The sequence below is a fragment of the Rhinoderma darwinii genome, chromosome 2 (assembly GCF_050947455.1).
Source record: "Rhinoderma darwinii isolate aRhiDar2 chromosome 2, aRhiDar2.hap1, whole genome shotgun sequence".
NCBI lineage: Eukaryota > Metazoa > Chordata > Amphibia > Anura > Rhinodermatidae > Rhinoderma > Rhinoderma darwinii.
The window spans coordinates 405079751-405368108 of NC_134688.1; the positions used below are offsets into that span (position 1 = coordinate 405079751).

Here is a 288358-nt window from a genome sequence, read left to right on the forward strand (position 1 = left end):
CTCTGCATACGTCCGACTGATCTATTTCTTCCATGTGCTGAACTCTTCATACATCTGACCAAGGCCGATCCCTCTCTCTATTGTACTCCTTCACCTGCAGCCCTGTATTAAATTGGGAACTATCCTGAGGACCATGACCTGGAAATCCCACTGCACCAAAGTCCACACCACTGGGATTTAGGATGAAGGTCAGGGAAATACTTAGACTTTGCACCACAGGTTAGCCTGCGCCAACCCAATTACGGCTTTTCCTTATTCCAGCTTGCTGTAGTACAACTCCTTGATCTTTTTTGAAGTGAAGCTCCTTGAAGTGCAACTCTTAGAAATGCTACAATCTCTGCTTTGCTACTGACTATTATTTTGAACAGTGTTGTTGATTCTAGACCCTAAGAACCGGAATCATTACAGATACCCTATTAAAGGTTGTAAATGGGGTTTAATAGGCTTCCTATAGGAAAGCAGGTTTCAAGACAGAGTATTTAAAAGGTTGCCATAAAGGTGGCATAGCTGACTGACCCCGGGTCTGTAATCTCTTCAACTGGCTCCGAACCCGAATTTCTCGGCCTGACGAAGACGCATGTCCTGCGTTGAAATGCGTTGCCCATCCTGTGTTGCTCAAATAAATCAGCCTACCAGCACTTATCTGCCTTTTCTTCTCACTGAGGAGCGCTCTCCAAAAAATATACAGTTTTTAAAAATATATATATATTTTTTAGAAATATATAATCCCGAACCCGAATTGACACAGATAAAGATCTCAGTGGCATCTGGCCCTGGAGACTACAATCTTTATTCATCTCAACACACCTTAATGAAGGTTACGATGGAGCCATACAGTTTGCAATTAAACATAAAATATTGTATACCTGTTCTACATGTTCACGTTTTGGAAACCAGAGTTGTAGCTAAATTTTAACCTGGTCCAAAAATTCAGTTTACTGCGCTTGTCCTAAATTCAAATACTCATGGCCATGGCAGAGTGGCTCATTGGCACCTTCTTGCACCCAGCATCTGGGACAAATGTCCCGCCATCTCCCCCTAATTTAGGAAACGGTTTCTTTTGGAAATAGTCTTAATTCAACTTTGCTTAAGAAATTCATTAATTTAAACAAGAAAGACATTTGAAAATGAAATCCCTCATATTCTGAAATCAAACCCCAAAAAATGTAACAAGATTTTTTTTTTATTATTTGTGCTTTTTTATTATTTATTATTTTATACATTTGTTATATGACTTCCCTAAGGCTGTTGATCGAGAAGAAGGCAAAAACCCTTGACATTTTTGGCCAATTTGTGTCAAAGGGGAAAAATTCCGTCTTAACACCAGAAAAATGTGATCAGTTAAAAACCCTGGATCAAAGTCACTGCCACTTTCAATAAGTTATGCTCCTTGTGTGCATCTAGGCTAGTGGTCCCAACCAGTGGGTCGGGAGCCACATGTGGCTCGTGACCTCCAGTTGTGTGGCTCGCGATAGGATCCCTGAGTTATGACCATAACCATTGGCTACAATAAGGCTGGATTCACACGAGCATGTTCGGTCCGTAAAGGCGGAACGTATTTCGGCCGCAAGTCCCGGACCGAACACACTGCAGGGAGCCGGGCTCCTAGCATCATAGTTATGTACGACACTAGGAGTCCCTGCCTCGCTGCGGGACAACTGTCCCGTACTGTAATCATGTTTTCAGTACGGGACAGTACTTCCACGGAGAGGCAGGGACTCCTAGCGTCATACATAACTATGATGCTAAGAGCCCGGCTTCCTGCAGTGTGTTTGGGCCGGGACTTGCGGACGAAATACGTTCCGTCCTTTATGGATCGAACATGCTCGTGTGAATCCAGCCTAAGTTTTCCAAATTGACTATATTGAAGACATATTCTAACCTTAACCTATGAACTGTGCCAATTTGAATGGTATAATACATATTTTCTTCTGTATGTACTGTTTAAAACATGCAATACCACTTGCACCACTTGCACCACTTCCGCTACATGTTCCTTCATATTTGGAATGTGGCTCGTGACCATCACTCCTTTTAACGTGGCGCACAAGATCCAAAAGGTTGGTGACTTCTGATGTAGGGAATGTGTACAGTGTGAGTTTCTATGGGATGTGTGAATTGTGTGTGTTCAGGGTTCTTGCCTTGTCCGTTTAGTTTAGCTTCGCAATGTATGAAACATGGTTATAGATTCAAGTTTTGCCCGCTATTTGGTGAATGTGTCCATCTTGTCTGTGGACATACAATGTACGCCTATTGTTCTGGGCATCCAAAAGTCACGAGGAGGGGAATTATCTGATAATGATCCCTCCCTACCATGCTGCTTCTGATGGTGGGCACACCCATAAGCTTGCCCTACAGTGGAGGTGTTCTTAGCCACATGGATTCCAGCCACATAATCCCACAGGACCAAAAGGGGGTGGCAGCGGGAAAAAATAGCATATTTTGATAATCCTTTTACATTTCAAAAAATGCTTTTCTTTATAATCCAAATGTCTCCTGAAAGTGGAGGTGTATTTCAGACTACTTATGTGCCATGTAGATGTGCTTTAACTATCTCAAGTATAGCAAAGCTCAATGTATGTCCAGCCGGGGTGGCTGTAGGATGTAAAAATACTCAGCACATTTGTGGGTATGTTGGTTACCTTTGTGCTGTTTTTTAGTTAGCTGTGTGGTTTGTGCAGGATGCGTTGTGTTTGTGGGGCAGCTGTGTGTTAGTTATGTGTGTACCAGGCAGCTGTCCACTGTGTGCTCCCAGGTAGCTTATTCGCTGAGTGTTTGCTGGGCAACTGTGTGTGGCATATAGCTAGGTGGCTGTCACAATCTAGGGGTATGTGGATCCACTAGATCGCTCCGGAGTAGAGGAGAGGTAGCTAGCCAAGTCACAGTCTATGCAAAAGTCTGTACAAGTTCATAGCATAAGGGTACCTGAAATAGTCCAGATCGTGGCAGGAGCTCTGGCACGGATGGTAGTAGGTGCAGCAGGTTGTGCCAGATGTGGCGGATGACAGCAGGTGCAGTAGGTTGCGTCAAACATGGTGGATGACAGCAGGTTGCGTCAAATGTTGCGGATGACAACGCGTGCAGTAGGTTGCGCCAGACGTGGCGGATGACAACGTGTGCAGCAGGACACGAATAGCAGGACACGACTTTAATCACTAAACTGGCTCAGGAACAATAACACAGCACAGGATACAGGATACAGGTAGAAGGGCACGGGAATACTGGGAACAGGACAACACTAAGGAACCATTTGCAAGACTAACATGGGAATTACAAACAACGCTCAGGCAAGGATCAAAAGGGGAGGGCCCTTTTTATAGTTCAAGGTGATCTGAGCATAATTAATTAATTAATTACATATGCGCGTGCTGTCTCTTTAAGGCCGCGAATCAGCGCGCACCCTCTAGTGAACACTACGGGACAGAGTGGACGCGGCCATAACAGTGGAGAGTATTTAGGGTAGCTCTGTGATGAGTGGTTGCTTGGTGGCTGTGCGCTAAGTTGGTCCTAGGTGACTGTGTACTATGTGAGTAATGGGCAGCTATGCGCTTTGTGAATGCTAGGTAGCTATGCACTGTATGTTTGCTGGGTGACTATACTCTTGGCAAAGGCTGGGTGACTGTGTGCTGAGTTTTTACCTGGTAGGTTTGCACATTTGCTCTGGTAGCTGAATAAGCATTAAAGGCTAAGTATACCGCTCCAATTGTGGCATGAATATAATGCGAAATGTAAAACCCAAGTGTTGAAAGTAGTTGACAATATTATGATTGGATTAATTGGTAAGACTGATCGTACTTCAGGTCTAATCTCTCTTATTTACAAAAGTCTCCTGGTTTCTGTACAAATTTCCTTCTACATTGCGAAGTAGATGGGAAGAAGATTTAGGACCTATCGAAGAAAACCATTGGAATAACATCTTATTGAGGGTACCTAAACTTTCCATGAATGAAGCCCACCGCATGTCTCACATTTATTTATTGCATGGGGTATACAGGACTCCAGTGTTTCTACATGACATTCAATTTTCGAGATTCCCCTAAGTGTCCTAGATATAGGATCAGGCACATTTTTACACATGATGTGGCAATGTCCGAAACTATAGGGATTCTGGAAGACAGTGTTGGATTTTATGTGGCTAGGAAACTCATAGCAGTACTGGTTTTTTTTTTAAAACTCGTTTTATTAAGAATTGTTGCAGTAACAAGTATAAAATCAGTCACATATCTCTGATTGTAAAATACATCACATTGGATCAAGCAAATTTACATACAGCAAGTCAAGTAATGAGAACATACAGAACATTCCAGGAATATAATATGCCATAAACAATGGCACTTAGACTGGTTTACTTTGACGTATTATATAAAAGGACAAAAAACAAGAACAGAAATAAATATTAAAAAAAACAGCCTAGGACCTGTGTCACCCATGAGCATCTAATAAATCAGGCACAGCAAGTTCAAGGAGATACATAATAAAAATACGGGTCACTTATGTTACTATCTCACAGTATCTGGTGAAACAGCAGAGGGGTTGACTGTCAAAGGGGAGTTGTTCCAAATATTCCAAACTTTAGAAAACTTAGTACTACAACCACGATTCAGAAATACAACCTTCTCGAAAGGTATTACAGAATTTACCAATCCCTTCCAATGACCAATGGATGGAAGTCAATCATTCATCCAATGCTGTGCTATAGTTTTTCGTGCTAGAAACAGAGTTTCTCTCAAAAAAATTCTAGTATGGTGATTCCATGTCTCCCCACCATCGAGTATACCAAACAAACATACCTTAGGACATAAAGGGATGCCTACATGTAATAAGGACGATAGCAGGGATAGTATGTCATTCCAAAAGTCCCTAATGATGGTGCATGACCACATCATGTGCCAAAAATCTGCCTCCGGGACATGGCATCTCAGACAGTCTGAAGAAGGCAATAGTCCCATTTTGAATATCCTAACCGAGGTCAAATATGCCTGGTGTTTTATACATAACTGGATCATTTTATTATTTGCGGATGGGGAAACATCAAGATGGGACTCCAAAATATCATTCCAATCATCTGTCTGAATTGTAGGAATCCACCATTTCCATCAACTTTCTATAGCAAGTGGTATGGAATTCACAGTGATGGATAACAAATGGGTATAGAGAGCAGATATCAGGCCTCGTGGACACTGGGAGTTAAGAACCCCTATCAGTGGGAAGGAAGAGATTGTTAAGTTATTTCTCAAGTGATGGAATTGGGTTTGTAAAATATCACGAATCTGCAGATACCTGCAGATATGAAGCATTGTTCCATAAAGGCATCTCAGACACAATATCATTGTAACCCAGCTGCTTTTTCGCTTGTCTCCAAACGACACGAGCCAGCTTGTGTAAGGGCTGTGTCCCTACATACTGACAGTAAATCCTCCTGACAAGGGGAATTGTCTATCAGTACTGGACTGCAGAAAGACCTTTTGTGAAATACAAGGATTTTCTATAATAAACGTGTCAGGAGAGGTGACAGATTCTCTATAAATCTAGTGACTCACATGTGACGACGTCTCAGATTCTAGTAGTTTTTTTCCTCTTTTCTTCTCCATCCGGTCCAGAGCACATGACGACTTTTCCCAGCCATGACTGATTTCTGCAGAATTTGCCACTCAGATGTCTTCGACTCCTCACTTTTCCAACATTTTCCAAACCTGTAAATTAAAATAAAGTTATCATGGTGCCACATACTGTACCCCTAAATATAATAGCACCAAACACTGCGCGCCTGAATATAATAATACCACACACTGTAAAACACCACATACACACAGCCCCCTATACATAGTGCCACACACAGCCCCCTGTACATAGTGCCCCACACAGCCCCCTGTACATAGTGCCACATACAGCCCCTGTAGATATTACACACCCCCCATAGATAGCACCACACACAGCCCCCTGTACATAGTGCCACACACAGCCTCCTGTACATAGTGCCACACACAGCCCCTGTGGATATTACACCCCCCCATACATAGCACCACATACAGCCCCCTGTAGATATCACACATCCCCCCCCCCCCCCGTAGTGAGCGTTACACACAGCCCCCTATAGATACAAATGAATATCCCCCCAAACGGTAATCTTTAGCAAAGTTACCATCACCATTGAGATCAATGGTGATGCAAACAGAAGCTAAGGTTTCCATTTGCCTTTCCGTTGAGGGGTTAACCAGACGGAACCCATTAACAGAAGGGCAGCAGTGATGTGAACAGGGCCTTAGATACAGGGCCCTAGATACAGGGCCCATGTGCATGTGTGATACTGTTTGTTGGACCCTGTATCTAAGCCTAATGTAGGCTTAGATACAGGGTCCAGCAGACAGTATTCTTATGCAGTATAAGCTGGGGCCCTGTATCCAAGCCTAACACATGGTAGGCTTTAAAGGTTGTCCAGTTCCTAAACATTGATGGCCTATCTTCAGTAAAGGCCATCAATAGCTGATGGGTTGGGGTCAGACACCCGGGACCCCCGCCAATCAGCTGTTTTGAAGGGGTTGCAGCCGCTCGTACGAGTGCTGCTTCCCCTTCATTTCCCTCACTTGCTCACACTGTGAATCGCTGACACGTCTGTGTCGGCGATTCAGTATGAGAAAGTGACGGGAATGAAGGGAAAGTAGCGCTCGTATGAGCGGCTGCAACCCCTTCAAAACAGCTGATTAGCAGGGGTCCCGGGTGTCTGACCCCAACCCATCAGCAAGACAATAAAATTAAACTTACCTCCTCTTCGGCCGCTGGTCCTCACTCCATCAACTGTAGGGACGCTGTGCGCGGCGCATAGCATCGTGACGTTATGCGCTGCTCACAGCGCTGTGACGTCAGAACCTCCGATGCGCTCCAGGAAGAGGAGGGTAAGTACTGTCAGTTACTATAGTAACAGGGGCCCGTGTAGTTTATTACATAGGCCCCAGTTACTATAGTAACTTTTCATTGATGTGTGAATGTGGCTGCTGCTAGCACCGGGGCCCCCTCCGGTGCTAGCGACGCCACACAGGGCATGAGGGGGGCTGTGCGATCATGTGTGGTTCGGTCGGCCATGTGCCCCCCGGGAGCCTTGGGCCCCGGGCGGCTGCCCGAACCGCCTTAATGATAATCCGCCACTGCTCCCTCTGCTCCTCCCCTCTGAGCTCATTCTGAAGCAGGGAGCTGATGGTTCCCTGCTTGAGAATTGAGCTCAACTGTATGAGTTGACAGCGGGACATACCCCGCTCAGAACAGCGGGACGCATCCGGATGGTTCGGAGGTATGTGTGGCCTATGGCAGAGCAGCGAGATACCTCCCTGCTCTGTTATAGCCTTCAATAGTACCTGCGTCCGAAGGTGGCGTCGCTACAGCTATGGAGGAGTACATTCAGTGGTGGACTCTATACTTTTCCCCTTTGGTTTGGTACTGCTGCACTTCTTCTGTAAAAAGTTAATACAATTTTCATTTATTTACACTTTATTAATTAGTCTTATACAAATACACATGTTCAGCAGAAACAAAAATCTAATGATCCAAGGTCTGGAGTTACTTGTATCCTGCTTTCCTTGTTCTAATTTTCTGATCTGATCCGTGATTCCATATTACCCCAAAATATACAGGACATCATATAATTAGACACAAGTAGAAGTATTGTGATGTCACCCAATGATGTCACAGTGTAGAACACCATTCTGCTAACAACTCACTACACTACATGACTTAGTACATTATCTATCTATCTATCTATCTATCTATCTATCTATCTATCTAGTAGTTGTCCAAGAATAGGCAGCACTCCAAGTCAGGCTGGGTTCACACACCCTATTTACGGACGTAATTCGTGCGTTTTAACTTCGAATTACGTCCGAAAATACGGCTCCAATGCGCCGGCAAACATCTGCCCATTCATTTGAATGGGCTTTACAATGTTCTGTGCCGACGGTCATATTTTTTACATGCCGCTGTCAAAAAACGGCGCGTAAAAAAGACGCCCACGTCAAAGAAGTGCCTGTCACTTCTTGGGACGTAATTGGAGCCGTTTTCCATTGACTCCGTAGAAAAACAGCTCCAATTACGTCCGTAATGGACGCTGCAAAAAACGCCTGCAACATGCCATTACGTCTGAAATTCAGGAGTGGTTTTCTCCTGAAAACAGCTCCGTAATTTCAGCCGTAATTGACGCTGCCGTGTGAACATACCCTTACAATGAAAAAAATGGCTTTTTATTAGCCCTTGTGCACACAGGAGACTTGGAGCTGTGATCGAGCTCCCAGGGCGCACACCCACCCATATTCTTGACTGGTGCACTGACTATCTATCTATCTATCTATCTATCTATCTATCTATCTATCTATCACTACGCACTACAATATATGACTAAATATATATTTCTATATTATCTATCTTTACATTGTTTTTCCAAATATACAGTAGTTCTTAATGTATTGGGGTTCCTATACCTCCCAACTTTACATATGATTTTAAAGCGATGCATGGTTTATTTTCAGGGAAATTTAGCATTTCCCTTTTAGAATAATGTCTAAATACAGCAGTAAATATTCTGAAGCAATGTGGTAAATTTATTAAAGGGTTGGTCCAGGAATAGAAAAAGGGTCTGTTTTTTTTCCCCCAGAAACACTCTTGTCCGTGGGCTATATATGGGATTCATAAAGAATCAATCTGAGCTGTAATACCAGATACAACTCGTGGCTTCTATATATAAAAAAACAAAGCACCCAGCAGCCAAGGTATTTCAGGAAAATGTTAGTAACCTGACCATAGAGCTTTATTTTAAGCACATTACAAGATTAACTAAGCATATTTAACTTCCATCTTAAAGTCACAATTACAGAACTGAAGTTAATGAACACAGTTTTATATATTTTTTCCATATTTCAAGTATGAAGCATTTAATATTGTTACACTTTTTGCTGCCATATTCTTTCATATTTTAAACTCGTGGCCAGTGTTATTCAATGATATAATGATAATAATAAATTCTATTGCTATCTAATCTTTCATCCTGTAGATCTTGTCTTATATGATGGAGTTACCTGTATTCTGCCCTCTGTTCTTTTCTTCATCTCCTGATCTGTGAGCATTCGGCTTACACATGGCAGCATTTCTATGATAGAATCTTGTGATGTCACAATGTGCACTCAGCTACAGGCCACCACAGGAGGACACAGAATTATAATGATGTCATCTTATGATGTCACAATGTGTACTCAGCTACAGACCACCATCTTGTTAGCAGGTTCCAATAATTTCTACAATAACAAGACTCAAGGCTTTGGTGTTAATGATTGAGGGAGGACACATTTTTTCTAATGGTTTATTGTATGGTTTACAAAACAACTGTTAAAATAATGAATTTGTAAGTATTTTTAATTATTAATTCATTGATTCAATGTATCTAAACTGACAAATTAAGCAACTTTGTAAATAGTCTTATTTAAAAGTCTCCTAGCGTTTTGTGTCTACAGTTCATATGCAGACCCATGTATCTTCATGGTAACAGAATAAAACAAAAACAAACCCTGTGTAGCCTGGTCCTGAAATTAAATCTATCCATCTGATCCCTATTTCTTGCTTACCTACCAAATGTATATTAGTGAAAAATAGGAAATGGAAAGGTGTATGGATAGGGGTATGACTGCAGGACCAGACTACATCAGGTTTCTGTAACATCTGTGTGTTTTCATAGAGACAAATAGGCCTGCAGAGAACTTATAGACACACAGTGATTGGATAATTTTAATTAGGACTAGTTGCTTAATTTTTTATTTTTAATGCATTGGATCAATGAAAAATTATTTCTTAGGTGGACATTCCCTTTAAGGAAAATGAATTACATTAATTACTGTATTTTTCAGACTATAAGACACTTAATAAATCTTGCTAAAAAGTCCCTGCGTCTTATAATCGGCAGTCAATGGACCCGGCAGCGCCGGGCCCCCTTGACCGCTTCTTACTTAACCCCTTCCCGACCCGTGATGCACCGGCACATCACGGAGCGGGGAGGAGATGTTTGGAGTGGAGCGGGCTCACGCACTGAGCCCGCTCCATGCACTGCAGATGTCAACTGTGTTTTACAGCTGACACGCTGCTCTAACGGCCAGGAACAGCGATGTCGCTGTTCCTGGCCGTTTAACTAGTTAAATGCCACGGTCAATAGCGACTGTGGCATTTATAGGGGTCTTCCCATGAAGGACATTTATGACATATCCACAGGATATGTCATAAATGTCAGATAGATGGGGTCCCACCTCTGGGACCCGCACCTATCTCTAGAATGGGGCCCCCTAAACGCCGTTCTATCCTAAAGGTATGCATTCAGATCATATTACTCTCCTTTATTTCATTGGGCTTCAGACAAAGTATGACAGCTTTTTTCAAATGGCCACCAAATGTAACCAGCACAGCACAAGAAGGAGATTGATGGATATAATAGGGATTTCAGGGGAGCCGGCCATTTGCCTGTATGGGGCCCAGATATTTCTGTTAGAGACATTTATTAATAAGTAATAAAATATACCTTTACTATGTGCAGCGGAAACAACTAGGCCGGCCTTCACATACAACAGGGGTTTCATTTTCTTCTACCATTCTATGCCAAGATGCAATAGTCTCTTGAGATTTGAAAACAGGCGGCTAAAATTATAATGGTGAATGTTAGAAGGCATGCTTATAACCCTACTACTGAAGTATATACATATTTATGAGTAAATGTCAATGGCAATCTATATTGTAACAAGGACGTGTTCCTCCTTGGCAACCTTGAAAATGAGCTACGCCAGAGACTCTTCAGATCAGGACACAGTTATATTAAATATACAGTATATCTATCTATCTATCTATCTATCTATCTATCTATATCAAAATTGAATTTCATAAAGAGAAGTGGCTAAATAAGAAGATTAGGCTGCAGTAAAGGCAACATAGAGAAATAGAGAGGCAGTTTATTGCAGCCTCTATTTAGTGATGGAACCACTAACATACGCTGCTACAATGAGTCGTTGGACTTGTGGTATCACTTCTATTCTGAGAATACAGGCTGCCTTAAATTATACCTTTATTCTGCTGACCATTTTTACAGGGAAACTGGTGTTTTTACTGCAGGTGGAGTGATCTAAATCGTGTTGTGAATTTCTCTTTTAATTTAAGAATGATTTCAAAGTAGTTTTAAAAATGAGACAAACTCTCTGTACATCATCCAGGGAGTTAGCCTACCCCTTCAGAATTATTACCGGCTTTTCCTATGTGTTGCATGGCTTACATATCAAGAAGGTGTTACTTATTGATAGACCAGGTGTTGTGTGGTTGGGACAACCTGTGTTATCTACATTCTTACCTTATCTCTCCAGCTTATATCTCACAGGACACTTGTTCCCGATCATTGCCCTGTGTAAACAGGGCAACGATCAGCCGATAAACGAGCAAACGCTTGTTTCTGCAGCCTAACATATTATCGTTATTGGCAGCACATCTCCCTGTGCCTACATGATAGAAATGTATGGGGACTAGTGATCGTAGTAACGAGCGCTCGTCCTCATACATAGCTCCTTGTGAAAGGAGCAACCGAGTTCCGATCAACGAGCTGTCTCGTTGATCAGCGCTCGTTTACACGGCCCACGTCGGGCCGTGTAATAGGACCCTAAATCTGTAGCTTCCAAAAAGAGTTACATGGAAAAAAGGCAGACCTATAACTTTAGTGTTGGATGCTATTGCATTGTATCAATGGGATGGTCATTAACCATTGTATTACTAGGGATTTAAACAGACTACTAGCTCATGGGGCACATACACTATACTGAAAACGAAAGAAATGGTTCACAAGGGACGTGGTACTTAATTGTTCAAGCATACAAAATTGTCCTATGTTCCCTTTTACTAACTTTTTCTTTTTGCACCAAATATACCAGAAGGACTATTCTCTTCTAGTAAGAAAGTTAGGCTATCTGGGAAATTTGAAGAACATTATAATATTATGGGCTAGAATATTGTTAGGATTTTATTTCTGCTGGAGCTTCTCTTTAAGTTCTTGTTCCCGTGCTAATAGCACGACTGCGACTGCGCTATTGATTCCGTCAAAACAACGGAACCTGTCACAATGGTGTCAAACGGAAACCATTAGCTAGGTTTCCGTCACTATTGAGTTCAATGGTGAGGGGAACGGAAGCTAAGGCTTTGTTTGCCTTTCCGTTGAGGGGTTAACCCGACGGAAACCTCCGACGGAACCCCTCAGCGGAAAGGAACGGTGATGTGAACACAGCCTTCGCTCCCAAAATGCAGTGGGAGAGTTAAGGTCCTTTTACACTGGCCAATTATCGGGCAAACGAGAGTTCCCTATAATTGTCCTGTGTAAAAAGGGCAGCGATTAGCAGATGAATGAAAAAACGCTCGTTCATCTGCTGATCGTATCGTTTTAAATGACCAAAATATTATCATTGTCGGCAGCACATCTCCCCGTGTAAACAGGAAGACGTGCTGCTGACATGAGACATGACAAAAATGTATGGGGACGAGCGATCATAAATTCTGCAGTGTATTATTTACCTGCAGATAAATACATACGTCCCTACCTGCACTAATTATATTACAATTATCCATTATAGACATTTATGTGCACCTTCTGCATCACAGGTATGCTCAGTCTATTAGAGCGTTCACTCAGAGAAAGGGGAGTGTTGGGAATGTTTCCCACTTTTTTTCTACAAGAACCACGCACAGTTAATAAAATCGGTACCAGAACTATGCTGAATTCCTAAATACGTTACCAGAAACAAGCTCAATTCATAAAAATGGTAGCAAAACTAAGCACAGTATATAAATACGGTACTAGAACCAAGCTCAGTATATAAATACTGTATCAGAACTAAGCTAAATTCTTAAATATTGCACCAGAATTCAGTAAATAAATTCAGTACCAGAACTTAGCTTAGTACAAAAATACTGTATCAGATCCAACCAGAGTAAATACATATGGCACCAGAACTAAGCTCAGTAAATTAATATGGCACCAGAACTAAGCTCAGTAAATTCATATGGTACTAGGACTTACTAGGCCAAAGGCCACGTTAGGCTTGCAGCCTATAAGGCGCTGGGACAGGATTCCTGCGCAGGCCGGCGCTATGAATGCGCTAAGTGAATGGATCGCGCAGGCCTACACAAGGGTTCCATCTTGGCATCTCATAGGCTGCAGGACTGAGGAGGCTGTGAGACTCTGCAGCTCCATTTGTCGTGGGAACGTGGCTATGTGAGTGTACGTTTTTGTTATTTATTTGAGGGGCACTATCTTCAAGGTGGGCTTTGTGGCACTATCTACAAGGGGTGGGGCACTATCTACAAGGAGGTGTGTGGCACTTTCTACAAGGTTGGGGTGTGGCAGTATCTACATTGGGTTTGTGTGGTACTATCTACAAGGGAGGTGTCATTATATATAAGGAGGGTGTTGCACTATCTACAGGGGGCTGTGTGGCACTATCTACAGGGGGGGTGGCATTATCTGCAAGGAGGTGTGTGGCACTTTCTACAAGCTGGGGGTGTGGCAGTATCTATATGGGTCTGTGTGGTACTATCTACAAGGGAGGGTGTCACTATATATATAAGGAGGGTGTGGCATTATCTACAGGGGGCTGTGTGGCACTATCTACAAGGAGGTATGTGCCACTATTTACAAGGGGGAATGGCACTATCTACAAGGGAGGATGAGGCACTATCTACAAGAGGGGGTGGGTGTGGCACTATCTACAAGGGGTGTGTGGCACTATTTACAGGGGGCTGTGTAGAACTATCTACAAGGTGGTGTGTGTCACTATTTACAAGGGGTTGTGGCACCATCTACAAGGTTTATGTGGCACTATCTACAAGGGGAGGTGGCACTATCTACAAGGGGAGGTGGCATTATCTACAAGGAGGGATGTGGCACTATATGCAGGGTGGTTTTGGCACTATCTACAAGGTGTGTGTGGCGCTATCTACAGGAGGTATGTGGCACTATCTACAAGCAGTGGTGTGTGGCATTATCTACAATCGGGCGGGGGGTGGCAAAATGCACAAGTGGGGTGTGTGGCACTATCTACAAATGGGGGTGTGTGGCACTATCTACAAACAGGAGTGTGTGGCACTATCTACAGGGCTCAGTGTGGCACTATCTACAGGAGGCTGCGTGTGGCACTGTCTACAGGTGGCTATGTGTGGCACTAGCTAGGGGGTCTGTGTGTGGTATTATTTAGAGGGGGACTATGTGTGGCACTATTTACAGGGGGACTGTGGCACTATTTACAAGGGCACAGTGTGTGGCTCTATCTGCTCGGGGACTGTGTGTGGCACCATACATGGGGTGTGACACTATATACTGTGTGGGACATTCTCTACAGTTGTCTCTGATTAGAGCCCCCAGAAATACCAAATTTGCCCCTGAGGGAAAGTACAAGGATACTTACTGCTGTGACCCTGTAACTAAGCCTATCATGTGCGAAACTGCCTGCTGGGGCCATGTATCTAAACCTATCATGTGTGATACTGTCTGCTGGGGCTCTGAATCTAAGCCGATCATGTGTGATGCGAACTGTTGGGGCCTCGTATCTAAGCCTATCATGTGTGATACTGTCTGCTGAGCCGATGTGTCTAAGACTATCATGTGTGATACCGTCTACTGAGTCGCTGTATCTAATCCTAACATGTCTGATACTGTCTGCTAATACAATGTATCCAATTCCATCCAGTGGTGTAGCTATAGGGGCCTGGTCTTATAGATATGCTGTCTCTGATATAGATATATATGTGTGATTTTTTAAGTCCCTAGCAATGCCCCTGGTTTGTATTATAGGAAAATACAGCTCACAATATGGCCTGAACAATAGTAATGCTGGGAGTTGTTTCATAAAAAACAATGATATCACCTGTCACCTCGCTGTAGACCTTACAGTGAATCCAGTACTGATCAGACGCAGTCAGAGGCAGAAAAAAATATTTATATTAAGTGACTCACAGGTAATTTCTCCTTTTAAAGTTGTTTTCTTTTTTTCTCCATGTGGCTCAGACTGCCATGACAAGGGGCATAACTAGAGTCCTATTGGCTCCAGGACAAATTTTGCACCTGGGTTCCATCACCTCCTAAGTAACCTGAGTAATACCACCATACTGTTACTAAATAATACAGCCACACTGTCACGTTCTATGGGTATGTGGACCCACTGGGCCATACCGCTGCAGCGGGATAGCAGCTGGCCAATAGGAAACCAAGTCAATATCTATAGTTTGAATAAGGGTACCTGTGGTAATTCAGACAGTAGCGATGGTATAATCGGATGGGACCTTGGCAGCAAACAGACACCAGGCGCGGTGTAACACAGAAGGCGTAGTATACAGCACAACATGACTCCAACTCTCTATGTCACAGGAACAAGGTAGCACGAGATACAGGATATAGGTAGCAGGTACGGGAACACTGGGAACTGGAAAACACTAAGGGACGATTTGCAAAGACTAAAACGGGTAAACACAGCAATGCTCAGGCCATGAAGGAAGGGGCAGGGCCCTTCTTATAGTCCAGGGTGATCATGGGCTAATTTTACATACTATTCAGGTGTGCGTGCTGGCCCTTTAAGGGCGGGCACGAGCGTGCGCGCGCACCCTACGGGACACAGCAGAGGGAAGTGGAAGTGAGCTCTGGAGTCTCCTGAGGAGGAGATGTGGGCCAGCGCTCACAGATCCATGGCTGTGGCCGTCGGGGGGTGAGTAATCCCGACGGCCCGTGGCCATGGGTGTTACAAACACCATGATCACATATTACCACCACATAACCACATATTGACTCAATAATATTACCGTACAATTACTGAATAATACCGTTACATCACGTCTACATCTTACCACCACATAGTGACTTAAAAACACCACCGCACTGTTTCTAAATAATACCTCCATACCATGACCACATATTACCACCACATAGTGACTGAATAATATCACCATACTGTTACTGAATAAAATACCTCCACACCTTGACTGCATATTACCACCACATAGTGACTGAATAATATCACCATACAGATACTGAATAAAATACCTTCACACCATGACCGCATATTACCACGACATAGTGACTGAATAATTCCACCATTTTGTTACTGAATACAACCACTATATTAGGACCGATATTACCACCATGCAGTGACCATATAGTGGTAGATACCAGTCCTACACAGGCGCTCTGTAGACCATATAAATGAATACCATACAGTCAATACAGTGACTCACAGGTGACATCTTCTCTGGTTGTATACCTCTAAACGGGGAGTGAAAAGACTCTTAGCCACTGCGTAGTAAACACCCTAACGATTATACTCTTTCAATAATATTCTACATCTACTTACCTCAACAGTATTTTAGCCTTTGTGATAATCATCTAGACGTTTTCTGAGCTTTTGCTATTCATTAACTCAGCTGCCTTCTTACATTATATCTCACTTGGTGTCCATTTATCTGTGGGATCACTGGGTACCATTTTTTTTTTGCTTCCCCATTGATTTTGCTGTTCACGGTAGAATTGCATAATGGCTACAGAAAGATCTTTTTTCTTGTCAAAGAACTGAGATGAATAGATTCATTCTTACTGGACTGTTATATTAGTTCCATGCAGGAAAGGTTGGTCTTCTCAGGGGGCGATCTTTGCTTTCAAGAAGGATGGAAACCTGTATTTCAAAGCAGTCTGAAGAAAGGTTAAATAGTAAAAATGACATAAATGGAAAGTACATATAGAGAGTAAAGTAAAGTGCAATAAACCATGTGTGGGCTCAAAATAAGTCTACCCCAAAAATATTCCCTTGCTTGTGGGGAAATGATCATGTATGTTCAAAAACACACTCTAAGGCTGCATTCACACGTTGTATAATTTGATGTGCGGTTTTTACTTTTTTATACAGAAATAAGTGCAGTATTTATGCTGTCGATTTTTGTGCATGATAAATTGACATGATGCGGATTTAAAAATACGCAACACAGGTCAATTCAGGTGTGGATACATTCTGCAAGGTGTAGATGAGAATACTTGAAATCTAATTTTCTTTGCTGGTGCTGTATTATGCTGCGGATTTCGCGATGCAAATCAGTGCGTAACTCGCATCGTGTGCATGTGGCCTTAAAGTTTGGAAAAGTACAGGATGTGCTCAAAGCTTGCAATATATTTTCTGTAGCAATTCAGTCGGTTAGAGTATATTGATATGTTTGTTTGCATCTAGTGTATCCAAGATGAGGAATGCATAAAAAGAGTTCTATGCATACATACCTCATCTGGATATCTAAGGGTGGTCTATAAGATGTGCTGCTATGGGCAGAATGCCTGGAGAAGCTACAAATCTCAATCTCTCACAGCCTATGCTCATTTCCCAGAAAATCGACACTTTAATAAGCTAACAAAACCTTTCCTTCTATGCACATTACCACCTTTTATTTTCTACTTATCTGTATTCCAACCCCTTGCTAAAGGACGTGTACTTCAAACTTGGCCAAGGACTGGCCAAGCATTTTCCTTCACTGCTTCTGGCTTCATGGATGGGATTCCCTGCCCTATTCTCTTCCAGACCCCTATTTAAATTATTCCCTGTGCTCATGACAGCCGAGGCTCTGTGGTCACTGAGACAGGAAGTGATGTTGTTTGATTGTAAGATGCTAACAGGATGACATCATTTGGAGCAGACGGTGACATCACACAGAAAAATTACTGCAACCATGTTACACGGTATGGTGTATCTGTTATATAATCCGCATTTAGTTTAATCACTATTTTTAAAAAGACTTGGAGGCCCCTTACGATGACCCCTGAACTTCATGTATTGTCATTTACAAAAAGTACCAAATGTTGGAGAGCCTATAAGCAAAAATGTTCTGAACAGAGAGGAGGTAAGCCAACGTTCACCTCTCACATCAATAGTATGTGGTGCTCCGCAGTTTCCACATCGGTTATTCCCAATGGTGCCATTTGTCCACTCACGATACACTTTCACCACAGCAGCACGCGAGGAGTCCACAGCGCTGTTCTAGAAATACTGCCACCCTTGGCCTGAAAGCCAACAATCATACCTTTTTGCAATTCTGATAAATCGCCCCTTTTACCCATGGAAACAACAAGTGATATGTGTTCAGACAGCCTATCGCACACCTTATATACCCACCAAGCCAGCCCACGACACATCACTTCCTTCATGGATTACGTGCTGCCGACGTCGAAAGTAGGAGGAGGTCATAATAATGTGACTCCACAGTGTATAATGTAGTTCCCTAATATATTGTGTATAGGTTTGCTACCAGGCTGGTGAACCCCCAGCCCAACCAGTACTTACACTGGGATGCCGGTGCAAGTAAAATAATTTTACCGGCAATAGCAAGTGCCGGTATTTTTGTCTAATAAGACAGTGCATGTGCAGTAGAAATCCTTCCTAATTGAAATGGATAATTCTTTGCCAGGCCGCCCAGCAACATCCATCTCACATGCAACATGCGCTCACTAACAAGAACAGAGGTCGGAAGATGAGGATACTGACTGAGTTACACTAACTCATTGTTTGAGTTTAAGTGGCATATCACATAATTTTGGGTGGAAAAACCATGGACCTCATGCATAAAATCTAATTGAAAAAAGTGTCAGTATTGTCCATAGCAACCAAACAGATTATTTCTTTCATTTTTAAATGTGGACTGGGCAGATGAAAGCTGGAATCTAATTCGTAGCTATGGGCAACACTGGCACGACTTCACATGCCTTTAGCCCATTGTAATATGCAATAGTTGTATGACTAACCACTAGTACAATATTTTATCCTTTTCTATGAACAAAGGAAAAAAACTTAAAAAACAAGATTAAAAAAGAGACAATGGCACAATCAAATGACTCATGCTTAAACTGCTTCTACTATAAATTCTCCTGCCACAAAAGACTTTACATGTTCTCTTCTCTGTAAAGCGATTGCTACCCTTATGTTGAAATTAACAGCGTGAACTGAGACTCTTCTCCAACTAATCCGTATTCCTTCTCATTGTGTACGTACATGATTGGCGGGCACAAAGATAATGATTGAAATTTTTTAACCGATTACGTTTCAAGGATTTTGGTTATCTCCAAGTGATTGCTATAACCAATGGAAATGTGAAGTCAAAGATGTTTTTCTATTTAACTCTCTTATGATTTGTTCATTCTGGCATAATGGCTTTCTGTCATGGCAAGAATACCAATGCAGATGTGAACAGTCTTATGCAGAAACTGATGACATCCAAATGAAATAAATATTGGATTCACTATTTCCTATATCATGCCGGTTGGCATCACTTTCTAAAAAATGTGGGACAGGGGGACGCGGGACATTGATGATGCATCGACAAAAGATGCTATGAGGATTTCAGTAAGATGGAAAGAAGCCAGGCTGGTCTCCCCATGCATATGAAGAGGAACATCTCCTCTAAAAGGGAATTCTACCCTCTAGAAAGTAATTGATGACTAAAATCTTCTTTAGCTATTTGAATTTTTACTTTTTATATCTGTAGTACTTTTGAGCACTCCTTTGAGACTACAGACCTATGTATATAAATAGAGGTTTAAATATATGTCCCTCATATGCCCAAAGTATCCTGGCAGCCTTTTTTCTTAGCAAGTTTTCGAAACATGTATATTTAAATCAGAGATGCAAAAAGTAACCATGAGGCCTTAATGTAAAAACCTGGAATGCCCCCCCCCCCCCCCCCCCCTGTATTAGGTCATAAAAATAAAAGGCATATGACTATTTTGGTCTACACTCTTTGTCTTTGTCTGTCTTTTTGTCCTTTTGTTTGCCTCCCAGCGATCTGCATTCATGTCCACACACCAACAAACACAATATAAAAATAAAACAATGGACCAAGTCAAAGAAACCAGTGCAAAGGCTTAGGGCTAGTTCACACGGCGGATCTTGCGTGGCGGGGCCCGACGCAAATTCCACTGCGGAACTATTTCTCCCTTCCTATTGACATCAATGGGAGGTTCTAGCGGAATCTGCCCGAATATCGAGCAGGATGCTTCTTTTTCCCGCCAGCTGAAATAATCAGCTAACGGGAAAAAGAACCGCCCGAGTCCCATTGAAATGAATAGGATGCAGAATTTTGCTGTAGAATCCACGGCTGATTCCGCCTGCAAGATTCCTCCGTGTGAACATACACTTAGACGGAATTACCACTACACCACACACAGTACTAAAGAAAGGTAGAATTTCCTTTACCTTGCCATTGGGGAATATATATATATATAATTTTTTTATAAATGTATACTACATATAATGATGGCTGAAAGACAACTAAAACATTCACACAAATCATTTAAAAGTACATTTACCCAGCTATTACCAAAAAGAAGAACAGAACAATGCAAAGCTTAACTTTCACTTGAGAAAATCTTTAAAGTTATAATACTTTATATCAATATAAAACCAGCAACATAGTATTGAAGAACAACATAAAACCCAGTGCTTCCTTCCATAAATTGAAAACTGATCCTTGGATTGTCTTGTTATTCTTCTTTGTTCATGTGTTCAGCTGTTATATATCCATCTGTATACAGAGCTGGTTAACCTATATGTACAAACAGCTATACATGTTATTCCAACAGATTACACGGACTACATTTCCACAAAAGAACAGATCATAAAATATTCACTGGCTAAATCGCGTGGAACATTGCAACTAATAATGTCCATCACTGAAGTGTAAAAATGAGTAAGAGTGACACCAGGACGACAAAACATTTACAATAGATCTTTGTGACTTTGTATCTGTAAAAAGTATTCATCTACTAACAACATTGAATTACAATAAATAAGCTATTTTTGAAACTGTGGTCTTGCATGCCCTATAGCAATGTGCCAGCATGCCGCAGTGCCCCATAATGGTACTAATCAACCACGGCACCCCAAACATTTTTTTATAACAGTGCCAGCAAGCAACATTGTCCCCTAAAAGTGCTAGCCAGCCAGAGTGCCCACATAACAGGGCCAGCTAGCCAAAGTGCCCACATAACAGGGCCAGCTAGCCAAAGTGCCCACATAACAGGGCCAGCTAGCCAAAGTGCCCACATAACAGGGCCAGCTAGCCAAAGTGCCCACATAACAGGGCCAGCTAGCCAAAGTGCCCACATAACAGGGCCAGCTAGCCAAAGTGCCCACATAACAGGGCCAGCTAGCCAAAGTGCCCACATAACAGGGCCAGCTAGCCAAAGTGCCCACATAACAGTGCCAGCTAGCCAAAGTGCCCACATAACAGGGCCAGCTAGCCAAAGTGCCCACATAACAGGGCCAGCTAGCCAAAGTACCCACATAACAGGGCCAGCTAGCCAAAGTGCCCACATAACAGGGCCAGCTAGCCAAAGTGCCCACATAACAGGGCCTGCCAGCCAAATTGCCCACATAACAGGGCCAGCTAGCCAAAGTGCCCACATAACAGGGAGAGCTAGCCAAAGTGCCCACATAACAGGGCCAGCCGGTCCCAGTGTCTACACCACATTTAAATATTTACCTTTCTATCCTGTATTTAGGTGCTGAGTTTGATGTTAGTCACTTTCCACTGCTACATTGCCATTGATCCAGTATTCTTAGTAAAACTATAGGCTATATGCTCATGTGCAGAAAATATACATCCTGTCTATGCCATGTATTCTGCAAAGGTTTTCAAAGGGCTAAACTACCTTATGCCAGTGATTTTTCACTTTACATACACAGAAGGCCATTGCACAAAATTTAGTTGAATCCAGTTTACAAGTGGGCAGAAAAGATTATTTTGTACAAGTAACTGGTGTTTTCAAAGGGTTAGAGGACCCTGAGATACTGAATGTACATAGGTAGGATGACCATGCAAAACATTTATCTGACTGTAGGATGGCACACAGTGGTTCAGCATGTTAACAATGGCATCAAAGTGAGATCGAAAATATTTTTAGCTATGTTAAAAGTAACTGGTGTTTTCAAAGGGTTAAATGACCTCTGGATTCTCAAACTACATATGCATACATAGACAGGAATAGGAATATTTCATATCCAGCCTGACCCAATGTTCCCACTAAGTTTTGTCGCTAGGGAGTCGGCCACAGGGGCATAACTTAATACTCCTGGGGCCCATAGCAAAACCAATTACAGTGCCCCTATCAACTATGTGCTATTTATAATACTGGTATCTTCTTATGTGCCGTTGAGCACCCCTCAAGCAACAGGGCTGGGGGTCAACTGCTACCTCGTTACCCCCTATTGCTTTGCCCCTGGCCACCGAGATAGAGACCTGGCCACTGTTTCCTCTAATATGGGTTCTGCAAAACAGATAAGCCATACCGCAGCTAGATACACAGTGCCACATAGCATCCAGGTAAATTGTTTTATAGTGTTTTGCATCTAGACACTATATAACACTAGGTATTACAGTGTGTACAGTACACAGCGCCTAAATAAATCAGCCCATAGTATTTATGAGCCCCCTGACAAAGCATAATGTTGCCTACCTGGTGGTCTATTGAGGTTAATTGTACCAACCCTGGTGGTCTTGGGTAGCTAAGGTGTTAATATTAGCATATCTAGTGGTCAAGGTCAGAGAAGGGGTTGATACCAGGTTCCCTGATAGACTAAAGTAGTGGAGGGTTTAGTGAGCGTTCCTGGTGGTCTAGGGTAGTGAAGGGGTTAATAGTAATTTATTCAAATGGCTATAAATAGCTTCTCTTTCCACTGTGACGACAGTTATAACGTCCGGAATCATTTCGGACCAGTCTGGCCTCAAGCTACATGGGGTCCTGCTATCTGTTGATGTACTGTGAGAAATCAGTGGACCCTGGTCATTTAACGCTTCGAGAACCCCAAGTCATTTGGTTAAATTGGCGTCTCTGTCCCTTCTATAATCAATGATCCAAGGTTGTTTAACCCTTTTTAAAACATGAGTTATTTATTCAAACAACTAGAAAAATATTTGATGCACGTTTTAATGCCCAAAATCCCTTTGGACCAATCTGGATTCAACTGAATTCTATAAAAGCTTCTCTCATTGTGAGTATTTAGTAGGTTGAAATCAGTGGCAGGCGTCATTTAACCCTTTGTAAACACCATTTACATATTCATCTCTTTACCCTTTTTGTTGCCAGTTTCAAACCAAGAACCACTTTAGACCAATTTCAATAACTGAATTATAGGCAGGTCCTTTTTTTTTTTTGGGCAGCACAAAGGTAATTTAAAGAAGTAAAAGCCATTGAAAGTGTTGCTATTTCAGTTTTATGCACTAGGTTGTTTTTTAACTTTTGTATTATATCCCAGGCATTACAACCTATTGCCTGTGTGAATGAGAAACTTCAGCATCCTGAGTGTGAACATGTGAATGATGATGGATACAAGTTTGACAGCTGATGGCATAGACAACATCTCAGTTATGTGTATGAAGAGGGTGATGGGGGTATTCTCCCAGGAAGAATAGCTCTGTATATAGTGCACTTTTTATGCTCTTTGCTAATCCTTGTCAGCCATGCATTGATGTGGTTGTTCTTGTTCAGCACCCCGGCCAGCTCCCATCCCCGACCACTTGTGACGTCACCGATTAATCGCACACGATGAACAGGTATCACTTATTAGAAACACTGTTGCACACACACAGCAGAAGCCCCGCCTCTACCCACAATCCTCTGACAGAGAGGAAGATAGGGGAGGATGTGATCGCAGGAGACAACTGTGCTCAGCAGACGGGATGTGATTGCTGCAAGGAGTCGGCTTTGTGCTACAGAGAGCAGCGATCGTGAATCGATGGCCAGCATGTATATTAACCATCTATAGCAATCTACTCTAATAGAGAGGGAGAACAGATCTAGCGTTAGAATGTATAGGCAGACTGTCTAAGCACATCAGATCGCTCATAAAGCTACCATAAGAGAGTATATAGTGGTAGCGGAGTCCGTAGAGGTTGACCTATATTTATCTATAGGATGCACATACAGTGTGACCGATAGACATTGAGAATCCTAGTGAAAGGTTGAGCAGACATCTGTCACTCTTTGTCTCCGGAAGACCAGTGGCCCTTTGAGGGGTGAGGATGAAGGATCGTACCCGGGAGCTGCGTGCTGTGAGTACCTCTGATGCTTGTTATGTACTTGTTGCATATGAGAGGCGCCCAGACATGTTGTTGGCATGGGTGAATGCCCGGAGAACCTTGTATAATCTCTAGACTACAAGTTGTTTTTGTATTTTTTTTATGGCTGATGATAAATATTTGATTTGACTGTCTTATGTACATGCCAGAGTCCGGCTGCTCATGCCCACTAGATGATATAGCCATGAAAAGGGACAGTTCAGCTGGAAATTTTGGACAAATGACCTTCCATAATTGTGGCAGCAATCAGGATAAGATGGACATGTTGGTTATTTTTGCATGGGCGTGTTGGCATAGTGGCAAATGACCAGTCATCAAACTGAGCATGCACAAAATTGGTGAAGAACCTCACCTGTAAGTATTCACATACACCCATGTATCCATAGACCGTGCAATCTAATATATAACAACCAGTAATCCAATAGCTGCTACTTTCCAAGACTTTAATGTGCCCTTCTAACTTAAGATCTTTGCTTTGTATCTTTATTCTGCCATCTATAAATAGCATTACATATCCAGTTAGATTTGGTCCCATCTGATGCAGTTGCAGTGCTGGGGGGCACATGGCTATGAAATGGTTAAACAGCACACATCACACGCTGCTGGCTCATTAACAGAATGTATTCCAGATCATCAGCTTCACCTGAAGTATCACCTTTAAATCTACATTCTAAATTCAGCTCTGGCTGCCTGATGTGAAGAGGTAGAGCTCTGATATATTGTGTACATTGCTGTCAGTGCAGTTGCCTCCCTTTTCAGATTCACTGCTGCTTGCAGCAAAGCATAACATATAATTACAGTGTAACAGATGCCTGTTGCTTAAAACTAGCTTTCAATTAGTGTTTTGAAGTCTCGCATCGGTTTTATGAGGTTACATATTAGTTAGTTGCCACATACCTTTTAAAGCAGTGTTCCTCCAACCTGTGGCCAGCTGTTTCAAAGTCAGGACATGCTGGGAGTTGTAGTCTTGCAAAATACACAGGATGAAGCACACTACTTTAAAATCTAATGAACAGGAGGAGGTCATCAGAATATTAGACTACATTGCCCTTGACATTAACCCATAGACACAAGTGTGCACAGATAGATACCTTTGTGTAAGATGCTACATTCCCCACCCATCTCTAGCTGTGCATGTCTTCTTCATTCATCATTCAGCAATAGCCTCCAAGTAATGGCTGGAAATATCCAACATGTCATATCTATTTTTAATCCGTCTTCAGGCAGCCACCTTAAACAATCTTTCGTGTCCAAAATTGGACCATTTTAGTCTGAAACATCTTTTTCTCCGAATATCATCAAATAAATAAATATATATATATATATATATATATATATATATTTGTATTTATTGTTCTTTTAGCCTTCTCAGCAATTCTACTATACAAGTAATAGAGCATTTTAAATACACTGCCCAGCTGATCTATCGAACACTAGAAGCGGTTTACTCCCCACTGAACTGTTTATATGGGATTTTCATCATAGCTGGTGCTGATTAAAAAAAAATAGGATCCGAAAGTGCAACTGAATGCCAAATACACTGGTAATTCTTTAATGCAGCCTTCTGTACACATCACTTCTATAGATTTGAAATCCCCCAGCAATACCATCTGCGCTCTACATAGACATCCCCTCCCTGTGAAATGACAGCAGTGTTTGCATGCATGTATCAGTGCTTACACAGCAGAGACTGTTACATTCAATACTGTGCTGCATACATTGCCTGCTGTTTAGCCTGTGCATTTGGTTTTATGCACACAAGTTATATCACAGACATCAAACTTTTGCTCTGGATTAATTCCTAAATAACAAGAATTTAATTCTACATTTGGTCCAGACTGGACCTAAGTCAGAACTATGTCATATGGGCGTTTGACATTCTATACAGTGAAGGGACCTGGCTCTTTCATGCCAGTCACGCCAGTGTACTGCAGACATTGTAAATGCTGGATTCCTGTCACATTAGAGCAGATCTGCTCTGTGAGCAGTGCATACATTGTTCCCTAAGCTTATCCATTTCTATGTCAGAGGAGTTTTGCATTTACATTGCTCGTGAACGCTTACCCAGCACATTTCTGTAGAGTCTTTGCATCACGGCTTTAAACGCCTTTGCGACTTAGAACTTGCTGCTTAAAATATAAAAGAAGCTGTTGCGCTTGGTCTTCTTTACTTGACTGAGCCCATTTTTCTAAATCAGTATGTGTTTGTTCCATACAAATGTAGCAGAGCTGAATTTGTTAACTCTTTGGGGGCTCCATCATTTGTGCGCTCTGATAACTGTCTTGAATTATGATAATGTGCTCATTTCAGTTGTCTACGGACATAAGATATTCCTAATACCTTTAAATAGACAATCTGTGGGAGCTGCCAGACCCCCCCCCCCCCCCCCTTCTCTATGGTGGTTCATTGTATGTGGGACAATATAGATTTGGACAGGTTGGATTTCTTGCATTGTGTAGTCCTACATACAATTGCAAACATAGTGATAGGTTATGACACATAACAACTCTACACTAATACATCTGACAAACTCAGGTTTGCTATAACTGTATAATGTGCTCCATGAGTATATTATAGCTATAAACCGGTATACATTCCTCAACATCTGCCTAATAAGACAATATCCGGCAAAAGTTAATAACCACAATCCCACTCTCTGTACACCAATTAAAACAGGAATATTTGCATGCCTGGCATATTCCTATAAGAGATATAATATAGCTGACTCTATTTAAGTGACTGTACTGAGATTTAGCAGACAAAAAATGGCGACAGCACCCTGCGAACACTAATGCCACCTAAACCACTAAATATAAATAAATATGCACTAAAGCTAAATCTACTTACAAATAGGGAGGTTCTTAGTGCACATTTTGATCAAAAAGTGTTAGCCCACCTGCCACGACAAGGCGACCTCTGTAAGGTGGGAACCTACGCTGCACATACACCCAGAACTGGGACTAAGCCTACATATATACCTGGGGATGGTAGGATCCAGCATTGAACTGATTAAAATCACCCAGGGCAGAATGGGAGGAGTGCAAGAACAACAAGTGGAGGCAGTCACTAACCCCACATATATGGAACACATAAACACAACAAAAAGTTGAACAGCACATTCCAACTAAATGATACAAAATGTATGCAGGTGCAAGAACACCTGTGACTGCAGAAATACAGCAGACAAAAAATGGCGACAGCACCCTGCGAACACTAATGCCACCTAAACCACTAAATATAAATAAATATGCACTAAAGCTAAATCTACTTACAAATAGGGAGGTTCTTAGTGCACATTTTGATCAAAAAGTGTTAGCCCACCTGCCACGACAAGGCGACCTCTGTAAGGTGGGAACCTACGCTGCACATACACCCAGAACTGGGACTAAGCCTACATATATACCTGGGGATGGTAGGATCCAGCATTGAACTGATTAAAATCACCCAGGGCAGAATGGGAGGAGTGCAAGAACAACAAGTGGAGGCAGTCACTAACCCCACATATATGGAACACATAAACACAACAAAAAGTTGAACAGCACATTCCAACTAAATGATACAAAATGTATGCAGGTGCAAGAACACCTGTGACTGCAGAAATACAGCAGACAAAAAATGGCGACAGCACCCTGCGAACACTAATGCCACCTAAACCACTAAATATAAATAAATATGCACTAAAGCTAAATCTACTTACAAATAGGGAGGTTCTTAGTGCACATTTTGATCAAAAAGTGTTAGCCCACCTGCCACGACAAGGCGACCTCTGTAAGGTGGGAACCTACGCTGCACATACACCCAGAACTGGGACTAAGCCTACATATATACCTGGGGATGGTAGGATCCAGCATTGAACTGATTAAAATCACCCAGGGCAGAATGGGAGGAGTGCAAGAACAACAAGTGGAGGCAGTCACTAACCCCACATATATGGAACACATAAACACAACAAAAAGTTGAACAGCACATTCCAACTAAATGATACAAAATGTATGCAGGTGCAAGAACACCTGTGACTGCAGAAATACAGCAGACAAAAAATGGCGACAGCACCCTGCGAACACTAATGCCACCTAAACCACTAAATATAAATAAATATGCACTAAAGCTAAATCTACTTACAAATAGGGAGGTTCTTAGTGCACATTTTGATCAAAAAGTGTTAGCCCACCTGCCACGACAAGGCGACCTCTGTAAGGTGGGAACCTACGCTGCACATACACCCAGAACTGGGACTAAGCCTACATATATACCTGGGGATGGTAGGATCCAGCATTGAACTGATTAAAATCACCCAGGGCAGAATGGGAGGAGTGCAAGAACAACAAGTGGAGGCAGTCACTAACCCCACATATATGGAACACATAAACACAACAAAAAGTTGAACAGCACATTCCAACTAAATGATACAAAATGTATGCAGGTGCAAGAACACCTGTGACTGCAGAAATACAGCAGACAAAAAATGGCGACAGCACCCTGCGAACACTAATGCCACCTAAACCACTAAATATAAATAAATATGCACTAAAGCTAAATCTACTTACAAATAGGGAGGTTCTTAGTGCACATTTTGATCAAAAAGTGTTAGCCCACCTGCCACGACAAGGCGACCTCTGTAAGGTGGGAACCTACGCTGCACATACACCCAGAACTGGGACTAAGCCTACATATATACCTGGGGATGGTAGGATCCAGCATTGAACTGATTAAAATCACCCAGGGCAGAATGGGAGGAGTGCAAGAACAACAAGTGGAGGCAGTCACTAACCCCACATATATGGAACACATAAACACAACAAAAAGTTGAACAGCACATTCCAACTAAATGATACAAAATGTATGCAGGTGCAAGAACACCTGTGACTGCAGAAATACAGCAGACAAAAAATGGCGACAGCACCCTGCGAACACTAATGCCACCTAAACCACTAAATATAAATAAATATGCACTAAAGCTAAATCTACTTACAAATAGGGAGGTTCTTAGTGCACATTTTGATCAAAAAGTGTTAGCCCACCTGCCACGACAAGGCGACCTCTGTAAGGTGGGAACCTACGCTGCACATACACCCAGAACTGGGACTAAGCCTACATATATACCTGGGGATGGTAGGATCCAGCATTGAACTGATTAAAATCACCCAGGGCAGAATGGGAGGAGTGCAAGAACAACAAGTGGAGGCAGTCACTAACCCCACATATATGGAACACATAAACACAACAAAAAGTTGAACAGCACATTCCAACTAAATGATACAAAATGTATGCAGGTGCAAGAACACCTGTGACTGCAGAAATACAGCAGACAAAAAATGGCGACAGCACCCTGCGAACACTAATGCCACCTAAACCACTAAATATAAATAAATATGCACTAAAGCTAAATCTACTTACAAATAGGGAGGTTCTTAGTGCACATTTTGATCAAAAAGTGTTAGCCCACCTGCCACGACAAGGCGACCTCTGTAAGGTGGGAACCTACGCTGCACATACACCCAGAACTGGGACTAAGCCTACATATATACCTGGGGATGGTAGGATCCAGCATTGAACTGATTAAAATCACCCAGGGCAGAATGGGAGGAGTGCAAGAACAACAAGTGGAGGCAGTCACTAACCCCACATATATGGAACACATAAACACAACAAAAAGTTGAACAGCACATTCCAACTAAATGATACAAAATGTATGCAGGTGCAAGAACACCTGTGACTGCAGAAATACAGCAGACAAAAAATGGCGACAGCACCCTGCGAACACTAATGCCACCTAAACCACTAAATATAAATAAATATGCACTAAAGCTAAATCTACTTACAAATAGGGAGGTTCTTAGTGCACATTTTGATCAAAAAGTGTTAGCCCACCTGCCACGACAAGGCGACCTCTGTAAGGTGGGAACCTACGCTGCACATACACCCAGAACTGGGACTAAGCCTACATATATACCTGGGGATGGTAGGATCCAGCATTGAACTGATTAAAATCACCCAGGGCAGAATGGGAGGAGTGCAAGAACAACAAGTGGAGGCAGTCACTAACCCCACATATATGGAACACATAAACACAACAAAAAGTTGAACAGCACATTCCAACTAAATGATACAAAATGTATGCAGGTGCAAGAACACCTGTGACTGCAGAAATACAGCAGACAAAAAATGGCGACAGCACCCTGCGAACACTAATGCCACCTAAACCACTAAATATAAATAAATATGCACTAAAGCTAAATCTACTTACAAATAGGGAGGTTCTTAGTGCACATTTTGATCAAAAAGTGTTAGCCCACCTGCCACGACAAGGCGACCTCTGTAAGGTGGGAACCTACGCTGCACATACACCCAGAACTGGGACTAAGCCTACATATATACCTGGGGATGGTAGGATCCAGCATTGAACTGATTAAAATCACCCAGGGCAGAATGGGAGGAGTGCAAGAACAACAAGTGGAGGCAGTCACTAACCCCACATATATGGAACACATAAACACAACAAAAAGTTGAACAGCACATTCCAACTAAATGATACAAAATGTATGCAGGTGCAAGAACACCTGTGACTGCAGAAATACAGCAGACAAAAAATGGCGACAGCACCCTGCGAACACTAATGCCACCTAAACCACTAAATATAAATAAATATGCACTAAAGCTAAATCTACTTACAAATAGGGAGGTTCTTAGTGCACATTTTGATCAAAAAGTGTTAGCCCACCTGCCACGACAAGGCGACCTCTGTAAGGTGGGAACCTACGCTGCACATACACCCAGAACTGGGACTAAGCCTACATATATACCTGGGGATGGTAGGATCCAGCATTGAACTGATTAAAATCACCCAGGGCAGAATGGGAGGAGTGCAAGAACAACAAGTGGAGGCAGTCACTAACCCCACATATATGGAACACATAAACACAACAAAAAGTTGAACAGCACATTCCAACTAAATGATACAAAATGTATGCAGGTGCAAGAACACCTGTGACTGCAGAAATACAGCAGACAAAAAATGGCGACAGCACCCTGCGAACACTAATGCCACCTAAACCACTAAATATAAATAAATATGCACTAAAGCTAAATCTACTTACAAATAGGGAGGTTCTTAGTGCACATTTTGATCAAAAAGTGTTAGCCCACCTGCCACGACAAGGCGACCTCTGTAAGGTGGGAACCTACGCTGCACATACACCCAGAACTGGGACTAAGCCTACATATATACCTGGGGATGGTAGGATCCAGCATTGAACTGATTAAAATCACCCAGGGCAGAATGGGAGGAGTGCAAGAACAACAAGTGGAGGCAGTCACTAACCCCACATATATGGAACACATAAACACAACAAAAAGTTGAACAGCACATTCCAACTAAATGATACAAAATGTATGCAGGTGCAAGAACACCTGTGACTGCAGAAATACAGCAGACAAAAAATGGCGACAGCACCCTGCGAACACTAATGCCACCTAAACCACTAAATATAAATAAATATGCACTAAAGCTAAATCTACTTACAAATAGGGAGGTTCTTAGTGCACATTTTGATCAAAAAGTGTTAGCCCACCTGCCACGACAAGGCGACCTCTGTAAGGTGGGAACCTACGCTGCACATACACCCAGAACTGGGACTAAGCCTACATATATACCTGGGGATGGTAGGATCCAGCATTGAACTGATTAAAATCACCCAGGGCAGAATGGGAGGAGTGCAAGAACAACAAGTGGAGGCAGTCACTAACCCCACATATATGGAACACATAAACACAACAAAAAGTTGAACAGCACATTCCAACTAAATGATACAAAATGTATGCAGGTGCAAGAACACCTGTGACTGCAGAAATACAGCAGACAAAAAATGGCGACAGCACCCTGCGAACACTAATGCCACCTAAACCACTAAATATAAATAAATATGCACTAAAGCTAAATCTACTTACAAATAGGGAGGTTCTTAGTGCACATTTTGATCAAAAAGTGTTAGCCCACCTGCCACGACAAGGCGACCTCTGTAAGGTGGGAACCTACGCTGCACATACACCCAGAACTGGGACTAAGCCTACATATATACCTGGGGATGGTAGGATCCAGCATTGAACTGATTAAAATCACCCAGGGCAGAATGGGAGGAGTGCAAGAACAACAAGTGGAGGCAGTCACTAACCCCACATATATGGAACACATAAACACAACAAAAAGTTGAACAGCACATTCCAACTAAATGATACAAAATGTATGCAGGTGCAAGAACACCTGTGACTGCAGAAATACAGCAGACAAAAAATGGCGACAGCACCCTGCGAACACTATCTTTCGTGTCCAAAATTGGACCATTTTAGTCTGAAACATCTTTTTCTCCGAATATCATCAAATAAATAAATATATATATATATATATATATATTTGTATTTATTGTTCTTTTAGCCTTCTCAGCAATTCTACTATACAAGTTGGCTGGCCCTTCTACAGAAATGAGTGGTGGTGGCTGGGACTTATTGGCGTTGCTGCAGTGGGGTGAGGTAAGTTCTTAAGTGGCCTTTTGGTAAATCGTATCTGAAACTATCCTATTGGCCATCAAATTTTGCCTTCTACAGTATTTCGCTCTCATCTATGGGATAAATGTCTACTATAGATAGCTTGTTCCAACAGATGCTTTATTGGATTGAGTCTTGGCAGCTGGGGAGGCCATTGCACTAAGCTGAATGCACTGTCATATTTTTGGAACCATTCCAAGACTTTTCTAGCTTTGTGCCATGGAGTATTATCTTGCTGAAAAAGGACATTCACAGAAAGGGTTTACCCTTACCATAGGAGACCCGATTTGTCCCTTAGAAATACATCTTTCATTATTGCACTCCTATCACCAGGCTGTACCGTTGACAATAAACAGGATGGCTTTATGGACTCTTGCTGTTTTCACCATATGCTGGTCCTCCTATCCTCATAAAAGACTGACATCCAGGCCTAGAGGCAATAAATAATTTTCTGACCGGGGTTTTGATAAAGCTGGCATATGTATATTTTTACTCTAACATAATCCGTTGTATAAACAAGTACAGATAAGCCAGACCCATTTACATATTTTTTTTGTCTATTCAACTCCAATGGTAGGGTTTTACACTGGACGATTATCGGGCAGACGAGCGTTCATAAAACGCTCATTGACTATATTTGCCCTGTGTAAACAGGGCAGTGATCAGCAAATGAACGAGCAAACGCTCGTTCTTTTGCTGGTCGTATCGTTTTAAAAAAAGTAAAATATTATCGTTGTCGGCAGCACATCTCCCTGTAAACCGGGAGAAGCGCTGCCGACATGACAATAACGTATGGGGACGAGCGATCGGAGTAATGACCGCTCGTCCCTATACATAGCTCCGTGTGACAGGAGCAAACGAGTGCAGATCAACAATGTCTCGTCGATCGGCGCTCACTACAGGTGTAATAGGGCCTTTAGATGCTGTCTGATACAATACTACTGAAATTCCCAATGTTCCGGCATAGATGTACAATTATCCAGAGGTTGCCTCTGTGTTGGCCTGGTATTCTCACTCAGAATAAGACTTGCGCCCTTTACACATGTGACCACTTAGTAGGACTGGACTACACGCTCCATTGCTACTTGCTGTGTAGCGTGCACTCTTAATGCGACCATTCATAATGATTGACAGACTGGGAGCATAGCAATATACAGCATATAAAATGCAGCAGAGACTGGTGTATAAGAGTTCTACTAAGCTTTCTGAGTAGAAGTGAATAGGACAGCTCGCAGCTAAAGGGTATGCCTGAATCTATCCTATTCACTTCTATGATAGTGAAGTGATCTACAAGAACTCCGCCATTAAAAACGCAGTGTTGGACAGACAGCATTTCGGCATGTGTGTTTTACCAAAATAGGCCACATATAATGGCCGTTTCCAATGGTAGCAAAAATAACAAGAAGGACACAGGGACTTCGATATACAAACATCAGGAGAAAGAGGATATCTTCCCCCCCCCCCCCCCCCCAAATATCGAATCAGTGAGGGTCAAATAAAATAGACTTAATCTTTTCGATGGGACTATCCCTTTAACTCTGAATCACCCGAAAGGTCTAGCATTTTTACAGATTTTATTCAAGAACAGGGTACATAATCTTTATAAACCATCAAGTTGTGAATTGTTTTTCTCCAGATTGTCTTGTCTTCTGTTTGGATCTTTGGACTTCTCAGTGGTGTTTAGGGTTTTTGAGATCGTGTCCATCATGTTGCTGGTCATCATTTTTCATCTTTTCCCTTGAATACTTATAAACACTCATCTTTTAATAAATGGGGTCTTCTATTAATATGTCGATCATAAAATAGGATTAGTTTGGTCTGGGTATTTCATTCTTTCAGGTGGAATAATAGGCTTAATTTGGTCTAGAACAACCTTGAGATTCACTGACTGCATCACTGTTGTGGATTGGTAAGAAATATATTATATTTTAAGCTATCAGATTATCATTTAATATTATAATACACCATATTATTGTAAGGGGCAGTAACATTAAATTTTTTCCATAAGTGCAAATACATCAGATATATGAAAAAGTTGTATATTCCAAAGTTAAAGGAGTTTTCTGAATTATTAAAAAAATTGGCCTATGTAGGATGGATAAAAAAAACAAAACAGCCATTACCTACCTCACAGATCTTCGAGGTTTCAGCGCCCGCTGCTGTGTATTTACATAGCTACAGCAATGACATGCCTGTATACCCACGCGATCGCTGTATCCAAGCACTGGCCTCAGCGATCCAGTGCTGTGTACCCACTGAGACCAGTGATTGGCTGTAGCGATCCTGTGGGTATACCAGCACATCATCGCTGCAGCTATGTCCGTACACAGCGGCGGGGAGGAACGGAAGCGGTGGCGCTGGAACGACAGGTATCCATGAGTTGAGTAATGTGTTTTTTTTGGGTTTTTTTTTTTGTATCCCTCCTACCTTGGCCATTTTTTTTTAAATAACTCGGAAAACCCCTTTAAGTGCTTACATACATGCAGATATAAGGGGAAAACTCCAGAAAATTTACAGGAAAACATTTACATATTCTTAAAAGACATTAGTGGTAATGGATGAATATATTTTTCTCATGATCCATGAATTACAAGGCTGGAGTTTAATACAGATATTTAGGCATCATTGACACGACAGAACAATCGGTACAGAACCTGTTTGGGGACACATAGAGTCCCTACGGTTTCATATTATGGAGCCGTAGGGACCCTATGTGCTGTCATATGGTGCCGTATTATGGCGGTATTATCCTCTAGAAATAATGCTTCTAGTGGATAATACCTCCGTAATACAACATGCAATAGAGCATGCCAGCTCTATGGTACTCCATATGAAATTGGAGTCATACAAAGGTACAGTACAGGCTCATAGATTTCTTTGGGTGCGTTATTATGACTCCATACATCTTGGTGCTTGAATGGAGCCGTAATACGGCCACGTGCATGACGCCTCATTTTTCCTTTTTTGTTTCAATACAGAAATAATCACCTGAAAGTCTTCTGATTTTCAAGTGATCCTTCTATTCTATTAAATTCTATGGAGAAAAGTAAACCCACTTCAAGCAGCAATTAAAAAAAGGGAAATCCTACCGAGTTTCTTCATTATAGCGGATTTTAATGTATTCCTAAAGACATATATTTATAGTCTTAGGCCCCATGGACACGAACGTGCTTTTGCGGCCGCAATTCCCCCGAAAATCCACGGGAGATTTGCAGTCCCATTCATTTCTATGGGCCCATGCACACGACTGTGGTTTCCACGGACCGTGCATGGCCCAGGAGCCTGGACCGCAGAAAGAATGGACATGTCTTATTACGGCCGTGTTCTGCGGTCCAGGCTCATAGGAAATAATGGATGCAGCCATGTGCACGGCCCACGATTTGCGGCCTTATTCTTTCTGACTGACAAACTATGAAACCTAAATTCTTTCATGTCAATGGGTTCATAATAGTATCTAAAGGAGAAAAAAGAGGGACATAGGGCGCCACATCGTGTAATAATAAATCAAACCGGTTTATGCATGAGCGTTTAAGGATCATAAACGCTCACCTTGTCTGGTTGTACATGTTAGGTACAACCCTAGTGTGTGCGTTCAGACAGCAAGTTGTCACCTGCTGCTATGCCCTGACCGGTGGGTGATGGATTAACTCCACTTAATATAAAGAATGCACTCCAACAAATGGGGATTTCCAGAAAAGCGCTACTGATATCCAGAGGGTTTAAGATCAAAGTTATTTATTATTAATTGAATAGATCAAATCCATAAATTATGTGGCTACGCGTTTCAACACCGGTCTGGTGTCTTCGTCAGGCTTTCTTAATGGGTTCATAATGACTTCTGTGACCATTCACCATATCATTATTCTATAAAGCTATATGTTGTGCAAGCAGCACAATGAAAGAACCATCTTTACCTGTTGATTAAGATCCAGAGAATATGTTCACAGGAAGAACACTTCATTGGATAATGCCTGGAGAGCTTTCTCTCTGACGTCAGCTGCAGCCTCTATACGGTGGCCATGGCAGAGTGATATGGTAATGGTCTCTGTTATAATCTCACATAGTTTCCTGTGTTTTCCATTATGTCAATAAAGCCAAGGCATACTTTTTAAACCATTAATGCTTTTTGCTTCGTAAGAGGTCTAATAACTAGAGGGAAACATAGATAGTTTATTCTTTCAGGTAACAAGGAAGTGAAGGTGCAAAATATCATTATAGTTTATCCAAAAATATATATTTGCATGTTCTAGGGAATAATACAGAACCTGACGTGTTGAATATGCTGTCTGAACTGTGAGCGGCATGTTGTAGAGCTGAGTAGATCATTTGTAGTCCTGTAGTAAAATATTAAGTATAACTTGTATTTTATTGATTTAAAGGGGTTTTCCCATGAGGGATATTTATGATATATCCACAGGATATGTCATAAATGTCAGATAGATGCAGGTCCTACCTGTGGGATTTGCACCTATCTTCAGAACAGGGCCCCCTAAACCCCGTTCTATTGCTCCGCGTTGCAGCTGAAGCATGTGATTTCCGACCATGAAGAAGAAAACAGCGTAGCTTGCATGCTACGCGTTTTCTGTAATTACCATTCAGTTCTATGGGACTTACGGAAACAGCGTAGCTCAGAGCGCTACGCTGTTTGTTTTTTTTCATGGTCGGGAATCCCATGAGTCAACCTGAGCACAGAGAGGTAGAAAGGAGTTCAGGGGGCCCGTTCTAGAGATAGGTGCAGGTCCAAGAGGTGGGACTCGCATCTACCTGACATTTATGGCATATCCTGTGGCTATGCCATAAATATCTCTGATGGGAAAACCCTTTTAAATCCCTGTTAAAGTGTAGCTAAACGTTTGACAAACTTTTGACATGTCATAGTGACATGTCAGAAGTTTGGAATGGTGGGGGTCCGAGCACTGAGACCCCCACCAATCACTAGAATGAAGCACTCGTGTGAGCGCTCAGCTGCTTCGTGTCTGTTCGGCTTTTTCCAGAAATGTATCGGACACGAAGCGGCTGAGCGCTCACACGAGCGCTTCAGCTGCATCGTTTTAGCGATTGGTGGGGGTCTCGGACCCCCACCAATCCAAACTTCTGACATCTCGCTATGACATGTCAAACGTTTAGCTACACTTTAAGTCCAGTGGGTGGTCCTATTCAGTGATTGACCGTCTTCCCTGAGGGGCGGCTTTCAATTACAGTAGGACCGCCCACTGGAGGGATTAAAATGAATAAATTACAATATACTGAATATTTTCCCACAAAACTATATTTAATCTCATTCGCTCTATAACATGCTGTAGACCAGACATCATGTTCTACCTGACCGTTTCCCTAATATTAGCATACCCTGAATTGCTTTCAGTCCTGCCTTACTACATAGGCTCATTGAAATTTGTTCCCTATCTAAAGTCTAGGTATCAGCGGAGCATATTTTTGGTTTTTTTGTTGAATGCATTTACATATTGCAAAGAAATAGAAGAACAAAGCATTGTCTGTGATCATTCTACCTTCCTTTGAAGAAACTTCACAGGGGGCCTCACCATAATAAAGGGTTGAATTACAAGCCTATATTTACTGTTATGTTTATGAATAGATCTCTTATGTATGAAATGTCTTTTTTTTTATTTTATTAATCGAACTATCAATTTTGCCATATACCACTAAATATAATATGATAACCTGCGGCTCTCCCACTGTTGCGAAACTACAACTGCCAGGATGATCTGAGAGCATGTGGCTGTCAGGGCATACTGGGAGCTGTAGTTGCACAACAGCTAGGGGACCATAGGTTGGGGACCACAGGTGTACAGTGTGGCTCTATATACAAAAAGTGTAAATAGTAAGATAGGCCTACTGTAATTACATAATTGTGCAATTATTAATGAATATTTATAGTATTCTAGTTCTTTTATGTAGTAAAGAGCCCTGTGCGTTCCCAGGCCTCTGCATTCCCAATGGATATGCCTCTGATACCTGCCATTCCCAGTTTCTTCTTATTTTCTAAATTGCTCGGTAGATGAGTGGTTATTGAAAAGGATTTCACCTTATAAGAGTAGAAGAATGTTTAGCATGAGTATTAGTGCTTCCTAAAGATATGGGACTTTTACATTGGTTGATTATTTACTGCCAGTGCAGTACATACATATAGTAGTTTATAATCGCTTATACTTTATAATATCGCTAAATGTTCAAAGGGAACCTCACGTCAAATATGTCTGATTTCCAGGCGGCATGTTATAGAACAGGAGGAGCGGAGTAGATTGATCTATTGTAGTGTGCAAACAGATACAGGATAACCGATCATTTATTGATTTAAAGGGAACCTGTCGGGTCAAACATGCAGTCGGATCAGTGGGCAGCATGTTATAGAGCAGGAGGGGCTGAGTACATTGTTATATAGTTGTGTGAGAAAAGGTTCAGGATAACCTATAATTTATTAATTTAAAGAAACACTCTGGCAAATTTTTGTTTCCACCTTCCCTCTCCGTTTGAAAATGTGATGAAGTAAAATGTAGTGAGGTGTATTGGCTTACCGGGTGTTTTATTTTACGGGTAGCTGCTCCATTCTGGTCTGCCATTAGGTTATGTGATCTTTATTCTACACCACCCAAATCGTACAGCGTGTGATGTAGGCACCAGATGTCAATCTCTATACAAGTATTTGAGACACATCGAGGCTCTGATCAGCTTGCATAGAGAGACCCGACTTCCGGACCCAGAAGTGGACTGTAGGATACAGAGTCAAAATGGAGATCCCGGGGGGCGTGTCCGGATGCCGAGGAGAGCAGTCACATAAGTCTGAGCTCCTCTCCTAGCCTCAGATAAAGCGGCTCATAACCACCCTTAAAGGTCGGATACCGACACAAAAATATACCTGGAGACTCCTGAAGTAGCCACAAAGCAGCAGGGATGGTGAGAGGAAGATCTAAACCGGCTGCCCCGGTTAAACTCACGTCCTTCTATCCCCCGGCGGGAAACTCACAAAATGGCGCCGGCCACACTCTGCAGGAAAACGCTCCGGTCCTAGGAGCTCCTATCCTCTCCCAGGCAGCACATTGCACAGCAGGCAGTCCAAGTGTGGAAGGAACTTCAAGCACACCAGACAAGCTGTATGCACTGGATTTCAGGTCAGTCTCTCTCCCTCCTAGTCTGCCCAATCTGGGGAAATCTAGGGAAAGCAGCCCGTCTGAGGAATCAGCCATCACCTTATCTAATATGAGGAGTCTATTGTCAGAATTAAGGACATCCATGCAAAACGATTTCCAAACTGCCTTTACCACACTGTCTAAGGACATTAGAGATATTGGTGATCGCACAGCTCATCTTGAAACAAAAATGGATGAATTTTCCTCTGCTTTTAATACTTTAGTGGACGCTCAAAATGAGACAGATGAAGACATGCTAGCAGTAAAATTAAAATTGGCTGACTTGGAAGACCGCTCCAGAAGGAACAACATTCGTTTCCGCGGTATACCGGAATCCATCATGCCAGCGCAGCTCAGAGAGTTCCTGATTGATTATTTTTCTGCTTTAATCCCAGAGGCGGATCAAAGAGATTTGATGATTGATAGAGTACACAGATTGCCAAAACCCAAACATCTACCGCAAACAACGCCGAGAGATGTTCTGGCAAGAATCCATTTCTATCAAACAAAAGAGGCCATCTTGAAGTCGGCGTTTAAAAATAACGACATCCCTGAGCGGTTTGTGGGCATCTCGTTGTACGCAGATTTATCACCAACCACGATGAATCGCAGAAGAGAATTTGCGCCTTTCACAAAGCATCTACGTGACCAAGAAATTCCCTATAAATGGGGTTACCCGGTCAAGCTCCTCATCACGAAAAATGGAGCCACCCATGTCCTTCACACACCCAAAGAAGCAGCGTCTCTTCTAGCAAAATGGTTTCCCGACTTTCAGCCTCGAGATCATCAAATGATGGCGAAAAAGAAACCACCGGTATTATCCCAGGAATGGACACAGGTTGGATCTCCTAAGAATCCCTGAATTCAATCTGATTGAATATAGAGGAGAATGACCCAGCAAGAATTTTGGACTCCCTGTTGAATCCAGAATAAGGAACTCACGGTGTTGTCTGATATCCTTTTTTTTTCTTTTTGATAATCTTATTGCTGCAGGTTGTACTGTGCCTTTAAATAACCATGTGGGCTAGGAAGGCACTTATGTTACACGTGTTGTGTCTCTTCCCCCCCCCATGAGGCCAACTTCCTTTACAAGGAGTTGGCTAGATATATTTGAACATATTTTCATATGTGTTCTCAGGTTTTTATGTTACAAGGTATCACTACTGATTGATAAGAAAAATGCGTTATGTACATATAGTCTTTCTTGTTGGGGAATAACGGAGATGAGTGGTCCTCACTCACATAATATTACTCACGTAGGGGAGATATTTAGAGATCAGGTATGCTACAAGAGTACACAGTATCGATCTTTCTTAGGGTATAATGGTCTTTAAAATATCATCTTTGAATGTGAAGGGCCTTAATAGTCCATTCAAACGCTCTCTCATGTGGAAAGAGTGTAAAATGCTGAAATGTGATGTGTTATGTGCACAAGAGACACACCTCTTGGAGAAAGACATCCACAGGCTTAAAAATGCACAGTTCCCCCATATTTTTTGTACCCCAAACTCAGGCAAGAAAAAGGGGACGTTGATTGCTATCAAAAATTCTGTGGCCTTTCAACTTATACAAGTAACTTATGATAACTGTGATAGGTTTGTAATCATACAGTGCCTCATTAACAATGAGAAATACACCTTGGTCTCACTATACGCTCCTAATAAGCATCAAGGCAGATTTCTCAAACGTCTACTTAAACGAATTGAGAATAATAAATTTGGTTCCCTAATACTATGTGGGGACTTCAATAAAGTACTGATTCCTCAATTAGACAAGAGTAGGAGCAAACCAAAAGAAAAAAACACAGATATCTATAACATTTTATTCAGGGGAAATCTCTATGACACGTGGAGAACTTGTAATGCCTCAGAAAGAGATTATACTTTTTTCTCTCACCCCCACAAATGCTATTCTAGAATTGACTTTATTATTGCTGACCAATGGTTACTCCAGCGTGTGATCAACCCTAGCATCGGGACAATCACTTGGTCGGACCACGCCCCAGTCTCTATCTCTATTAATGAGCAATATAATCGAGTTCCCACCTCCCCCTGGCGCATAAACAACTCCTTACTAAACAAAGAGGAATACAATGCACAGATAAACAAAGCGTTGACTGACTTTTTCGAAACTAATAAACCGGATGACACGTCCACCTTTAACAACTGGTGTGCACACAAAGCAGTAATCAGAGGTCACCTTATCAAAATTGCGGCAACAGCAAAGAAAATAAGATTAGCTAAAACAGAAGAATTGTTGCTTAAAATTAAGAAATTAGAAGATCTTAATAAAAAGAGAACCACGAGAGGTCTAACAATCGAATTAAAACAATTAAGAACACAACTTCACCAATTGTTATACCACAAGTGTGAATACGCCCTGAGAAGGAGCAGAATGATCTATTACTGGCAGGGTAATAAGGCTGGGAAGATGTTAGCTAACAAATTTAAAAACAAAACATTGAAGGCTAAAATACCCTATATTTTTAAACCATCTGGGGATAAAATCTTAAACCCACAGGGGATAGCTGAAGCCTTTGCTGAATATTATGGTCATTTATACAATTTAAACAAAGATCCTCTCACCAAACAACCTACGCAGCAACTTATAGATGGCTTTCTAGATTCGGTCAATTTACCGTCGATCCCGAGTGATCAAATGACACTCCTTAATGCACAATTCACAGTATCAGAGGTACAAAATGTCATTAAACAACTCAAGATTAATAAATCTCCCGGACCAGACGGTCTAACAAACGAATATTATAAACAGTTCTCTCAGATTATAGCCCCTCACCTAGTATCAATGTTCAATCAGGCCACTATTTCAGGTCGTTTTCCTAAAGAAATGCTACAAGCACTAATAATTACCCTCCCGAAACCAGGTAAATCTCCTGACAGACCCGAAAATTTTAGACCAATTTCTTTGCTAAATTGCGATTTGAAAATATATTCAAAAGTGTTGGCCAACAGGCTGGTTGATATCCTTCCTTCTCTAATCAATATTGATCAAGTAGGATTTATTAAAAATAGACAAACGGTAGATGGAACTAGAAGACTAATCAACATCCTTCACTATGCAGAAACGCATAACACCCCTTCTCTGCTCCTATCATTAGATGCAGAGAAGGCCTTTGATAGGATCCATTGGGGTTATCTAGAGTCGGTTCTGGATAAAATAGGAATAGTGGGCCCGTTTGGGAAAGCCATTTTAGCTCTATACTCCGGTCCTTCCGCCTCCGTATACTCAGCCGGATTTTTATCCTCACGCTTTGACATTACAAATGGAACTAGACAGGGATGTCCCATGTCCCCTTTAATTTTTGCGCTTTTAATGGAACCTCTGGCTGAGAAAATAAGGTCTTCTAGTTCAATTTCCGGAATCACAATAGGGAAAAAGGAACACCGTATAGGTCTGTTCGCGGATGATGTAATAATAATATGCTCTTCCCCAACCACGTCCCTTCCAGAAATAAGTAAAGTTTTATCAGAATTTAGTAATGCGTCTTACTACAAAATAAACACTTCTAAGTCACAAATTCTGAATATGGGGCTTTCCCAGAAAATGGTAGCACAACTTAAAGCATCATTCCCCTTCAAATGGGTGGAAGACGCCCTGCCTTATCTAGGGGTTAATCTAACATTTCCAGTCTCAAAATTGTTTGACCAAAATTATATTCCTCTCCACAAGAAAATCATTGAGGACCTACATAACTATAAACACCACGGTGTTTCTTGGTTAGGTAGAATAGCTGCCATCAAAATGTTAACTCTTCCTAAGATTCTATACACTTTTAGGAATGTTCCCATATTTGTGACAAACGCTTTCATAAATAAACTGCAATCCATCTTAATGAGATTCGTATGGGGGAAAACCAAATCAAGAGTTAAAGCAGATATTCTTTACAGACCCATGCGTGAGGGGGGATTGGGATGCCCCACTTTATTACAATACTATAGAGCCGCTATATTCGACCAATTAAAATCGTTATGGTCACAGGATGCTTCTAAACACTGGGTTTCCATTGAATCATCTGTATTGGGAAGGCACTCATTAGCAATATCCCTATCTGCTTCCTCTTTATTTGGGAACCATATGAGGTCCACACATCCTACAATAAGGGCAATCACGGAGTTATGGCACCACCTAGTTATTAAACATAGCCTGTATTCTACGGATTATGAGAAATCTAGTATTGCTCTACTGATGGCTCTCATTCCAGATCTTGACATCTCTACTTGGATGGCTAATGGATTACTCCACATGTCCGATTTATGGGAAAATGACATCCTGATACCCTTCCAAACTCTGGCCCAAATGTACAATATTCAGAAACATGACTTTTATAAATATCTACAAATTAGGCATGCACTGACATCCATACCCAAACCTCTCCCAACATCAGAATCCAAATTAAGCAAATGGTTAGCAAATAACTCATCCTCCAGAGGTAATATCTCCCAATGTTATAAATTTTTACTAAACTCCTTCCCAAATGACTTGCATATATACAAACAAAAGTGGGAACATGATCTTGAGGTCACTATATCTGAAGATCAATGGAACTCGGCCTTCTATGCTGTCTCATCGATCTCCAGATGTACTAATATTGAAACAGCCAGAAAACTCTTGTATAGATGGTACCTCACCCCGGAGAAACTTCATAAATTTTACGAAGAATCAAAAGAGTGTTGGAGATGTAGTAATACAGGCACTATGTTGCACATCTGGTGGAAGTGTCCACATATCCTGGAAGTGTGGAGAAAAATGGGTCGTTTTCTGTCAAATATATGTGGATACCCAATTATCCTAGATGCCCCATTATGCTTGTTGGCAATTGGTGCCGACAAGTATGATCGCACTCACAGAGCAGTTATCCTACACACTATTATAGTGACTAGATTCAAAATAGCAAAATACTGGAAAACCAATAAAATACCATCCTTGTCAGAAATTATTCAGGGAATAAACAACAACTGCTGGTTTGAATCTATGATCGCCTCTTCCTTAAATAAAAAAAGCTCATTTGACAACATGTGGGATGTTTGGACCTCCAGCCAGTATTGTAATGCGATACACTAGATTTATGGATATTCACACATACAAACCATATATTATTGTGCAAAAATACCATTGAGACTCCCTGATGTATTCCCTTACATATTGTTTTATTGTTCATAATGATTTATTGTACACAAAGCTATGATATTGTACTGATACCTTTGTTATGTTAAGTTATGTAAATTTATTTCTATTTTTACTATGTTAAGTTTTGTAAGTAAGCTTAGTTCCTGCTTACTTGTATGTTCGATTTGAAAAACTCAATAAAAACAAATGTGATAAAAAAAAAAAAAAATGGAGATCCCATAACGCAATCGTGACCCGGTATGGAGCGGCTACCCATAAAATAAAGCACCCCGTAAGCCAATACACCTCCCTACAATTAACTTTAAAACATTTTCAAATGGGAAGAGGACAAACTAATTCACCGAAGTGCTTTTCTATGTCCCTCTAACTCTGGCCTTAAATGGGTTATCCAAGATTAGAAAAGCATGTCTGCTTTCTTCCAAAAACACCGCCACTTCTGTCCACAGGTTGTGTGTCGCATTGCAGTTCAGATCCATTTAGCGACTTTTTAAGAGTACAGAGGGCAGTCTTACTCAGGGATTGACATCTATTTTTTTTATTCATACTTATACTGGGACGGCAATCAATCAATCAATCAATCAATGAGGTCGCCCACTGGACTCTTTCGCCCACAGAGATTTAAATGAATAAATTACAGGTTATCCTGAATCTCTTTGCTCAAAACTATATATCAATCTACTCCGCTCTTCCTGCTCTATAACATAAGGCCTGCAGATGGGACAGCATGTTCAATGTGACAGGTTCCCTTTAACTATTCTTCTGCAATCTAAATTGTGTTTTAAAGTGAATCTCAATACCTTAATATTCTGTTTTCAAACTGAGGGAGCCAGTCTCCCATCCCATAAAATGTCTTTCCTAAAGCCTGGTAATGCTGAGATCTTTAGGTTTCACTCTGCCTGCTTTGGGGACGCCATCAGCCCTGTCCAAGTTCAGAGTTGTATCAAGAACGATAAGTGTGTAAGATCAGGCAATTTATGAGACACTGAGGCTGTCCAAAATGATCAAAAGCAGGCAGGGGGAAGCCTGCTGATCGCTGTATGGCAGGATTCTAGGTGCATTATATTGTGGAGCATTGGATATTGAGTTGCATTATTTTATTTTTTTTCTCAATCTCCGTATTCTGTGAATATACTCCCCTGACGTGACATCAATATAAACCTGTACAAACCTCATGATATCACATTTGCTGCTGCGATCGTTGATTGTCAGTGAGCGCCTTCGCTTCCTGTTTCGTTATAAAGTTATCATGTTGAAACGTGACAAAATCATCTGTACAGTGATTCATAATGTTCAGATATATATGTTCAACTTTCTTGGCATTTTGCTTACTGTACTAAAACTTTGTAATTGTTAACAAATGATGGTTCCATTTTGGAAACCGCCTCAGGTTGATAGATAAAGCTTTTACATACTTAATGGGAATGTAGAGCTGATTGATGGATGGATGGATAGATAGATATGAGATAGATATGAGATAGATATGAGAGATAGATAGATATGAGAGATAGAGAGATAGATAGATACCCCTGTAACTTACTTTTTACCCAGAACAGCTAAGGTACTACACTGATACAGGAGAATTATAAGCAGCCATCACAACACACCTGTACTGATTATCTGGTTACTCCATGATCCATCTGTTCATGGACTCCATATCTTTCACTAATTCGGACTAATGTCAGGGATCATGACCCGGCAAAACCCCCACTAATAAGGGGGGCATGGCAGGAATCACACCCGACACGCTGCAGTGTTCCATCTTCCTGGAGGGGCATTAGTCGGCTCTTCTGACCCCTGCTGCGATGAATCCGAACTTGGATGAGCCATTGCTATGGCAACGACACCGCTCCCTACCCTGCACTCTGCATATGAGCCGCAGGATTGAAGCCCGGTCGTAGGAGATGTCACAGACTAGAAACCTTTTAAAGGGGAACTGTTCCTGAAATTCTTTTCTTGTTTCTTAACCCTGGTGGTAAGTTTCCTAGTGGTTTTCCTGTTTTTCGCTGTGATTTTTCTGATTTTGGCTTGTCTTGACTTTGCTCGATCTGATAATTTGTTTGCCGAAGTCTGGCCTGACCCTGAGCTTGCCTCCTGATACCGTACTCTTGACATGGCAATGCCCGCCTGTTACTGACCCTGACCCCTTTTGACCACGATATTTGTTATTGTTTGCAACACCGACCATCTATTGGGGACTATCCTAGGGACCGCGAGCAGAGAATCCTTCAAGCAAATACCATACCTCCTTGCAGGTTGTAATGGTAAAGAATGGAGGACTCCATAGACTCCGCACCACAGGTTAGCTTGTGCCAACTCCATAATGGTTCTTGTCATTTATCTTCTCTGCCGACTGCTCAACTTCTCCTGCGCTACAGTCAACTCCACTTTCAACAAGTTCATATAGTGCCACTGAAGTCTATTCCTGCTCCGTTGTGCTTCTTTGCATCGCCACTCCTGAGCCATCACCCAAATTGTCAGTATGGAGCATTACAGCTAATAAGCCTGGAACTTTAGTATGTTCATGGCATGACTTTGCCCTCTATCCTAAACGAGCATTAAACTCCTTGTTGTTGGGATTGCGCTGCTTTACCACCCATTTTTTTAAATAGAATTAGTTTTTCTAACCTGAAATGCAAAAATTAAAATCACTTGTGTTCCATGGATCAGCTGATCCCACAATTCCTTGTGGGGCAATTGTGAGAGCTCCTCTCCGGTTTAGTTAGGTTTTGTATGGGTTGCCAAAGCCATATCCCAAAGATAATGTATGGTTCCAGTAGAAATTTTCATGGTAGCACTAAACTTTTCGTCTGTTCTCCAAGAGTCTAGAACTACCATACAAACCTGGCTATACAGGGGACAATGTATTTTTCCAATCAATGACATTTTACCAGAAAATGTGCAATAATTGTGGTAATTATGTGTAGGAAACACATTGAAATAGTTTACCAGATGTCTGATTTTTATTTCATCAGTGCAAACATTGGAAAACAGCAATTTGTTTCATCGGGTCAATTTATAGTGTTGAATCACTATCACGTATGGCCGGCTTAACTCTTATGCTTCCAATTTCACTCTTCACAGGGATTTGTTTGTTAATGCAGTAGCACAATGAGAAGGTGATAGTAATTGTAAACCTGAGCGCCTCTTACCATAAAAAATTAATGATGAGTGTTGAGACTAAGCACAACTATTTAGACATGAAGCAGTTAGATATGTCTCTATTAGTTTGGTCCAGAAATCTAATTGTCACCATTTTCAGTGTCTGGATTGTGCCCCGTGTACATAGGGTTTATAAGTTATCTATGGGGCTGATATTGTGGGCAATTTTTGAAATTGTTTGTTTTCCCTGATGGCAAACATTGCAGGGCACCCAATAGATAACTTTAAGTTTCAAGTGATCCCATCAGTGCCAATAGCCATTCTAGATGCTACTTTTGGCTTTTTCGTCATGTTCTAAAGGGGCATTTGGAAATGGGTTCTAAACAAGTCCAACACTTTTTTAAAGTCCCTTGTTAGTTTACAACTTCTTAAATTCTGTTCAATATATATCTGGACTACTGCCAGGCTATGTCATATATTTAATCCAGCTCGTATAAGGGCAGGTTTTTCACTTTGACATTGGGAATGCTGTAACGTGTTCAACATCAATGTATTTATCATTAAATAGGTTTTAGGACTTCGCAAATTAGTCAGCCAACTGGTTAGAATATGTGTGGCGCTCACAATAACAAATTGGTATATTCGGTTCCTCTATGGGGCCATTATCCTCCAATCTCTAGCCCATATGTTGGCTGGCAAATATTTGTTAATATAAAAGAATAAAAGCAATGCAGGTTACTTTATCGTAATATTACATTATATAAGACATAAATAGCCGTAGTGTGTAAATAGACATTATTTTCCAATATTCACAGCACATATGCCTAATAATGCATGGCAGTGGTACTGTGAAATAGGATATTAGCATATATCTTATAAAATTGTCATGAAGCTGAAAACGTTATTGAAAAATATTCACATATGAAATTCAGTGATAAGTTAATATTAGAATAAACCTCGAGATAGGCAACCATAGACTCGGTAATAATCTGCCTGACCAATAATAATGACATTGATAATCAGTACGTTTATGACGACGAGCAATGGAAATCTGTCCCATTGGTCAAATAAGATATTGGCTCTGTTTATACTGGTGACTAGTTGCTATTTCGGGCAACTGGCCACAAGCAGAAGCCCTACCCAATTGTTTCTGCAATAGGTGACCCCGCAACACTGAGCCCTGCCCCGTTGGTATTGAAAAATGAATGCCCTCTGCTTCCTGTTTCCGTAGAATGCAGAAAATCCTGCAGACTCTAGACAGTAAGGGAGAGTTTTTCTATTTAATGTGTTGCTCCTATTGTAGGTTTAGTGTTCCTTTAACTACTTGGCAGAAAATGTTGTAAATGTACGGCGTTCGCGCACAGCGCCGTAAATAGTGCAGGAACGAGCTGTGTCCACGCCGTCTTTAGCAGATGTCAGCTGTGTATTACAGCTGATACCCTGTTAGGGTATGTTCATACACACACACTAATTACGGACGTAATTCTGGCGTTTTTGCCCCGAATTACGTCTGAAAAATGCGGCTTGAAAGCTTTGACAAACATCTGCCCATTGAAAGCAATGGGCTGACGTTTGTCTGTTCACACGAGGCGTATATTTACGCGCCGCTGTCAAATGACGGCGCGTAAATAGACGCCCGCATCAAAGAAGTGACCTGTCACTTCTTGGGGCGTAATTGGAGCCGTTATTCATTGACTCCAATGAAAAGCAGCGCCAATTACATCCGTAATGGACGCAGCGTTCAAGCACCTGCACATGCCGTTACAGCTGAAATTACGGGGATTTTTCTCCTGAAAACATCCCCATAATTTCAGCCGTTACGGATGCTGCCGTGTGAACATACTCTTAGGGTATGTGCACATGTAGTGACCAAAAACGTCTGAAAATACGGAGCTGTTTTCAAGGGAAAACAGCCCCTGATTTTCAGACGGTTTTTTGAGCAACTCGCGTTTTTCGCGGCGTTTTTTACGTCCGTTTTTGGAGCTGTTTTCATTGGAGTCTATGAGAAAACGGCTCCAAAAACGTCCAAAGAAGTGTCCTGCACTTCTTTGACGAGGCAGTCATTTTACGCGTCGTCGTTTGACAGCTGTCAAACGATGATGCATAAATTACAGGTTGTCGGCACAGTACGTCGGCAAACCCATTCAAATGACTAGGCAGATGTTTGCCAACGTATCGTAGCCTTATTTTCAGGCGTAAATCGAGGCATAATACGCCTCGTTTACGCCTGAAAATAGGTCGTGTGAACCCAGCCTTACAATTGCCAGGATCAGAGAACTCCAATCCCAGGTGTTTAGCTTCTCAGATGTGGTGGGGTTAAAGACAATCACTGTCAGTGGGGAAAGATCACTTAATAATTATACATGCCCTGATGTGTTTTGTTCGCTTGTGCCACAGGCAAAGCCCAAAGTCTAGATATTCAGATATCCAAATGACTTACCCCTTTAACGTGCCTGCACAATGGCCTGGTCACAAGTGCAGATAACTACATGACAAATTTCTTACAACCTCTCAGTCATTTGTATGCCTACAAACAAAAGATCTGAAAGTCTAAAGAGGGTTTTACACTGGGCAGTTATCGGGCAAACGATCTTTCATAGAACGCTTGTTCCCGATAATTGCCCTGTGTAAACAGGGCAGCGATCAGCAGATGAATGAGCAAACGATTGTTCATCTGCTGATTTGTATCGTTTTACAAAAGTTAAATATTATATGTGTAAACAGGGAGATGCGCTGCCGACATGATGTATGGGGACGAGCGATGGGAGTAATGACCGTTCGTCCCTATCCATAGCTCCTTGTGACCGGAGCAAACGAGCGCCGATCAACGAGGTGTCTCGTTGATCGGCGCTCGCTGCATCGGCCAAATTCGGCCAGTGTAATAGGGCCTTAAACCAGCGTTCATATGAACACTCATTCCCGATCATTGCCCTGTGCAATCAGGGCAATGATCAGCCGATGAGTGATCATCTGCTGATTGTGTCATTTATGCAGTAAGAAATATTATAGTTGTCGGCAGCACATCTCACTATGTAAACCGGAAGATATGCTGCTGACATGCTCATCCCGATACATTACTGATCATTGCTCCTTATGAAAGGACCAAATGAGTGCCGGTCAATGATCGGCCCATATCGGGCTGTGTAAGGGCTCATTCACAAGAACGTGAATCTCGTCTGTGTGCTGTGTGGTGAAACAACGCACAGCACACGGCCCAATTGATTTCAATGGGGCTATTCACACATGCGTGAGTTTTCACGCAGCGTGTGTCCGTTGCTTGAAACTCACTGCATGTCCTTTACTGGTGCGTTTTCACCCACCTAGCCGCCCAAGTCAATGGGTGCGTGAAAACCGTGGACAGCACAGGGATGCACATCCGTGTTTTACACATCAATTACATCATATAAAAAAAAAAAGTGCTTGCGAGTGCGTGAAAAACACATGTCACTCGCAAAGCACAATGATGCATAACGCAACTCACACGGACAGATTTACGTGCCTTTTTTTTACGTGCGTAATATGTCACGCTCGTGTGAATGTAGCCTAAGAGGACCTTAGATCTCTGGACTTTACCCACCTCCAGTAACAGATTATTCATAATAACAGCGGTCTATGACAACCTTTTGTGGTGGATTATTCTTATTTCTCAGGCCTGAGGAACTCTGTGCTTCTCTGTAACTTATATAAAGTGCATTTCTCTAATAATGTCATACTCCGTTTCCAATAGCGATTAAAATAAAACATCCCACTTAATGGTCAATCTATCGTTATTATAGCAAATTTAACAAATAATCCGTTAAAGCCACAATAATTTTCTCATCTAGTTAAGTGGTTCAGTTATATTTTCACAACAAAAGAAGCTGTTTTACCACCTCCTTATCTTATCTCAGTTGGAATCTCTTAGTATAATAAACCTATATAATAACAAAATTATGTCATGGCAGAGCTGGATGAAGTGTAGGGTGTAGACACAGTGTAGTTGTTGGTCACTGGTGTTTAATTTCTTCCACACTATAGGCATGGATTGCATCAATTTCACAGTCATTACATGAAATCACACTGGCAGCCAAAGATTAAAATCCATTTTTAAAGTAAGATTGTTTGGTGTAGATCTGGTCCTGGAATAACATGTGCAGTAGAAGATGAGAACAGGCGAAACTCACACAGTACCCACACAGCACATGCCAGGGCGGAGTGTCTGTTACCTGTTACACCACCAGAAGTGTGGTGTTACTCACCTCCACACGGTCCAGTGACCATTTCCCATTTGCAGCCAAGCTTCTCTGCCTCCAGCCACCAACCATGTTGGGTTGCCCTTGCAACCATACTCACCTTTCCTCGACCCACCAATAATCTCCTTCTTGTGTGTTGGCAGCTTCTCTGCTTCCTGTCGCCAACTGCAGCAGGTTGCCGTAGCAACTGGCCCACTCTGACCTGGTCGGTGCTGGCAGACTTTGGCCTAACACCAATGCCTGTGGATTAAGGTACATTAAGCTAGTTGTCGTGTTTTATCCTGACATTGATGCTGACCATGACCTTAGCTTTGCCCTGGGTTTTGCCTTTGTCTTGTTCACTCGGATTGGTCTCCTGGTACTTCTAGTCCGACCTACTGGATTTGATACCTGGCTCATCTTCTGTTTACATCTTCATCTCATCCTCTAGTTTTTTTTCATCCTTACCACGCTTCTCTTTTGGGGGTCCTTGTTCCCTTTCCATGAATTTGGCTCTGCTTTTTCTCAAGACGTTGGAAGCAGTATATCCGATGCCAACTGGTGACTACTCTGGGAACTGTGACTTGGGAATTCAACCAGTAAAAGTCCATACCTCCTTCAGGGGGTTAAGTGTGAAGAACCAAAATATTCCTTCGACTCACCTCAGTTTAGTCAGCGTCAAAACTACTGGAACTCCATGATCCACTTCGGTGACCATTGAACCTTACCGTACTGAATTTGTCCTAACAGTGCTGCACAACACTATGCCACATCAACCAATACTAGCCTAGAGGTCTCTCCAAGTACCTCGTTGAGCTTGGAGGCTCGGAAAATACTTGATTTGCCAGACCAGGTATTCTGGCTAATCATGTTTAGCTACGTACATGTCTGGATACCTCCTGAATGCGTGAAACAACTTTTGCCAATCAGTTGTCCCTGGAACCCTTGAGTCCTCAGAGCCTGGTCAGTAGAGATGGCAGACTTATTTCAACTTGCTCAAATATGGCAAAACAGTCAACACATCTCCGCCAGAAAATAGCGCTAGCCCAAACTATAGGATGCTCTACCTGTCCCAACACCAAGCTTCTTTGAGGTAGGAATGGGTGGGGGGGGGTCTCATAAGAGAGCAGTGTTTACCTTGTGGTACAAAAAAATTGTGAATCACAGGCCTAGAGCAAACCTCTCACTACAAAACTGAAAAAGATGGAGGGGCTTAGTAATTAATTTGTTCTACACTACAATATGTTGAATGGACTTTCCTTTCTTGGCATTCCCTGGCATTTAGATTGTAAAATAAGCTGTAAGGAATTGCAAAAATTGTATAACCAATGGATTATACTGTCTCAAAATTTTCTTTTAATTGTTTTAAATCAATTATTTTTCTACCCTAACTGGAGAAGATTTTATTGCCCATAACCACTGTTTAATGTAATTCCCACATGGAATATAAAAAAAATCTAATTTAATTATGTGTTTATGAGCGATAGCAGTGATATTTAACCCAAAACTGACCTGCGCACATGGGTGAACACCCAAGAGTAAGAATACGTGATTACACTTGTGGAAGACCAATTCCCATATATCATCTCCCTAGTTTGCCGGCCATATAAAATGTTCTTATTTAATGGATCAGAAAGTAGGCTAAGCAGCTCATCTCTTATGCACCTTCCTAACATGTCTGCTTTCTCTCCCCTGGGAGTTGGCCCAAGCATTCATTATAAAGATCTGATGATAAAATAGCTTTTGGAAATTAGGCTGCAGAGCCCTGAAGTTTTCTCTGCCTTCTTGTGGAACGTGTACTAACTAGTCTTTTGATTTAAAAACTAGGATCTGATAAAAACGGATTTTGGCCTGTCAGAGGAGCAAGTGTCATGGAAGGAGGCAGAGGAGCAAGTCTCAAGGAACACCCTGGAACCCAGATGGAGAATTGGGGTGCAGTCACATGTGGCCAATTTTGTTGCAGTAATTTCTACTATGGAATATCCGTACCGTTTATCTAAATCAGGAGTCTCAAACTCGGCCGGGTAAATGGGCCGCGCGTAGAAAAAAAATGTGAAGTTGACGGGCCGCATTACTTTAAAATTTTATACAATACAAAATTGGCTAGCAACTATGTCCACATTTGATCATAGAATCAGTGCATTGTCTACACAGACCTCTGGAATGCCAGAAGGTCTAATCTATTAACTCTGTGAGCCCCTGATGAATTACTGCAGAGTTACTTATGAGTAAGGAAACGCGTAGGGCTAGATAACTACAGATAGGCAGGATTAGTGTTTTGCTAAACACGAGATCCTCACAGTGGAATCCACAGCAGCAGCAGCTAAAGCTGTATCAGCTACTGGCACACACTGGGCTTGATAAAGCAGCTGATCTGCTAATAAGAGAGCTGCACAGAGATCTCTATAGCAGCAGTAGCTGAAATACAAGAGATTCATATAGAGGGACTCCTAGAGCAGCTGCTCATGTTGCATCAGTTCCTGGCACACACCTTGTGACAAGGAGGGTACCGGTCCCAACTTGGAACTAAAATATTTAAACATAATATTTTTTGAAAAAATATAAAAATAAATAAAAACCAGGAAAATTCTAAAATAAATTATAAATACTAGAGTGTGATGGTATTAACCATTTAAATCTCATCCTTGTCCTATCTGAACTTATTACATATGTCAATGTAAAGTGCGCAAGCGCTAGTGAACGATCTTTATGGATACAATTGTATCACTATCTTAAATTGCTAAAAAGAGAAATAAATCTCACATTAAAGGTTAGGCTCTAACCAAAAAAATTCCCATTGGTATTCATCCAGTGAAATACAAAATGTATTGTTAATCCATTAGTTATTTGAACTACTATAACAATACTACATTGCTATAATACTACATTACTATAATACCACATTACTATAACAATACCGCATTACTATAATACCATATTACTATAATACCACATTACTATAACAATACTACATTACTATAGTACTATTACAGTACTATAACACTACTACATAGCTATAACAATACTACATTGCTATAATAATACTTCTAGGTTTAAACTTACCAAAAATGTGCGCGTTTACTCCATGTGCTTATTTTAACAATCCAGTTTTCCAGTTTAAGTGTCGCTAAATGCAGTCTGGCTGCTCAGTTGGCAGCGTTTGGCACACACAATAATGTCAAGATTGGGCAGCCCCTTTTTTCAGATAGTGCCCCCTGTGGATATTGCCACATGTAGATATGCTCCACACACACCCCTATAGATAGTGCCACTGTGGCTCCCTCAAAGAGTGGAGTCCCCTGCCAGAGCATTGCCGGCGTTCAGGCTGGGGATTCCTCTGCTGGAGAAGCCCCTAAGGTCACTGTCTGCGGCTCGAGCGTCTGCAACACTCTGGCTGGGGATTCCACTCCTAGAGGGAGCACCAATGGAGCTAACAGTGAGGGGTGGTGTAGTGCTGTCAACAGGGTGGGGTGTGTGGGGTGCTATTTACAGGTGGGGGTTGTACTATCTACAGGGGGCTGTGTGGCCATTGCTCACCTACCACCAATGATCTAGCAGCATGGGAAAGGGAATGCGCTCCATCATGAGGTCCTGAAGGAGCGCCAGTGCGCTCCGCCTTTGGCCTGCTCTCTCCTCTCGGTGCCCACGGGCCGCAGATGACCGCTTCAGGGGCCACATGCGGCCCGCGGGCTGCTTGTTTGAGACCCCAGACCTAAATGGAAATTGCAGAAATTTCTGCACCTCCTGCAGTATCAACCCCATCAGATAAATGGAACTGGCTTTCAGTCGCAGAAATTTCTGCAACAACATCTGCCGTATCTTTGTCCACCCTTACAGAAATATCCAGTCCGAAAATTGAGCTGCAGCCCTCTGGTATTGATGCAGTTTTTGGTGACGGTTTGGCTCCGTTTTGTTTTTTTTAAGAAAAGCCAGAAGTGGATTTTTAAGCGGGTTTTTCCAGAATCCTAAATTATCACCTATCCACAGAATAGGTGATAATTTTCTGATCGCTGGTGGCCCCACCGCTGGAACCCCCACCAAGCATGAGAATGGGAGTTCCGAACCCCCAGATCCTCGTCACTGCACCCTCCACAGATTCGGTCATTCTATAGACTTTGAATGGAGCGGTAGAGCGCATGCTCAACCACCTTTCTATCCAATATCCTCCTCAATACAGTCGGTGCAATGAGGAGAAATGGGGGGGTTTGGGCCCCCTGTTCTCACGATCGGTGGGGGTCCCAGCGGTGAAGCCCCCAGCAATCAAAAAAATTATGATTCTGCGAAAACACCTTTAACCCCTTCACACACCAAGACAAGCTATTACATCCGGGTGCGGGGGGCACTCCATATGCTGCGGGTGTCTGCTGTATTTTACAGCAGACACCCGGGAGTAACAGCCAGGAGCAGCAATCGCGCCATTCCTGGCTGGTTAACCCCTAAAATGCTTTGGTCAATCGCAACCGCAGCATCTGAGGCATTGAAAAGAGGAGGGTGGCTCCCTCCAACAGCTCATGGGCCCCCCCCCCCGCCGCAGTGAGATGGGGGGGGGGGAGACGACGGTTGTTATGGCAGCCCAGGGGCCTAATGAAGGCCCCTAGGGCTGCCTTCACTCTGCCTCTGTTAAGCCCTGTGGCAGGGCTTAACAGAAGCCTGTAAAAATGTCGACATACTGCAATACGTTCACTGGTTAAGTCCCCTAGGGGGGCTAATAAAGTGTGTGCAAAAAAAATTATAGTAGTGAAATTTTTTTTATTTAAAGTAAAAAAAAAACAACTCTCTTCCCATTTTCCCCTAAAGTAATGTAAAAAAAAAGTTAACAAAATTGGTATCGCTGCGTCCGTAAAAGTCTGAACGATTACAAAATAGCGTTATTTAATATGAACGGTGAACGCCGTAAAAAATAAAGATGTAAACCGCCAAAATCCGTTTTTTTGGTCAACTGAGCTCTAAAAAAAATTTAATAAAAAGTTCTACGTACCGAAAATTGGTACCAATAAAAACTTCAGCTTGTCCCGCAAAAAATAAGCCCTCACAATCGGTGAAAAAATAAAAAAGTTATGGCTCTCAGAATGTGGCGACACAAAACCATTTTTTATTATTTTTTTTATCAATAAAAGTAGTAAAATATAAAAAAAACTAATATAAATTTGGTATTCTCGTAATCGTATTGAGCCACAGAATAAAGATAAGTTATTGTTTTTACCACGCGGGGAAAGCCGTAAAAACGAAACCCAAAACACAATTGAGGAATCGTTTTTTTTGCAACTTCAGCCTACAAAGAATTTATTTTCAGTTTCCCAGTACGTCTACTCTATAGACATAAAAAAGTTATGGCTCTTGGAATGCGGAGAGTGTAAATCGAAAATGAAAAATCCAAAAACTGCTTCGTCCCGAAGGGGTTAAGAAAAGAAAGGAATAAGGAGAAGACTGTCTGTTCTTTTGTGTCCACTCCTGTATTTTGGCTAAAAAAAAAACTGATACAAAAACTGAATCAAAACTGTGTGTGGCCTAAGGCCTACATTACATATTCATACCTTTTTGGAATCCCACTAGTACGTTAGAACCACTTCATAAGTCATTTACTCATTGATCTGCTGCAGATTTCTTCAGTTAGCACCATCTAACCGCATGCTCTCTCCCACCTGAGGCTGACTGACCAAGGCATAAAGACGACACGTATTCAGTCCACAATTTATTCTGGGATTCCTAGTCCTCAGAACCCGGCTATTGAGTTTTTCAGATTCAGGCATTCCCCCAATTTTCCCAAGTTTTTGGACAAGAATTCATACGTTCATAAAGTGTTTGAGTATTTTCACCCAAAGAGTAGATATTCCTTAAGATTGTATATCAGATGTTGGCTGTTACTTTTGAATTCGCTTCTTAGGGACTGACTATCCTTTTTTATTTTGTCAGCATAAGTAACCATGACCATTCACCATCAGTTGCCGAGAAGCTAATTTAAAAAGTGACGACGGAATGGGCAAATGGCAATATCTCTGTAAATAAAAAACATAATTTCTAAACTTTTGGTTATTCCTCTAACTTCTATTATATGACAATTTTTGCAATTTAAGTAGAAATCTCTACTTCTTCCTAGATTAATAAGATTGGCTTTTGGCAAAACAAAAACAAAAAAAATAATTGATTCTCCCAATGTACTCTACAGACCAGCAAATCAACAAAATGGCAAAACGAGAATTGATTTGCTCACCCCTAATCCTGTCCAGATCTGAGCACAAGGCTCCACTTTACTGTTCAGATGCTGTATGGAATCAGCTCCTCCCCCGCACAGTTGAAATCTTCCAAAGAGAATTCTACGAGATTTGGTACGGACTCTGCTGAAATGAAAGTAATAAGTGTGTCCTGTAATACTGAGGGAAATCCGCTGTTCTGCTAATGATATGTATTTGAGAAAAGTCTTCTAATTTCTTCTACTTTTGCATTTTTGTGTTTTTCTCAGGACTGAGAGGTCTTCATTTAAGCGGGAATTACACATGTAGATTTTGTAGTGGAATTTGATGCAGTTTTTGGAGTCAAACATAGTTTTGGATACGAAAGAGAGGAGACCTATCAGTCTCTTCTTTATACGTTTACTTCTTTTTTTAGTCCACTCCTGTGTTAGGCTCAAAAAACGGCCACAGAAACGGCACAAAAATGGCATGTGTGTTCCATCCCCTACCAGGTGGCATGCAAAAGGTCCCTGACTCTCCACCCAAGTGTCTGAACCCCAGTGAATATGAAGTATCTGCACCTCCCTGGTGGCATCTCAACAAAGTAAGCAAGTGATCTGTACAGCAAGGAAAGATTAGTAGAATGACTACTGGGCCTAATAGTCTACAAAAATGACCTGTATGTCCAACCACTCAATTTGAAGAGCATTTACAAGGCACACATAGTCTCCCGCAAATGAGACTAGTCTTAAGACCATTTTACACAGGCCAATTATCGGGCAAACAATCGTTAATAAATCGCTCGTTGCTGATATTTGCCCTGTGTAAACAGGGTAGTGATCGGCAGATGAACGAGCAAATGCTTGTTCGTCTGCTGATCGTATCGTTTTCAAAATGTAATATATTATCGTTGTCGGCAGCACATCTCCCTGTGTAAACAGGTCGACGTGCTGCCGACATGATGATGATCTATGGGGACAAGCGCTCGGAGTAACGAGCGCTCGTCCCCATACTAGCTCCTTGTGAAAGGAGCAAACGAGCACCGATCAATGAGCTGTCTCGTTGATCGGCACTTGTTTACACGGCCCATGATGGGCAGTGTAAGAGGACCTTGACTCCAGTGAGGATGGAGTGTTTTGAGGAGACTCCGCTTTAATAACAGCCAAAAGGTATCTGGCACTAGATTTGTACCATTTTCAGTTATTCCAACTAGTGGATGATTCAAGGAATTAATTATATTTAATTAAAGTCTGACGATGCAGAAATGGCCAGCTTTTAATCCATCGACTGCTCTTCTTTGGGGCAAGAAGAGCCTATATAAGGAGGACTTTCCATTTTCTTTGCTCACCGCATTGCACGGTAAGATCAACTCCTATTACCATACTGCTTTACCAATCTGGCTGGACTCTGTTGGCGACACAGAAGTCTGGCTTTGGTGATTATGCAATCCCTCTTTTAAAGGTGTGTGTGTGTGTGTGTGTGTGTGTGTGTGTGTGTGTGTGTGTGTGTGTGTGTGTGTGTGTGTGTGTGTGTGTGTGTGTGTGTGTGTAATAAAAATATATATATATATATATAAATCCTATATACAGGGCATACATGCTGCATCATCTGGCACAAATTATGTATATCATCCCTTATAACTTACGACTGTACTCCCAAAATATATTGCACCAAAAAGAAGAACCAAGGAGTCTCTAAGTCAAAAATTACATAATCTTTTTATTTGACAATATTACACTGTTTACAAAAAACAAGTTTCTAAAAATGAATCACAAATAAAAGCATGGCCGCCACATGGGTCAATATACATCAAATATGGTCATATATGTAAAGACACATTACAGTATACCTCAAAGACAACAATGTAGGTAGTGTGATGTAAATAGGATGAGGTATACAGGCTACAGGTAACATGTTAAACTGCTTCAGGAAAACGGTAAGAGGGATGAGACTCCCATGTATGGAAAATGTAAAGGAGAACAGGACTGAGAAACAACGTGTTATAATGTCCAAAAAGAAAAGCTCAGATATGTGTAAATATCGGGGAGTTGTTCATGCATATATAAGAGAGCCCAAATACCATGAACCAGCAAACACTGAACCAAGGAGCACTATCAAAGTACTAACCCATGTAGCTGAGACTCCAAGAATGGCGGCCGGCCCCAACGCGTTTCGGCTTCCGCCTTCGTCTGGGGGTGACATCTACAAATATGTCCCTCCTATTTATCTAGCCTAAGGACCAATCAAAAAATGATTGGCCAGGTGAAAGCATTGTATAATACACATACCTCAATCAGCTGTGGCGTCATGTCCGCGTTTGTCAGTAGACAAACATCACATGGTGTGGGCATCATGTGATACGCGATGAGTGCGCCGCGTGATGATGTCACAGCGGCGCCCTTCATCCCGCGCACATCAAGATGCCGACTCCTAGTGAGTTGCCAAGGACGCCAGCGCATGCGCACTAGATTGAGGCATGTTGATAATAAATCCACCAAGTGTGATATGTACGTATAGAGAAAGATTACGCATCGTGCAGTGAGAATTAGATGTTCAATGTTCATAAATGTTTATAATTGTACAAACATAGTAATCTATGAATATATATGGTTTTTAACCCAAAGGAAATACCCATGTGATATATCGCACAAAATCTTCAAGAAAATGCATAATAGATTTATATTAAAATACATGATTTTATATTAAGACATAAAGAAATTAAACGTGAATTAAACCATTGTGTCACAAAATATACTGTGTTGAACAGTGCAAATTAGTGTATGTACATATATCTTTTATAGTGAAAAAAGAAAATAAAATAAATAAATGAGTAAGTGTTATATATAACAGACAAAAAATTACTATATACACATACATACACATACATCCAAGTATATATCTCAAACGCATAACACCATACCATATAAAGTAAATATAGGGATAAATATATATGCGTTTATTGTCATGCTCATGTATCTGTATGTACATAGATCATATGCACATGTAGTTAGGTGAAAAGATATATATATATGTATATATGTATAGAAATCTTCTGTATGTAAAAGTGCTAACATAATAAGTACTTAAGAGTATAGAAATATATATTTCAATACTAAAGTGCAGTAGTGCAAAAATTCATAAAATCTACAAAATTGTTTAAAAATTATACATTTCATTATTTTATTATTATTCTACGCTGCCATATATAGATTCCTATAGAAGTAAAACAACATCTGAAGAACAAATTGTTCTATATATATCAATCACTGTAACACAACGCTTCAGCATACATTGTTGTCTTTCACTGTATAGATAATGCATATCGATGGTATTTCATACACATCTACATCTGGTAGACTAGGGAAGAGAAACTAGGAGAGAGAAAAAGGAACATATGTTAAAATCACACAAAATAATACATCACGAGATTAGTTAAAAAATGATGCCACACAAACACATACACAGTGATCAGAGAAACGCGGCATACCCATGCGATTCGTTTAAGCCTCTCGGCTGCATGGTCTTCAAAGTCCAAATCCATTTACTTTCCAATCGCAATAATTTCTTCATCAAGTCTCCACCTCTTATATTTAATTCCACATGGTCTATTCCTCGTACCTTTAGTAGTCTAGAATTACAATTGTGATACTGTTTAAAATGGCGTGGAATCGTTTTCAATTTCTCTATTTTATCAGTATCATGGACCTCCTTTGCAGATTCAATATCCCGCACATGTTCACGTACTCTGATTCGAAACTCGCGTGTGGTCAGTCCTATGTATATTTTATTGCATGGACACACTGCATAATATACCACCCCGCGTGTAGCACATGTAATGTGCCACACGATTTTGAATATTTTACTTTTCTCAGAATCAGTAAACTCTTCTGCACGTTCAATATTGGGACATGAAATGCATCCTCCACAAGGGGAACACCCCCATTTTGGGCCTTTGGTCCCAAAGAATCTAATTCCCTGTGCAACTGGGGTATAAAAACTTCGGACCAAATGGTCTTTCAAGTTTTTGGCACGACGATAGGTTACAGATGGCTGTCTAGGCAATATTTTATTGAGTATCGGATCAGCTTTCAAGATCGGCCAATATCTCTTTAAATAATCTTTCATCTCTTCCCACCGGGAATGGTATGGCGTGATAAATCTCACCTCGTTAATTTTATTTTCTCGAACCGCTGGTTGTAAAAGTTTGTTTCTCTCCGTTTCCTGAGCTCTTTTTTTCGCTTTCCTGATGCACCGATTGCTGTAGCCCCGATCCATAAACCTATATTCTAAATCCTTAGCCTGTTTTCTAAAATCTTCCTCTCTGGAACACGTACGCTTTAGTCTAAGAAATTGACCTGTGGGAATAGCAGCAATAGTTTGTTTAGGATGTGCAGAGGTAGCGTGTAAAAGAGAATTCACAGATGTCTCTTTCCTGAAAAGATCAGTTTGGACATCACCATTTACATCACATTGGATTTTAATGTCCAAAAAATCTACTTGTTTTTTGTCACATTTGTATGTGAGTTTGATATTCTGATCATTCAGATTTAGTTCTGCCATAAATTGCTGTAATTGTTCAAGAGTCCCCTGCCAGATCAAGAAGATATCGTCAATGAAGCGGGCCCAAAAAATGACCCGGTTCATTGACGTACCGTGATCTGACAGGAACAAATTTCTCTCCCACAGCCCCAGGAACAAGTTGGCATATGAGGGGGCACAAGATGCCCCCATTGCCGTTCCCTGGAGCTGTAGGTAGAATGACTCATTGAACGTGAACACATTGTGTGTCAAGGCAAAATCTAATAGTACACCAAGCAGTTTAATAAGCCCTTCCTCCAAATTGCTCGTACTCAAGAAAAAATTAGTAGCTTTTATCCCATCGTGGTGTCTAATGCTGGTATAAAGCGATTCAACGTCGCAGGTGACTAACCACATGTCGACATCTAGATGGGTGCATTCTAATTTCTGTAAAAGATCTGAGGAGTCCCTGATATAGGAGGGTAAGCATTCCACTAATGGCTTAAGATAATAATCTATAAATTTACAGATGTTCTCTGTAAAGTTACCTTGGCCAGAGATAATCGGTCTTCCTGGTGGAGTCTTTATATTTTTATGGACTTTTGGCAAAAGGTACAATGTCGCTACTACAGGTATTGGAACAAGGAGTGCATCATATAAATCCTTAGTCACAACTCCATCATCCATCGCTTGTTTTAGAATTTTGGCCAGTTGTTCACTATAAGAAGAGATAGGGTTGAATGTTAATTTTTTGTAGCATTTTTTGTCTCTTAACTGACGATTCGCTTCGTTCACGTACATCGTCCTCGGCCACACAACAATGTTTCCCCCTTTATCGGCGGGTTTGTAAATGACGTCTCTAAGATTTTTTAACTTATAGAGACTTTCTCTTTCATTTTTAGATAAATTGTCATTAACCAAAGTTGTTGGTATTCTATCAAATTCTTTGGAAACAGTGTCCAAAGAATTTGATAGAATACCAACAACTTTGGTTAATGACAATTTATCTAAAAATGAAAGAGAAAGTCTCTATAAGTTAAAAAATCTTAGAGACGTCATTTACAAACCCGCCGATAAAGGGGGAAACATTGTTGTGTGGCCGAGGACGATGTACGTGAACGAAGCGAATCGTCAGTTAAGAGACAAAAAATGCTACAAAAAATTAACATTCAACCCTATCTCTTCTTATAGTGAACAACTGGCCAAAATTCTAAAACAAGCGATGGATGATGGAGTTGTGACTAAGGATTTATATGATGCACTCCTTGTTCCAATACCTGTAGTAGCGACATTGTACCTTTTGCCAAAAGTCCATAAAAATATAAAGACTCCACCAGGAAGACCGATTATCTCTGGCCAAGGTAACTTTACAGAGAACATCTGTAAATTTATAGATTATTATCTTAAGCCATTAGTGGAATGCTTACCCTCCTATATCAGGGACTCCTCAGATCTTTTACAGAAATTAGAATGCACCCATCTAGATGTCGACATGTGGTTAGTCACCTGCGACGTTGAATCGCTTTATACCAGCATTAGACACCACGATGGGATAAAAGCTACTAATTTTTTCTTGAGTACGAGCAATTTGGAGGAAGGGCTTATTAAACTGCTTGGTGTACTATTAGATTTTGCCTTGACACACAATGTGTTCACGTTCAATGAGTCATTCTACCTACAGCTCCAGGGAACGGCAATGGGGGCATCTTGTGCCCCCTCATATGCCAACTTGTTCCTGGGGCTGTGGGAGAGAAATTTGTTCCTGTCAGATCACGGTACGTCAATGAACCGGGTCATTTTTTGGGCCCGCTTCATTGACGATATCTTCTTGATCTGGCAGGGGACTCTTGAACAATTACAGCAATTTATGGCAGAACTAAATCTGAATGATCAGAATATCAAACTCACATACAAATGTGACAAAAAACAAGTAGATTTTTTGGACATTAAAATCCAATGTGATGTAAATGGTGATGTCCAAACTGATCTTTTCAGGAAAGAGACATCTGTGAATTCTCTTTTACACGCTACCTCTGCACATCCTAAACAAACTATTGCTGCTATTCCCACAGGTCAATTTCTTAGACTAAAGCGTACGTGTTCCAGAGAGGAAGATTTTAGAAAACAGGCTAAGGATTTAGAATATAGGTTTATGGATCGGGGCTACAGCAATCGGTGCATCAGGAAAGCGAAAAAAAGAGCTCAGGAAACGGAGAGAAACAAACTTTTACAACCAGCGGTTCGAGAAAATAAAATTAACGAGGTGAGATTTATCACGCCATACCATTCCCGGTGGGAAGAGATGAAAGATTATTTAAAGAGATATTGGCCGATCTTGAAAGCTGATCCGATACTCAATAAAATATTGCCTAGACAGCCATCTGTAACCTATCGTCGTGCCAAAAACTTGAAAGACCATTTGGTCCGAAGTTTTTATACCCCAGTTGCACAGGGAATTAGATTCTTTGGGACCAAAGGCCCAAAATGGGGGTGTTCCCCTTGTGGAGGATGCATTTCATGTCCCAATATTGAACGTGCAGAAGAGTTTACTGATTCTGAGAAAAGTAAAATATTCAAAATCGTGTGGCACATTACATGTGCTACACGCGGGGTGGTATATTATGCAGTGTGTCCATGCAATAAAATATACATAGGACTGACCACACGCGAGTTTCGAATCAGAGTACGTGAACATGTGCGGGATATTGAATCTGCAAAGGAGGTCCATGATACTGATAAAATAGAGAAATTGAAAACGATTCCACGCCATTTTAAACAGTATCACAATTGTAATTCTAGACTACTAAAGGTACGAGGAATAGACCATGTGGAATTAAATATAAGAGGTGGAGACTTGATGAAGAAATTATTGCGATTGGAAAGTAAATGGATTTGGACTTTGAAGACCATGCAGCCGAGAGGCTTAAACGAATCGCATGGGTATGCCGCGTTTCTCTGATCACTGTGTATGTGTTTGTGTGGCATCATTTTTTAACTAATCTCGTGATGTATTATTTTGTGTGATTTTAACATATGTTCCTTTTTCTCTCTCCTAGTTTCTCTTCCCTAGTCTACCAGATGTAGATGTGTATGAAATACCATCGATATGCATTATCTATACAGTGAAAGACAACAATGTATGCTGAAGCGTTGTGTTACAGTGATTGATATATATAGAACAATTTGTTCTTCAGATGTTGTTTTACTTCTATAGGAATCTATATATGGCAGCGTAGAATAATAATAAAATAATGAAATGTATAATTTTTAAACAATTTTGTAGATTTTATGAATTTTTGCACTACTGCACTTTAGTATTGAAATATATATTTCTATACTCTTAAGTACTTATTATGTTAGCACTTTTACATACAGAAGATTTCTATACATATATACATATATATATATCTTTTCACCTAACTACATGTGCATATGATCTATGTACATACAGATACATGAGCATGACAATAAACGCATATATATTTATCCCTATATTTACTTTATATGGTATGGTGTTATGCGTTTGAGATATATACTTGGATGTATGTGTATGTATGTGTATATAGTAATTTTTTGTCTGTTATATATAACACTTACTCATTTATTTATTTTATTTTCTTTTTTCACTATAAAAGATATATGTACATACACTAATTTGCACTGTTCAACACAGTATATTTTGTGACACAATGGTTTAATTCACGTTTAATTTCTTTATGTCTTAATATAAAATCATGTATTTTAATATAAATCTATTATGCATTTTCTTGAAGATTTTGTGCGATATATCACATGGGTATTTCCTTTGGGTTAAAAACCATATATATTCATAGATTACTATGTTTGTACAATTATAAACATTTATGAACATTGAACATCTAATTCTCACTGCACGATGTGTAATCTTTCTCTATACGTACATATCACACTTGGTGGATTTATTATCAACATGCCTCAATCTAGTGCGCATGCGCTGGCGTCCTTGGCAACTCACTAGGAGTCGGCATCTTGATGTGCGCGGGATGAAGGGCGCCGCTGTGACATCATCACGCGGCGCACTCATCGCGTATCACATGATGCCCACACCATGTGATGTTTGTCTACTGACAAACGCGGACATGACGCCACAGCTGATTGAGGTATGTGTATTATACAATGCTTTCACCTGGCCAATCATTTTTTGATTGGTCCTTAGGCTAGATAAATAGGAGGGACATATTTGTAGATGTCACCCCCAGACGAAGGCGGAAGCCGAAACGCGTTGGGGCCGGCCGCCATTCTTGGAGTCTCAGCTACATGGGTTAGTACTTTGATAGTGCTCCTTGGTTCAGTGTTTGCTGGTTCATGGTATTTGGGCTCTCTTATATATGCATGAACAACTCCCCGATATTTACACATATCTGAGCTTTTCTTTTTGGACATTATAACACGTTGTTTCTCAGTCCTGTTCTCCTTTACATTTTCCATACATGGGAGTCTCATCCCTCTTACCGTTTTCCTGAAGCAGTTTAACATGTTACCTGTAGCCTGTATACCTCATCCTATTTACATCACACTACCTACATTGTTGTCTTTGAGGTATACTGTAATGTGTCTTTACATATATGACCATATTTGATGTATATTGACCCATGTGGCGGCCATGCTTTTATTTGTGATTCATTTTTAGAAACTTGTTTTTTGTAAACAGTGTAATATTGTCAAATAAAAAGATTATGTAATTTTTGACTTAGAGACTCCTTGGTTCTTCTTTTTGGTGCAATATATATATATATATATACTGTGTGTGTGTGTATATATATATATATATATATATATATATATACTGCTCGTCCCCATCCATAGCTCCGTTTTGACAGGAGCAAACGAGCGCCGATCAACGCTTATCGGCCGGTGTAAAAGGGCAAGTGTAGCTCGCAAATAAAGAGTCGTCCATAAAGAATATGCATAGCCTCCATTCCAAACACTTGTTAGTGATGTGAAGACGCGGAGGGCACTTTCCTGTTGTCAGCTGGGTTACGGGTCTTACTGTGCCTCTAGATGCAACTCTTTTCCTCCTCCGTTACAGCTTAATCTCTATGCGAGAATACAATAAATCTCTTCGACACTTGGTAATGGCGGTGTATGCTTGCATCCTTCTATTATGGAAACCGCAAGACCCTTTTTATTTTTCCTAATGGTTTCCAAAAGTCAATGATGTTCTGCTCATAAAGGATCTGCTGTCTTCTGTTAGGAAAACTACTATCTTATTTTACACCAACTGGGACCATTGGACAGCTGTCCATGCAAAATACAGAGGCGTCCCGTTGGGGATCCTCTCTTCATAAAGAGTGGTTCTTTAGTCTCTCATGAGTCAATACCACCTGCTGTTTTTCCGTGGAACACTCCCTTTCCTCCCTTGTTGTTCTCTTTTATCTCGCTAATATACCTCTCACTTTACTGTGATTTAGTACCTCTGTTACTCTGACCCCAGTATCTTGTATGGGATCTGCTTTTGATACACCCCCATCTGAACCCTTCACAATCCAAATACACAATGGCAAAAAAATATTTTTGAGACTGCTCATTATTGAAAATATATTCTAATGACCGTTGTATATGTTCTATATGGCTCGCCCGCCCTGCATACGTATATGTATTGTGCTATTTTTCAATAAAGATGGTTTGGAACTAAATTGGTTTGTCAGCTAGAATAAAAATAATCTATTTTGGGTTTAATTTTCCTTTTGGCCACATTAGCAGTTTAATTTTATAGTTTTGTCAATTATAAGGGCATATCAGTCACTTGTCCATCACAAAGTCTTTTCAGAAGACATCAGACCACACATATTAACTGATAAGTATGGGGGCGATTTCACAAAGCAACGCAATGGCTAGTTCTTAAAATTACTGTCAAATGTATTTGTTCAGTCAGTGTCAGGCCCTGCAGACTTCACAAGGATTTTGTTTCACTGTTGATGCTAATTACAACTGAATTGTCTGCCTGAAAAATCTCCGATCAGGCATCTTTTCAACTCCGAAAATATCCGGCCTCTTTTGACATTTTATAGACTTATACTTGACCGGGATTTGCTGGAGATAAATTTAGCAAATAATCAACAGCTTGAAAAGTATGGTTTCATTGAGGTCATTGGATCACTTAACACAAACAAAAAGTGGCATAGTAGGTCAAAGCAACCAATCGGATTGCAGTTCTCGTTTTCCAGTCCCCTAAATCTAAGGATACAACGATATTTTCTTTGATCTGGTGGAGCAGTTCCTCAATTCCATTCTGGAAAGTCAGTGGTCTCATTTTTAGCGACCAGGGATGCCTTTGCTGGGAGTGGATGACACCCCAATAATTCTGCGGCTGCACATAATAAAATAAAACTCCCTCTGCAGGCTTGAAGATTCAACATTCTGTGCTGATTAATTTCATATTTCTTTATAGTGGTAGGAGTAGTACAGAGCTCCAAATCCCCTGTATAGTCAATGGGGTTAATTTATTAACCTTTCTACGTCCGTTTCCTGGCATAGATAAGTCGGAAAAGGGCCCAAACGTCGCCATTTGCAGTGCAAATGGTAAATGGGCGTGGCTTTGTGGGAAAGGGAGTGGCCACCAAGGCCCAACAAATTTTATTATAATTACGCCAGAAAATTATAGTGGAAATCTACGCTAGCTCCCAGCTGGTATTGATTTTTACTCTATGGGGCATAGCAAGGTAGAGGCCGTACTGGGCCCCTACTTTAACCCCCCCCCCCCAACACCCTCATTGTACAGTTTTTTTAAAATTGTAAAAAAATTTAATATATAAAAAAATTCTACTTACCTCTCCGCTCCTCTTTTTCCCCTCTGGCTCCCTCATCACTCCAGCGAGGTTCATAGAATGTAATAATGCCGGGCAGTGTCAGGATGTTGTATGCGATGCAGCACGTTGAAGTGCTCGTCACATATAAGCCTCAGGCATACTGGCGTCAGGACCTTGTATGGTCGCTGGAGTGATGAGGGAGCCAGAGGGCAGAAAAGAAGCGCTGAGGTGAGTATGTAGGGTTTTTTTTTTTTTGTTCGATAGAGCGGAATGGATGGCTCATGTCTACAATCGTTGCCCAGGCGCATGACCTGGCCAACACATGTGACACCTTTTTATTAAGAGGCTTTCGCTTCTTAAATGTGTCACCGTTTAATCTAACTTTTCTTGCTATTAAGACTGCCGTATGAAACGCCAGTCTTAATAAATTGCCCCCCAGTAACTTAAAGGATAAAATTCTGGCTACCTGTAGCTGCCACTAGGGGAGCTTGATAGATTACTGCATAATGTTTATGCATTGAACTCAATCCTAGAACAGTATGCAGCAAGCTCCTAAACGCCATCTAGTGGTGGCTGCAAACAACAAGAATTTAAATTTTTAACTTTTCTATGCAAGGGATTTGGGGCTCTTTTTTATAACAAAAACAAAGCTCCAACCACTATGAAGATATATTAAGAAATTAACCAGCAAACCATGTTAGACCTACAAACTATAAGGTGTTAAAAATTGGATATGCTCAGTCTCCCTTAAAGTCTATGAAAGATATGAAAACCGGCAAAAGAGTATATGTAGAATTTTTGCCACTGATGGTTAGACCACACATTGCATCATTTTCATTTTACCATTTTAGTTTCTCTACGGGCCAGAGTTTACCGGGAACATAAACTGTAGAGAATAGTGATTCCCATACAAAGGGCACATTTCCTACTTTGGTAAAGTGGGACATGGAGATAAGAGCCACAGGCTGCTGCTATGGGGGACCCATACTATAACCACAAATACAGGGAGCGCAGATCTTTTTTTTTTCATGTGCAGCTACACATACAAACAATATTTTCCTCTTTCGCTGTAACTTTTCTATAAGTCGTCTCTGCATCTCAGAATATGAAAATATATCCTCCACTAAATATTACTCCTCCGGAGAGATAAGTGGCCGCCAGACATCTCCAACACCCCTTATCTCAGGGAAAAGTAATCAGTTTGGAGTTTTCATACATACAGCCTTTATACAATGAGTGTACTACTAATAATTAGTGAAAAATATTATGCATGTCGTCTTAAGGGTTTATCAGAACATACAGTGTGTCAGATGATGGTTTAATAATCCAGGAGATGAGTGCGTTGTGTGGGAGGTAGTGACATGTCTGCTCTTGTGATTAGGTTACTGACGACAAACCGCTCCAGGTGGTAGGGGCATATTCATGATCGGGGGGGATAAGAGAATCTGAACTGAGATGTTGCTACAGAAGAGTAGCTGTGCGAGTCTTGTGTTTTGCTTAAGTGATGCTATTTTTTGAAGGTATGCCCCCGAGATGCATACATTGTGTTTAATGAAGTGATGACTCAGTGTCTAATATTACAGACTGCAGAGGCGTGACAAAGGAGAATAACCGTGACCTTTCAGGAACATTGAACTGTACATTTAGGTGTTCGATGAATAAATGCATGTGAATGCCGGTAATGGACTGTGTTTCGTATGTAAAATAGTTTCTGGTTGTGGATTTGGACGACTGACTTGCCCCATTTTATTCTAGGAAGATTTTCAAAATTCTGCATGTAGGTAGTAGATCAAATGGGACGACTGAACATTTTTTTTTATTTTTTTTAGCAACTTCATAACGGGGGCATATTTTATTTTTTTGTTTTTTCTCTCCGCTTAACTTTCCATCTCTTTCAAAACTTTGGTTCACGGTACGCAGAGTTTAGTATACCCCATGGTTTTGCTTTGGATCACGGCATGCTTGACGATATATATTACTGCACATCTGTCATCCATGTTGGAAAATTTCATATCACAGTTGTCTAACTTTCGATTGAGTTCTTCTTCTTAATAAAGACTTGACAGATGCTGGGGGATTGTAACAAGCAATGGCAGCCAATACAGTACAGTTAGGGGTTATTACCTAGATTTAGGCTGTGTTCACATCACCGACGCTTTCCCCTGAAGTGTTCCGTCTGGGGTTTCCGTCAGGTTAACCCCTCAGCGGAAAGGCAAACTGAAACCTCAGCTTCCGTTTCCCTCACCATTGAACTCAACGGAAACCTAGCTAATGGTTTACATCTGTCACCGTTGTGACCGGGTTCCATCGTTTCAGACGACTGCGCTATTCATTCCGTCAAAACGTCTGAACCCTTTGACAACCGTGACAAATGAAAACCATTTGCACTGGATTCGTCACCGTTGAAATCAATGGTGATGCAAACGGAAACCTATGGTTTCCGTTTGGATTCCGTTCATGGGTTCCCCTGACGGAAAGCTCCGACAGAACCCATGAATGGAGTCCCAACGCAGATGTGAACGAAGCCTCTCATGTAGGTCTTATTTATTGTATGCATCGGGTTAACCATAATATCGCCATATAGAATTTTAACCTTTAACATGATGCTGAAGAGAGACTATCCTGTGAACATAATACATTGTAAAATAATTGATCATTTTCCTATTACAATGACCACTACTACTACCATAGTCAGATTAAGACTACTCAGCACTGACAGGGTTACACAGTGTTTCAGAATTCTTTCCTTTTTATTGTGTGATTTTATTATTTTACTAAAATTTGAAGGGCGTTCTGTGTAGAGGTTTCAAATTGGAAGCCAGGATGTTGGATGCTGCCAGATAAGATGGCTCATCGTCATCTCACACTAAGAGCCTTTCTTTATCTTAACAGCAGCAGATGAAGACACTTATCCAAGCATGGGTTAACCCTTTCTTTCCCATGTCTGATCACCAACTTGTTATGGTGCTTACATGGACATACATCAATAAATGTGATATGAATTTCATTATTCATTATGTAACTTACGTCAAGATTGGTAATAACTCCTAGGGAAATTATGTTAGTTAATAAAGGTTGTCTCTGGTTGGTGGGACATCCGATGTCCGATCATCCTGTGCTCTCATGTTTAGTTACAAAAAGATTTTCCAACATGTCATCAGAGGTGCTCAATAGCTTTTGATGTTCCAATTCTCTGCCTGATAATGACCTTGGCATGACATTCAAAATACTGAAAAAAATCACTGCATCTGCCAAAGAGTGAATTATATCATGGCACAAAATGTGTGATAATAGGTTTATCAGGCTTAACAGATTACCAGTGATCAGAGCAAGCAATTTTCTTACAGAAAAAACAAAGTAGATGACAACAAATCAGTGCTTGGATGTGTCTCTACAATTGTTGTGCATTTACCTCTTTTCTCCATGCGTGCTGCAACTTAAATATGGTGCATTTCTGGGTGTAATGTAAGGTCAGATATTTAATGCAATACATTTTTAGGTATTTAAATTAAAGACTGTTTAGCTATTTCCTAGACTGTCAGCTTTATTGATTTCTATTGAAACCCAAAGAGAGTTAGGCTACGTTCACATCTGCGTTAGGGCTCCGTTCTGGCGTTCCATCTGAGCTTTCCGTCAGAACGGAACCCTGACTGAAACAAGCGGAAACTATAGGTTTCCGTTTGCATCACCATTGATTTCAATGGTGACGGATCCGGTGCAAATGGTTTTCGTTTATCTCAGTTGTGCAAGGGTTCCGTCGTTTTGACGGAATGAATACCGTAGGTATCCGTTTGTTTCAGTCAGGATTCCGTTCTGACGGAAAGCACCGACAGAACGCCAAGAATGGAACCCTGACGCAGATGTGAACGAAGCCTTGTCTAGTTACTTCCTCCCTCACTATATTACGGTTGAATTACAGTTACCAGCATTTGCTTTTTTCAACAACTAAAAACTTTTAGGATTAACTCTTTTTAATCTGTGTGACACATCACATATAGGCAAATAAACACTTGGTCACTGAGACCAGAACTTTTTTTTGCACACTACAAGCATAGATTTAATGTATCACACTTTTGAACATTGAGGGGTATGGATGGGGGTTTATCTTACCATATGTGACTGCCAGAAAGGCTTAAAGGATTTAGGAGGCTCCCTTTGGGACGAATATGGCTGACGATGGACAATGGCAAGACTGCTAGTTAATATGCAGGAAATTAAGATGGGAGAACTAGAGGCGAGCATACAGTAATAGGATTAGGGCTCCACTGTAACATTTGGTCACCTTTTAATTGCAGTGAAATCCCATCATTACCACGACTCGTATGTAACTTCAATGTTTGCCTGCAAGGGAAAAAATTGTAGGCAACTTGTGAGAATCGCATAAGATAACATTGGGGTTGGTCATGAGTGACATTAATGCCTCGGTTTTAAGGTTTTGACAAACTGGTGTCCAAATGTTACCATGGAGCTCTAGCCGTGTAGTTAATGGTTATGCACATAAAAATCAGAGTATAACTACCATCCTTTTTTCTTAACTTATTTAACCCCTTATTGATTGCCCAACAACTATTGGCATCAGACAGTCAGGGTCCTTATTGTCGAGCAGCACTGACCTGTTTTTCCTCAGATTTCACACGAAGGTTTTTAACCACTTCTGGGTTTTTTAATACCTACTGTATATACACCGTGTTCAAAGATCAAAATGTATATAATATATAGTGAAATATCTGGTCAAGCTGACACGGATTGGCTGCTATGGGCAATAAGACCACCTTTTCTCTGAAACATTATTACTATATGAGGCTCTAGATATCTACATTTTTCTACCTTGCGCTGACACTATACAGACCACACCTGTATATCTGTTCTTGGACTTCCGCTAAATAGAAACTGTATGATATAATGCTGCTAACTGGTCCGCGAAGACATTTGCCCATTTTGTCCTATATCAACCATTAAGTATAAAATAAGTTAAAAGATAAGAAACCATAGAAAGGGAGGGATCTTTAGATGTGTGAATTGACCAGAAAAAAACTAATATTATAGCAACTCTATGCATTTGGGTGATAACCAATTCTCTATACTACAGTGATAAATAAATGGTTAAAATAATGTGCATTTGTGAAACCAACCAGCTAATTGTAACATTAAGTTTAGTGGGGGTCAGGGAGAAGAGAGCCAGGGTCTGAAGAGGCTCAGCTGCTGCAAACTATGGAGATACCCAAGTCGGATGGCAAAGAAAGCTGAAGAGTAGTCATTTGGCAGAATTATTCCAGACGTTTACTGGGTACTATGTCCCCTTCATTAAAGACATCAGTTGGGAGCCTCTGGACCCTCACCAATGTCATTTTCCTACATGTCCGACAATAATAAGAATGGAAACTTATTCGCTTCTTGTGTTGCCTCCATAGATTTGTCCAAGGTGCTGAAACTGTAGTCCTGCATTTGACCTGGATTACAGCCACTTTGCGACAATGGATATTTCTCCAAAGACTCGTGCTCATTTAGTGCATTGCTTTGTATTCTTCTACTCCCATTTTCTCCTGATAAATCAGACCTTGGTCTGTTCCCCCCAGCACATGACACATGGCACGTTCGCATGGGGCTGCCGTCTGTAAAGCTCGTAGCAGATCATCTGGGGAAGGTACATGCACAATCCCTATCTAATCACTCACCTTACAAGGGGTTTTCACTTAAAGCCTGCATTTCTTTACGGTTCATCTCCTGCCTGTAAATGGAGCACAAATAACCTGGCATTTTAATCAATATATTTATAGCTTGGCCTATTTTCCCAGCCTTCATGTTCCAGCTGGATGTCGTAAGTATACAAGAGTTAGGAATAATCCAACCTGGATATTCTCTGGGTCTGAAACTAGCAGTAGACACAAACATGAATTATATAGGACAGATTAATAATATGTACATGTATATGTGAGTAGTTTTGTGTTTTTATATATATATATATATATCTATCACACATACACACATCCATCTCTGACAATGTCTTCATCATTCACAGTGCATTGTTGGTATTCATGCCCAGATTTAACTCATTCTTCTCCTTGGAGAGACTCTATTTGTCCCAGGCTCCTTATTCTAGTATTTTGGACATAATCCCTAGTAAATCGCCTGCCTTTTGCTAGAACGGTACTATATGCATCTTCCTTGAGTAAATACAAGAGTACAGTCTGTGAAGCAGATACACCTTCAGGGAAGACGGCATAATAAAATGGAGCAGTGTTTCTGAACCAAGGTTTCGTGGAGTCCTGATGTTTTATACAGCAATAGCAAGGATTGTCTTTTTTGGATAGATAGAAAACTGATCTCAGCCTCTTCAAAGACATCCAACATGGAGTCAAGTCAACAAATCTTGGACAGAACAAGGCACCAACCAAAAGTTATGAAATCCTTTACTGGTTTTAGGTTCCCAGAAATAACAAAAGAATAATTACTCTTCAGTGTTTCCAAATAGTAAAAAGATAGTCACTTACAATAGGGAATCAGACATTGCAAAAAAACTTCATTTTTCAGCAAATTTACCACACTGTGGTTTGGTAGCTAGTGCAACCACTGTGGATACCGGCCATGGTCTGGGGTTTCAGACCTCCTGACCTTTTTTCCCACTTTAAATTCCATTAATTGACACCTTGAAAGACCTATGTAAAATGTCTGACATATATGGAGAGGTATAGCTAATTCATATATACTAATATATGTCTTCCACTATCTTTGAGGTAAATTTAGAGTTCCTGTAGGTTTACATACAAAATATGCATAAAAATTAATATTGGTCTTCGGGGTTGTATGGGCCCCTCCCACACAACCCCGTCCGCTTCTTTGAAAGTGGCGGAGGTGGTTTAAAAATTAAAAAATACAACATTTTTGCACAAAAAAATATAATCTATTTCAGAACACATCTGTCATATCCGTTGTGACATCTGGTTTTGTTGGTGTTGGTAGACTTTGAAAATACCTGGGGCATCATGGGGCACTGGTGGAGGAGGAGGACGCAGATGCAATTGAATGTGATGATCGCTGTTGGTTGGAGATCCTGGGCACTTGGCAAAAACAAATAATATTGCACCTTCAAACCATTGCAAAATGCAACTTTTTTCTTATAGGAGACATTAAATTCACGGCACCAGTTAGGGCAGTTTTACAGCAGTCAGATGTCTCCGTAGCCTTATGGCAAGCTTCAGAACATACTGGGATCCTGTTTCTTTTACATTTTTATCCCACAACAAAAAGTTATATAAATTTGATTTACAGATTACAGCCAATTATCTATAGCAATCAGTGATGCTACTGGTTATCTGGTTTTCCTGCCATAGTAAAAATGAGAGCTGCAATCTCATAGGTTGATGTGGACAAGACCTTTTTGCCCCTTTAGAATTTATAATTCTCCCATTCTGTTACTTATACCAGATCCTACCATCATATATTAATCTATATGCATAAAGAAGCATTTGTGCAAACCATGAAATTATTCATGTGTGGAAATTGATCTGCAGACCTTAAAATAAGTACCAAGATAAAAAGGGAAATTACTATGGATTTTTATGGTCATTTACTTGTTAACTATTGAAATCCTGAACCCTTTATTTGATAATCTGTTATTATGGCGTTCAGACTTCTCTCAGTTCCTGTACCTGTACTAATTTGGACATATAGGGGCCGATTTTTGTAATGTAAACCATGTAATTCTGCAAACCCGGCATAACTTGGAGCACAGTTGGAGAAGCCGTGCTCCACAGTGTACAACTGGTCAGAGCTGTTTTGACTTCTTAGACCATGTTCTATAAAAAAAAATAATGTCGGTTTCCTGTACGTGGCACAATTTAAAAGGGTTTATCCTCTTTTACAATTCCTTTTTAGCTCAGCTGTATTCTGTGGGCAAACCTGACCTCAAGTAGCCAATCTTCAGTTCCGCTTATTGGTAGAGGTCCTGAACAACGGACCTCCTCTATTCACTCCGATGGGCCTAATACTCCAAATAAGTATTTGGATAGGAGTTTTCCAAACCAGGCAATGCGTAGTTTCCTATACCCACACTTCAGAACCAAAAAGTGTTACATACGCAGATTTTATTAATGATCTAAATACATTACAAATAAGTTATAATAGCATGTGCCATCTTCTTGGGCACACTAATGCCAAGAAACCGTTTGAGCCTACTTTTCTAAATAGGCCCCATAATATGCAGATTTCTTTTTCAGTAACTGGTATAACCTGCAAAAGAAAAATCGTAATACTTCCAAATTAGATCTCTGACTTGCCGCCCTGACCAATGTCAAAAACTGGTGTTTGCATAAAAGGAGGCAAATGTCCATACTGAGAGAAGCCAGGCTGTCGTGGTAAATGATGTACAACAATTCTCATTCTCCTATATGAAAATATTTGTGGAGGTTATTTCTCGTGTCATGTTCATGTCACCGCTGTCTTACCAATGTATATATTGATTGAATCTAGGTAGTGAATATATTGCCTTTTATGTGCTCTGCGCACATTGCCGTCTTCCATATACACACACTAATGGAGCTGATTCCATAGAAAGATCCTGTGATGCTGGATTTCAGCTACACTGTATTCCAGAAGTAGGTCACAGACTGCTTTCTTTCTGAAAGCCAAGAGAGGCCTGGTTGGTTAGCGCAGATCCCGCAGGCTTGCACACAGGATGCCGACAATCCCATTGCACTCTGGGGGAGGCACCATCAAGGCCAGAATCCGAGAACAGATGGACTTACACCAAGAGCAATAATAAAGGCACCATCACAGTTCAGAACGGAAGGAAGTGTACAAGTGACAACTCTTTAGTGGTACACAAGGGATAACAAAAGGAATTTGTGAAATATACACCCCCTCCGCTTATCTCATATTAACTCCCCTGTTACCTTTCACACAGTCCTTCTGTGACTACCAGATTGCTGGCTACGGCCAGTTCCCCTACTAACATGCAAATTCAGCTCATACAAACTTACATGCTTATTCTATGTGGCCGATTGGAGATGAATGACTGCCAGACACCTCTGATATCTCCTATCTGAAGGTAAACCATATAATCGGACATAAAAATATATTTTTTCCTATTGGGAGTCAACAAAAAATAGGGTGAGGCTCGTGTGGTAGTTCTGCATCAGAAAAACGCAACAGTAAGCGGTTCTACTATGAATCATAAAAACCACATGACCGAAAAAGCGGATTGAAAAACCGTGCTGGTTGTGGTTATGGATTCCGCCTCACCCTTAGAGAAACTTGATTGAAAAACATTTTGGTGATTATTTTTTGGGTGATTATCTACAATAGAGCAATAAAATAATTGCGTGCACTGGTAACATCTGGCAGAAACTGCCATTCATAAAGTATTATGACTGCTATTAATATTGGCTGAATATAGGTGTACTTCATTCACAAAATAGTTAAATGATCAGGAAACTATTCCGCTAATATTACGGTAGCCATAGACCAGATTTTCTGCCGCAATTCGACAAGCATTTTCCAGTATTCTGATACTGCAGGAAAAACTTTTTCCATGGAAACATTGTACATTTGCGAGGGAGCACATTTAAATTCTCAATTGACCATAGTAATGTCAAAGTCGAGTATCCAAGAAAGAAATGTAAGCTTATTCAATAAATGGTCTAACTATTAGAACAGATTTCTATTGGGCTAAACTGTTCATATTAGTATTATAGACAAAACAATGTAAAAATCATGAACAATAGTCATTTATATCTTTTGCCAGCTTTACTCTACTTTACCAAGAATGATTTAAAATCGGCCACACACGTTAAAAGGCGCGGGCTGCATACAGTATATAACCGAATAGAAAAAGCCAATATTCACCTTCTAATTCCCTTCTGCTCCGGTGCGGTCTGTCCAGTGGTCCCCCGCTCGTCTGTTTAGCTTGCTGAAGTGTTGAGCTGCCTTTTTTAAAGCCTGGAAAACTATTTTAACAATATGAAGGCATTCTATACTCTGCTGTCCTATTACCACATCACGTGATGACATCATCTAGTAATTCTATTACTGTAAACGTACAGCACTAGGGTCATTACACACATGGTAGTGACGTCAGTATGGCCAACATTTTACTATAGGTCCAGGGCACCGTTTTTAGTGCAACTAAATTAGATGGTTGCTTTTTGTTAAACATTTTACAAAAACAGGACAGAAAGCAAAAAAGCGAAACAAAACTTGGTGGGAAAGGTGCAAAGAGATCACGGCTAAAAAAAAAAAACATGCTATAAGTGGTAAGAACGTGGAGGTAAAACCCTACACCTAGGTAGGTATAAATATCTAAAGCAGACCGGAACTCAAATAAAAGATACACCGTCACCTATGGAGAATGAGATACAGGGCGTAGTCTATTTATCACTATAGTCTATACATTAGATCCCCGTTATCCCTTGTATAACCATCTATATATACTTTGTAATGAGCCCTGTAATTTATTATATTGCTCCAATGTTTGTCATTTTCTCATTAATCTTCATGCATGTTAACTCTTGTCTTTACATTGGGAATACCTGACATATAGTATGTTAATGATGCGCGGTGGGTTTAATTAGCAGAAAAACACATTCTGTTCTTTGTGACCCAGTTCGGTGAATCTGTCTGCTCATATGAAATCTATATTAAATTCTTTTTATAGGATTTATTATAAATGGTCAGCAGCATATTGTAGCTTTCCACTACTTAGAGGAGTCTATTGTTGCCTGTCTGCATATACCTCATTTTCTTAATTGCATTAATTACTCAAGGCTCCGTAAGCTTCTTTATTCACTAATCGCATGGTAAGATTCTTATCCCATTACTCTCTTATAAGACTGTGCCGTCATTGTTGTAAGGTCAGAATATAGTGGACATGTGCAATAGGTTTATTTTGTAATGTTCTTGGTGATCTATTGAAATAGATCTAGGTAACCGTATTCCTATAATGGGCCGATTTTGCTGGGAATCTGAATCCTAGAATCTTATGGTGATCTAAGTCTGGTTCCCTAAAACCGTGGGAAGTCCTAGCATTGCAGCCATTATATGAATACTAACATGCTCCCTTATTATGGCTCTGAAATCGGCCTTACATCTTAAAGAGTACCTCCAATTATACTGAAATTATATAGAAAAACGACTATCGTACAGGCTGCTCATAACTCTGGATTAGGAGAGAGAGCGTCATGCTGTCTCCATGGCTCCTGGGTCCAGAACGGCCACCAGAGCTGTAGAATGTCATGTGATCCTACAGCGCTGGCGGCCGTTCTGGATACGGGAGCAATGGCAATCGGGAAGGAAACTCTCTCTCCTAATGCAGAATAATGAGCCGCCGGCTGCACAAACTATAGACCGACCGTGCTGTAGTTAGAAGCCGAAACAGTAATAAAAGTAATTTAGAAAAGCAATTATTTTGCACACACCTGCACTATAATCGTTTTTTCTATATAATTTCATCACAACCGGAGGTACTCTTTTTAATAATTACCGGTATCTTACAGGTTGGATTTTTCCTTTCCAATACTTTTATCTTTACCAAGATAAGTGGTACCATATATGTCTGACATCCACTTCTCTCACGTGGTGACCACTAAACAGCAATTCTGATTTTTTTAAAAATTTTTATGGTTTTTCCTATTCCACCTTAGTACATTTGGTATAATAAATGCTGCTATTAACCACAATAACTAATCCTGCAAAAAACAAGCCCTCATACGACTAGATCGGTGGAAAAATAAAAAAGTTATTTATTTTGAAAGATGGGGGGAAAAAACAAATATTAACCAAAAAATGGCTGCGGCTGCAAAGGGTTAATGGTTTGTTTTTCCCTCAATGCCAAAGCTGCTCGATTGGAGCCAAGTTCTCGCCATCCTTGAGCGCTATATATGTAACATAGTGGGAGGAAAAATTTCTATATACTATATCCAATTCCTTTGTGTGTCACATGCTCTGATATGAAAGACTGGAAACGAGACACAAAGACAATAATAAATCTCCCCCATTGTGTATTTGACAGGGAGTTATGGGGTTAAGTATTTCCTCCAGATTCATGTGATCCCTTCAGCTGATTTAAATGCGAAGTGTAGTATGGGAACTTTAGCTATGAACAAGAACATCCTTTTCGTAACCGTTCCTAGGAACGTTTTACTTTGGGGTTTTTTTTAAGATGAAATAAAGGATTTTGTTTTTACCTACCTTGGGATAATATCACCCTTTTTCTTCTATGGTTGTCTGTGGACAGGACCGAACAGGTCCTACAGAGGGAAAGATGGTCTTAGGTCTTCTTCATCATCTTCTTCCTTCTCCTCCACCCTATCCGTGCTCCACTGTGGCCAAGTGATGAGAATCCTGAACAGAAGACCCCCGTCTATTAACTCAAAATTCACTAATCGGGTATATGAAAATGCTTTACGTATTCCTGTGCTCATGCCAAAAGAGATATTGGAATGTAAAGCGCATATTGCTAGCTATATCTGCATTCCATTTTTTTTAAAAAACAACATTGTCTTCCGCAAAAATCCATTTTTAGGGCTTGTCCACACGTTACAGAATTGCTGCAGAAAATGTCTGTAGCGATTCCGCAAAAACGAACAAATTCTACTGCGTAAAAACCGCACCATTTCCTGCATTTTTTACTGTAGAAAATGGTGCGGATTTTTCTGCGTTTTTCACAATGCTGGGGAATGGTGACATCTCTGAAAAACGCAGCAATTCAGTTCACTTTCCGCAGCAGGAATTGATTTGACATGTTGCGGTATGAATAATACGCACCGCAGGTGAATTTCTGTTGAAATTTTACGCAGCGTGTGGATGAGATTTGTTAAATCTCACCCACTTTGCTGCTACTGTATTCTGGTGAGTATTTTCCATCTGCAATTCCGGATAGAAAATACGCAGCAATTCCGCTACGTGTGGACAAGCCCTTAAAGAGATTGCAGCTACAGTTGAATAATTTTACCTCACACAATACCATGCACCGCAGCAGAATGTCAAACCCCTGTTTATGTAGGAAATATAATGCTGTTAATGTTCCCGTTTTAATAGTAGAAGGCCAGAATACAGAGTACACAGCAGTCACAATGGGAGTAAATTAACCCTTGGTCGGCTGTGGCTATCACACAGTGGAGCGGCGCTGACGGAGAGTCTGCTTGTACATTGAAAACAGCTGGTGTTCAGTGCACATGTTCATCCTCAGCCAAAAGGACTATTGAAGGACATATCCCTGAGAAACCAGTTAGAAACAAACTCCTATCATGAGGAATTTTGGGTGTCAAAGCTGGAGCAGCGTTCATTTACAAGTACTTGTATTTGACAACCTTTTTTATTTTAGCAGGGGGGACAATGATCCATGATTGGAATTGTGTTAATACCCCATTAAATGATCGTAAATCTGGGTTTGATGATAAATGTCTCATAAAGAAAGTGCTAGCTGAGGACATTGGCCGCGCTATCTAAGCCACAGGCCAGTGGTAGGACCGCTGGACGACTATAGCAGGTTACACCGGTAGTAGTTGTTACATGTTGTGTCAATGTAGCACAGATTGTGTATTCCTACGAGTGCGACTTTAACAAGACATGATCTACCCCAGGGCTAAAAATGAAAGGTTAGATACTCCACTTGTTACACATTATTGCTCAGTTAATATTATTTTTACGTTTCCCACAGTGGAGCAAAAGAAAAAGAAAAATACACAACCAGGACTGACTTTTTTCTTTCAGCTGTGTTGATATAGATTATGTGTAAAAAATGGCAGCACAGGACAATATTCATCTTTGTGGCAGTTTGCCTGCTCTGTGAGTGGCATTATGGCATCGCATGGCCTCGCCCACAGTTTACTTGGAAGATAGGCGAGCTCTTTTGTTCTTCTCGGTTACCTGGGTGTCATTAGTGTCTGGAAGGACTGGTATCTCTGAGAGCACCTGCCGCAGGAGTCCAGTGACGTGAGGGGGGGGGGGGGGGAGCCGCACCAGATGTTCCTGGGACAGATGGTGTTTCATTTTGCCGGCTGCCTTAACCACACTATTCATTATTAACATTATTAACTCCTTCACTACCACCTTTTTCTTTTTTTTGTTGTCACTGCTTGTATGTGCAACAAAGAACTCTAAATTATAAACTGCAATGCTACTTTTCATGTTCCATTTGGATGCAATGGCAGCTAATACATTAATAGCTGCCAGGAGTATTATGCCCATCTCTATAACCTATTGACTTTCACATTGAATCTGCTTCTCACGTTAAAGAAAAACGTCAGTTTGGAGACCAGTCGATTTGGTCTAACTACCTCTCCTCCCTTCAAATCCCAAATAAATTAATATTTACTAAGACCTCTTCCCCCTAGCATTAGGATTGCATTGCCCTCTATTAGCTCCCACTCTGAAGGACAACTGAAATTCACGAATTATACGCATGCCCGTTGATTCAAAGTGTAAAATGCATTGAATAGCAAAGGGAGGAAACCTCCAGCTCACCGGCTTGTTGCGTCTCCTGACTTGCTGCTCGGATCCCCGCTACGGCTGGCGGTATGCAATAGAAGAAACAGTGGAAATGATCCAGCGCTGAGTCCAATGGTAATTAAAAAGGAATCGAGGTTCCCATCTTTATTGGAGTAGTATGAATAAAATAGAAGGGAGACGCAGTCCCAAGAGAAAAAATACGAGCGGGCAACTGTGTGCTAGCCACAGTTGCCCGCTCGTATTTTTTCTCTTGGGACTGCGTCTCCCTTCTATTTTATTCATACTACTCCAATAAAGATGGGAACCTCGATTCCTTTTTAATTACCATTGGACTCAGCGCTGGATCATTTCCACTGTTTCTTGTAAAATGCATTGTAGAGGAAATAATTTGATGCCTTGCAGCTCTTCCGGCAATAACAGCTGATCGCAGTCCCTAGGGTCCTCCATAATCCGGTAGTCACAGTGGTAGGAGGTTGTTCAAAGTGGACAACCCCTTAAATATGATACTACTATATAATAAAATAATCAGGACGTGCTATTTGAATCATAGGTATCAAGATGTTTTTAAACTTCTCACTTAAAGTTAATAAATATGAAAAAAATAGTGGTAGTCCCTGGCTGCTAAGAAAAGAGGCGCCAGCTCTTGTTGGCACCACCCTCCGTTCCCTACAAGAGAAGACCCACATGACCGAAGGGTCCCAGCTTATTTTTCTTTTTAGCTGGCATGGTTAGTAGGAGGGTATTGTTACTGGGATAAACGCGTGGTGTGGTCCCATTTTGATTTTTATTATGGGGCGTTACATCTCTATAAGCTTTATTGTAGTAATCAAGAGCATTTAACATGCAGTTTTTCAAATAGGTCTAAAGATCATGTAAAATAAAATGATAAAACATCTGATGTCCCCGGCAATACTTTTCCGCACTGGAAAAATTTGGCAGACCATTCCAGGGTAGCCGTGCTTGGCGGTGGGTCTAGTGAGTGTGCCCTCTGTTTTATTGTTTTTCAGCATGTCTTATGCTGTGTATTGCTGGCTTGCCCTGGCATGCCATCCTCTTGTTCAGCATCCGCAGTAATACATAAGTGGGAGGAAAGATTCATGTGCAGTTCAGCTCTTGTAGAGAGGATGATATATGACAGTGTCAGCTCTGCTCTCTCACGGCCAGTAATTCTCTTGTTGAATTGTGAGGGAGGTGGGAGCGACACTGCCTTCCCACATAACATCAAGTACCCAGTGACAGCTCCTCTCTGGTAATCCACCAAGAGCTTCACTGTAGTTCTTCACAGGGAATACTGCAATGTATGTCTGTTCTAAAGAGCCCACATCTATAGCTGTTTCTGATTCATTCACCCTTGGAAGTGGGTCACGGAGCCCCCATAGTCCGTGATTGATTAAGGGATAATTATTCCCCAGGGAATCCATCGCAATTGTTCATGGATCAGACAAGTAAAACGTTTTTTTTATATTTGAAATTATTTTTATCCTATATAATTAATGCTAATTCCAAAAAAGTATATACCACTGGTTATGCTTTTATATACTGCAGTGATGACACTAGTCAGGTAGCAATCTTATTAATTTTAGTGACACGGGCCATCCGTTAGCTTGTTCTATGACGAAGGGTTTATTCACCCCTCCAAATTATGGATCCATGTTGTACAGATCTATAGTACGGCGCCCATTGACTGCTATGGGCCTATATTATGCTTTAGGCTACATTTACACGAACGTAGCCCACCTCAGACGTGAAAAACTGCAGTTTTCCATGTCCGAGGTGGACCTGTGCGGGACGCGTTGTCACGGATCCCCCATAGACTATAGTCTGGAGGGATGCGTGACACGCAGTAAAATAGGACATGTCCTATTTTTCAACGGGCCGTTCACACGCTCTGTTGAAACAACGGCTTGTGAACGGCCCCATTGAAATACTTGGGTCCGTGTGACGGCTGTTATTTTAATGGCCGTCACACGGACGAGACTCCCGTTCATGTGAATGAGCCCTTAGTGTTTTTCTGATTTCATAAGGAGGTACACAGTATGAATCCATGAGGGAAAAATAATCATGCCATGCTCTAAAGCATGCCATATTAATGCTTCTAGGGGAGAATATAGTACCTCATGGAGGCAACATATGGTAGCACTTGGAATGCTGATGGGTCAATGAGGACCTTAAGGCTGGGCTTTTAATGACCTCCCTGTGGCAGTTATGGGGCTCTTTAGAAATGTGGCATACAGTTTAGGTTGCTTCCATCCAGCTTGAACTTGTAAAGGGTATCACTTTCCTAAATATTGCAACATAAGCAAAGAAGAAAGTGGGAAATAGGTCCAAGGATCACACCATCTTCCTGCAAGAATGGGAAGGGGAGAGGACAAACATAATCCAAGTTCTCCTGCCTTGAAGGCGGCCAATTTCTGATTTTGCTAAGAGGCTCCCTGTCAGTTGTGTACTTCTCCGTCTAGCCTGCCGCAATAATGCACACCGTGTTGCATTCTTTAGATTTGAGCTCTTATGGTCAGATGGTTATGCTATTATATGTTTGATTGTATGTTTGTTTGTCTGTAATTGTTTTATCCTTTGTTTCAACATCTGTATTTGTTTTTGTTATAATTTATCTAAATGAAATAATTACTAGTTTTCATGTCTTTGACAACTTATTGGCTTCCACGTGACTGTATGCATATGAATTACTTAAAACCACAGGTAGTCTAGCTAAAATAAAGTAACCCTTTAATAATTAAACACCGACACATGACTTCTAAGAAAGTGGGGTTGACTCGGGGGTCGGCCACAGCTTTATTAATTTGAATAATTATTTAAATAACCTGTTATTAACTTTTATCAAAAATACCAACTCTAAATGACCTTAAGGATCTGTCCACACGGCCTATTTTCTTCCGTTTTTCGGGCCGTAAACGGCCAAAAATTCGGGACCCGAGCGCCTCCAAACATCTGACCATTGATTTCAATGGGAAAAATGGCGTTCTGTTACTACGGGACGTTTTGGTTTTTTTTACGTGGGAGTTTTGAAAAACGGACGTGAAAAAGAAGTGCAGGCCACTTCTTGGGACCTTTTTGGAGCTGTTTTTCATTGACTCTATTGAAAAAAAGCTCCAAAAACGTCCATAAACGCAGCGAAAATCGCGAGTGGCTTAAAATACGTCTGAAAATACGGAGCTGTTTTCAAGGGAAAACAGCTCCTGATTTTCAGGCGTTTTTGACTGTGTGTGTGAACATACCCTAACAGAGGTCAGTGAAAATCCGTATGCCTGCCTATCCCAAGTACATGTAGGTAAATACCCCTTAAAATACCGCCAGCTGTGACCAAACAAATCATACAACAAAATAAAACCCCAACAACCAGAATGGCAGAAAGAAACAAACTATCAGTACATGGAAATATAAACATCAGTCAAATACAACCAAATTATGATTCAGTGAATAATCCTTTTTTTTTTTTTTTTTTAATAATATAAATGTAATGTGTTTTTTTATATATATATATATATATATATACGGAGCAGAAGCAAGTAAACACAGCACTCCACAGATCCAAGAAATCAGGCCATGTGCTCGTCACCAGGGGATGAATCAATTCCCCTTCTTTTTAGATAGAAAACAGCATAGGACGTAGTAACGGCACCAGGACTCTAAGATAGATGAAAAACAGGGTGGATTTATTCACCTCAAAGCACAGCAACGTTTCGGTTCAACATAGCTTGAGAAAGGTTCTTGTTGAACCGAAACGTTGCTGTGCTTTGAGGTGAATACATCCACCCTTTTTGTCATCTATCTTGGAGTCCTGGTGCCATTACTACGTCCTATGCTGTTTTATTTATATATATATATATATATATATATATATATATACCGCGTTCCAAATTATTATGCAAATGTTATTTTTCGCTGATTTTCCTAAATAGTCGATGCAAATGACAGTCAGTATAATCTTCAAGCCATCAACCGTTGGAGTATAATGCAAATTTTATTGAACAAATCTAATAACAGATTTTTTTTTTTTTAGAAGTAAAAAACCCAAAATGCATGGTTTCAAATTATTATGCACAACAGAGATCAAAACATTTTAAAGGTTGTAAAGAGAACTAAAATGGTAATTTGTTGAATTTGCAGCATCAGGAGGTCATATTTACAGAAATCAAAAGCTCTTTCAATCAAAAAAAAAAACTGAACAGGCCAAGTTACATGTTAACATAGGACCCCTTCTTTGATATCACCTTCACAATTCTTGCATCCATTGAATCTGTGAGTATTTGGACAGTTTCTGCTTGAATATCTTTGCAGGATGTCAGAATAGCCTCCTAGAGCTTCTGTTTTGATGTGAACTGCCTCCCACCCTCATAGGTATTTTGCTTGAGGATGCTCCAAAGGTTCTCAATAGGGTTGAGGTCAGGGGAACATGGGGGCCACACCATGAGTTTCTCTCCTTTTTTATGCCCATAGCAGCCAATGACACAGAGGTATTCTTTGCAGCATGAGATGGTGCATTGTCATGCATGAAGATAATTTTGCTACGGAAGGCACGGTTCTTCTTTTTGTACCACGGAAGAAAGTGGTCAGTCATAAACTCTATGTACTTTGCAGAGGTCATTGTCACACCGTCAGGGACCCTAAAGGGGCCTACCAGCTCTCTCCCCATGATTCCAGCCTAAAACATGACTCCGCCACCTCCTTGCTGACGTCGCAGCCTTGTTGGGACATGGTGGCCATTCACCAACCATCCACTACTCCATCCATCTGGACCATGCAGGGTTGCACGGCACTCATCAATAAACAACACGGTTTGAAAATTAGTCTTCATGTATTTCTAAGCCCACTACAACCGTTTCTGCTTGTCAGCATTGTTTAGGGGTGGCCGAATAATCGCTTTATGCACACTTGCAAACCTCTTGAGGATCCTACAGCTTGAGGTTCGCGGGACTCCAGAGGCACCAGCGGCTTCAAATACCTGTTTGCTGCTTTGCAATGGCATTTTAGCAGCTGCTCTCCTAATCCTATTAATTTGTCTGGCAGAAACCTTCCTCATTATGCCTTTATCTGAACGAACCTGTCTTTGCTCTGAATCGGCCACAAATCTTTTCACAGTACGATGATCACGCCTACGTTTTCTTTTTCTTTCCCATATTGCTTGAAACCTGTGGCCTGCTTAATAATGTGGAACGTCCTTATTAAGTAGTTTTCCTTTGATTGGGCACACCTGGCAAACTAATGGTAACAGGTGTCTGAGATTGATTACAATGATCCAAAGAGCCCTAAGACACAATACCATCCATGAGTTTAATTGAAAAACAAATAATTAAATGTTTGACACTTAAATCCAGTATGCATAATAATTTGGAACACTGTGTGTGTGTGTGTGTGTGTGTGTGTGTATAAATATATTTATTTTTTATTATTTATTTTTTTTTGTTTGTTTAAAAGCAAGAACAGCAAAATAAACAAATCACAAATAAAATGCAAAAACTATAGAACAAAACCGCACCGCACCAACAACAGGGAGGGAGGGCGGGAAAATTTCAGCCAAACAGGCAAGTGAGGTGGGGAAGGGAACCAATATACCTTCTTGAGTTAACCTAAAACACCCCCGCCCCCTTTCCCAACCCTCCGCCCACCTCAAAATAGCTGACACCCTGCACAAAAAAGGCACGAAAAAGGAGGGAGGGACGGAGGGACCCCCCCCTCTAAACTATCTAACTTTTTACCTTAACCCTTTTAGACCAGCAACAGTCCCAGTCTCAGCGGAAAATACGCCTGTGAGCCTTCAGGAACCCACTCAACAGCGTATGTTGTCCTAGGAAACTAGCATGTATCCTCGTAAAGGGCACTAACTTATTCAATCATATGATTGGGGAGGAGTAACCGGACATGTAGGATGATGCAGACTGGTAGATTGGTGGATAGTAGAAGGAGCTGAGAAATAAACAGGGCAGTGTGTCAAAGACTTAGGGTATGTGCACACACACTAATTACGTCCGTAATTAACGGACGTATTTCGGCCGCAAGTACCGGACCGAACACAGTGCAGGGAGCCGGGCTCCTAGCATCATAGTTATGTACGACGCTAGGAGTCCCTGTCTCTCCGTGGAACTGCTGTCCCGTACTGAAAACATGATTACAGTACGGGACAGTTGTCCTGCAGAGAGGCAGGGACTCCGAGCATCGTATATAAGTATGATGCTAGGAGCCCGGCTCCCTGCACTGTGTTCGGTCCGGTACTTGCGGCCGAAATACGTCCGTCAATTACGGACGTAATTAGTGTGTGTGCACATACCCTTAGGGGCGACTGCCTGTTCTCTTCCCAGCTGTTTCAGCTTTCTTGAGTAGGTTCTTCCGATCGAGGGCTTATATATTCTATCAGGGACAGTTATTGATCTGTCTTGACAAGACTTGCATCCCTACTATAAGCTGCACTTCTTTGTTAATAGCCCGTTACCCCATGATAAATATTGCTTTATTTTGGATGACCTCGTTAGAAGCTGCGTACATCCTTTTAAGGCCTTATTTACACGAGCGTAGTTCACGTCCGTGATACGTCGCACGGACCTATGTAACTTAATGGGGACGTTCAGACAGTCCGTGATTTTCTGCGTAAAACTCACGACATGTCCTATACTGAAGCGGTTTTCACGCATCACGCACCCATTGAAGTCAATGGGTGCGTGAAAATAACGCGCGGCACACGGACGCACTTCCGTGTGCTGCGCGGGATTCGCAGAACATTTCAAGACATGAAGGCAAAAAATAATGCACCTCCTTCATTTCTGTTTCTAAACATAAAAACAGAGTGTCATAACAATGCCATATGCGCCAAAATCACGCAGCCACGCGCAAAACACTTATGATACACGGAACTGCAACGCGGAAGAAACGCTGCGTTTTTTGCACGTTCAAAAGGTACACGTTCGTGTGAATTTCGCCTAAGTGTGACAGCCAAGCCAAAAATTGAGGTGCCTCAATGTCCATGCCAATTTGATTTCGGCACCTCCCAGGCACTATTGATCCCCCTATGAAGTCATAAGTGTGTAGATATCTTAACGTTAAAAATGTGTGGGATCGATTAGAATTTAATCAGGCTTGAAGTGGCATCTTGTAAGGTAGCACTTCTTCCATGTTGACAAATACACTACTTATTTGCAAAGTATGACAGATGGAGACTTGTTGGTACATGAAACTGCTGAACACATACAAGGTCTAGGTGATCTGTTACCTGGAATACTTGAGATTTAAAAAGGTTGTCTTATGGAACTAAAGTTCAGTCACTATATAACATAACTTTCTAACGCCTCATTCACACGACAGGGTCCAAGTGACGGCCGATAAAATCGGCAGTTTTCCCCAGCCGTTTTGCATCCGTTCCGATTCCGTTCCGGGCCGTGTTGCCGTTATTAACGGCCGATTTTGACCCGTTTTGCATCCGTTTTTTTTCCCTGTCCGTTTTAAAATCGGATGAATTTCATTTAAATTTGTTGCCACACACAGCCCCCTGCAGGTAATGCCACCCAGCCCCCTGCAGGTAATGCCACCCAGCCCCCTGCAGGTAATGCCACCCAGCCCCCTGCAGGTAATGCCACCCAGCCCCCTGCAGGTAATGCCACCCAGCCCCCTGCAGGTAATGCCACCCAGCCCCCTGCAGGTAATGCCACCCTGCCCCCTGCAGGTAATGCCACCCTGCCCCCTGCAGGTAATGCCACCCTGCCCCCTGTAGGTAATGCCACCCTGCCCCCTGTAGGTAATGCCACCCAGCCCCCTGTTGGCAATGCCACACAGCCCCCTGTTGGCAATGCCACACAGCCCCCTGTTGGCAATGCCACCCTGCCCCCTGTTGGTAATGCCACCCTGCCCCCTGTAGGTAATGCCATACAGCCCCCTGTAGGTAATGCCACCCTGCCCCCTGTAGGTAGTCACCCAGTCCCCTGTTGGTAATGCCACACAGCCCCCTGTTGGTAATGCCACCCAGCCCCCGTTGGCTGCACCCATCCCCCCCCCCTTCCAGGAGAAGTCACTGACTTCAATGTCCATATATGGACAGTTTACTCACTGACTTCTCCTGGAAAGGAATTCCCAGCCACAGGGTCGGGGATTCCGCTTCTGAAGTTAGTGACGTCACTGTGTCCATATATGGCCTGTGTAGTCACTCACTTCTCCTGTAGCGGAATCCCCGGCCACGGGGTTGGGGATTTCGCTTCAGAAGTGAGTTTGAACAAGCAATGATCAGATCTTCAAAAGTAGTGAAGTTGCATAACTTTTCATTATACAGTAATGATTTTTTATTTACATTAGACTGGACAATCCATTTAGGGTTTACGTGTAAGCTACAATATTGCAATTGATATTGGGCATTAGACTAATGATGAAAACTGGTCATCAGTATGATGCGAAGGTGAAAATGGAAAAGGGTCATCTTTATCCTGTGTCCACTTTATCCTTGAATGACTTGGATAGTTTATATGGGACCGGTTCTACTATTTTTGTGATATTCCGGAGCTAGATGTCTCATGCCAAAGATAACTTACATTGAGAAATCAGCCGTATATGACCCTATATTGCCTATAACACTATCCTTTTTCTTAAACTGACTTTCCACGTTGGATTAATGTCAACTGAACCTGCCAGTTTTGGCTTTCTGGACGGTGCTTGTTTTTTGAGTCAGGAGTGATAGCTGTCGGCCAACAGCTATGTAATGTGTATGGTCGGCTTAGAGATTTACACTTTACATAGACTGATGGTTAATCTAATAGCCATGGTCATTCATTCTAACTCCATAGGGATCAGATGCTTGGCCAAATTTAAAGAGCATTATAATGGATTGATCAGCTGTATTCTTTTCGAACCAAAAGACCTTTTGACTGGCAATTATCCTATTTGCCTGGAAAGCTTCAATAGTAGAGTAGTATTCGTATCAGTCATGTTGGAATGTCCTCATGTATGTCAATGTCACTTGTGAACTTCTGTTTTTAATCAGATTTTTTTAAGCTGTCCACATAAAACCTTTTTTTATGAGATCTTATACCTTTATAATTAAGATGTTTCTTAGATTCTTTGAACTATTTTCTACTGATAGAAAATGTACAATCCTAGTGGTTTACAGATCTTAAATTACATGTGAATTACATAGACAAATAGAAAATCACATGACTAGAATGTAAATATGAGTAAAACTGTTCTTCGCTACCTCAGAGGGGGGGCCTAGGTAGAAGGAAATGTAAACAGAAATTCAGAGCTCCCGATTTGAATAGAGACCTGGTACATACAGTTATGAAACATCAGTTTTGTGGCATCATATTGTGAATCTGCGGATTTTATTTGTTCAGCTCCCTTGACACCGGTTTAGCGCCCTTGATACTGGGGAGGTCTTGTTCTCTACTGGGAAATCAAAATGGCTGGAATTGTAAGATACTAATCATCTATCGTATGTCAATAAGGAGCAGTGACTTCATTTCTAGTAGCTTCCTATTGGCAGTCTGGTATGTTGGGAATTGTCAGTTCCCATGGGACAATAAATAATGCAGCTCTTATTGTGAGAGATCTCTGATGTAAACCCATAAATACATTATGTAGTATCTTAGGTAATGTATCTACGTACATTGCAATTTTTCTCACTACGGTTTTGACCTTTTGGGGATTACAGAGAATTTCCCATTCGCAGAGTCTCAGACAATTATAAATAATTGTGTGTGTGTGTATGAAAATATAAATATATATATATATATATATATATCAGTCCTCCATTAATTAGAATATCATCAAAAAGTTAATTTATTTCAGTAATTCAATTCAAAAAGTGTAACTCCTATACTATATAGATTTATTACACACAGAGTGATCCATTTCCAGCATTTTTTTCTTTTAATGTTGACGATTATGGCAAACAGTTAATGAAAACCCAAAATTTAGTGTCTCAGAAAATTAGAATATTATATAAGCCCAATTTAAAAAAAATAATTCATACCGAAATGTTAGCCTACTAAAAAGTATATACAGTATATGCACTCAATACTTGGTCGGGGCTCCTTTTGCATGAGTTACTGCATCAATGTGGCGTGGCATGGAGGCGATCAGCCTGTGGCACTGCTGAGGTGTTATGGAAGCCCAGGTTGCTTTGATAGTGGCCTTCATCTGGTCTGCATTGTTGGGTCTCGTGTCTCATCTTCCTCTTGACAATACCCTATAGATTCTCTATGGGTTTTAGGTCAGGCGAGTTTGCTGGCCAATCAAGCACAGTGATACTGTGGTTATTAAACCAGGTATTGGTGCTTTTGGCAGTGCGGGCAGGTGCCAAGTCCTGCTGGAAAATGAAATCAGCATCTCCATAAAGCTTGTCAGCAGAGGGAAGCATGAAGTGCTCTAAAAGTTCCTGGTAGACGGCTGCGCTGACTCTGGACTTGATATAACACAGTGGACAGATAACGCAGATGACCTGGCTCCCCAAACCATCACGGACTGTGGAAACTTCACACTGGACCGCAAGCAACTTGGATTGATGCCTCTCCACTCTTCCTCCAGACTCTGGGTCCTTGATTTCCAAATGAAATGCAAAATTTACTTCCATCTGAAAACAGGACTTTAGACCACTGAGCAACAGACTAGTCCTTTTTTAAAGGCTTAGGAAACCTTTGCAGGTGTTTTGTGGTGATCGGCTGATTAGAGTGTGACACCATGAGTCTACAATCTTCAACTTTTACCCAATATTCAAATTTTTGGAGAGACTAAATTTAGGATTTTTATTAACTATTAAAACATAATCTTCAACATTAACCCCTTCGGGACGAAGCCATTTTTTGATTTTTCATTTTAGTTTTTCACTCCCCGCTATCCAAGAGCCATAACTTTTTTTATTTTTACTTTAATAGAGTAGTGAGGGCTTATTTTTTGCGGGAGGAGTTGTTTCTTTTAGTACCATTTTAAAGTACCGTATAATGTAATGGGAAACTGAAAATAAATTCTTTTGTGGGCTGAAGTTGGAAAAAACTGTGATTCCTTAATTGTTTTTTGGATTTCGTTTTTACGGCTTTCACCGTGCGGTAAAAACAACAACTTATCTTTATTCTGTGGCTCAATACGATTACGGTAATACCAAATATATAGTTTTTTTTTATATTTGACCATTTTAGCCTCCCTAGGGGACTAGAATACTATTGCAGTATTTCGTCATTCTCACAGGCACCTGTTACGCCCTGCCGCAGGCAGGGCTTAACAGAGGCAGAGTGAAGGCAGCCCTGGGGGCCTTCATTAGGCCCCTGGTTTGACATAACAACCCCCGTCACCCCCGATGAGCTGTCGGAGCGGGCCGCCCCCTCTTTTCACCGCCTCAGATACTGCGGTCACGATTGACCGCAGAATTTGAGGGGTTAAACAGCCAGGAACAGCGCGATCGCTGCTCCCGGCTCTTAGTCCCGGGTGTCCTCTGTAAAATAGAGCGGACACCCGCAGCATATGGAGCGCGCTTCAAACATAACCCCCCGCACCCGGACATAATGGCACATCTGGGTACGCGAATGGGTTAAATTAAAAAAATGCTGGAAATGGATCACTCTGTGTGTAATGAATCTATATAATATGAGTTTCACCTTTGAATTGAATTACTGAAATTAATTAAACTTTCTGATGATATTCTAATTCATTGAGAAGGGTGTGTGTGTGTGTGTGTGTGTGTGTGTGTGTGTGTGTATATATATATATATATATATATATATTATAGTGTGTGTACTTTGCCTGATTTATAAAGACTATCTCGAACTCATTAAAGGCCATTAAAGTCTAAAATAAAACTATCTCCTTTAGTTCATAGTCTTGCCCCTTTTAGGACCACATTATTAGTTAAAAATAAAAAAATATATAGCAATTTATTTATACTATATAAATGTATATATTTATAAATATACAGTCCCTTGCAAAAGTATTCAATCCCCTCAGTGTTTTTCCTGTTTTTGTTATGTTACAATTTGGAATTAAAATGGATTTTAAATTTGATTTTATGTAATGGACCTGGCAAATTATCAAGCAGGCCGGATTCTATTCCACCTGTAATGCAAAGAAAATTCAAAGACTACATATATTTCTGAAATAGAAGGGGGTGGGGGGCCCCACCCCCTTCTATTTCAGAAATATATGTAGTCTTTGAATTTTCTTTGCATAACCTTGACAAAGCTAGTAAATAGCAGTCTGGCTGAACACCCAGACGTAAAGTTATCACACTTGCAACTATTTCTCTCTATCCTTATATTCTCATATGTATGTGAATATAGGTCCCCCATCTTAGAAGAACAAACTATTGTATTCCATTTAGAGGCCACATAAACCAGCTGAAAAACCGATGTAAGCATATAATAAAGAATTATAGTATTACATTTAAAATGTATTGTATGTCTGTGATTGGCTCAATATAAAATATTCTCATTGTATGTGATTGGCTGAATCCGAGTTATTATCATATTATTGGTTAACCTCAAGCCTACACACCTTTTGAATGATATTATTGTAATTGATTTTGGCAATAAACCTCAGGAGTATATTTGAACATACAAGCAATGTATGTGTGTCTACTTCTCTCTGATATACACTACCGTTCAAAAGTTTAGGGTCACTTAGAAATCTCCTTATTTTTGCAAGAAAAGCACAGTTTTTTTCAATGAAGATAACATTAAATTAATCAGAAATACTCTATACATTGTTAATGTGCTAAATGACTATTCTAGCTGCAAACATCTGGTTTTTAATGCAATATCTACATAGGTGTAAAGAGGCCCATTTCCAGCAACCATCACTCCAGTGTTCTAATGGTACATTGTGTTTGCTAACTGTGTTAGAAGGCTAATGGATGATTAGAAAACACTTGAAAACCCTTGTGCAATTATGTTAGCACCGCTGTAAACAGTTTTGAGGAGCTATAAAACTGACCTTCCTTTGAGCTAGTTGAGAATCTGGAGCATTACATTTGTGGGTTCGATTAAACTCTCAAAATGGCTAGAAAAAGAGAGCTTTCATGTGAAACTCGACAGTCTATTCTTGTTCTTAGAAATTAAGGCTATTCCATGCGAGAAATTGCCAAGAAACTGAAGATTTCCTACAACGGTGTGTACTACTCCCTTCAGAGGACAACACCAACAGGCTCTAACCAGAGAAGAAAGAGAAGTGGGAGGCCCCGCTGCACAACTGAGCAACAAGACAAGTACTTTAGAGTCTCTAGTTTGAGAAATAGACGCCTCACAGGTCTTCAACTGGCAGCTTCATTAAATAGTACCCGCAAAACGCCAGTGTCAACGTCTACAGTGAAGAGGCGACTCCGGGATGCTGGCTTTCAGGGCAGAGTGGCAAAGGAAAAGCCATATCTGAGACTGGCTAATAAAAGGAAAAGATATTAATATGGGCAAAAGCACACAGACATTGGACAGAGGAAGATTGGAAAAATTTTTTATGGACAGACGAATCGAAGTTTGAGGTGTTTGGATCACACAGAAGAACATTTGTGAGACGCAAAACAACTGAAAAGATGCTGGAAGAGTGCCTGACGCCATCTGTCTAGCATGGTGGAGGTAATGTGATGGTCTGGGGTTGCTTTGGTGCTGGTAAAGTGGGAGATTTGTACAAGGTAAAAGGGATTTTGAATAAGGAAGGCTATCACTCCATTTTGCAACGCCATGCCATACCCTGTGGACAGTGCTTGAATGGAGCCAATTTCATCCTACAACAGGACAATGACCCAAAGCACACCTCCAAATTATGCAAGAACTAGGAGTGGCCAGCGCAGTCACCAGATCTCAACCCCATAGAGCTGTTGTGGGAGCAGCTTGACCGTATGGTACGCAAGAAGTGCCCATCAAGCCAATCCAACTTGTGGGAGGGGCTTCTGGAAGCATGGGGTGAAATTTCTCCCGACTACCTCAGCAAATTAACAGCTAGAATGCCAAAGGTCTACAATGCTGTAATTGCTTTCGTCAAAGAATGCTCCATTTGCAGCAAAGTTTGAAGGAAAAAATTATTATTTGAAATAAAAATCATCATTGTTAACCTTGTCAATGTCCTGACTATATTTTCTAGTCATTTTTCAACTCATTTGATAAATAGAAGTGTGAGTTTTCATGGAAAACACAAAATTGTCTGGGTGACCCCAAACTTTTGAACGGTAGTGTATATCGATATAAAATCTCCAGATTAGGATCTGGATAAATTTCCTGGCGTGAGTGTCTGTTGGAACACTCGTTCAAAATATATTAGACTGAAATTTAGACAATGGACTTCTGCAACGCACTGAATTGTTGTGAGTGCATATGTATTCACCCGCTTTGCTATGTAACCCCTGGTGAAACCAATTAACTTCAGAAGTCACATAATTAGTTGAATAAGATCGACCTGTGTACATACAATAAGTGTCACATGATCTGTCCGTATAAATATACCTGTTCTGAAAGGCCACTGATTCTACAACACCACTAAGCAATCAATATAAAGATCAAGGAGCTCTCCAAACAGGTCAGATACAAAGTTGTGGGGGAAGTATAAATCCGGGTTAGATTGTAAAAAATAAAACAAATATCCCAAACTTTGAACAACCCACGGAGTATCATTAAATACATTATAAGAAAATAGAAAGAAGATGGCACAACTAAACCAGACCAGAGAAGGCCGCCCACTAAAACTCACAGACCAGGCTAGAAGGGCATTAATCAGAGATTCAACAAATGATACCACTGAAGGAGCTCCAAAGATTCATAGCGCAGATGGAAGTATCTGTCCGTAGGACCACTATAAGCCGTACGCTCCACAGAGTAGAGCCTTATGGAAGAGAGGCCAGAGAAAAGTCATAGTTTAAAGAAAAATATAAAAAAAAGCACATTTTGAGTTTGCCAAGCAAAATCTGGCAGAATCGCAAAACACATGGAAGAAGGTTCTCTGGTAAGATGGGACTAAAATTTATACAGGGGGTGCATAAGTAGATAGACAGGGGGAGATTTTTCAAACAATCTAATTACAAATTTGTGAGGCAATTTTGAATGATGTTTACAGAACCAAAAAAATATAGCAGCTTTAGCAGGCCAAAAGTATAGTCCGTGATTATGTAGTCAAAAAAGAAATCACAGAAATCAGCTGATCCAAAAAATGACATAGTAAAACGTAACTTTTAATAAATAATTGTTTTTCTTGTTCTCTCAACTCAATGAACAAAAGAAAAAAACACTCTCCCCTCACCCTTATTATTTTTTGCATCATTATTTGGAGGGATAATAATTTTCCCTTTTTTTTTATTTTCCATTTTTTTTTTTTTTTTTTTGATCAGCTGATTTTCTGTGTAATCTTGAATGAAGAAACACAAGGAGATGGCATTATTAGAAAAATAACTTGGTCCGATGAAGCCAACTTCAAACTTTCAGATGTTATTAGGCACAACTGAAAACCCCCTTTCAACAATTAAAGAACAGTTTAATTAACCTGGGGTTACAGTTTGGGCAGTACTTTCATGTAAAGGAGTAATTGGACCCATCTTCTACAATACAACGGAAAATTAAGACCTCTATTTCCAGCAAGATTGAGCCCTCCTCACTGTGCTTTAGCAATGTGTAATTTTCTTGACAAAAAATTATCCAATAGGTGGATAAGTAGACTAGGTCCGGTTGAACGATCACCATGATAACCTGCCTTTACCCCGAATTACTTTTTCTTTTGGGTAGTTATCAAAGATAAGTGTATTCAAGAAAACCACGCACGGTTCATAACGTGATTCAGTTCATAAAAGAAGCATGCCAAGAAAGTACTTTGTGCCAAAGTGTGCTTGAGTGTAAAAACTAGAATATAGCAATATGTAAATAGAGAGGGTTGCCAATTTCCAGATGAAAGAGATTGTACTTATTCTATAAAATACTATATAAACTGTATACCTACTTATGCACCCCGTGTATGTGTGTAGATAGATAGATAGCTAGAGCACATGCATCAACACACAAGTATCTTCATCGGAATGTGGGTGACGCATCCAGATCTCCACATGGGCGAGAACATATTTGGCCCACTGATTATAGAGTCTCTAGGTCTCCTAATGAATAAATAAATACAAAGAAAAGTTTATGATGTTCTAAATAATTCCAGTTTTCGAATGTCCATTTTAAATAAGATTGCTAAGTAAAGTATAGACTTCCTGCCAAAGTAATATCACTGTACTGCTTGTCACTATGAGTACTGGTCAGTATAAAGATATATATGATCGTGACAAACTCCTGTGAGTAAAGGCCTTTTTACACGGGCCAATTATTGGGCAGAACGCTTGTTTCCGATCATTGACCAATCAGCCGATGAACGAGCAAACACTGTATCGTTTTAGCTGCCTAAAATATTATCATTGTCTGCAGCACATCTCCCTATGTAAACAGGGAGACGTGCTGCCGACATGATAGAAATATATGGCGACGAGCGATCGTAGTAACGATCAATGAGCTGTCTTGTTGATGGGCGCTCGTTTACATGGCCTACGTAGGGCCGTGTATGGGGACCTTAACACAGATCTCATAGTTTTAAACTACCTATATACATGAGTCTGTTGAAATGGCCTATGTTGACCATTTCGGACAGTCATTGTTTGAACACTTTAGGCAAACAATTCTTCACAATGGCCAATGACCAAACGTTGTCTGCCAAAAATGTCATTAGTCAAAGTTCCGGCCAGTCGTCTGAATGCTGGGCCAATTATTTGCCCCCCCCCCCCCTTCTTTTTTTTTTTTTTTCTTTTTTTTTTTAAACTGCAAATTTTTTTCAACCTTGACCCTGATCTCCCAGGTCAGTCTGTTGATGGTCAGATCGTTCGTATGACTAATCAGCAATATGGTGCCAGGACTTAATCTAATGTGCATGGCCAGCTTTAGAGCATATAATCAGTAGTCTCTGAAACAGGAAATCTCCTCTTTGACAGGTAACATCTATATTAGGGAGAGTTTATCAACACATTGTTCATAAAAGTCAATCACCATGTTTTGTAGCTTGTGCTCTACTGTTGTATCTACCTATTATGGAATTCTGTGTTAATAGAGAGGTCCCATATTCAGGATCTTCATCTCTTGGCCAGAATAGAGAGCAATTACAAAGAGTCTCTCTCTCTCTCTGTGTCTCTCTCTCTCTCTGTGTCTCTCTCTCTCTCTGTCTCTCTCTTCTGTCTCTCTCTCTCTGTCTCTCTCTCTGTGTGTCTCTCTCTCTCTCTGTCTCTCTCTCTGTGTGTGTCTCTCTCTCTGTGTGTGTCTCTCTCTCTGTGTGTGTGTCTCTCTCTCTCTCTCTCTCTCTCTCTCTCTCTCTCTCTCTCTCTCTCTCTCTCTCTCTCTCTCTCGTTCTGTTCTGTTCTGTTCTGTTCTGTTCTGTTCTGTTCTGTCCTGTATTACACAGACAACTCTTTGATTTAAATGTGTACTATGTAATGCTTAATTTCCCCTGTGGTGGCACTGCAGGGAAATTAAGCACTTTTTGCCTGGAATTTTTACAGATTACAGCTGATCGCTGGGGTTCCCTCCATGGGGACAATTTGTGATCTGCTTATTGTCAATGGACCTCTCGAACATGGAGGTATTGTACAAAGTGGACAACCCCTTTAACTTCTTGGCTGTCTGTTGAGCTACAATGTTTTCAGAATCTTTTCCAGAACCGTTCTAAAACATTTTCTAATAAAGTGAAATAATTGACAAGGGTCTCAGAAATGAGTGGCTGAGTGGCTTGGGGCCCACTGGAGCATTCTCTTTTTTTAATTTGATGGCCAAGCCTCAAGCTTTACTTTAAGCCGATGAACCCTCGAACATGGTTTATTAGCAAAAAACCGAAATTGCTGGAAATGTCTGTACTGTAAGTTAATTCAATGTCAAGGTCACCATAATAGGCATACGCAAGTCATATAATATTAAAATTCTCATCACACAGATTTTAATCGTTCTTTTCTTGTGTCAGGGATTGAAAAAAGATAAAAATTTCAATTAAATGTGTATTTTGTTAACATATTTCAGGTATTTTAACTGCATTTTTTTTTTAAGAGGATAAAAACATTTTAAAGGCTTCTTTGATAGTTTTTCTTGTCGTTTTTCTTAAGATGTACAGTATCTGTCGCCTACACACATCACAGGAAGTCGTTTAGTCTGCTGAAAGAATAATCAGCCCATTAGTTACATTTTAAAGAACTTAAAGAGGCTCTGTCACCAGATTTTGCAACCCCTATCTGCTATTGCAGCAGATAGGCGCTGCAATGTAGATTACAGTAACGTTTTTATTTTTAAAAAACGAGCATTTTTGGCCAAGTTATGGCCATTTTTGTATTTATGCAAATGAGGCTTGCAAAAGTACAACTGGGCGTGTTGAAAAGTAAAAGTACAACTGGGCGTGTATTATGTGCGTACATCGGGGCGTGTTTACTACTTTTACTAGCTGGGCGTTCTGATGAGAAGTATCATCCACTTCTCTTCAGAACGCCCAGCTTCTGGCAGTGCAGATCTGTGACATCACTCACAGGTCCTGCATCGTGTCGGACACATCGACACCAGAGGCTACAGTTGATTCTGCAGCAGCATCAGCGTTTGCAGGTAAGTAGCTACATCGATTTACCTGCAAACGCCGATGCTGCTGCAGAATCATCTGTAGCCTCTGGTGCCGATGTGTCCTCGCTCGTCTGACACGATGCACGACCTGTGAGTGACGTCACAGCGTGATCTCTCGAGAACACAGCTGCGTCTGCACTGCCAGAAGCTGGGCGTTCTGAAGAGAAGTGGATGATACTTCTCGTCAGAAAGCCCAGCTAGTAAAAGTAGTAAAAACGCCCCGATGTACGCACATAATACACGCCCAGTTGGACTTTTACTGTAAACACGCCCAGTTGTACTTTTACAAGCCTCATTTGCATAAATACAAAAATGGTCATAACTTGGCCAAAAATGCTTGTTTTTTAAAAATAAAAACGTTACTGTAATCTACATTGCAGCGCCTATCTGCTGCAATAGCAGATAGGCGTTGCAAAATCTGGTGACAGAGCCTCTTTAAGTTGAACTTCATAGTCCTGGAGTTGAACTTGATTGACCTCAGGTTCATTGACCATCAGATGAACTTGATGGACCTTGACAGTCACCTTAGGGTGAATGTAACAAACCTCAAGTTGAACTTGATAGACCTTAAGTTGAACTTCATTGACCACCGGATGAACTTAAATGGACCTTGATGCGTGAATTTCATTGCCTTCCTAGCTTTAGTACCATAGTCTTGCATGTTATTGCTACCTATTTACTATTCTTATTCCATGGATTTTGGGCAAAATAACTGGCTATTGACTTTAATTATGGTTTTACAAGACATGCAGCCTTATTTTAATGTAGTAGGTTATGCAGGAATAAACAGAAACTTCTTGTCTTCCAGGCTAAAGACAGTGATGAAGATGATGAAGTGGCCGTCAGCTTGGATCGAGACCGCTTTATGGATGAATTCTTTGAACAGGTATGATGTTGTATGTGCATCCAATCTGCCTGTCAGAAAAGCATGATCTTTAATGTGATATGGGTTTAATAACCACATAGTGGAGACATAGTTATTGAGCTATTTACAGAAGAAAGTTTCCCAGGAATAAATAATTCAATTTCAAGAATTGCTTCTCTTCATTTCTGAGTACTTAAACATTAATTTATTGGGGGAAAAAGTCTCTATTACACATTCCACTTGGTATTATGGCTGTAAGCCGAAGCTTAACCTTTCCAATCCCATAATTTCTTCATTTACATTGCCGCTAGTATTAAGTATTTTAAGAGGATAAACCAATTGTAAATTTTCAGGTGGAAGAGATCAGAGGTTTCATTGACAAGATATACGAGAATGTGGAAGAAGTAAAAAGGAAGCACAGTGCTATCCTTGCTTCCCCCAACCCAGATGAGAGTAAGTATTATTATTATTATTATTATTATATTTTAATGTATTTATAGGATGCCTATTTACAATTCAGTTATTGCAAACTCCAGCCTTCACATTCATAAGTCAGGTCCTTCAGTAGGAAAATCTTGAGCTCCTGTTGGACGGCGTTCTCCTGAGGATAACCACCAGATATTCTAGTCAAGATACTACTTCTTCTAAGTGTCATGCTCCTAGGCGAAGCAGGTCAGATGAGCCTCAAAGATCTCATTTTGAGACCCTTGGTTAGAAAGGTTGATGAAGTTTAACTTCAAACCACGTCGGAACTTCGAAATGTTTCAACATCTGTGCTGCCCCCTGTGTGTGCTATTAGATTTTTCTTTAAGGTCCTTGCAGTTGAAGTATTTAATTTTTATTAAATTAATAACTATTAGAATTAAATGCAAAGTCAAAGACTAGTTGCCAGAAATGATGGAGTCCTTGGATATTGCGGTACCTTTAACTATGGTACAATAGCACACCGTTTCTCCAGCTCGGTTCCATGTAGTGTTCATTGTGACTTCTTTTCACTTGATACTTTGCTGTAATATCTTCTACATAAATGATTCACTGAAAATTGATGATAAATGTCGTTCCAATATTGTTAAGTATAGTTCACCGCCTGAAAGAACGATTAAAAAGTATAGTTTATTAATTGTATTTATAAAATTGTGGCTCAACCAGCCACTGATACCAGACCAGGCATAAGCAAGCGATTTGCGACAGGAGAAAATGGTTCAGAGTGAATGATGTCTCACACCTAAATACCAACTCTCCTGCTTATAGTATAAATTCCGCTATATCCTTGCCATAAATCACTACCTATATAGATCCTACGCGTTTCCTCATCACACTTAAGGTGATGTTTCCTCAGGGATTCATAGATATAAATTGTTTATTTGTAGTTAAATTCTAAAGTATTTCAATAGTTGCAATGTTACAGCCCTGGATAGCACTGTTCGTGTGCTGATTATTAGCCTCCAGACGCATGCACGGCTCTGATACACTGGCCGTACACGCGCCGAAGAGACCCATGGTTTAAAAGGCTGAGAGCCTGCCCTCAAAAGGTCGTCCCCGGGGCAAACCACCAATCCGCGTCATGCACGACAACCTGTGACGTGCCGGAGGCGGTGCCCCGCGGACCTAGCAACCAGTGAGGGTTCCTGAACGACGAACGCGTCCATAGTAACTAGGGGACGCTAAACGCGGCTCCTGAACTGTCAGTCGACAGCAATACACATATGGATATAGTTAATGTAGCACACGGCAGTGTAAAAGAACAAGGCCGTGTAGGTACATGGGGAGAAGTAAGTCATCATGAGAGCCGTCTCGGTCAGAGACTACACTCCCGGACGTGACACAGTTAGTGTCCTTTTATCCCAAACGTCAGCCAGGGATCACAGATACAAACAGACAGCGTCCATAGCATCGCCGAAAAAGTATGTTAGATAAAAGGTATGGGGGATGCGATCCACAATATTAATCATGCCGTCCCAGTTTTCCCTTCAGAAGGTCGCACGCACAGGCACATCTCGCGCCCACTGACCGGTGATCCACAGAAAACAGCAACTGGTGATCTACTTGAGGGGATATCAATACCAGATGTAGGAGTATACACGGTCAGAGAAGGTACAACAAAAACCGGGAGAATTAGAACGCGGAAAAACGCGGTAAAAAAACGCATGGTGTGCATGGAGGACAAGGGCCGATTAATCAACAATACCCAAGAGTGGCATATATTCGCATGGTATATATGGAAGACTCCCTAAATGTCACAGCAAGCCAAAGGGTCACATTATGTGACTAAAGGAAAGAAGAATAAGAGATTTGTTCGTTAATGCCATGAGGGTTAATTGTCTGCATTCTAAATATCCATTCTGCCTCTTTTTGTAGTATTTTCTTATCCAGGTCCCCACCTCTTAGGAGGAGTCTCACATGTTCTATTCCCTGGAAGACAAGAGCAGTAGCATCCCCATCATGGCAGGACCACACGTGTCTTGATACCGGGGTGTCCACTTTCCTTCTGACATCCCCAATGTGGTCACGAATCCTTCTCCTAAATTCCCTTTTGGTCTTACCCACATATTGTAGGCCACACTTACAGGTAATCAGGTAAACAATGCCCTTCGTTTTGCAGTTTATGAATGACCTGTTGTTAAAGGTTTTACCCGTTTGGGTGCTCGTAAAGTTCTTGCTACATAATATGGACACACATGCTTTGCATGTTCCACATCTGTATGTCCCTTTGGTACTGTTAACCAGCCAGGTACTACACGGTGTCACCGGTTGTAAATGGCTATGGACCAGTCGGTCCCTGAGATTACGTCCCCTTCTATAGGTAATGAGCGGGGCGTCCCCAACCAGGGCCCCCACATTAGGATCTGCCTTAAGAATGCCCCAAAAGCGTTTGAGCACTTCCCTGACCTCTCTGTTGGCCGAGTCAAAAGTACCAATGACCCTAATTTGTTCTTCATTCGTTTCCTTCGGTTTGGGGTTAAGCAGGTCATCTCTATTGCACCCGAGTGCATTCTGATATGCCCCTCTCAACACATCCCTGGGGTATCCCCTATGTCTAAATCTGTTCTCAAGGTCACGTGCGGATACCCTAAAATCCGTAATGGTAGAGCAATTCCTCCGTGCCCTGAGATATTGGCCCTTCGGTATCCCTCTCTTCAGGTTAAATGGGTGCCAGCTTTCCCACCGTAGTAGGCTATTGGTCGCCGTCTCCTTGCGATACATATTGGTCTCCAAAATCCCCGTGTCCGTCTTAGAGATCGTAATGTCCAGGAAGGTGATCCTAGTGTCTTGAATTTCAGATGTAAAAAAGAGACCTAATTCATTGGCATTCAAGATCTCCACAAATTCCTTAAATTCCTCCCTGGTCCCTGTCCACAGGATCAGGACATCATCTATGAATCTCAGCCAGAGCAAGATAGATGATGACCATTTGTCCATCAAATCACTGAACACAACCTCTTTTTCCCACCAACCCAGATATAGGTTGGCAAAGGTGGGCGCACATGGGCTACCCATGGCCACTCCTCTGAGTTGATGGTAGATCTTCTGATCAAATAAAAAGAAGTTGTGTTCCAGGACAAACCTTAGTAGTTCAATCACAAATTTATTGTGGGCCTGGTATTGTATCCCTTTATCCATCAGGAAGTGTTCAATAGCTCTACACCCCTGACTATGTGGAATGGAGCTATATAGGGACTCAACGTCTAAAGATGCCAATAGAGTCTCACCATCGCAGCGTATACCCTCAAGTCTTCTCAGCACATCCATTGTGTCCCTCACATAGGATGGCAGGGACACAACGAACGGCCTAAGAACCTGATCAAGGTACAGGCTAGCATTTTGTGTGAGGCTGTCAATCCCAGATACAATGGGGCGACCCTTCAACGGGTTCACCCCCTTGTGCACCTTAGGTAAGCTATAAAACGTTGCCGTTTGCGGGTACTCCTTTAAAATGAAGTTCATTTCCCTATCATTTATAAGGTTATCCGATTTTAGCAGGACCAAGGATGTTCTTTAGTTTCTCTTTGAAGGTGGTCATCGGGTTACTGGTAAGGACCCCATAGCAGTTACGATCATCCAGAATGTCGTGACACATCCTGCTGTATTGTGATCGATTCATCACCACTATATTCCCCCCTTTATCAGAGGGTTTTATAATGATATTGTCATCCCTCTCTAGAGATAACAGAGCTGCCATCTCTCTAGTGGAAAAGTTAGAACCATGCTCCTTTTGATTGATCAATTTAAAGAGGCTCTGTCACCAGATTTTGCAGCCCCTATCTGCTATTGCAGCAGATAGGCGCTGCAATGTAGATTACAGTAACGTTTTTATTTTTAAAAAACGAGCATTTTTGGCCAAGTTATGACCATTTTTGTAGTTATGCAAATGAGGCTTGCAAAAGTCCAAGTGGGTGTGTTTAAAAGTAAAAGTCCAAGTGGGCGTGTATTATGTGCGTACATCGGGGCGTTTTTAATACTTTTACTAGCTGGGCGCTCTGATGAGAAGTATCATCCACTTCTCTTCAGAACACCCAGCTTCTGGCAGTGCAGACACAGCCGTGTTCTCGAGAGATCACGCTGTGACGTCACTCACAGGTCCTGCATCGTGTCAGACGAGCGAGGACACCGGCACCAGAGGCTTCAGTTGATTCTGCAGCAGCATCGGCGTTTGAAGGTAAGTCGATGTAGCTACTTACCTGCAAACGCTGATGCTGCTGCAGAATCAACTGTAGCCTCTGGTGCCGGTGTCCTCGCTCGTCTGACACGATGCAGGACCTGTGAGTGACGTCACAGCGTGATCTCTCGAGAACACGGCTGTGTCTGCACTGCCAAAAGCTGGGCGTTCTGAAGAGAAGTGGATGATACTTCTCATCAGAGCGCCCAGCTAGTAAAAGTATTAAAAACGCCCGATGTACGCACATAATACACGCCCACTTGGACTTTTACTTTTAAACACACCCACTTGGACTTTTGCAAGCCTCATTTGCATAACTACAAAAATGGTCATAACTTGGCCAAAAATGCTCGTTTTTTTCAAATAAAAACGTTACTGTAATCTACATTGCAGCGCCTATCTGCTGCAATAGCAGATAGGGGTTGCAAAATCTGGTGACAGAGCCTCTTTAAGTTGGTCTTCCACTACCTTAAAGAGGCTCTGTCACCAGATTTTGCAGCCCCTATCTGCTATTGCAGCAGATAGGCGCTGCAATGTAGATTACAGTAACGTTTTTATTTTTAAAAAACGAGCATTTTTGGCCAAGTTATGACCATTTTCGTATTTATGCAAATGAGGCTTGCAAAAGTACAACTGGGCGTGTTGAAAAGTAAAAGTACAACTGGGCGTGTATTATGTGCGTACATCGGGGCGTGTTTACTACTTTTACTAGCTGGGCGTTGTGTATAGAAGTGTCATCCACTTCTCTTCACAACGCCCAGCTTCTGGCAGTGCAGCACTGTGACGTCACTCACAGGTCCTGCATCGTGTCGGCACCAGAGGCTACAGATGATTCTGCAGCAGCATCGGCGTTTGCAGATAAGTCGATGTAGCTACTTACCTGCAAATGCTGATGCTGCTGCAGAATCAAGTGTAGCCTCTGGTGCCGACACGATGCAGGACCTGTGAGTGACGTCACAGTGCTGCACTGCCAGAAGCTGGGCGTTGTGAAGAGAAGTGGATGATACTTCTCATCAGAACGCTCAGCTAGTAAAAGTAGTAAACACGCCCCGATGTACGCACATAATACACGCCCAGTTGTACTTTTACTTTTCAACACGCCCAGTTGTACTTTTGCAAGCCTCATTTGCATAAATACGAAAATGGTCATAACTTGGCCAAAAATGCTCGTTTTTTAAAAATAAAAACGTTACTGTAATCTACATTGCAGCGCCGATCTGCTGCAATAGCAGATAGGGGCTGCAAAATCTGGTGACAGAGCCTCTTTAACAAAAACATCAATGGGGGTGTTGTCACTAAGGGGTGCATATTTGGTTGACGGGACCCTTAGCTCCGTAAATGGGCCCTTGCCCTCCTCCCTGTGACCCTCCTCCCATAGATCCTCCAGCAGTCTGAAATGTGGGAGATCTTCTTCCATGATTCCCAATTCAAGGCATTGCCGTTTGTTATGCATCTTGAAAAACTTTTTCCACTTAAGTTTTCTGGCAAAGAGATTGAGATCCTTAACCCACGTGAAAAGATTAAATTTATTGGTCGGGACAAATGAGAGACCCTTACTAAGCACCTCCACCTCCTCTCCTGTGAGATTACGTGTGGAGAGGTTAACTATCTGGAGTCTATCACTGTTCCCTAATGAAGTGCCTATAACTCCCTTCTGTCTCGCAAAAGGTAGTCTGAGATCGGGTGGCTCTTGGCTAAAAAACCACCACGACGCTGACTCTTTCCTCTACCTCTGCCTCTAAAGTTTTGACGAGTCTGGGATCTACCAGTTTCGTTCCCTCCCTGACCTCTTCTGGGTGGATTTCTACCAAACTCTGAGTCCGATTGTTCCTGCTCTGATGAGGAAGGATCGGTATCAGGCTCTGTTTGTATCTGTGATCCCTGGCTGACGTTTGGGATAAAAGGACACTAACTGTGTCACGTCCGGGAGAGTAGTCTCTGACCGAGACGGCTCTCATGATGACTTACTTCTCCCCATGTACCTACACGGCCTTGTTCTTTTACACTGCCGTGTGCTACATTAACTATATCCATATGTGTATTGCTGTCGACTGACAGTTCAGGAGCCTCGTTTAGCGTCCCCTAGTTACTATGGACGCGTTCGTCGTTCAGGAACCCTCACTGGTTGCTAGGTCCGCGGGGCGCCGCCTCCGGCACGTCACAGGTTGTCGTGCATGACGCGGATTGGTGGTTTGCCCCGGGGACGACCTTTTGAGGGCGGGCTCTCAGCCTTTTAAACCATGGGTCTCTTCGGCGCGTGTACGGCCAGTGTATCAGAGCCGTGCATGCGTCTGGAGGCTAATAATCAGCACACGAACAGTGCTATCCAGGGCTGTAACATTGCAACTATTGAAATACTTTAGAATTTAACTACAAATAAACAATTTATATCTATGAATCCCTGAGGAAACATCACCTTAAGTGTGATGAGGAAACGCGTAGGATCTATATAGGTAGTGATTTATGGCAAGGATATAGCGGAATTTATACTATAAGCAGGAGAGTTGGTATTTAGGTGTGAGAGACATCATTCACTCTGAACCATTTTCTCCTGTCGCAAATCGCTTGCTTATGCCTGGTCTGGTATCAGTGGCTGGTTGAGCCACAATCTTCAATATTAACTTTTAGTATGGACCTATCTGATCCACTTAAGGCTATGTTCACACGGGGTCTTTTGCCGAGTTTTTTGACGCGGAAACCGCGTCGCAAAACTCGGCATAAACGGCCCGAGAACGCCTCCCATTGATTTCAATGGGAGGCGTCGGCGTCTTTTTCCCGCGAGCAGTAAAACTGCCTCGCGGGGAAAAGAAGCGACATGCCCTATCTTCGGGCGCTTCCGCCTCCGACCTCCCATTGACTTCAATGGGAGGCAGGAGAAAGCGTGTTTTCTGCCCGCGGCACTCAATGGCCGCGGGCGAAAAACGGCGCGATCATTGCTATTCACACGGAGTATTTTGGGGGAGGAATATCTGCCTCAAAATTCCGTTTGGAGCTTTGAGGCAGATATTCCTCCCCCAAAATACTCCGTGTGAACATAGCCTTATAATCACATAGGTAAATAGCTTCTGTGCTGAGTCTATTATGCGCAGCTCTGTCAATTTTTACTCATCAGAATAAAGAAAAATAGCCCTGGGGACCATCAATGAGGGTTTATCACATTCCCTTTATTTATTCAGATGTCTCTATACATAAAATATACTGCAAATGTAGATTAAATTGCCAGATCTCATTTAATTAAACAAAATAGGAAATATATATCTTCCGCATTTAACTATGTTAACAGCAACAGAGATTTGGCAAATACGGATTTCTTTTTTTTTTTTTTGCGGCGTTTCTATACAGGCCCCATTGACAGAGTGGATTTCAGGAGGGTAGAGCCATTGAACATTACATTAAAGGCTACGTTCACCTTTTGAACTACATTTCTTTTAAAAAATAAAGCCATGTTTGAGGTGGTTTTAAGCAACTTTGAAATTATTTTTTATTAAAAAAAAAGATGCAGCTTCTATGTATCCTGTATACATAAAAGCTGTATCTCGCAGTCTAATTCCGTCAGGTCGGCTAGACTGACGACTCGGCTAAAAGCTGGTTTTGCGTGTCAGAGACACATGAACTTAGATGTGATTATTATTATTAGCTGGATCCTGCGTATCAAAGACACGCAGAACCAGCTTTCAGCCGAGCCGTCAGTTCAGCTGACTTGACCGAATTGGCTTTGATGACAATATACAGTTTTGTTTTGTATACAGGATACATAGAAGCTGCAACTCAAAAAAGTAATACATTTTTTTAATAAAAAATACATATAATTGTTGCTTAAAATAAACAGTGTTTTATTAAAAAAAAATATTTTAGTTCAAAAGTGTACATGCGACCCCTGAGTCGGTCATCTGCAGCACCAAAGCTCTGTCGGAAGAGGAGAGAGCAGGCCGAAGGGGGAATGAGCCGGCGAATGACGAAGGCCCTGACGTCACTGTCCATATATGGACAGTGATATCAGGGGCTTCCCCAGAGCCGGTGTCCCAGAGCAGAGCTTTTACTAGCACTCTGCTCTGGGACTCCTGTTCTGGGGAAGCCCCTGACATCACTGTCCATATATGGACAGTGATGATAGGAGCAGAGCTGGAGTCCTAGGCAATGCACTACTAGTGCTCTGCCTGGGACTCAGGTTCTGGGGTTGCCCCCGACATCACTGTCCATATATGGACAGTAATGTCAGGGGCTTCCCAAGAGATCCAGAGCAGAGCCCATGCTAGTGCTCTGCTCTGGGACTCCAGCTCTGGGGTTGCCTCTGACATCACATTCCGTTCCAGGAGGATCCCCTGATGTCACGGTCTATGGACAGTGGTGTCAGGGACTCCTCCAGCAGAGGAATCCCCAGCCTAAGCGTTGGCAACGCTGTGGCTGGGGATTCCACCCCTAGAGGGAGCCCCAATGGAGCGATCTACAGGGGTGTATGTATGTGGCATTATTTACAGAGGGCACTTATGTGGCATTATCTAGTGGGGTGTGTGGCGGTATCTACAGAGGGCACTGTGGCATTATCTAGTGGGGTATATGGCGGTATCTACAGAGGGCACTGTGGCGTTATCTAAAAAGAGGTTGCCCAATCTTCATATTCTGGTTTCTGCCAAACGCTGCCAACTGAGCAGCCAGACTGCATTTAGTGATACTTAAACTGGAAAACTGGATTGTTAAGATAAGCTTGTGGAGTAAACTTTCAAATTTCCGTTTAGTTTGAACCTAGCGCTAATATTATAGTAATGTATTATCATAGAAATGTAGAATTGTTATAGTAATGTAGTATTATTATAGTGATGTATTATTATTATTACAGTAATGTAGTATTATAGTAATGTAGTATAATTACAGTAACATAGTATAATTACAGTAACGTAGTATCGTTATAGTAATGTAGTATTATTATAGTAATGTAGTATTATAGTAATGAGTATAATTACAGTAACGTAGTATAATTACAGTAATGTAGTATCGTTATAGTAATGTAGTATTATTATAATGTAGTATTATAGTAATGTACTATTATAGTAATGTAGTAGTATAGTATTGTTATAGTAATGTAGTATTGTTATAGTAATGTAGTATTATTATAGTAATGTAGTATTATAGTAATGTACTATTATAGTAATGTAGTAGTATAGTATTGTTATTGTAATGTAGTATTTTATTAGCGTAATGTAGTATTATCGTAATGTAGTATTGTTATAGTAATGTTGTAGTATTGTTATAGTACTGTAATAGTACTATAGTAATGTAGTATTGTTATAGTAATGTGGTATTATATTATTGTAATGTAGTATTTTATTCGCATAATGTAGTAGTTAGTTATAGTAATGTAGTATTGTTATAGTAATGTAGTATTGTTTTAGTTGTTCAAATAACTAATTGATTACCAATAATTTTGTATTGTATCAAATTTGAATGTAATGCTGCCCGTCAACTTCACTTTTTTTTTTCTATGTTGAGGCCCATTTACCCGGCCAAGTTTGAGACCCCTGCTTTAAGCTATAGGTTACTCCAACTATTTAGAGGTCAATGTGGTCCACACAAGTAGTGTAAAATACAACAATTGCCCATTTCTGAGCAATTGACAAGAAAATAACTTACCATTTAAGTATCAAGAACTTTGTAAATCTTTTGTTTAGTTAAGTAACCCATTTAAGTGCCAGTGGAAAGTATTTAAGCAAGATTTGCGAGCTGACATTTTCTGTGTGGGCCTCCGTGTATAATTTGTTTGTCTCACAAGAGCACAAAAGGAGCAGGTTTGCTAGTTTGATTGCTTTTCTTGCACAGCAAAATTCCTATTTGAGGAATAAAGTAGTGTTTTCCTACCACTGTTGATCAACTAAAAAGGTATACACTTACACCCGTCTATTAACAGTGTGCGGGATTTGTTTTACATTGCAACAGACTAATGATGCCTATCAAGTCACTGCCTTCAAAAAGTGTTTGCCTAGCTGGCACATTGGTAAAGACTCATGACCGTTCTTGTTAGTGGTAGCTTGCATTAGTGACAGGTTTTTAGACCAATCTTCTAAACCGCAGCGTCCATCATGCGTATGAAGGCTTCAGAAAGGTGAGACACTATAATCAAAGTGGTCAATGGCTAAAAGTATGATTTGATAGAAAAGAAAGCTTCTGAGTAAGATGTGTGATTGTTTTTTGTTTTTTTTTGTTAAAAGTTCTTTTATATAAATCTAGGTGAAATTGTGATAATTTGAAAAAGGATCAAGATGTAATTTTGTAATCCTCTTGCTTGTGTCCTAATCACAATTGTTCAGCTTCCTCTACATGCTCCCATCTAACCAGCCTGTTAAAATCGCCTACTATTTCCCGCTGAAAACCAGTGAAGGTGATTGACCTACTAGGCTATGTAAACCTTTTGAATGGCATTTTTTTTAAAATAAAACGGTCAGTCGGTGTGATTGGTGCAACTTTATAAATAGTTTTTTTTAATTAAAAATTATTTTTACTTTTTGAGATACAGCTGCTTTTGTATTCTGTATACAGAGCAGCTGTAGTGTTTGCTAAATCCTGTTCCTGGTTCAGTGACAGTGGGTCCTGCGTGTCTGATACGCAGGATCCACCTGTAATCTAAGTTCATAACTTAGATGTGATAGACTACAGGTAGATCCTGAGTGTCAGACACCCAGGACCCGCTGATACTAAACCCGTCAGATCTGCGCGGGACTGACAGATTCAGTACTTAGTGAAAAATACAGCTGCTCTGTATACAGAATACAAGGCAGCTGTATCTCAAAAAGTAAAAATAATTTTTAATCACACTGTCTGACCTTTTTATTAATAAAAATAAATACCATTCAAAGGTTTACATAGCCTTAAGTAATCTTTTCTGACTTCCCTTTTAACATGAGTGGGTATATTATTTCTGTTGAGGAATGGAAATAAGTTACTACCAGTCACCTAATGCTTACAGTATCTCTAGGAAAATAAAGAATTTCTTGTCAGTGGAAAAAGGGTTCGGAAGGTTAGATTATTACCTGCTGTCAGTGTCTACATGGACATTAGATAATCCGCAGATTCCAGCAGAATTGTCAGGATATTCTGACAAAAATCTAATGTCTATGGACCGCTATAAACTTGTTCATAGATAATCCTTCTTAAAAAGTGTCTCTATGAAAATATGTCCTCAATCGTATCTCAATAGGATGAGGTGTAATTTAATTTAGGTAATCCCAATGGAATATATGACCATATGATATGGATTCCAGCGCATAAAATGGTGGCCAATGTCCTCTTTAACTAAAGATAAGGATATGGAGGTCACTTATAATGGTAAACTAGACAGAAATATTACCTTCCATAATAACATCGTATGGCTAAAATGTCCATCAAGTAAAGTCCCCATATCCTCATAGGTAGATATTAAGAGGAATTATTCCTCTTTCAATAAAATTGGGTCTACAGCAGGATTAAATATACGATCTGATGTTTATATGCAAAAAGAAAAAATGTGGCATTTTCAGCATGAATAGTAGTAACTGCTATAACTACTTGGTTCCGACAAGTAATGGAAATTTTGATAGATGACAAATACAAATACAATACACAATAACTATTAATAGAATGATATCGGCCTGTGCAGATATACAGTGATTTCACAATAAAAATGGCCAAGTAGTGGGATAATTTTAGCCGAGGTGACGAAATCTCCTTGTTGATCCATGCCATTGTATTCTTACTGACGGGAAAGCTTCAGGAACATAGATAATGGCAAAGAGCTGACAGTTCAACTCGCATAAGAAGTTGGTGAAGCATTCAGTGCTGCATTTGAGCGTGGCTGTTTAGCACAATAGTGTTTATTCATTTATTCCCTGGCATGAGCATGTTTATCCTTTCGTCACACTTGCCTGTGTCTCTTCGTTCTCGACTCTCGTCATAAAAAGACCTTTAATGAAGGATCGGATGTTTTTTGGGCCTGTGTCAGTGGTTGTCACTATTACCAATTAAATCGGGATACTCTGAGCACCATTTTCTATATGTGGAGGGCGGGGATGAAGAAGACTTGTTCCTACTGCTCTGTTTGAAAGGTATAATTGGATTTTGAGTCTCTTCTAGTATGTTCCCCAGTGAGATGCGGTCGTCTTTCCTTAGGCCCTGATGTGTGCTACCATTTTACACATACACCCTTGTCGTATTTAGTAGGAAATATGTCAGGTATTCAGATATCATTTACATCTGCGTCTTTGAGCTGCTTTGGAAAAGAACATTCTATAGAAATATTTGGTACTTTTACATTCAAGAAAATGAGAGGAAATGTGAAAAGATTTCCCGAATGTGATCAGTATAGTTAGCGTCTGCCGCAAAGGATAAAATGTCCAGACATTTTTATATTTTTTATTTTATTTTTTTTAAATCTGGCATTAACAAATTTATATATTTTTTCTTTCCATAGTCTGTCGTTTTTTTTGCTCTCATTCGTGCTCATGCAATGATTTTCTTCTTGAATTATTTAAAATCCATTTCACTTGGGTACCATCTGCAGACTGGATGCCATGGGAGCCATTCCACTGTTTTTGCATATTCATATCTTGGTTTCTAGGATGTGCCTTTTCAAGCTTTGAAGGGGTAAAAGCTCTTATGGGGAAATAATATTTATGTTGTATGAAAAGCAGTTTGAGTTCCAAGTATATATTTTTTTTTTATTCTCGAATATTCTATAGTGCTAAAAATGTAACAAGGGCTTTAAAAAGAAAAAAAGAAACTATACAAAGTTGTGACAATGCTACAACCATTTGTGACTTCAAATCTGACCCAAGAAGAAAATTAGACACAGAACACTAAAAATAAAATAAACTCTAACCCTAATAATAATAATCACAAATTCATGAACCTAATCTAAAATGTTAACTAATACAGATTTTTTTTTTTTTCTGGAGAATTAGTTGGAAACAATCATATATTTATTTTGCATAAAATTGAGCAAATATTTTTTATAAGTATAAAAAAAGCGCTAATGTTCCTAACATCACTGTACAGCAGAGAGCTTGAAGGCTATGTAAACCTTTCAGCACATTTTTTTTCTTAATAAAAAGCGTATTAGAGGACTTTAGACAACTTTTTAAATGTTCTTTATTAAAAAAAATGTGGATCCTGCGTGTATCTGTTCCCTGAAGCCGATAGTCCCTCTGACCTGACGGATTCAGGTTTAAATGCAAGATACCGTTTCTATGTATCCATGATGTGCTCAAAGGTTTACATAGCCTTTAAGGTACTTATATGGTTAGCCTCCCATACTCTTAACACTGAGCCATTAAACCAATAAGAACACCGGAAACTCTAACAGATCCTCCCATTGACTTTAATGGGACCCGTAAGCTCTATCCTGCTTGTCAGAAACATCAGAAACCGGATGGAATGGAATCTAACTGAAGCCAACTGATGGCATTTACCAACAAAAAAATCTCATTGGAATCAACTTCAGCACTTCCGTATCCAAGGTCGTATCTGATACGACCTTGCTACAGGTAGCTCTCAAATCCGCTGACCGCTTATTTTTTGATACCCGTTACATTCTACAGCCATAGTAGGAACGATGATCACTAGAGGAGAATGTCTGATATATTTCTGTCTGTCACAAATTACATTTTCACATGCTGCCCATGACCATAATTATACATTTTTGTGGACAAATAAACCAAAAATCCCGGAGGGCCACAAATTTTATTTATACAATAACCAGCACCAGCAGAACAAAAAAATTAAAGGTTAAAGGCTATGTACACCTTTTGAAGAAATGTGTTTTTTTTTAATAGATCAATGTTTTGTGCAATTTTAAACCACTTTTTAATAGACTTTTGTTTTTGTTTTTTTTTACTTTTTAAAATTCAGCTTCTATGTATCCTGTATATATGTATTGTTCTGTCAGAGCCGATTCCGTCAGTTCAGCTGAATTGATGGCTCGGGTGTAAGCTGGTCTCTGACATATAGGATTCATCTAATAACGATCACATCTAAGCAATGGACTTAGATGTGATATTTATTAGCTGAATCCTGTGTCAGAGACATGCAGGACCACCTTTCAACTGAGCCATCAGTTCAGCTAAACTTGACAGACCAATACAGCTTCTATGTATTCAAGATAAAAAATTTTAATAAAGTAAATTTAAAAGTTGTTTAACGTCAGATAAAACATTGATTTATTTAAAAAAAAATTATCTTCAAAGGTGTACATAGCCTTCAAAGGGATTTTCCCATGAAGGACATTTATGACATCCATAGGATATGTCATAAATGTCAGATAGATGCGGGTCCCACCTATCTCCACAACGGGGCCCCCTAAACCCTGTTCAGCCGCTCTGTTGCGGCTGAATTAGGTGAATTCCGACCCTAAAAAAGGTTATGGTCGTGAGTTACGAAAACAGCGTAATTCGCTGAGTTACGCTGTTTCCGTAACTCCCATAGTAGTGAATTGCAGTTATGGAGGCAGCGCAGCATGAGAGCTACGCAGTGTCCGTAACTACCATTCAGTTCTGTGGAGCTTACGGTGAAAACCTTGGGTGAAGAACCTTCTCAAATCACTGATAGTAAAGTGCAAAAATAAGTTTGCGGGACATCATTCCTGCATGTGCCTATTCCATGCAGATATGACACTAGAAAACCTCACTAGAGTATTTTATAGTGGACCGACACAGAGGGAAATGGTGGCTGTCAGTTGCACATGGCCTGAATTCACAGAACAGCCGTAGACCTCTGCGTACCCGGCAGAGATTACTTGTCCTGGCTTTGCACACCGCTCTACACCACTCCGGCCTGGTCCAACTTGACTTTTCTCTCCCACAGTCGTCCTGTGACCCTCAGTACCCCTTTGCGTCACCCAATGAAGAGGCCATTAAGGAGCCGATCTTTATGAATACCAGTGGACAACTTCCATACTAACAGGCGCATAGGTCAGGGCCCCGGGAAAAGGAAGTGATTGCATTGACTGCTGATTGCAAACACCTGCGTTTTGCAGACTGTCCGTAAATTTACAGATGGTTGGCAACCCTGAGCACCTTCCCTCTCCCAAGAGATCTTTCTTGGTCAATGACCAGCAATGAGAAGATTATGTGATACACCCTGTGACACCAATGAAACTTTCTGCTACTTTAAAGCCATAGTCTATATCGCACAAACCCTTTTGAAGCTGCTCACTGGCTAAGAGTGATCACTGTTGGAAGGGAAGCCACTGCATATACTCATTGGCAGTGGTGCCCAAATAGTAGATCACAATGTTCAGGTATGCCTCAGATCAGGGACAAGTAGATCTGCACACGACCGTTGTGCCACTTGGGCCGTTTTTGACGGCATAAGAGTGGCACCCGATGAAAAAATGACCGGAGTCTCCGATCCGAGGAAAGATAGGACATGTTCTATCTTTCCTCGGATCACTAACGGGACTTGGCCGGCGCACACGATCGTGTGCATGAGGCGTTCATGCTAGGTCACCACACTGTTTTGGGTCTCACACACTCACTGACAGCTAAGAAACAGAAGCAGCAGTGCCCTCCTCGACATACATTTGCCTGCCTCTTGTGCCCTCTTAGATTAACCTAGATTAATTTAGATTTGGCTTCCAGTACCATCTCTACGCTGATGACACCCAATTATGCCTCTTCCCGTGACATCACCCCGGCTCTAATACAAAACACCAGTGATTGTCTTTCCGCTGTCTCTAACATCATGTCCTCTCTCTATCTGAAACGGAATCTTTCTAAAACTGAGCTCCTTGTGTTCCCACCATCTACTAACCTTCCTAAACCTGATGTCTCCATCTCTGTGTGTGGCACTATCATAACTCCTAAGCAACACGCCCACTGTCTCGGGGTTATTTTTGACTCCGATATTTCCTTTACTCCTCACATTCAATCACTTTCACGCTCCTGTCATTTTCACCTCAAAAACATCTCCAGAATCCGCTCTTTTCTTTTCTTACGGAGGAAACCGCCAAAACTCTCATTGTTGCTCTGATTCACTCTCGTCTTGACTACTGTAACTCATTACTAGTCTGTCTTCACCTCACCAAACTCTCCCCTCTCCAATCTATCCTCAATGCAGCAGCCAGGCTCATCTTTATGACCAACCGCTACACCAACGCCTCTAATCTGTGCCAGTCACTGCACTGGTTGCCCATCCCCTTCAGAATAAAATTCAAACTTATTACTCTTACCCACAAAGCTCTCCACAGCGCTGCACCTCCTTACATCTCCTCCCTCATCTCTGTCTACCACCCTACTCGGGCTCTACGTTCTGCCAATGACCTTAGATTAAAATCCTCCATAATCCGAACCTCCCACTCCCGTATCCAAGATTTTTCTTGTGCTGCACCCGTCCTCTGGAATGCGCTACCCCAGACAATCGGATTAATTCCTAATATCCACAGTGCCTTGAAAACACATCTATTTAGACAGGCCTATAACATTCCCTAATCTGACTCCTTTCCATGGCACTCCTTTTAGATTAGTCATCAGAATTAGATTCCCTCACACTCTTTCTCTTCATGTCCGTCATACACGGAGACTGGCTGGTGACCGGCTCATGCAGCTTTATGTTACCAGCCCATGTGTATAAAAATGGCTGGACCATTGTACAGAACAAACACTGTTACACTTTGTGTCTCCCTTATTTCCTCATAGATTGTAAGCTCTTGCGAGCAGGGTCCTCACTCACCAAGTTTGAATTGTAAATTAACTTTGTCACTATGTAATGTCTGATATTGTTTGTTTCATTTTCCTCTAAATTGTAAAATGCTGCGTAATATGTTGGCGCTATATAAATAAAGATTATTATTATTATAACCTAATTCAAAGTGAAATCCCATACTTAAGATGTTCGATCACTTCTGATCATAAGTATTTAGGACACACTTATTTTTTTCTTGACAATTATATGAGACCATTTAGTAGTATATCTACATTCGCTATAACGATGTTTTATACAAATGCTCTAATTTAAAAAAAGGTTTGTCATAGTGACAGATTCGTGGTGGACTTTTGATTCTCGACTTATTTGTCCCAAACGCTTCTGTTGTTCCTACCACCTGCTCAGGTGTGAAATGGAAATCAACAATACATGGTGACAATATGAGCTGAGTCACACACACACTGAAATTATGATCCTAGACGTAGCAATGGTTTTATGCAGGTCTTTAGATATTGCGGCCTATGCAGCACACAACCTCCTTGCACTCATGTCTTATTCCAGAACCACCACATTTGTTGACCTCTATAATTATGAAAAGTGTTGAGTGATAGAGGTTTGGCATAGAGAAGTAATAGAAAGATGTGGGCCTTTTCTGATGCCCAATTATTGGTGGTAATATGCAATCCAGCCAGAAAGAGATGTTGGCTTAACGTGCTATTTTGATAAATTTGGTGCAATTTGCCCAATTTTCCTGACTCCTAAATTCACGCATCTTATGACATGATTGATAGTTCCCTTCCCGTATGTATCTGCCTCTGCGTGACAATAAATCACAAATTGCTGTCTCCCTTAATCTTCACTTGCTTCAGTATTATCTCTGATAGAACAGTTGCTGTTTATTTCTCTTATGAGACATAAAAACATATTTTAATTTTATCCTAAATGCAAGCAAGGAAATGCCAGAAGAAGATTCCACAATCCAGGCAAAGAGTTTGTGCAGTGTCAATGCTGGGGGTGGGTGTTCCCTATGCTAGTTGGTGGCGAGGGCTTTGTGTGTGTCTGTGAATCATAACTTTGTACAGGTGGCAGCTGCTGAGCATGTCACGGGGAGGTTGTGACTCACTGCGGGAGGCCCGACATTACTGAATAGGCACCCAGCTGCTACAATACTACCCACGCACTGCCGCTAGGCCACGCAGCGTCATTTCTCTGAGGTATGATCTGCAGGTCTTGAAATGTTGCTGAGCCGAGACATGTCTGGCTGACTAAAGAAGGTGACAAGAACAAGTTTTTCCGCTTTTCCTTCTTAAAGGACTGCAGTTTATGAAAATCATCACTCATACATATGAAAATGTTTCAGACCTTCTATCACATTGAAAAATGAAATGTTTGTCTCTGTGCACACGACCGTATTTTCATCTATCCTGAAATACTGTACATAAATACAGGTCCGTAGGCATCCGTACTTCATCCGTATATATGGAAGGGTGTCCTACGGTCCATATTCCATCCGTATTTACGGATTTGTAAAAAAAGAGGGAGGTGGCAAATGTCATCAGCATGTTGCATAGCAACGCTTCCATAAATGCGGACAATCTACGGATGCACATCAGTAGCCGTCCGTATTTACGGAAGCTCCCATAAGCTTTTATGGGAGAGTCCTTGCCGTAATTACTGACCAGAATAGGTCAGGTTCTATAATTTTTTCAGCACGGACACCCATCAGTAATATTACCGATAAAATATTGTGTGCATGGGGCCTTAGATTATATATACAACATGACATAGACTTTGCTCAAAGGGATTGTCCAATGTTCTACAAATAAAGTTATACTACTAGTTTTTCCGTGCTTTAAAATCTCTGCTTGCTTTCCTTAGAGTCAAACATAGTTCCAAATTGAACAGACTAGTAAAAAAAAATAATATATACTTACCATAAAAATCCTACACCAAGGCTCATCCATGGTCCTTGTCGGGCTTGCATATGTATTTCGCCTCAGTGACATTGCGACAATGGTGACATAACCTCACGTGGTCTCAATGACCTCTGGTTGCAAACCTCTATGATGTCTCGTAATGTCCCTTGGCAGCATGTGATGTTACATCACTTTAAATGCAACATCACGAAGGCCAAGTGAATATACATAAGTCCAACAAAGAACAGAAGCAAATGACCGCACAGGAGCTAAGGAGGTCACATTTGATGGTAAATATGTCACATTTTTTTTTACTGGCCTATTTGGGAGCTTGTTATAATCTCCAACAACCCTTTTAATGTTATGATATCCCTGGTGCCATTTGTGCACAACGTTATCTGCAGCTGACAACGGCTAGAAAGCTGCATGCAGGTGGTCCAAGAGTCACTGTTTGTAGCTTCCATCATTGTAGGCAATCCCCTGGGAACTAAACACAGTAACACAAATCTCTTTCCTATCCTCGCAATAAGAAGACCTTCGAGAGAATACCACCTCTGATTTAGACCAGATTGATCTGTGACAGATATTCAATTCCCTTTTATCCTATGTATATTTGCCCTCTTGACAGGACCACCTCTAGAAGACCATTTTTCACTGTCATTTTGGGTGGTTTTCGGTATTTAGTGAAAGGTGCAGCTCCTTTTTTCAGGGTTTTGTATAAAATGGGTTTTGCTTGCCCTCCTTCTCGCATCCTACCCAGGATCATAGTACCTTCTTTTCTTAATCCTTGAGTCTTGGAACATTTTAGTGAACTGAACAATTCCGGCATTACTTTAATATTTATTAGAAACTGGGGTGATAGCCGGGTGTGCAGAGCTTTGTGAAAGTGGCAATCACTAAATTATTTACCACTCTGGAACTGCTGTCAACTGCTTTTACATCCCAGAATAGAGCACACATCTCTGCCATGTTTTACTTCCCCTCCTCAGTAATGTCTGCCGCTCTTCATTTCTTCATCTTGTGTCCACAGTTTTTTTTTTTTGTTTTTTTTCAAGTGCATAATCTTTTTTTCTGTCTCTGTTTCATTATCTGTTTCAAAGCCTCCTCTTTATATCTTCAATGCTTTGTTCTCGGAAATGACATGGCAGTGGCAGTATTGTGGATACTATAATGTTTGCAGATAATTATCCTTCTATAGTCCTAGATTGTAGTGTGACTGAGACCAAGAATTGTAAAACCTTGGGCATATGTGTATAGCTTCTGATCAGTAACTGAAACACTAGAGACTTCACATTCTTTGTTACAAAGATAAACGGGCCTATATAATTTTTTTACAGGGGTTCTGTTGCCTTCTATCTGCTTAATGGCCCATAACTGCTAAATACTTGTGCTGGGGCAAGGCTTTTTTTTTTTTACCAACCGAGGCATAGTGCATAGTTTCTTGCCCAACCCCCCCAAAAAAAATAATATATATATATATATTCGACCCCCCCCCCCCCCTCAAATGTGCCACTTATGGGAAGGTCTTATGCACAAGGCCATATTAGTGATAGACAAGTTAAAAAGACAAGCTTTCTATTGAGTATTAGTTATAGATCTCCCATTCAAGTGCATGGGGCCTTGAATTGTGACATGCTCCTTCGCATGTCGTATGTCCAGAGCTATTCTGCTCTAGAAGAACAGACTTTGTGCTCATGGCACTACCATGTCCACCATGTTGCCTAAATGTTATAGCCAGTTCAAAATTTAAAAGGAAACGGTCACGTTAAAAATGCAGTCCAATCTAAGGGCATCATGTTGTAGAGCAGGAGTAGCTGAGCAGGTTAAAGGGGTTGCTCAGTCCCTAAAAATTGATGGCCTATCCTCAGGATAGGCCATTAATAGCTGATGGGTCGGGGTCCGACTCCCGGGACCCCCAGGGATCAGCTGTTTTGAAGGGGTTGCTGCGCTCCTTCGAGCAATGCTTCCCCTTCATTTCTACTTGCTCACTGTGAATTTTCGACACGCATTTAGCGGGATTCACCGGTTTTGCAGCCGCCTCCCATTGAAGTGAATGGGAGAAAAGGCTGCAATACCTGTGAATCGGCGCTACATCACAGTGAGTAAGAAATGAAAGAGAAGCAGCGCTCGTACGAGCACTGCGACCCTTTCAAAACAGCTGATCGTCGGGGGGTCCTAGGAGTCGGACCCCAACCCATCAGCTATTGATGGCCTATCATGAGGATAGGCCGTTAATTTTTAGGAACTGGACAACCCCTTTAATATCATGAATTTTACAGGCTCCTGTTAAGCCCTGAACAGTGGTGGGATAATTTGCACGGGCGCAACAAATGTAATGGCGTGTGCAAGTATGAACGGAGATGAGAACCACGTAAATAATAAAGAGGCTGCTGCACTCGTACCATCTAATGCGCCACCAATCTAATATTGATGGCCTATCTTAAGGGTAGGCCATCAATTGGAATCACCCATATAACACTTTTAATAGGAGCACAAAGATGGCATTGCTGGGGACCGCAACCGGCCCCCCAACTGCCTTGACCACTATCGGCACACAGCGATTGCATCGTGGGGGAGGCGATGGGACGTCGGAAGGGTCCGCCCCCTCTTACTAACGGCTTAGATGCCTTGGTCACTATTGACCTCTGCATCTAAGGGGTTAAACGAGCGGGATCCTGCTCGTTGCAGTGAAGTGTCGGACAACTGATGTTTCACAGGTTGAATCGGCTCTACTGCGCATGCACCGATTACGTCACACTAATCCGTGCATGGTGTGACGTAACCGGCGCATGGCGCAGTAGAGCTGATTTGACTCATGAAGCTTCAGTGGACCTGTCAATCAGAGAAGGGACCAAGGGGTGGACTGGGGGGAGAACGTAGAGCTGTTTGGAGCAACGGTGGCACCCTCATTGATCCAAACTGCTCATTTGCATATTACAAATAAACTTATAATTCTGCAATGGAGCCACGCATCTGAAAAAGGATAACAGCATTAAATTCAGGTGAGGCTACACTATATTACTGTCCTGCTGCTTTTATAGGGCAATTTCTGGTTACAGAATCCCTTTGAAGAGAATGTGTCATCATAAATTACATATTTAAATCTGTTTTTTACTATAGACATTTTCCCCCTGGTAGGTAGGTCCACACAGCCCGTTGTAGATAGCACCCCCCCCCCCTTCCTGTAGCTAGTGCCACTGTATCTCCCTGAAGGAGCAGAATCCCCCTGTGGTCGGCAACTGCCAAAGCGAAGTCCCCGTTACCGACGCTGTGGCCGGGGATTCCACTCCACGAGAAGCCCCTGTCATCTGTGTCTGTTTATGGACCGTGACACTGGCTTCTCCTGGAGTGAAATCCCTGGTTACAGCGTGGGGGATTCCACTCCAGGAGAAGCCCCTGACGTCTCTGTCCATAAATGGACAGAGACATCAGGCGGAGCTCTCCAGGAGCGGAATCCCCGGTCACACGGGGATTACACTCCTTCGGAGCTACAGTGGTGCTAGTAGATAGCAGAGCAGGGAGATACCTCTGCTATAGTGGCGTCGCTTCCACTGTAGCAGCCGCAGCGGCTGCGAGTGGCGCCGCCGGCCATGGGGGGGCCGTCTCGACGGGCGCCCTTATGCCTGGTGTTGCCGTTAGCAGACACTATGGCTGCTACAGTGGTAGCGTCGCCACTGAGTGAAAAAGCGCCCGGGCGGGAAGGCGGCTGGTGAGTTGCCGAAAGCGTGCGCTTCTGAAACAAGCAGGGGAAGGGAGCCAGCGCAGCACCCCCTTCCACCTGCTGGAGTGATGCACCCTGTGCAATGTCACTGGTCGCACAGCCCTTATGGGGACAGAATGGAGTTTTATTCTGTGGAACTTCTTGGTTGAGAATCCCTTGAGAAAGCTGACAGCGAAACTCGTGTCGGGATCTGAAGTGGTGGTCACTGTCGGTTTGGATTGTAAACTGGTTGGTACTGTACTTGCTTACTTTAATAGGTTTGTTTTTTTTCTGGACTGATTTGTCCATTTACTTTTTTCCATGATGTATATTTAAAATATTAAACCGAATATAAGCAGTAATCAAGTATAAACACATGGTCACAAAAAGTCACAATAAATATTTTTTTTCTTTAGACATATAATGGGCGTAACCATATGGGATATTCATTTAAATGTACTGAACCCTAACCACCACTTGGTGAATGTTTTTAAATTCAAAACCTTTTATTTCATTTCTGTAATAAACTTTTTGAAATTGTATTCGATTATACTTGTGTACAGTATATGTTTGTGCTTCATTGTGTTTTTGGTAGGATTAGGATCGTTCCACATTTCGCTTGCACTAGTTCTATACATGACGCCCTAAATGTTCACTTGAGAAGACACTGTCAGCAACCCTTGCTTTGTGTTGCCTGATTTAAAACCACAATCTGCTTTATCAACTAGTAAATATCTCCTTACTTTCCATTTAATCAAGGTTATTGCAGTTTACCTTGAAAAAATAACTCTGAAAATGCACTGCTGAACAAACATGGCCCCCGTGAGAGTTGTTTGCTGAAAATGTATGGTTTAATAAAACAGAACTAATTGGTTTACCTTTTTATGATTTTATTACAGCTCAACCAAAGATTGCTACAGAGTAAACTGTGTTTGTAGGATGTGGATAATCTGTAAAAGTGCAATGCGGGTAAATTTATGTGGGTAATTTTTTATTGAGAATATTTTAATAAAATAGCCTCTCCTGAAGACTTAGAACAATACCCTGGGGCAGATTTATCCGTATTCTACTATAAGTACATAGGAAAAATATGGCATTCATGCATCTGCGTTGGGAAAAGTGGGCAGGCCACAAATGTGTTGCACGCTGCATGTGGATAGAGAACGACCCACCATACAAACCATGATTGGTGATACTGATACATTTTGTCTTAAGTGTAGCTTAACTAAAATGACCTATATCGTTCATTAAAGGCCCTTTTACACGGGTCAACGATTGGGTGTAAACAGGGCAAAGATCAGCTGACGAATGTGGAAACGCTACCCCTTTTGTGTACAGCATTCCATAGTTTAACTACTCTAACTGTAAAAAACCCTTTCCTATATTTATATTTATTTTTTAAAGGTAATTTTATTAAGACCTCATATCAGAAACAATGCTACAAGTACAAAAAATATGTTAACCGCAGTGGTATGCAGAATAGGCAATACAACAGTACCAAATACATAAGGTCCATTATGAACAAAGAACACACAGATACATTTTCCCACATATTGAAAGATAGATCAGTTGAAAAAAATAAAAAGAGAAACCAAACTAAAACACTAATTAACAGCCTTTCTTTATAAGCAGTAGATAGAAAATACTTTCTGAATAGGATCAATCAAAGGGAAATTTCTAGCGGGGGAGCAAACAGAGACGTCAGAAACCCCAGGCCGAATTAGCCTTGTCCATGTCAGGTCTATAAGCTAGTATGAAGATTAGCTATCCATGCGCTCCATATTTTGACAAATTTATCAGGACATCCACGCGCTTCATAGGTGAGCTTAAAAAGTGGTACGGTAGAGTTTACTAACGTAATCCATGCTGACAATGTAGGAAGCTTAGGATGTTTACAATTCAGGAGTATTGTTTTTTTGGCTTAAAATAAGAGAGGTCTCTTATGATGCTCAACGGCCACAGTGGGTACAAGTTCTTCCACCAGCAATCAAAGACAAACCCTTGGTTCAAGTATATGAGGGAGTCAGACTTTAAGTTCAAGGAATTGCAATACTTCAGAAATTATTAATAATTGGACACTCCTAAAATATATAACTTTTTTGGACAGTGATACAATCTTCATGATTTGGGCTCTGCATGCCACCACATTGGATTTGAAATGAAACAACTGAGATGCAATTGAAGTGTAGACTTTCATGTTTAATTCAAGGGGTTGAACAAAAATATCCTGTGAAACGTTTAGGAATTGCAACCATTTTTCTACACAGCCTCCTCATTTCCCGGGCTCAAAAGTAATTGGACAAATTAACATTACCATAAATAAAATGTTGTTTTTTTTAAATACTTTGTAGAGAATCCTTTGCAGGCAATGGCGGCCTGAAGTCTGGAACCCATGGACATCACCAAACACTGGGTTTCCTCCTTTGTGATGCTTTGCCCGGCCTTTACTGCAGCCGTCTTCAGTTGTTGCTTGTTTGTGGGTCTTTGTGCCTTAAGTTTTGTCTTAAGCAGGTGAAATGCAGCTCGATCGGGTTGAGATCTGGTGATTGACTTGGCCATTACAGAATATTCCACTTCTTTGCCTTAAAAAAAACTCCTGGGTTGCTTTCGCAGTATGTTTTGGGTCATTGTCCATCTGTACTGTGAAGCGACATCCAATCAACCTTGCTGCATTTGGTTGGATCTGAGCAGAAAGTAAATCCCTGAACACTTCAGAATTCATCCGGCTGCTTCTGTCTTCAGTCACCATCAATAAACACTAGTGACCCAGTGCCTTTGGCAGCCATGCATGCCCATGCCATCACACTGTCCCCACCATGTTTTACAGAGGATGTGGTGTGCTTTGGATCATGAGCCGGTGCAAGCCATCTCCATACTTTCTTCCTCCCATCATTCTAGTACAGGTTGATCTTAGTTTCATCTAGAGCTTCTTTAGATGTTGTTTGGCAAAGTCTAACATGGCCTTTCTATTTTTTTAGGCTGATTAATTGTTTGCACCTTGTGGTGAACCCTCTGTATTTGCTCTCATGAAGTCTTCTCTTAATGGTAGACTTAGATACTGATACACCTTCTACCAGGAGAGTGTTATTTACTTGGGTAGATGTTGTGAAGGGGTTTTTCCTCACCATGGAAAGGATTCTGCGATCATTCACCACTGTTGTCTTCTGTGGACGTCCAGGCCTTTTGGAGTTCACAAGATCACCAGTGCGCTCCTTTTTTTTTTTTTTTCCCAAGAATGTACCAAACTGTTGATTTGGCCACTTCTAACATTTGTGCTGTCTCTCTGATGGATTTCTTCTTTTTTTTTCAGCCGAACAATGGTCTGTTTCACTTGCATTGAGAGCTCCTTTGACCTCATGTTGTGGGTTCACAGCAACAGCTTCCAAATGCAAATGCCACACCTGGAATCAACTCCAGACCTTTTACCTGCTTAATTGATGATGGATTAATGAGGGAATAGCCCATGCAGCCCATTAAATAGCGATAATGAGATAATTGTCCAATTACCTTTTGGTCCCTTCAAAAAGAACTGTAATTCCTAAACCCTTCCTCCAAATTAAAGCGGAGAGTCTGCACATTAAGCCCATATTGATTATATAACTGTATATTCAATACGTTTTGGTAAACCGCTAAAATGCCAAAACTTGTCACTGTCCAAATAATTCTGGACCTAACTGTATATTATATTGTGTTGCAGCCCTATTGCCATTCTGCCTACTTTTTACCAGCTCCTTTTGAAAGTAAGCAGAACATGAAGGGCTGATGTCTACCTGGTTCACTTCATTCAAACAAGGCAAGAAGGTATCACCTTATGTGCATTTGTCTACAGGTAGTTGTGGTTGTCCTTAGTGGGTGCTCTCTAAGGACCTCCTAACATACTGTGTTGACAAGCAAATTTCCTACTACGGAGCCATGTTTCCATATACCACAAATACCACAATGGAGGTTGAAATAATTTCACACAAATCCCTATGTCAGTTGTATTATAAGAGGGAAATATGTCTCTGCAATAGAAAATGAGTTAATTGGCTCATCTCTATTCACGATCAAAACGTGAAACAATCCCACAGGTTACATAGGGATAAAATGACCAAGTACATTTTTAGGATTCCCTTTTAAGATTTTTAGAGGCAAAAACAGGAATGTAATTCAGAAAAGTTAGAATATGGGTACACAGCTTCTAAGATATTTTTGTAGAATACTTAATTGATGAAAGCATAAGTGATCCTACAAGTATAAGGTTCTCTAGTTTATACTGAAATATAGTCATTTATTAATGTCACGTTGGAACTGCCCTCCTGTGTTGGTCTATCCGCACTCTCTCCCTGTGTCTTGCTGCTATTTTTTCCTGTATATAATAGGGCAGCTGCTGCTTGTCATCACCTATTCTCAGCCTGCTGATTCTCTCCACAGAAACCAAGGCAGAGTTGGAAGAGCTGATGTCGGACATCAAAAAGACAGCCAACAAGGTCCGCTCCAAGCTGAAGAGTGAGTGCTCACCACGTCTCTCCATCTTTCCTCTCATCTACTAAAAGTCTTCTCTTTTCAAACATCTTTGATGATTGTTATGGAAACTTGTGTTCAGCTGCGCACTCTAATTCTACCAAGTGGCCCCATGCACATGACCGTAGATTTCGTCCGTAATTACGGTCCCATTCATTTCTATGGCCGACGGACACCTTCCTGTATATTTACGGGAAGGTGTTCGTGCCGTGGAAACCTTCCGTATAAAATAGGACGTCCTTTTTTTTTATTTTACGGACCGTGCTCCCATACTTTAGGCCCCATGTACACGACCATGCCCGTAGTCATGGTCCGTGATTACGACTGCGGACAGTCAACCGCATTTGCGGACTGTGCTCCCATTATAACGTATGGGAGCACGGTCCATAAAATAAAAAAATAGGACATGGTGCCTTCTAATGTGAGCACGGTCCAGAAATGCGAATGACTGTCCACGGCCGGCTGTGCCCATAATCGCGGACCGTGACGATGGGCACTGTCTAAGTGATAACAATGCTACTATGGTACAAAAGGTAAAACAAATTGGCAACAAAACATATTCTTTATTATTATTGCAGAACACCCTTTCAGAACATTGGGGTGGATTTATGATGCCATTTGTGCCAGTATTCTGGCTGAAAAAAAGTTAAAAATTTAGGTGCATGCCTGTTTTGACAAAATGTTTGGACTTTTTCCATTTTTTTTTTATGCTGCTCTCGCCACTTTTAAAAGTGGGTGGAGCTTATCAGCCGAGGCAGGGCCAAACACAGCCTGACAAATTGACTATAATTTACAACAGAAATAGATTTCAGTCTGTGGCGCACAGACAGTCCGAGATGCAACAAATTTATTAAGATCCGTGGCTCTTAATAAATTTGTTGCACCTTATACTAGCAGTCTTCTCCCTAAGACTGGGGTATGAAATGCCAGTCAGTAAATTGTCATTGACTGCTCATCTGCAAAAAAGAATATCCGGCTAGTTTTGTTATAATCGTGCCTACTGTGATGGTAGCACGGTGGGCATGTACCTGCTCAGGACAGTGATTGGCTGCAGCGTTCATAGTCCGAAAGTCATCACTGCTGGACAGCAACAGAGACCCATGGTGTCCCACTTGGGATGAGCCCATTTTTTTAAGCACCTCCAGAGAAGGGAAAGCGGCCCAAAAGTTAGATTTTTTTTGGGGGCCGTTTGCGACATTTCTATGCCAGGAAACTGGCATAGGAACATTGTTAACTTCCCCTATGTCATTTTTAACGCTTAAATGGCCAGAAAGGATTAACTAGTTAATTGTCTATACATGCCATGCTTCCCAGTAAGCAGCAGTAATCGTATTCAGATACATTTATTATCAATTACTGTGTGTGCCCAGTATCTCTTCAATTGATAATTTGCTCTTAAACACGTGCAATTGTATATAACAGAGCTGTCCAAATGTATTGAATTTTATTATCTCCTGGCAGGCTGAATACCATTCATTTCTTACAGTGGTATCAATGTAAGTTGTGGCTGCAGTCCAAACTATAGGCTGTGAATTAGACAGTGCCCTGTTAATAATAATAAAATATCACTTTTAATAAATTACACTACATACGTACATGTCCAATATAGTTTAAAGCGTACCTGACTTTATGAACAATTAATACTTAGGCAGCTATAGATATATTGGGTTTAATGCAGCTAGAAATATTTTTTGTTACCAGCATATTTTGGCTCACTCATTTATCTCTCTTCTGTAGAATTCTGTAAATGTTAATTTCCCCCATATAATGGTGCGTAGCGGGTGTTCTCTTCACACTGATATAAGAACGGTGTTGTGTGCTCCGAGCAAATCAGATGATCCCATTTCTGGCTCACCTCTCACAGCACAGACTGAGGCAGAAAAACTCTACCATGAACCCCCTCCTCCCTCTCCTCTGTGTCTTCCGTAAAGGGGGTTTTACACTGGGCAACAATCGGGAAAATTATCGTTCAGAGAACGCTCATTGCCGATAATTGCGCTGTGTAAACAGGGTAGCGATCAGCAGATGAACGAGCAAACGCTTGATCATCTGCTGATCGTATCATTTTAAAAAAAGTTCAATATTGTCGTCGTCGGCAGCACATCTCCCTGTGTAAATAGGGAGACGCGTTTCCGACATGACGTATGGGGACAAGCAATCTGAGTAACAACCGCTCGTCCCCATCCATAACTCCTTGTGACAGGAGCAAACGAATGATTATCGGCCGGTGTAATAGGGCCATTACTCAGTTATGAAGACCAGCTTTTTACTGACTGTAGATGTTCAGAAACCTTTCCAGAGAGTCTACGGACAGGACAATGGAAAGATGCAACGTTCCCTTAATATGATATATTATAAAGCTTCATATGTTGACATGTTCGACAAATTTATGCAAAAAAATATTATAAAGCCAGGTATGCTTTATGTAAAAAACAAAACAAGCTAATATTCCTATAATATGACAAATTAAAAACCCATGATTCCTTCTTTCAGATATTGAACAAAGCATTGAACAGGAAGAAGCTATGAACCGCTCTTCTGCTGATCTACGCATCCGAAAGACACAGGTAAGAAACTGAAACTATGATACAGTGGCGGTGTACTATAACATGGGTGCAGTAAAGCAACTATTACACCCGGATTGTCAGAACTTCCTTGATTTTCATAATGAAAAGGGAAAACCTGCAGGGTAACTAATCAGTTTTACCTCCCTCAACATTGAAATTGTAACACCAAGGAGGACAAGCCATAAGGTTCTCCAAAGCGAGGAAGTAGCATCTGTCAGTAAGATCTGCAAATAATCAAAGTTTCAAGCACCTAGGTCCAATCTGTGACGTGGTCGGGGCATAAATGTCATATTGAAAGCAAAGTTTTTTTAGCCACATGAAAGCTCAAAAATCGGTCAAGTGGTGTGGGATGATTGTGCGATGCCTCCTGTTCGTCCACATGCCAGTTATCGCCACTTCACCCATACTGAGAGGGACAGAATCCTTGAACTGAGAGACCTTGGCTTATCACTCTGTCAGATTGCTACGTGGTTAGGCTAAGATGTCAGCACTGTTCAACTTTGCTTGTCCCGGAGGTTGGGAGAACAACGGCAAATGGGACTGACCGCAAGAGCTGCACTAAAGCAAACCTCTGCATGGATGGATCATCTGATTGGACGTCACATCCCAAGCCTAGAGCGGCAACCAGTGTCCTCATATCATCAGAAGGCTTTTGCACAACATTGGGCTACGAGCCAGACGTCCAGCTACAGGTGTTCCATTGACCACACTCAAATGCTATCATGGTGCGCAGCAAGACGGCAATGGAGGCTGGAATGGAGGTCTATCCTCTTCAGCAATGAGTTCTGCTTTTGTCTCTGACACAATGATAGCCAGAGATTGGTCTGAAGACCCCGTGGGCAGCGCAATGAAGAGGCCTTTACAAGAGAACATCACACCAGTCCTACTCCTGGGATTTTTGTGTGGGGTGGCATAATGTACGGCAGCCGGACCCCTCTAGTCTTTATTTCAGGTACACTAACTGCTCAGCATTACATTGATTTGGTTGTGGAACCAGTGGTAAAGTCATTTGTCCAAAGTGTCTCAGAAGCGTTTTTTTCAACAGGAAAATGCCGGACCGCATGTTGCTCGTGCTATTGCGAGCAGCCTGCGTGGCCTAAATCTGCTATCTTGGCCTTCAGCGTCTCCGGACTTGTCTCCCATCGAGCACATCTGGGACGTCATTGTTCGGCAATTGCAAAGGGAGCTGCCAGCAGTCAACCTTGACGATTTGCATGCCGAACTACATTCAAAGTGGCAGACCATTCCTCAGACAACCATTCATAACCTCATTTGATATCATGCCAAGGCATGTAAGTGTGTGTATTTCTGCGTGTGGAGCTCATACTCTATACTGAATCAATCAGGATGGTTGGAATATTTTGTTTCCATTTTCATTATATTTTGCATATCATTAACTTGTCTATCGATCCTGTGATTTTCACAATTCCAAAACTTTTCCTTCTTGTTGCAATTTCAATGTTGAGCAGTGTATATAAAACGTAAGAATATTTTTTCCTTTTTTTTTTTATTTATTGGAGGAATCTTCTTATTGGGTGTATCTTCTAGGGTATGGTCCCACCTAGCAACAGCCAAATGTGTCCGAAACCCCGCTCACTTGCAATGGACGCATGGTTTTGCCAGGTTTTATCAGTTGCCGCTATGTCGGACTGTACCCCTAGCCTGTCACATGCTTGCCATCTAGACTCCCCTACCAGAGCAGTAAGCAAAGTGTGGGACAGTATTTTGTCCATATATAATTGTATGGATTTATAGGATGGTACTTTTAGGAGGGTGCATGTGAGCAGCGTTTATTAGAAATGTATAATAAATTGCATTGTGAAGGGCAAAGTCTTCCGCAAACCCACAGATTACAGATTTTTTTTTTTTTAGAGGTACCACTGCTAAAAATTCCATAATGTCCGTTACGTATTTTTATACTTCGCCTTTGTTTCTATAATTTATTCTAACTATATATATATTTTTATTGAAACTGGAAACCTGTAGCAACTCTGTTAGATCTGTACCGAAGGCACCCATACACATTAAATAGAAGTTAATTGTAATGGCCAATATTGAACATGTAGGCCGGTTCCTGGCTGGAAATCGAGCACAACTGATCGTTTACATGCACTGACTCCTGACAAACATTTGCCAATCTTTTAGCCGTGGTTCTCTAGAGGTTTGTTACACAGAGATTTGCTCCAAAGGAGTCTTTCTTTTGTACTGATGGATTTCTCTTCATGAGTCAGAGGCTTGACATTTTCTCTACCTTAAGGAATTAAGTAAAGTGAATACATCTTTGTCACAATTATACTGTTGTTGCGGAGTTACATAGAAGTTACAAAAAGTTATGGAGGATTTATTTCATTATTGGGGGTTATCTGTGGAATTGACTAACAATGCATTAGCGTGGATGACTTTGGCTGGACTTCAGACAGGAACGCCAAAAGACATCCCAACTTAGGTGAGATCTTAAAATGTACTGGCTATGCAGCAATAGTAAGCCAGAAATGTTTAGTCTTTCTTGTCTTAGACAGATTTTTTTAACCCATTGGTATGTCAGACACTTGGGGGATCTTGCGCTATGAATCCCAGTTGTTTGCCTAATATTTCCCCTAAATGTGTCAGAGTCCGGTACTATAGCAGTCCTACATTCCAAAGAAAAAAAGGGTGAATATAATGTCATGTTTGCACAGCGGAGCAGGACTAGGCAATCGCATGCTCCATTCTACCCAGTGCATTAGAAAATACTAAAAAGGCATGTCTTTACATGCCATTCTTCCATAAGCTCTCTGATACCGTTGCATAACTTAGCTGGTAACACTTTCATAATGAAAAAAAAGAACCTATTGAGTTTCTTTAAACTTTACTTTCTTCCTAGCACTCAACATTGTCTCGCAAGTTTGTAGAGGTGATGTCCGAGTACAACGCTACTCAATCAGACTATCGCGAGCGCTGCAAAGGCCGTATCCAGAGGCAGCTTGAAATCAGTAAGTTTTGGTATTTTCTGATAATGAAAACCTACTATTTATAGAATAAGGGATCCATTATAATCTTGATGTCAATATGCATGTGAAATATTGTAGAGCTGGAGCCACACCGTAGAATTAATTTTACCTGCATTCTGCCTATGACTAAACAGTCAAATGGTTCTGCCATCATATGTTGAATGGTCATAGATGGGCATTTACTCTAAAAGGGTTTTCCCAGCATAGTGAGTAATGGCACATCCCTAGGATATGCCACAACGTTCTGATTGGTGGTGACTCCCACCAATCCCTAGAATGATGGATCTGCAGCATCAGTAAAACAGTGGCCCCTGCAGATTTTTTTTTAATGAGATGGTGTTGCGTTTCACTGCACATCATCTGTCAGGAGCAACAGTGTGCGGGGGGGGGGGATGTTTGAAAGTACTTCTATGCTTTACTACGGCTGTCCCTTCTTTCTAGAATTGTAGGGGTCCTAGAGATCGGACCCCATCGATAAGTAATTTATGACATGCTCTAAAATAACTTGGTGAGAATCTCTTTAATGATCATTTAAAATGTGAACACTGAAGGAGATTTATCAAAACTGGTTCAAAGGAAAAAAGGAGAACTTATCCACACCAGCCAATCAGATTCCAGCACTCATTTTTCATGGGCCCGTATGATAATAAAATAAACATCCAGATTCGTTGCTGTGGGCAACTGCTTCACTTTTCCTTTTAATGAACTTCTTCCAGTGTCTTTTGTCTACATACCATTTACATGTAAAGATGTTTCACTATAGCACACGGTTCACGTCATCCAATAATTACGGTTGTGTTAAACAGAAATTAGACAACAAATTATAGGGCACAACCAAACAATGAATTACGACAGTGCACATTTTCAAGCAAAAGTAATACCTTTTGAGATCAATTTAACAATCACAACTTATTGGTATCACCCATTTAAACTGCAAGATTACCGTGAAATATGCTTGTATCTACCAATAAATTGTCTGATGTAAATGAAATCTTGGTGCCCAATCCAAAGATGCAAAGTCTCATATGTGTGAGTGCATGCTCACACTCACATTTATACACACCGAGAGACTTAAAACACACACACAGCACTTTTTTTTATTTTATTATTTGTTTGTTTTAGAACGTGACCCATAATTAGCCCTAGTTGTGTCTATAGTATAAATTACAGTATATAACAAAGAATCGGGACAATTTATTGAAGCCCTTAGACAAGTTACTTTTTAAATGTCTTTGACCAGCTTTGGTAAATGCTCAGCAATACTTTTATCAGAATCGATGTCACGCCATGTCAGACTAGGTTTTTTTTTGCGCCCACCATTTGTAAACTTTTTCATTATTTCACACACAGGACATAGTTTACAAATAACTTTTGATGATAACTCATAAGAAATAGGCCCATAGTCTCAAATGGCTGGCTCCAATAGGATTGTGTTCTGCTGGACATTTAAGGTCCATAATTGTTGTAGAGCCTAGGCCGACTGTCTGGTAGCCTGGTGGCCCAATCCAACTCTGGAGACATGTTCACATATTATTAGGACGCTGAAGGGATGACACATTGTGTGAATGGCTATTATTCATGAATGGAGGTCAACGAATCTTTGGTAATTTGCCGCCTTTGTGTCTCACTGATCAAATTTTCTATTACGGAGACGTATTTTCTGTAGTGAAGACCATGGAAGCAGAAATACTGGAATATGTATATTTCTGCCTTCATTGGTGAATTTTCTTCTACGGAGCTGAATTTGCTTCAAATAAGACAGTCATTGAAACACCAACAAGGTGAAATTGAGAAGATTTGCTCATCTCTGTTGATCAATGAACATTCATTCTTTGTTATACCAATGCACATTTTTACTTGATACATGTTGCCATCTGATTTTTCAATTCTGATGGTAGTGAGGGTAATAGTTTTTTGGTATTTTATAGAGGTTACTTATACAGTTTTTTATGATTTTAATGCAGTCTTAAACACTATTCATACTAAATTATTTGGTACATCCCCAGTAATGTGGTTGTCATATTGTTTTGTCCTCTGTAGGTATCCTGCACTGTGACCATCACATTAAATGTAATTTTTTTTTAATCAAGATTTTTATTAGAATTTTTTTTTTTAAACAAAGAAAGAAAATTAAAATAAATTTTATTAAGATATATATAGTCTAGCTCTCAATATTAGGTTATCAAAAACCATTGTTATATATTCGCAGACTAATAGGGATGTTTTCCAATAAATTACAAACCTGGAATACTACAGCACAGTGTCATGTCCCCACAATAGAGCCGGTAGGTTAGAATTATTTTAAGAACATTCTGTTTATCTGTGACTATTTCTATCCACTCAAGTAGCTATGGATGATGAGAGGTTTAGTACATTGTAAGGGTCCAGGAGGTCATGTGACTGTCCGCTCCGGTTATATCTGATCATTTTATGAAGGAGACATCATCGCTGCCACAGCTCATGTTTCTAGTGACAGTCCGCTCAGAGCGTGACAGAGGCAAGAAGAAGAGGAGATGGAGAAATATCTCTCGGGGTTGGATGTGCCCTTGAGTTCTGCCAGAGGTTGTTCTGTGATTTGCAAGACTAGCCTATTATTTATATTGGAAATGAGAAGTGTTCTATTTGCTAATACATGAGAACACCATGGAGTTAGAAGGCTAATAGGTACATCACCCCGTAGGCTAGAACTGGCTTGGCGTCATTGTTGCTGATTTGGATCCTACGTTGGAAATATAGGGGAAGCTGATGTCACATAGCAAGAAGAACAATCGACATGTCCTACTTTCGGCAATCATCTGGATTTCATCAGATGGTGTCTAAGGCTGGATTCACACGAGGTCATTACGTCCATAATTGACGGACGTACCTCGACCGCAAGTCCCGGACCGAACACACTGCAGGGAGCCGGGCTCCTAGCATCATAGTTATGTACAATGCTAGGAGTCCCTGCCTCGCTGCCGGACAACTGTCCCATACTGAAAACCTGATTACAGTACGGGACAGTTGTCCGGCAGCGAGGCAGGGACTCCTAGCATCGTACATAACTATGATGTTAGGAGCCGGCTCCCTGCACTGTGTTCGGTCCGGGACTTGCGGCCGAAAATACGTCCGTCAATTACGGACATAATGACCTCGTGTGAATCCAGCCTAAATGGAAATGTAAGGATTCTTGACAACCTGTCTAGTAGACATGTCTGGGCTGAACACCGTTTAAATGGACCTGCAACTTTGGAACACTCCCTTTTACAAGCTCTCCATATTTTCTATGTATTAACCCTTTAATGACTCACCTATTTTGACCCTTCATGACCAAGCAATTTTTCCATAGTCGCATTCAAAGAGACATCCATTTTTTACTTTTCCCTCAATATAGCTAAACACAGGCTTTTTATTGCGCGACAAGATGTCATTTTTATTGGTACAATTTTGTGGTATATGGGACTTACTGATTAACATTCTTATTGAAAAAAAATATTTAAAAAGTGGAGGTGGGAAAAAAAAGCAATGGCATGTTTTTTGTTTTTTTTTAATGCTGTTCCCCTTGTGGTTTAGACATTATGTTAACTCTATTGTTTGGGTCAACACGATCGCAGCAATACCATATATGTGCTGTTTTTTTTTTTTTTACACTTTGACAAAATAAAACCACTTTTTATGGAAAAACATGATTTATACAGCTAGTAATTCCAAATGCAATGAGCAACCGTGAATGGTGGCCGCACATAGCATCTATGGGAGGAAGGTTGGTGCTCGACTCCCTCCCATTATGGTCCTCATAGCAGTTGCATGCCCTGCCTCTGGTAGGTACACACTGGCATATATTAATATAATAGTATTATATATTAATATAATACTACACATAAGTGTTTAAATATTAATAAAAATTATTATTATTATATCAAGAAATGTTTTATCATTTAGAACATTTGAATATATCTCAGTAAAATAATAATGTTAGGAAATTTGCTATGAACAGGCAGAAGTTAGAAGGTAGAATATGTCCTAACTTGTAACCGATGACACATACTACAATCTGGGCCGTCCATCTGGCTGTGGTCTAGATCACAATGCATGATTAAAGTTTGGTCCACATTAATAATTGATTATTTTACATTTGTTTTATTTAAACTTCGTTATATTTTACTTGATACATTTTAAATCTAATCATATTTAGCAGGTACCTGTATAAACCTGAAAAACTACAATCTCTGAGGTCACTACTAGTAATATTTTATTTTCACTTATTTATGGATTTATTCACTTTAGAGCCAATGTATTCCAAAGCACTGTGCAGAGAATCAGTCACATCAATTTATAATCCTATTAACCTACTATGGTCGATTTTAGTGCCTGTCAATTTACCTATGTTTTTAGGATGTACAATAAAAACGTCATGAACATAAGGACCAGCTCAATGCAGATGTTGCCTGGGTTTGCAGCCGAGCTGACCGTTGTGCCCAGGGGCGTAACTAGGAAAGACTGGGCCCCATAGCAAACTTTTGACTGGGGCCCCCCCTCTGCTGGGTATCACACAACCCCCCCCCCCTTGTAGATAGTGCCTCCCTATAGATTCCACCACACAGCGCCCCCCTATAGATAGCACCATACACAGCCCCCTGTAGATGACGCCATACAGCCCCCCTGTAGATAACACCATACAGAACCTCTCTGTAGATAACGCCATATAGCCCCCCCCCCCCCCCCCAAAAAAAACGGCCTATAGTTTGTCCTACAAAAGACATGCATCCCCTATCCACAGAATAGGGGATACATGTGTGATCGCTGGCAGCGATAAGGAGACCGAAAGTCCCCCGAAGTTCTCCATGACAAACCTCGGACTTCCGGCGTCTGCGCAGTTCAATAAAAATGAAAGGAATGCTGGTCACGCATGCGCACAAGCACGACCGGCGCTCCATACATTTCTACGGAGCTGCCGACACAGACCCCGGAAGTCCGAGGTTTGTCATGGAGAACTTAGGGGATCCCACATGTATCCCCTATTCTGTGGATAGGGGATGCATGTCTTTTGTAGGAACAACCCCTTCAGTGGCGTCGCGCTGTAGCAGCCATAGCGGCTGCTAGCGGAGCCTGCGGCCATCGGAGGGGGCCGTGCCGGCGGGTGCCACGGGCCCCCTCATGCTGCAGGCCCTGTAGAAGTCGCTACGGCTGCTATAGCGGTAGTTACGCCACTGCGTATAGGTTTGTACGGCGTAAAACTACAGCTCCCAGCATGGCCGGAACAATGGTAAGGATATGCTGGGAGATGCGGTTTCACAAAAAAAATCCTATCACCATCATCTCGCTGCAGATCGTACAGTGACTACATTACTGATTAGAGGCAGAATAAACCTTTACATTAAGTGACTCACCGGTGACATCTCAGATTCTAGTTCTTTTCTTCTCCCTCCGGTTCAGACATCTATGATGGATTTCTCCCGGCCATGACCCATTTCTGCAGTTTTCCGTTTAGATGTCTTCAGCTTCTCATTTCTGCACCTATAAACAAAGTTAAAATTCTCAACACATCTAAATATAACTGTCACACACACACACACACACATACACACACACCGTGCCCCCTGTAGATAGTGACCTACATAGAAGCCCCTGTAGATAGTGCCCACATATGGACTCCAGAGCTGCAAGGCAATAGTGCTAACCACTGAGCCACCGTGCTGCCCTACATATAGCTTCCCCTATAGTTAGTGCTCCACGTATAGCCCACCTCTGTAGATAGTGTCTCACATATAGCTCCCCCTGTATATAGTGTCCCACATATAGCCCACCCCTTTAGACTGTGCACTACATATAGCCACCCTGTTGCTAGTGCCCCACAGGTAACCTACCCCTGTATATAGTGTCCCACACATAGCCCACCCCTATAGAAAGCACCCTAAAAAAATAGCTCCCCTATAGATAGTGCTCTACATATAGCCCACCCCTGTATATAGTGCCCCACATATAGACACCCCCTGTATATAGTGGCCCACATATAGACCCCCTGTATATAATGGCCCACATATAGAGCCCCCTGTATATAATGGCCCACATATAGAGCCCCCTGTATATAATGGCCCACACCCCCACATATAGACCCCCCTGTAGCTACTGGCCCACATATAGACCCCATATTATATATATATATATATATATAGCCCACATAAAGACGACCCCCCCCACTATAGATAATGCCTTTCACATTTTTATGAGGGGGAAAAAAAAAAAATTGACATACTCACATGATCCCGTTCCCACGCTGTTCACTGGCGATGCAGACATGCTCTCTTCTGAGCATGTCTGCTGGAGCTGAACGAGCATCCTCCAATGACGCTGATTGGCGGGGCAGAATGACTTGCCCCGCCAATCAGCACCTTCCAAGCATGGAAGCGGCGCGATGATGTCATCGCGCCGCTAGCCAATCAGTGTCATTGTAAGGCACTGGATGGTCAGGCACGGAACATGCCCGGCCATTCAGTGCTAATACATGTATTTGGCTGCCGCTAGCACTGGGGCCCCCTCCGGTGCTAGCGACACCTACAGGCATGAGAGGGCCTGTGTAAGGCTCGGCGTCGCGGGCCCCACAGTAGCGGCGCTACCGCTGTAGCAGCCATAACGGCTGCTAGCGGCGCCACCGGGCATTTGGGTGTGCGTGTCGGCTGGCGGCACGGGCCCCCTCAAGCCCCGGGCCCCGTAGCAGCCGCTACTGCTGCTACCACGGTAGTTACGCCACTGGTTGTGCCCGATATAATTCAATTGATCAATTTGTTGATACTGTAAACTGACTGTACGTGAAAAGCATTTGATAATGTTAGATGTTAGCAGACTATATACACACACACGTTTCTTTTGTGTGTACTCAGCTGGGAGAACCACAACAAGTGAAGAACTGGAGGACATGTTGGAAAGCGGAAACCCAGCCATCTTCTCATCAGGGGTATGGTACCGGAGCGTAAATGTTGCGGTTATTATTTTACATAGGTAGCATGTCTTTATTAGGATCGAATAGGTCACTTGTAATTATATCTTTGTGGCCTTGTTATAGTAGGGGCCCATTATTGTGCCAGAACCAGGGCTCACTGGAGAACCCTCTGGTACTCTGATGGGCTAGTCCAACCCTGAACCAACTACTAGAATAGCCGAATGTTTGGGTGGTAAACTGATGTTGCTGATGTGGAGATATTGGACATTTTATCCCTCCCACTCAGCCCTAGAAAAGGTTGACTGGAAGGAGCCGGTCTGCAGTGCCTCCTATACCTTCTAGCACTGAGTGAAATTATCGGCATTCTCCATTCTTTGCAGGGTGGTTCCTAAACTTCTTCAGGCTATTGAGCCCCAAACCAACTAGAGGCCCCACTGAGGAACCCCAACTTGTTCTCCACAGGGACGTCACCAGACTGCGGCAATTGTGTAGTCTATAGTGATGGTGTATAAGAAATAAGCACTAATTCAGACAGTAATGTCAAAAAGTGAAAAATCTAAAACCCAATTTTCTAATGTTTTCTACTGTCCATTGACAGAAAATAATTGCAATAAAATTGCCAAAATAGCAGAGATGCTTGAAAAAGGGGGCGGTCGCCTGAAACATCGCACATGTGTTGTCAGACGCCAATCCTCAACACGTGGTGTCTCTGCTATCTGGGAAAGCCCTGGATCTAACTGAGAAGACTATAATGGAATTCTAACCAGGACATTTCCAGGACTCTAGCCTTCAGATTGGTGAAATATATTATTCACATTTGGCAATTTTATTGCAATTGTTTTCTGTTAATTGTCATTATTTCTTATACGCTATATCTAAGAGTTTGAAAGCACCCCTTGTTGCACTACCGCACCCACAGGTTAGTTCATTATTAAGGTCAGAAACCTCATACCTGGACCGTAGTCTATAGTGATGTCAATTCCGCAGGCCGCAATTCGCCATCGTGTCCAGGTGATGGGTCATCAGTTTTGGCTACACGTCAGCACGGAGCCAAAAATCATCGAATCACTATTAGCCTGTACACCGCCATGCAGGAACTTCTTAATTTTTCTAAACAAGTTCCACACATACTTGGAATTGAGTCTAAAAGAAGGACATCAATTTAGTTTTTTCAGTGTCTCTAAAAGGCAAGACAATGGAGGACACTACAGGCCAAACTGTGGACTATCACCACTGCAACAAGGTTAACTGCACCTCTTGGAGCTAGCCCTCAAATACATGTGTCCCCCATGCCCCTTCCTAGACCTTCTCTATTTGTCCAGATGCAGCTCTGTGTTTCACCTAAGATAATAGATTTCCAACCTTCTTCTTTATAGATCATCATGGACTCTAACATTACTAAGCAAGCTCTGAATGAGATCGAGACTCGGCACAGTGAAATCATCAAGCTGGAGAACAGCATTCGGGAGCTACATGACATGTTTATGGACATGGCGATGCTTGTAGAGAGCCAGGTGCGTAGAACCTCATGTCTGCTTTTAATACATATCATGGTCAAGCAGGGCATTTCATGGCTGGACACTTTTACAGTAAAAAAAAAAAAAAGTGTGTGCTGAAGTATACTAATAAACCTCCCCATATTTTTCCTTTACAATAATATGATCTAGGATTGATAATGTATTTATCGGGTATATATATATACATAAAACGGAGGTGCTCTGGTCAGCAATTTGCACTTGGGCATTGGGTTTCTCACCCTCCCTCCTGTCTTTACTTCCCATGCTGCATGTGGGATGAGCGCTCAGCTGGTAGGTGTAAACTATTTATATGTTGTTTTGTTAGTGTCTGTTTTGTGACTATTTGGTCCTCTACTCTGCAAATTCCTTTTTCATGTTTTAATGGCAACATAATTCCTAAGTTGTTACTAGTATATATCATTGGCACCTACTGCCATTTGCAATCTTTCTACACAATCTAGAAATGGGCATCATTGATCATTGTCTTGTACTCAAAATCTATTGGGCAAATGATAAGTCTTTAAGCATACAAAGAATAGGTTATCTGCCTTAGGGCTCATTCAGATGAGCGTGCTCTTCGTCCGTGTGCTGTGTATTGCGATAACTCTCAGCACACGGACCCATTAATTTCAATGGGGCTATTCGGACATGCGTGAGTTTTCATGCAGTGAGTGTCCGTTGTGTGAAACTCACTGCATGTCCTATATTGGTGCGTTTTTGCACACCCAGTCGCCCATTGAACTCCATGGGTGCGTGAACACCACAGACAGCACACGGACGACACCTGGGTGCTATCGGTGTTTTACACATCAGTTAAAGAAAAGCCGAGAAATAAAAAAGTGCTTGCACGGAAGTGAAAACCGCATGCCACAAACAAAGCACAGTAATGCACACATGAAATGTAGGAAAACTACTGCTTGTTTTATACGCGCAAATTGGACACGCTCTTCTGAATGTAGCTTTATGCACCCTACAAGAGTTTATCTTATGATCTGTAGAACCTTAGGAGGGTTCGGCTGAGAGTCTAGTCCCTTAGACATATTACTCCTCAAACTATTTTGCCGTTACTTCATCTATACCTTAGAATATCTGTGGGTCTTGATTTTAAACAAAAAAAAACAAAACAAAAGAAAAAGTGTACTAAATGCCAATTTTTAGTCTGAGAAAATCATGCATAAATGTCTCACTGTGTGCAAAGAATCTGTCACACATGAGACTGCTTATGAAGGCTTTTGATGTTGTGCATTTCCAACATATAGCTTTTATACATACAGTGCACAATTTTTATTTTTACCACTGGTCTTTTTTTTTTTTATACATGAGCCCCACGGCTTTATTAGAAAGGGTCTTAGGACGAGGTATAATCTCAAACCAAAGCGAGATTCCAATAAAAAAAATCTATACTACAGAGTTATTGAAAATCCAAAGGTCCAGCAGCACTGGCGGCTTGTGGGTGCAGACCTGGTGTACAGACCCTCGTTCCATATATACACAGTAAAAAATAGGCAGTTCTCCGTAGATCAGGTGAAAGAATAGGGGTACTTTATTACCTTCAGCGCTAGGGAATTATTGCCTATGGAACTCCCTAATATTCAAGTAAAGGATGACCTTTGGCATCATGCACATCGCCATATTCGGGACCTGTATTACACAGGTCCCAAATATTATACCCAGAGTCTGTTACAAGCCCATACTGTACAGAACCGTTCATGTGAGTGGATTTCTCATCACGCTTTCCATGTCTTGCTGCTTATCTGGCCTGTCTGGTCCAACTTTTTGTTCTTCTTTGGCATAATCTTGTTATATCGGCTTATAGAACTCACTAATATTGTTGCCTCAATACAGGTTAAAGCTGATTGGAGGAAGTGGGGCTGAAAGTCACCCACAGAAGAACAGGTAACATGCAAGTGATGAAGATTTAACAGCAAAGTATTTAGTAACTCTTTTTCTGGCCCTCTTCTGTTATCCCTTGCTCACTCTCTTCCTGTATCACTTTCTATATCTTCTTACTGTGTCTTCTTCTATTTCTATTGTCCTGGATATGTCTCTGTGTACTCTATACTTTCTCACATCTTCTTCTTTTCTGCATTGTCTTTCATATCCATCTCTTTTGGTCTTTTAAATGTTTACCTTTTTTGTGTCTCTGCTTTTCTTACTGGATTGTGCTTTAAATCTTCTATTTTCACCATGGTCGGTCCTTGCTTTGTCTGTAAACCATGTCTTTAATATAAATTTCATTCACGTACTAACGGAAAATGCATGCTTCCGCTCTGTCATGAACGCTTGCATGTGTCTGATCTTGTACGTCGCTTTTTTTTGTATTTCTCCAACTTCTCTATGTTACTTTCTCTTTCTTGATGTCTTCCGAACTTCTCTGGCTCCTTCTCTGTGGCCTCTTCTGTTTTCTCCTTTTCCTTGCCCCCTTCTTTCTACACACCATCAGGGAGAGATGATTGACCGCATAGAGTATAATGTGGAGCACTCCGTGGATTACGTGGAAAGAGCCGTGTCTGACACCAAAAAAGCCGTCAAGTATCAGAGTAAAGCACGAAGGGTAAGTACATGGTCATCACAACTCGGGAGTTCTACTTCGTTACATGATGCCAGCAGGGTTGTAATAGCATCAAGACCAAGTTAGGGACTGGCAGAGCCCTTACTGAGTCCTGTCGTCTATTTTACCTAGCTGACCCATGAAAAAGCATAAGTGACCAGTTCCCTTGCTGTTATCTTAAACATTACATCGCCTCATCAATGATCAACTTGTGTGTAATGTTTTTTATAACCCTGTAGAACCTAGTGTCCACAAATCTGCTTGAGCCAATACGGATGTTTAGTGCAATTCTATCCTCTGTGTCTCCAGATAGTTATGGTACGGCATGAGTGGTGCCCAACTTTAAGTTGGCATACCCAAAAAAATAAAAAAAAGTTGTTGCATAATTTTTAAAAACATTTTACACACTATAGGTGCCCTGACTTTCCTAGCACAATACCTATGTGTAGGTCATTTACCTAATGCAGATTTAGGGTCAGTTCATAGGGCGGATTTTGCATGGTGGGTCCTGTCGGAATCCGCACGAAGATTGAGCCGGATACTTAATTTTCCCGCTAGCTGAAAAAATTAGCGGGAAAAAAGAAGTGACCGACTCCCATTGAAATTTGCCGTTTAAAATTCCAGTGTGAAAAGGTATAATAATTTTGGCAAGTTTTATTGTATCAAATCAAGATTCTGGAAGAAGCCGGAAATACCGGCGAAACGCGCGTCGGGTGTTTTAATCACAAGCAATGTTACTTGTCCATATACAGTGAAGGAAATAAGTATTTGATCCCTTGCTGATTTTGTAAGTTTGCCCACTGTCAAAGACATGAATAGTCTAGAATTTTTAGGCTAGGTTAATTTTACCAGTGAGAGATAGATTATATTTTAAAAAAAAACAGAAAATCACATTGTCAAAATTATATATATTTATTTGCATTGTGCACAGAGAAATAAGTATTTGATCCCTGTGTCAAAACCCTTGTTGGCGAGCACAGCAGTCAGACGTTTTTTGTACTTGATGATGAGGTTTGCACACATGTTAGATGGAATTTTGGCCCACTCCTCTTTGCAGATCATCTGTAAATCATTAAGATTTCGAGGCTGTCGCTTGGCAACTCGGATCTTCAGCTCCCTCCATAAGTTTTCGATGGGCTTAAGGTCTGGAGACTGGCTAGGCCACTCCATGACCTTAATGTGCTTCTTTTTGAGCCACTCCTTTGTTGCCTTGGCTGTATGTTTCGGGTCATTGTCGTGCTGGGAGACCCAGCCACGAGCCATTTTTAATGTCCTCGTGGAGGGAAGGAGGTTGTCACTCAGGATTTGACAGTACATGGCTCCATCCATTCTCCCATTGATGCGGTGAAGTAGTCCTGTGCCCTCAACAGAGAAACACCCCCAAAACATAATGTTTCCACCTCCATGCTTGACAGTGGGGACGGTGTTCTTTGGGTCATAGGCAGCATTTCTCTTCCTCCAAACGCAGCGAGTTGAGTTAATGCCAAAGAGCTCAATTTTAGTCTCATCTGACCACAGCACCTTCTCCCAATCACTCTCGGAATCATCCAGATGTTCATTTGCAAACTTCAGACGGGCCTGTACATGTGCCCTCTTGAGCAGGGGGACCTTGCAGGCACTGCAGGATTTTAATCCATTACGGCGTAATGTGTTACCAATGGTTTTCTTGGTGACTGTGGTCCCAGCTGCCTTGAGATCATTAACAAGTTCCCCCCGTGTAGTTTTCGGCTGAGCTCTCACCTTCCTCAGGATCAAGGATACCCCAGGAAGTGAGATTTTGCATGGAGCCCCAGATCGATGTCGATTGACAGTCATTTTGTATGTCTTCCATTTTCTTACTATTGCACCAACAGTTGTCTCCTTTTCACCCAGCGTCTTACTTATGGTTTTGTAGCCCATTCCAGCCTTGTGCAGGTCTATGATCTTGTCCCTGACATCCTTAGAAAGCTCTTTGGTCTTGCCCATGTTGTAGAGGTTAGAGTCAGACTGATTAATTGAGTCTGTGGACAGGAGTCTTTTATACAGGTGACCATTTAAGACAGCGGTCTTTAATGCAGGCACCAAGTTGATTTGGAGCGTGTAACTGGTCTGGAGGAGGCGGAACTCTTAATGGTTGGTAGGGGATCAAATACTTATTTCTCTGTGCACAATGCAAATAAATATATATAATTTTGACTATGTGATCTTCTGTTTTTTTTTTTTATATAATCTATCTCTCACTGGTAAAATTAACCTAGCCTAAAAATTCTAGACTGTTCATGTCTTTGACAGTGGGCAAACTTACAAAATCAGCAAGGAATCAAATACTTATTTCCTTTACTGTACATACTCCGTTTAGCGAGGTATCGGCTTTCAACCTCCAATAGTGGCAGAATAGCTGTCGGGATTAGGGACTTTCATCCGCCTCTAGCGCTGAGCCTGCACACTGTATGTGCGCTCAGTGAGTTACTACAAACGAAGGGACCCTGCTGAGCTGTATTGGATGTGCTGACAAGCACCCAAACAGCTGATCTCCTTCAATCCTTCAGACCACGCACGGCAGTGTACAGTGCATGCTGTCGCTGTCTCTGTGCAAATTGCTAGACACGCTGAGGCCCCATGCACACGACCGTAAAAACTCCCGTAATTACGGGCCCATGGACTTCTATTGGCCACGGGTACCTCCCCGTATGCATACGGGAAGGTGCCCGTGCCGTTGAAAAAGATAGAACATGTCCTATTTTAGGCCGTAATTACGGCACGGCCAGCCAATAGAAGTCTATGGGGCTCCCGTAATTACGGGTGACTACGTGTGTGCACCCTTAATTACGGGAGCGTTGCTAGGCAACGTCCGTAAATAGTCACTGTCCAGGGTGCTGAAAGAGTTAAACGATCGTCAGTAACTTTCAGCACCCTGGACAGTGGCTACCGATCAGAATATAGATAAAACTGTAAAAAAAAAAAAAAAAAAGAAGACGTTCATACTTACTCAGAACTCCCTGCTTCTTCCTCCAGTCCGGCCTCCTGGGATGACGTTACAGCCCATGTGACTGCTGCAGCCAATCACAGGCCAATCACTGGCTGCAGCGGTCACATGGACTGCCGCGTCATCCAGGGAGGTCGGACTGGATCTCAAGAGAGGGACACGTCACCAAGACAACGGCAGGGTAAGTATGAATTCCTTTTACTTTTATCACGGAAAGGGCTGTCCCTTCTCTCTATCTTGCACTGATGGAGAGAAGGGCTGCCGATAAGTGCAGTGCAATTTTGCAGCCAAAAACGTGCCCGTAAATACGGGTGGAATACGGGTGACCAAGGACCCGTAATTACGGGTGGCAAAATATACGGTCGTGTGCATGAGGCCTGAGACTGTTGCCACAATAGGTTCTTCCATTGCTTGGCTCACTTTACAGCCCGATGAAGGAACCTTAAGCATGGTGTAATCAGACACCTATGTTCCTCTGCAATTCACTAACAGTAGGATATATTAACATTGCAGTTAGAACGCAGGAGCTGTGTTTAGCTGTGCTGGACATGCGGACAAGCTTTCAAACAGCTGATCCCGGCTCACAGGCTGTAAATCTCCTCTGTTACATGCCGTGAATGTCACTTCAGTAGGATGCTTTACTGCAGGGTTTTGATTATAACCTGATCATAGGCATCTCAATGAGAAGGGTACATTCTTAGCCCAGCATGTGAGACACGTTATTCTGACTGATTTTAAGTCATTGATTTTTCAGAGGAAGTTTACGACATCCTCTGTTTCAAATCTGATTTGTGCAGGCAAACTGTTGTGTATCAAACATATATACCTCCCAGATTGAGGCCAATTGTCACATACAAGTTGAAGACCAGTAAATTTAATTCACAACGGAGTATGTTCACTTAAGACATTAATTTGTCTACAGTGTCAAGTGAGGGGTCGTTGTCGCTGTCAATTCAACATCTAACATTGCCATTTTTAACCATTTATTAATAAAGTATTTATTATTTTTCAATTCAACACGATCATACTACTCTCCCCTCTATCCCTTTCCCCCCCCCCTTTTTCATATATACTATTTAATCGGTGGTGTACACCTAGTGTGATCTCATTACATTACTAATTTGTAAAATTATAAGAGGGTAACACCTTTACGTATTCTAATATGTTCAGGAATATTTACTGACTGCTTATATCTTTTCTCCTGTAGAAGAAGATCATGATCATTATTTGCTGTGTGGTGCTTGGGATTGTCATTGCTTCAACGTTTGGAGGAATATTTGGATAGAGAACAGAACAGCAGCCATAAATTGCATGTTCTGGACATAGCAGGAAATATGCGGTTAACAGTGCAAACCGCACCTGAAGGTGGGGGACTGACAGCGAAAATGCGCTTCCCTGGAGGAGAGCCCCTCTGCATGACTACCCTGTGTGTAACCCAGCGCACGTACCCAGGGAGAGACTGTTTACTGCGGGAGGGGGAGGAAGGGGTTTTAAAAAGCCAGATCACTGACTTGGAATTGGATGCAAAGTGATGCCCGTGCTTCTTCACGCCAAGAGGAGCATTCTCCAGCAATGGTGGATCCGGCTTGGTGCTTTTTGGGATCATTATAGGGTTAGATTTCCTCTGCTGCCTTTATATTCTGTCCCCATGTCCACCAGATGCCTTTTGGGTTTGGAAAAGGATCTGTCTCTACCACAGCCAACTAGACACCAGTGTTGGGCCAAAGTGCCAAGCATAGCCAATTTTTTTTTCCACCACATTCCTCCCCTTCTGAACAAAAGAAAACAAAAATACTTGGGACAACGCGCTGGGACAGACCATGTTGGCTTCCCCTTTGCATGACAGGGGCTCAGTGTTTGGTTAAACATTTTAAGGTTGGCATATGTTTTGTGTGATTCTCACCCTTTATAAAAACCTCTCCAGGAGAGGGACACATTCCCATTTTTTTGTATCATGTGCATACATTTCCTTTTGTAATTGTGTGAGCAAGGTGTCCACCTGTGTGTATGTATGTCTATTTGAACCACATATGCAGACAAATCAATGTGTGAGGAGACTCCTGTGTACTGGAAGCTGTGGAGATGTCACAGTGGGGCAGGGCAGAACCATCCGATGAGTTGGTGATGGTAAACCAAGCCCTGAGGTGCCTTACGAATTGCACCAGTCGGGAGGTAACCCCTTTAAGAGCTGGGAGAATCTCTGTACTTTCCCAACTCTGAAGGGATTAATCACCAGCATGCTTTGTGAGGAGAGTTTTTATATTTGGTGTTTATAACTTTCTGGTGTATTTTGTCTGCAGCATTTAATAAATGACGTGAGTTTGGGAACATAAAGTGTATTTGTTATGTTGCAGTTATCAATGAACTGATTATAGTACAGATTTCTCCTTGCAAATAAATATTCCAGCACAAAGGTTTGAGGCAATCTATCGCGGTCTTTCAGTAGCAAACCGGTCTTTTAAGCGTCACATTTTGGTGGACGCCCGATAAGTTACGCCTTATTTACACGAGCGTAGTTCATGTCCGTGATACGTGTGTGAAAATCACGCGCGTCGCATGGACCTATGTAAGGCAATGGGGACATTGACATTCCGTGTTTTTCACGCAGCGTCTATCCACTGCGTGAAACTCACGACATGTCCTATACTTGAGTGTTTTTTGCGCATAACACACCCATTGAAGTCAATGGGTGCGTGAAAATAACGTGCAGCACACGGACGCAATACCGTGTGCTGCGCGTGATTCGCACAACAGTAGATCAAGAAATGAAGGGAAAAATAAAACCACCTCCATTTCTCTTTTTAAACCTCAAAACAGTGTGTCATAATAATGGCATATGCGCGAGCCACGCACCAAATACTGATGACACGAAACTGCAACGCACAAAACGCGTTTTTGCACGCACACGTTCATGTGTTTGACCCCCATTAAGAGAGTTTTCAAACACGAGGCATCAGCCAAACCAGAAACACTCATCTGCAGACTGTTTCCACTTTGTTGCTCCTCATCAGCACAGAATTGGGTTCTGCATGAATGTATTAATATTTTCAAGAAAATATACTGTATTGCTGAAGAACAGATTAATGGGTACTCAGGAAATAGTGGTTCCAATTGAAAATGGATTTTTTGAACATAAGTGTTTATCTACATGGAGATCCAGCTCATAGGGAGTCTTTAGTACAATGCGCCATTGGAAAACAATGCAAAATGTCTCTCCTTTCTAGTGCCACGTATAGGTTATGTTTCCAGTTTCTTTAAAGAGGCGGACATTGACTTGCAGGGTATCACCATTGAAAACTCATGTAAAAACCAGAACGTTTCCATAGAAACAGTTCAAGGAAAAGTTTGTCACATAGCGGCATCATCAAATCTCTGCGACGTTCGTCCATAGTGACATAACATCCCATTGAGGACACCTTATGTCATGGGCGCAACACAAATGAGGCCAACTGAATACACAGGCCTGACGGACTGTCAGGAGAAGAATATTCACAAGAAAAGAACATACTTTGTGTATAATATTGTTAAATAGACATACACTACCGTTCAAAAGTTTAGGGTCACATAGAAATTTCCTTATTTTTGAAAGAAAAGCAGTTTTTTTCAATGAAGATAACATTAAATTAATCAGAAATACACTCTATACATTGTTAATGTGCTAAATGACTATTCTAGCTGCAAACGTCTGGTTTTTAATGCAATATCTACATAGGTGTATAGAGGCCCATTTCCAGCAACCATCACTACAGTGTTCTAATGGTACATTGTGTTTGCTAACTGTGTTAGAAGGCTAATGGATGATTAGAAAACACTTGAAAACCCTTGTGCAATTATGTTAGCACCGCTGTAAACAGTTTTGCTGTTTAGAGGAGCTATAAAACTGACCTTCCTTTGAGCTAGTTGAGAATCTGGAGCATTACATTTGTGGGTTCGATTAAACTCTCAAAATGGCTATAAAAAGAGAGCTTTCATGTGAAACTCGACAGTCTATTCTTGTTTATAGAAATCAAGGCTATACCATGTGAGAAATTGCCAAGAAACTGAAGATTTCCTACAACGGTGTGTACTACTCCCTTCAGAGGACAGCACAAACAGGCTCTAACCAGAGTAGAAAGAGAAGTGGGAGGCCCCGCTGCACAACTGAGCAACAAGACAAGTACATTAGAGTCTCTAGTTTGAGAAATAGACACCTCACAGGTCCTCAACTGGCAGCTTCATTAAATAGTACCCGCAAAACGCCAGTGTCAACGTCTACAGTGAAGAGGTGACTCCGGGATGCTGGCCTTCAGGGCAGAGTGGCAAAGAAAAAGCCATATCTGAGACTGGCTAATAAAAGGAAAAGATTAATATGGGCAAAAGCACACAGACATTGGACAGAGGAAGATGCGAAAAAAGTGTTATGGACAGACGAATCGAAGTTTGAGGTGTTTGGATCACACAGAAGAACATTTGTGAGACGCAGAACTGAAAAGATGCTGGAAGAGTGCCTGACGCCATCTGTCAAGCATGGTGGAGGTAATGTGATGGTCTGGGGTTGCTTTGGTGCTGGTAAAGTGGGAGATTTGTACAAGGTAAAAGGGATTTTGAATAAGGAAGGCTATCACTCCATTTCGCAATGCCATACCCTGTGGACAGCGCTTGATTGGAGCCAATTTCATCCTACAACAGGACAATGACCCAAAGCACACCTCCAAATTATGCAAGAACTATTTAGGGAAGAAGCAGGCAGCTGGTATTCTATCTGTAATGGAGTGGCCAGCGCAGTCACCAGATCTCAACCCCATAGAGCTGTTGTGGGAGCAGCTTGACCGTATGGTACGCAAAACGTGCCCATCAAGCCAATCCAACTTGTGGGAGGGGCTTCTGGAAGCATGGGGTGAAATTTCTCCCGATTACCTCAGCAAATTAACAGCTAGAATGCCAAAGGTCTGCAATGCTGTAATTGCTGCAAATGGAGCATTCTTTGACGAAAGCAAAGTTTGAAGGAGAAAATTATTATTTCAAATAAAAATCATTATTTCTAACTTTGTTAATGTCTTGACTATATTTTCTAGTCATTTTGCGACTCATTTGATAAATAGAAGTGTGAGTTTTCATGGAAAACACAAAATTGTCTGGGTGACCCCAAACTTTTGACCGGTAGTGTATATAGGGAGGTTTTTTTAACCCCTTCCCTCTTTAGCCACTTTTGACCTTCATGACCGAGCCTCATTTTTCAAATCTGACATGTGTCACTTTATGTGGTAACTCCGGAATGCTTTCACCTATCCAAGCGATTCTGAGATTGTTTTCTCGTGACACATTGGACTTTAAGTTACTGGCAAAATTTGCTCGATATGTTCAGTATTTAATTGTGAAAAACACAAAAATTTAGCGAAAAATTGCAAAAATTAGCATTTTTCACAATTTAAATGTATCTGCTTGTAAGACAGGCAGTTATACCACACAAAATTGTTGCTAATTAACATCCCCCATATGTCTACTTTAGATTGGCATCGTTTTTTGAACATCCTTTTATTTTTCTATGACCTCACAAGGCTTAGAACTTTAGCAGCAATTTCTCACATTTTCAAGAAAATTTCAAAAGGCCATTTTTACAGGGGCCAGTTCAGTTGTGAAGTGGCTTTGAGGGCCTTATATATTAGAAACCCCCAAAAAGTCACCCCATTTTAAAAACTTCACCCCTCAAAGTATTCAAAACAGCATTTAGAAAATGTCTTAACCCTTTACATATGTCACAGGAATTAAAGCAAAGTAGAGGTGAAATTTCATATTTTTTTGCAGAAATAAATTTTTAGTACAATTTTTTTTATAACACAGAAGGTTTTACCAGAGAAATTCAACTCAATATTTGTTGCCCAGTTTCTGCACTTTTAGGAAATATCCCACATGTGGCCGTAGCGTGCTACTGGACTGAAGCACCGGCCTCAGAAGCAAAGGAACACAGTGGATTTTGGGGCCTTATTTTTGTTAGAATAAATTTTAGGCACCATGTCAGGTTTGAAGGGCTCTTGCGGTGCCAAAACAGTCAAAATCCCCCAAAAGTGACCCCATCTGGGAAACTACACACCTCAAGGAAATTATCTAGGGGTACAGTGAGCATTTTGACCGCACAGGTTTTTTACAGAAATTATTGAAAGTAGGCCGTGAAAATTAAAATCAACATTTCTTCAAAGAAAATGTAGGTTTAGCGATTTTTCTCATTTCCACAAGGACTGAAGGAGAAAAAGCACCGTAAAATTTGTAAACCAATCTCTCCCGAGTAAAACAATACCCCACATGTGGTAATAAACGGTTGTTTGGAGACACGGCAGGGCTGAGAAGGGAAAGAGCACTATTTGGCTTTTGGAGCTCAAGTTTAGCAGGAAAGGTTTGCGGAGGCCATGTCACATTTACGAAGTCCCTGAGGAGACAAAACAGTGGAAACCCCCCACAAGTGACCCCATTTTGGAGACTACACCCATTGAGGAAATTATCCAGGGGTATAGTGAGCGATTTGACCCCACAGGTTTTTTGCAGAAATTATTGGAAGTAGGCCCTGAAAATAAAAATCTAAATTTTTTCAAGGAAAATGTAGGTTTAGCTTATTTTTACTCATTTCCACAAGGACTGAAGGAGAAAAAGCACCACAAAATTTGTAAAGCAATTTCTCCCGAGTAAAACAATGCCCCACATGTGGTAATAAACGGCTGTTTGGAGACACGGCTTGGCTTAGAAGGGAGAGAGCGCTATTTGGCTTTTGGAGATCACATTGAGAAGGAATGGTTTGAGGCGGCCATGTCACATTTGCAAAGCCCCTGAGGGGAAAAAACAATAAACGCCCAAAAAGTGTCACCATTTAGGAAACTACACCTCTTGAGGAATTCATCTAGGGGCATAGTGAGCATTTTGACCCCACAGATGTTTCATAGAATTTATTAGAATTGGGCAGTGAAAATAAAAACAATCCTTTTTCTTCAATAAGACGTAGTTTTAGTGCAAATTTTTTCATTTTCGCAACAAATAAAGGAAAAAAAAGAACCCAACATTTGTAAAGCAATTTCTACCGAGTACGGCAATACCCCATATGTGGTCATAAACTGCTGTTTGGGCACACGGCAGGGCTCAGAAGGGAAGGACCGCCATTTGGAGTGCAGATGTTGCTGGATTGGTTTCTGGGCGCCTGTGGGCCCAAAACAGTGGAAACCCCCCAGAAGTGACCCAATTTTGGAAACTACACCCCTCAATGCATTTACCTAGGGGTGTAGTGAGCATGTTAACCCTGCAGGTGTTTTGTAGAAATTAGTGTGAACTCGATGTTGCAGAGTGAAAATGGGATTTTTTCCACAGATATGTGGACAATATGTGGTGCCCGGCTTGTGCCACCATAACAAGACAGCTCTCTAATTATTATGCTGGATTTCCTGGTTTTAGAAACACCCTACATGTGGCCCTAATCTCTTGCCTGGACAGTCGACCAGGCTCAGGAGTGAAAGCGTACCATGTAAAATTGAGGCCTAATTTGGCGATTTACAAAGTATTGGTTCACAACTGCAGAGGCTCTGATGTGAAATAATAAAAATAAACCCCTGGGAAGTGACCCAATTAAGGAAACTGCACCCCTCAAGGCATTTATTAAGGGGTGTAGTGAGCATTTTCTCCCCACAGGTCTTTTCCATAAATGAATGCGCTGTGGATGGTGCAAATTAAAAATTTATATTTTTCCCTAGGTATGCCATTCAGTGGCAAATATGTCGTGCCCAGCTTATGCCACTGGAGACACACACCCCAAAAATTGCTAAAAGGGGTTCTCCCGGCCGGGTATGACGGTGCCATATATGTGGAAGGAAACTGCTGTTTGGGCACGCTGTAGGGTTCAGATGGGAGGAAATGCCATTTGGCTTTTGGAGCGTGGATTTTGCTTGGTAGTAGTTTTGTTTGGAGTCTTACTGGTGTTTCCGTTTATAATGTAGGGCATATGTAAGCCGGGCGGAGTATATAAGGGGCATAGTCAGGTGGTATAATAATGGGGTAAAAAAAAAACAATAAAATAATCCATAGATGTGTGTTACGCTGTGAAGCAATCCTTTCTGCACAGGCCGGTGTCGCACTGATATATGGCGTCCTTTATTATCCCCCTTTTGATTCACACTCCGCGCCTTTGTAGTTTGAGGAATTTTGCTGGGAAGTGTTGTCCTGGTATAATACGGGCACCGTCGCTTCCAGCCGATATGTTTGGGCCCTCCCTTTCCTGGTTCCCTAATTTTAGGTCCTTGATAAATCGCCTCTTCAAACAGAAGAAATGTTCCCCTCGGGCACAACTGCATATTTTTTTATTTCCTGACTTATTGGAGCCATAACTAATTTTATTTTTCATAGACGTAGCGGTATGAGGGCTGGTTTGTTGTGGGACGAGCTGTAGTTATTATTGGTACCATTTTGGGGTACATGCAACTTTTTGATCACCTTTTATCCTATTTTTTGGGATGCCAGGTAAACAAAAAAACGCAATTCTGGCACAGCTTTTTTCGGTTTTTTTTTTATACAGCGTTCACCACGCATTATAAACTACATGTTAACTTTATTCTGTGGGTCAGTACGATTCCGGCGATACCTATTTTATAGCACTTTTTTATGTTTTACAACTTTTTGCACAATAAAATTACTTTTGTAAAAAATGTATTTTTTCTGTCGCCAAGTTGTGAGAACCATAACTTTTTAATTTTTTTGTCGACGGAGGTGTATGAGGGCTTGTTTTTTGCGGGACGAGCTATAGTTTTTATAGGTACCATTTTTGTATACGTGCGACTTTTTGATCACTTTTTATTCTAACATTTGTAGGGCAAAGTGACCAAAAAACAGAAACTCTGGTAACGTGTTTTTTAAGTTTTTTTTTTTACGCTGTTCACCGTGTGCAATAAATAATATAATATTTTGATACCTCAGGTCCTTACGGTCGTGGCGATACCAAATACATATGGTTTATTATTATTTTTCAATAATAAAGGACTTGATAAGAGTAAAAGGGGGATTGTGTTTTATTTGATTACTTGAAACTTTTATTGTTTTCAAACTTTTATTATTTGCACTTTTTTTTACACTTTTTCTCAAGTCCCACTAGGGGACTTGAAGGTCCAACGGTCAGATTTTTTTTTTTCTAATACATTGCACTACCTATGTAGTGCAATGTATTAGATCTGTCAGTCATTCACTGACAGCAAGCCGATTAGGCTTCGCCTCCCGGCGGGGCCTAAATCGGCTTCCGTAATGGCAGAGCAGGAGACCATTGTGTCTCCTGTTGCCATAACAGCAGTCGCCAGTCCTGATTGCCTGTCAGGGCTGGCGATCTGCTAGTAACCGCTACGATGCAGCAATCGCTTTCGATTGCTGCATCGAAGGGGTTAATGGCAGGGATCGGAGCTAGCTCCGGTTCCTGCCGTTACAGGTGGATGTCAGCTGTACAGTACAGCTGACTTCCACCGCTGATGACGCCGGATCAGCTCCTGACCCGGCGCCATCTTGCCGGCAGCTACGGAAGCCGATCAGGCTCCGCCGCCGGGTGGATCTTGACCGGCTTCGGTGCTAGGCAGACCGGGAGGCCAGTATTAGGCCTCCGGTTGCCATTGCAGCCACCGGAACCCCGGCAATTTCATTACTGGGGTTCCGATGAGCTGCAAACACTTAAGGGGTTAATGGCGGGGATCGAAGCTAATTTCGGTCCCCGCCGTTACAGCCGGATGTCAGCTGTAAGATACAGCTGAGATCCGGTGATGATGGCACCGGCTCAGCTTCTGAGCCGGTCCCAAACATTCGGCGTACATGTACGGCAAGATGTGGGAAGTCAATGCTTTCCATGACGTACATTTACGGCAAATGTCGGGAAGGGGTTAAAGGAAAAAAACACAATTCTATAGAGACCCTTTACAGCTTCCATCCCTAAAAGTACATTATAGTGTCTTTACCACACATGGTTCTGAGATACTGTATCACTTGGAAGCCTTCCCCTCCTCAAATCAAGTTCTCTGGATGACTATATTGATCCCAGGACCTTACTTCACTTCTCACTAGATGACTACAAGTTAAAGTGTAACTCCAATCATCACAGATCATTATATTGAGGAAATAGTCATATGTAAGAAAGATGGTGGTCATTGAAAATGATGCATCTTAGAACCTAAAACTTAAAAAATCAACATTATTATGTGAAAAGTAGAAAAATTTGAGGGACTTATCGATTATCGAATTAAAAACCGTAGATTTCGTCCATAATTACGGACCAATTCATTTCTATGGCCGACTGTCACCTTCTTGTCTATTTACGGGATGGTGTCCGTGCCGTAGAAACGCTCCGCAAAAGAAAGAACATGTCATTTTTTGCTTTTTACGGACCATGCTCCTATACTTTATATGGGAGCACAGCCGGTAAATGCGGGTGACTGTCCAAGGCAGTCAGTGGCCGGCCGTGCCCGTAATCACGGACAGTGGGGCCTTCGAGAATGGACATGTTCACCAAATCTTTTAAATAAGGAGCGAATGGTCTTGCCTGCATAAAATCTACCAAAAGTGCAAAAAATTACATAACCTGCAAAACGCAATATGTAGTCTATCAATTCATTAATTTGAACCGCAGAGCCCCTATATTAAGGTTCCTATAAGTACGCAGAATCTGCATTGACCACATCTGATTGCCTCTCGGCCCCATATCTGATAGCCAGATTTCTTTTTCCCTGTGTCAAGTAAAGCGACCTTTTACCAATAAGTCTTTTACATTTTGACACCTATGAAAGGATACTATTGGTCGTCTGGTTGCGACCACCACTTGCAACGGATTGCTCTCAACCAGATGCCAATTATTCTGAACACATTAATTACACTTTACAAGTCTTTCCCGCCTTGGGTGGAGCTTAGGCTAGGACTATATGGCGCCTTTTCGTAGCACGACTTTCAAATTTTAACTGTCGAGCAACAGCTGCCGTCTACAAGAGTGAATTGAATGTCATGCATCCTTTAGACTGCAGCTCTAGTTTAATAGTTAAAATTTGAAAGTTGTGCTACAAAAATTCTTCGTGTAGTCCCAGCCTAAAGTTGGAGTCTCTTAGGGTATGTTCACATGCAGAGTTTTCAGGCATATGTCAAGGCGTAAACGCCTCTAAATACGCCTGGAAAATTGGTAGCTATACGCCTACAAACATCTGCCCACTGAATTCAATGGGAACAACGGCATTGCGTTCAGACAGGGCAGTTTTTTACACCACGGTTTTTAAAAAAAGGGGCGTGTAAAAAAACGCCCCGTAAAAAGGAGCATGTCCCTTCCATTTTTGGAGCTGTTTTTCATAGGGTCAATGGAAAAACGGTTGAAAATCGGGGGCGGTCTTCCATTGAAAACAGCTCAATCATTTTCAGCCGTTTTTGATTTTGCATGTGAACATACCCTTAGTCAACTAAAGCCTGGGTAGGTGAATGGAAGTGACCGCTGCTAAGACCGTATTTCGGGCTGGGAGAAATGGTTGCCAATTTTTTAGGTCATAACATTAAGATATACATACAGATCACGTTACTGAACAGACTTTAGGTTTTTACACAGGTTTACCAGCATTGCTGTGTGTGTACTATTTTTTTTTTGTGAAGTGAGCCACCTAGTGTAAAACTGTGGCACTACATAAGAAAAATGTATTGGTATAAGGCCTCATGCACACGAACGTATTTTTGTCCTCCCGTAAATACAGGTCCTTGATCACACGTATTCGACCCGTATTGCACTAGTATTTACGGACCCGTGCCCGAAAATACAGGTCCGGTGTCACCCGTATTCCACCCGTATTTACGGGCACGTTTTCACTGCAAAATTACACTGCACTAATCGGCAGCTCTTCTCTCTATCAGTGCAGGATAGAGAGAAGGGGCAGCCCTTTCCGCAGAAAAAGTAAAAGAAATTCATACTTACCCGGCCGTTGTCTTGGTGATGCGTCCCTCTCGACATCCAGTCTGACCTCCCTCTGACGCGGTAGTCCATGTGACCGCTGCAGCCTGTGATTGGCTGCAGCGGTCACATGGGCTGAAACGTCATCCCGGGAGGCCGGACTGGAGGAAGAAGCAGGGAGTTCTGGGTAAGTATGAACGTTTTTTTTTTTTTTACAGGTTGATCTATATTGTGATTGTGCAGCACTACAGCAACAGACACCACCACAGCTTAAAAAAAACGCACCACAGGTCAATTTATGAACTTTTTTTTTTTCGGTTGATTTTTTCCGCTGTGTGTGGATGAGCTTTGTTCAAATCTCACCCACACTACTGCTCCTGTACTTACGTTGTGAATTTTACGCAAAAAAAAGCCAGTGTTTACGCCTAGTATGTTCCTACCCTCGCAGAGTTCACAGGCCCTGCAGGCTGTCAGCAAATCAGCAATGCGCTGAGCTCTCCTGGTCATACCAATTCACTGACCACCGCAGGAGTGAAGGGATTATCTGTCAATACACCACCCAGCTGAAATATTCTTGCCATTTATTTTAATGCGGTATAGGGGTGGCTAGATGACCACAGTTCCCATGCTATAAGTTTTCTTTAAAACTAAACAGAAAGTTTGGCTCCAGTTATAAAAAAAATTCACATGGAAGAACAATAGTGGCAATAAATCTTAGCCACACAGCAAAGACTCTCCCACTAGTCACAGCAGCCCTCTCCCCCAGTAGTTACAGCAGGCACCATCACTAGATGCATGTCTCAAACGGTCACTTAAAAAGCGGAGTGGACTACATCAGGATAAAGTGAAGGTTTTAAAAGTTTAATAATTACAGAACTTGTCTATTGTAGAACATTTGATTTCCTACAAGAGATCAGCAAGCCTTATAGAAATCAGACCTGCGGGGAGGTATCCAGGACAGTTTGATCCTCAGTAAGGACAGTACACACTCCAAGATCTGTACTCCACAATTGGGAAGGCACTCCAAAAGTCCATATAATTTGGAAGCACACAATCAAATATTATTGTATGAAGCACACTGCAAAGTCCTCCCGTAAGGAAGAAAGTCACTGTATACACGCTAAAAATGAGGTCGTCTTTTGCGGCCACTGAACTTTGTGTCTGCTCGAACTTCCCTGCAATGACAAAAAAACACAACGAAAGTCTGTAAGAGGAAGCTAAAAATTCATAATCACTGCATAGTATCAATAGTCAGGACACTTCCTAAACGGATTTACCGTACCGATAAGCCTATGTTTACACGACACATTGTCAGGCACAATTCGGAGCGTATTATACTCCAAAAGACACCCGAAATATGCATGTAAACCGCGTCCTATTGATATAGTGTTCAATGTTTTTTTATTAATTTAACAATTAAAAGAAGTAAAATTTAATGCTACAGATTTATGGTTATTGACACGAAGACCCGACGTGTCTCCAAAGTGAGTGAGGATACGGAAAAGGTTGGGAAGCGTAGTAAGGGGAGGTGCATCCTATTGATGTAAATAGGAAATACAGTGTAGTTCATACAAGGCATATTTTTACACTGATTAATTAAAAAACACTCCTAATAATACATTTGTAAAAAGTAAAAAATGCCACTTCTTGAAGCGTTTTACAAGCTGACTTTTCTCTAAAACACTTCGAAAATACACCTCCAAATATTCTTGAAAAACTCTTGCAAAAAAAAAAAAATCAGTAACGCTTTAAAATTCAGCTCCAAAAAAGCCTGGATTCAGAGAAGCCTTGATTTCATTCTTTTGAAATCAGCTTATTTTTTACTGCCTGAACATATGCTGTGTGAATATGTCCTAAGGCTCTACTCAGTACTCAATTACAGTTGAATACCTTGCCCATAGACCGCTACTTGCCTGCATAAAAAAAAAAATAGCACACATGCACCTGCCCGGCAGTGTGAATAGACCCTTACAGTTTATATCTAAAGGGGGGCAGTTTTAGCTTCTACGTTTATTAGTCTTCCAAGAAAATTCACTCATATAACGCAACGTGTGATGAGTGAGAAGAACCACATTCTCAGTAGGCATTGTGTATAATGACACCTACCCCCGACATAAAGCAGTTCACGGATCTTGAAACATTACTTACTTTCCTTGTCGCCTGCGCCGTTCTTTTTTCGCCAGTATCCAGTCTTTACTTTTCTTCACTGATTTCCCTCGGACATTTTTAAATCGCATCCTGTGTTATATAAAGGGGTTACTTGCTTTAGAGAAGTTTATATTAATAAATAAATGTTAGAGGAAGGAAAACATGCCAGCACCTGGGAGAAGGCACGACGTGAAACCTCTTTTATTGTCTGTCTGTCTTGGAGCTGTAAGGAGACTCTACAACTTTCAGCATGTACAGACAGACATTTCACTGGCACCAAATGGTCACCACAGAACCTTTTTACAGTAAAGAGCAATTCATATTACAGAATTTATAGGGAGTGAATAGATGTTGGAGGGCAGTGTAAAAGTGATGAGGTTATTGAACACATTTACAAATAAGCTAAGCAGCAAAACTCAATGTCAAGCAGCAGCTGCAAAAGCAAAATATAATTTTAGGGTGTATTAAAAAAAAATAAAAAAATTCCTTGTAAAGACCAGATCTTCAATATGGGATTCAGTTTTGGACTTGTTCAGCTTGCAAAAAAGATGCATAGTAACACTTAGAAGTATGTGTGTTCAACATAGAACTGGCACATGATTTATTCATTCCTAGAACTGTACAAAGGTCCAGAGGACATTCATTGAGTGTGTAAGAAATGTGAGTTAGACATCAATATAGCAAAGGGTTCTTTACAGTCAGAGTAGCCAAACTATGGAATTCCCTACCCCAAGATGTAATAATGGCCGATAATATTTCAGCATTCAGAAGTAGATGCTTATCTAAAGACATTGATGGTTTTAAATCTAGCAATGAATGATGTATAATTCATCTGAAAAAGGTTGAACTTGATGGATGTGTGTCTATTTTCAATCTATATAACTATGTTTTTTCAGATCATATACAGGGATGATGATATAATTTTCCCTAGCATCATCTAGTTATAAGCCAGAAAGGTTGCCATTAGGTCAACTTATAGACCAATGTGTGCCATGTCTGTAAATTAAGGGGAACTGCGGTATGATTGTGCAACCTTTACACAGACATAGATGCTAGAAGAGTTACACAGTACTAAGGGTTATGATACATTGATGATTTTAGCCACACTGCCCAAATTAAATTATATAGCACACTCATTTACTCCATTCTGGCCAGTAGAAAAAGGATCATGCCCCTGTAGTCATGGAAAGGGAACATCTAGCCACCTGGAACACTGTTCTCCTATAGTCATACATATTACATACAGGGACGACCTTTATTTTTTACCTAAACTTTCCTGAGATAAGTTTGTGTTACGAGTCCTTTAATTAAAATATAAATCACGATCTATGTAGGTCTGTTTATCTATATCAATGTCAATCTACACGAACTAGCTAAATTTATGTTAACACCTGTCTATCACACCTATATGAGCTTATTGGATATCCCATTACAAAACAATGGATGTTAATATGTTGTTGGGCCCCGTTTTTGCAGCTATAAATCTTTTGGTAAGGCCTTCCACCACATTTTGGACTGTGTCTGTGCCGGAAGAGCATTTGTGACGTCAAACACTGATGTTGGATGAGAGGGCCTGGCTCACAATTTCCATTCTAGTTCATCCCAAAGATGTTGGATGGGGATGAGGTCAGGGCTCTGTGCGGCCAGTCAAGTTCTTCCTACCAAACTCACTCAACCATGTCTTTATGGACCTTGCTTTGCACACTGGGGAACGGTTATACTGGAACCGAAAAGGGCCTTCTCCAAACTGTACTCTCAAAGTTGGAAGCATATAATTGTCCAAAATGTCTTTGTATGTTGTAGTATTAATGTTACCCTATACTAGAAATAAGGGGCCTAGGCCAAACCATGAACACAAATCCTGATCATTACCCCTCTAAATTTGACAGTAGTCACTATGCGTTCTAGTAGGTAGTGTTCGCATAGTATCTCCCAAACCCAGATTTGCCCTTTAGATGACCAGATAGTGAGACGTGATTCATCACTCCAAAGAAAACATTTCCACTGCCCCAATGTCAGCGTGCTTTACAAAACCCCAGCTGACGCTTTGCATCTTAGGCTTGTGTGCAGCTGCTCGACCATGAAGACCCATCTCATAAAGCTCCTGTCGCTCAGTTCTTGTGCTGATGTCACTTCCAGAGGAAGTTTGAAGCTCTTTAGTGAGTGATGTAACAGAGGATGGGAGAATTCCACTCCTAGCCGCTTCCACTCCACAATAATAGCGTAGGTGACCAGGGCAGATCTAGCAGACCAGAAACGTCATGAACTGACTTGTGGCAAATATGGCATCCTATGACATTGCCACATTTAAAGTCACTGAGCTCTTCAGTACGAGCCATACTACAAGCAATCTTTGTCTATGGAGATTACATTGCGGTGTGCCTGATTTTATGTACCTGTATGCAATGGGTGTGGCTGAACCACCTCAACTCAATAATTAGGAGGGGTGTCCACATAGTATAAATGAGACATACGTATACATTAATTACCTCTCATTGGTAAACGATGCGCGATGGCTTGTTCCCTGTTCTGCTGACTGTTCTCCCAGACACTAAGAAGAGGATTGGCATATTATAAACCTCCTAATTTAGTTACAGTCCCCAAAGAAAGATAAACCCATATACCAATAAAATAGTACATTTGCACTCTACCTAAACCGTGAATCTCCACCTTTGATCATCATGTCATTTTAAGGTCTAATATTCATAGGAGCTTTGCCCTTCATTATATAGTTCAATGTATAAGCAAGATGCTGTAAGCTCACAAGAACTTTCTTAAAGTTACATAATTTACCTCTATGGCTATGCAGGGGAGGAGAGATATATATATATATATATATATATATATATATATATATATATTCCAAATATTTTATTCACCCATAGTGGACAGGCAGTGTTTCAACTCTACCATAGGTAGACATGAACTTTAAGTAATTTCACTAACTTATTAACCCCTTCCCTCTTTAGCCACTTTTGACCTTCCTGACAGAGCCTCAGTTTTCAAATATGACGTTTCACTTTACGTGGTAATAACTTTGGAATGCTTTTACCTATCCAAGCGATTCTGAGACAGTTTTCTCGTGACACATTGGACTTTAAGTTAGTGGTAAAATTTGGTCGATACATTTAGTATTTAATTATTAAAACCACAAAAATTTTGCAAAAAATTGCATAAATTTGCATTTTTCTAAATGTAAATGTATCTGCTTGTAAGACAGGCAGTTATACCACACAAAATAGTCACTAATTAACATCACCCATATGTCTACTTTAGCATCGTTTTTTGAACATCCTTTTATTTTTCTAGGATGTTACAAGGCTTAGAACTTTAGCAGCAATTTCTCACATTTTCAAGAAAATTTCAAAAGGCTATTTTTACAGGGGCCAGTTCAGTTGTGAAGTGGCTTTTAGGGCCTGATATATTAGAAACCCAATAAGGCACCCCATTTTAAAAACTGCACCCCTCAAAGTATTTAAAAAAGCATTTAGAAAGTTTCTTAACCCTTTTGACATTTCGCAGGAATTAAAGGAAGGGTGTCGCGGGAAAAAAAATTTTTATATCAATTTGCTTTTAGTATTTTAATAAAAAATTTTTTATTTATTTGTGCGTTTGTGTTTTACTTATTTTTATTTTCGAACTTTTTCTTGTCTATGGGGGCTGCCATTTTTTTCTTCATCTCTATATGTGTCGATTAACGACATATACAGACATGGAATATGGCACATATAGCCCCATAGTGAATGCGAACGGGACCCGTTCCATTCACTATGCTGTACGCCGTCTGTGTGGGAACGGCGCATGCGCGGCTCCCACACAGTCCAAATGGAAGGTCTTCGGCCGAGCGACATCCGGCCCCATTTTCTTGTGGACCGGAAGCCGAGGCCCGAGAGTAAGATTACTATTTCCGGTCGCGGCTTCCGGACAGGTGTTCGGATGCAAGCACTAGGAGCGGAGGGAGCGAACGGACCGGAGGGAGCGGCGGCGGCAGGAGCAGGTAAGTTATGTCTGTGTTTGTTCGTGTTTTACTGTGTGATTAGCACTGTATGTAAGCCTGTAAGACTGTATGAAAAAATGGCGACACACAGTGTAGGAGGTTTGACCGTTCAATCCCCTCCTTTCTCCTGGCACTAGCCAGGATAAAGGAGGGGGGATTTTGTGAGCTCACTAGAGCGAGTGTGTCTTCTCAAATTTTGCAGCATAAAGCAATGTGGTTGCTTTACCACATGCCAATGCTGCAATTTTGGGAATTGCTCCCTCTAGTGACCAGCACAGGGAAATGTTATAAATTAGAATCTAATTTATAATATTTCCTGACTCGTGAAAAAATTAAAAAAATTAGAACAATGTTTAATCATTTATACACTAACTGTTTAACAAAAAACAAAAAACATTTTCTAGCGAGACATTCCCTTTAAAGCAATGTAGAGGTGAAATTTACAAAGTTTATTTTATTTTTTTTGCAGAAATTCATTTTGAATCCATTTTATTTATTTAGATTTTAACACAGAAAGTTTTACCAGAGAACTGCAACTCAATATTTATTGCCCAGATTCTGCAGTTTTAAGAAATATCCCACATGTGGCCCTAGTGTGCTACTGGACTGAAGCACCGGCCTCAGAAGTAAAGAAGCCCCTAGTGGATTTTGGAGCCTCCTTTCTATTAGAATATATTTTAGGCACCATGTCAGCTTTGAAGAGGTCTTGTGGTACCAAAACAGTGGAAACCCACCAAAGGTGACCCCATTTCGGAAATGACACATCCCGAGGAATTTATTTAGGGGTATAATGAGCATTTTGACAGTTTTTTTGCAGACATTTTTGGAAGTAGGCCATGAGAAAATCTACATTTTTTCAAATAAAATGTATGTTTAGTTAATTTTTCCTCATTTCCAAAAAGGACTAAAGGAGAAAAAGCACCACAACATTTGTAGAGCAATTTCTCGCGAGTAAACCAGTACCCCACATGTGGTAATAAACGGCTGTTTGGACACACGGCAGAGCTCAGAAGGGAAAGAGAGCTGTTTGGCTTTGGTTGCTCAAATTTAGCAGGAATGGTTTGCGGAGGCCATGTCGCATTTGCAAATCCCCTGAGGGGACAAGACAGTGTAAACCCACAACAAAAGTGACCCCATTTTGGAAACTATACCCCTTGAGGAAATTATCTAGGGGTATAGTGAGCATTTTGACCCCACAGTTTTATTGCAGAAATTTTTGGAAGTAGGCCGTGAAAATGAAAATCTTAATTTATTCAAAGAACATGTAGGTTTAGCTAATTTTTTTTTTTAATTTCCACAAGGACTAAAGGAGAAAAAGCACCACAACTTTTGTAGAGCAATTTCTCCCGAGTAAAACCATACCCGATATGTGGTCATAAACTGCTGTTTGGACACACGATAGGGCTCAGAAGGGAAGGAGCACCATTTGGATTTTGGAATGGTTTCTGGGCGCCATGTCACATTTGCTGAGCCCCTGTAGTACTAGTACAGTGGAAACTCCCCAAAAGTGACTCCATTTGGGAAACTGCACCCCCTGAGGAATTTTCTAGGGGTAGTGTTAGTATTTTGATCCTAAAAGTTTTTTGCTGAATTAATTAGAATTAAGCAGTGAAAATGAAAAATATTTTTTTTTCCAACAAGATGTAGTTTTAGATCAACATTTTTCATTTTTACAAGGAATAAAGAAGAAAAAGAACCACAACATTTGTAAAGCAATTTCTCCCGAGTACAGTAACACCCCATATGTGGTTATAATCAGCTGTTTACATATATGGGAGCATTCAGAAGAAAAGGAGCGGTATTTATCTTTTGGAGCATAGATTTTGCTGGAATTGTTTGCATTTGCAACACCTCTGATGTACCAAACAAAAGTGACCCCGTTTTAGAAACTACACCCCTAAAGAAATCAAGAGGTGTAGTGAGAATTTAGACTCCACAGGTGTTTTTCAGAAATGAATACACAGTGGATGATGTAATTTTCACTTTGCAATTTTTCCACTGATCTGCCCATTCACCGTACAATATGTTGTGCCCAGCTTGTGCCACTGGAGAATCTTACCCATAAATTGATAAGCGGGTTCTCCCAGGTATGGTAATGCCTTACTTGTAGACATAAATTGCTGTTTGGGCACACTGTAGTGCGAAGAAGGGAAAGACCGCCATTTTGAGCATGGCTTTTGCTTGGTAGTTTTGTTTGAGTATTACTGGTATTTCAGCTTATAATGTGGGGGCATATGTAATCTGTGCGGAGTACATCAGGGCATATGTAAGATGTGCGGAGTACATCAGGGCATATGTAAGATGTGCGGAGTACATCAGGGTATATGTAATCTGTGCGGAGAACATCAGGGCATAATAAGAGGGTATAATAATGGGGTAAATAATACAATTATCCATAGATGTGTGGTATGGATAGGCCAGTGTCGCACTGATAAACGGTTTTCTTTCTTATCCCCCTTTTGAGGACGTTTTCTCCTTTGTAGTTTGGGAAATTTTTCTGGGAAAGTGTTGCCCTGGTATAACACGGGCGCTCTCGCTTCCAGCGGATGTGCTATGTCCCTTCCCTTCCTAGTTCCTAAATACTAGGGCCCTGAAACGGGTTGATGGAGCGTTGTGTGGGCTCGTTTTTTGCAAGACTGGCTGTAGATTTTATTGGTACCATTTTGGAACACATACGACTTTTTGATCACTTTTTATGTCATCTTTTGGTATAGAAAATTACCAAAAACACGCAATTCTGGAATAGCGTTTTGTTGTTTTTTTTCAGCATCCAGTGTGCCATAAATTACAGTTAACTTTATTCTGCCGGTCGATACCAAATTTATATTGTTTTTTTTTTATGTATTGCGGCTTTTGCACAATAAAATCACTTTTTTTTAATAAAATTATTTGTTTTCTGTGGCGCCATATTCTAAGACCCATAACTTTTTTTTTTGCATGGACAAAGCTGTGTCAGGGATTATTTTTTGTGGGACGGGTTGTCTCATTTATTGGTACTGTTTTGGAGTAAACGTGACTTTGTGATCACTTTTTATAGCATTTTTTGGGAGGAGATGTGACCTAAAAACAAAGATTCTGGTGTTTTTCATGGGGTTTGTTTTTTTTTCGGCGTTCACCGTGCGGTATAAATTACATAACAGTTTTATAGTTTGGGTCGTTACGGACGCGGCGATACCAATTATGTATAGTTTTTTAATTTTTTACGGTTTTTCCCATAATAAAAGTCTTACTATGGGAAAAAAGGCAGTTTATTTTTTTATTTTTTTTTTCTACTTGAAACGTGTGTTTTTATTGTTTTATGACATTTTTATTAATTTTTTTTTTACATATTTTACTTGTCCCACTAGGGCACTTGCCCCGATCGCTACTCTAATACACTGCACTACATATGTAGTGCAGTGTATTAGCGATGTCAGTTATTCACTGACAGCAAGCCTATGAGGACAAGCCGCAGGCGGGTCCTCATCGGCTCCCGTACAAGACAGACTCGGACGCCATTATTTGGCCTCCGATTGCCATAGCAACCCAGTCGCTGGGTTGCCGGTCGGGTTAAAAACCATGAGATGCTGCGCTCTATTAAGCGCAGCATCTGAGGGGTTTATCGGCCGGATCGGAGAATAGCTCCGGTCCTGGCAGTTACAGGAGGGTGCCAGCTGTATAATACAGCTGTCACCCCGCGGTGATGGTGCCGGCTCTGCTTCTGAGCCCGCACCATCACCGCGACGTAACTGTACTGCGGTTTGCGGGAACACCATCCCGGCAGCCCCGTATATATACGGCGGATGTCGGGAAGGGGTTAAATCCATTAAATAGTTGTTTATTTTCTATAGTATTAGGGAGGAATATTTGCTGCTGCCCCAGCGACCAGATGTTACATTCTAGTGAAAGGGATTTTATGAAATCTCATTTACACTGCAGCATAAGCTTCTGTTGGGATTTTTTGGGGGTTTTCTGTATGTTGAGGTTACCCTATTGTCTATTTTAGATATGGTTTATAACCTCTTGGCACATTTGGGCGTTACACTAATGTAATTTAGACTTGAAAGAATTTTGCAAAACATTTATTCTAGACATTATTGGTGGAACTTACCTTAGGCAATACTCCAGATACACCTGCAAACAGGCATAAGAAAAACCTAAAAAAATAATAATAATAATTATACAAGAAGCTACATCAATATAATATACGTGTAACCTTAACAGATTTCTAGAAAGTGCACTGAAAGCAGAACTCACTTCTTAGCCTTGCTGCTGTTGGGATAGTCCACGACCATACCCCCAGTAAATCCAGCTCTCATCGCCTGGGCAGTTACTAGTTCTAGCTATAAAAAGAACACATCAAAGGTGATCAGCAACTTTACACAATGACACATGTAAATAGAAGAGGTCGATATAGTAGTTTGTAAGCGAGTGCAGTGTAAGACATTGACCATCACCTGCTCCGCATTCTCAGGATACAACTGCAAGACGGCACGAGCCCCCCGAGCCTGCAGGAAATAAACACCAGCTTAACACTGTCTAACTGTATACAAATCATAACAAGCTCATACTATAAAATATGAAAAAATATATAACAAAATATTTACGATATCAGTTGAGGTTTTCATTAGTACTATTTTGTGATGCATACGACTTTTGTATCACTTTTATTAAACTTTTTTTGAAAGTGCTATTAACACAAATCAGCAATTCTAATTTTATTTAATTAATTTTATTAAGGGCGCAACGTGTGGGATAAACATGTAATGAGATTCATTGTTCGGAATAATTACAGACACAGCAATACCAACTATGTGTATTTCTTTCCTTTAGATTTCTTTTACAAAATAAAACATTTTTAATCTGAAAGTTTTTGTTTTTTTTATATTTTAGTTCACCTTTTAAAAAAAACAAACAAAAAAAAAACGTTTAGTCCTACAGTCTAACCACTTAGATACCACATTCAGTATTGACTGCAGCATCTAAGGGGGTTTAATAGCCAGGATTGGCATGCTCTACCATGCCAGCGGTTAGAGCGGGGTGACCTGCATGTGATAGCGCGGGCACAGTTGCGTCAGATAGCGGGAACTCCATAGTTCCCATGACATAACAGTACACCATGTGTCGGGAAAGGATTAAAGCGAAGGGTTGTCTTAGAAGTATATTAGGGAATATGCAGTTCTCTAATATGCAAGCAATCATCTGATAGGGGAGAGCTAGAATACGGAAATCAAATTCTGAATGACTGATCTCACTTCTACCATCTGTGTGCTGTGCCCGCATTCCCAGGATAGATTGCGAAAGCCCCCTACATGAAGTCTACATAGTGCCTGTATTTGGCTTTATTCACTACAGCATTTTGCATGAGTGCGCATTTTGGTCCGTAATATAGTGTGCAAGAAAGAACTGTAGTGCAGCCATTTATTTTCCCATGGAGGTCTGACAGAGTGCCTCTAGGAGAGATCTCGGTCTTATTATTTTTTTTTAGCAGAATCCACATGCGTTTACCACCATATTTTCATGAAGTGGTATGCATGGCTTCATTGAAACGCAGGAGAACAGAGTTCACTCACCAGTGCAGAATAAAGAGTAGAGAAGAAGTGAAAGATCCGTCTAGGAGGATGGTGTGTCTTCTTATCAGCATTACAGAGCCACTGCAGAGCAGAAATACTGACAGAAAGCCAGCCCATTAAAACTCATCATAATATCCCGAAGACTGAGAATAGGCTAGCCATTTTTCGCTAGTTAAAGTTACTTCACTGCAAGTCACAAACCTGATGCAGCCATCAAACGATCCAGGTCGGAATGGAATACCTTGTCCCATGTCCCCTAGGATCAAGTCCCCCTCTATTTCACGTTCTAATGCCACATCTAAAGTCATAAACAAGAGCAGGGATTAAGAGATTATTACACATAATGCAAATAAAAAAATCTATGTCATCACTGAAAATAAAGAAACAACTCACCCAACATGGCAGTACTGATGTCAATCCCAACCCAGTGATGCCCCTGCTCAGTTATGTAGTCTCCACTCAGACCAGAACCACAGCTATAAAAAAAAACGGATTAAAAAAAAACAAAAAAAAACTAAGAAGCGAACCTACAAAGTACATATCAAACGAGTCATGTAACCTACAAAGTACATATCAAACGAGTCATGTAACCTACAAAGTACATATCAAACGAGTCATGTAACCTACAAAGTACATATCAAACGAGTCATGTAACCTACCCGACATCCAGGAGAAGGCAGGGCTGATCCTCAGGTAAACACAAGAGCTCCACAGCACGCTCTGACATTTGTGACTGAATCTCTATAATACGGGAGCTAAAAGAGAAAGCAAGAAGTTAAAGGGAATGTGTCGCTAGAATTTTTTTTATTTTTTTTAGTTAAATTATTTTTTAAGTGATTACACATTGTTTTCATTTTTTCACAAGTCAGGAAATATTATAAATTAGATTCTAATTTATAACATTTCCATGTGCTGGCCACTAGAGGGAGCAGTTCCCAAAATTGCAGCATGGTCAATGTGGTAAAGCAACCTCATTGCTTTATGCTGCAAATTTGGGGTAGACACTCTCTAGTGTCCTCACACAATCCCCCCCTCTCCCTTATCCTGGCTAGTGCCAGGAGAAGGAGGGGTTTGAATCTTCAAACCTCCTACACTGTGTGCCGCCATTTTCTGAGCGACTGCACATTGTAGGAGGATTAGATACAGTGCACAGCACACAGTATAACACAAACATACACACATCACATACACGAACATAACTTACCTTCTCCTGCCACCGCCTCCGCTCCTATTCCTTGCGCCTTCGCCTCCTTGAACATACGACCGGAAGCCACGGCCGGAAGTCGTCATCTTACTGTCCGGCAGCGGCTTCCGGTCCACATGAAAATGGCGCCGGATCTCGCTCTGCGAACGAGCTTCGTTTTGGTCTGTGTGGGAGCAGCGCATGCGCCGTTCCCACACAGACGGCGTACACTTCAGAGAATGGAACGGCTCCTGTTCGCATTCTCTATGGGGTTGTATGTGCCGTATTCAATCGACACATACAGAGATTTAAAAAAAATGGCAGCCCCCATAGAGAAGTAAAAGTAAGAACAAAGTAAAAAGTAGAACATGAGAACACAAATAAATAAAATTTATGTTAATCTCATACTAAAGGCAATATGATAAAAAAAAAAATATATTTGATGACACCTTCCCTTTAACATGACACATACACTATATGGCCAAAAGTATGTGGACACCCCTTCTAATTATCGAGTTCAGGGATTTCAGCCACACACACTGTGAACAGGTGCATAAAATCAAGCACACAGCCATGTAATCTTCAAAGACAAACATTGGTAGTAGTATGGGTTGTACTAAAGAGCTCAGTGGCTTTAACCTCTTAATGACCAGGCCCATTATGGCCTTAATGACCAGGCAACCTTTTTCGATTTTTCACTGTCAGGGTATGTTCACACGCAGTGTTTTCAGGGCGTATTTTGGGGCGTTTACGCCTCGAAAAACGACTGAAAAAAAACAGAAGCTGAACGCCAACCAACATCTGCCCATTTAAATAAATGGGAAAAACAGCATTTAGTTCATACGGGGCATCTTTTTACACCCGTTTTAAAAAACGGAGCGTAAAAAGAAGTAGCATGTCACTTCTTGAGGCTTTTTTTGGAGCTGATTTTCCATTGAACAGTATGAAAAACGCCTGAAAAGAAGCTCCAAATTTAGGCCCTGTTCACACGGAGCATTTTGACAAACTTTTTGGAGCGGAAACCTCTCCGCAAAACTCGTCAAAAAGCGGCCGAAAATGCCTCCCATTGATTTCAATGGGAGGCGGGGGCGGTTTTCTCCCGCGAGCTGTAAAACCGCCTCGCGGGTGAAAGAAGGGACATGCCCTATCTTCGCGCGGTTACCCGTTTGACCTCCCATTGACATCTATGGGAGGCAGAGAAAGCGTATTTCGGGTAGACTCAATGGGCGCGAGCAAAAAAGAAAGAAAATCACGGCGAAAATCGCGGAGAACGACGTGCAGGAAGGACAAAATCTGCCTCAAAATACCAAAACGGAATTTTGAGGCAGAATTTTCCTCCTGAAAAAAACTCTGTGTGAACGAGGCCTAAGGCTGGGTTCACACAGTTTTTTTTGAAGGAGGAAAATCTGCCTCAAAATTCCGTTTGGCATTTTGAGGCAGATTTTCCTCTGCCTGCACGCCGATTTACGCTGCGTTTTTCGCCCATAGCTATTGAGCGCCACGGGCATAAGACGCAGCGAAATGCGCTTTCTCTGCCTCCCATTGATGTCAATGGGAGGTCAGAGGCGTAAATGCCCGAAGATAGGGCATCTCCCTTCTTTTTCGAGCAAGCCGATTTTTCCGCTCGCAGGGAAAAAAACGCCTCCGCCTCCCATTGAAATCAATGAGAGGCATTTTCGGCCGTTTTTGGCGCATTTTCTAACGCGGTTTCCGCGTCAAAAAACGTGTCAAGAAATGCCGTGTGAACTGGCCCTTAAAAGAAGCTTCATTCTCAGCTTCAAAAACGCCTGAAAATCAGAGGCTGTTTTCTCTGAAAAGCGCTCCGTATATTCAGACGTTTTTGGTTAAGCGTGTGAACATACTCTCACAATCCAAGAAACTTAAAGGGAACCTGTCACCAGTATTTCACCTATTGAACTTTACTTATCCCTTACTGGCCAATGCTATCAGAAGTTCATTGCCATTATCCACTCTCTTAAACTCCTCCTCCGACTGTAAATAACCGTCTGCAAACATTTTGCACATTTTATCGTAATAATCCTGTGTCCCGTTGTACGCACACACCAGAAGAGGACATCAATTCACAAGCGCAGGATTGTGTGTGCTGGAGGAAGGCGAGGAGCTATCAATCAAAAGTAAGGAGGCGGGGTAAACTCGGAAAGACGGAGTAAAGATCTGACTCTTTTCAAACGAAGATCTGACTCTTTTCAAACGAAGATCTGACTCTTTTCAAACGAAGATCTGACTCTTTTCAAACGAAGATCTGACTCTTTTCAAACGAAGATCTGACTCTTTTCAAACGAAGATCTGACTCTTTTCAAACGAAGATCTGACTCTTTTCAAACGAAGATCTGACTCTTTTCAAACGAAGATCTGACTCTTTTCAAACGAAGATCTGACTCTTTTCAAACGAAGATCTGACTCTTTTCAAACGAAGATCTGACTCTTTTCAAACGAAGATCTGACTCTTTTCAAACGAAGATCTGACTCTTTTCAAACGAAGATCTGACTCTTTTCAAACGAAGATCTGACTCTTTTCAAACGAAGATTTGACGAAGACAATTCTAGGTTACATAGAAATTATTTTTCACCCACTACCACCAGGTATTGCTGGTTTAATAGGTGAAATGCTGGTGACAGATTCCCTTTAACTTTTTTATTTTTCCGTCGACACTGCCGTACTGTACTTGTTCTTTGTGGAAGGAGTTGAATTTTTGATGGCAGCATTTTTGGGTACATATATTAATTACATTTTATTAACTTTTTTTGGGGGAGGGAATAGAAAAAACACAAAAAACAGCTATTTCAGCATTATTGTTTGCGTTTTCTAAGCGCATAGTGAACGCAAATAAGCGGGTATATTTAGTCTGTGAATCAATAGAATTACGGCAATACCAAATATGTTCAGAGGTCAGTCGCAGCCGGGTTCCCGCAGTGATCACACAGGCACAGCTTATATACCGATCACCATCACGTACATCCATGTCAGAATGCGGGAAGTGGACCCTTGACATGCAAGTAGGTGAAAATGGGATACAAATGGAGAAATCCGCATGTTCACATCTTGCCATGGATTTGCAGTGAAGTTTTCTGGAGAAAATATCTGTCACGTCTGACCTACCCTCAGTGCTACTATTTTGAAATGGAAGAGTTCTATGCAAATTCACAAAGTGGGACTGCCAAGTGCTGAATCGCGTGGCGCGTAGAGAGAGTCATACTCTGTTGTATCAATCACTAAAGAGTTCCAAACTGCATCTGAAAGTGACATCAGCACAAGAACAGTCAGGAGCTTCATGAAAGGGGTTTCCATAGCGGAGCAGCTGCAAACAAGTCCAAGATCACCAAGTACAATGCCAAGCGTCGGGTGGAGTGGTGTAAGGCACGCCGCCACTGGAATCTGGAGCAGTGGAAACATGTTCTGTGGAGTGACTAATTAATCTCTTTTCACGTTCTGGAAGTCTGACTGAGGAATCTAGGTTTGGCACATGCCAGGAGAATTCTACCTACCGCAATGGAAGGTGCCTACTGTAAAATTTGGTGGAGGAGGGACAATGGCTTAGGGCTGTTTGGACAATTATATGCGTCAAACTTTGTGGGAACATGACTGTGCCCCAGCGCACAAGGCATGGTCCATAAAGACATGGTTGAGGGAGTTTTGTGTGGAAGAACTTAACTGGCCCACACAGAGTTCTGATCTCAACCCCATCAAACACCTTTAAGATGAACTAGAACGGAGATCGCGAGCCAGGCCTTCTCATCTAACATCAGTGTCTGACATCACAAATGCTCCTCTGAATGAACAGGTAAAAATTCCCGCAGACAACCCAAAATCTTGTAGAAAGCTGTTTTAGCTATAAAAGGGGATTAGCTCCATGTTAGCACCCATGGTTTTGGAATGGGATGTCCAACAATCTCGTAGAAGTGTGATGGTCAGGTGTCGACATACATTTGGCCAGATAGTGTATATTATACACAAAAACAGAAGAAGTGGTAGCAATGGAGTCCTTACTTGTGTGTGTATTTTCTGGCTTCGTGTTCATTGTAAAACTATAGGAAATATAAAAAAAATAGAGATATTTTAGAATGATTAGTAAACTGATGATACATAAAAGAACATAAATGATCATTTCAATGACTTACCAGCAGACGTTTCAAATTGTACACACATAGGGGGAATTTGTTAAATGACTTACTCCAATTTTCTGGCAGTGAAATCTTCAAAAAACTTGACACTCCTCATATTTGCGCTAAAACTTTTGACCAGTGGGCACAGTTAGGAGGGAGGGGGCGCAGCCACAGTTAGTCTACGAGATAAACTACAATTTATACCAGAAATGACCATAAATGAATGCGCAAATCTATTCCTGCTCATAGCAGGCGTAAATTTCAATGTCTGTCTTGGCGTATTCCTCTAAATAAATTTGGCGCATTTTTCTCCAACACTTACGTTTAAGACTGGAGTATGAAACGCCAGTCTTAGTAAAACTGCCCCACTGACCTATACACTGGAACAAGATGTCAATATTAATATAAACCTCAGGAGTTATATGGAGACTTTTTGTAGCGTGACTTTCTGATTATAACTTTGGGATGACGGGTAAACCAGAGCATTACTCTCCAGATCTATAATAGCGATCTACTTTTTTTTTCAGATTGATGGATGTCGGATCGAGGTTTGTAGACAATTAGAAATGATTAAATAATCTTTACTGAACGCTAAATTTCGACACGTTACGCTCATCATGCTCTATAACTGGAGTCTCAAACACGCGGCCCAGCAATATCTACAGGGCACAGTGGCAATATCTACAGAGGGCACGGTGGCAAAAATCTAAAAAGGGGCTGCCCAATCTTGACATTCTTGTGTCTGCCAAATGCTGCCAGACTGCATTTAGCGGCACTTAAACTGGATTATTAAAATAAGCACGTGGAGTAAACTCGCAAGTTTAAACAAAGTGCCATTGTGGCGGCAAAGTGCCATTGTGGCGGCAAAGTGCCATTGTGGCGGCAAAGTGCCATTGTGGCGGCAAAGTGCCGGTAAGCTTAAACCTAGTGGTATCGTGACGGCAAGGTGCTATCGCGACGGCAAGGTGCTATCGCGACGGCAAGGTGCTATCGCGACGGCAAGGTGCTATCGCGACGGCAAGGTGCTATCGCGACGGCAAGGTGCTATCGCGACGGCAAGGTGCTATCGCGACGGCAAGGTGCTATCGTGACGGCAAGGTGCGGTAAGTTTAAACCTAGTGGTATCGCGACGGCAACGTGCTATCGCGACGGCAACGTGCTATCGCGACGGCAACGTGCTATCGCGACGGCAACGTGCTATCGCGACGGCAACGTGCTATCGCGACGGCAAGTTACGGTAAGTATAAACCTAGTGCCATCGTGACGGCAAGCGCCCTCGTGACGGCAAAGTGCCCTGGTGACGGCAAAGTGCCGGTAAGTATAAACCTAGTGGTATCGAGATGGCAACGTGCTATCGCGACGGCAAGTTCCGGTAAGTATAAACCTAGTGCCATCGTGACGGCAATTGCCCTCGTGACCGCAAAGTGCCCTCGCGACGGCAAGTTTAAACCTAGTGCTATCGTGACGGCAACGTGCTACCGTGACGGCAAGTTCCGGTAAGTTTAAACCTAATGCTATCGTGACGGCAACGTGCTATCGTGACGGCAAGTTCCGGTAAGTATAAACCTAGTGGTATCGTGACGGCAACGTGCTACCGTGACGGCAACATGCTACCGTGACGGCAAGGTGGTATCGTGACGGCAACGTGGTATCGTGACGGCAACGTGGTATCGTGACGGCAAGGTCCGGTAAGTTTAAACCTAGTGGTACCGTGACGGCAACGTGCTACCGTGACGGCAACGTGCTACCGTGACGGCAACGTGCTACCGTGACGGCAACGTGCTACCGTGACGGCAACGTGCTACCGTGACGGCAACGTGCTACCGTGACGGCAAGGTCCGGTAAGTTTAAACCTAGTGGTATCGTGACGGAAAAGTGCTATCGCGACGACAACGTGCTATCGCGACGGCAACGTGCTATCGCGACGGCAACGTGCTATCGCGACGGCAAGTTCCGGTAAGTATAAACCTAGTGCCATCGTGACGGCAATTGCCCTCGTGACCGCAAAGTGCCCTCGTGACGGCAAGTTCCGGTAAGTATAAACCTAGTGGTATCGTGACGGCAACGTGCTATCGTGACGGCAACGTGCCATCGCGACGGCAAGTTCCGGTAAGTTTAAACCTAGTGCTATCGTGACGGCAACGTGCTACCGTGACGGCAAGTTCGGGTAAGTTTAAACCTAATGCTATCGTGACGGCAACGTGCTATCGTGACGGCAAGTTCCGGTAAGTATAAACCTAGTGGTACCGTGACGGCAACGTGATGGCAACGTGCTACCGTGACGGCAAGGTGCTACCGTGACGGCAAGGTGCTACCGTGACGGCAAGGTGCTACCGTGACGGCAAGGTGCTACCGTGACGGCAAGGTGCTATCGTGACGGCAACGTGCTATCGTGACGGCAACGTGGTATCGTGACGGCAACGTGGTATCGTGACGGCAACGTGGTATCGTGACGGCAACGTGGTATCGTGACGGCAAGTTCCAGTAAGTTTAAACCTAGTGCTAACGTGAAGGCAAAGTGCTATGGTGACGGCAAAGTGCTATCGTGGCACCAAAGTGCTATCGAGACGGCAAGTTCCAGTAAGTTTAAACCTAGTGGTATCGTGACGGCTAAGTGGTATCGTGACGGCAAGTTCCAGTAAGTTTAAACCTAGTGGTATCGTGATGGCTAAGTGGTATCGTGACGGCAAGTTCCAGTAAGTTTAAACCTAGTGCTATCGTGACGGCAAGTTCCCGGGAAGTATAAACCTAGTGGTATCGTGACGGCAAAGTGCTATCGTGACGGCATGTTCCAGTAAGTTTAATCCTAGTTGTATTGTGACGGCAAAGTGATATTGTGACACCAGGTTCCAGTAAGTTTAAACCTAGTGGTATCGTGACGGCGAAGTGCTATCGTGGTGGCAAGTTCCAGTAAATTTAAACCTAGTGCTATCGTGACGGCAAGGTGCTATCGTGACGGCAAGGTGCTATCGTGACGCCAAGGTGCTATCGTGACGCCAAGGTGCTATCGTGACGCCAAGTATAAACCTAGTGCTATCATGACGGCAAAGTGCTATGGTGACGGCAAAGTGCTATGGTGACGCCAAAGTGCTATGGTGACGCCAAAGTGCTATGGTGACGCCAAAGTGCTATGGTGACGGCAGGTTCCAGTAAGTTTAAACCTAGTGGTATCGTGACGGCAAAGTGGTATCGTGACAGCAAGTTTAAACCTAGTGCTATCGTGACGGCAAGTTCCCGGGAAGTATAAACCTAGTGGTATCGTGACGGCAAAGTGCTATTATGACACCAAGTTCCAGTAAGTTTAAACCTAGTGCTATCGTGACGGCAAAGTGCTATCGTGACGGCAAAGTGCTATCGTGACGGCAAAGTGCTATCGTGACGGCAAAGTGCTATCGTGACGGCAAAGTGCTATCGTGACGGCAAATCCCGACACTTCGGTAACGTTTCTGTGGTACTTACAGCAGAGAAAGCGTAATCTCACGAGATCACGCTGTAAATGACAGGTTACAGCGAGATTACGCTTGCTCTGCTGTAAGTACCACAGAAACGTTACCGAAGTGTCGGGATTGTGAATAGACATCACGTCCTGGCTGGATGGAATGTCTACTCACTGTCTAAACACTTCAGTAACGTTAATGTGTCAGTCTAAGACTGCACATACTGATCTAGCAGGATCCCTATGCACTGAGTAAATGAATGGGGAGAAGTGTATGACGCTGATTGGTCACCGATTGGTCAGCGTCATACACTTCTCTTTACAACACTCACTTGGTCTAAAGTAAAAACCCACCCAGTTGGGCATTAAGAAAGTAATAAGCATAAAGCTAAAATCGCTAACATGGTAAAAATAGATTGTTTTTCTAAATAAAAAGCACTGCTGTCACCTACATTACAGCGCCCATCTCCTTATGTAGGAGATAGGCCACTTATAATGTGGTGACAGAGTCTCTTTAACCCGCTCAGCGAACTGCGTAAAAAAATACAATGCAAAAATTGCTGATTTCTGTGAATCCTGCCTTAAAAAAAATGTGATAAAAAGTGATCAAAAAGCCACATCTACAACCAAATATGCAACTCAGCTCTCTACTCACTGAAATATCTCAACAAGGAGATGAACAACTGGAGCAGGTAAAAAAGAGGTGAAATCCTCAACACCACAAAAAAACAGAGACAAAATGATAGTTTTTTACCGCTCAGACGGTTGTAGATGTACAGTCTGAAGTGTCCATCAAGGGTTTGACCTTCCCCTCAGCTAGCATGCAGAAAAAACTATCCAAATTTCCACTGGTGTGTATATCTCGCTGGTACTTGTGGTTCCACACAGAAGTGAAACTGCAGAAATGCAACAAAAATGGATATAGATAAAAGCATAAGATAAGCTCTTGTAACACGCCAAATAATGCAACCCTAGGGAGTTACAAGAGCTTATCCATTTTTGTAAGTATGGAATAAAGTCGTGGAATTTGTAGTTTCCAAAAGGTAGTGATCTATCTCCTTTTTCTCCCTTGTTGGAGATTTAGAACATCACGTACGAGGATATACACAGCAAGCAGTTGCATTTCTGCAGTTTCACTTCTGTGTGGAACCACAAGTACCAGCGAGATATACACACCAGTGGAAATTTGGATCGTTCTTTCTGCATGCTAGCTGAGGGGAAGGTCAAACCCTTGATGGACACTTCAGACTGTACATCTACAACCGTCTGAGCGGTAAAAAACTATCAAAAAGCCACATCTACTGCAAAACGGTACCAATAAAAACTACAAGTCGTCCCTCATAAAAAAAAAGCCCTACAACCGCATCAAAGAAAAAAAGCGTAAGTGTGTAAAACATATAAAAGCTATATAAACTTGGTATTGTTGCAATCGTAACATCCTGCTGACTAAAGTTATTGTGTTATTTATACCACAAGGTAAACTGTGTAAATTTAGGATGCAAAAAAGTGTGGTGAAATTGCTGTTTTTTTTCAATAATAATAAAAATTCATCAATAAAATATGTACCCCAAAACGGTGCTATTAAAAAATACAACTTGACCCACAAAAAACAAGACCTTATACAGCTATGTCGACGCAAAAATAAAAAAAGTTTTAGCTCTTTGAATGAGACAATGGAAAGACGTAGTTCTCCGGGGACCAAAAACTGCATTGCAATAATATATTTATGTGAAACGAAGTAACTTACTAATATACTTTAATTTAACCCCTTCCCGACATATGACATACAGTTACCTAATAGCCGGGTAGGGTAAGTATGGAGTGTGCTCACGGAGTGAACCCGCTCCATACGATGCGGGTGTCGGCTGTTTGTTACAGCCGAAACTTCAGGGTAACGAGCGGCATCGCGCTCCAGCGCGATCCTGCTCGTTTAACTCGTTAAATGCTGCGGTCAATAGCGACCGCAGCATTTAAATCGTTAGAAAGAGGGGGGGGGGCGATGGTTGCTATGGCTGCCTGGAGGCCTAATGAAGGCCTCCGGCAGGGCTTAATAGATGCCTGTCAGAATCACGATATGCTGCAATACATTAGTAGACTAATAAAAAAAGTAAAAATGAGTTAAATAAAGGGTTTTTTTGTGTAAAGAAAAAATAAAAATATTAAAAGTTCAAAAAAAAAAAACCTTTTCCCATTTTCCCCCTAGAGCATAGTAAAAAATAAATAAATAAACATAATTGGTATCGCCGTATCTGTAAAAGTCTGAACTATTACAATATATCATTATTTAACCCGCACGGTGAAAGCCGTAAAAAAAAAAAAAATTTGTAAAAGCCAGAATGTCTATTTTTTGGTCACCTAATCTCCCACAAAAAATGAAATAAAAAGTTACCAAACCGTCGCATGTACACCAAAATGGTATTATTAAAAACTACATATTTGGCCAATTCAGGGGTTTCCTATCACTGGAGTTCCCGAGCAGAGCATTAGCTGATGCTCTGCCTGGGGACTACAGAACTTCTGCCAACTGTCCATACATGGACAACGACATCAGCAGCAGTACTGGAGTCCATGAGCAAAGCATCATCGTGACAGCGACGTGGGCAGAAGTGCTGGAGTCCCCAGGCAGAGTATTAGCTGACACTTTGCTCGGAAACTTCAGTACTGCTGCCGACGTCATTGTCCATATATGGACAGTGACGTGGGCAAAAGTTGTGGAGTCTCCAGGCAGAGCATCAGCTGATGCTCGGCTCGGGGTCTCCAGTACTGCTGCCGACGTCACTGTCCATATATAGATAGTGACAGTGACTTGACAGAAGGAAGTGCTTTGACTCCCCAGGGACAGCATGAGCTGATGCTTTGCTCGGGGACTCCAGCCCTGCTCCTGACGCCACTGTCCATATATTGTCAGTGACATCAGGGGTTTCCAATCGCTGGAGTTCCAAGGCAGATCATCAGCTGATGCTCTGCTCGGGGACTCCAGCGATAGGAAACCCCTGAATTTACTAAATATGGACATCAGGAGCAGGGCTGGAGTCTCCGAGCAAATCACTAGCTGATGCTCTGCTCGGGACTTAAAGAGGCTCTGTCACCAGATTTTGCAACCCCTATCTCCTATTGCAGCAGATCGGCGCTGCAATGTAGATTACAGTAACGTTTTTATTTTTAAAAAACGAGCATTTTTGGCCAAGTTATGACCATTTTTATATTTATGCAAATGAGCCTTTCTTAAAGAGGCTCTGTCACCAGATTTTGCAGCCCCTATCTGCTATTGCAGCAGATAGGCGCTGCAATGTAGATTACAGTAACGTTTTTATTTTTTAAAAACGAGCATTTTTGGCCAAGTTATGACCATTTTTGTAGTTATGCAAATGAGGCTTGCAAAAGTCCAAGTGGGTGTGTATTATGTGCGTACATCGGGGCGTTTTTAATACTTTTACTAGCTGGCCGTTCTGATGAGAAGTATCATCCACTTCTCTTCAGAACGCCCAGCTTCTGGCAGTGCAGACACAGCCGTGTTCTCGAGAGATCACGCTGTGTCGTCACTCACAGGTCCTGCATCGTGTCAGACGAGCGAGGACACCGGCACCAGAGGCTACAGTTGATTCTGCAGCAGCATCAGCGTTTGCAGGTAAGTAGCTACATCGACTTACCTGCTAACGCCGATGCTGCTGCAGAATAAACTGAAGCCTCTGGTGCCGGTGTCCTCGCTCGTCTGACACGATGCAGGACCTGTGAGTGACGTCACAGCGTGATCTCTCGAGAACACGCTGTGTCTACACTGCCAGAAGCTGGGCGTTCTGAAGAGAAGTGGATGATACTTCTCATCAGAACGCCCAGCTAGTAAAAGTATTAAAAACGCCCAGATGTACGCACATAATACACGCCCACTTGGACTTTTGCACGCCTCATTTGCATAACTACAAAAATGGTCATAACTTGGCCAAAAATGCTCGTTTTTTAAAAATAAAAACGTTACTGTAATCTACATTGCAGCGCCTATCTGCTGCAATAGCAGATAGGGGTTGCAAAATCTGGTGACAGAGCCTCTTTAAGTTGAACTTCATAGTCCTGGAGTTGAACTTGATTGACCTCCGGTTCATTAACCATCAGATGAACTTGAACTTTAAGTACAACTGGGCGTGTTTAAAGTTATGTACAACTGGGCGTGTATTGTGTGCGTACATCTGGGCGTTTTTACTTCTTTTACTAGCTGGGCGTTGTGAATAGAAGTGAATGATGCTGACGAATCAGCATCATCCACTTCTCTTCGTTAACACCCAGCTTCTGGCAGTTCACAGACACACAGCGTGTTCTCGAGAGATCACGCTGGGACGTCACTTCCTGCCCCAGGTCCTGCATCGTGTCAGACGAGCGAGGACACATCGGCACAAGGCAACAGAGGCTACATCGACTTACCTGCAAACGCTCATGCTGCTGCAGAATCAACTGTAGCCTCTGTCGCCTGGTGCCGATGTGTCCTCGCTCGTCCGACACGATGCAGGACCTGGGGCAGGAAGTGACGTCCCAGCGTGATCTCTCGAGAACACGCTGTGTGTCTGTGCACTGCCAGAAGCTGGGTGTTAACGAAGCGAAGTGGATGATACTGATTCGTCAGCATCATACACTTCTATTTACAACGCCCAGCTAGTAAAACAAGTAAAAACGCCCAGATGTAACTAACACAATACACGCCCAGTTGTACTTAAGAAAGCCTCATTTGCATAAATATAAAAATGGTCATAACTTGGCCAAAAATGCTTGTTTATGAAAAAAAAAAATGTTACTCTGATTTACATTGCAGCGCCGATCTGCTGCAATAGGAGATAGGGGTTGCAAAATCTGGTGACAGAGCCTCTTTAAGAAATAGGCAGTGTGACAGCCCCTTGCAGTCATGTTCACAAACAGAACATGAAGCAAGCTCTCAGTCACGTGGGGCCGTGTCAGTGCGTCATTATTAGGAAAACTCCAGGACTTCCAGGAACAATTCACGAGGGTTGAACTGCACCATTTAGTGCAGAGTTTTAAATTAAAGCACATTAGTAAGTTACATCATTTCACATAAATATATTATTGAAATGCAATTTTTGGTCCCCGGATAACCCTTTTAAGGTTTAAAATAGGCTGGTCACTAAGGGGCTAAAGCGTACCTTACTTTTCAGAATAAGCTGTCATAAGTGTGTCAAGGAAAGTAGTGAGAGGTCCGGCACATGATGATAAGTAAAAATGCAAGACTGTTTATTAGTATCACATTAAAAAACAAGTGATTAAATTCCCGCGAAGAGAACGCTTATGCATTTCGAAGTTCTTAATCATTTTTGTCATAAGTGTGTACATGAGGAATAACACTATTTCTGCTTATTAAATGGTGTATTCTGATTTTTTTTTAGCAGTTTTGTCCTATGCAGTATCTATATGTAATTTTCAGGCGTCTAAATGGGCGGAGCTATCTGCTATGATGTTTCCACACACAGCAAGCACAGAAAAGAGGAGAATCCTGCTCACCTATCTCTATTTATTACATAAATAGAAGCAGCAGCATGGAGGAGATCATACAGCAGTAATGAGCAGTGTAGCTGAAAATCAAGCACTGGGGTGACATATAACTCCTACCAGTAGCCTGTGTCTTCCTCACTCTGTCCCTCCTTCAACCTCCCCTCTCCATGGATTTGTATGGCAGCATCTATGTCTTCTCTCACTGCTTCCGCTACCCCTCCCCTCAGACTTGTATTGACAGGCAGTGAAGTGACACCCCCCCCCCCCACTTCCTGCAAACCATCTTCTCTGATACTAGGGACAGACAATACTCGACAACAGACGGTGGACAGCAGATTACAGGAATGGAGACACCTAGTGGCAGTAACTTCACACCTGATTTGCATGGATAAAACAACTAAATTTTAACAGTAAGTAAATTATAAACTTGACCTATATCAGGTACTATTAGATTAGTATAAGTTGTTTGAAAAGTTAGTGTCCATTTAACCCCTTCCCGCAAATGGGCGTTACTGTACGTCCTATTTAGCGGCTCGTTCCCGCAAATGGGCGTACAGTAACGCCCTGAGGATGAAGCAGGCACAGGAGCTGTGCGCGCTTCATCCTCAGCGGGTGTCGGCTGTAATATACAGCTGACATCCCGCTGCAACGGCGGCGATCACTGTTATGTCCGATCGCCGCCATTTAACCCCTCAAATGCCGCTGTCAATAGCGACAGCGGCATTTAAGTGATTGATACAGAGGGAGGGGGCTCCCTCTGTACCCCGTTGGCCCCCCGCGAAAAATCGCGGGGTTCTGATGGTTGCAATGGCAACCAGGAAGCCTAGCAATGGCTTCCTGGTTGCCAGGTACAGGAGCCTATTAGGTCCTGCCCGAGGCAGGACGTAATAGGCTCAACTGTCAGTTATAAAATGACAGTTATAATACACTGCACTACACAAGTACATACAGAAGTAGTGCAGTGTATTGTACAGGGAATCAGAAGATCAGATCTTCCAGTCGCCTAGTATGTGTAAAATAAAAAGTTTAAAAAAAGGATTAAAAAAAGATTTAGATAAATAAATAAAAGTTTTATGTAATAAAAACAATAATCATCTTGTGTCCCTGATCAAGTCCTTTATAATTCGAAAAAAATGGAAAAAAAAAAGACAAAAACTAGACATAATAGGTATCGCCGCGTTCGTATCGGTGTGACCTATAAAAATATAATATTATTTATCCCGCACGGTGCACACCGTAAAAAAAATACCATAAAAAACAATGGCAGAATTTCCTTTTTTGGTCACGTTGTTTCCAATAAAATGGAATAAAAAGTGATCAAAAAGTCGCGCGTAGCCAAACATGGTACCAATAAAAACTACAGTGTGTCAGGCAAAAAACAAGCCCTCACAAAGCTCCGTCGACATAAAAATAAAAAAGTTATGACTCTCAGGATATGGTGACACTAAAACATTTTATTTATAAAAAGGGTTTTTATTGTGTAAAAGTAGTAAAACATATAAAAACGATATAAATTTGGTATTGCCATAATCGTATCGAACCGCAGAATAAAGTAAACATGTTGTTTATACTGCACAGAGAACGCCGTTAAAAATTGATTTAAAAAAAAGCAGCGAGAGAATTTCTGTTTTTTGGTCTCCTCATCCCCCAAAAAATGGAATAAAAAAACTGATCACATTATCACATTTACCCCAAAATGATACTAATAAAAACTACAGCTCATCACATGAAAATCAAGCACTCGCACAGCTCGTCAACGGAAAAATAAAAAGTTATGACTCTTGGAACGCAATAATGCAAAACGACGGCCCAGACTAATTTATATGTGCAGCAGTTCTTCACCTAAAACCCCACGTCATCATTTGCAGCCCCCATTTGTAGACCCTGTAAATGCAGCGAAATCGATGACATTTTGGGGTCTGTGCTACATATGGGGCTAGTGAAGAAGTCAAAGATTAGACAATGCTGGAGTGCGGATATTTTGTACAATACCACGGACACCCTTTAGAAGTGCGACTCCTGCACCCAAAAATCCGGCCTGTGCATGAAGGATTGGTTGAAAGCGTACGTCACTATCCAGGGATCATTCATTTTATTATTCATTCTCCCCATTATTACATCATCCTATTATGTATGACCTGTTGCACTCCGCCCAGCTTACATATACCCTGATGTACTCCACATAGCTTACATATACCCTGATACACTCCACCCAGCTAAGGGGAGATACAGACGGAGGTTGCGTTTTTGCGCGCGCGAACAACGCTGCGTTTTGCGCGCGCAAAAACCATTTGACAGCTGCGTGTGTCATCCGTGTCTGATGCGCGGCTGCGTGATTTTCACGCAGCCGCCATCAGAGATGAGGCTAGTCGAGGCCCGTCACTGTCCAAGGTGCTGAAAGAGCTAATTCTTTCAGCACCCTCGACAGTGAATGCCGAACACAATATCGAAAAACCTGTTGAAAAAAAAAGAAAAAGTTCGTACTTACCGAGAACTTCCCGGCCGTTGCCTTGGTGACGCGTCCTTGGTGACGCGTCCCTCGACATCGGGCCCCACCTCCCTGGATGACGCGCCAGTCCATGTGACCGCTGCAGCCTGTGCTTGGCCTGTGATTGGCTGGAGCTGTCACTTGGACTGAATTGTCATCCCGGGAGGTCAGACTGGAGGAAGACGCCGGGAGTTAACGGTAAGTCAGAACTTCGTTTTTTTTTCTACAGGTTCATGTATATTGGGATCGGAAGTCACTGTCCATGGTGCTGAAACAGTTTAACTCTTTCAGCACCATAGACAGTGACTTTCTCCTGACGTCGTGTACCGATAATTATTTTGCCGAGTTCGGCCAAACCCGGTGAAGTTCGGTTCGCTTGTCCGGCTTCGCTCATCGCAAAGACACTCCGTTTGGATGTTCGGAAACAGAAAAGCACGTGGTGCTTTTCTGTTTACATTCATCCTTTTGACAGCTGGTGCGCTGTTTCAGTCGGTTCGCACGGAAGTGCTTCCGTGCAACCTGCGTGGTTTTCACGCACCCATTGACTTCAATGGGTGCGTAATGCGCGAAATACGCAGAGTTATTGAACCTGTCGCGCTTTTTGCGCAGCAGACAAACGCTGCGCAAAAAGCACGGACTGTCTGTACTGCCCCATAGACTTGTATTGGTCCATGCGTGCCGCGTGAAAACCACGCGGCCCGCACGGACCGAATACACGCTCGTGTGAATCCCCCCTAACACATACCCTGATGTACTCCCCACAGCTTACATATACCCTGATGTAATCCGCCCAGTTTACATATATCCTGATGTACTCCGCACAGCTTACATATACCCTGATACACTCCACCCAGCTAACACATACCCTGATGTACTCCGCCCAGTTTACATATACCCTGATGTACTCCGCCCAGTTTACATATACCCTGATGCACTCTGCCCAGTTTACATATATCCTGATGTACTCCGCACAGCTTACATATACCCTGATGTACTCCACATAGCTTACATATACCCTGATACACTCCACCCAGCTAACACATACCCTGATGTACTCCCCACAGCTTACATATACCCTGATGTACTCCGCCCAGCTTACATATACCCTGATGCACTCCGCCCAGCTTACATATACCCTGATGCACTCCACCCAGCTAACATATACCCTGATGCACTCCACCCAGCTAACATATACCCTGATGCACTCCACCCAGCTTACATATGCCCCCATATGCAACACTAAACAAAACTACTACCAAGCAAAATCTGCGCTCCAAAAGCCAAATGGAGGTCCTTCTGGGCCTGGCAGTGTGCCAAAACAGCAGTTAATGACCACATATGGGGTATTACTGTACTTTGGAGAACCGCTTAACAATAATTTATGGGGTGTGTGTCTACGGTGGTACAAGCTGGGCACAACACATTGGGCACTGAAATAGCATATATGTGGAAAATGGCAATTTTAAATCTGCAACATCCACGGTGCACTAATTTCTACAAAACCTTTGGGATTAAAATGCTCACTACACTTCTAGATGAATTCCTTGAGGGGTGTAGTTTCCCAAATGGGGTCACTTTTCAGGGGTTTTCACTGTTCTGGTACCTCAGCGCAATGCAACATGGAGTAAAAAACAAATTTTGTAAAATCTCCACTCCAAAAACGAAATTGCGCTTTTTCCCTTTAGACTCTTGCTGTATGTCCAAATAGCAGTTTACAACCACATATGGGGTACTTCCCTATTCAGGAGAAATTTTGTCACACATTTTGGGTTGTCTTTTCTCCTGTATTGCTTGTGTAAATGAAAAATTATGTGCTAAATCTATAGGTTATTGGAAAAAAAACAAAAAACATTTTCACGGCCCAATTCTAATAAAATCTGTAAAACACCTGAGGGATCAAAATGCTCACTACACCTCTAATTTAATTCTTTGATAGGTATAGTCTCCAAAATGGGATTACACCTGGGGAATTTCTACTATACTGGTACTTCAGGGGCCCTGCAAATGCGACATGGCCCCCAGAAACCAATTCAGCAAAATCTGAGCTGCAAAATCCAAATGGTGCTCCGTCCCCTCTGAGCCCTGCCGTGGGTCCAAACAGCAGTTTATTACCACATATGGGGTATTGCCATAATCAGGAGAAATTGCTTTACAAATGTTGAGGTGCTTTTTCTCCTTTATTCCTTCTAAAAATTAGAAAATTCTATGTTTTTTCAGAAAAAAAGTCTATTTTCATCTTCACAGACTAATTCTAATAAATTCAGCAAAAAAACCTGTGGGGTCAAAATGGCAACTATACCACTAGAAAAATTCCTTGAGGGGCATAGTTTCCAAAATTGAGTCACTTTTGGGGGGTTTCCCCTGTTTAGGTCCCTCCAGTGTGTTGCAAACACGACACGGCACCGAAAAATATTCCAGTAAAATCAGTGCTCCAAAATCCAAATGGCGCTCCTTCCCTTCTGAGCACTGCCGTGGGTCCAAGCAGCAGTTTATTACCACATGTGGGGTATTTCCGTAATCGGAAGAAGTAGCTTTACAAGTTTTGGGGTGCTTTTTCTCCTTTATTACTTGCAAAAATTCGAAAATTCTAAGTTTTTCCACAATAAAAGTAGATTTTCATTTTCACAGACTAATTCAAATAAATTTAGCAGAAAACCTGTGAGGTCAAAATGCTAACTATACCCCTAGATAAATTCCCTGACGGGTGTAGTTTCAAAAATGGGGTCACTTTTGAGGGTTTCCACTGTTTTGGCACCACAAGACCTCTTCAAACCTGACATGGTGCCTAAAATATAATCTAAAAAAAATGGAGGCCCCAAAATCCTCTAGGTGCTCCTTTGCTTCTGAGGCCTGTGTTTCAGTCCATTACCGCACTAGGGCCACATGCGGGACATTTCTAAAAACTGCAGAATCTGGGCAATACATATTGAGTTGCGTTTCTCTGGTAAAACCTTCTGTGTTACAGAAAAAAATGTATTACAAATGAATTTTGTAAAAAAAAATGAAATTTGAAAATTTCAGCTCTACTTTCCTTCAATTCCTGTGAAACGCCTAAAGGGTTGAAACACTTTCTGAATGCTGTTTGAATACTTTGAGGGGTGCAGTTTTCAAAATGGGATGTTTTATGGGGGTTTCTAATATATAAGGCCCTCAAAACCACTTCAGAACTGAACTGGTCCCTGAAAAAAATAGCCTTTTGAAATGTTCTTAAAAATATGAGAAATTGCTGCTAAAGTTCTAAGTCTTGTAACGTCCTCGAAAAATAAAAGGATGTTCAAAAAACGATGCAAACATAAAGTAGATATATGGGGGATGTTAACTAGTAACTATTTTGTGTGGTATTACTATCTGTTTTACAAGTAGATACATTTAAAATTAGAAAAATCATAATTTCTTCAAATTTTCTCTAAATTTTGGTGTTTTTCACAAATAAGCAATAAATTTATCGACCAAATTTTTTCACTAACCTAAAGTACAATATGTCACGAGAAAACAATCTCAGAATCGCTTGGATAGGCAAAAGCATTCCGGAGTTATTACCACATAAAGTGACATGTCAGATTTGAAAAAATGGGTCTGGTCCTGAAGGCCAAAAATAGCTTGGTCTTGAAGGGGTTAAAGGGGATTTTCAGCTTTATAAAAAAAATAAAAATAAAAGGCTAAGGGTTGCCTCGTTTTTTACTGCCGAAAATGGTGCGGAATTTGCTGGTCTGAAAAACGTAGCATTTCAGTCCACATTCCACAGCAGGAATTTACATGGTGTGGTACGAAAAATATGCAACGCAGGTGAATTTCTGCTCAGAATTTTTACACAACGTGTGAATAAGGTTTGTTAAATCTCACCCACTTTGCTGCTATTGTATTCTGCGGCATATTTTCCACCCGCAATTCCAGACGGAAAATACGCAGCAATTCTGCTACGTGTGGACAAGCCCTTATGGTCCAAAATAACTGCACAAAGGTCTCATGGTCACAATGAAGTGCCATGCCGACACGAGTACTTCAGTGGTGATGTTTGGATGTGTGGCACATGACCACTCTGGACAGTGATTGGCGGCAACAGTCATGTGACAGTACAGCCCATCATTTCTGGGGAAATGTAAACATAGACCAGCGATGAGGGACCACAACACCATTGGTACAGGATTTAATTAAAAGGGGAGTATGTGCGGATTTGTTATATTGCACCATAAGTAACTTCCATAAGATTTCTAAGGTATCAGTGTAACATAGACTTGCAGTGAAGATCTCTGCATTCATGGCGACAATATGATTGTTACAATCTGTCTTCTCTCCTTATAGATGATAATTAATTCTTTGTCATTATCTGTAGTAAACTTCAATAATAGAGCGATGGTCTCATATAGACCGACTGCAGTCCCGCTAAACATACTACCCGGTTACATGATCTCAGTGGCAGGTGACAGCTCTCACCAGTTCTGCAGGTCCAGTCGACTCCGGTCTCTTTACATTCCCAGCCATGATTCTAGCACATCCAATACTCTTTACACGTGAGAGCGGGCGCACACATATTACATCACGTTTAGTTCCCCTGAACTCTTCTCACAAGAGGATGACGTAAATATTATCCCTGTGTCTCCTCTTGAGGAGCCATTATTTTACAGCAGCAATCCAACCCTGTGAGTCTTCAACAAAATGGCCGCGACGCAATCCACTAGCGTCGCTGACATCACCCGTTTCAAGTAGTTTTCGAGCAGATAGATTCCAAACCTCGTTTTAGTTCACTTCCGACAACTAACAATATCACTGGTTACACTTATGATTGACATATTCTCTAACCAATCACCTTAGAGGATAAAAATATTTTCAATGAAATGACCCGCCTTAGTAGCGTGTCACGTGATTGGTTGAAGCGCTACCGGCCTCCGCGCCGGTAAATATGGCGGAGGTCAGCTTAAGGTTGTTACGGAGTAAAGCACGGCAACACTTGATTGAGGAGAGTATTCCGTGCGGCAGAAAACATGGCAGTTTGTTGGTCCCACCTTGCGGGGTTTCCGGTAAATGCACTGAGGCAAGCTATAGACTGCAGTTTTATACATTGTGGCCCTCAGAAACTCATAGGGGCCGGGTGGCACGGGGGACTGTGGACAGGCAAATGAACACCAAACAGGAGGTGCGTGTCTATTCTCAATGGACTGCTTCAAGAGCCTTCTATCACCAAAATGGCCGCCAAAGAAATGGCCCCAACAACGGTGCTCAGGACTCAAGGTCTCCTCTGTATAAAAGCCGTACAGCGTACTACGACATTCTGGAGGTGACTGGAAACGCCACACAGTCCCAGATTAAGACCGCCTATTACAAGCAGTCCTTTCGCTTCCACCCAGACCGCAACTGTGGGAATGAGGGCGCTGCCAAGCAGTTTGGGATGGTGACTGAGGCTTACTATGTATTGGGCAGCATCGGCCTGAGAAAGAAGTATGACCATGGCATCCTGAGCCTGGAAGATGTCCGCTCTGCAAAGAAACCCAGTGGGAAAAGTGTCAGCCCTTCCCGTAAAGCAGGTGGTCCGAGAGCGGCAGCCGCTAACTCCAGCTCCGAGACACCTACCAAGCCCATGTTTGACTTTGATGCCTTTTACCAGGCCCATTATGGGGAGCAGTTGGCACGGGAGAGGTCCTGGAAGGCCAGACGGGAGCGCTTAGAGAAGCAGAAGACGGAGAATAAAATGTCTTTCGGGCTTAATAAGCTTGGCGAGTTGTCATCGGTGCTGCTTTTCGTGTCTGCCACCATTCTGCTTCTGTCGCTACGATAAAGACCGTTACTCCATGATATTTTATATAATCCTAGTGAAGTGGTAACTTCTTGGAAATGGATTTCTGTTCACAAATATGGCATATAATGAATAAGGAGATTTGTGGGTGCACTCAGCTATTCCTATTCATCATAATGCAAAGTGGCTGAGCTTATGTGCCCCCCCCCCCCATCTGGTAATAAAGGGGACGGAGTACCCCCATTGTCAGTATTCAGACGCCCACCAATCAGACGTTCATAGCATATCTAATCAAGTGTAACTGTAAACAATATTTAACATTTTAAAAGTACATCAAAGTTTCATAACATCACATCTTTAGCATGTCATTCGCATTCAGAGCTGCGCTCCATATGAGTCTGGTTTCTACAGGAATTCTGAGCTTTCTATGAGCTACGTGACCCTAAAACTTCGCTCTGAAAATTGTGAATTTTAAGATTAGTGATTTGTGAATTGGCAGTGTGCGCCTAAAGGGGTATTTCAACTTTCCTACTACACGGCCAAAAGATAATCTACCTAGTTGTCCTTGGATATGTTCTATACGGTTACATCTGTACCTGCATAGGGGAACAAGGCAATGCAGGACTCAAACACTTAAACCAACTTTTTACTTTTAGCCGTGTGGGTGAATGGCAAAAACCCCAGTAAAGTGGATCTGCCATCATAGCAGCATAGTACAGGTCTGCTGCACTATTGGCACAAAAACATTGGGGCAGATTTACCTTGAGTGGTGTTTTATGGGCTAGTCTTAGTCTGAAGCCCACAAGAGAAACATGTAACGAATTTATGAAGAGGCGCACACCGCTTAATAAATTAGTCGAGTCTTGTGCTGTCTGGGCGGCAGAAAGTAAAATCTACAGCTACAAACTGGCATATACTTACTTTATAATTGACACCAATTTTTGGCATAAATGATAGTAAATGTGTCAGGCTGCAGCTTGCTCTGCTCCTTCCGCTAAACCAAGCATACATTTTTTAAAAGTGTTGAGCGGCGGAAAGTGGTAAAAAAAAAAGTTGTAAATATGGCATGTGCCATAATTTGCAACCTTTTTAATTCCACAAACTTTTAAAGGGTAACCTGTCACCAATCTGCGGACAGCATTTTAGAGCAGGGGGAGCTGAGCACTTTGATTTATATATTTTTGTAGCTAAATATTCAGTATAACTTGTAATTTATTCATTTAAACCGCTGCTCATTCTGGGCTTAGGAGTCCAGTGGGCGGTCCTACACAGTGACCGCTATCTCTGTATTAAGGCTGGATTCACACGAGCATGTTCCCATACTGAAAACATGATTACAGTACGGGACAGTAGTTCCTCAGAGAGGCAGGGACTCCTAGCGTCGTACATAAGTATGATGCTAGGAGCCCGGCTCCCTGCAGTGTGTTCGGTCCGGGACTTGCGGCCGAAATACGTTCCGTCCATTACGGACGTAACATGGTCGTGTGAAGCCAGCCTAACACTTGTAAATGAAAGATGTCCATCACTCTGTAGGACCGCCCACTGGACTCCTGAGCCTGGAATAAGCAGCAGTATAAATTGAGTTATACTGTATCTTTTGCTATAAAAATAAATTAACCTGCTCACTTACTCTTTCTCCATAACATACTGCCTGCTGATTGGACAGCATTTTCATACGTGACCGGTTCCCTTAAATAAATCTTCTCCATTGTGCATTTTAACTAATAGCAGGTAGCAAAAAAACATAGCAAACCCATAGTTTTGAGTCCACCGTGTACATGTGGTGGGCGATTTCCCCTTCCTCTCACCACCTCTTCCCACCCCTCTCAGGATTGACTTATGAATAGCCATGTATCTGGCTGTCTCTTCTGAGACTGCTCCTCTCGTGACCACAGCGGACTGATAACTATGAGCCCTACTGCATTCTTCATCAGCTAGATTACGCAAATGACACAAACTTTTTGTGCCATCTGGGCTATTAGTTCAGTCGTAACAGTATGAACACAGATCTGCTTTAAAGGGAATGTGTCGCTAGAAATTTTTTTAATATTTTTTTTTTTAGTTAAACAATTATTATTTGAGTGATTACACATTGTTTTAATTTTTTCACAATTCAGGATATATTCTAAATTAGATTCTAATTTATAACATTTCCATGTGCTGGCCACTAAAGGGAGCAGTTCCCAAAATTGCAGCCTGGTCAATGTGGTAAAGCAACCTCATTGCTTTATGCTGCAAATTTGGGGTAGACACAATCACTCTAGTGTCCTCACACAATGCCCCCTCCCTTATTCTGGCTAGTGCCAGGAGAAGGAGGGGTTTGAATCTTCAAACCTCCTACACTGTGTGCCGCCATTTTCTGAGCGACTGCACAGTGTAGGAGGATTAGATACAGTGCTCAGCAGACAGTATAACACGTACATGCACGAACATAATACACACATCATATACACAAACATAAATTACCTGCTCCTGCCGCCGCTGCCGCCTCCGCTCCTATTCCTTGCTCCTTCGCTTCCTTGAACATATGGCCGGAAGCCGCGGCCAGAAGTCGTCATCTTACTGTCCGCCAGCGGCTTCCGGTCCACAAGAAAATGGCGCCGGATTTCGCTCTGAGAACGAGCTTAGTTTTGGTCTGTGGGAGTGGCGCATTCGTCAATCGACACATACAGATATGAAAAAAAAATGGCAGCCCCCATAGGGAAGAAAAAGTAGAACACAAGAATATAAATAAAATTTGTTATCATATTTTAATAGCAATATGATAATAAAAAATAAATTATTAATGACACCTTCCCTTTAAGTTAGATGAAAATCATGCCACTAGTAGACCTAAACTACAAGAACATCTTCCAAAAGTAGCAATTAACTGCCAGTTCTGCGATCTAGTCCCAGTGCACACGATAGATCTGTAGTTTGTACTGCAGAAAAGTCTCATGGAACTAAAGCTTATGCCACGCGGTGCTATAGCCGCCTTATGTAATGAATGAAGTGTAAATTACTCTTATTTTGCCAAAGTGACAAGGTAAAGATATGTACGGCGCTGTAATATCTTGTTTCATAGCAATGAATGTTTACAACGTCTGTTAAAGAGTCTCTGTCACCACATTATAAGTGGCCTATATTGTACATAATGTGATCGGCGCTATAATGAAGATTACAGCAGTGTTTAATATTTAGAAAAACAATCATTTTTGATGGATTTATGACCTATTTTAGCTTCATGCTAATGACTTTCTTAATAGACAAGTGGGCGTGTTTTACTTTTTGACCAAGTGGGCGTTGTACAGAGGAGTGTATGACGCTGACCAATCAGTGACCAATCAGTGTCATACACTTCTCTCCATTCATTTACACAGCACATAGTGACACTGATTGGTCAGCGTCATACACTTCTTTACAACGCCCACTTGGTCAAAAAGTAAAACACGCCGAGTTGTCTATTAAGAACGTCATTAGAATAAATCTAAAATCGTTCATAACTCCGTCAAAAATGATCGTTTTTCTAAATAAAAAACTGCTGTCATCTACATTACACATGGGGCACTTATAAACTGATGACAGAGCCTCTTTAAGTCCTTTGAATCTCGGTTGATGTATGATACATGTTAAATTAGGACCTGTTCACATTTCCGTTCTGGGGTTCCGTCGGAGGTTTCCGTCGGGCGAACCCCGCAACGGAAAGTGAAAGCACAGCTTCCGTTTCAGTCAACATTGATCTCAATGGTGACGGAAACATCGCTAATGCTTTCCGTTCGTCACCATTCCGGTAGGTTTCCGGTTTTCTGGCGGAATCAAGAGCGGAGTCGACTGCACTATTGATTCCGTCGGAAACCTGCCGGAATGGTGACGAACGGAAGCTGTGCTTTCACTTTCCGTTGCGGGGTTCACCCGACGGAAACCTCCGACGGAACCCCGGAACGGAAAGCGAACGGTGATGTGAACAGACTTTGAAACTGTAAAAATGAGACCAGTGCCTTTCCTACGTGCCTTCTCCGAGCACAGGACCACCGCACTTTATAATATTTATTGTAATTAGTGTAAATATTACAGAAATCTACAGAAACGTGTACAAAACAGTAAACAGAAGTGAAGACTTGTTGATTTCTTTGATTTTACTCGAGTCCTTCTGTCATTTCATCTTCGGACGTCTTCGGATCTCTGAGACTGTTGTCTGAATCTCCTGTTCATTGCAAGGAGGAAGACTAAAGCCGTAGGGGCACAGACCCCCACCAATTACATCTTCTGACAGTAGAGTCAGTAAGAGTAAGGCCCCATGCACATAGCCGTGCCCGAAATCACGGCCCGCGATTGCGGGCACTGCTAGCTGATGTCGGGTGCCTGCATTTTTAGGCCGTGCTCCCATACTTTGTATGGGAGCGCGGCCCGTAAGATGCCAAAGAACGGATACTTTCCCTAATTTTCGGAATATTTCTATGGCACGGACATCCGTCCGTAGCGATATGGAAATGTCCATGGTCCATAGCACTAAATGGGTCTGTAATTGCGGACCGTATTACGGTCCGCAATTACGGAGCATTTTTACTGTCTTGTGCATGGGGCCTAAGGCTGAATTCGGACAAGCGTCTATCTCGTCCGGGTGACGGTTGTCTTTTTAACGGACCGTGTGAAGGGCCCGTGAAAAAAATAGGACGTCCTATTTTCGGCAATTTTCATGGATCCCGCAATAAACTCAAGTTTATGGAGCTCAGCGAAAACGGGTCACACTGGTGCGACTCGGACGTGAAAAACATTAATTTTTCGCATCCAAGTTTGCACTCATTCGTGTGAATCTGGCCTAACGGAGGGATGTCCTGTTGTAAATGTGGGAGAGGTGCTTTGGGACAATGCTGCGACTAGTGTTAATGGGGTGTAAAATAATACCTGTTATGGCTCACAGAACCAATTCACACAATACAACTAAGGCCTCGTTTACACGAGCGTGATATACGTGCGTGCGACGCGTGTGCTTTTCACGCGTGTCGTACGCACCTATATTAGTCTATGGGGGGCATGCAGACAGTCCATGAGTTTTGCTCAGCGTGAGTCCGCTGAAAAAAACTCACGACATGTCCTTTCTTTGTGCGCTGTTCACGCATCACGCACTCATTGAAGTCAATGGGTGCGTGAAAACCACGTATGTCACACGGAAGCACTTCCGTGCGAACTGCGTGATTCGCGCAACAGCTGTCAAACTCTGAATGTAAACCGAAAAGCACCACGTGCTTTTCTGTTTACAAACATCCAAACGGAGTGTCATAATGATGGCGGCTGCGGGAAAATCTCGCAGCCGCGCATTATACGCTGATGACACACGGAGCTGTTAAATGTCTTTTGCGCACGCAAAACACAGCGTTTTTTGCGTGCGGAAAACACACACGCTTGTGTAAATCAGGCCTAAGAATGAAGCTGATCAGGTGCGGTTTCTCTAACCCCCAGTATAGCCACTCTTTTTGCTGCATGGGAAATGTGGTATTACATGGTTCCCATTCAAATGAGTTGGTTACTGTATAGCGCCTAGTCTTGCAAGAGATGCCCTTTCTAACAGCTCCGGCTTATAGAACGGGGAACCCCTTATTTATGACTTAATATGTTACCACCCCTTTTAAGAGTCCCTCATTGCTGGCCCCTAACTTTTGTTAAAGATTGTTTTCTACGTAAGTCAGTGCATGAGCACATATACCATCATAATTGGTTGGGGTTTACTTGAAAAGGGCCGGCCGCAATTCCCTTCACAGTCGGGTGTCCGGTAGGGCCGCTGTGAAGGGAAAACTGAACCAAAATCAGAGCTGAAACAGCACTGTGGCCCCATTAGGGTGCCGTCACATGTGGTGTATTTGCTTTTGAATTTCGCTGCGGAAAACTATAACGTTCAATAGGGAAAATACTTCTCAAATCACAGATTTGTTAATTTCTTGCATTGTAAAATCACATTGTGACCTTTTCCGCTGCATATTTTAAAGCTGCAAATTACAAGGCAAATCCTCTTTGACTGCACTCTTATTCTCAGGATCGGTGGGGGTGCTAGAGGTCGGACCCCCACTTATTATAAAAGTGGCATACCCTTGATGACTTTATAGGATGGGAAAGACCCTTTTAAGGTTATGTGACCGTTTGTCAGAGAGAAAAAATATTTTATATATGTCGGTATGTAACCGGAGAGGTTCAAGTTGCATGACGTCTGACTGATTTCTTTATTGCTTTAAGCCTCATGCACACAACAGTAATAGTTTTGCAGGCTGCAAAATCATGGATCCGTTGCAGAAAAAAACCTCTGTTGTGCATCCGTGTCATCAGGATTCACAGATCCACAACCCAAAAAATAAATATTTCACCAGTAGTGTGAACCCGCACATTCAGACTCTTTAATGGCTAGTTCTGAGTCTTTGGTCTGCATTCGCGGCCCCAGCACTGATCTGTGAAAACCACGGTCATGTGCATGGGGCCATAAAAATTAATGGGTCTGCAAAAATACGGATAAATTGCGGACGTAAAGGCATGGTGGTGTGCATGAGAGGCCTTAATGGAGGGTCTTCTGGTCATGGGGCGGTTTTCATACTGATGATCTATCCACAGGATAGGTCATCCGTATATGATCGGTGTGTTACTGCAGCTCTGCCCCTATTCACTTGAATAGATATGGAGCTTCAGTTCGACAGCACGACCACTATACAGCGGTCTGAACCTTCTGATTTCGGCTTCGAACACTGTATAACTGTCTGAGCCAAAGGCAACCAGAACATCTAATCGGTCCGGGTGTCGGACCCCCACCGATCATATACTGATGACCTATCCTGTGGATAGGTCATCAAAATGAAAAACTGCCCCATGACCAGAAAACACCTTTAATTTTGATAAGTTCTTTCTCTGACATACCTGCTTGTGAAGCTCCAAATTCAGAGCTCAAGGAAGCATGCTCGCCCCTGCTCCCCTATTAAAGGGGATTTCTAGCTAATAAATTGATGGCCTATCCTCTCAGGATAGGCCATCAATAGTGGATGGGTCGGGGTCTGACTCCTGGGACCCCCCGCCAATCAGCTGTTTTGAAGGGGGTGCAACGGTTCATTTCTACTTGCTCAGAATCTCCGACACGCATTTAGCGGCGATTCACAGGTATTGCAGCCTGTTCTCCCATTGAAGTGAAAGGGAGAAGACGCCGCAGTACCTGTGAGTCAGCGCTAAATACGTGTCAAAGATCCACAGTGAGCAAGTAGAAATGAAGGGGAAGCAGCGCTCATACGAGTGCTGCAGCCCCTTCAAAACAGCTGATCATCGGTGGTCCCGACCCATTAGCTATTGATGGCCTATCCTGAGGATAAGCCATCCATTTTTACTGGCTGGAAAACCCCTTTTATGTCTCACCTCCTCTAGCACACTGTCATTGGTATGCATGACTGCAGGATGAGACTATACACAAGGTTTGTTTGTAGTATGAACCATGGAGTAGCAACTGCATCTGGTGCACAAAGGTCTGCATGGGAGCTGTATACACAAAACAGTAATATATTTTTAATGAAAACAATTAGCAAAATCACCATTTTTATTTCAGATGCAAATATTCTTACATGTAAAACAGGGAAAAAGAGAAGGGATGGTTGTAACGTCAATGTCTTTAAAGAGAACCTTTCACCTGCCCATACATGTGCTGCTGAGTGCACCTTACATTTTTTCCCTACCCTCCTCCGTTATTTAACTATCGGTACTGTTATATTTGGCACCTGATATTTGAATATTTACACGCCCCATTGACAGTTCAGGGGGTTATTTAAATATCGGGTGCCAAATATAATGACACCGATATCTAAATAACGGAGGATGGTAGGAAATAAATGTAGAGAGCCCCAGGGTTTGTGCAGCCCTGCCCATTACACGCTGCACATGTATGTCGAGGTGAAAGGTTCTCCTTAAATAATTTTGCAACAAAATGGCAGCCAGATGCTCCACAAACTCCATATGCACTAAACTAAACCCCCGAATTATTATTATAAATATGCCCCACAGAGTCATGATTCTGTTTTCTGCCTTCATAAAACTTTGTCCTAAGAGTGTTACCAGAAAAAAACATCTCAGGGCGCTATACTCAGTACTTGCACATGAGAATACCTGGTTTCTCCAGGAAGAAATGTTTCTACCTTTCTGCCCCCTCCCCATTTACACCTATCCTACAGGTAACAGAGGAAGTGGAAATTTGTTACAAAAGAAATTTCACCGTTAGAAATAAAACATGACAAACGGTTTCCTTGACTGAGCCGATCTTCTAGAACGCATATTGGAGGTGGCCATGTAACAATTAAGGGGTATTCCCAGAATTTATATTTATCAACTAATCACACATTTCATTTTTTTAACTTCATACTACGAGTAGAAAGGTTTAGTATTTTTGTTTTTGTTTGCTATAACTGCATTGAAAAGGACGTACATCATGAATACCCTGTTTATCAAGCATCCCGACCACTTTTTCCATATACCTACAACATTTTCATAAGTGTCAGAAAAAAGGAGTCCTGGACCTGGTGTAGTTCAGTAGCTATGCCATGTTAGTGCACCATCTTAATTCTGAACCTATGTACACAAAAAAAATGGACAATAATTTTAAGGTGTGACCTTAAAGACTATGCACACCTTTGAGGGCTTTTTTTTTTTTTATTAAAAAATTGTTAGATATAGCTGTTCTGTATTCTCTATACAGGACAGCTGTATCTGGCGCTAAATCCTGTTCCTGTCAGGTCCACGGGACTGAATGGTTCAGTTCGATCGGGTAATCCACCTGTTATCCATCACATCTAAGTTATGAACTTGTGATCGATTACAGGTACACGCGGGACCCGCTGACACTGAACTCATCAGGTCCACGGGACTGATGGATTCAGCTCCTAGCGAAAGGTACATAGAGAATACAGAACAGCTGTATCTAAAAAAAAAAAAAAATTTTTAATAAAAACTAATTAAGAAGTTACACTAATCACACTGACTCATTTATTTATTAAAAAAATAAATTAAAAAAAGTCCTCAAAGCTGTACATAGCCTTTAAGGCACAATGTATTCTATTATAAATCCGATACTGCACTGAAGGGGCACCTTCCCGAATGAAAAAAAAAGTGCATAGAGATTTGATCTTCCTCATGATCAAAGACTTACACCAGATCAGATCTCCCATAAGTGAGGTGTAAGGGGCCATAGTACCACAAAATCTGGGCCTTTTGCTCCTTGTAGCTTGTGGTGAGTCTGTAGCTTCCTTGACAAGGCAGGATAATAGTTTGCAGCAACCTTTTCCCATAGTGCACAGATCATTACCCCTACTAATTAGTTAATGAGTGAAGAGCGTAACTGAAAACTGCTGGGCAGCAATTAGAAGAAATGAGAGCGGGTCAGACTCTCCTGCTGAGAAGCAATGCCTCACAATGTACCGGATGATGTCTGGTGAGATGTGTTTTGTAGCGCAAAAATAAGAAACGGATAAATAGGATTGGCAACTAAAATGTGAAAGAAACAGTATTTATTTGTATATATCAGAGGATCATAAAGTGTTACATGAACCAAACGACTGCGCAGACTGAGTGTCACACAGTGCATGTACAGAACAAGAACAGCAGCGTCTGAACACAGGCACACGCACACACACAGAGGCACTCTAGTGGTGCCACCACTACCACCATACATTTCCAGACATCACTGTATATACACACCTAGAATGTCATTACACACAGACACAGTCGTCCATCCCCAAGAGCCATACACTGCAACTAACCCACTCTTACTTTATTAATGACAGAACATCAACATCATGGCGGATGACTCGCTCAAACTATTATACATGGTAAATGATATACCATCCCACTCAAATGAAAAAGTTTTTCTAAGTGCTTCCCGTCCATGATTCCATGGGTTCCTATAGTTTGGTCCATCTTTAGCACTTGTATATGAAGCCATGACAAACAAAATTCAGAACACATTCACCCAAAAGGATGCATTTACATGGGTATAGACCTTCCTGTATCCAGGGCCGCCATCAGGGGGGTACTGGGAGTACTGCAGTGAGGGGCCCGGGCATAAATTTTAAAAAAAGGGGCCCGCACTCTGCCGCTGGAATTAATATACTCAAGGCAGTGTGGCTCTTACGATTTCATTTCGGTGAAAGGAACAGGTCCCATCACGAAGCAGGGGCCCGTTCATTACATCAGAATGAAACGTAAGGGCCCGCTGGAGAGTGAGATGTGCCCGCCCCTCCTCCTCCACAACAGCTGACAGCGTGCGGGGAGGAGACATCACAGCAGCGGGAGTTATGAGCTCAGCCTTGGAGGATACGTCCAGCAGCAGCAGCAGTCGTCGTCTTCAGTGAGTACTAAGTTATGTCTGTGTCCGGCTGCTGCTGCCCGGAGCCTCCTGAAAAGATCTCCTCCTGCCCCCATAGAAAGTAAATATCTTCCCCACCTCTGTATTATGTTAACACCGCAGCATAGGATTGTATCAACTCTACGGCTCTTATCTCCCGTCCTGTGTAACATGTGGCAATAAACCTGTCTTCTCCCTCTGTTTACACAGGACAGGAGAAAAGAGCCGTCGTGGAGCTGATAGTGATACAATCCTATGCTGCAGTGTAAACTAATACAGACGTGGGGAAGAGTTTTGCTTTCTATGGGGATGGGGTAGAGTTAGATGATAATGGGGGCAGGGAGATGATAATGAGGCAGGGAGATGATAATGGGGGCAGGGAGATGATAATGAGGCAGGGAGATGATAATGGGGGCAGGGAGATGATAATGGGGGCGGGGAGATGATAATGGGGGCGGGGAGATGATAATGGGGCAGGGAGATGATAATGGGGCAGGGAGATGATAATGGGGGCAGGGAGATGATAATGGGGGCGGGGAGATGATAATGGGGGCAGGGAGATGATAATGGGGGCAGGGAGATGATAATGGGGTAGGGAGATGATAATGGGGCAGGGAGATGATAATGGGGGCAGGGAGATGATAATGGGGGCAGGGAGATGATAATGGGGGCAGGGAGATGATAATGGGGGCGGGGAGATGATAATGGGGCAGGGAGATGATAATGGGGCAGGGAGATGATAATGGGGCAGGGAGATGATAATGGGGGCAGGGAGATGATAATGGGGGCAGGGAGATGATAATGGGGCAGGGAGATGATAATGGGGCAGGGAGATGATAATGGGGCAGGGAGATGATAATGGGGCAGGGAGATGATAATGGGGCAGGGAGATGGCATTGGGTAGGGAGGGAAATGATGCTAGAGTGGGAAGGAGATAATAATGGAGGGAGGATTGCACTTGAGTAGGGATGCACGATGCATCAAAACTTCGATACGGTTTCGATACTGTGCACCCCCAAACGGTTCGATACCGTTATTTCATGTATTTCGATACTAAGCTGTGCGACCGCACAGCTCAATATTGTAATACATGAATGTATGGGAGCGGAGTTGCGGCTGTGTAATACAGTCACGGCCCTGCTCCGGAGTCCTGACATGTGCGCGCCGCCAGGATTATGTGATGCGGCCAGCACTGCACTAATGAGCGGCGGCACTGAAAACAGAACATGGCGGGCGCACTACAAAACACCCCCACATGTTCTGTCTTCAGTGCCTGAACCGCCGCTCATTAGTGCAGCACCGCCCGCATCACCTCGTGCTGACCGCGTGCGGGGCGGGGCAATGGTTGTATTACACAGCCGCAGTTCCAGCCTATAAAGGCAGAGATCAAAGAAACCTCTCATCTCCGCCGCTATTCTCCTGAATACTGCGATCAAAGCCGACTGCAGCATTCAGGGGAAAATAAGAAGGGGGGATGCCCCTTGGATCACGTCACAGGAATCCCTGTGACGCAATTGAGGGACATACCATATATGGGCAGACAGCCCAAGGTCCAATGAAGGACCCCAGGGCTGTCTTACCATATTTCCTGTTAGGGCATACTCAGGTCTGTCCTAACAACTGCCTGTGTACTATCCGTATATAGATATATGCCAGTACATTAAAGTTTAAAAAAATAAAGTAAAAACATAAAGTAATGTTAAATTTAAAAAAAATACACATAGCACACACGCCCCCTGTAGATAGCGCCACACACAGCCCTGTACATAGCGCCACACACACCCGCCTGTACATAGCGCCAAACACACCCCAGTACATAGTGCCACACACACCCCTGTAGATAGTGCCACACACCCCCTGTAGATAGTGCCACACACCACCCCTGTAGATAGCGCCACACACCACCCCTGTAGATAGCGCCACACACAGCCCCCTGTAGATAGCGCCACACACAACCCCTGTAAATAGCGCTCCACACCCCCTGTAGATAGCGCCACACACACCCCCCTGTAGATAGCGCCCCACACCCCCCTGTAGATAGCGCCCCACACCCCCCCTGTAGATAGCGCCACACACACCCCCCTGTAGATAGTGCCACACACACCCCCCTGTAGATAGTGCCACACACACCCCCCTGTAGATAGTGCCACACACACCCCCTGTAGATAGTGCCACACACACCCCCCTGTAGATAGTGCCACACACCCCCCTCTGTAGATAGTGCCACACACCCCCCTCTGTAGATAGTGCCACACACACCCCTGTAAATAGTGCCACACACAACCCCCTGTAAATAGCTCCACACACAACCCCCTGTAAATAGCTCCACACACAGCCCCCCTGTAAATAGCTCCACACACTGCCCCCTGTAGATAGCGCCACACACACTCCCCTGTAGATAAAAGTCTAAATGCTAAACTCTGGCCACAGGTAGGGGTCTGGTGGAAAGGTGTCTGAATTACCTAACAGGTCTGGTCTAGGATCTGAATTTTTTTCTGGTTTGGTGTCTGAATTAATTTTGTTGTGTGGTTTTTACACAGATAACGTGTGTGCAGCGTGTGAAGAGAATGCAAAAGCATCATCCAGACATGCCCGTGGCGGTGGGAGATCTTAGGGACTACATTTTGGTGAGTGACTCTGCTGTGTATAGGGCTTCAGTGCAATGATTTTTGTTTATATTGCCCTCCTACACCCTGACAGATTCTATACACACACACACACACACACACACACACACTCACTTTCCCTTTTTGCCCCCCACAGAGCCGCTGTCTCTTGTCTCTTCCCTGTCACTCCACAGAGCCCCTGTGAGGTTGCGTCTCCCCCCTGGCTAACACTGCTACCTTCAGTTCTCCCAGCCCTGGCACTTAGTCTCTCCCCTTTGCCCTCCGACACCCACCTCCTGTCTCTGCCCTGCTCCTCCAAAGAGTTTTCTTTTTAATGTGCCCTACCTCCTGCCCCTTTACATTTCACCCCCCCTCCTAATAACGAGGGGGCGGGGGCCCAGACTCATTGGCAGTATGGGGCCCAGAAATTCCTGATGGCAGCCCTGCCTGTATCACTATATACATGTGTGGCATTGCTGCATGAAAGTACATTCAGCAACAAAGCTGCTCTGTTAATATTACTGGTGGCTTTGACTTTTCGATAGCTGCTTAACTACATCATGCCTTCTGCCATGTCACATGTTTTGGGGTCTTACTAGCCATACATTGTGCAGTATTTAGGTGTAATGCAATGATGAGCCTGAGAATCTCAATGTTTGGTGATACATGGGACACTATTGATGATCCAAATTTGGATAATCTCTATGAATTTCTCACAGTGTATGGCTAGAATTAGGCAAAATGTGGTTTTAGAGCTAGAAACTATAAGTTCTATGTATTGAGCTGTAAAAGTGAATTGTTCCTCAAGCCCTCTAAATATAGTAATATAAAGAGGATCGCTCACCAGAACAATCACATTTTTGCAAGGGCTACATGGGCAACATCGCAAACCAAAGAAGCTCCTATGACAATACATTGCAACTCAGCTGTCAACTCGATAAGTGTGACTCAATGCAACCATGATGGTTGTAAAGAGTTAATTGTTCCTGCCACAGCAATACTTCCGTGTGTAGTTGCTATCGACAGCATTGTCCATCTGACCTTAGCCTTCTAATGAAATAATATAGAAGGTTCTTCAGGTGCACAGTGCTGTGTCTAGTGTAAGGCTTGCAGGGCATGAATTTATAGAACACCAAATAGAGGATTTTTTTGTCATGCTCCACCCCCTCTGGCCTTGCACAAGGTATATCACAGCGTATCAGTTCTGCCTGGAGGGTTCCTTTAACAAAAATGGCAATTTTGTTAACATTCATAATCAGAGATTTCAAAACAAGAGAAACTAGGCTTACGATATTGGTTTCATCCATTATATAGCTATGTGACAAGTAACACTTAAATAATACCAATACCAAAAAAACAAAACAAAATCTTACAAAATATTCCTAGCTTCAATGGAAATCTAGCTTTAATGATACCGTCAATTTTGCCATATGATCTTTCTACCAATAAGTTCCTGGTTAATAGTACACTAATCAACAAGTATGTTACATGAATACTGCATAAATAGTCTAAATATAGGGAAAATATACATTTAAAAAGTAAAAATTAAAACAGCCATGCTATCTGGAATAATAAACTAGGTTTACAACAGCCAAACAAAAGGCACACATGCTGTAACCTATTGGCCAAGAAGTCAACAAAGGAGTACTAAACCTAAATTCAGCGGCATATAAAAATACAGCATTTAAAATGAATACATTTGTAAGTGTAGTAGAGTAGTAGAAAAAACAAAACAGACCCCACAATTAGAACAACTGCTCATTCTGAGTAATTGAATCATTGATTGAAAGGGGCTTGTTTAAAATAATAGCAGTGAGGAGTTCAATTGGTGAAGTCAGTCATTTTGTGGAATAACAGGTGTAAATTTTGGCCCTTATTTAACCCCTTAATGACCGCCGATAAGCCTTTTCACGGCGGCCACTAATGGGCTTTATTCTGATGCAGTAGCCTTTTCACGGCGCTGCATCAGAATAAAGTAAACAGAGCAGGGAGCCGTTAAATGTCCCTGCTGTCAGCTACCAGATGTAGCTGAGGGATGGGGGCATCCGCGCTCGAACGTGTGAGATCGATATTAGTATCGATCTCACCCGTTTAACCCCTCAGATTCGGTGCTCAATAGCGGGCGTCACATCTGAGTGGTTTTGGAGAGAGGGAGGGAGCTCCCCTTCATCCCACCGACACCCGGCGATAAGATCGCCGAGTGTCTGTGTCTCCGATGGCAGCCGGGGGCCTAATAAAGGCCCCCAGGTCTGCCTGTAGTGAATGCCTGCTAGGTCATGCCGGAGGCATGTCCTAGCAGATGCCTGTCCGTTTTAAATGGACAGGCAGTAATACACTGCAATACCAAAGTATTGCAGTGTATTATAATAGCGATCGGAGGATCGCATAGTGAAGTCCCCTAGTGGCACTAGTAAAAAAGTTACAAAAAAGTTGAATAAAGTTAATAGAAAAACATGTGAAAAAAATAAATAAATAACCCACTTTTTCCCATTACAAACTGCTTTACTATTAAAAAAAAACCACAATAAAGCAAAAAAGTGACACATATTTGGTATTGTTGCGACCGTAACGACCCAGATTATAAAGCTGTTACATTATTTAACCCGCACTGTGAAGGCCGTAAAAAAAAAATATAAAAAACAATGGAAAAATTGCTGTTTTCTGTTAATCCTGACTTTAAAAAAATGTGATAAAAAGTGATCAAAAAGTCGCATCTACTCCAAAATGGTACCAATAAAAACTACAAGTCGTCATGTAAAAAAAAAAAAAAAAAGCCCTCATACAACTGCATCGGCGGAATAATAAAAAAAAGTTATGGCTCTTCAAATATGGAGACACAAAAACAAATAATTTTGAAAAAAAAGTGTTTTTACTGTGTAACATTTATACAAATTTGGTATCTTTGCAATCGTAACAACCAGTTGAATAAAGTTATTGTGTTATTTATACCACACGGTAAACGACGTAGATTTAGGACGCAAAAAAAGAGTGGCAAAATGTCAAGTTTTCTTCTATCCCCCCCAAAAAAAGTTAATAAAAGTTAATGAATAAATTATATGTACCCCAAAATGGTGCTATTAAAAAGTACAACTTGTCCCACAAAAAACAAGACTTTATACAGCTATGTAGACGCAAAAATCAACAGCACTCTCCTGTCCAGAGGGTTTGCTACAATATATCAGCATAGTTAAATGGATTAGCATAGAGTCTAGGCTGTTTGTCACAAATATAGGCTGGATAATTTGTAGAAAATCTCAACTATAAGAAGTATTTGGTCTGTATGGGTTTTCAGTTTCTGGATGTGTATATAAGCTTATTCCCATTCACTGACAGCAAGCAGAAGAATTGAAACAGAGTGTACAAAGCTGCATAACTTTTCATTATACAGTGGACGATCCATTTTTTGTTATTAGGGTCCCCCAAAGGATAAGATAATCACAGAGCGTCCCGCTGCTACTAATCCCAGCGATCAGTTGTAATCAGAAGAAGAACCTGGCAGAAAGTGTTAAATTTCCCTGCAGCACCACTGCAGGGGTAATTAAGCATTACACAGTTCCCATTAATCTCGAAGGGTTGTCCATGAAATACATCGATACGCCAGGTCCCCAGAGTAATATGCCCAATCTATTAATTTAGGATTCCATATTAGGGTATTGAGTTTTCTATATCAGTCAACCTCTTCTTACATAAGACTAGACAATCCATTTAAAAGCACTGCCTTTATGGTTTACTGTCAGAAAGGCAATAAGAGAACTGAAGATACAGAAGAATGTTAAACATGAAGTACATTTTTTTTTTTTAATCACTCATTGTCCCTCTAAGAGATAAAGGGCAAATCCTTATGACAGGATAAACTAATCATGTGTACTAGAAATTTGCCTAAAAATTCTGCATGTGTTATTTGTGAACTTTGCAGGGGATTTGCTTTGGATTTCACCCTCTGATTGCATTGAAAAGCCACAGCATGCCTAGAATACGCATGGATTTTTTTTTTCTTGCACATGTGAATGAGGTTTTGTAAAACAACGTTCACTTGCACCGTACTGTACTTTGGTGGGGAAGGGGAAAAAAAAAAAAAAACACAGGCGCTCCTCTAAGGTAATAACATATAGATGGGATTTATAACATGGAAGTGTGATTGTGGAAACAGATCATAAGTGAACAGAAAGGGGTGGTCACGGTACTCACCCTCTGTGTTTGTGCAAGACGGTCGGCATAATTCATTTCTTAAACATGGGGGGCCAATAGGCTCCACGCGGCAACAGTATGCACGCCTCCTGGAGTGGACACCGGTAGCTGGTTTGGCACCAGAACACCTGCTGAAAGTAAAGTCCAATGGATTCCAAATAGAAAAAAAATCAATCCTTCATGTGTTGCTTGTGACTTGTGCCAGAAAGGTAATTACTTAGTTCCCAGGTGGTTGAATAAAATGAATGATTTATTTCTCTAAAACAATGTGGATAATTACAACAAGCAGTGAAATAAATGATAAAATAGTGACACATTTCAACTAGAACCTAGGTCTTCCTCAGGCTTGATAAACATTCTAAGACCATACAGCTCTTAAAGAGGCTCTGTCACCACATTATAAGTGGCCTATCTCCTACATAAGGAGATCGGCGCTATAATATAGGTGACAGTAATGCTTTTTATTTTAAAAAAAAAACGATCTGTTTTCACCACTTTATTAGCGAATTTAGATTTATGCTAATGAGTTGATTAATCCCCAAGTGGGCGTATTTTTACTTTAGACCAAGTGGGCGTTGTACAGAGGAGTGTATGGCGCTGACCAATCAGCATCATGCACTCCTCTCCATTCATTTACTCAGCGCATAGGGATCCTGCTAGATCCTTATGTGCTGTCTTATACTAACACATTAACAATACTGAAGTGTTTAGACAGTGAATAGACATTCCACGGGATGTCTATTCACAATCCCTGTACTTTGTTACTCTGTCTGTGGTAGTTACAGTAGAGGAAGCGTGATCTCGCGAGATCTCGCTGTAAATGACAGGTTACAACGAGATCACGCTTCCTCTGCTGTAACTACCATAGAAACAGTAACGAAGTGCAGGGATTGTGAATAGGCATCCCATGGAATGTCTATTCACAGTCTAAACACTTCAGTATTGTTAATGTGTTAGTATAAGACAGCACATAAGGATCTAGCAGGATCCCTATGCGCTGAGTAAATGAATGGAGAGGAGTGAATAATGCTGATTGGTCAGCGTCATACACTCCCCTGTACAACGCCCACTTGGTCTAAAGTAAAAATACGCCCACTTGGGCATTAAGCAACTCATTAGCATAAATCTAAATTCGCTAATAAAGTGGTAAAAATAGATAGTTTTTTTAAATAAAAAGCACTGCTGTCACCTCCATTATAGCGCCGATCTCCTTATGTAGGAGACAGGGCACTTATAATGTGGTGACAGAGCCTCTTTAAATACTGTCATTGGAATGTGTTTTGACTTTGGTCAAATGTCAGTGAGTCAAAATTCAAAGGTGGAGTTGTTCCCTCCCTTGATCGTGTTTTGCATCAATCTTTCTTTTTGTACTATTAATATCAAAATTTAGGATAGAGTTCTCTCACGGAACTTCTGATAGTGAGGGGTGGATAACTTAATTTAAAGATAATTGATTTTCTTAAATTAGTTTTTACGGGAAGAGAGACATCTGTGTTCTAGAAAACCTCTCCCGAATGTGGAAAGGGGAATGGAGAAATACAGAAATATTGCTGTTTTTTTGGGGTCTTTATTTAGCGTATCTATTCTCCTTTGATCTGATACGTATATAATAAACAATGTCTTGGAATTTTAATGGGTTGTTACAGTGCTGGAAGCATCTCGGTTGCCTAGGCAACAGAATACCCGGCTTTGATTGGTCCTCTCTAGCTTATGCGTCGCCTGATCCTAAGCCTTTTCAGGGACAATCTGCTTTTTCTGTCTACGGTGGCCGACGAGGACCAAGAAGGGGGAGGCGATGGAAAAACGTGGCATGCATAGTTCCATACTTTTCACTTCCGATTGGTTCTCTATATCCGTTTTGGTACCGCCCAATTGGTGAGTATATCCACAGTTCTTATACTGCTATAGTTAAAGTTTCAAATGACTGATAAAGATAACAATTACATGCAAACACTGTATCTATATTGTGATGTTAGACTGTTCTTGATGTACCGTTTTTCACAGGGTTATTATATCGTTTCAATGTTCTCGTTTAGACCATCGGGGGTTTAGTGTTTGCAATTTAAAGATCCAAAAGGCTTCCCTTTCATTTAGTTTTGCGACGCGGTTATATATCGTTGTGGCTACATGTTCAATTGGGCAGATCTTCATTCCTGTAAATGATGATTTGTGATATCTGTGAAGGTGTCTGCAAAGACTGTGTTTCTGATAACCTATTTTGGTGTTGAATCTATGGTTATTTGGACTACATTGGAGAGGTTGTCATCCTTCCTACATATTGAATGCCGCACTCGCAATCAATGACATATTACGAAGTCTGTGCAGCAATTCATAAATGATTTGATTTTAAATACTTCCTTGGTCATGTTCAAAGTTATGGATATTTTACCATAATCAATACCTGTACAACACATACATTTTCTCTTCCCATAACTAAAAGGCCCGATTACAGAGGGAAAAAGGCTGATTTTTTTTGGGAGGTGGTTTACTCTTGAGTCTACTTGGGGCCACTATGTTTTTAATCGTTTTTCCTCTCCTAAAGGTGAGTTTAGATTGGCTCAGAATTATTTTGTTTAAAGCCGGGTAATTTAGTAAAATCCTCCAATATTTGTTTAAAACACTTCTAATGAAACCATTCCCACTATTAAAAGCTGTAATGAAATTACTAGAATAGTAATTCCTTTCATTCTCTGTGTGGTTCATTTTCTTCTTTTCTTTAAGACAGTGATATTGAGAAAGGACTAAATTGTCCTTAAATGCGTTTTTAATAATGTTTTTTGTGTATAATTTATCTTTAAATCTTTTCTTAAGTATTTTGGATTGGTGTTTGTAAACTCTTGTAGATGTACAGTTTTTCCTTACTCTTCTAACTAACTGTATGGTATATTCACAGCACATATCTTGTAGTGCGCACTTCTAAAATTTAGGCTGTTCGTATCTACTTTCTTAAAATGAGTCTTGGTGATGAAGGAGGAATTATTGTGGCTAATCCCAGGTCTAGGAAGATTATATCTGTTCTTGAAAATGTAGGTGTAAATTTGAGTGCCCAAGGGTTCTTATTTAGGGACTCTGTGAACGACCCGGCATCAATATATCGTCTGTAATAAATTATTTTCTCCACTTTGTCGTGTCCCCCCGGTAATATATAGGGATTCAAATCTTCCCATGAATAGGGTGGCATAACTTGGGGCCACTTTGGTCCCCATTGCTGTGCCTCCTGTTTATATATTTTACCTTCATGTCTAAAAACATTGCACCAAGAATCTGCAACGTCTGAATGTGTTCCAAATATTGGCAATTGTTCCTAAACTGTACGTGGAAGAGCTACAGGGAATTTCAATGTACAACAAACCAGTCTCCATCCTATTTGAAGAATATAGAATACCATAGATAGCAATCTATTGCTTGCTGGTAGGTCTCATGAAACCAAAGGGAAGTTTAAGGCAGTATTCACATGAACGAGTCTCAAATCGGCCGTGAAAAATTTAATTTTTTCACCCGTTTTCACAGATCCCTCAGACTTGAGTCTATTGAGGGATCCCGGAAAACGGGCACAAATAGAACATGCCCTATTTTTTCACAGGCCGTTCACACGGTCCGTTAAAAAAATGGCCGTGTGACTAGCCCCATAGACATGCATTGATTTTAATGTAGCCGTGTGACAGCTGATAAAAAACAGCCATCACACGGCTGATTATCCCTGTCATGTGAATAAGACCTAAGTGTGGTCAATGCCATTACTAATAATATATTGTTTATGTGATTCCCTATAAGAACACTTTAAATGAGAAAACATATCAACTATTCCAAAGTAAACTGCACTGGTGTAGTCCCCTTTACCAGGCTATTGATAGCTTCTAGTCTTCAGAGGGCATAGAAAGTACTCTAGGTTTTGGGTATTCAATAAGTCACCCACTTTTAAGCACGAGTTTACCACTAGGGTCACTATGTAACAAAAGATAGCATGCCAGGGAGTGGATCCCTAAAATTTTATCATTTAGATTCATGCTGAAGAATCATCCTTCTATATACTATATTACTATATATAAGCAATTCATTGATGCTGCTGAACTAACCATCTAAATGGAAAATTACTTTGCACCATAAACAATGGGGGCAGCAGTTTTTTCTCCTTCTTGCAATATATTGTAATAAATCTATGAAGCACGGATTGTTTACTCTGAATTGGTCAGGTCAGCAGACATAACATCCTAGTATCTCTCTGTCACTAGTTTTCTAATGATCTCCATAGTATTTATTAATTTGCAAAATCATTTCCTCCAGTGTATAGAAATCCTACAACATAATTTACATGGGACTGCTATTGAGATAAGAGGCTTTAAATACTTTGAAGATTTAGACACTACGTAGCACATGAATCTCTCATAAATAAACTGTACATAAATGAATTATATTTCGCTCTGATGCTTCTTCTTTTAAGTAGGTTACTGTATTAGTTATTATTAACCAGTGAGCTAATCCTCTCTGGATACCAGTGGGGACTATGACAGCTGTGCCCGGAGAAACTGGAAGCATCATCACACCGCAAAGAATGTAAGATACGACATAGAATTTACCTTATGTACTATTCCTACATATAACTTTTATCTCCCAAATAAATAAGTCCCTTAAAGTGTACCTCTTGTTTTAATAAGATTTTACAATAAAGCAAAGCTTACCTTATTTGGTATAGTTTATAGTGTGGAGATCTGTTTTAGAAAACCCCTTTTTAAATATCCTATTCGAAGTTAAAAATTCAGGACCCTCATCTATAAACCAGTGGAGAGGGGCTTTAAAGAACATCTCTCACTCTGGAGGACCAGACATGTCCATGCATTGATTTCAATAGGAACTGTGTAATTCTTAATTTCACCTGCAGTGGCGCTGGAGGGTAATTAAACACCTTCTGCCATGGTTCCTTTGAGGGTTACAGCTGGGGACCAGCAGTGGGACGTCCTATAATCAGCTCATTATCAGGAATTCTTCTAACACAAAGGGATTGTCTAAAGCCGACAATCTCTTTCTGCTCCAACATTGTGTTTCTTCTATATAGAGATGCCAGTCCCCACTGCATTAATCCCTCCAATCTCTACCTTTATCTGTATTAAATTGGAACACAGTTAACGACAGGCACTTCTAAGGCTTCGTTCACGTCTGAGCTAGGGTGATTTCATTGGTGACGGATCCAGTTCCAATGGTTTCGGTTTGTCTCCGTTGTGCAAGGGTTCCATCATTTTGACGGAATCAATAGCATAGTCGACTACAGAACAACGTAGACAAACAGAAACCATTGGCACCGGATCCATCACCAGTGATATCAATGGTGATGGAAACGGAAACCTATGGTTTCCGTTTGTGCCTGTTAGGGCTCCGTTCTGACGGAAAGCTCAGACAGAACGAAGCCCTAGTGCAGATGTGAACAAAGCCTTAGTTAATAGGGTTTCATATATGGATTTGTGTTCCAGCTGTCTACAGATTATGGTAGCTAGCATCTCAGGATTAAAAAACAACACTGGATTAGGTCGTAAAGTGAAGCTCCCCCTTCTATTAAAATTTGCTATATGCAAGTCTTTAGATCTCTGTAATATAGTTTGACTGATATTGGTGTGTTTATGTGCGGGAAGCACTGAACAAAGAAGTAATGGCATATCACTTCTTGATAAGAAGGGGTCAGACTGCTGGGACGGTACTGGATACTCAGAAAGAAGGATCTGCAGAACTACTTAAGCGATGCGACTGTTTCACGGTGTTCCCAGCCGCTGTGCAACCACATTCACATGAATAAAGCTGTGCTAGCTGAAGTTCCTCGCACATTTGATGGACAGGGGGGCCGTTGTGAAAAGAAAAAGACAAAGGGATCCCCACCAATCATAATGGTATTGTATATCTCCGCAATCTGCCTCAAAATAACTTCAGGAAGAAAGAGCATGTCTCTTCTTTTTCCCACGAGCGGAAAAAAACGCTTGCAAAAAAACCCGCCTCCGCCTCCCATTGAAACCAATGGGAGGCAATTTCAGATTGTTTTTGGCGCGGTTTCCGCATCAAACACAGCGGCAAAAAACTCTGTGTGAACTAGGCCTAAAATAGGTTTTCCCACTATAGAAATTTATAGCGAATCACCCTAACAGAATTTGGCAACGCATATGAAGCCACCTTTCCACCACCAGTGGAAAACTTGGCATCCCTATTCTAGAGGTTGTAGGGGTCCCAGTGGTCAGCCGGCTCAAAGCAGATATTTAAATGGGAAACCTACTAGCATCTTTGTGCTGCCTCTCTAGTCTGCCACTTATGTGTGATACTTATGTTTTATGAGAACTTACATTTTAAATGTTGCAGCACAATGTAAGCGCTATGAGGAAGGAGTACTGCGTATTCATAAGCTGTCGCTTCCCCTGCCCAGCTGTCGGTGATTGACAGCTTTCTTCCTATTACTGTGAAAGATAGCAGTCAATCATAGCGAGAAATGGGTCAATCATCAGCAGCTGGGCAGGGGGAGTGGCAATGCATGAATTCACTGTGCTTCTTCCTCACATCGTGCTTCAATGTTTAAAATGTAAGTTCTCATAAAACACATCACTATCACACGTGAGGGACTTCTGAAACCAGCGTGTCTGTCAATACTTTATGATGCCCTCAGAGAGGACTGCATAAAGTTGCTGACAGGTTTGCTTTAAGGCATATCAATTAATATGCCATAATTGTCTATATCAGGAAAAACCCTTTAACCCCTTCCCTCTTATGTCTACTTTAGATTGGCATTGTTTTTTGAACATCCTTTTATTTTTCTAGGACGTTATAAGGCTTTGAACTTTAGCAGCAATTTCTCACATTTTCAAGAAAATTTCAAAAGGCTATTTTTACAGGGGCCAATTCAGTTGTGAAGTGGCTTCGAGGGCCTTATATATTAGAAACCCTCAAAACGTCACCCCCATTTTAAAAACTTCACCCTTCAAAGTATTCAAAACAGCATTTAGAAAATGTCTTAACCCTTTAGACGTTTCACAGGAATTAAAGCAATGTAGAGGTGAAATTTACACATTTTTTTGCAGAAATTAATTTTTAATCCAATTTTTATTTATAACAGAAAGTTTTACCAGAGAAATGCAACTCAATATTTATTGCCCAGGTTCTACAGTTTTAGGAAATATCCAACATGTGGCCCCAGTGTGCTTATGGACTGAAGCACCGGCCTACCTAGTGGATTTTGGGGCCTTATATTTATTAGAATATATTTTAGGCACCATGTCAGGTTTGAAGGGCTCTTGCGGTGCGAAAACAGTGGAAATCCCCCAAAAGTGACCCCATTTAGGAACTACACCCCTCAAGGAAATTATGTAGGGGTATAGTGAGCATTTTGACCGCACAGGTTTTTTACAGAAATTATTGGAGAATTATTACAGAAATTAAAGTCTACATTTTTTCAAAGAAAATGTAGGTTTAGCGTTTTTTTTTTCTCATTTCCACAATGACTAAAGGAGAAAAAGCACAACAAAATATGTAAAGCAATTTCTTCCGAGTAAAACAATATCCCACATGTGGTCATAAATAGCTGTTTGGACACAAGGCAGGGCTTAGAAGGGAGAGAGCGCCATTTGGCTTTTGAAGTTCAAATTTAGCAAGAATGGTTTGCAGAGGCGATGTCACATTTACAAAGCCCCTGAGGGGACAAAACAGTGGAAACCCCCCCCCCCCCCACAAGTGACCCCATTTTGGAAACTACACCCATTGAGGAAATGATCTAAGGGTATAGTGAGCGTTTTGACCCCACACGTTTTTTGCAGAAATTATTGGTAGTAGGCCCTGAAAATGACAATCTAAATTTTTTCAAAAAAATGTAGGTTTTGATAATTTTTTCTAATTTCCACAAGGACTGAAGAAGAAAAAGCACAGTAAAATTTGTAAAGCAATTTCTCCCAAGTAAAACAATACCCCACATGTGGTAATAAACGGCTGTTTGGACACACAGCAGGGCTTAGAAGGGATGGAGCGCCATTTGGCTTTTGGAGTTCACATTTAGCAGGAATGGTTTGTGGAGGCCATGTCACATTTACAAAGCCCCTGAGGGGACAAAACAGCGGAAACCCCCCCACAAGTGACACCATTTTGGAAACTACACCCATTGAGAAAATTATCTAGGGGTATAATGAGCGTTTTGACCCCACAGGTTTTTTGCAGAAATTATTTGAATTAGGCCCTGAAAATAAAAATCAACATTTTTTCAAAGAAAATGTAGGTTTAGCTAATTTTTTCTCATTTCCACAAGGACTGAAGGAGAAAAAGCACCACAAAATTTGTAAGGCAATTTCTCCCGAGTAAAAGAATGCCCCACATGTCGTAATAAACGGCTGTTTGGACACACGGCAGGGCTTAGAAGGGAAAGAGCGCTATTTGGCTTTTGGAGATCACATTTAGCAGGAATGATTTGCGGAGGCCATGTTGCATTTGCAAAGCCCCTGAGGGGACAAAACAATGAAAATGCCCAAAAAGTGACTCTATGTAGGAAACTACACCCCTTGAGGAATTCATCTAGGGGTGTAGTAAGCATTTTGACCCCACAGATGTTTCATAGAATTTGGCAGGGAAAATAAAAACAATCCGTTTTCTTCAATAAGACGTAGCTTTAGCGCAAAATTTTTCATTTTCTCAACAAATTAAAAAAAGAACCCAACATTTGTAAAGCAATTTCTCCCGAGTACGGCAATACCCCATATGTGGTCATAAACTGCTGTTTGGGCACACGGCAGGGCTCGGAAGGGAAGGAACGCCATTTGGAGTGCAGATTTTGCTGGATTGGTTTCTGGGCGCCTATGGGACCAAAACAGTGGAAACCCCTCAGAAGTGACCCCATTTTGGAAACTACACACCTCAATGCATTCACCTAGGGGTGTAGTGAGCATGTTAACCCTGCAGGTATTTTGTAGAAATTAGTGTGCACTCGATGCTGCAGAGTGAAAATGGGATTTTTTCCATAGATATGCCAATATGTGGTGCCCAGCTTGTGCCATCATAACAAGACAGCTCTCTAATTATTATGCAGTGTTTCCCGGTTTTAGAAATACCCTACATGTGGCCCTAACCTTTTGCCTGGACATTCGACCAGGCTCAAGAGTGAAAGAGTACCATGGCAAATATGTCATGCCCAGCTTATGCCACTGGAGACACACCCCAAAAATTGTTAAAAGGGTTCTCCCGGGTATGACGATGCCATATATGTGGAAGGAAACTGCTGTTTGGGCACACTGTAGGGTTCAGAGCGGAGGGAGCGCCATTTGGCTTTTGGAGAGCGGATTTTGCTTCGTAGTAGTTTTGTTTGAGTATTGCTGGTGTTTCCATTTATAATGTGGGGGTACATGTAAGTTGGGCAGAGTACATAAGGGGCATAGTCAGGTGGTATAATAATGGGGTAAAAAAACAATAAAATTATCCATAGATGTGTGTTAAGCTGTGAAGCAATCCTTTCTGCAGGGGCCAGTGTCGAACTGATATATGGCGTCCTTTCTTATGCCCCTTTTGGTCGACACTCCGCACCTTTGCAGTTTGGGGAATTTTGCTGGGAAAGTGTTGTCCTGGTATAATACGGGCGCCCTCACTTCCAACAGATGTTTGGGCCCTACCCTTCCTGGTTCCCTAATTTTAGGTCCTTGATAAATCGCCTCTTGAAACAGAAGAAATGTTCCCCTCGGGCCGGCACAACTGCATATTTTTTTATTTCCTGACTTATTGGAGCCATAACTAATTTTATTTTTTCATAGACGTAGTGGTATGAGGGCTTTTATTTTGCGGGACGAGCTGTAGATATTATTGGTACCATTTTGGGGTTCATGCGACTTTTTGGTCGCCTTTTATCCTATTTTTTTGGGAGGTCAGGTAAACAAAAAACGCAATTCTGGCATCGTTTTTTTAGGTATTTTTTATACAGCGTTCACCACGCGTTATAAATTACATGTTAACTATATTCTGCGGGTCAGTACGATTCCGGCGATACATATTTTATAGCACTTTTTTATATTTTACAACTTTTTGCACAATAAAATTACTTTTGTAAAAAGAATGTATTTTTTCTGTCGCCAAGTTGTGAGAACCATAACTTTTTAACTTTTTTGTCGAGGGAGCTGTATGAGGGCTTGTTTTTTGCAAGACGAGCTATAGTTTTTATAGGTACCATTTTTTGATACGTGCGACTTTTTGATCACTTTTTATTTCAATATTTGTAGGGCAAAGTGACCAAAAAACAGAAACTGGTATAGTTTTTTAAGGTTTTGTTTTTACGCTGTTCACCGCATGCAATAACTAATATAATATTTTAAAACCTCAGGTCGTTACAGTCGTGGTGATACCAAATACGTATGGTTTATTATTTTTTTCAATAATAAAGGACTTGATAAGACTTGTTTTATTTTATTACTTGAAACTTTTATTATGTTTTCAAACTTTTATTTTTTTTACTTTTTTATACTTTTTTTACACTTTTTCTCAAGTCCCACTAGGGGACTTGAAGGTCCAACTGTCAGATTTATTTTTTTATAATACATTGCACTACCTACGTAGTGCAATGTATTAGATCTGTCAGTTATTCACTGACAGCAAGCCGACTAGGCTTCGCCTCCCGGCAGGGCCTAACCGGCTTCCGTAATGGCAGAGCAGGAGGCCATTGTGTCTCCTGTTGCCATAGCAGCAGTTACCAGTCCTGATTGCCTGTCAGGGCTGGCGATCTGCTAACAACCGCTAAGATGCAGCGATCGCTGCATCAAAGGGGTTTATGACAGGGATCGGAGCTAGCTCAGTTTCCTGCCGTTACAGGTGGATGTCAGCTGTAACATACAGCTGACATCTGACATCCATACAGCTGACATCCACCGCAGATGACGCAGATGTGCAAACACCTTAAATGTAGCGATCGCGTTTGAACGCTGCATTGAAGGGGTTAATGGCGGGGATCAAAGCTAATTTCAGTCCCCGCTATTACAGCCGGATGTAAGCTGTAAGATACCGCTGAGATCCGGCGATGATGGCACCGACTCAGCATCTGAGCTGGTGCCAAGAATTTGGCGTATGGATACGGCAAATTGCGGGAAGCACTAGCTTTCCATGGCGTACCCATACGGCAAATGACTGGAAGGGGTTAATGATCAAAGCTGCATCATTACACCCTTGTGCAATCAAAGTACTGAGTAGAGACACATGATAAAAATAACAGATCTGTCAACAGTAGATTGTTTGCACAACATAAAAACAAACGAAATAAATAAATTGGACAGCAGCCATTCATATGAGAGAGTAACCATTTAATGCATGGTTGCGACAAGTCCTACAGAGTAGAAGCCTCTTTTTTCCTGGTGGCTTTCTACTCTGGAGGTTGCAAGGGGGCCCTAATTGGGTACATGTATAGAGTTGTCCAGGTAAATTATTATATTGCACTGATACATAACTATGTAAACTTTGATTTAAAACTTTTGATAAAATAGTTAATGCTCTAACCAGGTTTCTTAAGCTATCATTCTGGAATCTTGTACCATGATGAGTGAGCAGTCGTTTCTTGTTTCATTTAAAAAAAAATAATTGACAAAAAGGAGGTAAAAAGCTTTATACTTATGCAATAAACAGGAACAAAATGGTATTGATTGATGGAATGTGACAAAGCTACAGGGCATTTAATTACTCTATACAGAGGACACAAAAATGTTGGAAAAAAGCCTGTTGCTTTCAGCATCTGGAAACAAGACTAGTAGGTCACAGGTCAAGAAGAAAATTCTGAAGATAACTATATAATTAGTGGGTTGAAACAAAAGACATCACTTCTTCAACCTTTCATACTTACAAAACCCAGCTCCACCATTTAAAGGCAAAGTCCAATTTTTCCAAAATTTCGGAAAAATCCCTACCTGACCCTCTACGAGCCATCAACATCCTTCATAATACCTCCCGCCTGAGGTGATTGTGTCATGCTCCGACCCTTCCTGATCTGAGTTACATGTAATATAATAAAAAGAGGCCTTGGGGCAGATACCAAATTATATCTTCAGAACATGGCCTCCTGTCAAGGGTGGGGGGCAATATTCTATAACCAACATTACCAATTCACATTGCAGTTAATTCCATTATTTATTAGTTGTAAAAATGACAATTTTGCATTTTGGGATCAAATCTTTTAATGTTAGGGGTGACCCCAAGTTTTCTGTGGGTCTTCAGATGGTTAAATTAAAGTTTTGATAGGGGCCATTACTAAATGTCAGCTTACATTAATCTTCCTACTGAGCTGTGTATATTTAATCTCAGTACATCTAGTTACATTTTTAGGTATAGTCTATTTCATAACATATTGAAAACTAGAATAAGTCATTGGTACATGTTATATATCACATGAATAAGACACCATTCTTTGCATGGGTGCTATTCTACTACCAGAACATATATCCTGACCCATCGCTTCTTCCCAGCAATCGTCCCCACATCATGATGCTGCCCTGTTACATGTCCTTACCTGTCCTTTTTATCAATGTCATCCGTAGAAAGCAAGGTTTTATCAAAGCACTCATCTACTGAGATACAGCAACCTCACACACTACGTATTGTTCTAAACTGTACCCATGAAGACTAATAAAAAGCAGTTCTGTGCATCTACCATAAACATTTCCATCCACACCGGGCCATGCTGAGGCTGCTTATTTTCCTTTGGAATTGGCCACGTGTGTGAAATAGGGAAATTAGATTGGGAACTCCATGGGGACAGGGAATGATGTGAGTGAGGACATTCAATGTACTTCACTATATAGTGTCAATATTGTGTAAATTAAAAAAACATGTATGTTTGAGGCTCTGTTCATATCAGCCCCATGGCTTCTATTTATAAGAGAAGCAGCAATGCTATTGTCAACAGTGCATTCGGAAAGTCTTCAGATCCTCTCACTTTTTTCACATTTTGTTATGTTGAGGCCTTGTGCTAAAATAAAAAAATTCACGTTTTTCCTCATGATTCTAGACTCAATACCCCAAAATGAAAAAGTGAAAACAGAATTGTAGAAATTTTTGCAAATTTATTAAAAACCAAAAACTCTAATTTCGCATGGACATAAGTATTCAGACCCTTTGCCATGATGCTTGAAATTAAGCTTTGGGGCCTCCCATTTCCCTAGATCATCTTTGAAATGTTTCTACACCTTGATTGGAGCCACCTGTCTACACCTTGATTGGAGCCACCTGTCTACACCTTGATTGGAGCCACCTGTGGTAAAATTATTTGATTGGACATGGTTTGGAAAGACACACCCCTGTCTATAAAAGGTCTCACAGCTGACAATGCATATCAGAGCAAAAACCAAGCCATGAGGAGGAAAGAACTGCCTGTAGAGCCCAGAGACAGGTTTGTGTGGAGGTAGAGATCTGGAGAGAAGAACAAAAAAGTTTCTACTGGATTGAAAGTTCCCAAGACCACAGTGGCCTCCATAATTCTTAAATGGAAGAAGTTTGGAACAACCAAGACTCTTCCTAGTGCTGGCCGCCCCACCAAACTAAGTAATCGGGGGAGAAGGGCCTTGGTAATGTGATGTGACCAAAATCCCAATGGTCACTCTGGCCCAGCTCCAAAGAGCCTGTGTGCAGATGGGACAAACTTCCAGAAGGTCAACCATCACTGCAGCGCTCCACCTAACTGGGCTTTATGGCTGAGTGGCCAAAAAAGAAGCCACTTCTCAGTAAAAGACACATGAAAACCTAAACGGCTCTCAGACTTTGAGAAACAAGATTCTTGGTCTGATGAAACCAAGGTTGAACTTTTTGGCTTCAATTCTAAGCGTCATGTCTGGAGGAAATCAGGCACTATTCGATACCTGCTCAATACCATCCTTACAGTGAAGCGTTGTGGTGGCAGCATCATGCTGTGGGGGTGTTTTTCAGCGGCTGGGACAGGGACACTGGTCAGGTTTGAGGGAAAGATGAATGGAGCAAAGTACAGAGATATTCTTAATGAAAACATGATAGAGAGTGCTCTGGACCTCAGACTGGGCCGAAGGTTCACCTTCCAATAAGAAAATGACCCCAAGCACACAACCAAGATAACACAGGAATGGATTAGGGCCAACTCTGTGAATGTCCTTGAGTGGCCCAGCCAAAACCCTATTGAACATTTCTGTAGAGACCTGAAAATGTCCATCCACCGATGGTCTCCATCCAACCTGACAGAGCTTGAGAGGATCTGCAGACAAGAATGGCAGAAAATCCCCAAATCCAGGTGTGCAAACCTTGTGACATCATACCTAAGAAGACTGGAGGCGGTTATCGCTGCCAAAGGTGCTTCAACTAAGTACTGACTAAAGGGTCTGAATACTTATGTCAATGCAATATTTTAATTTCTCCTTTTCAATAAATTAGTAAAGATTACTAACATTCTGTGATGGGGAAAAACGTGATTTTTTTTTGTTTTATCTCAGCACAGGGCCTCAACATAACAAAATGTGAAAAAATGTAAAGGGTCTGGAGACTTTCCAAATGCAGTGTGCGCGCGTGTGTGTGTGTGTGTGTGTGTGTGTATATACATACATATAGCAAATACAAAATCCAGCAGCACTAGCAGCGTGTGGGTGCAAGACCTGGGGAACCGACCAATGTCCCGTATATATAGAAACAAAAATAATCAGGCAGCACTGAGTAGAATTTCAGTGAAACAAAGTGGTCTACTTTATTACCCTAGTGCAATGCTTCAGCTCCTATCACCGGAGCCTTTCCCAAGCTGCTTGAGAAAGGCTCCTGTGATAGGAGCTGAAACGTTGCACTAGGGTAATAAAGTAGACCACTTTGTTTCACAGAAATTCTACGGAGTGCTGCCGGATTATTTCTGCTTTTATATATAGAAATAATCCGGCAGCACTCCGTAGAATTTCAAGCAACGTTTCACTTTCTCAATGAAGACATTTTCAAGTTTGAAGCTTCATTGAGAGGGTGTAGCGTTGCTTGTACGTTTGGTGAATAAATCCACTTTTTTGCTCAGAGTGCTGATTCCCAACTACTTACTTTGAGAGAGAGAGAGAGCGCTCCATAGCGGTTGCTCAGCTGTTTCTGTATCTCCCATAGAACGCAATAGAGAGCCACGTGCATGCACGGCCCCCTCTTCACTAGTCCCTGCTAGGAATCTGTGGCCAGCAGCTTCTTCACCAGGTGAAACGGGGTCGGGTGACACCTGTTCTCAAAATAGATGCAGGACCTATTTCTGGCCTATCTATGGGATGCACCTATTTCCAAACGGGAGCCACACGACCTGCCTGGTGAAGAGACCACATCCAGGAAAAGTGTGAATTGAGAGGTGGCCGCGCACATGTGCGTGACTCTACATTTATTCCTAATGGAAGTTCTGGGACTCCCATAGGAATGAATGGCAAGAGCCATGCACAGGCAGGATCGGGGCTTTGTTTGAGCTGTGACTTGCACTATTAGACATTTATGGCATATCCTGTGGAAATGCCATAAATGTTTGAGTTGGGAATTTAAGTGGCCCACTGATATTCCACTATGAATATTTTAGTTTACACAGCAGAAAGGAGCCGGTACGTGCGCTCTTTCAGTGCATCTGATTGGCCGAGAGTTCTTCTGAGCTTTCATTTGCATGTCATGAAACAAAAGAGGGCAACTGCACAGATGTATCTATTGACTACCATTGTGAAGTAGGTTTAGTGCCCTTTACAAAAGTACCAAATGCCATGAATATAATATTTTCTTTTGAGGAAACATCTTTAAAAATGTCTAAAAAGGTAATGTACAATTAATGGATGTAGTTTCCTTTAAAGGGATATATTACGATTTCAGTAAATATAAGTTGTTCATTGTATAATGAAAAGTTATACAATTTTCCATTATACTTCAAAATTCCTCCAAGATTTCTGCCTGCTGTCATTCAATATGAACCTTATTTGTTTACTTCCATAGGATGAAAAGCCATCATGGTCATGTGATAGACCCACAGGTACTTGGCTTGTCAGAGTTAGGCCGTGTTCACATGGGGCGGATACGCTGCATAAAAGCACGCAGCGTATCCGCCCTATGCGCCACAGGGAATTCCGGGCGAAAAAGCGCACCAAACTGTGGTGCAGTTTTTCAACCGGAATGTTCGGTGCGGAAAACTGCTTCATTAATCCTGGGATGATGTATCATTCCCGGTGATTCTGACATCATCCAGGCCGGCCTCCTGGGATGTTTCATCCCATGTGACCGCCGCTACCGCCTGTAATTGGCTGCGGTGGTCACATAGGATGAAACGTCATCCCAGGAGGCCACGCTGGAGGGAGGAACACAGACTTCTGGTAAAGTATGGGGTTTTCTTTTATGTGTTGCGTTTTTTGCGGCAGGATCACTGCGAACCCGCCGTAAAAAACGCAACAACTGCTATTTGTAGCGGGATTTACCTCCCAATTGAATTCAATGGGGAAAACCCACAACAAATAAGCAGCGTTTACGCGAATACAATTGACATGCTGCGGAATAAAATTCCACGCCGCAGGTCAATTTCTCAGTATTTACGCAGCGTGTGGATGAGATTTGTTTTATCTCATCCACTTTGCTGCTACTGTATTTGCTGCAGATTTTCCAAATTTCTTTGCAGAAAAATCCGCAGTATTTACGCAACGTGTGAACTGCCCTGTAGTTATCAGTGCTGTGAATTGTAACAAGTTGTACAACTGTGTGATCATATGACCAGGACAGATTTAATTTCTAAATGACAGCAAGCGCAGATTTTCAATTGATACAGAAAGTCAATTGTAAATTCTATAACTTTTCATTGTACAAAAAATAACATTTAGTTGCTAAAACTGTAATAAATACCTTTTTGAATACATAAGTTATTAAATTATAGCGGAATTAAAACAATCTATTAAATGAATAGCATCAACAAGAATGAACAGGAGAGGAAATAGCATTTAATATAAAAAGTTGTTAATAGTAATTAAAGATCTGTATGATCCCAGCATATTTCTGAATACTAAATAAATCTATTGAGAATTGCACTATTAAATTAACTCATCACTCACATTAGTTGATATGTTTTCAGTGCACAAAATGTAACCATTTATTGTGATTATGGACAATGTTGTTTTCTAACAAAAGAAAAAAAATGGACGTTGCTTATCTTTGGTCCAATGGTATAATAATCCATCCGATCCTTCTTCTAGTAAAATGGGACTTTTTGCAGACTAACGTCAATGTTGTCAATGCCCCTCCCCTATCCCTCCAATGGTATAAATGCAGTAGCTGCTTATTTGAATCAGCAGGAGACACCTGCATTGATCAATCATTAGAAATACTCAGGGCTGTTTGGTTCATCTCAGGCAAAAGATAGTAACATTTTAGATTTGGGTGGTATTAGTTTCAAACTAATACTAATGTTAACACTTTGTCTAGTGAGTCAGTGATTCCCCAAATACATTAAATGAAGAATATGCAAACTCATGACCTACAAGAAGCATTTGGAACAGGGAAGTCTGTATAACTAAAGAACATCTGGTATACCACCACCATGTTCAATAGACACAGGTAGGGTAGATATTATGCATAAAAAAGGTGCAACAAACCACAATATCACTAACAATTATAAACATAAATAAATAAAAAATACAGTATTTTTTTCAACTATTATGCAATATAATTTCAGAAACCTGCTGTAAAAAGAATCACATTATAAAGCATTCTTACAGCATTATCTTGAGCTTACTACTGTTTTAGTATCTGCAGTGACCTCAATTAGCCACCAGGTGGAGACTCAGTCATGTGTAGACACAATTGTGCCACGATTCTTGATTACATTCTCCGCAGGAAACCTTACAGAGAGAGGGCACTTGATAAGGATGCATGATAACTTTAAGTCTATTTGTTTGTTAATAACCGGAATAATCCAATCTATAAATTCATTTTTTTGTGGCCCTCAAGCTCTCTATATGTCAGGGCCACTTCTTTTATATAAATAGCAATCGTAACCACTTGAATAAATGAGAACCGATGTAATATTTATCCACATACAACAGCCACGCTTTATCCTAACTCACTGAACTGTACAACATACACACATGTATGCAGCACCTTCTCTTAATGCAGAAAACACACATACTGATTAACCCTTGCACATTCATTCCTAGGCCACGGACCGGCCTAGCATACACAGTGACTCTGCACAACCACACTGCATTTATTAACAGCTGGTAAACAACCAGAAGGGCAAGTACTGGGTACACATTGCATTCACACAACAGACGCGCACACCATGTCCTCATTTCTTTCAGTCACCCAAGAAGCTCACTTGGAACCAGCCTACACATCCACACACCATTCATAGATTGAAAATACCCAAACATCCTGCCTCGGCAAAGAAACAATGAGTGCAGAAGGACCCACACAGTCATACGCAGACTCACCGACAACTACCCTGTCCCCCGTCCCATAAATTGCCCCACTCCCTTGTCCACCTGCAGCTCCTCACTTATCGCTTTGGAGGGTGTTGCTGCTGCTGCTGCCGCTGGGCTCTGGACAGCACCCTTAGGTGCCGAGTGCTCAGGAAGTAGATTCGAGCAATGAATTGCAGAGGAGCCCGTGGTGGCTGCTGTTGACCGTTGTTGCACCCCAGCGGTGGGACACAGCCTGGGGATTGGGCAGACGGACCCTGAAAAGGAGACAGCACCTCCGCGGGGATCAACAATGCAGGTGCCATCCCACATGGCAGAGGAGGCAGGCGGAATACAGCAGGGGGCATCTGTGAAGGGGCAGCAGGGGATGGGATTGGTTGAACACTGGCCTGAGGGGTTTGATCTCTGGGATTGTGGGGTTTCTCCTTGGGGTTGGGAGGCAGTTTCCTTTCAGGGAGCATTTTGCTGGTTTGGATGGGCAGTTCTCGAGGTCGAGAAGGCCGTTTGCCCCCAGGTGCCACATCACGGGGCTTCATTTGAGGATCCCGGTTCAGGGGCATTTTGGTGGATTGATGGACAGGCAAGGCCTGCTTAGGGGGCAGTTTTCTGGATTGTGGGGGAAGTTCCTGAAGCTTTGGGGCCAGGTTCTGGTCAGAGGGTAGTTTGGTGGGTTGTTGTGGGGGCAATTCCCGGTCAGGAGGAAGTTCTTGGTTTTGGGGGGATGTGTCCTGTTCAAGAGTCTCTCCGAGAAGCTCAAGCAGCTTCTCATTTTGGATCCTGCGGATGTGACATTGAGCCCGTAGCAAATGGTAAGAATCCAGGAAAACAAGGAGAGGGAGGGAGCCCTCCAGGAACAGCTGAGAGAGGGCCTAGTGTTGGGGTAGTGAAATGTGAAGTGAAGACATGCACAATAAAAAAAAAAAGACAATGTAATGGATTCAATTCAGCAACGGTGTGAGAAACAATGGCATAAAAAGCGTAAGTAATAATGAATATGTGGAAAAGGCAACAATTGGAGAAAGGTTTTTAAAAAAAAAAAGAGAGAAAAAGATTGTGTTAGATGTAGATATTCAACAGACCAAAGATCAGATCATCTTTTATTTAATGGAAAATTAACATGTTTAATAAGAGTAACTCTTTATTGTCAGTACTCACAAATAATACTTTCTTACACATTGCTTAAACAGTAGTAGAATAGTTGCAGTAATGTTTTCTTTACATTGTGGATGGACAAAATAATGTCAAATCTAAGAACAAAGCAGTTAAAGGAACACTCTGGTCTAACGTGGTACTCTGTTTAGTGCAGGGTTTCCACCGCCCCGGAGAAAGACACAGGGATTCTCTCTTTTGTTCTTTGAATCTCTGTGTCATGCTCCACCCCCCTCAGGCACTAGGCATAACACAGTGTATCAGTTTTGCTTGGTGTTACTTTAAAGTAAATGTATTGTCAGAAAATTAAATATTATTTAAGGCTAGGTTCACATCTGCTTTTATGCTTTCCGTTGTACTGCTCTGTCATAGGAGTAGAATGAGAAAACGGAAGTGCAGGATCCATGGCATGACAGACACCAAAGGCGCCCAACTAAACACAATCACATTTTTGACTGAAACTCCAACGCAGATGTGAACCTAGCCTAAATCAGGTTTTTATTCTCCACATTTATTTTTTTTACATTTTTGGTGGTGATTTTTTTATCTTTGACTATCCACATTAAAAAAAAAAAAGTCTTGAAATATTGCAGTTTTCACACTGGCCACTAGAGAGGTCACAGTAAGTTGATATTTCCTGTTCTCTGTAGCACACTTGTCAGATTTCCTGAACTTTATATGAAGGCACAAGATGAGGATCATTATCATTAGAGGGTGGGCAAGTTAAAGACAGATCTATTGTATTACTGGAAGCCAATATGGCAACCGCCAGGGACGGTTTTACAAATAAAAAATAAATAGGTACATTTAAAAAAAAAAGATCAAACATTATTTATCATCTATACACGTAAGTCTAATTAATGAAATGAAATAAATAACACATTCCCTTTAAGTCCAGATTGAAATGTACTTGTGGGCAGTAAACCATCTGGCCTTCATGATTCCTGCAGGCAAAGCCCTATATACACGCTACAATAATATTCTCTTTTTTGCATGATTGATACCTTGATTTCTGAAAGACAGGTCCATATGTGGTTGTATCTAAGCATAACTTCTGTGCACATTATTATCCCGGTAAATTTCTACAAAGCACAAATCGTTTTACTTCTCTTTTTGACCCTAGAACATCTGGTAGAGCGGCATATCTGATATCTCAAGACTAAGACTTATTTCTACTCTGTGACACTTTAGTGCCTCAAACAGAGATTGGTTTTGGACAAATTTGTGCTTGACAAGTGGGAATCATCACTGACCTCACATTCTGCCTCGGTGCTCTGCAGCTCCTCCTGCAGGTGGCTGAGTGCAACATGTGGATTACATTCCTGCAAGAGGCACTCTACGAAAGACAAAAAGATCATTAGTTTCATTGTAATTTCCCATTGTTTTCTTGCTTGATTCAGGTGTGTGTTCACACCTTTACTTCTCTCATGTAAAAGCTTTCAAATGTAATAAATCAGAAATAACATATTTAAATCAAGTTTTTATTATAAATATTTTATTTATACATTTTTTAAAAATTTTGGGGAGTTTTTTTTGTTCGTTTTTTATTTTATTTTATTTGACTATGTATTCATTTCAGTTTTCAAACCGGCCACTGGAGCACACACAATAGGCTGAAGTTTCCTTAAAGAGGCTCTGTCACCAGATTTTGCAGGTAAGATCGACTTACCTGCAAACGCTGATGCTGCTGCAGAATCAACTGTAGCCTCTGGTGCCGATGTGGCCGTCACGATGCAGGACCTGTGAGTGACGTCACAGATCTGCACTGTCACAAGCTGGGCGTTCTGAAGAGAAGAGGATGTTACTTCTCATCAGAGCGCCCAGCTAGTGAAAGTATTAAAAACGCCCCGATGTACGCACATAATACACGCCCACTTGGACTTTTACTTTTAAACACACCCACTTGGACTTTTGCAAGCCTCATTTGCATAACTACAAAAATGGTCATAACTTGGCCAAAAATGCTCGTTTTTTTAAAATAAAAACGTTACTGTAATCTACATTGCAGCGCCTATCTGCTGCAATAGCAGATAGGGGTTGCAAAATCTGGTGACAGAGCCTCTTTAAACTGGGTTCTCTCTTTATCATTAAGGGGGTTTTACACTGGAAGATTATCGGGCAGACAAGCGTTCATAGAACGCTCATTGCCAATAATTGCCATGTGTAAACATCTGCTGGTCGTATAATTTAAAAAAAATTAAATATTATTGTTGTCGGCTGCACCTCTCCCTGTGTAAACAAGGAGAGTGCTGCTGACATGTAATAATATATGGGGACGAGCGATCGGAGTAACGACCGCTCGTCCCCATCCATAGCCACGTTTGACAGGAGCTAACGATCGCCGATTAACTATGTCTCGTTGATCGGTGCTCGCTGCACCGGCCGCTTGTCGGCCGGTGTAAAAGGGCCTTTAGAGTGCGAGGGGTTTAGTGACAGATGACTGCTCTACTGTACGAGTAAAGACTTAGATGAGGCAGGAAAGCAACACTAAGTTCAGATAAGTCTCTGTATGCATCTCCCATGCCACTCCCTGGTCTATGGGGAGGGTCAGTACTCCATCTTTTCCTGTAAACTATATTAGGGCAGATTCAGACGAACGTTGCGTTTTTGCGCGCGCAAACAACGCGGCGTTTTGCGCGCGCAAAAACCATTTGACAGCTGCGTGTGTCATCCGTGTATGATGCGCGGCTGCGTGATTTTCGCGCAGCCGCCATCATAGAGATGAGGCTAGTCGACGCCCGTCACTGTCCAAGGTGCTGAAAGAGCTAACTGATCGGCAGTAACTCTTTCAGCACCCTCGACAGTGAATGCCGATCATCACAATATCGAGAAACCTGTTAAAAAAAATAAAAAGTTCGTACTTACCGAGAACTTTCCGGCCGTTGCCTTGGTGACGCGTCCTTGGTGACGCGCCTCTCTTGACATCGGGCCCCACCTCCCTGGATGACGCGGCAGTCCATGTGACCGCTGCAGCCTGTGCTTGGCCTGTGATTGGCTGGAGCTGTCACTTGGACTGAATTGTCATCCCGGGAGGTCAGACTGGAGGAAGAAGCCGGGAGTTATCGGTAAGTCAGAACTTGTTTTTTTTTTTTACAGGTTCATGTTTATTGGGATCGGTAGTCACTGTCCATGGTGCTGAAACAGTTTAACTCTTTCAGCACCCTGGGCAGTGACTATCTCCTGACGTCGCGTACCGGAATTTTTTTTGCCGGGTTCGGCCAAAACGAGTTCGGCCGAACCCGGTGAAGTTCGGTTCGATTGTCCGGGTTCGCTCATCTCAAAGACACTCCATTTGGATGTTTGGAAACAGAAAAGCACGTGGTTACATTCATCCTTTTGAAGTGCTTCCGTGCGACCTGCGTGGTTTTCACGCACCCATTGACTTCAATGGGTGCGTGATGCGCGAAATACGCGGAGATATTGAACATGTCGCGCTTTTTGCGCAGCTGACAAACGCTGCCCAAAAAGCACGGACTGTCTGTACTGGCCCATAGACTTGTATTGGTCTGTGCGTGGCGCGTGAAAACCACGCGGCCCGCACGGACCGAATACACGTTTGTGTGAATCCCCCCTTAGTCTATGTACAGTTTTGTGTTCATTAACTTTAATTGATTGAAGATGCCATAAAGCCTATAAAGACAATGAAAGAAAAAGAACAGTGTATCTCTAATATGGCCGCCCCAGGGAATTTTTTTTTCCCCTAAATAACTACATTTTAAAAATAATAAATACAAATTCTTTAATTACAATACATGAGACATTAAGACACTGATACACGAACTGTAGTATCAATTCGGAGCTAGGCCATTTATAAATTGCTTTTACATCAATTTTCTATTATTCTTTCATTAATATTATTTAAAGTTACATTTTACAGTTTCCTCTCCAACCACAGCCTGTATTTTATGACACTCATGCTGCACATATAGAAAAACATCCACACTGACCAAACACTTCATAATATAGTCTGATCCAGGGGCGTAATATGGGGCCCCAGAACAAAACTTGGAATAAGTTTAGGGTATAAAAAGCTTGTGATTATATTAGCCTCCAATCTTAGCTACAGGGGCCCATGCTAAATACATATATACAGCCCTATGAAAAAGTATTTACCCCCTTCCAGGTGTCTGCTATTATTGCATATATCTTTCACTGAATGGTTTCTGATCTTTAAGCAAAATGTAATATTGGACAAAGGGACAGGGTTGTTTTTTTAATTATTACTGCATTCATTCCAGGAATAGTTATCCAACACCCATGTAAAAAGTAACTGCCCCCTTAGCTTAATAACTGGTTACATCACCGTTAGCAGCAAAAATTACAACTAATCTGTTCCTATAATTTAATATTACTCTTTCACATCTCTATTGAATAATTTTATCCCACTCTTTTTTTTTTACAAAACTCTTTTAACCCCTTCCCGCTCCTGGACGTACTATTACGTCATGGCAGCTGTATCGTTCGCGCTCCATGACGGAATAGTACGTCTCGGAAGTAACGGCCGTTTCGGCCGTCCTCCCGACACATACAGGAGCTGTGACAGCTGCTGTCTCGTACAGCAGTTGTCACAGCTCCTACAGCGGGGACCGATCGCTGTGTCCCCGCTGATTAACCCCTTAAAAGCCGCGTTCTATAGAGATCGCGGCTTTTTAGGGGTTAAGCTGCCATCGCCGGCCTGCTACACGATAGCGGCCAGCGATGGTGACTATGGCAACCGGACACCAAACAATGGCGTCCGGCTATGCCATAGACGGAAGCCTAGTGGGTCCTGACAACGTCAGGACCCACTATGCTTGCTGTCAGTGAGTAGCTGACAGTTCTAATACACTGCAATACGCATGTAGTGCAGTGTATTAGAATAGCGATCAGGGCCTCCTGCCCTCAAGTCCCCTAGTGGGACAAAGTAATACAGTAAAAAAAAAGTTAAAAAAAGATGTGTAAAAATAAGAAAATAAAAGTTTAAAAAGTATTAAAAGTAAAAATCCCCCTTTTTACCTTATCAGTCATTTATTATTAATAAAAATATATAAACAAACAAATAAACTATACATAATTGGTATCGCCGCGTCCGTAACGATCTGAACTACAAAACTATTTCGTTATTTATCCCGCACGGTGAATGCCGTAAAAGAAAATAATAATAAACCGTACCACAATCACAATTGTTTGGTCACTTCACCTCCCAAAAAATGGAATAAAAAGAGATCAAAAAGTCGCATGTACCGAAAAATGGTCCTGATCGAAACTACAGTTCGTTACGCAAAAAATAAGTCCTCGCACGGCTTTATTGATTGAAAAATAAAAAAGTTCTGGCGTTTAGAATAAGGTAACACAAAAAGTGAATGATTGTTTACAAAACACATTTTATTGTGCAAACGCCATAAGACATTAAAAAAAACAATAAACATCTGGTATCGCCGTAATCGTATCGCCCCGCAGAATAAAGTGAATATGTCATTTATAGCGCACGGTGAACGCTGTAAAAAAAATAGAATAAAAAAGCAATAGTAGAATTGCTGTTTTTTAGTCACCACGCCACCTAAAAATAGAATAAAAACGGATCAAAAAGCCGCATGCACCCCAAGAAAACTACAATGGATTCCTCAAGGGGTCTAGTTTCCAAATTGGGGTCACTTTTGGGGGGTTTCCAATGTTTTGGCACCACAAGACCTCTTCAAACCGGACATGGTGCCTAATAAAAAAGAGGCCTCAAAATCCACTAGGTGCTCCTTTGCTTCTGGGGCCGATGCTTCAGTCCATTACCGCACTAGGGCCACATGTGGGATATTTATCAAAACTGCAGAATCTGGGCAATACGTATTCAGTTGCGTTTCTCTGATAAATCCAATTGTGTTGTAAAAAAAAATGGAATAAAGAGGATTTTCTGACAAAAAAAAAATGTAAACTTCACCTCTACTTTGCTCTAAATTTCTGTGAAACACCTAAAGGGTTCATAAACTTTCTACATGCTGTCGTGAATACTTTGAGGGGTCTAGTTTCTAAAATCGGGTGTTTGATAGGGGTTTCTAATATATGGGCCCCTCAAAGCAACTTCAGAACTGAACTGTAACCTAAAAAAATAAATAAATGAAGCAATACTTTGCTTCTTACATTATACTTATAATGAGCCGTGCCCACCCCGAGATGACCCCAGTTTTGACCGTTTGTATAAACGGAGACCCCTATTAGACCGTTTCAGAGCCCGGTTTTCCCAAGCATACACCCCCGAGAAGTGTATTTCTATTGATGAGTCCCTGGTACATTTTAAAGGGAGGGTTCAATTCCGCGAGTACCTGCCGGGTAAGAGGGCAAGGTATGGCGTGAAGATGTATAAGCTGCGAGAGTGCATCAGGGTATACCTACAGGTTTAGGATATATGAAGGAAAGGCCACCCCCAAACCAGACTGCATCCTGGACTACAATAGGTACATGGGAGGGATGGACTTGTCAGATCAAATCCTGAAGCCCTACAGCGCCATGCGGTGTGGTATAAGAAGCTGGCACATCATACAGATGGCATTGTACAATGTGTACGTGCTACATCGATGTGCAGGCCAGAGGGGAACTTTCCTGGAATTTCAAGAGGTGATTATCAAGAACCTAATCTTTAGGGACCAAGAAGTGGGGCACCCAGTACTTCTGGAAGCGAGGCCACACGCATAGTACCAGGGCGGCAACACTTTCCAGGAGAAGTTCCCCAAACTGGCAAGAAGGGAAAAAGTCAAAAGAGGTGCAAAGTCTGTTATAAGAGGGCGATAAGGGATGACACAATATATCAATGTGACACGTGTCCCGAATAACCAGAGCTCTGTATGAAAGAGTGTTTTAATATTTATCATACATCCGTTGGTTTATAATTTACCCCAATTTTACTTACCCTGATACACTCCGCACAGCTTATCCCCCCTCGTCTTTCCCCTCTGAGCCCTGCTGTGTGTCCAGGCAGCTGATAACAGCCACATGTAGGGAATTGCCCTACCCGGGAGAACCCACATTACAGTTTATGGGGTGTAGGTCTCCGGTCAAAATGCTCACTACACCTCTAGATGAATGCCTTAAGGGTGTAGTTTTTAAAACGGGGTCACTTCTTGCGGGTTTCAACTGTACTGGTACCTCAGGTGCTTCTGCATACATGACATAGCACCAGAAAATCCCCAGTAGGCCAAATGGTGGTCCTTTCCTTCTGAGCCCTCCCATGGGCCCAAACTGCAGTTTATCACCACAAATGGGGTATTGCCGCACTCAGGACAAATTGGGCAACAAAATGGAGTATTTTATTTCTTGTGAAAATAAGAATTTTTGAGCTAAAATGACATATTATTGGAAAATATATATATTTTTTTAATGCCCAGCCCAATTCAAATAAGTTCTGTGAAGAAACTATGGTGTCTAAATGGTCACATTACCCATAAATGAATTCCTTGAGGGGTGTAGTTTCCAAAATGGGGTCACTTCTGGTGGGTTTCCATTGCTTTGATACCTCTGGGGCTCTGCAAATGGCACATGGCACCCGAAAACCAAACCAGCAAAATCTGCACTCCAAAGAACACACAGCGCTCTTTCCCTTCTGAGGCCTCCCATGGGCCCAAACGGCAGTTTATTGCCACAAATGGGGTATTGCTGCACTCAGGAGAAATTGGGCAACAAAATTGAGTATTTTGTTCCCTGTGAAAATAAGAAATTTTGATAAAAAATTACATTTTATTGGAAAATATGTCATTTTTTCTATGTCACAGCCCAATTGAAATAGGTGCTGTGAAAAAACTGTGAGGTCAAAATGCTAACAACAACCATAAATGAAATCCTTGAGGGGTGTACTTTCCAAAATGGGGTCACTTTTGGTGGGTTTCCATTGCTTTGATACCTCTGGGGCTCTGCAAATGCGACATGGCACCCGAAAACCAAACCAGCAAAATCTGCACTCCAAAGAACACACAGCGCTCCTTCCCTTCTGAGGCCTCCCATGGGCCCAAACGGCAGTTTATCACCACAAATGGGGTATTGCCACACTAAGGACAAATTGGGCAACAAAATGGGGTATTTTGTTCCCTGTGAAAAGAAGAAATTTTGATCACAAATGACATTTTATTGGAAAAAATGAAATTTTTTTCATTTCACAGCCCTATTCAAATACGTGCTGTGAAAAAACTGTGCGGTCAAAATGGTAACAACAACCATAAATGAATTCCTTGAGGGGTGTAGTTTCCAAAATGGGGTCACTATTGGGGGATTCCTACTGTTTTGGCACCTCAACACCTCTTCAAACCTGGCATGCTGCCTAAAATATATTCTAAGAAAAAAGAGGCCTCAAAATGCACTAGGTGCTTCTTTGCTTCTAGGGCTTGCGTTTTAGTCCATGAGCGCACTAGAGCCACATGTGGGAAATTTCTAAAAACTGCAGAATCTGGACAATACATATTTAGTAGTGTTTCTCTGGTAAAACTTTCTGTGTTACAGAAAAAAAAATGAATAAAATTGAAATTCAGCAAGAAAAATGACATTTGCAAATTTCACCTCCACTTTGCTTTAATTCCTGTGAAATGCCTGAAGGGTTAAAAAAAACTTTCTAAATGCTGTTTTGAATACTTTGAGGGGTCTAGTTTTTAAAATGGGGTGTTTTATCAGGGTTTATAATACATAGGCCCCACAAAGCCACTTCAGAACTCAAGAGGTACCTTAAAAAAAAGGCATTTGAAATTTTCTTAAAAATATGAGAAATTGCTGTTTATGTTCTAAGCCTTGTAACGTCCAAGAAAAATAAAAGAATGTTTAAAAAACGATGCCAATCTAAAGTACACATATGGGAAATGTGAACTAGTAACTATTTTGGGTGGTATAACCGTCTGTTTTTCAAGCAGATGCATTTAAATTCTGAAAAATGCTATTTTTTCTAAATTTTCTCAAAATTTTGCAATTTTTCACAAATAAAGACTGAATATATCGACCAAATTTTACCACGAACATGAAGCCCAAATTGTCACGAGAAAACAATCTCAGAATCGCTTGGATAGGTTTAAGCATTCCGACGTTATTACCACATAAAGTGAAATATGTCAGATTTCAAAAATGGGCTCTGAGCCTTAAGGCCAAAACTAGGCTGCGTCCTTAAGGGGTTAAAGACGACCTGTCTCTAGGTCATAGAAGTTGAATTGGTTAACTGACCTGAATAGCGCTGTTACCTGATTCTAGTGCAGTTTTTTATTTTCTCGCTAGGCAACGTTTACACGTTCAAAATACTGTCAGGATTTAGGTGCAGATTCCGTGCTTACATCCTGACAGAATCTGATAATGTTCCACTGGCAATGCATGTGCATGGGGTACCTTATACCATATTCACATGCTTAGGAAAATGTCTGTGTGGAATAATGAATGCGTTGCAGATTTTAAAATCCACAACATGCGTATTTTTAATGTGTATCCCACTTTGAAAAAACACAGTTTAGCTTTACTATATATATATATATATATATATATATATATATATATATATATATATATATATATATATATATAATAATAATCCTAAAATCTTGCCGTTTTCACTCTGGCCACTGAGCCTCATAATAGACTGACACTTCCTGTTCTGTAGAGATCACTTCTCAGCAGTCATCACATTATCATCACAGGCAGGATTACAATGACAGGTAAAACCTATATATAGATAACACAGGATCGACCATTCACAATAGGTGATGGACACAGTTCCCCTCTGCGCAGGTCACAGAACATGCCTAGAAAACTCTTCCATAGAAGTCATTGGGTCCCCTCCTGTTTACAGGTTCCTATGGTCCATGTGGCTGCTGTAAAGCATATCTCTAAATGCTGTTAACAGCAGCTCAGGCAAGATGGTTGCCTCCATAACCCTAATCAAGTCAGATTCCTGGATATAGTACATGCAAAAAAGAAGGGCGACCTAACCAGTGCAATGTGTCATATGACTCGGTGACTCTGCTCAGGGGTAAAACAGGGGCGTTGCTAGGGGGGCAGGTGGGGCATGTGCCCCGGGCGCAACTATGATGTTGGTAAGGGGGGCGCCGCAGAGTAGCTGTATCAAAACAGCATACAGAGCGCACATGAGCTGCGGTCAGCTGTTTTGATACGCTGCTATGCAGCACCCCCCTTCTCTACATCTCAGGGTTTTCCATTCTCGCGGCACCCCGTGCCCTTCTCACAGCACCCCCCCCCCCTCTCGCGGCACCGACAATCCCTTGTGGCCCCCCACTCGGGACTGAACCCTCCCCCCCCCCCCCCCCGCGTAGCTTATCCCTCTCCTGGCAGGCTGTCAGGGAGGGAGAACAGTAATAAAACACACTTTTTTCATATCTATCTATCTATCTATCTATCTATCTATCTATCTATCTATCTATCTATCTATCTAGAAAGTACAAAGGAGAGCAGCACTTAGAGGCACAAAGCCTTAGTAGAGATTTATAGGGTGCAAGCCTCAGGACCCCGACCTCTGGTCCCAAACGTATAGCTTGCTTGAGAAAGGCCCATGCTGGGGCTGAAACGTTTCACTGTCTATGGGTGAATAAACTGCATTTTTTCACTTGAAAACTCCTGGTCTGAAGTGCTGCCTTCCTTTGTATTGCTATCTATCTATCTATCTATCTATCTATCTATCTATCTATCTATCTATCTATCTATCTATCTATCTATCTCATATCTATCTACTATCTATCTATCTATCTATCTATCTAACTATCTCATATCTATCTACTATCTATCTATCTCATATCTATCTATCTTGCATCTATCTATCTCATATATATATATATATATATATATATATATATATATATATATATATCATATCTATCTCTCTATATATCTATCTATTGATCTATCTATCTAATTTCTTTCTATCTATCTCATTTCTATCTATCTATCTCATTTCTATCTATCTATCTATCTATCTATCTATCTCATATCTATCTCTCTCTCTATCTATCTATCTGTCACGATCTTTGGGTATGTGGACCCACTGGGCCGTACCGCCGTAGCGGGATAGCAGCTGGCCAAACAGTGCACCAAGTCATTGTATATATAGTCCAAGCACAAGGGTACCTGTAGTAGTTCAGACAGTAGCAACATCTAGGCTCAGATGGGACCTTGGCAGCAGACACCAGGTGTGGTGTAACACAGCATGCGTGACCGGTGGCACAACACGACTCCAAATTTCTAAGGTACAGGAACAAGGTAGCACGGGATACAGGTAGCAGGTACGGGAACACTGGGAACAGAATAACACTAAGGGACCATTTACAAGACTAACACGTGTAAACACAACAACGCTCAGACAATGAGTGAAAGGGCAGAACCCCTTTTATAGTCCAGGGTGATCATGGGCTAATTAGTGATTCTTTTCATGTGCCACCCTATGGGACCCAGTGAAGCCATGCAGAAGTGAGTGCTGGTGTCTCCTAGGAAGGAGATGCCGGACAGCACTCACAGATTCATGGCCGTCGAGGGGTGAGTAGGAACGACGGTGCCTCTTACGCCCCCTCTTCTTAGGACCAGAGCAAGAGAGAAACTTCTTAATGAGGGTAGGGGCATTAAGGTTCTCTTCTGGCTCCCAGGACCTCTCCTCGGGACCAAACCCTCTCAAGTCCACCAAATAGAAAGTTCTTCCTCCTACCCTCTTGCAGTCCAGGATCTCCTTCACCTCAAACACGTCAGATGAACCGCTAGGAGCCTCTGCGGGACCAGGAGTCTTACTATATCAGTTCAGGACCACAGGCTTCAGGTGGGACACATGAAAGGAGTTGAGGGTAGGAGGCAGCCAAAGCTTATAGGAGACCGGGTTTATTTGTTGTAGTATCTCAAAGGGTCCAAGGAACCTGGGAGCAAACTTGTAGAAAGGCACCTTTAGGCAGATATTCCTTGAGGACAACCAGACTTTGGTACCCGGAAGATACTGAGACGGCTCTCTTCTTCTTGTATCCGCCTTTCGCATCATGCGATCGACTGCCAGCAGAATAGAGAACCGGGCTTGCTGCCAGATCTGTAGAAAGTCCCCGAATGCAAAGTCAGCTACAAGCACCTGGGACATAGCTGAAACAGGAAGAGGAATGTGTGGATGTTGGCCGTAGACATTGAAGAGCGGTGTAGAAACAGTAGACTAACGTGTGGTTGTTGTATGAGTACTCGGCCCAAGAAAGAAGCTGTACCCAGTCATCATGCTGCATGGAGATGAATTGTCGTAGATAATTCTCCATGATTTGGGTAATCCTCTCGACTTGGCTATTGGACTGGGGATGGTAGGCTGAGGAAAAGTCCAACTTCACATCTAGGAGTTTACAGATGGCTCTCCAAAATTTCGAGGTAAATTTAACCCCCCGATTAGACACGATATGAAAGGGCAGGCCATGTAAACGGAAGATGTGCTGGATGAAGAGCTTTGCCAATTAAGGAGCAGAAGTTAGGCCGGTCAGCGGGATAAAATGTGCCATCTTCAAGAACCGGTCCACCACCACCCAGACCGTATTGTATCCTGCTGAGGAAGGAAATACCAAGAATCTCCAAATTTGGGGTATCACCCAATTACAATTGGGACCCAGAGCTGGTAATCTTGATAGGAAATTACTTCAAGAAGAAGCCCGTTGGATCCATAGGCTGAGCTCATTGAGCCCCCTTGGTCTTAATGAAGGCTTCAACTATACAGCTTTTCTCTAATAGGTACTATACCTTCTATTTAATATTTATTTCATTTTGGGAAAAATTCCCTTCAGATCGCCACTTTACACAGTTCTATTTATATTTGTGACTCTATAGTTAAGAAATACTGATACTCATGAATTAATACTCTGACAACTTGGACATTTCTCTTAAATAAATTTATTTACTTATTTATACGGCGTATTTTATATGCTTTTAAGCTTTATATATCATTTACAATGTTCCGTTTCTCAACCTTAGTCATTCTCATTATTTATGTTTAATTCTATTTTCATTATCATCTGATTTTACTTTTAGCACTATTATTAATTTAATTTTTGAATTTTTTTTTTTTTTTTATATTCAAATGACTTTTTGCTCATGTCAGCAATAAATCCATTGTATTCCTTTAGGACCATATATTTATAACACACGATACTTTATCCCCCTCCCCCTCCATCACATCACGGCCAGACTGTGTTGACCTCTCCAATTGGTCCCTTATTGGCCACGCCCACTGTCATGGCGGCCCGAGGGCTTAAGAGGGACGGACCTTCCACGCGCCGTCAGATGCCCCATTTGAACCCCTGAAGACGCTGCGTATGCAGCGAAACATGTCGGGGGGGCCTCCACATTACTTTTAACCTCAGAGTCTTCACTGACTAATATATATACGCCACTCAATTGTGTCCCCGGTGTTCTGCAGACGCCGTAGGAGACACAAAGGCAGACAGTTTATACTACACATTGATTGTATCTGATCGATACAAATCCACCTGTCAGTGAACTCTGGCTAAATTTTAGATTTAGATTCTTGTCTTTGTTCTAATTATATTTAATCCTAACCATTAAAAGTTATATTTTATTTACATATACATTACATATCACTATAGCTTGACTGGAAATAAAGGCATCCATTTTGCTTCATTGCAAATTTGTATCTTTTTGTGACAATTTAATGCCTGCCAGCCTGCTGGGTCTTTTCTCACTTATATCTGCCTGAGGAAGGAAGGCCTGTGACAAAGTCCATTGCTATATGCTGACAGGGAGCGTTGGGCACAGGCAGAGACTGGAGCAGGCCGGTAGTCTTGGAATCTGCAATTTTGTTGGAAGAACATATAGTGCAGGAAGCGACAAAGTCCACAAAATCTTTGGGCAGCATTGGTTTTCTCACGTCTTACGAATCCCCACGTGCCCAGCCAGTTCGGAGCTGTGTCCCCAGCGAAGAATTCTTCTCCTGTCTGCAAACATCCTCCCCGGAGGAATGTCTCTAACTTGCGGAGGGTTAGCAGAAATAATGCAGGATGGGTCTATGATACATTGAGGGGGCTCCACAGTTTCCTCTGTTTCAAATGACCTAGACAGGGTATCGGCCCTCGCATTTTTGTCAGCAGGACGGTACTGGAGCACAATTTAGAACCGGGTGAAGAACAGCGACCACCTGGCTTGACGGGGGTTCAGCCGTTGAGCCTGTTCTTGTGGTCAGTGTATATCAGGATGGGGTGGGCTGCGCCCTCTAGCAGATGTCTCCACTCCTCTATAGTCAATTTAATGGCCAGTAACTCCCGAGTAATTGCGCTCTGCGGAGGAAAAAAGTCTTTGAGTAATAGCCACATACTACTGCCTTTCATTTGAGGCCTATGGGGAACAGAAGTGCACCTGCACCAACAGAAGAAGCATCCACCACCAACGAGAACTGCCAAGCGATATCGGGATGATGGAGGATTGAGGCTGAGTTAAAGGCATTCTAGAGGCTATTAAATGCAGATTCTGCCTCTGGAGTCCACACCTTGGTGTTCACACCCTTCTTGGTAAGGGTAGAGATGTGAACCGTCAGTGATGAAAAGTTTGTGATAAACTGCCGGTAGAAGTTGGCGAATCCAAAAATCGATGTATGGACCGCAGGCCCTGAGAACGTGGCCATTCCAGGATGGACTTTACTTTCTCAGGATCCATCTTGAGACCTTGATCCGAGATGATGTAGCCCAGGAAGTAAGGGCAGAGAGTTTCTTTCAAAGACACACTTCTCCAGCTTGGCATACAGACGATTCTCCCTCAAACACATTAGAACTTAACGAACATGCCTCCGATGAGTCGTCGGATCTGGAGAGAAAATCAAAATATCATCGAGATGGACCACAACAAAGACATAGAGAAGATCTCGGAAGATATCATTGACGAATTCCTGGAAGACAGCAGGAGCGTTACACAGACCGAAGGGCATCCCCAGGTATTCGTAGTGCACGTTTCGAGTGTTAAACGTCGTCTTCCACTCGTCACCTTGATGGATTCGGATCAAATTGTAGGCCCCACATAAGTCTAATTTAGAAAAAATCTTGGCTCCTCATATGCAGTCAAATAGTTTGGAAATTATTGACAACAGATACTTCTTCTTGACCGTGATTTTATTGAGATCAAGGTAGTCAATGCAAGGCCGAAGAGATGCGTCTTTTTTCATGACAAAGAAGAACCCGGCCAGGAAGGAGGATTTTTGTATGAAACCTCTCTCTAGATTCTCCTTAATATAGGCCGACATAGACTGAGTCTCTGGCAAGGAGAGAGGGTATACCCGTCCACGGGGAGGGGACGCATTTGGAACCAGTTAAATGGGGAAGTCCGGTGTGGGGGAAGCGTCTCAGCCTCCTTCTTGCTGAAGACATCCGCAAACTGGGAAAAATGAGGGGGTAATCCTGCCAATGACTGAGGCAGAGGAGGCTGGACAGGATGGATCTGTAACAGACAGCGGCTGCGACATTTGGAGAAACATTGGAGAACCTCTCCGGAATTCCAGTCCAGGACTGGGGCATGTAGTCGGAGCCAAGGCAGGCCCAGTAGGACAGGATTGATGGCCTTAGGCAAGAAATAAGATTAGTTCAGAATGAAGGGCTCTAAGTTGGAGCTTCAGCGGCTTGGTTTCAGATACGATTGGGTTGGGCAGAGGGAGTCCATTCACCGAGGCAACAGCCAAAGATGGGACTGTGGGAAACTGGAGAAGATCCACTAGGTCTTTTTGGATTAAGTTTGCTGCGGACCCTGAGTCTAGATAGTCAGAGACCCGGTACGTCTTTTCACCAGATACTATGGTCACGGGAATGGACAGTTTCGAGGAGAACATTCTTTTTAGCGCCGTTGCACCTAGGTTTGTCTCTTCACCCAATCCTAGGCATTTTTTTAGGCTTCTAAGGGCACAAACGTACAACATGGCCTCCGAGCCCGCAATACAGACAAAGTCCCGAAGTGCATCTGCGGTGTTTCTCTTGGGCAGACAGTTTGAGAGGGTCCACCTGCATAGGCTCCTCTGGTGGAACAACTGGTGAGGGCAACAGGGATTGCTGGAAGGTAGGAGCCAGCTTAGGGAATCTTCTCTCCCGACGAACCTTTTGGGATCGCTCCCGGATCCTCATGTCAACCGGGTGGCTAGAAGAATGAGGTCATCCAGGATAGGTGGCAGATCACGAGTGGAAAGCTCGTCCTTAATTTTAGACGACAGTCCCTGCCGGAATATAGCCAACAAGGCCCCGTTGTTCCAGGAGAGCTCTGCCTCCAGTGTGTGGAACTGAATGGCGTACTCGCCCATGGAGGTGTCCCCCTGGCGAAGGATCAGAAGAGATGCAGCTGCTGAGGAGACTTGTCCAGGCTCCTCAAATATTGTGCGGAAAGTCTGTAGGAAACCCTGGAAGTCACGGGTCCCCGGTCCCTAACGTTCCCAGATAGGATTCGCCCATGCTAGGATCATGCCAGTAAGGAGTGGGACTATAAATGCGATCATTGCGCCATCAGAAGAAAATGCTCTGGCATGTAGACTGAAGTGGATCTGGCACTGGTTCTCGAGGGCCTTGATAAAGAGCGTACACATGTGAAACGGCCGTAGGCTTATTCCACATCCTAGACCAAGATCCTGAATAAAAGTAATTTGTTGCAAAGTCGGTGAGTGCCTCGATATCTTTTATCTTTTTATTACTGGTTCAGAAATCTCCTGCAGGTCCTCGCTTCTCTGTCGTAGCGAGGAGGTAGTGGCAGCGAGAATCTGGAGTCAGCACTGGTACTGTCAGGAGGTGTAGCAGGAGGAACATCCGGAGCAACAAAAATGGGTGCTGTGATTACTGCAGCTTGCGCATCCAGCCGATGTGTAATGGTGTTCACCGTCTGGAGGAGTTGGTCCTGTCGTAATTGGCAGTCTAGCATATCCGCCTGCATGACTTCTGATGTAGATAAGGTCTTGGCTTGACCAGCGGGGTCCATGGCCTGAGCGTACTGTCACGATCTGTGGGTATGTGGACCCACACGGCCGTACCGCCGTAGCGGGATAGCAGCTTGCCAAACAATGTACCAAGCCAATGTATATATAGTCCAAGCACAAGGGTACCTGTAGTAGTTCAGACAGTAGCAACGTCTAGGCTCAGATGAGACCTTGGTAGCAGACACCAGGCGTGGTGTAACACAGCAAACGTGACCGGTGGCATAACACGACTCCAACTTTCTAAGACACAGGAACAAGTTAGCATGGGATACAGAATACAGGTAGCAGGTACTGGAAAACTGGGAACAGGATAACACTAAGGGACCATTTGCAAGACTAACACGGGTAAACACAACAACGATCAGGCAATGAATGAAAGGGCAGAGGCCCATTTATAGTCCAGGGTGATCATGGGCTAATTAGAGATTATTTTCATGTGCGCACACTGGCCCTTTCAGGCCGGGCGCAAGCGCGCGCGCACACCCTATGGGACCCAGTGAAGCAAGGCAGAAGGGAGTGCTGGCATCTCCTTGGAAGGAGATGCCGGCCAGCAGTCACAGAGACATGGCCGCGGCCGTTGAGGGGTGAGTAGGAACGACTGTCCGCGGCCATTACACTATCTATCTATATATCTATCTCATATATATCTATCTATTTCATATCTATCTGTCTCATATCTATCAATCTATCTATCTAGGGGCGTATCTAGGGGGGCAGCCGTATCAAAAGAGCTTATCGCTGCTGTTAGGCGCCCTGTATACTGGGCGGCTGCAGGTCGCCCATGAGCTGCGATCTGCTGTTTTGATACAGCTGCTCAAATGCGGTCCCATCCTCTCAGGGCCCCCCTGCTGCTACGCAGCCCCCTGCTGCTGCCCGCGCCACCCAGCACATTACATTTATGGGACGGTCGGCACGGACCCCCTCATGCTTGGTGGCATCGCTAGCGACTGAAATATTAAATTGTATCTGTGTCCTCAGGATGCAGATACAATTCAATACTATCACTAGGCTACAGGCCATACAATACTGCAGCCTATGAGACGCTGGGACAGAGTCCCAGTGCAGGCCGGCGTGATGATGTTACTGGATCACGCCGGCCTACGCAATGGTCTCAGGGCAGGGAACGAGGCTAGGTAAGATTTTTTTTTTTAATGTCTTTCTGCAAGGGGGGGGGTCTGTGTGGCACTATCTACGAGGGTGTGTGGCGCTATCTACTGGGGGCTGTGCGTGGCCTTTTTAATTTATTTTCTTTTAATTTATTTTTATATAACTATATCGCTTGTAAAATATACAAATGGTTTTATGCTCGTGTTACATTAAAAAATTGTGAAAAGAAATGACACTTCATTAATTGGTAGCGAAAGCAAACATGGCCAGGGGGAAGAAATGTCGGGAAAGCAATTGGGGGCACGCCAATCTGAATCTTTTCCCCGGTTGCAGGAGAACCTAGCTACGTCTTTGGTTTAAAAGTATCCAGGGACAGTGCTTGAAATACTAAGTGCAATGTAATTTTACTCTATAAACAGACCATAAATATTTCCAGATACATTTTTTTTTAAAAAGCCAAGGACCACAGAATGTTTGGTGTATTTTTATAATCACAAGGACCCTCTAACTCTAATATACTGAGATAGCATGCTGTTTACTCAATAATAGTCTTAGTATCCTAACCCAACAGTCACATTAAAATGAGAAAAACTGTTCCAAACGTGTAACTTTTTGATTGCAGATGTTGAAGTTATTTCCCATGTAAATAAAGTTGCCACATAATTTGGGCCCTTTTAGTGCATATTAACCAATTAATTTTGTAGCAGATTTTGTCATTATACCAGTAAGATTGTTTGCACCTCGATTGGGCATAACTTTGTTTTATTTTATCTATCAACATGGCCGTATGAGTTCTTGTCTTTTGCAGGACAATTTGTCGATTTTTTTAGGGACCATTTTCAGGGAAAATGTATGTAGCAATTTATTTTATTTCAAATTCTGCTTTAATTTACATTTTTCAACAAAGAAAAGAAAGAGTGCCATAAAGGGCAATTTATTTTATGGGTAACATACATAAAATTACGGAAACACAATGTTTCCGCCATTCACCAATCATCATGGAAGCATTGTACAATTTATTGTAGGAGTTACTGCATATATCAGCCACCAGGATATATATATATATATATATATATATATATACATATATATGTACATATATATATTATGTATATACACATATATATAAATTTGTGATATATTATGTATATATATATATATATATATATATATATATACATACATATATATATATACACACACACACACACACACACACACACACACATAATTGCTATTTTTATATGTGTGTTTCTCTTTTATTTTATACCTTGTTACATTTTATTTTATATATTTTATTGGAGGGGGTTTGAACTATGGAACAGACTAAATCAACTTGCAGGAAGGCAGAGGACATGGATAGGGGAGCTAAGGGGAGAGAAAAAAGCACATGAAGGGGGGAGAGGAGAAAATAGGCTGTATTAAAATATACTATTTTTAACGCAATTTATTTTTTTAAATGACAGGAATTTTTATTTGGCAATAACGTTAACATTTTTCTGTGCAGAGAGAAGCTGCTGATGATTACAGGCAGCTCTGTCCGCTCTTACACTGAACTTTTCCTCCTGCCTGAGCACAGCTTGTAATAATCAGTAGGGGGTTAAAAAGGTTATTATATGTTCAACTACCACTGTGATGGTGCGCTGGCCTGCATGGTCAAACAACATCCCTCTACACCTACGTTTAACAGGTAGCAAGCTAAGGAGGTAGCAGAATGGAGATATCTGCGATTAGGTCAGATTGTGTACGGGTCATGAATGATGGATGTAGTCAAAATAAAGTTATGTGACATAGGACTCCTTGAAGAAACGGGTTTTAAAGACATGCTTAAAACTGGGTATGTTAGGAGCAAGTATAATGATCCAGAGCAGTGATTTTCACAGTGAGGGAGAAATCTGATTGTTTTCCCAAATTAAGTGGCGCTGACCAAAGAAATAACATGACCCTTCGACTAACCCTCGGCATCTTTATGGCAGTGTTAAGGAGATTGTTATCTCAATTCTATGCTGTCCATAGACAGGATGATCTTCCCCTGAAGCACCCAATGTTACAGTGTAGTTTACAATTGGGGTGCTCATTGGTAATGCGTCATACATAAAAAGAAATTTAAAGGGACGGGAGCAATTGCCCATTTGGATAATCATTCCTACTCGCAACAAAACAAATTTCCATTGGCTAGAACCAATCATCTTGGATCCATACACATAATGATCATCCATAATCGTTAATGGTTGGATCATTAAAGGGACACTCCGGACAAAACTAAATTTTCCCATGTGTACCATTATGGTATTTCATGTGTCAATCTCTCACGTGTTATTTTTCTCACAGCTTCTATCTCTATACATCAGACTGGGATGGTTGCAGCAGTGTGAATCCGGCTCGGTGACACAGTTTATCTACTTGAGTCTATGGAGATCTATGTCACCCATCACAGGCTTCCGCAGTTCCTGTACCACACTAGTTTTGCACAGGGGGGACAGAAACTTCTAACACCAGCTACCACTGGAACTTAGGTTCCTGTCACACAGGTATAATGTAGAAGAATATAGTGCAGCCTCCCTGCCTGTATACCTATGGTTACTCAGGAGAATATAGAGATCATGATAAAAACCCAGCATGCAGAAATGGTATGGTCTTTAGCTGGTGATGTGATGCTGTGCTGAAGCACCATGGGATTGATAGCAAATACAGAGAGGAAGAGAAAGCTGGGGAAATCTAAGAATCAAGATGGAGGCATTTTTAAAGCACAGACAAGGCAGCAGTTCAATACGTAAGTACAGAATACATAAAAGAAGTGTAGAGAGTGGTATACAGTGGGGAATGCAGACATGGAAAGTTGTGTTTCCACTGGAGGACTTCATTGATGATTACATCTATAGCCACCTTAAACATGTTACATCATCAAGGTAACTCCCTCTTAAAAAAAACAGCCACCTTAATGATCAGCTGATCATAGCAGGTTCGACTCCTGAAACCCCCCGCTGAATTCATCACAGGAAGTTGCATCTGACCATAGATTTCCCGTGCGGGGACTGCTGAGGTAAAAATATAGTATTACATAGCACCCGTTCAAATAAAAGGGCGACTATGTACTGCATGGCTGGGCCAAGTCCACAAGAGCTGCTCTAATTCTAAGGCCTCATGCACACGACCGTAGCCATGTGCACGGCCGTGATTTCCGGGTCAGACGGCCACAGAGTGACAGCTGCGAGCCGCCCGCAAATCGCGGGCTGTGCACATGGCCGCGGCCATTATTTTCAATGAGCCCGGACCGCAGAACACGGCCGTAATAAGGCTTGCCCGTTCTTTCTGCGGTCCAGGCTCCGGGGCCATGCACGGACTGTGAAAACCACGGTCGTGTGCATGGCCCCATAGGAATGAATGGGGCCGCAATTCTCCCGTGGATTTTCAGGGGAATTGCGGCCGCAAAAGCACGTTCGTGTGCATGGGGCCTAACAGGACATATGGACAGGGGTTGTGTTTAGAAAACAAACTTCTATTTCATAATAAGAAATACACTGGGCAAATATGGCATCCATGGTAGACTTGCAAAGTGGAAACCACTTCTGATAGAAAAGAACGTCTGTATTTACATAACAATGCACGCAAAAATTTGGGTAAGTTGTTTTGGTCATGTCTATGCCGTCTTCAGATTAATGAAAAAGAATAGTATATTAAGTGTGTTTGCCATGGTGATAACCTCTGTCTTAGGTTGGGGATACAGTGCTGTGAAAAAGTATTTGTCCCCTTCCAAATTTTTTCTATTTTTGCGTATTTGTCACACTTGAATGTTTTAGATTATCAAACTGCTTTTAATATTAGATAAAGATAATTTAAGTAAATGCAAAATGCTCTTTTAAATGATAAATTCATTTATTGAAGGAAAAATGCAGTTCAGCCCTCCCTGGCCCAATGTAAAAAAAAGTAATTGCCCCCTTAGCTACTAAATCAATCCGCTAACCAAATTCAATTGATAATTAGGTTCAATTTCACTAGCCACACCCAGGCATGATTACTGCCAGACCTGTTGAATCAAAACATCACTTGAATAGAACCTGACAGGCAATGTGAAGCCGGATAGAAGGTCTCAAAAAGCAGCACATGATGCCACGTCCTAAAGAGATTCAAATACAGATGTCAAACAAAGTTATTGAAATCTACCAGTCTGGAAAGGGTTACAAAGCCATTGCTAAGGCTCAGGGAGTCCAGCGAACCACAGTAAGAGCCATTATCCACAAATGGAGAAAACTTGGAACAGTGATGAACCTTCCCAGAGGTGACAGGCCTACCAAAATATCACCAAGAGCGCATCGACGATTCATCCAGGAGGTCACAATTAAACCACAGTTAAAGGGGCTTTCCCGCAATTCACATTTTTCACCTATTCACGGGATAGGTTATAAATGTAAGATCGCTGGGACCCCCACCACTGGGACCCCACTGATCTCTAGACTGGTCCCGATTCCCCTTTCTCTTCACTGTATGATCGCAGTAAGTAGGATTTTGAATGGAGCGGCAGTCGCGCATGTGCGCTTCTACTCCATTCAATATCAATGGGGCCACCGGAGACAGCCGAGTGTAGTGCTTGGCTGTTTCCGTCTGCCCCATAGATATTGAATGGAGTAGAAGCGGACATGGGCGACAACCGCTCCATTTAAAATCCCTTTCACTGCGATCGTGCAGTGAGAAAGAAAGGGGGTCGGAAGCCCAGTTCTAGAGATCAGTGGGGGTCAAAGTGTTGGGGCCCCCAATTATAATACATTATGTGGATATTTGATAAATGTTAATTGTGGAAAAAATTCTTTAAGGTCAATGAACACGATTTCATAATAAGAAAGACACTTGCCAATTATGGCATCCATGGTAGACTTGCAAAGCAGAAAACACTTCTGACAGAAAAGAACATCTCGTATTTGCCAAAAAAACATCTAGATGACCCCCAAGACTTTTGGGCTAATATTCTGTGGGCAGATGAGTCAACGGTAGAACTTTTCGGAAGACATGGATCTTGTTACATCTGGTGTAAAGCTAACACCACATTCCACCATAAGAATATCATACCAACAGTCAAACATGGTGGTGGTGTGATGGTCTGGGGCTGCTTTGAAGGAGAATGTCCGACCCTCAGCATGTGACTTAAATCTCAAGCACAGTTGGTTTATGCAGCAGGACAAGGAATTAAAGCACACAAGCAAGTCCACCGCTGAATGGCTCAAAAGAAACAAATTAAGGTTTTGGAGTGGCCGATCCAAAGTCCTGACTTAAATCCCATTGAGATGCTGTGGCAAGACCTTAAACTGGATCGAAAACCCTCCAAAGTAGCCAAATGGAAACAATTTTTAGAGAAGCGTGGGTCAAAATTCATCCACAGCGATGCAAACGACTCATCGCAGTTGTTACTGCCAGGGGTGGCACAACCAGTTATTAGGTTTAGGGGCAAATTACATTTTCGCATGGACAATATACAGTGAAGGAAATAAGTATTTGATCCCTTGCTGATTTTGTAAGTTTTCCCACTGTCAAAGACATGAACAGTCTAGAATTTTTAGGCTAGGTTAATTTTACCAGTGAGAGATAGATTATATTTTAAAAAAAAACTGAAAATCACATTGTCAAAATTATATATATTTATTTTCATTGTGCACAGAGAAATAAGTATTTGATCCCTTTGGCAAACAAGACTTAATACTTGGTGGCAAAACCCTTGTTGGCAAGCACAACAGTCAGACGTTTTTTGTAGTTGATGATGAGGTTTGCACACATGTTAGATGGTATTTTGGACCACTCCTCTTTGCAGATCATCGGTAAATCATTAAGATTTCGAGGCTGTCGCTTGGCAACTCGGATATTCAGCTCCCTCCATAAGTTTTCGATGGGATTAAGGTCTGGAGACTGGCTAGGCCACTCCATGACCTTAATGTGCTTCTTTTTGAGCCACTCCTTTGTTGCATTGGCTGTATGTTTTGGGTCATTGTCGTGCTGGAAGACCCAGCCACGAGCCATTTTTAATGTCTTTTAATGTGTTCTTTGGGTCATAGGCAGCATTTCTCTTCCTCCAAACACGGCGAGTTGAGTTAATGCCAAAGAGCTCAATTTTAGTCTCATCTGACCACAGCACCTTCTCCCAATAACTCTCAGAATCATCCAGATGTTCATTTGCAAACTTCAGACGGGCCTGTACATGTGCCTTCTTGAGCAGGGTGACCTTGCGGGCACTGCAGGATTTTAATCCATTACGGCGTAATGTGTTACCAATGGTTTTCTTGGTGACTGTGGTCCCAGCTGCCTTGAGATCATTAACAAGTTCCCCCCGTGTAGTTTTCGGCTGAGCTGTCACCTTCCTCAGGATCAAGGATACCCCACGAGGTGAGATTTTGCATGGAGCCCCAGATCGATGTTGATTGACAGTCATTTTGTATGTCTTCCATTTTCTTACTATTGCACCAACAGTTGTCTCCTTCTCACCCAGCGTCTTACTTATGGTTTTGTAGCCCATTCCAGCCTTGTGCAGGTCTATGATCTTGTCCCTGACATCCTTAGAAAGCTCTTTGGTCTTGCCCATGTTGTAGAGGTTAGAGTCAGACTGATTAATTGAGTCTGTGGACAGGAGTCTTTTATACAGGTGACCATGTAAGACAGCTGTCTTTAATGCAGGCACCAAGTTGATTTGGAGCGTGTAACTGGTCTAGAGGAGGCTGAACTCTTAATGGTTGGTAGGGGATCAAATACTTATTTCTCTGTGCACAATGCAAATAAATAGATATAATTTTGACTATGTGATTTTCTGTATTTTTTTTAATATAATCTATCTCTCACTGGTAAAATTAACCTAGCATAAAAATTCTAGACTGTTCATGACTTTGACAGTGGGCAAACTTACAAAATCAGCAAGGGATCAAATACTTATTTCCTTCACTGTAGGTTTTAAATAAATCTTTATCCCTAATAAATTGAATGATCATTTGAAAGATGCATTTTGTGTTTACTCATGTTGTCTTTATCTTATATTAAAATTAGTTGGATGATCTAAAACATTTTAATGTGACAGATTAGCAAAAATAGTAGAAATCGGGTGAGGGGCAAATACGTTTTCACAGTAAATTCCATCCGTGATTTGTTATTTGTAGTGGGCTATGCTTTGAAACCAATAGAAATGTTAGACTACTATATGACCGTTTTAACTTCTATTGTTTGATCTGAAGGGAAACTATCCTACAAACCTTGCAGTCCGCTTCATTTATTCATGGCCATCGCAAAGTGGCTGTAAAGATTACCAGTTTGGAAAGCAAAATATAGCAAGATTGCCATGATTTCACATGACAGTTTGCAACTTTTTTGACAAGGTTTACGTAGGTGTGGGTCACTTTGTTCAGAATCTTATCACTTGCTCTGTGGGCATTTTATAAAAAAATTCTCCGATATACTGGAGGAAATTAGAAAATCTTTAGTTCAGACCGTTAGATCCATTGGAGAACCTCCACATTTACCCAGCAACTATATGAAGTCTGACCAAAAAGAGTTCCCCTTTAAGAGATTGTCAACATATTTTCAAAGTAACAAGTAGAAATACCAATAAACCAGATTTTTATCTTCTTTAAATGAATTGAAATATGGGAAGAAATGAATGTCATCATTATTTCATGAGGGAAATCATTATTTTTGGCAGATCAGTCTGGCACAAGGACACATTGAGAGAACAGCACTCACGGATTTTTCGTAGTTTCCCACGACAAGATGCACATGTCTCGCGCAACAGCTGGTACTTAATTGCCAGGTTGGCTTTTCCCGTCTCCAGACGTGGGCGAAGGGACAAGTTTTTCTGAGCAAGCTCAAAGTTAGAGGCCAAAGACGTTTTTCTCTCCTCCTGGAGAGATTGCACCTACGGGAAGAGAACAGAGATTTGGTAACAGACACAGAACATGGTAGCACAAAATGAAAAATGATAAAAAAAAATTATTGGTAATATATCGGGATCTTATTACGACTTGACTTTCATAAATGCCAATGAAATGGAGAGCATGGTGGACATCTGTGACCAAGACAAAGATATAATTGAACCTTACTGCCTATGGTGACCCTATATTTGCAACCCTACTATATAAAACTAATTACAAGCAATGTTTAAACTAAGGCTCCATGGCGACTTCTGGTCACGCAACAGTAGCACTCGCAACCTGTTTCTATATGGGGTCGAAAGTCCAAGGCAACAATTGCAAGAAATGGCACCATGTGGGAATTTTTTATTTTGTCATGCGACTTTTGGCCCCATTGGTCAACATTGCACTGTACAAAAACCAAAGGTTGCTGTGGAGCCCTAGCCTTAGGGTGAAAATGGCTCACTGGCATTAGGCTCTGAAGGAAAAATATGGCGACAATCAAGATGTACACAGAAATGATCTATGGAAAATAGTACTTAAATGTGTTTTCCCATAACTACTATTTATCACCTATCCACAGAATAGCTAATAAATGTCTGATGGAGTATGACCGGAACTAGCATCCCCGAGTCCCCTATGTGAATAGAGCGGTACTACACATGCTGTGGATAGGTGATAAATATGTTTATGGGGAAACCCCTTTAAGGTTTGTTTAATTGACCCAGTTAAACCCACATTAAAGGTATTGTCGGGTATGAGCAAATTAATTTTATTTTTCTTATAATTAAATGTTATATAATTTTCCAAAATATCTTCTGTATTAATTCCTCAAGGTTTTCAAGATCTCTGCTTGTTGTTATTCAGTAGGAACATTCATCGTTTACTTCCATTGGATATAATTCTGTCCATGGTCATGTGATGGACACACAGGTGCTGGCATCGTTAGAAGACATCGCTCTGATACACATACTGGTACTGTAACAATCCCAGCACTTGTGTGTCCATCACATGGCCATGGATGGACTTGTATCCACTGGAAGAAATTATATTGGAAAATTGTATAACTATAAATTACACAAAAATAACATTAATTTGCTGAAACCGGACAACCCCTTTAAGCTCGACATTGATGTAACAACAATCATTAATCTAAGGGCTCGTCCACACGTAGCGGAATTGCTGCGTATTTTGCGTCCGCAATTCTACTGAAAATACGCAGCAGAATACAGTAGCAGCAAAGTGGGTGAGATTTAACAAATCTCATCTACGCGCTGTGTAAAAATTCTGAGCAGAAATTGACCTGCGGTGCGTATTTTTCGTACTGCAGCATGTCAAGTCCTGCTGTGGAAAGTGGACTGAATTGCTGCATTTTTCAGAGGAGATATCACCACCTCGCGGCATTGAGAAAAACGCCGCAAAATCCGCACCATTTTCTGCATTCAAAAACGCATGAAATGTTGCGTTTTTGCCGCAGCTAAAAGTCTACAACTTTCTACAGAATTGCTGCAGAAATTTTCAGCAGCAATTCCGTTGTGTGTGGACAAGCCCTAAGGGTCAATCATTAGGTCTATGGTACAGAAACGATCAGCCGCTGCCAATGGACATTCTTGCTCTAGGTTAGTAAAAAAAAGTTGCTTCAAGTTTTCCTCAGTCGTTATGGATGAACGCTGAAATCTTAGCATTTAATAAGCCGTGAGACGAGAAAATACAACAGTATCTCGATAGAAAATCAAAACACTGGTTGCATCGGGGGCAAATCTTCCTGTGTATAGCTAGAATTTGTGTAATGACTATCATTTTATGTCTAGTCAATAGCAATGCACCCCCGGCTGTTTCCAGAGTACATTGAAGATGGACGCTTACATGAGTGGCCAGCATCTCCTCCTCCCAGGGTCACCACCCGATAAAACTATCAGAAATGTATGCCGAATGTTTTTGTCTGGAATACCCCTTTAAGTTAACCACTCTGTTCTATTGATATGCTGTGTTTCTCATAAGCCTTTGCACTGGACAATAACTATGACAATGCTGTATCTTTGAGGCAGGGTTGGATAAATCCCAGGTACTAGGTAGCCAATGTGTCCAGAAGTTTTCTGCCTGCGCCCAAGTTTTTGGGTTATTTTCCATAGATGGCCTTAAAAGTTTTTAATGCTGACCACCAAAACAGTCAAGTTGGCTCCTGGACTCATGTGGCTGTCCATTTCAGATTTGAGGACTACAATACAGTAAGGTTAGATCTACACTTACCAATTTTGGTCTCTGTTCATTATGGAGACGCTGGTTTAGGCTGCCGCTTACATATGGATATTTTGGACGTGACGATAAATTATCATAGAAAACTAAAACCCTGGTCGGATGGATCCCATTATTTGGCCTATTTACACATAATTCCGATCAGATTGTAATACTGAACCAACCCCCGTTATCAACATGACAGAGATTAAATAAGAATTATAAACCTTTTTTTCCTGCTCAGTATCCTAATAAAACGTTGTGTCTCCTCATAAGCAGAGGAAAGATCAGACCTGTCAATGGATTCTCTGATTTTCTATAGGACTCAAATTTATATCCAGCGCCACAGTCCTCTCTAGTCTATAGTCATGATGACTTTTATCTACAGGATCAGTCAGTCACTTTTTGTTTTTTTTATTATTATTGAGGTCAGTGGGTGACAAACTGACAAAACTGTGTCAATTTATCAATAGTTAAGATCATTTGCAAATCTACAAACTGAAAAAAAAAAGTATGTACCAAGTCTGACACCTTCCAAGAATGGTCAGGCCCGAACTCATGTTCAGGTCCATGAAACATTCCCTGAAGAAGTGAATCTGATCATCGACAAAAAGTTTTGACCCTGATCTAACAAGTGTACGGATACTTTTCAACATTAAGTTGCCAGCTGGTAAAGGGGCATAGATACAAATATATATATATATATAATTATTTTTTTTACTAAAGATGATTCATTGTTCCTACCATTCACATTGACGCAAATATCTATAGCATTTATCAATAAAGGGCAGTAAAAATGTATAAATATACTTGGGCCAACCCATGGAACAAATTTCCATTGGTTAGAACCACAGGCATATCTGATTGATCTCACGGTTACTGGTCGTCAATGATTATTGTTATGTCTATGGCCACCTTAACACAGCAGACAGAAATATTAGAAGACGCAATGGTGGACTTTACTATAACATAAAAGCCACGACAAACAATAATGAAAAGACAAGTGAAGTGATAAACAGCCATATGTGTCAACCAACATGTAACGAGAACGGAAAGAACACGGATGACAAAAATGAGGAGGAGAGAAAAGGGAACAAAGGAAAGATGTAAGGGGAGGGAGACGTAAAGAATAGACAAAAAAAAAAGCCAGTCTGAAAGCTTAGCTCACCGATACAAAGCATGTCACCATCAGCAGGCCTGTAATGTCACAAACAATGCAGCTTATTGTATGTGTGTATGGGAAGTATGGAGCAGGTATGATCCAGCACACATTTACACCCAGGCCTCTGTAGATGCAGACATCACAAAGAACGCTACAGGTTCTGTGCACATCATAGAGCTGTACTGGAGCTACAGGCTGTGTAGAAGCGTACCAGGAATATGTGGGTGGTACAGGCCTAGTCTGTGGTTGCTACAATCCGTGCCCATACATATAAACAGGCACTGTTGTGATACATCACAGATAAGTCTCAGCCTGGCGGAGAGCCTGGCACCATCCGCTGGATGCTTATGGCTTTGTGTAAACACATGGATGTATACATAGGAGCGTGTGTCTGTGATGCTGCAGGAAGCCTGCACGGAGACAAGGTGTGGATAGTCCCCCATCTTCAGGATATGCCCGTGATATAGGCCCTGGCAATAATAGGACATGCATGGCACATCCTCAATAGAAACTCCATCTGTCTACACACCGCTATCTCCTCATCTACACGCAGGCAATGGCTGGCTTTATTTACAAACAAGTCAATGGCTGTGTGCAGAGGTTTGTATAGGGGGCACAATGTCTGCTCCTCGTAACAATGAAAATGCAGTGATTGCAGGTAATAATTCCTGCATGTGAAACACAAGGGCCTAAAGCAAGCCCTGGACTCTGAGCAGACACCACAAAGCTGGCCAAGATGCCATCTATACATCCAGGGGGGAGTCCCGGCATGGCTATAGGTGCTGGAGCCCCTCATATACATATGTGTGTGTATGGTAAGGGAGCCTATGGAGGGTAGCAGCTCCATTGACAGAGCTGCCTGGCTCCATGGATACATAAGGTGTCTGCATGTATTGTTCCATAGTGTAGAGGTGATGCAGGCTGGCATATAGGGTGCCAGTGGCTTTATGATGGGCATGGGGTGGCTCAACAGGCAGGGTCTGCAACTGCTCCATGTCTCAGGTGATGTATGAACATAGCAGCACATACATATATATGTGTATATATATATATACACATATATATGTATACATACAAATATATTTATATATATATATATATAGACACATAAACAGATGTCTGCACACAGCAGCCCCACTACCTGCTCGCTCAGGCGGACGATGCGCTGCAGTTTTCCCTCGTCCTGTAGGAGCTGCCGGAGCTGCTCGGTGCTCAGCACCCCGAATCGGTCCGATGGGCTGGAGCCGCCGCCGCTGCCGGCCTCCGGGGAAGGATCAGTACGGGCGGCGGGCTTCGAGCTTCCTGGCTCCGAGGACAGGTGGGGGCGGGTGACCCCCGGCTTGGCGCTATCGTGCTCCGGGGACGGATGGGAGCGGCTCCCCGGGTTCATGCTGCCGGGCTCCGGGTCCACTCTCAATCCCGCGGTCCCCGCAGTCTGCAGCGGGGGGAGCAATACCCGGAGCGGCCACCAGAGGGCGCCCGGAGCCTTCTCTATGTGTCCAGCTCGCAGTGTAATAGCTGCCGCCTGGAGCTGTGTCTGCCTATACACAGAGCTAAATATACCCCAGCCCTGCATAGAAATAAATATATATATACACATATATACATACACCTTCCTATATGTCACATCGGATCAGTAGTCCAGGCTCTGCTCATAGTGCCGGCTGGTCACTCACCACATAGCAACTAGCTGGCCTGGTAACTTTTAGCAGGGAGAGGTCTACAGCACACAATATGAGGGATTCCCCTATCACATTCATCCATTGTTCACAGACATGACAGCAATTATGTGTAGGTCACTTGTAGAATACATACATTTTATTGTGCTTGTAGTTTTATGTTGGTTCATAGTCTCACTAGGACTGGACTTTATTACTATTCTACATATTTTACAGGCAAAATAGTTTTAAAACACCTGTATATATATATAAAAAAAATATTAGGTTAGGCTCAGTCAAAACACAGAACAGTAGAGCTTCAATGTAAAGAGAATTTACCTCATAATAAAAAAATATCTCTAGTGAATGTGGGACTCTGAGGCGTTCCCTTGTTACAGATTATTTTTAGCCATAGAGGCGCACGCACCCCCCCCCCCCCCCCCCACACACACACACACACACTGTACCCCCGTATACCTACAATTTCATGCAGAAGCGTGCTCCGTCGCATGCCATATGTACGGCGGCATTTTCTAGTGAAGAATAGTTGCATACATCCGACAGAGCCATACCGGCTTTGTGCACTGAGCTTTTATTTCTTTGCGTTTATGGTAAACCTGGTTGGTGACCACCCTGGCTGCCATTGCTGGTCCCACAGAAGTGTCATCTAGCTTTTCTAGATTCCAGATTGATAAAAGTGCCTAGATATGTAGAGATAAACCCTACCCCCGACCATATTGGTGCATTAATACATTATAAAAAGGTTAAAACTGAAAGTGTTAGCCCTTAAAAAGTAATGATGGAAAAATCGCGGTGGGTGATGAGGAAAAAGCTAATTTATTAAACATTTTTTTCTGTGTTCACAGAAGAGAATGAAATGTCAGAGAAATAAAGAAAATTCTCCATTAAATGTCAACTGTGTTACCCAGGAAGAAGTCCAGCGCCGCCTCAAAAAGATTAAAATAGACAAATCACCGGGTCCAGATGGCATACATCCCCGAGTTCTAAGGGAGTTAAGTAAAGTGATAGACAAACCATTATTTCTGATGTTTAGGATTCTATAATGACCAGGTCTGTACCCCAGGACTGGCGCATAGCAAATGTCGTGCCAATATGCAAAAAGGGGTAAAAAAGTGAGGTCCTACAGGCAGGTAAATGTAACCTCTATTGTGGGTAATATGTGTGAAGGTTTTCTAAGAGATGTTATCCTCGAACATCTCAATGAGAATAAAGGTGTAACTACATATCAGCATGGGTTTATGAGGGATAAGTCCTGTAAAACGTATTGACCAGTTTCTAGGAGAAGATAGGTTCTAGATTGGACCGGGTTAAGTCATTGGATGCTATATATTTTGATTTTTCCAAAGCATTTGATACTGTTACATATATATATATATATATATATATATATATATATATATATATATATATATATATATATATATATATATATATATATATATATATATATAAAATGAGAATGCTGGATCTGGATACGTTGGAGGCTTGGGCAGAGCATTAGCAAATAGAGATGAGCGAATTTCCATAAATGTGCATCGGGACCAATTCGATAAAAATAAAAAAAACAATCCATAAATTATCCCTTTTAGCAATCAGATATATGCTAAACAATGAGTGACATCTGTATCAGCAGGCAGCGGCACGCTATCAGCACCAGGATTAATATTATTGAAGAAGAAGTTCATGTCTTCTGATCTGTAAAATGGCGGATGCCATTTTGAGCGATTCATGCCAGACAAATTCTAAAAGTTCCTGATTTGCGAAAATCTGAAACTTTTGGGAAATTTGTAACAAATTCGAATCATGTAGAATTGATTCGCACATATTTAGTGGCAAATGAGGTATAGCACTGATAAATGTCAGGTTATGCACTTTGGAAGTGAAAATACATGTCACCATTTTATACTATATGGGAAAGCACTAGTTAAAACACATGGAAAAGGACTTAGGAATTTTAGTTGACAGTAAACTTAACTGTAGCAACTAGTGTCAGGCATCTGCTGCAAAGGCAAATAAGATTATGAGATTCATCAAAAGAAGCATAAATGCACATGACGAGAACATAGTATTACCACTTTATAAAAATCACTAGTCAGACTGCACTTAAAGAGGCTCTGTCACCAGATTTTGCAACCCATATCTCCTATTGCAGCAGATCAGCGCTGCAATCTAGATAAGAGTAACGTTTTGTTTTTTTTAAAACGAGCATTTTTGGCCAAGTTATGACCATTTTTATATTTATGCAAATGAGGCTTTCTAAAGTACAACTGGGCGTGTTTAAAGTAAAAGTACAACTGGGCGTGTATTGTGTTCGTTACATCTGGGCGTTTTTACTTCTTTTACTAGCTGGGCGTTGTGAATGGGAGTGTATGATGCTGACGAATCAGCATCATCCACTTCTCTTCGTTAACACCCAGCTTCTGGCAGTGCACAGACACAGCGTGTTCTCGAGAGATCACGCTGTGACGTCACTTCCCCAGGTCCTGCATCGTGTCGGACGAGCGAGGACACATCGGCACCAGAGGCTACATTTGATTCTGCAGCAGCATCGGCGTTTGCAGGTAAGTCGATGTAGCTACTTACCTGCAAACGCTGATGCTGCTCCAGAATCAACTGTAGCCTCTGGTGCCGATGTGTCCTCGCTCGTCCGACACGATGCAGGACCTGGGGCAGGAAGTGAGTGACGTCACAGCGTGATCTCTCAAGAACGCGCTGTGTGTCTGCACTGCCAGAAGCTGGGCGTTGTGAAGAGAAGTGGATGATACTTCTAGTCACAACGCCCAGCTAGTAAAAGAAGTAAAAACGCCCAGATGTACGCACATAATACACGCCCAGTTGTACTTTTACTTTAAACACGCCCAGTTGTACTTTAGAAAGCCTCATTTGCATAAATATAAAAATGGTCATAACTTGTCCAAAAATGCTCGTTTTAAAAAAAACAAAACGTTACTCTTATCTACATTGCAGCGCCGATCTGCTGCAATAGGAGATCCCTATTATCAAATCCCTATCTCCTATTGCATGTGATTGGCGCTGCAATGTAGATAACAGTAAAGTTTTTTGTTTTTTTAAAAAAACGATCATTTTAGGCCAAGTTATGAGCAATTTTATATTTATGCAAATGAGCCTTTCTAATGGGCGTGTATTGTGTTTGTAACATCTGGGCGTGTTTACTTGTTTTACTAGCTGGGCGTTATGAATAGAAGTGTATGATGCTGATGAATCAGCATCATACACTTCTCATCGTTACCACCCAGCTTCTGGCAGTGCACAGACACACAACGTGTCCTCGCTCATCCAACGCGATGAAGTTACTGTGGGAGGAAGTGACATCACAGCGTGATCTTGCTTGAACACGCTGTGTGTCTGTGCACTGCCAGAAGCTGGGTGGTAACGATGAGAAGTGTATGATGCTGATTCGTCAGCATCATACACTTCTATTCACAACGCCCAGCTAGTAAAACAAGTAAACACGCCCAGATGTTACAAACACAATACACGCCCAGTTGGAAATATGAGAAAACACGCCCAGTTGCCCATTAGAAAGCCTCATTTGCATAAATATAAAATTGCTCATAACTTGGCCAAAAATGATTGTTTTTCAAAACAAAAAACGTTACTGTTATCTACATTGCAGCACAAATCACATGCAATAGGAGATAGGGATTTGATAATCTGGTGACAGAGCCTCTTTAAAGTGTTGTGTTCAGTTTTGAGCTTCGTCGCCCAACAAGGACACAGTAGAGCTTGAGGGGGTTCAAAGACAGGCAGTCAAAGTATTAAATAAAATGGGTGGACTGCAGTACCCAGAAATATTATCAAAATTAAGGTTATTTAGTTTAGAAAAAAATATGTCTGAGGGGGCAATGTACTAACTATGTATAAATATATCAAAGGTCAATGCAGAGATCGCTCTCATGATCTATTTATACCCAGGACTGTAACGATAACAAGGGGGCATAATCTACATATAGAGGAAAGAAGGTTTCTATACACCGACATAGAAGGGGATTTCATATTGTAAGCGCAGTAAGCAGTGGCGTAACTACCGCTGTAGCGGCTGCTATGGGGCCCGCGGAATGAGTGGGCCCGTGACTCCCGCCGACACGGCCACCCAATGCCCGGTGGCGCCGATAGCAGCCGTTATGGCTGCTGCAGCGGTAGCGACGCCACTGCAAAGCCTGCGCCGCTCGGCCCCTAACATTTATGGGCTGGGCAGCACGCGCCCCTCATGCCCGATGGCGTCGCTAGCACCGGAGGGTGCCCTGGAGCTAGTGACAGCCACATTCACTTGAACTTGCATCCTCAGGACGCAGATACAATTGATCATTATAGGCTGCAGGCCACGTTAGGCCTGCAGCCTATAAGGCGCTGGGAAGACTCCCTGCACAGTCCGGCGTGATGACGTCACTGCATCATGCTGGCCTGCGCAAGCGTCCCGACCGGAGGATGTGCAGCACTCTGTCGCGGGAACGGGGCAAGGTAAATACAATATACGATATACAATAGTACAACGGGGGATCACGGTGGCACTATATACAAGGGGGGAGCAGGGTGGCACTATACACAAGGGGGGAGCAGGGTGGCACTATATACAAGGGGGAAGCAGAGTGGCACTATATACAAGGGTGAGAGCAGTGTGGCATATACAAGGGGGAGCAGGGTGGCACTATATACAAGGGTGGAGCAGGGTGGCACTATATACAGGGAGCAGGGTGGCAGTATGTACAAGGGGGGAGCAGGGTGGGACTATATAAAAGGGGAAGCAGGGGGACACTAAATACAAGGGGGGCGCAGGGTGGCACTATATACAAGGGAGGGAGCAGGGTGGCACTATATACAAGGGGGGAGCAGGGTGCCAATATATACAGGGAGCAGGGTGGCACTATATGCAAGGAGAGAGCAGGGTGGCACTATATACAAAGGGGGAACAGGGTGGCACTATATACAAGGGGGAGCGGGGTGGCACTATATTCAAGGGGGATGCAGGGTGTCACTATATACAAGTAGGAACAGGTTGGCACTATACACAAGGGGGGAGCAGGATGGCACTATATACAAGGGGGGAGCAGGGTGGCACTATATACAAGGGGGGAGCATGGTGGCACTATATACAAGGGGAGCAGGATGGCACTATATACAAGCGGGACTGTGTGGCACTACTGAGGGGGGCTTTGTGGCACTATCTACTAGGCGGGCTGTATGGCACTTTACAAGGGGAGGGCTGTGTGGCGCAATCTACAGGGGTCTGTGTGTGGCGCAATCTACAGGGGTTTGTGTGTGGCACTATCTACAGGGGGCTGTGTGGGGCAATCTACAGGGGGCTGCGTGTGGCGCAATCTACAGGGCTCTGTGTCTAGCGCTATCTACAGGGGGCTGTGTGACACTATCTACAAGGGAGGGGGCTGTGTGGCACTATATACAAGGAGAGGGCTGTGAGGCATTATATACAAGGTGGGCTGTGCAGCACTATAAACATGGGGGGGCTGTGGCACTACTAAGGGGGGGCTGTCTGGCACTATCTACTAGGGGGGCTTTATGGCACTATTTACAAGGGGGGGCTGTGTGGTGCTATCTACAGGGGGGCTGTGTGTGGTGCAATCTACAGGGGTATGTGGATGGCACTATCTACTAAGGGGGGCTGTGTGGCACTATATACAAGGTTGGGGGCTGTGTGTCACTTTATACCAGGGAAGGGGGCTGTGTGGCACTTTATACAAGGGAGGGGGCTTTATGGTGATATCTACAGGCGGGGCTGTATGGCACTATCGACAAGGGGGAGGTGGGGGGCACTAGCTACAAGTGGGGTGTTACACTCTACAGGGGGGCTGTAGAGCACTGTTTACAGAGGGCTGTATGGCACAATCTACAGGGGGGCAGTATCATAGGGGGGACCGCAGTCAAAATTTTGCTGTGGGGCCCAGTCTTTCCTAGTTTCGCCCCTGGCAGTAAGACTGACATTTTCTGCCAGTGGATGTTGTTATGGTGAATTCACTGAAAGAGTTCGGAAGAGGTCTGGATGCCATGGGTGAATTCATTTTTGGGGCGTCTAAATTAATTTGAGGGTCTTATGAAGGAATCTAAATTCATTTTAGTATCTAAAGAAGGGGTCTAAATTAATTTAGGCATCTGATAAAGGGGTCTGATTTCATTTTGAGATCTGATGAAGGGGTCTCAACTAATTTTGGGGTCTGATAAAGCTGTCATGTGCACTGTTGATTGAATGGCATCAGGTTGGGGGCATGACGTATATAAAGAGCTATGTGTGCCACTGCTAAAATCTCCCTGCTGCAGAAAGTATGTATCCATTATTTGAAGGATAATTTTCCCTTCTGGCTACGTTCACACGTAGTTTAATTGCTACCGATTTTCAGTTCGGATTTGCAGAATTCTGTTGTGAAGAAATTGACGTGTGGTGCAGATTTTTTTAATCCACAGCATGTAAATTTATGCTGCTGAATGGTTGCATAGTTGTAGTGGATTTTCAACATTGAGTTCAATGTGAAAGTGAAAATCTGCAACAAAAAGCAAATGTCGCGATTTTTCCTGCGGGAAAGGTGCAAAAATTACAAGTAGGTAAAAAAAAATGTTTACATAACAATAAAATAAAATAAAATACTATACTCACCTCCCCTGGTATCAATTTGGTGGGGCCTTTCGGCCGTAATTCGCAGTGGAATCGGTCGGATTTACTACAGAGTTTAGCGCAGCAAATCCGACCTGTGTAAACATACCTATGCTGAGATTTAATGCATGACATTTTACATTTTGGCAGATTCTCCTTAACAACAGACCATACACTGGCACTTTGATAGTTTGTAGTCGCTTTAAAGGGGTTTTCCGGCACTTAAAAATGTATGGCCTCTTCTTAGGCTGGAGAGGCAGGAGTTATTGTACTGTGGGTGAAGAGCAGAACTTTTTTTTACATATAGGAACGCATGGCACTGTATGCAACTATTATATGGTAAGGTACTAGGACCTATTATTTAGGCAGTGTATATGGGGGCAATTTATATAATTATTATGCTAGTTTTGTGGGTGTGGCTAAGCGACTTAGAAGTTTGAAACCTGCATTCTGTATAATGGGTATCCTTAATCTGGCACTGGTTATATGGATGGTGACATCACAGAAGTGATTATATCATGAGTAGGTTGTAACGTCTATGGCCGCGGCCCGTCGTTCTGACTTACCCTCTGACGGCCGCGGCCATGGACACGTGAGTTCCCTGCAGCGTCTTCCTCCTGTGAGACGCCGGCACTCACCTGGATCTGAGACTGTCTCAGGGCCAGTTCGCGCACAAATGCAAGAAGTCTGCAATCAGTCCAGAATGCTGCTGAACTATAAAAAGGGCTCTGCCCTTTTGATCTTTGCCTGAGCGTTGTTGTGTATCTAAAGTTTGTCTTGCAAATAGTCTCCTAGTGTTTTCCATTTCCCAGTGTTACCCGTTCCTGCTGCCTGTACCCTGTATCCTGTGCTACCGTGCCTCTGTGCCGTCTAGAGTCGAAGTCAAGTTGTGTCTTCTACTGCATCTACTGCGTCACACCCCGCCGGGTGTCCATCTACTGCCGGAGCCTTATCTTCAGCCTGAATCACCGCTACTATCTGCATTCCCTCAAGTACCCTTTCTGGACTATAGACTTTGTACTGTACCTGTTTGGCCAGCTGCTATCCCGCTACGCGGTACGGCCCGGTGGGTCCACCCCTCGCGCCGTGACAGTACACTCAGGCCATGGACCCCGCTGGTCAATTCAAGGGCATGTCACCCTCCCAAGCCATGCAGGCGGACCTGCAGGATCTGCGAGCACGACAGGATCAACTTATTGTGGCAGTAGACTCCATGGCACAGCAGCTAGGTGCGCTAGCTACTTCCTTCTCTGCTCCTATTCAAGCTCCTCCGATCGACCCTCTTGCTACACCTCCTGGCAGCTCCGGTTCGGATCCTCAGTTCTCGCTGCCATTGCCACCTCGGTTCCATGGAGACGCAAGTACGTGCAGGGGGTTTCCGAACCAATGCCATATCCACTTCACTCTGCACATCCAAGCATTTCCTTCGGACAGAGCCAGGATCGCCTTCATTATGTCTCTACTTGCCTGCAAGGCCCTGGCGTGGGCGAACCCAATCTGGGTACGACAGGGACCCGAGAACCGAGACTTCCAGGGGTTTGTGCGGTTTTTCCATACTGTATTCGAGGAGCCTGGACGAGTCTCGTCAGCAGCCACTGCTATCTTTAACCTTCGCCAGGAGGACGCCTCCGTGGGCGAATACACCATCCAGTTCAGGACCCTGGCAGGCGAACTGTCCTGGAACAATGAGGCCTTGGTAGCATCCTTCTGGCATGGCCTATCACCCGAGATCAAGGACGAACTTGCTGCTCGAGATCTACCACCTGCCTTGGACGACCTGATTCTACTTGCTACTCGAGTGGACATAAGGCCCAGAGAGAGGTCTCAATAAGTTTGACAGGAGAGACGGCTTCCTAGACTGGCACCCAACTTCCAGCAACCCCTCTTGCCTTCTCCTACTGCTCCACCCGAGCTTCCGATGCAGGTGGATCGGCTTAAACAGTCCGTTCAAGAGAAACAGCACAGGCGCACCTCTGGACTCTGTTTATATTGAGGCATCGCTGGCCATGTCGTGTGTCTGTGTCCCCAGAAGCCAAAAAAAAACAACGCCTAGGATTGGTTGGAGAGACAACCCTGGGCGATACTGCATTTAATAGAGAACTCTCCTCCAAACTGTTGATTCCTGTGACCATCGTCGCTGACGAGAGGCTCCATCCCGTCTCTGCCTACCTGGAATCTGGCTCTGCAGCGAATTTCATGTGCCAAAACCTTGTGGATCTTCTTCAGCTGCCCACTGTTCTGCTGGAAATGCCATTGATCGTTGCCTCTGTAAATGGATTTCCCCAGTTTTGTCTGTAACCAAGCCGTTAAGACTCCAAGTGGGAGTTCTTCACTCTGAATTAATCTCCCTGTTTTTCCTGCCCAAGGCCATAAACCCAGTGCTGCTGGGTTTGTCTTGGCTCCGTCTACATGCCCCAGTCGTGGATTGGAACTCCGGATAGGTTCTCCAGTGGGGTCCCAAGTGTCTCGACCACTGTCTGGTGCATATCCATCCGCCTCAGTCTCCTCCGCATCAGTCACTGGCAGGGTTGCCTCCTTGTTACTCTCTGTTCTCAGATGTCTTCAACAAAAAGGAAGCAGAGACATTGCCACTACATCGAGCATATTATTTCCCTATCGACTTGGTTCCTGGTTCGTCCCCTCCTCCCGGTAGAGTATACCTTCTTTCCTTACATGAGACCCATTCTATGTCAGCCTACATTAAGGAGAATTTGGAGAGGGGCTTCATACGTAAATCCTCATCCCCGGCTGGAGCCGGGTTTTCTTTGTCAAGAAGAAAGATCGATCCCTCTGACCCTGCATTGACTACCAGGGCCTCAATCAGATCACGGTGAAGAACAGGTACCCATTGCCTTTGATTTCGGAACTGTTTGATCGCATACGGGGGGCAAAATTGTTTTCTAAACTAGACCTGCGGGGGACCTACAATCTAATCCGGATTTGTCAGGGTGACAAGTGGAAGACTGCATTTAATACACGTGATGGACACTACGAATACCTGGTCATGCCCTTTGGCCTGTGTAACGCCCCTGCGGTGTTTCAAGAATTTGTCAATGACATTTTTCGTGATCTCCTCTATGTCTGTGTTGTGGTGTATCTCGACATTTTCGATTTTTCCCCAGATCTTGTAACTCATCAGAGTCATGTCCGCTAGGTGTTGCTTCGATTAAGGGAGAATCATCTTTATGCCAAGCTGGAGAAGTGCGTGTTTGAAAAGAAGTCTCTACCCCTACCCTCCCTAAAAAGGGGATGCCAAGGTGTGGACTCCAGAAGCAGAAGCCGCATTTAAAACCTTAAAAAAGGCCTTCACTTTAGTCTCTATTCTTCATCATCCTGATGTATCCCTACAGTTCTCATTAGAGGTGGACGCTTCCTCTGTTTGTGCCGGTGCACTTTTGTTCCAGAGAGGTTCGAAAGGCAAGACTGTGGTATGTGGCTACTATTCTAAGCTGTTTTCTCCCGCTGAGCGCAACTACTCATTTTGGGATCGGGAGTTACAGGCCATCAAGCTGGCCCTGCAGGAGGGGAGACACCTACTGGAAGGCGCAGCTCATCCTATCCTGGTCTTCACGGACCACAAGAACCTGACCTCTTTACAGATGGCTCAACGGCTGAATCCTCGTCAAGCCAGGTGGTCATTGTTCTTTGCTCGGTTCCGGTTTGAACTCCACTACCGACCTGCCGACAAGAATGTGAGGGCCAATGCCTTGTCTAGGTAATTTGAAATATAGGACACAGTGGAGTCCTCACAGAATATTATTGATCCTTCCTGCATCTTCTCTGTTAACCCTCTGCAAGTTAGAGACATTCCTCCGGGAAGGACTTTTGTACATCTGGCAGACAGAGGAAGAATCCTTCGCTGGGGTCACAGTTCCAAGCTAGCAGGTCACACGGGTGCCTGTAAGACCCGAGATCTAATTGCCCATCAGTTCTGGTGGCCCACGCTGCTCAAAGATGTCATGGACTTTGTCTACTCCTGTATGGTATGCGCAGCAAAGAAAGTTGCCCACTCCAGACAAGCTGGTCTGCTCCAACCACTGCTTGTGCCCGATGCCCCCTGGCATCATGTTGCTATGGACTTTGTCACAGATCCGCCTCTCTCTGCGGGATGCAGTGTGATCTGGGTGGTGGTGGTGGATCTATTTTCTAAAATGGCTCATTCTGTTCCCCTGACTGGCCTGCCTTCTGCTGCTCGACTGGCCGAACTCTTCATTCAACACATCTTCCGTCTGCACTGCTTGCCCCTGCATGTTGTCTCGGATCGAGTGGTCCAGTTCACCTCGAATTTCTGGAGAACACTCTGCGGTCTTCTCTGTGTAAATTTGAACTTCTCCTCGGCCTATCATTCCTAGTCCAATGGTCAAGTCAAGAGGGTTAACCAGATTATTGAGAACTATCTGTGGCACTTTGTTTCCAGGCGGCATGATGACTGGGTGCAGCTCCTATAATAACCATACTAGTGAGTCCACCACCTCCAGTCCATTCTTCATCGTCTACGGCCAACATTCTCGAATACCTCTTCCTATCTCTACTATGTCCCAGGTGCCTGCAGCTGACTCTACCTTCAGGGACTTTCTGCAGATATGGCAACAGACCCGATCTTCTATTCTGCTGGCAGTGGACCGCATGAAGAGAAAGGCAGACACTAAAAGACTTTGTACTGTACCTGTTTGGCCAGCTGCTATCCTGCTACACGGTAGGGCCCAGTGGGTACAGACCCCACGCAGTGACATAGGTTCTTAGGGATATAGGTTAGTGAGTTCCTTGTAGATTACCAGCATTCATTAATAGCATAGGGATGGTGATGCCAAAATTGCCTATGTCAGTGATGTTACCTGATGTGTATCCTTCAAGGACCCAAAATGGATAGTGACATCACAGATGTCTCATCTGGGGATGTGGTGGGCAGTAATGTTACAATGTCAACCCTATAAATTGACCATCAGGACATGCACCTGCCAGTTGCGATGGCTGTACCCAGGAGCAGGGGTGCTTCGCCCCCTTTAATGCTCTATAGCAGGTGATGATGCTATAGGTGTGACATCACGGTCCACTAGTTCTTATGATGATGTCACGGGGCGGTGAGATCATAAAGGGGTGACATCATAGTGATGATAAGTCTTGTTATCAAATGGGCAATGCCAGTGATATTGCCTGACACCTCTCTTTTAAGGCTCCAGAATCAGTGACACAGGTGATGATGTCAAAAGTGATTACAGCACACATCTCCAGTAGAGAACAAATGGTATTTATTAATCAAACATTCATAGTAAAACAGCAATGTTAATTTAGATCCATCATAAATATAGGGCCTTTCTCAAGGCTTGAAAAAGACACTGAATTTATGTGGGTCAAAACTTTGCTGTTTTGCTATTGATGTTTGACTAATAAATACTATTTGAACGCTACTGGAGATGTGTGCTGTTGTCCGAACACTGGTGGAAGTATTGTAGCGGATCGGAGAGGAGGACGACGTGACACCATCCCATATACCAGGACTTGTGCTGCTTCACTCCCTTTTTTCTTTGGTTTAAAAGTGATTATGTCACAGGTGGAGGAATGGTAGGCAGCAGCAATACAAGTGGTTTCAACCCTAATTAATTAATTGCCTGTCCCACATTTGCCAGCCACCGAAGGTGTGGAGGTTCCCCTTTAATCTTTTCGCTGTTGCAATAATTTTCACACTTTTGACATACACAAATAAAACCCAAATGGAAAAAATACAAAATCATGTTATACATTTTTTAATGAAAGTAAACACTTGGCATATTGTAAAAATCCAACCCAGCACTTTATACTTATGCGCGCCTTCATACAATCTTAAAATTGTATATGTGTAAAGAGATGAACACCTCAAAAAAAATGTGCAGTGTTCATACACGCCACCTATGGCTGTGTCTACATGTACATATCTTAACATAATCACCAGAACTGAAGAGACCAAAAATATCAGCAATGACGATAAACATCTTAAGCCCCATACCATATATTCTAGTCACGTCAAGAATATTACATATGTCCTTGGCAGTAAAAGGGTTAAGGCTCCAATGTCTTGGTGAAGTCACCACCGATGCTGTCATTAGGAGGGTTGTCAGAGACATAGGCTGTTGGGTCTTCTGTAGGGCACGAGTTCATGTGACAATGTTATAGGAGTGGTGACATCATAGCTGTGATGACATCAATATTTCCCACCTGTTTTGGGACCTTAAAGGAAACACATATTACCCGATGTGTTTCCTTTAAGGTCCCAGAACAGGTGGCAATGTCACAGGTGGGTCGCCATGAGTGAGGACCTAACAAGGGTGGCAGAGCCCATGAATAAGGACCTGAGGCTCCCAAATAACCACTGCAGCTGCACCAAGGATGCTGAGGGCTTCATAGTAATGACTCTGCTTTCAGCTACTGAATATAGACAAACAAGAAAGTTTCCATTCACTAAGAGAAAGCATATATATTTAAGATATAGATTTGTGGTAACACAAAGTATATTAAAAAAATATATAACTTTTCATTATACAATCTTAATTAAAATACATATACATGTGCACAGTTGAAAAAAAAAAAAGCTTGCTTGTAAAAGAAAATATTGTGTTTTTTACATGCAATAAAGTAATTATGTTTTCCTTAGGCCTCATGCACACTTCCATCACCGTTTTATCGGCCGTTTTGGACGGATCCGTGTGTCCGTTTTTGTTTCCGTGTGGTTTCCGTGTGCACTCCATTTCCGTTCCGTGTTTCCGTTTTACACGGACATGGTGCTTCCGTTTTTCCGTTTAAAAAACGGAAGGTAAACTTCATTTGAACTTGTCACATGTCCCAGGAAACACCTATAGAAAGGTTACAAGAAGTTTTTGGTGCTGTTTACTGTAGCTTTCAGAGCATAGAGAACAGTTTGAGATTACTCTGCTTGGCTTGGCTTGCTTTTGTTTTTTTTTTAATTTTTGGAGTGAAATGTGTGCATTTACTTACTTATTTTGTGACACTGGGCACTAGTTCCCTGCTGCCATCTGTGCGTCAAAAGCTCCTTGGCAAGTTCCTCCCACGCGGCGTCCTTTTTTATAGTGGTCGTGGTAGCATTCTGCCCGCGTATCCCACAGTTCTGGCTGATCATGCTTCAATGCTATGAGTCTCTCCACATCCACCTTCAGGAATGAATGTGTACTGTAGTCTGTGAACTTTGGCTCACCCAGCCGTTGCTATGGCAACGGATCCGTCAAAAATGGACGGCACACGGAAGCCTTCCGTGTGCCATCCGTTTCTTTGACTGACCCATTGACTTCTATGGGCCACACGGTCACTGAATCACTGACCAAAGTAGGACATGCTCTACTTTTGACGGAACGGAACAACGGATCCGTTTAAATAACTGATGTGTGCATGGGGCCATTGAAATGAATGGGTTCAGGGTGCTATCAGTGACAAAAACGGATAGCATCCTGAAGGAAAAGACTGAAGTGGACATTCACACCACATTTGGGAAAATTAGAAATTTCCCTACCGAACACATACTGCATATACATATAAAACTGTATGCCTATACAGCTGCATTACACTTTCACTACAAATTTTCAAATGTGCTTTTCAATACAGTTGGAGCTGCGGGATCATATGCCACAAGGACACCCATTTGCCTATTAGAGTCTATAGGCGCATCTACGTCATTGTTGTGCCCGCGATCGCTAACCGTCAGCACACCCCACCTACCGGCAGCCGCGACCGCAGGACAGTTTGTTCATGTTGGTGTCTTCCTCCCAAAAACTCAGGCACACATGGCTGCAGCTCTCCTCCTTGTCCTGTAGGGTGCGCGCGCTCACTCCCGGCCTTAAAGAGCCAGCGCGCACCTGAGTACGTTTCCCCAGCCAATCCCGTTACACATGGACTTTAAAAAGGGCTCTGCCCTTCCTCTCCTTGGCTGAGGGTTGTTGTTGTCTTCAAATATTAGTTAAGCAAATGGTCCCTTAGTTGTATCCTGTTCCCAGTGTTCCCGTATCCTGCTTCCTGTATCCTGTAACTGTGTTTGTTCCTGAGCTGAAGTCTAGTGTTGGAGTCATGTCTGTCCCATCTGCCACGCTAAATGTCATCTGCCACGTCCAGTGACATCCTCCACGTCCAGTGTCATCTGCCATGTCCAGTGTCATCTGCCGCGCCAAGCATCATCAGCTACAACAAGCGTCATCTGTGCCACAAATCATCTGTGCCAAAGCATCTGCTACATCTAGTGTCTGTCTGAACTCTCATACAGGTACTCTTGTGCTAAGACTTTTGCATTGACTAATGTTTGGCCAGCTGCCACTCCGCTACGGCGCAGCGGCCTAGTGTGTCTACATACCCCAGAATCATAAGAGTCATTCTACACCACAATTGAACACAGTCCACTGAATAGTTGTGAATTGAGCCTAAGGACATTTTAACTTGGCAGTATTTCGTTCAGTATTTGTCATCAGTATTTATAAGAAAAAAGCAGGACTGGAACATAAATAAAAGAAAATGTGCAATAAAAAGATTTGTACCTCATTGTGTTTTTGGACCCATTACTAGTTTTGAAATCCAGAAGCAAAATACTGGCCTAAATGCACCAGTGTGAAAGTGGCCTTAGAGAATTTCCTAGACCTGCTTTATTTAACATGTGTTGTATCATTATTCCATTCTGCAATGCAATATCTGAACATGACCTAAGAATTGTCTCCTCTGTTATCAGTTTGTCTGGTAGCTACAGGCCGGTTAATAGCCGATGATGTCATTGATATCCATAACTGCTGATCATGGGGAGAACCCCAGTTCTTAAAGAAGAAGATGGGAATGTCCCGAAATTCTCCACCACTTTAAATATGCATCTAATCACCCTAAACACACGCATATAATTATGCTACTCTGCTTCTGCAGGAATATTCTATTTGCACCATAGTAAAATTCCCTTAATTATCTTTTCCAAGTAAGCCCAGTAGGCTTTGCTTTAGAAATTGCAATTTCTTGGTCATGCCATTTAGTGAAACTAATTTGGTAGAAACTTGAAGAAATGCTTAACATATTACAAGAAGCTGAACTTAATTTGACTACATTAAATACATTAATACATTTCTCTATAACTACTTTTACAAGGTCAGGAAACAAATTAATATATTTTGTTTGTATAATATGCAGAATGCATATAGAAATGTGGAGGAAAATAATTGCTTTTTTAAGCAATACGTTCTGCATTTCTTCTATTTTAATTATTGTATTTTTCAGGTTTAGCCAATATAGGGGAAATAAATTCCTCAGGCTGTTCAAGCAAAGCTTCTGCACAACGCAGATGTATGCTGCAAGGGATGATATTTACACAACGTACATGGCTGTTAACTGTTGTACACTGGTATGATAGTGTGGGCAGCTCATATTCATGCACATGCTCAGGACCGTACTGACCCTCTAGCAGTTCTGGCAAATGCCACATGGGCCTCTTCACAGTGGGCCGGCTGGCTGCCACCCATACAGCTTTTATTAATTATAGCTACAGTGTGAGGCCTAAGTGTCTGGACAAACTATCTGCACAGCGGATCCGCTGTTTAGATACTAAGAGAGATGGCAAGGATAACAAAAGTATAAAAGAGCCCGGCATTGGTTACTTCGCTGTTTGGTCCGTGGGGGCGGGCCCAGGGCCGGCCTTATGGGTGTGCAACTTGTGCGAGTACACAGGGCGCTGCAGCCTCCCCACACGTTGGGGGCACCACTGGGCAGGCTGTTTGAGCTCTGTTCTCGGCTCCTTGTTACACATACAGAGGAAGCAGAGGCAGCAGGAGCAGTGGAGGAAGCTCCGCCTCCACAGCCTTACCCTGCAAGAAATCTGTGAGCAAGAAGAGATGGTAAGGGCCTATGTGAGTCTATATGTCTCTGTGTGTATATGTGTCTGTGTGTGTACACTACCGTTCAAAAGTTTAGGGTCACTTAGAAATTTCCTTATTTTTGCAAGAAAAGCACAGTTTTTTTCAATGAAGAGAACATTAAATTAATCAGAAGTACACTCTATACATTGTTAATGTGCTAAATGACTATTCTAGCTGCAAACGTCTGTTTTTTAATGCAATATCTACATAGGTGTATAGTGGCCCATTTCCAGCAACCATCACTCTAGTGTTCTAGTGGTACATTGTGTTTGCTAACTGTGTTAGAAGGCTAATGGATGATTAGAAAACACTTGAAAACCCTTGTGCAATTATGTTAGCACCGCTGTAAACAGGTTTGCTGTTTAGAGGAGCTATAAAACTGACCTTCCTTTTAGCTAGTTGAGAATCTGGAGCATTACATTTGTGTCTCAAAATGGCTAGAAAAAGAGAGCTTTCATGTGAAACGCGACGGTCTAGTCTTGTTCTTAGAAATGAAGGCTATTCCATGCGAGAAATTGCCAAGAAACTGAAGATTTCCTACAACAGTGTGTACTACTCCCGTCAGAGGACAGCACACACAGGCTCTAACCAGAGTAGAAAGAGAAGTGGGAGGCCCCGCTGCACAACTGAGCAACAAGACAAGTACATTAGAGTCTCTAGTTTGAGAAATAGACGCCTCACAGGTCCTCAACTGGCAGCTTCATTAAATAGTACCCGCAAAACGCCAGTTTCAACGTCTACAGTGAAGAGGCGACTCCGGGAAGCTGGCCTTCAGGTCAGAGTGGCAAAGAAAAAGCCATATCTGAGACTGGCTAATAAAAGGAAAAGATTAATATGGGCAAAAGCACACAGACATTGGACAGAGGAAGATTGGAAAAAAGTGTTATCGACAGACGAATCAAAGTTTGAGGTTTTTGGATCACACAGAAGAACATTTGTGAAACGCAGAACAACTGAAAAGATGCTGGAAGAGTGCCTGTTGCCATCTGTCAAGCATGGTGGAGGTAATGTGATGGTCTGTGGTTGCTTTGGTGCTGGTAAAGTGGGAGATTTGTACAAGGTAAAAGGGATTTTGAATAAGGAAGGCTATCACTCCATTTTGCAACGCCATGCCATAACCTGTGGACAGCGCTTGATTGGAGCCAATTTCATCCAACAACAGGACAATGACCCAAAGCACACCTCCAAATTATGCAAGAATTATTTAGGGAAGAAGCAGGCAGCTGGTATTCTATCTGTAATGGAGTGGCCAGCGCAGTCACCAGATCTCAACCCCATAGAGCTGTTGTGGGAGCAGCTTGACCGTATGGTACGCAAGAAGTGCCCATCAAGCCAATCAAACTTGTTGGAGGGGCTTCTGGAAGCATGGGGTGAAATTTCTCCCAATTACCTCAGCAAATTAACAGCTAGAATGCCAAAGGTCTGCAATGCTGTAATTGCTGCAAATGGAGCATTCTTTGACGAAAGCAAAGTTTGAAGGAGAAAATTATTATTTGAAATAAAAATCATTATTTCTAACCTTGTCAATGTCTTGACTATATTTTCTAGTCATTTTGCAACTCATTTGATAAATATAAGTGTGAGTTTTCATGGAAAACACAAAATTGTCTGGGTGACCCCAAACTTTTGAACGGTAGTGTATATATATATATATATATATATATATGTGTCTGTATGTGTATATATGTCTCTGGTTTGTGTGTTTTTTTTCTCTGGGTGTGTGTGTGTATGTGTGTGCCTGTGTGGGTATAGTTATCAGATTGTGATATTCGTGGTTTAACATAGGACTGCAGGTAACATCTACTACATTACCTGTACTCAGAGAGTTATCACTGTGTGTTATTTGTGGTTTTACATAGGACTGCAGGTAACATCTACTATATTATCTGCACTCAGAGATTTATCACTATGTGTTATCTGTGGTGTTTCATAGAACTGCAGATAACATTTACTACATTAGGCCCTCCTGTGTGTGTATATGTGTGTGTATGTGTATATATATATATATATGTGCGTGTTTGTATATATATATATATATATATATGTGTGTGTGTGTGTGTGTGTGTATATATATATATGTGTGTATATATATATATATATATATATATGTATGTGTGTGTGTGTGTGTGTGTGTGTATATATATGTGTGTGTGTGTGTGTATATAGATATATATATATATGTATGTATGTGTGTATACTGTATATATAATATTTTTTGTGTGTGTGTGTGTGTGTGTGTACATACATGCCTCCTGTGTATGTATGTGTGTGCATGTGTCTGTATGTCTATATATTTACCTATGTGTATGTGCATATATATTTCCCTGTATATCTAAATATATCTTTATGTATGTACAGTATATATGTTCCAGTATGTGCTTGTGTAATGACGGGGGTAGGGAAACGGACAAGTGAGCCCTAATCTACCCGCCACTCTGTCCCTGCCTACTTGCAACGACCCGCCCTAGGCGACGGGGTACAACTGGGCGGCGGTCCCTACGCTCAGTAAGTGCACGAGACAAACAGACAAGGGAACACAAAGCAAAGGGAAAGGGGCAGTTGCCCATGGCAACACCGTGAGCAACAAGAGTGGTGAACGAGCCGAGTCAAACCAGGAGTGCACGAGGTACCAAACGCAGAGCAGGAGAGTAGTCAGTAAGCCAGGGTCAGTATGGAGCAGGATCAAATAGATAGAAGCTGTAGCTGGGCCAGGAAACCACACGAGAAGAATCACAAGCAAAGGAGGAACAGGAAAGGCAGGTATAAATAGACAGAGGGCGGGAGCTAGCTCCGTCTGGCCAGGCTGCGATAGGCTCTCCCACTCCTAAGCCTGCCATCCTAAGTGGTGGAAGATGGAGTCAGTCTCAGAGACATAGACTCAGGTGCAGACTGATTACCTATGGGAGTATACACAGAAGTTGTGCCTGGCAGATCCTTTACAGTACCCCCCTTTTATGAGGGGCCACCGGACCCTTTCTAAGTGGACCTGGTTTATTGGGGAAACGAAGGTGGAACTTCCTGACCAATACCCCAGCGTGAACATCCCGGGCGGGTACTCAAGTCCTCTCCTCAGGCCCGTATCCTCTCCAATGGACCAGATGCTGGAGGGAGCCTTGGATCATCTTGCTGTCCACAATCTTGGCCACCTCGAACTCCACCCCTTCAGGGGTGAGAACGGGAACAGGAGGTTTCCTCGAGGGAGCCAAGGACGGGGAGCAGCGTTTAAGGAGGGAGGCACGAAACACGTTTTGTATTCGAAAAGATGGGGGCAACTCCAGTCGGAAGGAGACAGGATTGAGGACTTCAATGACCTTATACGGCCCAATAAACCGGGGGGCAAACTTCTTGGACGGGACCTTAATGCGCAAGTTCCTAGACGATAACCACACCAGATCCTTGACCATAAACAAGGGGTTAGCAGAACGTCTTCTATCAGCCTGAGTTTTTTGTACGCTCTGGGACGCCTCTAGGTTCTTCTGAACCTGGGCCCAGACTGTGCACAGTTCCCGATGAACGACCTCTACCTCGGGATTGTTGGAGCTACCAGGTGAAACGGAGGAGAACCGTGGATTAAACCCAAAATTACAGAAAAAGGGGGAGACCCCTGACGAGTTACTGACCCGGCTATTAAGGGAAAATTCGGTGAGGGGAATGAATCAGACCCAATCATATTGACAGTCAGAGATAAAACACCTTAAATATTGTTCTAGAGATTGATTAGTCCTCTCAGTTTGGCCATTAGTTTCAGGATGGAAGGCAGAGGAGAAGGACAGATCAATCTACAACTTTTTACAGAAGGCTCTCTAAAACAAAGAAACAAATTGTACCCCTCTGTCCGAAACAATATTGACAGGGACCCCATGGAGACACAGGATGTGTTTGACAAACAGAGTAGCTAACATCTTGGCGTTGGGTAGTTTCTTGAGGGGCACAAAGTGGCACATCTTACTGAAGCGGTCTACTACCACCCACACCACCGACTTGCCTTGAGATGGAGGCCTGGTCGGGACCTGGGAGTCTTGGACCTAGCACAAACCTCACAAGCGGCGACGTAGGCCTTAACGTCTTTAGGCAACCCAGGCCACCAATAGTTTCTGGCAATGAGGTGTTTGGTACCCAGGATGCCTGGATGACCAGATAGTGCGGAGTCATGATTTTCCCTAAGTACCCTTAGCCGGTATTGCAGGGGAACAAACAGCTTGTCCTCAGGAAGGTTCCCGGGAGCTGAACCTTGATCAGCCGCAATTTCAGAGACTAAATCAGAATCAATAGAAGAAATGATTATACTAGGAGGCAAAATACAAGCAGGATCTTCCTCTGAAGGAGGGCTGGCCATGAAGCTACACGACAGTGCATCGGCCTTAATATTTTTAGACCCAGCCCTATAGGTAACGAAAAAGTAGAATCTGGTAAAAAATAGCGCCCATTGAACTTGTCTCGGGTTTAGCCTCCGGGCAGATTCTAGGAAAACCAGATTCTTGTGGTCGGTAAGGACCGTTACCTGGTGCCTAGCCCCCTCCAGGAAGTGGCGCCACTCTTCAAATGCCCATTTAATGGCTAAGAGTTCGCGGTTGCCAATATCATAGTTACTCTCAGTGGGCGAAAACATCCTGGAGAAGTAGGCACAGGGACGGAGATGGGTGAGGGACCTGGTACCCTGGGACAAGACAGCCCCCACTCCCACCTCGGATGCGTCAACCTCCACGATAAATGGCTCCATTTGGTTGGGCTGAACCAGCACCGGGGCCGAGATAAAGCACTTCTTAAGGACCTCAAAAGCCTGGACAGCCTCAGGAGTCCAGTGGAGGAGATCAGCACCTTTGCGAGTGAGGTCCGTAAGAGGCTTAGCGATGACCGAGAAGTTAGCAATAAATCTCCTGTAATAATTAGCGAACCCCAAAAAACACTGTAACACCTTCAGGGAGGCAGGTTGGACCCATACCGCCACAGCCTGGACCTTGGCGGGGTCCATGCGGAATTCATGAGGAGTGAGGATTTGACCCAAAAATGGTATCTCCTGTACCTCAAACACACATTTTTCGGTTTTCGCAAACAGTTTGTTTTCCCGAAGGACATGGAGCACCTTCCTGACATGCTCAATGTGGGAGGACCAGTCCTTGGAAAACACCAGTATGTCATCAAGGTACACAACAAGAAATACCCCCAGGTAATCTCTCAAAATCTCATTTATGAAATGAAATTCTGGAAGACCGCAGGAGCATTACACAACCCAAAGGGCATGACGAGGTATTCGAAATGACCTTCGGGCGTGTTAAACGCAGTCTTCCACTCATCCCCCTCTTTGATGCGGATAAGGTTATACGCCCCCCGTAGATCAAACTTAGAGAACCATTGGGCCCCCTGAACCTGATTAAAGAGATCAGGAATCAAAGGAAGGGGATACTTGTTCCTTAGAGTGACCTTATTCAAGTTACGGTAATCAATGCATGGCCTAAGACCACCATCCTTCTTCACTACGAAGAAGAAGCCAGCACCTACCGGAGAAGTAGAGGGGCGAATGTAACCCTTGGCCAGGCATTCCTGGATATACTCTCTCATGGCTTCACGTTCGGGACAAGAAAGATTAAATATCCTACCCTTAGGAAGCTTAGCTCCTGGTACCAATTCGATAGCGCAATCGTATTCTCTATGAGGAGGTAACACTTCGGAGGCCTCCTTAGAGAAAACATCAGCAAAGTCCTGAACAAACTCAGGTAGCGTGTTCACCTCCTCAGGGGGAGAAATAGAATTAACAGAAAAACATGACGTCAAGCATTCATTACCCCATTTGGTAAGCTCCCCAGTATTCCAGTCAAATGTGGGATTATGCAACTGCAACCAGGGAAGGCCTAAAACCAAATCGGACGATAATCCCTGCATCAACAGTACAGAGCACTGCTCCAAATGCATGGAGCCAACAAGGAGTTCGAAAACAGGGGTATGCTGAGTAAAATAACCATTAGCAAGAGGAGTGGAGTCGATACCCACTACCGGGACAGGTTTAGGCAAATCAATCAAAGGCATAGCTAGAGACATAGCAAATTCCACAGACATGATATTAGCAGAAGACCCTGAATCCACGAAGGCACTGCCGGTAGCAGACCTACCACCAAAAGAGACCTGAAAGGGAAGCAATATTTTATTACGTTTCATATTTACGGGAAATACCTGTGCGCCCAAGTGACCTCCCCGATGATCACTTAGGCGCGGAAGTTTTCCGGCTGCTTATTCTTACGCCTAGGACAGGTGTTCACTTGATGCTTGTCATCCCCACAATAGAAGCAGAGACCATTCTTCCTGCGGGACTCTCTACGTTGTCGGGGGGACACGGAGGCCCCGAGTTGCATAGGTACCTCCGAGTCTTCCGTGGAAGAGCGAAGCAGCGGGACCTCGGGAGGCATCATGGGGGAGTCAGAGGGGAAAACACAGAAACGTTCAAGCTGTCGTTCCCTGAGACGTCGGTCAAGTCGTACCGCTAAAGCCATAACCTGATCTAGGGAGTCAGAAGAGGGATGGCTAACTAGCAGGTCTTTCAGGGCGTTCGACAGACCCAACCTAAACTGGCACCTTAAGGAAGGGTCATTCCACCGAGAAGCTACGCACCACTTCCTAAAGTCAGAACAATACTCCTCAACAGGTCTCTTACCCTGACGTAAGGTCACCAGCTGACTCTCGGCAAAGGCAGTCCTGTCAGTCTCGTCATAAATGAGTCAGAGAGCAGAAAAGAAACGATCAACAGAGGAAAGTTCAGGGGTGTCAGGAGCCAAGGAGAAAGCCCACTCTTGGGGCCCTTCTGGAGCCGGGACATAATTATACCCACACGCTGGCTCTCAGAACCTGAGGAATGAGGCTTTAAGCGAAGTAGAGCCTACAACTCTCCCGAAAGGAGAGAAAAGTCCTCCGGTCCCCTGAGAACCTGTCAGGCAACTTGAGGTGGGGTTCAAGAGGTGAGGTGAGGGGCACTACCATGGTAGCGTCAGGCTGGTTGACCCTCTGAGCCAGGGCCTGGACCTGTAGGGAGAGACCCTGCATTTGCTGGGCCAGGGTCTCAAGGGGGTCCATAGTAGTGTCAGGGAGCAGGGTAGACTAGGTATACTGGCTTGTGATTATGTAATGACGGGGGTAGGGAAACGGACAAGTGAGCCCTAATCTACCCGCCACTCTGTCCCTGCCTACTTGCAACGACCCGCCCTAGGCGACGGGGTACAACTGGGCGGCGGTCCCTACGCTCAGTAAGTGCACGAGACAAACAGACAAGGGAACACAAAGCAAAGGGAAAGGGGCAGTTGCCCACGGCAACACCGTGAGCAACAAGAGTGGTGAACGAGCCGAGTCAAACCAGGAGTGCACGAGGTACCAAACGCAGAGCAGGAGAGTAGTCAGAAAGCCAGGGTCAGTATGGAGCAGGATCAAATAGATAGAAGCTGTAGCTGGGCCAGGAAACCACACGAGAAGAATCACAAGCAAAGGAGGAACAGGAAAGGCAGGTATAAATAGACAGAGGGCGGGAGCTAGCTCAGTCTGGCCAGGCTGCGATAGGCTCTCCCACTCCTAAGCCTGCCATCCTGAGTGGTGGAAGATGGAGTCAGTCTCAGAGACATAGACTCAGGTGCA

At 42.1% G+C, this 288358-nt stretch overlaps 3 protein-coding genes and 1 long non-coding RNA gene across 10 annotated transcripts; 2 read left to right on the forward strand and 2 right to left on the reverse strand.

Moving 5' to 3' along the window:
- Positions 1-23667: 23667 nt before the first annotated feature.
- On the forward strand, positions 23668-152925 carry STX1A (syntaxin 1A). Of its 2 annotated transcripts, none has more exons than XM_075854119.1 (10): positions 23668-24114; positions 103587-103664; positions 103997-104096; positions 130993-131067; positions 133576-133649; positions 136513-136621; positions 143500-143573; positions 144935-145072; positions 146921-146971; positions 147519-147604. In XM_075854119.1, exons 1-9 carry the CDS (start codon positions 24085-24087, stop codon positions 146948-146950), a joined length of 708 nt encoding a protein of 235 aa, XP_075710234.1. In that variant the 5' UTR covers positions 23668-24084; the 3' UTR covers positions 146951-146971; positions 147519-147604. The 2 variants fall into 2 exon arrangements, with proteins under 2 accessions (XP_075710234.1, XP_075710233.1); XM_075854118.1 differs by lacking the exon at positions 146921-146971 and adding an exon at positions 151799-152925 and having other exon boundaries at positions 23670-24114; positions 147519-147629.
- LOC142741419 (uncharacterized) lies at positions 73809-82768 on the reverse strand. Of its 3 annotated transcripts, XR_012881127.1 has the most exons (6): positions 82711-82768; positions 81948-82100; positions 79608-79708; positions 76738-76822; positions 75440-75492; positions 73809-74105 (listed from the first exon to the last, which is right to left on the reverse strand). It is a non-coding gene; the product is annotated as an uncharacterized LOC142741419 (long non-coding RNA). The 3 variants fall into 3 exon arrangements; XR_012881126.1 differs by lacking the exon at positions 76738-76822; XR_012881128.1 differs by lacking the exons at positions 73809-74105; positions 76738-76822 and adding an exon at positions 74624-74707.
- A 10405-nt stretch (positions 152926-163330) lies between the features above and the next one.
- BUD23 (BUD23 rRNA methyltransferase and ribosome maturation factor) lies at positions 163331-264033 on the reverse strand. 4 transcript variants are annotated; one of them, XM_075854120.1, is made up of 14 exons: positions 263719-264033; positions 259014-259185; positions 234553-234635; positions 179380-179417; positions 174847-174942; positions 174581-174663; positions 174389-174485; positions 174188-174284; positions 173072-173122; positions 172872-172957; positions 172726-172771; positions 167128-167189; positions 164639-164728; positions 163331-163665 (listed from the first exon to the last, which is right to left on the reverse strand). In XM_075854120.1, exons 1-14 carry the CDS (start codon positions 263965-263967, stop codon positions 163611-163613), a joined length of 1305 nt encoding a protein of 434 aa, XP_075710235.1. In that variant the 5' UTR covers positions 263968-264033; the 3' UTR covers positions 163331-163610. The 4 variants fall into 4 exon arrangements, with proteins under 4 accessions (XP_075710235.1, XP_075710238.1, XP_075710237.1 ...); XM_075854123.1 differs by lacking the exons at positions 234553-234635; positions 259014-259185; positions 263719-264033 and adding an exon at positions 213771-213833; XM_075854122.1 differs by lacking the exons at positions 234553-234635; positions 259014-259185; positions 263719-264033 and adding an exon at positions 195347-195541.
- Positions 195720-196895, forward strand: DNAJC30 (DnaJ heat shock protein family (Hsp40) member C30). Its single transcript, XM_075854124.1, has one exon. It carries the CDS (start codon positions 195813-195815, stop codon positions 196683-196685), a length of 873 nt encoding a protein of 290 aa, XP_075710239.1. The 5' UTR covers positions 195720-195812; the 3' UTR covers positions 196686-196895.
- Positions 264034-288358: the final 24325 nt, after the last annotated feature.

Bases quoted from the DNA above. Each gene is read 5' to 3' on its own strand.
- STX1A (XM_075854118.1), top strand. From the start codon at position 24,085: ATGAAGGATCGTACCCGGGAGCTGCGTGCT. The intron at 24,115-103,586 runs GTGAGTACCTCT...CTTGTCTTCCAG, and splicing joins GTACCCGGGAGCTGCGTGCT to GCTAAAGACAGTGATGAAGA. The intron at 145,073-147,518 runs GTGCGTAGAACC...ACACACCATCAG, and splicing joins CGATGCTTGTAGAGAGCCAG to GGAGAGATGATTGACCGCAT.
- DNAJC30 (XM_075854124.1), top strand. From the start codon at position 195,813: ATGGCGGAGGTCAGCTTAAGGTTGTTACGGAGTAAAGCACGGCAACAC.
- BUD23 (XM_075854120.1), bottom strand. From the start codon at position 263,967: ATGAACCCGGGGAGCCGCTCCCATCCGTCCCCGGAGCACGATAGCGCC. The intron at 173,123-174,187 runs GTGAGTGAACTC...TATTTCCTGCAG, and splicing joins CTACTCTTTATTCTGCACTG to GCTCGGGGGGCTCGTGCCGT. The intron at 163,666-164,638 runs GTAAGTAATGTT...TTGTCATTGCAG, and splicing joins CGGCGCAGGCGACAAGGAAA to GGAAGTTCGAGCAGACACAA.